Source organism: Tinamus guttatus, unplaced genomic scaffold (assembly GCF_059628265.1).
Source record: "Tinamus guttatus ecotype Peru unplaced genomic scaffold, ASM5962826v1 Tinamus_guttatus_pri_ptg000244l, whole genome shotgun sequence".
Classification (NCBI taxonomy): Eukaryota; Metazoa; Chordata; class Aves; order Tinamiformes; family Tinamidae; genus Tinamus; species Tinamus guttatus.
The window spans coordinates 1828584-2116159 of NW_028288778.1; the positions used below are offsets into that span (position 1 = coordinate 1828584).

The following is a 287576-nucleotide window of genomic DNA, read 5'->3' on the forward strand; positions in this document are numbered from 1 at the left end:
CTCAACCAGTGGCACTTCCACTGGCGGGGTGACAAACGCAGGGGGTAACGTAGGAGCTGGCAGCCACCACCTTTTGCAACTCGATCCTCTCTCTGAGGCTCTGGGAGCCAAAAGTTACACTCAAAAAAACAACTTTTAAGCTCTTTGAAAGAAGGAAAGGGACAGGAAAGAAGGAAAGGGACAGGAAAGAAGGAAAGGGACAGGAAAGAAGGAAAGGGACAGGAAAGAAGGAAAGGGACAGGAAAGAAGGAAAGGGACAGGAAAGAGAGGCAAAAAAGCCCATAGGATCTGGCAGGGGCAGCTCCAGCCTTGGGGCACATCCGGAGCCCTGTCCTCTTTGGCGGTCCCACTCACCGTGGGATCCAGGAAGTTTTCTGTGGCACGGGATTTAAATGGGAGCATTTTCGCTGGCCGGGAAGTGAGTTTTTCTTCCCAGTTCTTTGGGGCTGGGACATGGTTGCTCTTGGCTGCAACGGAGGAACTCGAATGTTTCTGCCCAAACGGTCTGCAGACGCGCGTTCCTTCTGACAAAGTTTGGTGGAAAAGAATCCGAGGTGCAGCATGAGCCATGTGCTGCCTCCAGGGACCCCGGGAGGCAAAATGGGAGGAAAGGAGGCTTTTTGATCCAAAAAAAGGCACATTTTGTCTCAGCTCCCTTCAAAAGGAGGAGGGAGGGAACACTCATTATGAAAGGTCTCGTTTTCATTTTTTTGTGGAATTACACGAAATTTTGAGCTTCTACAACTGCACAGAGCAGAATTGGGCTTTCCAGGCCATTACAGCTCAGGCCCTGCCGACGGCTCCCGTTCCGGGAGCACGGGTGAAGCCGGGGCGTCCCACGGATCTTGGCCTGGAAGACTCCAGCCAAGGAGACGCGGCAGCTCGTGTCCAGAGGAGCATCCAAAGCTCCATGCGGAGCAGGCTCCGCATCCGCTTTTTTCCTTCTAAAGGTAAAAACGGAGCAGAACCTTCCCCTGTGCCCTCCAGCAGGGCAGCAGGACGGCCTCTCCAACCCCTGGAGCTTCCCACTCTCCTCCCTGGCCGCATCCAGGCTGCAGGATTTGGCCCCAGCTGGGCTCCTGCCCGCGCCGGAGCACAGCAGCTGCAAATCTGCCTTGCACAGGGCCAACTAAAGGGGGAAAAAAAGGAGGAAAAAGAGAGCATTGCTGAAATACAACAATACGTCGTATTCCAGCCGCTCCACAGCATTGGAAAGGCCAAGCTAGCCGGCCGTGGCTCTTCCCGCTCCTTGGCCCGCATCCTGCGCGGCTGCGGCGCGATCCCGGCCCAGGAATCGGTGGCGCATCCCGGGAATTGGTGGCACATCCCGCAGCGCTGTGCGCCTGGGCCCACTCCCTGTGCTGCCAGCGGCACCAGCACAACTCTCCTTACAGCTTTCTGAAGAAAATATATAAAAATGCCTATTTTTATATATTAAATACAGATATATACAGCCATTAAATGTTACTGGTTGCCATCTGCCCCGTAGGCCCGATACTGCTCCAGTCGAGAGGATGCTGTGATAAGCACCTCTCTCCGGCCCTGCACGCCCCCCGGCTCATCCACATCTGGCTCTCGGAGCAGCAGAGATCCCCCCGCAAAGGTCTCACCTCATTTCCATCCTTAAACTGTCCCAGATGCTCCCCAGCCCCGACTCCCCTGGTACCTCTCCTGCTTAACGCAAGCAGATGCTGAAGCCGGGGGATCACGTTTATCCCGTTCCATGCCAGCTCCCTCCCTGCCCCGTTTTATTGTCATGCCACAACAGCTCTTTGTCACCCCTGGGGGTCGCAGCCACCTCTCGCCCACTACTAAAAGCAGATGCTGCTGCAGGGTGACGTCCACCAGCCCCAGGGCTCTGCCCGGAGCCGCTGCACCCGGCTCCGTTTTGTTTTTCCATTAGCATCAGTTTTACGTCCACGTTACAGGTTTTATTGCGTCTCCCTCCTTGCTCTCCCGACCCCGTATCTTTTCCAAAGATCGCAATCTGCCTGTATTAGCTATTTATCTCAGAAAACAAATAAAGAGCATTTTTAGGCTGTGCCATCACATGGGAAAGCTGCACTTCGAATTAACAGCTTGAAGTTAACAAGCCAGTAAAACTTAAAATGACCTTCTTTGTAGTTCTTGGCATTAGAGGAAACATCAAATTTTTCCTTTTTCTTTTCTTTTTTTTGTTATCATGGCAGAAGATGGGTGAATAGAGAGCTGCTTAAGATATCAAGTGTTTCATTTCAATTCTGGTCCCTAACAAAGGGAAGGAAAAAAACCTTTCCTTTCCTAAAAGGGCTCCTCTTGGAGACAGGCTTTTACTGAATGATAAACAGTATAATTATGTTTTACTAGATGGCCCACAAAGCCTCAGTATTCAACCTATCTACTGCATCCTCTGCAGCAAAAAGGGCTCTGCAGAGAGTATCAGGGAAAATGGAGAGACTCTATTAAAATTACATTTCAACAGAATCCTACCATTTCTCGGGAGCAAAGCCCATTACGGAGATGCACCGATACCTCCGTCTCGCTGTCGGGATCCCCCTCCTCTGTGTCAAACGGGATGCTAACGCCCTCGGCCTGCGCTGTGGCTTCCCGTTTGCTCCACGTGCCCCAATCCAGAGCCCAGCGCTTTCCAGACTGCCCATATGGATGGTCTGGCCCTACACGCGGCCCCTTATAGCTCACGGGCAACCTGGGACAAGAGCAGGATGCTGCTTCCAGGAGATTCCTTGCAGGCACTGCCAGGGATTTTCAGTGCCAGCATCAGACACCCTGCTATGGCCCCGGCTCCTGATCCCTCCCATCTCCACTCCCAGTTTTTAAGACATTTCTATTCCTCACCCAAACATCTCCAAACCCATCGCATGTTAATAAATGAAGCCCCCAAGTGCCAATGCCCAATTCCTATACTCTTCTGCCCACTTTGCAGATGAGGATATGTTAAAGCCTGGGCGAGGGGAGTGTGACGGCTACTAACACTGACCCAAGAGATGAACCGCTGACATTAACGCACGGCCCTTTAGTTGCTCAGGGATGAGACTGGTACCAAGATGTTCTTCCTCCAGCCACACGCTGTAGGCAAACCCATCCTCTCACCTGTGTCCTTCATCAGACAGGATTTTTGGATGTTTCCTTGCAGTAATCACTGCTGTGAAGAAAACAAGTATCCTGTAGGTAAAGTAGGAGAGTTTCTGTAAAATTTTACAGGGAAAAGAAGTTGCAGAGGACACACAGAGGGATCAAACGTGCACACAGGATGCAGCAGCTTTGCAGAGTTCGTGCTTCCCATTTCCAGGGCTCCCATGGAAAACAGCAACTTCCCATCACAAGTTTCTGCAGTTTCAGTGCTATCCAACTGCTAATCCCCAAAATATGAATGCCAGGATGTACTCATATTGTCGAAAGAAAATCCTGAGGAACAGGAAATAACTGCATGGGATGCTTGGCGCTTAATGGAAAATGACTCCTGAGGAATTAGCTTTTTTTCCCTGAAAAATACACCCAAGCATTGATGGAAACACTTGCTGCAGAGGTTCAAGAGTGCAGCTGTAAACATCAGGGACCCGAAGTCACGCTTTCAGTGCTCCTCAAGTAATTAAAAAAGGGAAGGCAGGACCAAGAATTAGGGCTCCAGAGAGACTCTTGAAAAATCACAACTCGGCTGCCATCTAATCCCAGACACCCTTGGGGACCATAGACACTTAAGCAACTTTTAAAGACTTCCAGGTAGCCGATATCCTGCTTCCAGCCTGGCAAGCGGAGCGTCAACGTGGGAAGGGTTCACCGGGAAGGTCGCGTCGTGCTCCCCAAGCAGCAAAGCAGAGGTTCCTTCCTGCGAGCTGGAAAATGAGCTCGAGGGCTGGTGCAGAGCAAGGAAACGAGGCCACACTTGGGCCACTGCGTTGTCACCTGGGGAGGGGACACGTCACGTCCCCGGGTGCGCTTGGGGCTCAGAGCCAAGGCAGAGGGTGCCCACAGCACCTCTCCTCAGGGACCTTCCTGCAGATCCCAGCACCTCCCAGATGATGTGGGGGCACCTGACACAGGCCAGAGGGGTTTGGGCTCAAAAACACCCCAACAACGAGACAGCAGCTGCTGCGTAACCCGGATGGGAGGCTGCTTTAAGCATAAGCGATGCAAAAGCTATAGGATGCGCTCCAAAGGCCGTTAAATTCACAGGAATCTTTCCAATGACTTCCAGAGGTTTCAGGTTAGGCCCAGAGGCTGCTTTTCATCCATAGCGCCCCGAATCCAAGTGTATTTTTAGTTGAGGAAAATCATCTCTCTCTGAGCGCGTGGTACTCCGCAAAGCCTTTGTAAAATTACTCAAAGTTGAATAAAGTCATTGCCCTCAATTAAGTTTATAGGGACGAAAGCAGAGGAAGAGAAGAGGATAATATCAACATCTAGCGACAGTAAAAGCTCCACACTCACAGCATCCACCTGCTAACGTCTCGCGGCCCTGAGAAGGGCCTGGGGAGAAATAAACCACACACGCACCCTTCAACACCAGTGAAGGGCACAGGCCCCGAAAGGACGGGGTTTTGGAGAAGCAGAGAGGAAAACAGGCCGCTATTTGGCTACCAGGTGACAGTTTCCCCATGGTGGCACTGGGGCTGTGACCCGGCACAGCAAGGGGAGGAAGAGGAGGGCTCCGCATCCATGTGGCACAACACGGCCCGGGAGAGCTGCCCGCTCTTCCAGCAACTTTCCTGGCACCAGTTGCTAAACGAGGAATAAAGCCTCAGTCCCAGGCAGCTTCGTGCTCATTAAAAACAAGCAGAATCCCTCACCGAGAGCCGGCGGTTTCGCGCTGCGCCCGGGGAGCCCGGCCGCCCTCTCCCAGCCCGGCACGCGAGAAGCCTCGACCCACATTTGGCTGCTCCAGGAAAGCGGGAGAGAAGCAGCCCCTCTGCCTCCAGCCATGGTTCCTGGTTGGGGCAGCGCAGGAATTTGCCCAAGAGCTAAGGAAAACGCTGATCCCAAGGCCGCAGCTGCCCCCAGATTTGTCAGTCGGGAGTCGCGCTGGAGGCTGGGGAGGAGAGGGGGGAAGCGGGAACACAGACTTTAAAGAATGTGGTTGTGTCTCAACAACAAAAAATGCTGGAGAGTTTAGCAGCTGAAGGTTAAGTTTCCACTGGAAAAAAGAGAGCGGAACGGCTCAGACAGGGAACGTATAGAGAGGCAGCGCTGGCAGCCCCGCGCGTCCCACGGCGTCGAGCGCTGCAGCGCTTGGAGCCACGGGAATACGGAGAATTAACTTCCAGTAATTACTGTTTAAAACTCAGCGCTGAAGCGCTGGTATTTAGGGTTGCAGAGAGAAGTCCAAAATGTGAGCAAAGTGCTTATTAAAATTAAAATACAAATGACAAGGGGGTGAATCAAAAGGGTCTGGGTGTAACAAGCAAAGAGCCCCTGAGCAAACAGCAGCAAGCGGTGCTGGACGTGCTGAGTTACTGCATGGGAAGGTTGGACCAAGTCCTCCCGTCTCTTATTTGGGTAGTTTTTATGTGAAAGGGGAGGCCAGGCACGTCCCCCTCCTGCGGCCGGGCCATCGTGCACAGGAGCAAATCCAAGGCTGCTCCACACACCGGGGACGTGTCCTGGGCATCCCGCATTGCTGAAGCCACCAGGCAGTGTCAGGAACAAGCCCGGCCTAGAGCAGGATGCAGGTTTAACATATAATGCCCGTAACCTCCAGGATAAGCTAAACAGGGCGCTATGGTCAACGGGTTAGTGCTGGAACACTGTGGTCCAGCCACTGCCTTTGGGCCTCGTTAACCACCTCTGGAACTGCCTGGATTCACTCTGCACATGGAAGACAGTCCTCGTGCTGTAAAACTGCTTTCTGCAGCCCCTTCCACAGTTACTGCATGTGTCCACCCTGCTCCTCGGTGCAAGAACACTCCACGCCACGGGCAATGAAGAGCTCCCTACCTATGAGGGGTAAAACCCTTTGCAACCCGTGTTCTAAGTGTGTCCTCTGCAGCCGAACCGTGTCCTCTCTCTGCCCAGCTACTGCTTCAAAGCTTCTCTTCGCTTCCTGGGGAGCTGGAATCCAAGCAGTGCCTTCAGACAACCATCTCCAGTGACTCTACAGCAGCAAAGTGCAGGTGGAAACAGGGCTCACGTTTGGGTAGCAGATGCCAGACACAGCAACGTGGTCAGAGAGCTCCTGCAGCTCCGTCTGCTCTTTCTCTGCCCACCACGTGTTCCTGATCCGCCTCTTTCCTCTACTCGGGGGTCTGTTCACCTCCACACCGGCCACTTTCATTGCTCACTTTTGCTTTCCCCCCTTCCTACCATGTTTTGGCTCATTTCTTACTTCTTCCTAAGGAACATCTCGCTGTCCCACTGCACCCACCTTGCCTTCAACCAGACCCTCTATGGGACCTGCCATCATCCCCCACCAACTCCTACTAGTCCCTCAGCACGTTGAGAATAGAGATAATTACCAGCCAAATCACCAAACCCCGTCAGAACCAGGACACCTTCCAGGAACCACACGGCCTTGCTCACAAGAGTAAGGAAGGAGCAAGTTCTTCCCATCTGCAGGACAACAGCCCCGTTGAGCTCAAACACTTAATCCCCTTGCAAGGCATCTCCTCCCAACGCTTCATTGCAACAAGGTGATCTGCTTTCTTTCTTGAGCACCTCCGTTAAACCGTGCTCCTCCTGACACTCCTTGCTGACTTCAACACTTTTGTGGACGTGCAGAAAATGCAGAATGAGGACCCTGAGTAACCAACACTGGAAAGTACACTTTCTGGAAGGCAGGGAATGACAGCTCTTCTCCAAACTCGGAGATGGAGTTCCTATGGAGGAACCTTTCACCATATAGCAATGGTGTCGATTCTGCTTTTGGAAGAGCAACAAAATGTGCAATTGCCAAGATTCCTAGTTCTTCAGCAAAATATGGCCAAGAGAAAGCCAGCTGTGACACCCCTACAAATATGCTCTATATGAATGCTGGAGGGCTGTATGGAAACTGGATAGCACACCTCTGCTATTTGCAGTGTATGCATTTTTTTCCAAGACTGAAGCCCATTTTCATGGGGTTATAAATCAGCCATAATAAAAATTAATTCTTAGCAAAAAACACTGCCCAGCAGTAAATTTAAAAACACACATTTCAAATATCAGTTTTTCTGTCACATTTCCACAGCTTCTGCTCCTGCAGTTTTGTCCCCCACCTCTCTGACTATGCAGACCCGGACAGTCCTCTGCATCGCACTGAAAATCGTGCAGAAAGTGGGCTCAGATTCAACGGCCTGGACTGAACCTATATGGAAACAGAGAGGAACGGCTGCAGTCAGCAGCTCAGCCCTGCTGCGTGTTTACATACCGCAGAGATAGCTGCCTGGAGGTATTGACACGGTGCACCTATCTGCACACGGATTAATGGAATTCCCCAGCAAATCCAGGCTCAGGCTTTGCAGAGTGCAGATATTCCCAAACCCTCCTGGGATCCGGGACTGCAGCAAGTTAGTGGCATTGGTGCCCCTCACTTTCCAATGAGGGCTCTAGGAATCAGCGCTGCATCTTACCCGTTTCTTCGCTCGGAGTCCCCAGACAGGGTCCCCCACCGTTTTTCCTTTGAAACTCCAGATGTTCTGCCTTTTTGCAGCAGATTTTGTAACGCAGTGATCATTTTTTACAGCACAGTATGAATTACTGAGTCACCCTTGGCACATGCCAGTCTAAGAAATCTGTTTGCCTGCATCACTCATGTGCAGAGGGATCTGTTGTGCTGCAACAAAACATGCCAAAACCTTTCTTAAAGGTATTTATCTTCCTTTGGAGGCCCAACCGTGACCTCACGTAGCCTGGGATAAATTGGGAGGGAACTCCCTCAAGTTCAAGTAGTATTAAATGGGTGTCAGACTTCTGCAACTCTCCCCAGCAGCAAATGTTGCTATAAATTGTCCCAGGTTCATTCTTAACCTTACAGACAAGAAACTAAGCTTGAATGCTTGGAAGCTTATAGGACTTTGGAAAATCCAGCAAATCTAAAGACATTTGCAGTCAACCAGCTAAGTCTGATCAGCTATTAAGAAAATCGGCGAATAGAAGTAGATTACAACACACTCAACAGTACGGTATAGAGAAAACCAGAGACAGGAAATATATTGCACCATTTTTGCCCCTGATCTTTGCATAACTTCATCTTGCAGGGAGAGCACCACAGGTCTGTGCCAACCCCTTGGCAGATAAGAGTCCTGGAAAGCTTCCCAAGGGATTGCAGGCGCCAGAGCTCAACTGCTTCCGCCAGGGAGGGAAAAGGGAGCAGGAAAAGGCTGCCTACACACCTGAGCCCTGGGGCTGCTCACCCACATCTTGCCCATAAGTAGCTGTAGGGTTAAGAGTAAAGGTCTGTTTGCAGAAGGCCCCTTCTTCACCATGAGCTCCGTGTAGTTTCCAAAGCCTGCCAGCTCCACAAAGGGGAGCGGGATGCGCTGTGGGACCGGCTGCTAAGGAATTACCTGGGATGGACGAGCAGCAGGTCCAAGAGAAGGACCAGACCCTCCTAGAGGCTTAGCACAAGGAGCAATAAAAGCTGCCGCTCCTGCAGCTCGCTGCAAGGTGCTGAGATGCCACCATCCTCACGACACCCGTCCGGAGCGATAGCAGCAACAGACACAACAAACGTCATCGCTTTGAGGCCTCGTGTTCTGCCCCAAGGCAGCAGCTTGCACCTGAGATGGGCTGGATTGGCACGCGGAGCACTCGCCAACCCAAAAAGAAGGGGATGGAGGGTAGAAATTCAAATAAAGCTCAATAGCCCGAAATTGGGAAAGGTCAAACAGTGCCACCGCAGCACCAGATTTCATTTTGGACACGGCGCAAGCCAGGCTTTAAGGACGGGAAGCAACGCTGGTGTCTCCAGGATTTTCTAACACTGCAGTTTCCCATGAGAACATGGGAAGCGGCTCCAGGAAAGCTTCACCCCTCCTGCCACTGGAAGCAGGGATGCCGGTGGGGACGATGCCCGCTCAGCACCCTGTGTCCTTGGCCCGTGCACCCTCATTCCCACTTCTCCATCCCCTGGTCAACGCTTTCCTCTTGGCCTGGACCCCCTCGGGCCAGGCTCCCCATTCCCGGGCTGCCCGTGGCCTCGGGAGCGGCGCTGGAGCGAGTTGCCAGCGCAGGGATAAGACCCGTCGCTGGAGACCCCTGTTTGCCCAGGTGGAGGGCAGGGGGTCGGGATCGCACGTGGATTTCTTCCCGCTGCAAAGGGGAGAAAACGGAGCAAACAAACAAGCAGCACAGAAAGAAGCTCCCTGATCCAAGAATAAAATTAAGCTGGGAAAGATTTCAAATTTCAGTGTTTGCATCAACCCTCTCTCATCTGCCCTTGAAAAGAGAGAGATAGTGAAATACCTTGGAAATAGGAAAAAATATTTAAAATGTGATATAAATGCTGTTAGCACCAAGCAGTAGCACGAGATGTTTTATCTCGCTCCCCAGGACAAAAGGTTCATTAATCATGTTGCACCATATCTTATCTTCAGATTGCTCCCTATACTCTCTTTTACAGGACATCTGCGACCAGGAGTGACAGCAGCAAAATACTGATTAATATTATTACGTCCCGATGCTCTTCATTGAAATTGCTGTATTACTTACAAAAGATATGAATACTGGCATGGCTTTGGCCCCAAGTGCAGACACCTTCTGGGTGGCCTCCATTAGCCAGCACAGCGCTTACGAGACAAGATGGAAAATCCTGCAAGAACAAGGAATAATATGGGGCCTTAAGGAAGCCGGAATATAACGGCAGATGTAGGAATTCAGACAGAAGAGCGATACAAAATCCCTTCTCTCTTGGGAAAGCGCTAATATCTTTAAGAGATCACAACGGCTATAGACCCTAGCCCTTCATTAGATACAAAAGAAAAGTGAATGTTTATTTGCCCGTTTTATGGCTCAGCAGACAAGATTCCCCAATCATCAATTATCGTACGCCTTGATATTTTTTACAGGATTTCTTGGCAGGAGTTTCAATTCTCCGACATGTTAAACATGGGGTGTGTTTATCCCTGGGAAGGGAATGAGCTGATAAACGAAGCATGTGAGAGTCCAAGAAGGAGAAAGCCCAAATTCCTATTTCGCATCAAATAACCATCAGCAAGTGGATCTAAAAAGGGCTTGATCCAAGTGGCAAAAGGCGACTTAGAGTTACATAAAGGCTGAAACGAAGGAGCAGCCCCGCTCTGGACCAGCTTCTGATGAAACAGCTTAATTTCTGTAACACCCTATCACTAACAACGTTTTAAACAATTTCCCCGCTGGAAAGCCGATCTGACAACATGTGGGAATTGCTTCCCTCCGAGGGGCTTAGCTGGATGCTGCAGCTGCGGAGCAGCAGCACATGTGGCTGGCTCGTGTGAGCAGCTCCGCGCACGGAGCCGCCTCCGGAGGCGGGAGCTCATCCCGGGAGCGGGGCACAGCCGCGACGCTGCAGGAAAACAGCAGGAAGCAGCCGGGGATTGAAGGAATAACGAGAAACCTTTGCAGCTGGTTGACTTGTCTGCGTATTTGCACACACCAAGGGAGCAGCCCAGGGCACAGGCTGTCACTAGACTGGCACGAGGGGCCAGCGCGCTGGGCACCAGCCCAATGCGCCCCCAAAGCAGCACGAGGCCGGGGCAAGCTCGGCAGCACGAGGGTGCAAAGCAGCAGGACGTGCCCAGGCGCCAAAACCAGCCCCATCCTCTGCCAGGATGACCCAGAGCATCCGAATAAGGCAAAAGAGGGACCCGCTGCAAAGGGAACCGGCAGCCGACGCGAAGTAACGACCTTCAAAGAGGTGGAGACTGATGAGTTATGAAGCCGCCACCACTCCCCCCTCCGCCTCCCTCGCGCATGTATAAACTTACGCAATGATTTATTTGCATCCTGCACGAAAACAAATGGATGCTTTCCATATTTATATCATAAGATAAACCGATATTTAAGCTGATCAAAGACAGCAGCAGATCTGGAGGCGATTAGGGCAAGTGTTTTCTTAACTGAGGTCACGGCGCGCTCGGTGCGGCCGCGCTCTGCCGAGCGCATGTTGGCCCTCGACGGCGGGTGCTCCGAGCACCCAGCTCACCCAGGCCCTCTATTGCAGGTCTCAATAATCACAATATTGGCCATGGGGGTAAATATTGTATTTGCAGCGAGGGGCTGGACACGTCCTCTCTCCCCGCTGCAAATGGGAGTTAACACAGGGCAGTCCCAGGCATCGAGGAGCTCCCAGATGCTGCTCCAGCACTTGGGATCAGTGGTAGGTGTGATCAAATTTAAGGATGGAAATACTTAGTTGAGGGACATCAAGTCTCTTTTGGCACTGGAAAATGGGGTTTTGCTAGCAGAGCCCTCATATGGAAGACTCAAGTTTGCAAAGGGGCAGGTTAGCTGCAGGTTCTGCAGCACAGAGCATTGTCCATCAGAGCCCGCTGGGGAAACAGGTTCCCTTTGGAACCTGGGGTTCCCTTGGGAATGCTGGGGCTCCACACGCAAGTGGCCTGTGTAGAGTGGGCAAGGGCTAAGCAAGAGCTGGATGTCACCCTTGTGCTGGCAAAGTGTCCCCAAGGCTGGGAAAGACGCAGGGCTGAGCAGCAGCTCGAGGGCAAGTGCAGCAGCGCTGCTGCAGATGCATCACCCACGCTGCACCCGTCTGTCCTTGTTCCCATCCTCTACACTGGAAAAAGCAACTTTTGTGCTGGGAGCAGTCAGGAAACTGCCTTCTCCCATGGATTTTGCAGCCTGCAGAGCAAGGCTCTGACCTGCCACCCTTTTCCCCCAGCCAGATCAGGAGATGGGGCCAGCACGGATCTACAACCCCTCCAAGAGGCCGAGCTGCTCTGGGATTTCATTCCCGGAGACATCTGGCTCCCGGCTGGCCTGTGTGCAGAACCGATGGGCACAGCACAACGCACAACTGCGAACAAGCTGCTGCAATGGGAACGTTTCTTTTTGCCTTTCAGTGCAGCATTGAAATTAAAACTGTAAGGTTAGTTTCTGGAGCTGGGGAAGAAGGTAACAGCCCTGAAGCCCTCACCTCTTCCCACCACGTTGGCAGCAACGAGGGTGGTTCCAGCAGCTTGGGGTTGTCCACACAGGACACAGCATCACCCCAAGCTGTGATCCCTGCTCAAGCAGGCCACACAAGTCAAGGGTCTCCCTATCCCCTTCCATCACTCCCTCCAGCAACATGGGGTGGGATGGTGACACGTGGAGCCTTCAAATGCCTGTTCCTTCTGCTGTTTTCCACTGTGTGAACAGGTTGGAGGAATCTGTCAGTCTGAGCATGGAAAGATTACTGCAATTGCCTGTTTGCAATGTCTTCTTTTACTGCAGGAAAGATTATTTGATCTCTGAAGGGATTTTGATACAAAGTATGTGAAAAAACGAAGACTTCCTGTGGCCAAATTCCTGCATAATACATAAAAAAGCAGAGACTTCAAACAGCATCTTTCAGAAACATTGCAGCTGATAAATGAGAAGATAGGCTCTTAAAGAGCCCAGCAGAGCTGCCACGCAGCATTTGGAGGCATTTATAAGGAAATCTCAGGCTTAAGGGCCCTCTGCTCGGGTTGGGTTCTCCCGCATCCTCGCTGCTCGAGACCCCTGTGCCCATCCTCAGCACGGGGCAGTGTTGGCCCCTCTGTCCTCAGCTCCTTGCCCTCTGCAGACGCCACCACAGATGGGCACAGGTGCCCAAGGCCCTGGCATGCAGCTTGCCCAGCCCCTTGGCTTGCCAAACAGCCCTGGCTTCCCATCTGCATCCCCCAAAACCCTTGGAAAAGGACAATGTCACCGTTCCCATCTTAGCTTTGTGGACAGCACTCATCTCCCCAGACAGAACTCAGCTCTTGGTTGCAAGAGGATGAGTTAACAGCCCGCGGTCCCACTGCGCGTGAGCGGACATATCTCTCAGGACACAATCTGGCCCGGGGGCTGAAATATCCCATCTGTGGGAAGCGTTGCAGCAACTCCAGGGATAGCATGGGGATCAGCGCCAGCTCCCTGCCCGAACTGCGGATCCTGCCTTTGGAGACTCGGCCCATTTCTCCAGCAAACGCTCTGCCCTCCCGTGACCTGCGGAGCTGGACGCCGAGCAGAGAGGAAGCAAGTTCTGGCCCAGTAACTGCTGCTGTTACATCCAAACCCTCTTTTGGTTCAACCCCAGTCTAGGCCGTTTCCCTCGGCGTGAACACACACAACACCCCGCTCAGCACAGGAGTCCGTCACCAGCTCCACGACACGCCAGAGATCTCAGCCAGGCAAAGCAGCCCCGGCTCAAAAACAGAGCGTCCTGCCACGGACAGGGTGTCTCCGTGACCTCCCTCTATCAAAGCTTCCAGGTTTTGTTTGCTTAAACTCTTATTTCCTTCTTTATGGTTCCCTCGAGCTGACATACTCAGCACAGCCGCTGCTCCGGCACCGACCCATCAGATCAAACGGCCGGCCGGGCTGCAGATGCCGAGCCGGAACGTGGTCCCGTGGCCATGACAAGACCAATTCACAGGGAAAGCAGCAGGGCAGCTGCCCTGGTTGTAAAAAGCCCCTTGGGTGGCGTTTCCAGGCATGCAGAGCCAGCGGATGCAGCCAGATGAGCAGCGCAGGAGCTGGCTCATCCCAATAGCAGGTGCATGGACCAGCGCCGCGATCCGGCACGTGCAGCCCAGCAGCACCAACGCCCCCCTGCCTCAGATCCAGCTTCCCAGCACAGTTATCCTGTCCTTCCAGCAAGGGAGCTGCTCCCTGCCAGACGGGGAAACTCTTGGCGTTTCCCCCACAGCATCTGAACCCGTGGAGCCCTGCTCCAAGGCACCACATTCCTCCAAGGATGTTGTTGACATGCCCATCCCCATGGCAGAGCATCTACGTTGCAAGTGGCACAACCAACCTGCCCACAGAGGCTTCAGCTGGTAGATTTTGGCATCAGTTTTCCAAAGACCTGATAAGCAGAGACCAAATACTCATGAGCTTCAAGGGGAATTAATTGCACGAATGCCCCGGGCTCTATAGGAAGTCCTTACAAAGGGGTGATTCCTCCTAGAGGTGAAGGGAGCCCATGCCCCAGCCCACCACAGAGAGGTCCTCGGAGCATCCCGAGAGCAGGACCACCCCGTGCACGGCTGCAAAGGGACGTGGCAGCACTTGGATAACCCCCAGCAAGCCTGGATAACCCCCGGGGGCTCAAAAGGGCCTGGGGACAGCATCGAGGGCTAGAGCTTGTACAGGAGCACATCTGCCCCTTCCCTGCCTTCACCCTTCTGCCTTGCATCTAAATTCTTCCCTTCCCAATTCCATCCTCTGAGGAATTTCCCCAGTGCCCCCTTGACGGTGGCCACGCTGCTGGAGGGAAGCACGGAGCAGGTTTTCCAGGATGCCCCGCGGCTCTGAACAGGGAGCTGCGATCCCAGCTCCCTCAGCTGGCTGGACACAGGCCACGGCATTCCCAAGCGCTCCGGGAAAAGCTGCCCTGCTGTGTTTAATGTGGAGCTGCCATTAAAATTAATGCTGTTCTTCAGCAATTCCCACTGATGATGGGAACAAAACCCACATCCTCTCATGGCAAAATCTCCCTCCATTAGAGCCACAGGAAACGATGATGCACTCTAAGGAACAGAGGCCCTGTTTATATAAAGGCCAGGGAAGGACAGAGAGAGGAATAATCATTGCAGGCTTGGGAAGAGGCTTCGGAGCGCACGTTGGGACCACGATGCTGCTCAGGAACAGGCACACAGAGCAGCACGGAGCTTCCCTGCTATGGGAAATGCAGCCCTTCCCTCTCCCCATTTTCTAATGGATTTTTAGGTGTGCAGGAGGCAAAAAGTGGCACTTCAGACCTGTTTGTGTTTCTTATGAAGATCTGTGGCCATGTCGATCAGTCAAAGCAAGCAGAACCTGAGCATGCTCTACTGGCCTGACCTCAAGGTAAATACCACTTGGCCCATGAACTCCAGCAGACAAACTGCATCAAAGGACCAAGTCCCACCAAGGGCATCATCCACTTCCACCCCCACTTCCCATGCAGGCTGTCTCCCCCAAACCCCATGCAGAGACCCCAGCTCCCTGCACAGCCTCCCCAGCATCCCCAGCATTTCCAGGATGCTCCTGCTCCTCCCTCTCTTGCTCCTTGTCTGCCTGGAGCTTCATTCACCCCAACGCCAAGGCTGGAGGGATCAGAGGAACCACAGAGGCTCCTGTGGTTCCCACATGCAGGTGTTTTCCAAGCTGCTCCCAACCTTCCTCCCTCTCACGGTGCTCTTGGTACCGGGTCCTGTCTGCTGAGCAGGGCCCTGGCACCTCGGGGCCACCGGCACCCTCGTGTTCCCAGGCCAGCCCAAACCACTTCCAGCCTCTCCAAAACACAGGGAAAAGAGCAACAAATTCCATGTGCAGATCTTCTCATCACCTGGTTCTGACGGAGATGCCAAGCCCAGGAGCGGGGACGGTCTCTCCAAGGGCTGGGAAGGCCTCTGCTTTGCTTTTGCCTTTTAAGGCCTTTTTTTTTTTTTTTTTTTTAAAATGTTGTTTAAAATTTTGGTTTGTTTATCCATCTGTTAGTAATTCTGCTGAGGTTTGGGTGTTTTAGCATTAATGAGGGATTGTTTTACGCACCCCGAGCCATGGGGAGGATGGGGGTTCTCGGAGGCTGCGTCGCGGGGCCGGGGGCTTCCCTGCTCCGTGCGGCTCCTGTCCCCCTTCTCCTTCCCCACATATTGACAGGCTCCAACCAGGAGCCTCCTGGATCAGCATGTGGCACCTGCACCTCCCACCTGGTTATCCCAGTGCCATCTGGCCTGGGTTGTTCCAGACCTTTTCTGGTCCCTCGGGTAATCCAGGGCCTCAGGCTCGTTGCACACACCCAAACCCAGTCTTAGCACTACACAGCAAAGTGCAGGATTCGTTAGCATTGCTAGAACACAGATTAACAGCTGTCTGTGCCTCGAGGCAGATTCATAGAAACCTTAGCAGGCCTTCAGGGATCCCCGCATTAGTTCAGTTCCTGTTGGCTCCTCCAGCGTGTCCCACCCAGCCCAAGAGCTGTCTAGGAGCTCCTGGAGCCAAGGCCGCATCCCGGGTGTTGGGCTAGCACCGCCTGCTCCTCCTCTGCCCATTTTCCCACCACGGGTCCCCTCCAGATTCCCATCTCCCTGCTTGCCGTTTCCTCCACTTCGTGAGCCCGATACCGAGTCTGGATATCATCTCCCAGCCATCTGCTGAAGGGCTGATTCCTCTCTGCCTCACTTTAAACACGCTGATGCCCCTTGGTCATGGCCAGACACATCCAGGCTCTGCTGAGGGGGCCACCAAAGCCCCAGGACCAGCGTGGCCCTTGGTTTGACTACAGGGAATAAAGTGTCCCCAGCAGACTGAGGGGAAAAGGCTCAAGCTTTAGCACACGCTTTCTATGTATGGAAACTGTCCTTCCTGGGCATGCATACACTTTACATATTGCTGTGCGACACAGCACGGACCTGGGCTCGGATTAACACTAGTCATGGCACGAACGCAGGAACAAGGGGCTGAATAATCCCCGGGGTTCCACCTTCCACCTGCAGCCTTGTCTCATTCCTGCACCTAAAACAGACTCTTACTTAGGGGTGCAGGAAAACAGGGTGAAAGCAATACATTTCACAAAACAAAACAAAAAAAGTACAAAAAAAAAAAAAAGGGTAAAATCAGGTAAAAGCCTTAGTAGCCCCACTGCAGAGTCGGTGGCACTCTCCATGCACATTTCCAAAAGGGAATACTAAACTGGCTTCGTTTTAGCCATGAGCCCCGCAGAAACAGGGCATCTGGGTGTACCAGAGAGTCATTACAAGAACAGACTTAACTCATAAACAGCAGCAGGGAGAAATCAAAAGGTGCAGGCAAAGAAGAACAGGCACGTTTGGGAGGAGATGGGGAGATAAAGGCAGACACTGCTCCAGATTGCGGAGCAGGAGACAAGGAACGCTGGCAAGCGCAGCCCTCGCTGCTGCGTTCAGCTAGGCACGTGCTCGCCTGCTGTTCAGGCCTTTTGGGGCAGTTGGCTGTTGTTTTGGGGGCGGTTTTGGTCTTTTTTCCGCACCAGAAATTAATAGGATGAAAGCAGAGCCAGGGCAATGCAGCAGTGAAGCGGCTCTTCGCCCCCGGAGCGGGAAGCGGGCAGAGTGAAGGCTTCATCCACTCCAAACACACCCGGAGCTTCCTCGGCAACCCCGTGGTCACATCCTCACTGCCCCAAGAGCAAACATTCACTTTGCACCATTTCTTTGCAATCCTCCCCCAAAAAGAGCCACCGCTCGGTCAAGGACAAGGTAGGCAGCCGCCCCGGTCCTGCCCCACAGGTACTCACAGCTCCCTCCACAGCTCCTTGCTAATTGCAATTAGTGGGCCCCATGCTCAGAAGGTGAGGCCATCAGGGCTACAGAACAGCTGCCTCCCATTAGCTTGGCCACATGGAGCCAGCAGAGCCTGAACCCGGCTCCAAACTCCCCTTGGAAGCCTTGGTGCCACTGTGCAAAATGGGAAGGGGCAGAGGGAAAAAAAAGGGGTAAAGATCTTGGGGGGAGATAAATTTATCCCCTGCTTTTGCTAACATGTGTCTAAAGGATGAATCTGTGTCACGAGACAGGGAAAAATCAGCCTTTGTGAAAGCTAATTTGGAGATTTTCCCGATCCCTGAGGAAAACAAGTATCTGCTGAGGCTGGAGCCACACGAGGCCGGGTGCAAGCCTAAGTCTCGTGCCCAGCCCTGCGTGGTGGCTTCCCCGATGGCTCTTGGCTTTTCAGTAATTCCCCAGCCCACCAACATCTCAGTGGGGCACAAGGTGCCACCTTGGCCACCTGTGGCCATGGCCAGTTTCAGGGCAGGTCTCCAAAAAGGGGATTTTAACTCCTGCAGCACAGGCAGCCTCCAGAGCCACAGGGACCTCTCCAGCCATAACCCCCATCGGAGCAGACCACACAGATGCAGCCAGCTGCACGAGGAGGCTTTAACTCCTCTTTTTAAATGGAATTGTTTTAACCTGCAGGCAATAATTCAAGGAGGGGCAGCTCAGCTCCCTAAATTTCCTCCTGTCCATCCTTAAACGAATTTAATGGAGAAAAACGCCACTCTTGGGATAAATCCCCCTCCTCCCAGCTGATCGCACTGTGTGTGTCAACAGGGTCTCGGTTTTGCATGAGATTTCAGTTCATTTTCCACAGCTCGGACAATAGTACAAGTACCTTTGCACATGGTGTGTTGTAAAATCCAACCCAAAGTTTCCTTCAAAAGTGTTATGTTAACTTTGGGGATTGTTTTGTACACACTGAAAATATTGACTTATGCAAGCTTCAAATTAAGCCTTTCCCCCCCGCCTACAAACTAAAATCCTGCAGTCTAACATACTGCTGCATTTTGGACTAGCATCCAGGAAAAGGTTTAGCCCCCTGGACAAGCATTATTAATTTAGAAAGGGAAATGTATTAGTTTTAACCTTCAGAGGAAGGTAACTCCTGTGTTATTAACAGCACTGGGGATCATAAAAAACAGCAAAAGCAAGGCAAATTAAAATCTAATTTTGTTCTCACCATTTCCTGACCTTTTTGGCCATTTCTATTGGCCAGACCGGTGCCATCCCATGCTGTGGAGCTCGAGGCTTTTTCCATCTCCCCTTGTTTTCACTTTCTCACCTTCATGCAGCAAGGAGGAAACCCTGGGACTTCCCAAGGCCACAGCAAAAGCTTCCAAGGGTTTTCCACCCCTCCCTCAGCTACTAATTTGCACTTTCATGAATTGCAACTTTCCTTCTGCATTGCTTTTTGGAGAATACTTTCCATAAAATAGAAGAGGAAAGGAGGACTATTGTTACCTAAAAACAGCCATGGAGCAGAAAACTGGGCCCTGCCAAGAGCCTGAGCCCATTAACTTGTTTCCATCAGAGCCCAGACCAGGCCCTGGGCAGAGTTTCTACACGAGGGGCTCCAGCCCACACATAGCAGGAGAAAACCCAATGGCCAGGTCATCCCTTGCCCTCATTTCAGACATCCTTGCACTTGAAGTAGGGCCAACACACACAGATTACATTACTTAGCTCACAAGATACCTGAAAAAGGCGCTTATTTTCTGCAGATTCATAAAACATCACCAATTAAGATAGAAAGAACTTCATGTGCTTACCTTGTATTTTCAAGCACCTTTGCCTCTCCAGCAGGTGAGCTCCCCTGCTGCTGCACATCCAAACTTCTTTTGGAAACAATGCAATGTAAAAAATAAAAATCCCAAACTATTCCAGGCTAAGAGCATGGGCCATTCTACAAATCTTTCCTTCACACAACAAAATCCTTCAAATCTTTAGCAGAACAAACCTGCCTAGTAAGAAGGAGTTGAAGCAGCCTGTGTATTAACATGCTGCTTCTGGACCACAGCTCCTCCTCAGAGGTGAAAATAAAATAAAGGACATAAAGAGTCAATTGGGAACAGGTGATTTCTATTAAGTTATAGGGGATTTTTTCTGAGCAGTTGCTTTCAAGATGTGTCCCATATTACAGGATCAGGCACATACGCAGGTGCCTGGAGTTTGGTTAACACAGAAAATGCCTTTAATAAGTCACAGGTGCATTTGCAGTGTTATCTACACACAGTTGCTTTCAATCTTTCTGCATTTGTCCAAACAAGAAGTTTTCCAGGGAAGAGGCTATTGCTTTTAGAAATCTCCCATCCGTAGATTGCTGTGGAGCACATAAGGGGTTGCTGTTTTCAGCTGCTTCCACAGAAAACTTGGAGTCCCCTGTCAGCAGACTGAAGCCACAGGAATATCAGGTTCCCAACAAGATATTGGGCACCGGAGAGGTTGCAAACGTTGTGCCTTAGTGGATGCATCTCAGCAGGAAAGTGAAGAGGGGGCTCTGCATGTACCCCTATGCAACCAGGCAGCAATTCTCCCTAACCTCATGCTAAATCTGCATGGAAAACTTCTCTGTACAAAGCACAAAGCTCTTTCTGCCCCCAAATTTCCATGTTTTGAAACACATTGCGGCCTAGGAGGCTATAGCTGGTGATTTTGGGCCTATGTTCAATTTGTCTCAAATCATGCAGAAAACCATAAAATCTGGTAGAAATAAATCTATGCTAAAAAGCAGAAGCCATATTTGAGAAAAAAAAAGAAAAGATTTTCCATAGGGTCCCAGCTCTAATCCACCCATGGATGCCTGACCTGAACAGCAGCCACCTTCTATCCCAGATGTTTCAGGGCATAAATGCAGGAAAGCTCCAAGAAATGGCTGCAAAAGAATAAGCCCAGCAAACAGAAACCTTCATTCTGATGCTCTACAGCCAGGCATTTATTAAATTTATTGTTTATTAAAAAAAAAAACTCTGCTAAAGGGTATGGATGGGGGAAAAGCCAGTGCTGGAACTGCAGAAGCCTCGAGCACAGCAAGGTCCTTATTGGGCAAGCAGCCCTGGGCAAACCAAGGGAACCGACCCGGGAGCTCAGGCTGAAGGAAAAGGGAAGGAAGGGTTAAAAACGAACAGGTTTCCATTTCCCTAAGGCTCCCAAAAAGCTGGAGAAGCTTGGGACAAAAGGCACGCATGGCTCCTCCAGCCTGGTAATTGCGAGGAACTATCTGTAACGATGTTTGCTGAAAGAAATGCGATTTTGCTAGCCGCCAATGTGCCTTTATCCCGGGACAACCTGAAAAGAAATAGCAAAACTGGTGGAGGGCCTGTATCTCCTGACTCTCCTCTCCATTTTCCCCTTCTTTCAGCACTCACATCACTGTGCAGTATCTGCTTTGATCGCTTGGTTTTTACTGTGTAATCGCCAATAATCGTTTCTCTGCACTAGGACCATTAGGCACGCTTGTAAAGTGATTTCCCACTCCGGAGAGACTGTGCAATTGGAAACCTCCTGTGCTAACCCATGAATTTTATCTGCTTCAACATATAGAGGGGCCTGAGGCCTTGAGGAAATTAGCAATCCAAACAAATTCTGCTGAGGTTTAAGAGATGAATTATTTTAATAACACTGAACTTATTTTGGATTCTGTTTTGGAGACAGCTCTCTGCAAAAGCAGGCAAAACCTCTCAAACAAAGAGGGATTTGACCAAATTTCAGCTCAATTGTCACATAGTTTTCTGCCTCCTTTCCCCGCACTGCTGATTAATAAGATTATTTATGTCTAAGCAGAAGTTCTGTCTCTTTTTGTTATCCAGAAGCTTGCTCTTTCCATGAGTTCCAAAGAAAAATGAAAGTTTGTGAATTAAAAATAGAAAAAAAACATTGCTATCTCTAACGACTTTTGCTTCTGGCGCTTCAAGAGCAGTGTCATGTTTTGTTTGCTTTGCTTTGCTTCTTGCCCTTTTGTCTCCCTCTTCTCAACAGCAAACTGAAAAGGTCAGACGCTACCATGATATATATGAGCCTTCCACGGCCAGCGCCGCTCCGCAGCGCTTGGCAAGGGATGCGCAGGCTGGATAACCAGACGGGTCCTCTGGAGAGGGCGCAATCCCGCGCCGGGAAGATCCCAGCTCAGCCCCGAAGTGGGAACAGGACCTGGGAACACTGAATCACAGTCAGTGCAAGGGGCAGACAGCGCTTCCCCGCAGGGAGCAGCTGCAGCACAGCAGGGAGGCCGCACATTAATGAATAAACAGCAGAATAGGTAAAGCAAAAGAGTGGGTTTTATGTCCGGGTTTTTTATGTCCGGGTTCTGCATGGAAGCAAATCATCAAAGCATCCACGCTTTTATGCACAAACTCTGCTCTTTCACACAGGTTTGGAGAAGAAATTGGGTAAAGTATTTCAATGGGGGGAGGAATAAGCTTCGGAACTAAAAATAATCTGTTCTTGGACCGTCTGTGAAAGGTGAGGTTCATCCACCACTGCTGACGTCTTTTGTGCTTTCTAGAGCTTTTTACGCCCAAATGGATGACAAATGATCTTCTATGCAATCCTGCAGCCACGTTGCCCCACGTGCATCTCAAACAAGATGCGGGCAAGAGCTTTGCAGAAGTAAATGCAGGTTTTCCTCCAGTCTTTGCTATGTTCCACAGCTAAGGACCCTCCCAATCCCAGCTTGTCCTTTCCCGATGCCTTCCCAAACCGTGTGGGTGTCTGTCTGTGCATGTGAGCAAGGGAGCGCGAGGCCAGCAGCAGCATCTGCCCAGCAAAATCCCAAATTATAACCCAGACGATGCCGAAAGCTTCTCTTGTTGCTGTTGGACCAGCCTGGCGACCTCAATAATCTCTGCAGTTTGAGGGAATTCAGTCAATGGGTGCACGCCAGTGTTGCTGCAGGAACTACCTACCAGGAAGCCCCAGCTCCAGCAGCCACAGCAAATCCCCCGGCTCAGGACGGCCTTAGCAGCTTCCAAAGGCAAACACAGCGTAAAGCAAAGCCGGGGGGCACAGGGCAGCGCGCTGGCTGGCAGGAAATTGCACCAAATACAATTGCTTATGGCTAGAAACTCGTGTCATGGCATTGCCACTGCAACAGCGCCGTGGCCGGAGTCCCTTCCTGATGCCTCGGACTCCGGCTGGAGCAGCCCGGGGTTGTTTCCAGCCCGCTCCGACCTGCTCCCTAAGCCGAAAGCAGGTGATGGCTCCAGGCTGTCGGGCCATGCTGCTTCTCTGCCAAAGGTTGTCTCTTCCCAAGAGGTCTTCTCCTTGCTGGGAGTCCCAAGCAGAGCTCCAGGGGCTAAGAGAAACCAGCTCCCCCCGTCCCAGGCCCTTTGGTTTCAGGCTGGCAGGAATCCTGCAGCACCCTCCTAGGTTCTTTCTAGGAAAAGGGGAAGTTTTCACCAGCAGATCCAGCTCCTTCGAGGTCTCTGTGAGGTTGCCTGCACACCCGAGGTCTTCACCACCATGGCTTGCTCTTTGAGCCCCAAACTGCCACACTACCCACTGGTGCCATAAGCTCTATCGCTTGCCTGAATTGCAGCTTTTCTAGGAGAAAAAAACATGTTTCAAAACACCTACCCTGAAAAGCATTAATGTGAGGCACTCCTGCATGTGTGAGCCAGGACTCGGCTCTGTGGCCAGCTACATGGGACAGGCAAGTGGTCTCTATCATCTTCAGGCCTCAAGTCCTGCTTCGTATCTCCTAGATGTTTGCTTCTTCCTGTGTGATCCATGGGTTTTGCAGGAGGACAGCATCAACAGTGCAACATGGCAAGATACTGCTTCAAGAGCTGAAAGACTACGCTTAAAACACTGGGAAGAGCTGGAGCAGAACAGCAGGTCTTGGCTTCACCTCCACGTCACAAAACCAAGGGAATTTAAGGCACAGGATAAAAAGAGTAGGAGCAAGTGCAAAAGAAATAAAAGCATATGTAGCCTAGCTGTTTATAGCAGGAGAATGAGTCAGTCTATCCCAGCATTTTTCTTACGACCTAGATTAGGCCTTCAGAGTCCCCACCTTGAAACTGGAAAAAGCCGCTGTGCAAGGTACATAAATAGAAGTTTTCCAGACACACGAGGACACGCGCTCAGACGGACTGGACAGGCACCACCCCACCATGTAAAACTACTGTCAGGGCATTTTTTTATTCCTTAGAAACTGACCTTGTTTATGGCGAATGTTAAGAACTAAAAATCACGGATAGAAAAGGAAAAGCTACGCATGCCTACAAGCTGCAGGACCCCTTATTCCATGTAGTCCTTCATGATGCCAGTTACTGAAAAGTGCCTGTTCCTCCTCCCAGCAGGGATGGCTGCATAACCTGAAGGTTCAGCTGCAAGGGCAGATTCTGCTTGATGTAGAGAATGTATCTTAAGAGACCAAAAGAATTAATATCCTGGGCAAGGGGAAAAGGCAGAACTGTTTGCAGTGTTGCACAGCGACAGTGATCACCCTCTTCGGAGTCCAGCCTTCTCCTGTGGGTGTTTTCTTGGACACTGACATCTGTGATTGCCTCCTGTCCCAGGACTTCCTTCCCTTTCGTGATCGTTACAGCTCCAGTTTGTTACTTCCAGCTTCTTTTAGTCCATGTGGGACTATGGCTGACTTACCTAGAGGGGTATTTTTTTCCCTGCATCCAAGAAAACATTAGTGAGGGAAAAGACAAGACAGCTGCTATTGCACATGGAAACTGAGCCAAGCATGGAGATACTTCCTGAACTCTCAAAGAACCCCTCAGCAAAGGGACTCATTATCCATAAAATTGAAGCTCACGAAATGCAGCTAAAGGAGCTCTGGGTTTTCCCTGCGAAATGACATGGGATTCCTGGGGTGCCTGTGCTCCCTAGCAAAGCCCAGCAGCTGCCTCCAGCTGCTCCTGCACAGGCTGGGCCTTGAGGAGGTCACGCACAGCCCGTTTGGAACGGGGTGCGGAGCTAGGAGGAGGCCTCCCGCTAAACACCGAGGTGCTGGAAGCAGATCCGCAGGGAAGCAGCCAGGAGCAGTGTAAATGCAGGCAGTGCCTCGTGGCCTCGCTACCTTTGATCGCTCTTTTGTTCTGTTGCTTTTAGCTTCTTGGCTCTGAGCAGCCAATGAACAAATGTGTGACCGGAGGAAAAATGAGCGCCAAGAAGCTCACCGGAGCCGAAATCACTCGGAATGGCTCGAATGCAAAGTGTGAGCAATGGAGATGACAGCAGCATTACCTCGGGGCAGTGTTCCTAAAAACAAGAGATCTCCTGCAACGGAGGGACAGGACCTGAGAGGGGAAGGGGACGCTCAGTAATTGTAAGCCAAACAGAGGGGCACAAAGCACCGTGCAGCCAGGAACAGCAATAACTCTCAGCAGAAAGTAACCAGGAAAAACTCCGGATTTGGTGCAAAAAGCTCAGTCATACTAACGGCACCAAGGAACTGGCAAAGATCCAGGATTAATCTTGGATTGTGATCCAAGATTATGGACAATTCTGCGGCCAGAGAAGATGTGAAAACGAAATTTACCACTAGGCTTTCTTGCGTGAGCAAGTGTTAGAGCTCACCTTTCTGGGAGGGCTTTCTGGTCATCTCTCCTTAGAGCACTGCACAAAGCTGCATGAGTCAGGCTCCTCACATGTCATCTTCACAAGAAAGTTGCTGTCACCTTAAGGCAGAAACTATTACATTGGAAAGACCCTTTGGGGAACCACAGAACAAGAGAAAGAACCGTCAGATTGGTTATGCCCACAGGTCTCTGCAAGAAAACTCTGCATAGACACAAATAATTAAGAGTATGTTAAAAAAGGCACATTTTCCACTACCTACAAAGGGAGATATTTTTGGAGAGATGTCTGATGGCAAATATATTTCTGTGCTTGATGCATCAGTGAAGTTCTGGCAGGTGCCCTTATAAAAACAAAGTGCATGTTTGTGGGCATTCAACACTCTCTTTGAGAAGCACTTTCCTCAGCCTGTCACTTGGGTCGAGTTCAGCACCAGAGGTGTTTCACTGGAAAATACAACATCTTTTTTTGCTGGTGTATCCAGAAAGGTTCCAAAACCTACAGAGCTGATGCTTACATCTGGGGAAAATCTGCAGAGAGAGCACGACAAGCAGGACTCCAAGTGCCTTTGGAAAGAGCTAGAGTTGCTGGGCTAAAGCTAAATTCCATGTACGGGGAATAGAGGAGAGATAGCAGGTAGAGAAGCGTTTGGCAGGAGGTAACCAGCTACCCCAACAGAGCAGGAGATTCAAGGATTTCCTGGAAGGCCGACGTGCAAACGAAGGTGCCTCCTTCAGCTGCTCGAAAGAGCAACCCGAGAGCGCTGTCCTGTGGCCAAAGGACACTAACCTTAACTAAGTGCATGCACAAAATGAGAGGCACCGTTTGGCTCCTTGGACACAGTGATATGCCCCCAGGGAGGGTATTAGCCCGGTGTGCCACCAAAATGGTCAAAACCCAGGGCTGTGCCATGTGCACTTGGGTGCTCGCTGGCCTAGTCGCCAGGATGCCCAACAAGGGCGGAGGTTTGGGCACAGTTGGTGGTCACGTCATTAAAAACAGAAGTCCCTATTCCAGGGAGGCCAAAGGAATGTGATACTGACCATGCCGGATGCCGAGGCCGCGTCCTGGGGAGCCCCGAGCCCCCGGCGCGCGGAGCTGGCGCTGCTCCGTGTCGCATGGGGACACTCTGCACCCCCGGTTCACAGTCACAGCCCCGTGCCCGGCGTTTCCAGAGGGCGACTGCTCCCATCTCCTGGGGCCCGGAGCTCCCCTCGCCGCAGCTCCCCCCGGGAGAACCGGCCTCGCACCGAGAGCCCCACGCGGAGCCCGGCCACATCTGGGAGCTCCTGCTCTAGAGGATTGCGCCAAATGAGCTGGTTAGGCCCCACAGCCCAACCGTGCACAAACAGAACAGTCTGCCTATGTCCTTGGAGAGAAATCCCGGCTTGCAAAAGCCCAAGATGTTGACATCTCACATGCAGGTGCTGCAAGGGGACCGCGCTGGCATGTGCTATGCAGAACGTGCAGGGCAAGCCCGGCGCCCCAAGGAGCAGATCTGGGCCCGGAGTGCGCACGGAGATGGAGCACGGCCCGGTGCAGAGCCCTGAGGCCCGGCGGACCCTCCGGCAGCCCAGAGCTCCTGCATCCAGGTGCCTCACGGCACGCGCGTCTGGACCCGGGGAATCCAGAAAGGGGGAAGTCTGCTCGGGAAGGCTGCTCCGATCAACGCTCCCGAAATTCCAGCGCTCCGGGAGGGAGGACGCCAATCTCCTTTCCTCCAAGTCAAACCAAAGCCATGAAAACGGCAGAGATCCTGCTGACCAGGGAGGTTAGGATTGTGAGTGTGGGGTCCAGCTTGTGCGGCCTCCCAAGGCTTTGCTTTTTTTGGTTTGTGTTTTCATTTTTATTTAGGATCCAGAAAAGTGAAGTTGCAGTGAAGAAAGCTCTTCCTTAAACAGATCAGTGAATCTGATCTCTTCCGGATGGCATGGAAAAGTTTCCAAACCCTGTCCAAAAGCCAGAGCAAGGTTTCTAAACGGCAGCCTAGAGTCTTGCTCTCATTAACGTGCCAGCTCCAGGCCAACGAGGCTGACTCAGCACGTGAAACACAAAGCTGCGTAGCTCTGCTTATGCATTAACGACCAACGCTAACGAACCAGTGACAAGGGACGGTGCTGTGCGAATTACTCACGGGACCATTGCCATCACCAGTCACTACAAACGTGGAACAAGATCCATTTATGCTGCTTGCTCCACAAGGAAGAAAAGACACCCTAAGCTTCAGAGTTCAGCCCTCGAAGACCTGGGGCGGAAGGGTGATGAGGACAGGGAATCCAGGGTAAGCCATAACCATTGACCATGGTTGGAAGTGATCTTAGCACATCAGTAACTTAAATAGCCAGGTTTTTCACAAGAACACACATTATTGAAAGCACCCCAGGAAGGGAGTACAGGGCAGGAAGAACAGATCATTTGAATGTGAAGTTTTGTTCCTATCAAGCACAAGGAACAACACAGGGGAAGTAATCAAAGCTAAAGGAGAAGCAGAAAAGATGAGGCCAGGCCAGGAAGGGCCACAAAAGTGCAGACAAGGACTCCGTGTGACAAAAAAGGAGGCAAATGAAAGGAAGCTTTTTGAATGGATGCGATTTGGGCGAGAGTCAGCGTTCATCAAGGCCAGAGAAAAGGATGTTGTGTTAATAAAGACGGGATCGGATAACAACTTGGACAAGAGTTTTAGTTGTGAGGATGGGAAGAAATGGTTGAATCCTTGTGGCTGAAAACACTTAGCATAAGAACAGGAAAACAAAAAGATGTCTGTTGGCCAGAAATAGAAGAAAAATCTCTATCCACCACCTGAGTTGTATCAGCTGAGACAAGTTCTCCCAGGAGACTTCCTTCCCTCCTCCCACATTACAGAGCTTCCTCTTTCGGCTTCTCTTCCCTTCCCAGTTTTGTGTTATCACTTGGATGTCTCTCTCTTCTTACACAAGGACTTGACCAAGGAAAACAGTGGGCTTGTAAATCCGCCCGCCCGAATGTGGCTTTTTGATGTCTGGAGCGCAGAGACATGCTGCTGAAATTTATGGTTTCCAAGGAGGAGTGAGAGAGGGAGAAATTTATGTTAGGAAAATGTGACTGTCATCTTAGTTTATCTCCCAGTTTTGTAATGGAAAACAGGCATTTTACAAACACATACACACAAAGCCCAGCATGAGACTGTTCCGAACTCGAGCGCGTTAACCAAGAACCATTCCATAAGGACTGGGAATAATAACAGCAATAATGCAGCGGATCACACACCATCTGTAACACCTAGTGGGGAAGAAAGTACCCTGGTGAGAATCCAGGCAGCAGCATCTCTTCCCTCTTCCATCTACGTTAGTCTGTCTGTATTAATCAAAAGATTTCGGCTCCTTGACTGACCACAAAAAGTAATCCATCTTTACAGAAGCTGTTGCACATTACACAGGCAGCAAAATAAAATGTACTGCTACACCAGACCCACTGAGGACGCTCCAAAGCTTTTAAGTGACAGCTCCAGGAAAACCCACCCTAAACACATGGATTACCTGGAAACGTTCAGCTCTCTGCACTGCAGCAGGCAAAAAACTCAAGCAACTCAAGCAATTAGCTGGAAGGAGTTAATCCGTTAAAATAGAAATGTCCTAATTTGTATATTAAAGAACACAGACAAATTTGCATTCCTGCTAAATGAGTGTGCTTCTCCGTTCTTGGCAAATCGCTTGGAATTTGAATTTACGGCAGGAAACAATATAGATTTTGCTTTGTCTTTCTTCAGACAACCACAGTTTATTTCTTGAGACTATTTGCAAGGAAACTCGAAACTTGCATTAAGATAGAGGGTACCTATTTGACATGGTACCGAATAACTTGAATTTAAAGCTACCTCCATTTCTGAAGTTTACACCAAGCCATTTCAAAGTATTTAAACGATCTGCAAGCGTTTAGACAGGAAGCTTTTCTATACTCACCCTGAAGGAAGTGGTGGCATTATTGATATATGTCCTGCACTACATTAAATGTGGCTGTGGAGTTATTTATGTGCTTTTCCTGACTTCTTTTGACACAGGAGTTGATTGCAGTGCTGTATGATTACGTCTGCATCTCTGAATCTTCCTTTCTCAGCTGGAAGGTCTCAAGTTCCAAGCTGGGATTCCCTCTCCACCCCCTTCTCATGCACTTAACCCTCCTTCTGCTGGAAGTGTCTGGTAAACAGCCACAAAAAAACCCTTAGGTAGAAAAACTGCACAGAGGGAGGAAATGGGAAGGCTGCATTTTAACAGGAAAAATAAAAGCGTTTTCTCAGATTCTCCCTGCTTATTAACTCCGTGCTACAAGAAAGCTCTTTCCAATTACGGTCTGTTTAACTCTGGACCCTTAGAAACTGAAATCCTTAGGAATCCCAAAGGATTAGGGATTTCAAGATTTCTTTTTTAATTGTTTCTGTCTTGAATTCTTTTTCCTATGATCTTTATCAAGCCCGCTCTCCTCCCTCGCCTCCCAGACCACCTACGGGCAGCAGCATTGTTCACGACCACGACTTTCGCTGCCGGCTACGAACAAGCATCTGTGGACAAGAACCTATCACGTTTCCGTGGCACTCCTTGTATCCCGGGAAAATTCGCTCCTAGCTCGGTGCAACCTCCAAATACTGGGAACGACGAAGCAGATGAGAGGGGGGTTCTGCCCCCTCCGAGGACACTTATGGGGGATGAAATAGCTGCCGCTGTCACGCGTGTGCTGAGCCCCTGTGCTGGCAGCCAGTCCCAAGGGCTGTCGCAGCAGGCAGGGCTGCTCCTGCCCACGCTCCCCTGCTTGCTCAGGATTTGTGCAGATCCATCTGAAGTACCAGGAAGAGCGCCCCGGAGCAGAGCTGAGGTGGCTCGGGGGCTTTGAGGCAAGGCAGCATGCCTAGACGAGCACAGTCATTCCAGCAAAAGCACAAATTCCATGCGAGAGCTTCCCTTTACTCACCCGAAACGGCCCCTCTGCCACATCACAGGCTCCACGGCCACCGTGTATTTCTCTGCACAAAGCAAAGGACACGAGCGCAGTGAGAATGGAAACTGAAAAGCTGTATCCTGCCCACGGTGCCACCCTGCACCCCGCTGCCATGGGGAGGACGCCAGCAGCCCGGGCTGGAGCCAGCGATTCTGGTCACTTTGGGCTGCACCGCAACAGCGGGAGCTGCTGTCACCTCCAGGCTACGAACGGCTCTGGAATTTCCCCATGGCTTCTGGAGGTGCTGCATGCCCTGCGCCTCCAGACACATGAAAACTCTGGTATGCAGCTACTCAGATAAGGACTGGCCACTCTGGATGGGATAAATACCGGCTTCCCATGCAACATAACATCGTCTTCCCATCCCTGCTCGTCACACTAAGTGACAGCCGATGGTGTTAGTCACCAGCATGAATCACTGTCTCTATGTGGTATTTCCATGTAGGTATCTGTGTTTTCAGCACGGCTTCTAACTACAGGGATTTCAAGTAACTAGGGCAAAGAAATATCCTTGAGCAGCAGGGCACACTCCTTTGCCAGACTGTTTTGCAAGGGAATTTCTGCTATGTCTGCTGGGGCTCCTGAAGGGTTGACAGCGAGCGTGGCAGCACAGAAAACCACCTGAACACGTAGCAAAATGATTAAACTGAGCAATCTAAAGACTGAACCCAACCCCTCTGTCCAGTGTCCTGCAAGTGGTTTGGAAAATCCTGAAAGATGGAGCTTCTCAGCCACAAATCTTCAAGAAATCAAATCAAAGCTGGGTTTCGGTCATCTGTTGAATGGTGCTCCTTGGTCACCTTGCTGGCTCTGTCCTTTATGCCCATGAGCTAGTCCAAACGGTAGGTGCAATTTACTGCCTTTTCTTAAGAGGTTCAAACCCAACTACAGCCCTGAGGACGACATTCAGCCAGAACTCCAGCGTGGAACACTGGTTCAAAAAAGGTTGCAATGTTTTACTAGGCATTTGTGCCTTTTTTTCCCTAGGGAATTGTCTGGGTTGGTGCCAAAGGTGTTTCCTGGCATCAAAAACAAGAGGTAAATCAAGGCCTTTCTAATTAGCCAGTCCATTCTCCATCAGGGCAGGTCTTTGCTCCATGCATTTGCTCAGACACCCAGGGCTACAGTTCTCCTAGGAAGGGCATGCACCGTGTTTTGTAATGGGACCCTCATAGCTTTGAGATACTGTCTCTTATCCTGTTTTTGGAGGCAAGGGGTGCTAAATCACCTTTCCAAAATAAGGCCCCTCAATTTAGAAATTAGTGGTAGCCTCACAATTACTATTTACTCATCAGAGGACCACTGAAGTGCTTCACCCACTGAAGTGCTGTGACACTGCCTGTGCACAGACACACACTGCATTACACGTCAGAGCTGCTGCTTGTGTTTTATCTCTGTGCAAGTCAATGCAAAGAGCTGCTTGTGTGAAAGACACAGCTCATCTGGGCTAGGCTTTTTTTCAGTACACTGACAAGCTGTATTTAGGATTTATCAGAAGCTGGGCCTTCTTAGACAACCCAGAGCAAGGGTATTGGGCTTTGTGGATTTTATGTTTTGGGGAGCCTTTGTGCTAGTTGCATTTTCACATAACTGCAGTCTGAAAATAGGAAAAGCGCTCACGATACAGAACAGGAATGCTCTTAAGATTTTCTCTAGAACTGAAACCCTAGAGAATGGGTCAGGGAGAAGCCCTCTAAACTAGAGAAATAGGCCCACAAGACCTACATGAGAACGTTCCTCATGAACAGAGAGATGAGGGGCAGCAGGGGTTAACGTTTTCATTACGAGGGTTTGGTCTGGATGGGAGAGGAAACTGCTCACCATGTGTTGACCGTTTGCTGTGTCCCATCTGTGCTGCTCGAGTCCCAGTGTTCAGCTTTTCTCCTGGATACCTGCAAGGGTCAACAGGCCTTTCTGGTGTCACAGGCCACCACCTCCTGCCCCAGCTTTGTGATGCAGCGAGAGGGGCCACTGCGAGAGGCTGAGGGTGCAGAGTGCTCGGAGGGTCCCACACCAAGCAACCCGCAGGTGTACAGCTTGTATGCTCTACTGCTGGGTTTAATTTCAAACGAGTCATCACATTTGGAGTCTGAAAGGAAATGATTTCAAGAACAGATTGGCAAGAAACAAGATATGCCCCCTCTTTTCCCGAGTGCGTGGGATAATCCAGTTCCTAGGAGTGTCGGAATGTTTTCTCACTACAATGTCTTGCTACTGCAGGAAAGCAGGACGCAAAGCTCTCACTCTTTTATACCTTTTACTTATGAATTTTAACTTTAGTTTTTGAATAAAGAACATTTTATACACTACTGGCCAGTGTTTTATAGCACGTGTTGTGTAGGGAGTGAATAGAGGCAATGTTCCCAGGAGGTTTCTGAGCCCAGGGAATGGATTCAGTGAACGATATGGGCCTTACCACGTCAGTACATTTGTCTTGAGACTGGGCAAGCTGCAGGGATGTCCCTTGTGCTGTTAACACGGAGTGTTAGGAGGCTGCAGACCCGGGAACGCTCCCGTTCCCTTCCCTCCTGCTGCCTCTGCAGCCTGTGCCTGCTGCTGGTTATAACCTGCTTTCTCAGTTGCAGCCAGTCGTGATCAGAAGACACCTACAGAGGCAGAACCCACCTCTCTTGGCAATTTGTTCCAGTCATTAATCTTCGTTTTCGCTCTTATCATCAAACATATGCATCTAATTTCTTGAATTTCACTGGCTTGAGGTCCTTGCAATTCCCTCCCTGCCCAAATTACAGAGCTCTTTATTAGCCAGCGCTTCCCTCCCAAGAGGAATTTAAAGGAACGCTCTAATCAACGTGCTTTTCAATCTCACTCTCTATTTACCTCGAGTCTGTGCATTGATTAAAGCAGCAAAGATTGAGAGGGGCTCAGAGCCAGAAGCCTTGAGGGAGCTGAAATCCAAACATTCACTTCTGTCAGGTACGCTGCTATAAAACACAAAGAATTTGCAGGGTGCAGTTACAGGAACAGTTTCTTTGGTTTATAAACCCCCATATTCCTCCACCTATTCCCATCTCCGGTCCTGCAATCCATCACCCTCACTGTACAGCAACTCTTCGAAGCTCCTGGGGTAAATTGGATCAGTGAAATGACCCAGGTTGACATAAAACAAAAGCAAAACACAAGACACAAAACAAACCCTCCTTAAAATACTCTAACAATTACTGCTGATGAATTTCTATCAGGCCAAAATGAGTCCCAGTTGCTGAAAGAAAGGAATTAGTGTAGAAAAGGGTGTCAACATTCACAGTTGTAAAAGTTTTATATGGGCAAATATTCTTACAGAAAATGATTTTCTTACAAAAAAAGATGAATACCCTGCAAATTTTCCAGTTCTTATGCAAATATAAAAAGAAAAGGAAAAAAAATATATTTCCATGGATATTAAAAATGGAGCATTTTGCTTTTTGCCACAGAGGAGTATTTCTATGAAAATGTGTGCAAAAAGGCAAAAATCAGTGTGAGCACCTGATAGAGGTGGGAAGCCTGGACGATTTTTGCTAGCTCTTGTTGCAATGCTGAGAGGGAAAGTGCTAGAGAAGCTCCACGTTTCACTGCCATGGTCATTCTGATGGAGCGCAGCAGAACTTCGGGCAGAACCCAGGACAGACATCATCCACCCAGACACTTAGAAGCTATTTAGAAATATGGTAAGATATAAACATGACACAAGGCTCATAAAAATTGCAAAAATATAAAAGAAAAAAAAAAAAGCAGCCCTTCCTCTGCCCTCCGCCCGGCCCTGCCTACCTGCAAGGCTGCAGCTCCTTCAATAAAAGTTGGCCCTTTGTGTCTATCTCGTATTTCAATAAACAGAGGACTTCTCAAAACGAACAACCTGTTCTCCAAAAGAGCCCCCGGCTCCGCACGTTTAGCTGCAGAGAGGAAACCTGAATGAATGAGAAGGGAGGAGGGGATTTCACACAAACCAACAAACAATTTGTTGCCCAGCTACTCCTGGATTCCTCCCGCCTCCTCTTTTCCGAACATTTGGGGCTTTTTGTTTTTCTCCTGGTTCTGCTGAGGAGAACAGGGAGTCCACTGGAGCAGGGGGATTAAGAGAGTGGAAGGAGGACGGAGTGATGACCCCGCTGTTAACTAACAGCACATTAAATGAGAGCTACTTCTCCATGCACAAGTAATGTCCACAGCGGTTTGTTTCTGTTAAATGCAGTTCAGCACCCAGCTAAACTTCCAATCTATTATTTTTTAATTAAAGGTGGCTGACCAAGATTCTCTGGAACAATTAATGCAGCAAACCTGAGCAATTGATGCAGCAAACCATAGGTTTAAAAGCAAATGAGGGAGGGAAAACGTATCAAAAAGAGGCAAAAAGGGGGAAGAGGTGACTTATAGCTAGAATTTGAACGCGAAGGAGTAAGAGGGGAACCACCCTCATGCAAACTCGAGCCATCCACACATCCATACATCAAGCAAGCTGGCGAGTGCTTTTCAACTGGTCAAAAGGTGCTGGCCAGCTCCCAACTTCTCTCTGCTTTCCCCAGAAAGCCAATAGTAAATTTTATATATAGTTCATCAAATAAAAATGCAATTATGTTAAATACACATATATACGGGAGACTTTTTTCTCCCCTGTGGTAATCACAGAAAAGTAAAAGCCCTTTGATTACAGTTCACTGGCTTCAGCACTCAGATGCTGAGATGATGCACTCAACAGCTTGGCAAGCAAGCCCTATAGCACATCTTGAAAACAGAAATCCCAAGGATTCCTTATGAAAAGCAGGGAATCTGTATGGAAAATAAAGATTTTATTATTTTCAAATTAAATATCATAAATATTCTGACTGTGGCACACAAAAGGAAAATGAACGGCCGGCCCTTCCAGCTGCATCACAGTGCAGGGGGAAGAGGTGTCAGGTTAAACTCTGCTTTTCAGGCTTTTGTCAATCTGTTTCAACGTGAGATTAAGTTTTCTTTAAATTGAATAAAAATACACAAGTAAATATTTACTGGAAGATTATATATTGTACATTAAATCCTGCTGAAAGCCAGGCTTTTGGGCAGAGATGAAACTGGACAATCAGCTGCTCACAAACTTGAAAACAAATCTCGAAAATACAGATTTACCTGAGAGACTGGAAAAAGCAGAGTTTTCCCCTCAGGCTACTGGATAATTAAAATCATCTATAATGAACAAAATCCTAAAATATCATTTTATGCCAAAAATTCAGTATTTTGTTAAATATTAGAGGGCATTTTTTTTCCTTTGCCAAATGTGCATTTTAATAGGAAATAAATATGAGAAAGTTTTCAAAACTAAACGTCCCTTTAGTCTATAAAAAGACCAAAAAAAAAATCTAAAACAAACAAAGGAGACATTTGTTCTTGAATTTCACTTCCCATGTAAAATTGCAGATGAGGAAAAAAAAGTAGGTTTTCATCTACTCCCATGCAATTTATCATGCCAAAGAACAGGACTTTATTATAAATCCCATGGCACCTTTCACAAGAATAAGGGTGTCAACCCCTTGCCCCGGCCAAACTATGTGCGGGCAATTGCTCTCCATCCCTTCCGTTCTCTCTAATTTTAGTGCACTGTAACATTCCTCCCATTTCCATCAGCTCTTGCCTATATTTGCTGCAGGGTTCAGTATTGGTGTTTTTGTAGGGTATAAAACAACCTTTAAATAGATCAAACTTTGTTCAGCGCTAACTACATCAGTTTGTACTTGCAAATTTTAAAAAAGCCAGTTTACCCCAAACCCTGTGAAGTAATTGAGTGAGTTTCTTACTCCCAGGTTCATTCAAGGAAACAAACTTTGACTGTCGATTATTCATCCGAATTAGCAGAGCTTATGCAAGTGGTTTGGGACCTCACTGGGTGGAATGAACATTCTGATTTCCAATAACAGGAAACAATTTTGGGTCAGTTACAGTTAGGGCTCCAAATTTTCGGTACTTACATAATTAGGAATTGAGCACTGATTGCCAAAAGAGGTTTGTGCAAAATGAGATCCTACAGTAATTATCTTCTTTTTTTTTGATATTAGTTTTCTCATTTACTAACATGAAGCACCCTGGAAGTCCTGTGAAGCTAATAATAAAGCACACAGCCACCAGAGCACACTCCAAAGAATGCCAGGCTCTCTGTGCTGGAGACAAGCAAGAATTTGAGCAGTATTTTGGCCAGCATTCCTCACTTTATAGGCAAACTATCAATGCTGAAATGCCTAAAACTGTGCCTGATGAAGACATTCCACTTATTTGGGTCACAGAAGGGTGGTAATTTTTATAGTGTTGTTTTGCAAGACAAACTATGTAAAACTAACGAGGAACAAACGCAAGAAAAGGAAAAACAGAAACGCAGCAACCCATATCCTTCACTTTGTTAGACCAGTTGCTAGCTGTACAAGCCATCAAACCATAACACTTTGGTAGACTGGTATTTTTAAGCACGTTACACTCTCCTTTTCCATTGCTTCCAATGGCAATAAGGGGCTTTAGGGTCTCAAATGCCATCTAGGGCCTGAAGTCCTTGGACAAGAAGAAAAATGTCATTTCTGCCCTAGGATTTTCAGCTCCCTCTGCGCCCCTTAGAAGTTGTTCATGTTGCTTTTCCCTGCCAACAATTCTTCTTCTGAGATAAGCAAGTGGAATGACATTTGCAGGAGGCTACATGAGCTTCAACAGGGCTACAAGGACCTTCTCAAGCGCAGGGCTCGCCCAAAAGCACGTGCCCACCTGGGCTCCATATGTGAGACCAGAAGTCACACAGATCCCGGGATACAGCCCAGGTCCAGGCACACCATTCCTTGGAATCGCACACTGGGGATTTGACTTTATTTGCTCGCCAAGCCACCGTGCGTGCCTGCTAACGAAGGGACAAGCACTCGGGTGAGGAAAATACTTTTCTTGAGCTCCCAGATGGTGTAGGAAGGACTGTGGCATGCTCAGTGTGGATGCCAGGAAGGTCAAAAATGGCTTTCTAGTTTTGTAAAGAGCTAGTTTTAAGGTACAAATTTTCAAAATTGGCTGTCTAATAGCTGGACTGTGAAGGAGAAAACACTTGCTCTGTTTCTTCACTAATACTGGCTACTTACCCCTTAAGAAACACCTTAAGAGGTGCAGGAGCAGATCCCCTCTCAGTGTTTTGACACAGATGGGCTCTGTTCTGCACGGGATGAGGTGTCTAATGGGAGTCCGCAGGGGCAAAGTTGGCCTTTCCCACGGGGGCTTTGCAAGGAAGGCAGGGGAGGGCAGCTCGGCTGCAAACACCTTGGCACAAGAGGGACTTTTCAGTGCCTGGTTCGTAGGGACCCACAGGCCATGGGCTGCTCTGCAGCTGCTGGTGCACATCTTGTCTGACTCTTCCGCCCTCAAGGCATGTTATTGCTGTTGAAAGAGGCTCATGTCATTACCTCACTTGGATGGCCCCATTGCAACCTATTTGCAGTTCAAATCTCAGAGCAACATGTTGGTAAAACGCACTCAGTCTGGCAAGACTCTCACATGTGCATGCAGAGCTTTCTTGCTGAAGCTTTTCCTTTTTTCACTTTCCAGTTTATTGTCTAAGAGCTGCTTGTTGTCCCTCCAAATGATGAATCGACCTCACTGCAGGCTGGCCTTGGTAGCACTGCTTTGATGCAGATGTCCTAATAACAGTGTCAGACACTGGCAACGCTCGGCCCAGCAGAGCCCTCAGAAGAGGCCACCACGGTGCCTGCAGGACGTTCTGGGCTGCACCGTGTCCTAGTCTCACACCCACACAACACTGTGTGTACAACAGTTTGTAAACATTAGTCTGGGGAGAATGTAATGCTGTGCTTTGTCTGCATTGCCAAAGATGATGCAAATTTTCTGAATGTAGCAAACAACTGGATGCACATGTGAAATGCATGTCCACCTTATTCCAGCAAGCCCTTGCAGGCAGCTTTCCTCCAGCAGCTGCTGACTATGCCGTGTTTTTAATGAATATGCTGCAAGTCCCCTGTCTTTCTTTTCTCCTGCTGCCAAGAAACTTATGACAGTTTGTTGCTGTAGCATCAAGAGATGTGACAAGAGAATTTATTGAATATTTATCCACTCCTTGCTCATTTTTCATGCAAGACTCTCTTAACACAAGTCACCAACTGATATTCCTTTCTTAGGCAAAGGAAATCTAAGCTCTACAGTCATCAGCTGGAACAATAACCTGTGATATCGAATTCAGGCCATGCAGCCCTGATTTCAAAAAGACAGACTGCAATATTTAATAGCACAGAGAAGACGGAGAGGTTCTCATCTGGAAAGACATTTGTCACGGGAACGCTTTGCATACTTGACTTTTAAAGTCAAGCTTAGTCTTTAGATCAGGACCACAGAAGAATTCAAAAGATAGATGCTCCCTCTTTCCGATGAGCTTGAAGATGAAAGATCTTAAAGGTTATTATAGTGGTACCGTCCTGTGTGCGCCGCAGTAACTACCAGCTGGGAATTTTAGAACATCCAGATAAGTGATAAAGTCCTGGCTACAGCGAGGCCCGCAGGGCCTGGGAAGGCTCTCCCCCACAAAACACCATTACACAAAACAAAATAAAAATTAAGAAAGCATTAGTATGCTGCAGGTCACAAGATACAGACACAAACTGCGCAGTTGATCCCAGTCTAACCTTACAAGAAATGTCCCCCTGAGGACTCTTGGCCACGTGTTCTCAATTTCTGCCTCTTAAACAAGAGCAGCATAAGGAAAAAAAAGACCAGTTATAAGATTATGATGTTGGAGGGTTTACTGAGGGCGGAAAGAGCCTTATTATTATTAAAAAAGGCAGAGGCCATAAATAATAAAAGAAAACATCATGAGAATTCAATTCTAGCTGACTTGCTAGTCAAACAGCAAGCGTGGACAAAACTGCATGACTCGGAGCTAACCTACCTGCACCGAGAGCCAGGCAAACCCCTCAGCGGCCCTGCAAGATCCTCACTCCTTCTGTTACCTTAGGATACTCTTAGGACTTCATATTCTTAGGTTGATATATTACTCTTACGATACTCTCTATATGAACACACTCGACACTTGCACAGAACCTCAGAGACTCTTCACAGCTACAAGCATTTCCTGGAAGGGAAATCATTTCTGAGTTAGTCTTGTCAGGAATAACTTCTTTGGACATAACAGGGCCCGTGTTGTCCTAAAAGCACATAAAACATTCGTAAGGAGAAGTCATTTCCTCCCTCGACAAGGATATAAATCCTCCAAGGACATAAAAGCTAGAGAAAGAAAACAAACCCTCACACCTGGGGGACACAGAGTCTTAACATCTGTATTCACAGGAGGGTCTTAGCAAGGAGCACTCCCTTACCTACTTATTTCAAATGAACTGTATACTCTCCTTTACACACAGGTGCAGATTTCTTTCCCCTGAAAACTAGCAAATGCTACTGCCCTGCTTGGTACACGGCTGCGGTCGCTCTCGGCAGAAGAGACTTGCACATGCAGCAGCTGAAGGAAGCCTCTCTTGAAAGCAAGTTTTTCTCATATACTTCATCTTGTACCTGAGCTGCAAAATGCAAAAAGAACAGAATTTACAGTTGCACCCTCGCACAGAGAGACAGACACCCCCACAATTTAGCTGCCTGTGTGCTCCACCTGAAAGCAGAAGATGCTCAAGCCCTGGAAGTTAAGTTGGGCAGGATTAAAGCAAGGACAGCAAAGGCACTGAGGCCAGGATCAGTGCAGCAAGAGAGGGGTATGTGGTAGCACGAGCTTTGCTCTCCCATCTTCCTCACTGTCATCTCCAAGTGATAAATTACTATTAAACACCCATGCTAAAATATACAGGACTTGCTTTATTTTTAGGCTTCCACTTGGATGCCAAGCCGTTTAAACCACCCAGTTTAGGAAACACTATTAAAAAAGAAACTGAAGAGTAGCCAAATTCTTAGCCTGCTGCAAACATTCTATTCAACAACTGGTGGCTCAGTTTACATCATACTTAGGCATCAATAAATAATGTAAATGCATACTTCTCTTTAGGTTAAGCGTAATACTTACCAGGGACAACATTTCAAGAATTTGTATGTGCTTAGCCCTCCCTTTCAGAAAGGATGCCATCCTAAATAAAGCACAGAGAATTTGTGGCTACGTCTCATTCACTAATACATTAATTGCATAATGAACCATATATTAACACTAACCTCACTTATTCATCTGGGGAAAAAAAAATACAAATATGAAACAGTCCCTATCCAATAAACTCCATGCTTTTCCAAATCGTGCAATCGGCTTACAGCAAAACTTCTATCCTTTCCATCCAAGCTTAGCAAACACAAAGGAAAGGTGGTTTTGTTTAAATCAATATTTTCTCTTAAATTTCTCTGGAGAGAGGATCTCACCTTGTGCTGGATGGCTAGGTGGCTGTTACAGCCCAGCTTTATACGGCTGAGTCCCAAACTGGGCCCGGAGGTAGGAGGTTCTAGGAGGAAGAGCTCATGAAAATCCTTCCAAGTTTTTATAAATGACTTCACAAATCCACTGCCTAAAATGAGACTTGCAAATTAGAAGCTTCGAAGGGTTTATCTCATGAGTTTCACAGCTTCATCATATTGGAATTTAATCACAGTAGAAATTTAGTTAATAACATGATCTAAGATTGATATCTTCCTTATAGACTTAATCTTGCTTCTCAGTTTGACAGCAGAGCTTGCCAGATAACAACTGTCTTTAAATACTTCAGAACTACAGAACAGACTGTATTCATTCCTAAGGCAGAGAGCAACTTAGAGCTGCACTATTCATAAATACACATTTATTTTTTTTCATTAGAAATGCATAATTACAGCATTTAAAAGCATTTTCCCCTAGAAAAGTATTTAAGCAACAGTACAAACAAAATTGTTAGTCTTTTGCAAATACATTTTTTTTCATTACACTGAACAGAAAACACCAGCAAAAGGCTAATACTTGCAATTATGGGATTTTTTTTAATATTTTCCATTTTTGTTATAAACACCATAGCAAATAAAAAAGCTGTTTAAACAGTGAAAAATATTTGAGCTCTTGATTTTCTCTATGTGGTAAAGCAAGTATTGCAAGCAGCAATACACTTCATAAGGTATCTGCAGACATTCAAATGGTGTATTTCACAGAAGAAATGACAGGATGAACATTAATTTAGTCTTACTGTTCTGATTAATTAGATTTCTTTGCCCTCTTCGGGAAGGATTTCTTCCTCTTTAAATATACCTAGGGGCCAGCCACGTGTTTTTGAAGGCCGGGTTCTGGTGTCGAGTGATGCAGTTCCAGCTGAAGTAAACGGGTCTGGGGAGAACTATGTGCAGAAGAGCAAGCACATCCTCAGAGCTCTGGTATCTACAGGAGATGCCCGAGGTGTCACCATGAGTCTAAGAGGTGTTTCTGTTCTCCTGTTGTTGCACGAAGGCTACAGCACTTCGCTTCCCACCGCGGTTCGCTGATACCGGGGTTGGCGCCGCCGCCTTCCGCAATTCCCGTTTTATTGAATTTGGATGGCTCCGTGCTCTATCTGCATTTCTGGCTGGATTGCTGATTGAAGGGAATCAGTGCCCTAGGAAAGGAAAAGTGAAATAAGTGTCTCAATGCAGAAGTGCTTCTCCCCAGCGTGACCGAGGGAAGGAGGGCACGTGGCCACGCAGAAGCCCCTGGATGCAGCAGCACCAGCTCTGTTGGAGGCCAGGCCCAGGACAGAGCTAGGACAGTCCCAGAGGACACAGAAATCAGCACGGGAACAGAACAGCTTCCAGGCACGAGCAACCTACCACGCTCCAGGCTGGAAAAAGGAAGGATGAAGAGGGGTCACAGCATGGATCTAAATACCCACGAGGATCTAAACACTCCACAGAGAGAGAAATCAAAACCAGCGTATTCAGGCTCTCTTCCTAAAAAAGAGCTAGCTCTAAAAAGAAACAAAAACTAAGTTACCCCATGCTCACAGGCTGCCTTGTAGCAGCTGCCCATGGACACTGGCAGCTCCCAAAGGGAACAAGAAGGGAGCTCAACAGCATTATGGAGGAAAAGCCCATCAAGGGCTGCCACCTACCCAGCCAGCACAGGACAGCACGATGGCACACGGGGAGGGTGACAGGGTCTCCTTGCCCTGTTTCTGCACTGATGCTCAGGGCTGTAGGATGCTGCTACCCACCACAGCCCTCCCCTGCTCTGGGGACGACAAGGACAGAGCCACCACGGTGGCTTCGGAGGCATCGCTTGTTTTTCCCACAGAAAAGCCTTCACGGAGCCCTCATTCCCCTCACTCACCAAGGAAAACAAGTTGTCGATGAAAGAATACGAAGAAACACAACTGATTTGAACTCTGATTGAAGATGAATTGTCACGTAGCAGGAGCCTCACAAAGCTCCAGAAGACGGGATATATTTTAAACAAAGATGCTGCTTGGAGTAAGGAAACTGGATTATCCAACTCCACCTTTAGAACCGCGTGCTGAACAGCATTTAAAAGCAGCTGTATTTGCTTAGATAAAATCCATCACCCTCAATAACCCGTCCCCTGACAGTGGCCAATATCACAAGCAGAGATGGATCGTAAGAAAAGGGCAAGAATTTAATGATATTTTCCTATACCCTCCCACAGATTCCTGAGCTCTGCCCTTGATGGATTTTTTATCCATAAATTCATCAAATTGTTGCTTAACACAAAGCCCTGGACACAGAAGTATTTCTGTAGAAACACTTCTTTTATGAAATGCAATCCTGCTTGAAGCCCTGCTTTTCACGCTCAGTCTAGTACTGATACTTGACAAACCACAAAGAAATGAGGCTGGAAACCCCACTTTACCTTTACTACCCTGCAAGTTTTCCTATACAGTCACAACTTGCTTACTCAAATATAAAGTCTGGAAGGTTCAAAATCATAGAGCTCTGTTCCTAAATTCAGGTTTTGCTGCGCAATTATTCCTGATCCTTTCTCTGTTTTGCTGCCAGTTAACTGCAAAGACCTATGGCGTCTTTTCCTATGCAATTTTATAGGGAATCTGGTATATTTTTACATACACAATAAATCAGTGCCAATATAGAGAATAATTCCACCAGATTGTTTAGTTTGACAGCAGCTGAATCTCAGCTTGTTTCCCTCCACTGGTGAAAAACTTCCCTCCAAGATTCAGAGCAGCAGACTGCCCATGGAATAGGATGCACATTTCAGGTTTGTAATTATGTTTTTCCAATGCTAACCAAATTTAACACCAGTACCTGAAGTTTGAGCACACAATAAATCCAAATATTCTTTGTCATCATAACGTTTTGTATTTCGAAATTCTGCAAGTTGCTGGAAGTAAATACTACTATCACGGCATGTAAAGAAGCTAAACCTAGACCCCAGATTCACATCTCATTTCAAATGTGCATTTGCCATTTTCTGCCTGCTAAACACTACCAGTATATTAATAGCTGGTGCTTAAATATGTGGTTTAGGGGCCCTAGGAAACTGTTACAATCCTAGCTATTAATACTTGTGTCTAAATATGCTTGAGTGCATTGAAAACACTAAACTGAAACCCATATTACTCTCAGAGAAGGGATTCGTTTCAAGCAACTTCACTTCTGCCTTCAGCTTCGTGCGGGCGACCCAGCAGCTATGGAGACAGCTTTCAAGATACAAGATTAAAAAATTGGTGCCTTGTTTTCATACATTAAATAAATTCTCACTCGCAGCATTTCAAATATGGAATTTATGTAGGGTACTAGAATGAGTCCAGGTAGATAATAACAAACTCCACTTTAATAAAGCTTTGCGACTCGGAATCATTGACAGCATCTCAGTATGTGATAACAGGTATAAAGGTTGCTATAGCTTCACTGGCAGGGATACGCACTTAAAACTTCTCCCTTTGGGCATGAGATCTTTCTGACATGATGTTGGGCTACTTCATAAGTTTAGTCAAAAAGATCTATAAATCTTGGGGCAATGAAAGTATTAAGTTGGCTTCTCCACTTTTTTTACAGACCCCTGGTTTTTCTTTGCGTAAATGGAAGAAATATTTATGGCAAACCTATTTTTAGTGTTGTCTATTTTCCTTTTCGTATTCTTCTTACTTCGCATTCCTTTTTCGTTTCTCTTCAGCTTTGTATAAATCTCTGTGGTTAACCACAATATTAAAACCTAACACGGTGCAAAGTGTCTCTGAAGAAAAAAGGAAAAAAGGAAAAAAGGAAAAAAGGAAAAAAGGAAAAAAGGAAAAAAGGAAAAAAGGAAAAAAGGAAAAAAGGAACCCCTTTGGTGGCTGCCAATGGTGTGGGAGGCTGGTGCCTGTTTATAACTGAACTCGGTAACCGACTGCTTGTCGGATCTGATAGCCAAAACGGGGGGGAAAAGGCACAAAAAACAGGGAAAAGGAAACAGGGAAAGTTAAACTGGAGAAATATTCTGAGGCCTGGAGTGAGGAGAGCAGAATGTCAGGAGAGAAACACCTTCGGGGCCTTATAAATTGCACAGTAGCAGGAAGGTACCTGGTACTCAAGGATTTGGAGCAAGGATTTGGATTTAGAGCACAATCCCTGCAGCAACACTCTTAATGTCCAGCGTATCGTTACACACAAGCGTGAATAGAGCACTAAGGAGGCTTGAGAAGATGGATACAGAGAAAAAACAGGGAAGAGACAAAAAAGATGAGCTAGGACTCACCTCTACAGGAAAATTAGCGTGCAAAAAAACCCAAATGCAGTTTTATAGCACACCATGGTTCATTTGCCAGGAAGATTATTTCTTTTGGGCAGGCTGCATGTGTTTTATGGAAATTGCTTGATAGCATCCAACCGGGGAGCCAGTGTGGAGTAAGTCAAGGCTGGGCTGAGGCAACCAGGAGAGCTGGGAGCTCCGGCTCTCCCTGCGGAGCCAGCGCGAGACGCAGCGGGGCAGCTCCAGCCTCCATCCAAGCACATATTTGCCCCTGGAATAACAACTGTGCTCCAGCTTCATGCATGGAAGCGACCTGCAGACTAACCTTCCCATGCAAGGAGCAGCGAGCGCTTTGGTTTTGTGCCCAGGAGCTTTGCACTGGATTCCTTTGATTTCTTATACGATACCAGGCAAAAACAGGCCCTGAGGTTGTCTGCTGAGGTTTCCATTAAAAAACCTCCTTCTAGCTAGCAAGTGGTATCTTTTATTTCACTGCAATTAGGCATCCTCCAAAAAGTCAGCTCGCTACAGTGTGGTTCATGGAAGAATATGGAACCTTCCTCATAAAAACCCGCCATGAGCCACAGCTTCCTGACGAATGATGGTCACGGCACCTGTCAGTGCCCAGCTGCTCCGAACTCACTCCAAATCCAACCACTCTTAAGCCTTCCCAAGCAGCCCAAGAGTCTTCCACATTCACACATATGAATGTTGAAGCTGATTAAAATAAATAAATAAATAAAGCTTCCATATTGACTGAGAGGATAAGGCATTCACTGTTAGCCTGGGAAACCCAGGCTGTTGATCAAAATTACTGGAAAAATGCTGCCAGAAAGGGAGTAAGAGAAACCTCGGTTTGAAAAATATTTTTGGGTAGTTTCCAAGCAAGATTTTCTCCCTGTCCTTTCAATGTGGTTCTCATCCTTCAAGGATGCAGAAAAACAATGATGACCAAAATAACTATTCTCCGGGGGTGTTGAGCAACAAGTTAAAAGCAGGAATAGTCAAAGGCTGTATATACCTTAAACAGAACGATGTTTCTTATTACAGATGATGTTTTTATCATTCAGAGGCAGGATTACAGGCTCATTGGGGCTGCAGTATTTGCAGACAGCCATGTAGTTCCTCCGACAGACATTTCAATCAATTTAAGCGCACTGAAACGGTGTTAGAAAAAAAGATACGTACTTGGTTGGTGGCCGAGTGGTCTGTCACCGGGGCCAGCTGTACGTACTGCACTTGGATGTCGCTGCCTTGGAGCGGGGATCCGTCGACACCGCCCGCCGCGGGTTCAGCGGACGCAACCGCTATCAGCTGGGCGCCCTGCAACACCTGCAGGCAGAGCAAGGAGAGAGCAACCCGTAAACAACCATGCTGGAACAGCTAACTCCAAACAGATGTAAAGCCAAAGATGCTAAAAGAAAATACACAATAAAACCTGCCCGTCGGTAACAGTGACTTCAAATCAAGAGGTTGTGCTGCGCATATGGAAAGCTTCTCGTACTTGGTGCATTTTGCTTATGAGATCTGGCTTCCTTCCACTCCCTTGTGAAAGGGTTAACAAGCCACGTACCTGGAAACGTTTAACTCCCCTGTGATTCCCTAATACAAACCAGGGCTGCACTCTACATGCATCAGCGCCAGCAAAGGAACAAATCACCCTGGAGGCCTAGGCTAAATATGTCAGTTCTAATATGTTTTTTTACCTTATAATATCATCTGTTAGTACATACAGAACGAGGCTGTTCTAATAGGTAATAACAGTTAGTGCGCTAATTCCCCAGCCTAATTACTAGGAGTGTTTTCTTTGAGCACATCCAATTCCCTCTAGCTTGAGCGTGAATTATCCCAGTAATCCAAGGAGAAGCAAGACAGGGATGCTTAAAAGGGCCGCTGGGAGACAAAACGGAGCCCTGCTGCTCCGCTACGGAGCTGCCCTGAGCTCCAGGCTCGCTCCGGAGCAGCACGTGCAGCAGGGCGGGATGCGGCTGCTCCCGCTCAGCTGCCTCCCAGGCGCTGCCACGGACCTCACCTCTCGCCCAGCTCCCAAGGAAAACTTAATCCCATGCAATTGAATCCCATGCGACTTAATCCCATGCAATCTGCTGGGAAGGACCGAGCCGAGCTTTGAAGCTGAGCCAGCTTTGCAGGATGCTGGTTTAGAGCTTTTTCTGCTTGATTTTAATGATGGTAGAGAAAGAGACAGAAAAAAAGGACATTGGCTTCACTCTTGTCATTCTTGGATCACCAGGTTCAGGCACAGAGGGTAGAAGAAAGGAAAAACAGATTGTTTTTTGTTTAGTTCTGCTTGTTTAGGTACTCTGCCACCTCCTTACAAGGAAACGCTGAAAGACGTTTCAAAAGATTTATGAATCCTTTAGTACATTCCTCAAATCATCACGAGAAGTGTTTTGGGGAACTGTTTCCACCCAGAAATAGCAGTTTGCAGACGTGTCTGACAGTCGGTGCCCTGGTGACAGCTGAGGCCTCGCTGGCTGCTGACGAAGGGGCTGATGAGGGTTCGGAGCTTTGCTAACGACGCAGGCAAGCGCGTGATAACATCAGCAGCACAAAACCTCCACGCCGAGCACTGCTTTTTCCTGTTACATATGCACAGGCAGAGCCAAGATGCTCATTCTCACAGCCAAAATCACTCAACTCCTGGCAACTTATTATCACCGCAACAACGATGTTTCTACTGTATATGAAGGCAGGGGTTTAATAACTACTGCTAATGAATGTTTATGGCCATTAACGCTTCTTTCTGATGGGTTAAGAGCACAGGACCATGATTGCCTTCAAGCAAGCAGGGAATCCATCCATAAAAGCTTTCACTTCACAGCGTTCATGCAATTAGGTTAATCTTAATTCTTGAGAAGTGAAACATAAATCAGAATAAAATATCTGTATGTAAAAAGCAGCAGATCCCCAACTTTATTTTTTAAATCCAGCTTAAATACAGGGAGTTTTCGTACCTCTATGCTGCGAACGCTGTGTTTTTAAGCTAGGGCGTTTGCACCCCGGCAAGCAAAAGCCGTCGTCCGAGTGAAGGAGAACAAGGAAGAGCGGAGCCTCCGTGGGAGGCGGGAGCCACCCCTTGGAGTGATCTCTGGGGGTCACGCTCCGGATTTCAGGGGTCTGGGGGTCCCAAGGCGCCGTCCGCAGCGGCGAGAGGAGGCTCCGCTCTCCTTGCGTGGGAGCAAGCGCAGCCCTCTGCTCCTGCAGGGTTTTTTCTGGAACTGTGAGGACTCCACGCACTGTCCTATTGACTAGCCGCAGGTCTTGGTAGGTTTTATCTCAGCAGCTAGTTCTGAACTATGGGGAGTGCCTGAGCGAGCCTGTTATTCCTGTAATCAAACTGTTTTATAGCAGTGAAGCTAAAAACACTTTTTATGGCAGGCTCCCCATTGCGCTCCGGCAGCCGCGCGCTTGCTAACAGCCCCCATTTGCAGCACATACTCTGGAGGAGACAAAACAAACCTTCTGCGTGCTATTTTACACTAAATATGATAAGCTCCTATCGGTGACCTACCTGGGCCATCCCACCTGCAAGAAAACAAGAGACACTTGCATAAATGCTGTCCTTTTGCTGTCAAATGACACTTTCCCTACTGCTTTTTTGCAAACGGTGCTTTCCAAATCGCATCTTTGTGGTGGATGAACTCTCTGCAGGCGAGCTCCTATCCACCAGGCACCTGGGGGCGTTTTTGCAGGATCCGCCGGATCCGCCGCGGCGGCTCGGCCGGGTTGCAGGGACCGGAGTCCCGCGCGGAGCCCGGCTCCCGGCACCACCGCAGCCCCGCGCGCCGCTCCTGCCTCCCCGTCCTGCCGTTTGAAGGAACAGGGAGACAAACCACACACAAAAGGACCTCCGGAAGGAGAGATCAGCAGCCAGCGCCGTTTTTCCTCCTTCGGCATCTCCTATTTGCGCAGACGCTTGCAGGATTACGGGCTTCAGCTTGCAATAAGGGAAGGTGAGCTGACGGAGCAAGACAGGCTGATTTCCATTAGCCTCGTGCCAAAATATTTGCGTTTGGTAAACCAGGGGATTTGCTCTAAATTGGAAGTTCCATTGACATGTTTATAGAGGAGCTTAGAGGCTGTGTCCTGAGCACTTTCCCTACCTTTTCTCTACCAATTGCCTGCCCGTTTTTTTCAGAGAACATGAGGCTTCGAAACCCGATCCTGCTTTTAGGAAGCGGGAAGGGAGCGCGGAGCAGCGTGTGCGGTGCAAACCCGGAGCAGAAACCCAAGCCGAGGAGCCTTTCGCTGCTCCGCTCACATAAACAAACCAGCTACTGAGACATGCTACTAAGCAGCATGTTTACTTTGGGGTTTAGGGAAAAATCATTCTGGTACCAACATATTAATTAGAGAAAGCGAGCATGCAAGATGCTTAGCAGCCACAAAAAGGCCGCTTTTCCAAACTAAGAACCATTTCACTTCTTCAGGCCTCTCTTTATCCACTAGTACATCGTGCCCAGGCTACTTAGAGCGTGTTTATGCCACTTCAGAGAAACAAAACAACAAAAAAAATCAGTCTGCAGCTTCAAAATTAAAAGCAGAACAATCTAATGCTGAAAGTACCCAACAGGCAGCAGCGCTAACAGTGGTCTTGGATTTCTTTAAATGCTGCCTAGCTTGTTATTGGGGCATAACTGGCCATATAAGCGAGGCACCGACCAAACGAGAGAATGCAAGGAAAAGAAGGCAGAATTCCCACTCTTAAATTAAACCATCTGAGCTTTCATGAAGAAATGAGTGATGAGTTTGCCTTGATGCCTGCAGAGCACTCTCAGAGCAAAGTGCTCTCCGCCACTGCTCAGCTCCTGGAATTGGGACACAGGAGGAGAGGAAAAGTGGAAAATTCCCATCCTGACCCATCTTTTTTGTTGAAAGGGATTTGGAAGTGAGGCTGTTTCTGCAGCCGCGATGGCCGGGTACATTGTGTTTTATCTGGTGAGCCAAGGCGAGGATCAATCCAAGCTCCGGCTCAGCCCGGAACATTTGATCCCGCTCCACATGTCTGAACACCTCTGTGTCAAGCATGACAAGACGACCTCCAGGAGCCTAAAGATATCACTTAACTAACCGCGTCGGGCTCAAAAAATAACGTGATTTATCAAGAATCTTGAGCTTATCCAGAGAGATAGGAAAATGCAACTGAACGGAAAACGCAACTGAGCTGACTCTAAAAACAGCAATTAATCACATTTTCTCTAGAATCTACTGGGGACTACGATGAATTCACTAGAATTCTGTCTGATCTTAAAAACACGGTAGAAGATTTTTATGATGAAGATCTATACTCACACTTTCTAATTGTGACAAACAGTATTTCTTGACCCAACTTTGGTACAGAAAAGGTACACCCAGGGCTGGTGCAGCCGCATGGCTCCCGGCTGGCTGCTCACTTGACCTCCGGACCACTGCTTTAATTTCACAATTCACATCTACCATTGACCTTAGAATAAAGGAATTGTACCAAAAAACGTAAACAATCTGCCCTTTTCTTCCCCATTTCACTGGGCCTCTCCGGCACTCTGCTTACCCAGCCCAAGCCACAAGCAGAATTCAAGACAACGTTCAAATAAGAACAATTCTACAAGTGACTCGTCTAAAAATGATCAATCAGACAAAAAAAGGTGCGTGGGGGGATGTTAACTCATTCTGGAGAATATATATTTTTTAAAGTGCATATTTGGTTACCCAGCCTTCCTGGTGAAGTGTTTTTTGCCTTGACAGTGACAAGATCTGCAGCTCTCGCGGGGCTGCGTTACTCCTGACACGACAGGATTGCACAATTATTTCCACTGGAAACAGCTGGAAGCAGAGGAGCGTGCTGATTTTTTCAGTTCTCTCAGCTTGCAGCTCTAGTCATGGATACATGTTTTTCCTCACATAGAAAACACTTATCAAGGGAAAGAAAAATGGGAATACGCAAGGGGAATACCTGTAAGTGGATAATGAATGTGGGATTTCTTAATACATTCTTACCTCACACTGGGTGAATTCTTGCCAATGAACTTCTACAAGCAAAATGACCATGGTGCCTTTGACGAAACATTTAATTTTTCTTAAAACTCCATGGCTTTCCATGAATGATATAGAAGCAGACAGAGTCGGGAGCACGGGCTCTCCCCCCTACTCTCCTGAGTCTCACCCTTCCTTTCTCTCGTTTTTTCTTCCTTATCTCTTCTTTTCCCCCTCTATCTCTCTCCCAAGTCTTGATGATGAGGAACATGCAAGATATTAGACCTTTTGGCCTTGGGGCTGTATTTTCAGTCTTGTCTTCAGGGAGATGTTTACCACATAAAAGCCTGTAATAATAAAATCAGTAATAATGAAAACCAGCTACTTTCTCTGCCTCTTCCTTTCCATTTGAAAACCATTTTAGCCCACAACTAAGAGTTCCCACTGAACATTCAACTGCAAGGCCAGAGAGAAGGGAAAAAAGGGAGAGAAAAAAGAGGAAACAAAAAACAAACAAACAGATTAAGTGGCAATAGACGTTTCTTCAGCTTCTTCCAAAAGGATTCAAGCCCAGTTTCCAATCATGGTCCGATTCATGTCACATCTGCTGATTTTCCCTTATCCCTGAAGATTGTTCTTCTAGACCCCCATAATTTCTAGGGCTGTTCTCGGGACGCCAACCTTCACTGTTTGAATGATTATTACTTGCATTCATCTAGGCAAGCACGTACGTTTGCCTACCTATAAAAAGCTCAAATCCAAGACACATGGGGATTTGCTGTCTTTTTTTCCATCATTTCTTCCCATTCCTCCTGCTGGCCTGCAATAATATATGACTTTTCTTGAAAAGAATGAGACCTTGAATCATTGAAAGGTTGGTTGTTTATAGAGCACTGACACCTGAGAGTCCAGCAGGGCTTCTGGGCGGCGAGGAGCCGTTTTCAGGAGCGTCGCCCGAGGAGGAGGAGCGCGCAGGAGGAAGGGGAGACCCCAGGGCCGTGCCCTGAAGCATTTCAGCACTGCAGTTTGGGCCCGGAAAGACGGTTCGGACAGGTTTAAATGATTCCTGAAATGTGGATTTCACGAACATTTGCCTACCACCCTCATATATTTTCCTTGCTGACAGCAAACTCACCCCGATGCGTTTGAAGTAATGCACAGAGGCCCTTCCAATGCTAAGAAGCTGTGCTGATGCATGTGGTCCCTTAAAGAAGAGCACTCCCTTTAGCACTTACTTTCCATTCCTAACATTTTCTGCAGAGTCTTAAGACCAAAACCACCCCCTGCATTACAGTGCTGACAATACTGCTTATTTCGGGCATATAGGGAGCGCACCTGGGATGAGGAGCCCCTGCTCGGCTGCAGGATGCGGCGCTTTATTCCTTAAAATCAAGGTTCCTTGAAAACATTAGCGTTACCCACCCTCGGTATTCCCTAAGGGACACGCGGCCCGGCCAAGGCGGCTCCGAGCGGGAGCGGAGCCTCGGGAACAGGTCCAGGCTGGAGGATGCTGCGGCCAGGAGGCAGAGCGGTAACGCAATCTCTGCGCGTCCTTCCCTGCGGAGGCCGCGGGCCGCGTTTGACCAAGGTCAGCTGCATTGAAAAGCTCTTATCTGATGGCGCCCGGTCCAAAGTTATTCTGGTGATTTCACAGTCCAATTCCCATAAAACCAGCTCTGGAGCATCCGCGGAGGGGTGGCAGGAGCCAGGCTGCCCTAACCTGCTCCGATGACGCAGGATTCCCTGAAAGCCATGGTAACGCTCGCTGCATTTATCTGTTCCATATGGACATAAAGTAAGAGCGCGTACGCTCTGATAATGTGTTATCTCTCCAGGGAAAGGAATTCGCATTGAACCTGTAATTCTTCAAACCGGAGCTGACAACGCGGACCAAGGACAGCTGCGTATTCCTGCATACTTTCCCCAGTGCCTTTAAACTTAAACAACGAGTATTTTGAGAGAATTACAAGAAATTGTGACAGTTTTAACGACTAAGTTTTATCTTCCAAACTTTTAGAGATACTAACAGCAATAAAGCGCTGGCAGCTGCTCTCGCAGGACGATAAGGAACCCAGATGACCCGCGGGGAGGATCTGCAGCCTTCCCCTGCGCCCGGCCGCGGCCGCTCTTCTTCTTAAGGTGCATTTTTACGGCTGGTCTATGTCGGATTTGGATCACTAAGATCACACAAAGATGCGGGAAAACACCCAAATATAGACCGCATTTTCTCCAAAGTGATTACATATTATAACTTATTTTTCAAGCTGAACTTGTTGATTTACCCTTACGATTGCCCAAAATCTTATACATTACATGCTGGAATGTGCTGCCCTCGCTTCCCTGCAGGGCAACGTTAGGGAGATGGAAGCGCCTCCCTCATCCCACCAAGCAGGCCAATTACTATTAGAATTTTTATTCTTAGGAAAATAACATTACTTTTCATCTGGCTTTATTAAAAGGCAGGCCGAGTCAATGATATCTAGTCATCTAGGTCAGGGCGCAAAAATGACCTGCAACTTTCATTACTTTGCTTTTAATTAGACTGCCATTTACATATCGCTAATTATTCACTTTCATATCTTTGATTAAAAATTCTAAATAGCATTAACCAAAGATATTTGTGGAAAAAGGCTGGAAAATGCAAGGCATACAATTATTCTCTGCAATAAATGAACTAGATTATTTTGATTAAATTTAACACTGGCCACAATCTCTTGCTACAGGACTACATTTTTAAGTGATCAGAACAGCATGTTTGAAGTATAAATAAAACACACTGTCGGTCAAGCTCACAAAAATTCAATAATATCTATTATTAATAAAGTAATGCTGACATATATATATAAAGGGAATATATTCCGTTTAAAATAAAGGGATTCACTGCTCCCCCAGCCCAGGATATCACTCTGGAGTTACTGCTGTGGTTCATAACGCCTTGCTTAGAGTTTATCCTTACTCCAACAACTCACACCTAAATTTGCTATTTATTTACCACATAAAATATGCCAATACAAAACAAATTTAGCATACATAGGTCTAACATATAACTGCTCACAGAGAGGGGAACTCTCCCTGCTGCGTATTTCTAAGTGTGCTGAATTGAACCATGCAAAATGTGACCTTAAATCTGTCAAAACTTCATTAACTTACACCCCCACAGAGCTATAGAACCGCAAACGCCTCCTTTAAATTCCCCAAACAAAAAGCCATGAAACCCGAATGCCACTTCAGCTCTACCGAGTGTGGAAAAGTGAAAAGAATAATTTCCAAGCACGTTTTTATCAGCGGCATTATTTCCTCGCATAACAAATAATAAAGCATCTCATCTGCTTTTCCTCGGAGCACAGAGGCTGCAGCACAGCTTGGCGTGGAGACGCTGCATCCCCTTCGCAAACGGCTGCACAAGTAGACGGAGCCCAAAACGCAGCGGGTCAATCCAACGGGCTGCACCAAAACGCCCGGCTCGGGCTACGGGGGTTGCAATGAGCCACATGAGCGGTGGCAACTCGTGGCTTGGTGCATTTAAACCTTCTGAACCTGCCAAAGCAGAAGGATGGAGCCGGGCGCTCGCCGGGCTAAGGGCATCCTGCCCAAACCCAAAGGCTGCCCAGGGTTGTTAAACTGGAGCATCCCTCCCTGCAGGTCCACGGGACAAGCTCGGTCTCTGCAAAGCCCTCGGAGAAGGTGCTGGGGCCTGAAGACGGAGGGTGATCAGTGTAATTAAAGCTTTATCTTCCAGCTAACACCATGGCTGAAAGGGATTCCAAGTTAATTGCTAGGAAATCACAGCCTAAAATCAAGCTTTATATCACGTGATTGGAATACAACGAGATTATGTGAATTCTTACAGAGTAGTCCATGTTTAAATCAGTGAGCTTGGGGGGTTTTATGTTTATATTCTATTTTATTTTTGTATTTAAGGAACAACCAGCATCCTAAGAGACAACAACTCAGGCACAGGCGGGACAGGGGCCCCGGCCTCCCAAAACAAAGGAGCCTCCCTTGCAAACACACCCAAACAAATCACCAACTTGCCCTGAAAATGCACCTCCAAACGAGCTGCATGAGTGCAAACCCTAAATTCAGCTAATTAATTACATTTAATTTAATTGCCCTGGGCTGTGCTGCTGCTATCCTGGCTTGTGCGGCCGCATACGGAGCTGCGACTGCAGCCAGATGATAAATCCACAGAAAATTATTTCATCTACCTCAAACACGTTTTGGCAATAAAAGGGGAAAAAAATAAGAGAGACAGAAATCTATAACCAAGCACTTCAGCTCTGCTCAGCCCCCTATGCTCTGTTACGGCTTGCAAAACCTTTTCAGTTAATTCAGTCTAAAAATGGCAAAGTTACCCACACCGACACTACTGCGAAAAACGAAATGACTTTTGGTAAGCAGCAAGTACGGTCAAATCGACGGAACAGCTTCCAAAAGAAAGATTTTTCAAGAGCAGACAATTAAATGTGTTTATACAATAATTCACTATTTTGAGAAAGACTAAAGAAGCTTTTGGCTGAATTTTTTTTTTTCCAAACAGAATGTTATTTTTGGGTTTCAGTCAACACACAACTGAGTGCTATTAAGAAATGGCTACAGAGTTCAGGGGAAAATCCTACGGTGTCAAGGAAATCTCGCTAAGCCGGAGCTGCCGAGCGCAAGGGCTCGAGGAGACACGAGTGACCCAGACGGCCCGGCCGCCCGCGCCGATAACGGGTGTCCCAGGGAGGCCCAAACCGTGAGTCACCCGGCTGGGAAACTTGTTGTTGTGACATAACGGAGCCAGGAGGGAGAAGGGAGTTCGGACGTGCCGGGGCTGTCTCGCGTTTTACGTGACAAAGTCGCCGCGAGCCTCGTAAATGTAAACATTGCTTCCAATGTCACCCGGCTGCTCGCATCCTCCCCAGGCTCAAATTCCTGCCGGGATTTGCCGTGCCGCGAGCGGAAGGGTAGGATAAACGCTGCGGGATCGTTTGCTTTAAGGCAAACACGCGCCGAGAAACCGTGCACGGCCGGGGAGCCCCGGCAGAGCGCGCGGAGCCGCCTCCGGCAGCGGAGCAGATCCCCGCGATCCCGCGGAATCGCCCCATCTGCTACGATGCTGCACACAAGGGAAACCCATTTATCACTTTTCCCTGACAGCAGTGAGTTTGCTTTGATTCCTCCAGAAAGCAAAGGCTTTGGGGCGAGTTTACATCAGAACTGGCAGCAATTTTTTTTTTTTCTCCTAAACGCTGGCCAAACTACACCCGAAAGTTTGGCTGTTGTTGCTAGGGGAACAAAACACTGCTCCTACCTTGCCCTGCAGCCTCAGGCGACGTTGCAGACACAGGGATGGCAGAAAGAAATAAAAGTAGTAAAAAAAGCCCCTGCGACAGTGGCATAAACCACGGTGCATGCACAGAGGAGCAGAACAGCTGCGGGATTGCAATTCCCAGGAAAAGGCCTAAGGAAAGGAAAGCTGATATGCTGCCTCTTCCCCTTCGTTCTAAGGGGATGCGACCAGTTTGTGGTTTGTGTCAAACAGAATTGAAGGATGCAGCAACTTCAAAATAAAAAAATAAAAAAAGGGCACCAGAAAATAAACGTTAGGAACAACCCGAGTGAGAACTTAACTGGGCCTGAACTATAAATCAAAGGTTTGGGAAGCTTGTAAGTCTGTGTCGATTAAAGAATATTTCAATAATACAGCAGTACTCCTGCAAGTTACCTGAATTACACCGAGGCGCTTCTTACAGAAACTTGCACAGAACTGCCACGTGAGCCTTAAGTCAAGAAAAAACCCCCAGCCCAAGTGGGATCTTGATAGGAGTGAAACAGCCGATTCCAGCGCTGGTTTCAGCAGCGAGGACGGGACGGAGCAGAGCTGCTCCGCTGCGAGCTGCACATGGAGAGCAGAGCTGCAGCCCACGGGGCTCCGGTGGCCGTCGTCTTTGCTTTTGCTGTTGCTTTTCTACCCAAAACTCAGGATAAACCAGGAGGACAGAGAGCTGTAAGACAGCCAGAGACACTGAGTTCAATTTGCATTTCGATAGGTTATAAATTTGTAAGAGAATGAGCTCTCCAGAACCATAACGGTTAAAGAAACCAGCACTCCGAGACAAAACTGGAAAAAAAATTCACAAAATTATAACTACTTTCTAATTAAGTGTAGCCATCAACGTAGCGTGTTTTGGATTAAAACCCCGTGAGCGAGCTGCTGAGAACAGGAGCGCTGATCCTGACAAGAGGAGGGCAGGAAGACGGAGCGGGGCTCCGCTCCGCGCGCTCCGGGGCAGGGAACAACAACAAATGGACAAAGAATTGAGGCTGTAAACGGATAAAGCTCTTAGTGCTCTACGAGGAACACAGGATGAAAATACCTTGAGCCCCAAAAGCCCCTTCCTAGGGAGCAGGAGGCCAGTGATCTTTTTTTTAGGAAGGGATTTAAAAGAACAGTGACAAGTCGTATCTCTGGTAGTCGGATCTCTAATCTTGGCTTTTTTCTCCTAGCAAACACACATGTAAAAAGAATCCAAAATAATAGAAGCTTCATCTACTTCATTTAAAGGAATTATTACCACTGGCAAAGTGAAATAAGTGGCGCAGTAAACAGCTCAGTATGCTCCAATAACAGCCAAAAATACAGGCGTATGTAAGCGTTTGCTCTAAAGCACATATCATCTTATGCCTCACGTCAGAAACATTTTCAGACACTAGTTCTCCAGCCACGCAAGTAGGAAAATGATGGATTTCTCTCACTGAAATGGATGCTCCTACTTGCACCATGGCTCTTTTAAATCCCTCATGTTTTTGACAAAGTTAAGAGCGGCCCGAGGGGACGAGTGGCCAGGAAGCGCGGGAGAAGCCTGGGAAAAAAACCTGCTTTTTTTCCTAATTCAAAGCCATAAAATGAAAACTGACCCTGAGAGACTCCCCATGTAAGACGTGTGCTTATGTTATGGTAAAGTATGATGATACTTTCCCAATTATGTAAATGAAAGCTTGGTTCCTGGATTAATTTCCTTCTAGAGTTACTTTTCACAAGTTGGAGGCAATAACCTGACATTTAAGATTCATACGAATTCTTAAAAACGTGAAGTGCAAGTGGCATTTCAGACCGAGAAAACAAGCAATATCATTTTTCTGGGAGTGATTTGTAAAATAAAATAAAAGAAAAAAAGAATTTAAGCTTCCTTACATCAAGCTACGCGGGGAGGTGTGCGATGCTCATCCCAATCACGCTCCGGAGCGTGTCAGTGCACACAAACCCTTAAAAACACCTTATTTTCAGCAGGGGGAAACAACAGGCAGAGGCGCCGCGCGCTGTTTCCCCCGGGGAATTAAACCTCAACCATATGTCCGCGTCAGGGCAAGTTTATTCCTGGAGAAGGACGCGGGGCGCTCGGGAGCGCTCCCAAGTTCCGTGCCGGGATGTCCCCACCGGGAGCCGGGGGTGACAAGGGGACAGGGGCCGCGCACGGCGCGAGCTGCTCTGCCCCCCGCTGAGCCGCGGGGCAGCCAAAGTTCCCGGCTCTCGGCGGCGTTCGCGCTCGCGCTCCGCTTTCCAAACACCGTTTGCATTCTTTTAAACACATTTTTGAACAACTTTCAATTTTTTCCCCCTTTTTTTTTTCTACTGGGGGGGGAGAGAAAAGGGAGAGGGATACGGAGTGTGAATTTGAAGCAGGCTTCAATGAAAGCTCTGGACCCCAAACTATTGTTTTCTTCGAGTACACATCTGGTTTTCCCCAGCACCCTGCCAGTTCTGCAACGCAGTTTAATACCCAGCTGGGATAACGCAAAACGAGCATACAACCTAAAAGAAATGCTAGGAGCACATTTTTTGGTTCTGCAATACTTGTATGCATTAAGTTCAACTTGACTAACATTTTACCCGCGTACGGAGGGGTTTGTATCAACGAAGGGGGAAGGAGGAGGGGGACGGCGCACCCGAAGCGCCTCTGTGCATGTGTGTGGCCGCACAGCCGCAAGCGGCAACGCGAGCGGTGTAAAATTCTGCTTTTAAGGTTAAAATTGGTGATTTTTACAACCCAAACACAAGCTTTTAAAGCAAAGCCATCTGAAATGAGGTTTTCACATAACATGGGGAAGGAGCTATCAGGGAGTGGGACAGCAGAGCGCTGCAGCGACGTCCCCGTGCTGATGAGCAGCTTTTCCCTGCCTAGCTGGGAACTTCCTTCTATTCAATCCAGGGGAAATAGAAATGCCTGGTAACAAAACAGCAATTTTTAGGAAGTAAAACTGTAGTTTTTACCAGGGTGCACAGGGGAAACCGCTGAGCAAAGGGAGCCAAATTTACAGAATTCTCTCATATATATATAAAAAAGATAATCTTCTTTCGGCAACTTTGATGGGCAAAACATCGATCAGAAACTGCGGTGCTAAAACCCTGGTAATGTTGTCCTCGACATAAGCATTGCAGCGAGCTGAATCCGAAAGCAAAAGGAGTTTAGGGAAAAAGTATCCCTTCTTCTGGCCCATTAGCAATTGCATTATTTTAACTTAAAATATCCAATTTTTATTCACGCAATACCTTCACATCCTACCGCCTGGATTTGACTCTCTATGCTGGCTGTTCTTATAGATATGAATAGAGCCTTAAAATGGATTCAGTATTTTAGAAAAAAAAGCATTTGGACTTGATCAAATCTGGTCCTGATACAAATTACAGCACTTACAGACCAGATTTGCAGCTCTCACGTGGTTTTGGAGACTGCCTTGGGAATGCAAAATGCCAAGACGCTATTAATATAAAGATTCCATATAGCATGTGGTCATAAAATGCTTTTTTTCGTATCTAACGCGGAATACGCTCCATCTTTGTGAAAATTCAACACACTCGATTGAAGCAAAACAACTCCTTAAGAGAAGCACCCCGAGTGACCCTGGTGCAGGGTCTCTGAGAACGGCAGGGCTCATTGCACCCACTCGGGTACTCCAAGGAGCAAGGGCAGACGTGGGCCCTACGTTCCCAGTCACTAAGGGAAGTCTGGAAATATTCCCTCTTCCACGTGTAATTTCTTTCCCAATGACACGGTGCTCTTCGGAACACAGTCTCCTCCCGTATTCCAAAGCTTCCCTCCAGGAATATCCTTGGGCTGTATCTTGCTAGAATCCCGACAGCAGCAAAGTGCAAGGAAAGTGCACGGTGCTGCAGCCGCCGTCTCGTGACCTCCACCAGCCCCAGGGCTGCTGTTTGGGGTTGCTTGCTGGGGCATGAGGGGAGGCAGGGAGCTTCCCTAAACCTTTATTTTCCCCTTGGGAAAGGCGGAAGGGGGGAACGGGCTCCTGAAAAGCAGCAGCGTCCCAAGGATGCCCCCGGGGGCTTTGCTTTTCCTCGCTCCCAGACGCACACCCGGCGTTTTTCCCACAAGCCGGAGTGAGGAATTGGATCACACAAAGCACATGGAAAACACTGTATAGTAAACGCACAAGCAGATAAGGAGCAAAATGTCACTGGGCAAGATTGATTTTAAAATGCCTTCCACTTGCAACCACAGGCAGAGGAAAATATCTGCCTTAACTACGCACCCTCGCACTGAAGATGGATCATAAGTGGGAATAAGCCCATAGCCCTGATATCCATGGGGAAACCACCATACCTAAAACAGCACAAGCAGCCAGGCTTAGAAAAATGCAATAACAGCTAATAACGGGATTTCACAGGGCTAACCGGCATGGCAAACCCAGCTGCCCTCCTTGCGGCTTTGAGACAGCCCCGCTCTTGTTTCACCCCTTTTCTGCAGCCGGTTTCAGCCGTCCTTCCCTGCCGAAGCCCCCGCGAGCCCCAGCAGCGCCAAAGAGCCGCGTTGTTCGGGCTGTGACCGCCCCGCTGCTGGGCACGGGCCCACGCCGGATTGTTTTTTGCTGAATATTGTATTAACACGCTCCAAAATGTCAAGAGGCAACGCAACGGAGAGCAGAAAATCCTTTTTGGTGAGCTCAAACGTTAACCATGAGTAACACTCACAATCGGAACACTGTAATTTGAACCTTTGAACCTCGCAAAGAAATACCAAAGGTTTCCAAGCCCCTTACAGGGCAGATTTCTCCCGGTGTCCCCCTGCAGCGCCGCTCCGAACGGGGCTGCTGGTGACATTTGCCACGCGAGCCGCTGCCAGGCCTCCTCCAGGCTGGATTCACAAAGAGCCACTTTGAGGGTAGGGACAACCCCGCACGGACCCCCTGCAGCATCACACACATGGGTATATATGGTTAATCTGGAGTTACAGACGTTTGTATTTAGTTCAGACTATATATTATTATGCTTATTAACATTAGGACTGGTAAACGTGGCTTCTCCAGACCAGGTAACAAGTGCTGAGCTTCACTAAGGCACAAATACAAACATAAATATTCCCAGGATCTTGGAAAACCTGCGTCTGCAGCATCTTCCCCCACGCAACGGGGGCGCAAAGCAGCCCTGTCCCGAAGGGGATGAAAGGGCACAAGAAAATACAGGGTGAACACAACTAAAATCAGGGCACAGAATGAATCTGGACACGTCTATTCCTGTCAAGCAGGGAAAGATTATCTCATTGCTCATACACATATTTTTTAAAAAAATCTCTTAAGAATAAGGATCCAAAAAGAGACAGAAGTTCCACTCAAGAGTTGAAGAGGGAAAGTGGGAAGTTCAGCACTGTCCAAGTCCATTTGCTTCACAAGGGGCTACCTGCAGAAAGAAAATTGTGGTGGAATAGAGAGGAATAGATTATGCTGGAATACGGAGGAAAAATACAATAGCAGGAGCAGCTGCCAAGCCCTGCTGTTCCTGCAGCTAGGGCCCAAGCGCATTACGGTGCATTAAGAGAAGCAGAGGGCACCATAGATAAGATTTATATCTGGATAAATCGTTGAGAAAACTTGCAGACATTAGGCTGATGAAATATTAGACTTGAAGACAATTTAGCAGCGGAGGAAACTCCAAGCTGTTTGTGTTGTGCCAGATCCTTTAAAAGCTTAAAACAGAGGGCAAGAGGCCTGAGCTGAGAAGCCGTCTGGAGAAGCTGAAATTGGAGGAGTGTTTGGGATGCACACATGGAATTCCGAACTGCTCCCATTCCTTAGTGGGGAGGCAAGGGACAATTCTGTCGTTTCAACCATGGCTGGAAGTTCCGTTTCGGATTGAACGTGAGGAGCCAGAAGTCCCTGGTCTTCCCGCTGAGCCTGGGAAGCGGCAGGCGCTGCAGGGCAGGGAAGGCCAAGAGGGATAAATCACACGCGCTGCTTTTCCGAAGGGCAAAGAGCCCCTCTGCAAAACCCGGCAGGCAGCTGGGAACGCCGAGCCGGCCCGCGAGCCACGACCGCTCCATGGTAAAGAAAAGGGACAGGAGGAGGGTTTTGCTTCACAATTTAATTAGATAAAAATCTATCCTGGAGCAGAGAAGTACAAAAGCAGCAAATCGAGGAACACGCTGCTCATCTAGACATTGCAGAGCTTTTACTCACTCAGCAGTAACAAAAGCGAATGGCCTCGCAATTACTTTAATAGGGTATCGGTTCTACTGGTCGTCTATGACTAATGCTGCTAAAAGCATCAGATTAACAACTTTTTTTTGGATTAGACAGCTTCTCTTGACTTTAAAAGTCCTGCTTTCAATTCCTGCAACAGCACTATTGCCTGCAAAGCTTTCATTTTTATGTAAAAAAAAAAAAGACAAGAACTTAAAATGAAGATTTTTTTTTAATGGGTAGGTTGCTACTTTGGGGATTTATGGGGAAGCATCAGTACCAAAAATGTATTTGAAAAACGTACGGATTTTGAAATATCTGGCTAACGAGGGAATAATTGCAGACTGAGGCAATGAGCTCAGCCGCTGGTATCCCAGGTAAATAGGAACGGCCCAGATACAAAATGTTCTCGGCAAAGCGGCCAAGGCTGTGGAAAGCGGCTGGGCCGGGCCAGAAGCGCAGGATTTGGGGAAGGCGGTGCCGAGGACAGCCTTGCGGAGCGCTCCAGGGGACAGGCTGAGGGAAGGAGCGCCCAGAGGCTGCGCGAGATTTACGACATAACGAATCCACCTGGATTTTTCCGGGTAAAACACATTATATTTGAAATTCAACCAGACACCTCCATCCCGAGCGCGACACGCGGCTCTCCTGAAACGCTCAGGATGCTCCCACCGCACCAGGAACTCGGTGGCCTTGCAAGCAAGCGTGAGAGCAGCAACAACCAACCCCAGGCAAACAAAACGGGCTCGTTTCAAAGCCCTGGGCAGGTTTTGTGGCGGGCAGACCATGGAACCTGGTTGCTAGGGCCCGTGTGGAGCTCCAGGTGCCTCCTGGTTCTCGCACCATTTTCCAGACCAGAACGCAGTATTATCTCACCCAGCATCTACCTACCAACTGCCAAGTATTTTTACAGACTTGGTAATTTATTGCTCCATGTTGTTTTATTGTGATCATAACCTTTTTCATTAGCTTGTAAATTAATGATGTGAAAAACTGAGGGGGGAAAAAGAAAAAAAAGGCAAGGATGAAGGTACTCCAAAACTGCCATGAATGCTTTTAAATAACATTTTGAGAGCAAGTATTTATTTTATCTAAAAACAAAAGGCTATGAAAGTTGCTCTGCTTTTTAAGCGCAGCTGGAGGCAACTGCCAGATGAATGGAACATTCTGCAGCTACCAACCAAGACACGAGTATTTCTGGTTCAGCTGTGAAGATTAAAACCAAACTCATCGAAAGGCACAAACGGCTTTGGGCAATTTCTGCAAACACCTGAGAAGGGATGTAAAGAACCGGTGATTTAACCTCTGGCTACAGGAATCTATGATCTATGGCTAAAGTCTTTGGATTTCAGTGGCTAAGAGCAAGTTTTCCTCAAGGAGGCTTCAATTTGCTGTATGGGGTACCTTAGCTAGATGTAAGAATTAAATTAAAAAAAAAAACACACATCAAAAACCAAGAGAAGGATTTCACACGACATGCTACAATACATTAATAACAGGTAATGCACATGCTCTTAAAAAGAGCCCTGTATCAAGGGCTAAAACTACCACAACGTACAAATATCGGTAACCTAAAGGGGGAACAAGAGCCTTGTAGTTTTCCTTGGGTTTTATGCCTTGGTCCCCTTTAGACTTTCCTGAAAATCCCGACCATTATGAATTAGCTACCGTATCTCACAGAGATGCACAGGACGTTTACAGGAAACAAGGCACTTCGGTTTGCCAGGCAGCTGAAACGCTTCCCGAAATAGTTGCGGAAGCAACATGAACACATTTATCCGAAGAAATCAGTTTGGATAAATCGCGAGGGGGGAGTATCCCATATGTCCAAGCCCCACGTCCGTTAGGAAGCAGCACAAAGGGCAACGCTCGGGAACGTCCCCGTTTCCCGGGCCCTGGAGCGCGCGGGCTGCACCGCGTGCGCTCTGCACCGCGCGGCAGGTGAACGCGCAGGTCTAAGGACTTGCGCATGAGCAGTTACAGCCCAGCGTGGCCAGGGGTCGGCAGACCTTGGCAACATGTTCCTATCTAGGTCTGTGCACAGTAAATGTGGTTTGCTAATTGCCCACGGAGGAAGAAAAACTGGAAGAGTTTCTGTTATTACTCATAAGCTCCTCTGCAAGGAAGGAGCAGTAGTGCCGAGACGCGGCTGCAGACCAAGCAGAAAGAATTAAGCCTTTTTCCTCCAAAAGCAAGAAAGCTTCTTTGGCTTCTCCCTGGCTATCTCTGAAGCCAAGGAACTTTTGTACCCCATTAGTGGTCAGACGGATAAAAACAGGACAAACTCTATTAGGAATCAGAGCGAAGGCCTGAAAATGCAGACGAGAAGCTCTGGATTTGTAAGTTGTTATCTCAGTTCTCTGCTGACTTGTCTCTTGGGCAAGACGCTGCTGCCACCTCCTTACCTGAGCAACGTGGGTATCGTCACTGCCTTGCAGGGACATGCTGGGGACGGACACCCGGAAAGGCTCCGGCGGTGGAAACAAGCTGGAGTCAGAGCTGCTGCTGCTCTGCACACATCTGGTAGCGACTTCCCCTGTCACAGCTGCACTTAAAAACAGATTTAAAATGGGAAATAATTTTTTATCCCCTTCTACATGTAGGTAACCAATCCGAATAGGAAATTTGGCCCAAGCTGAGTTTTTCTCTCCCTACGTTTCCTCTGCACTCCCCGTTTTATCGGGTCCTATGAACTGGAGCTTCAGCTGTGTGTGGGGATGGATTTTCATTGCTGCCTTTATCTTTTCAAAAACATTCACACTGCCACTGGCTGGGTTTTTATTTGCCCTTAATCACATTGCTAATTGCTACTTCAGCAGCCAAAACTTTTCTACTGTGTAAGAGAAGCTTTTTCTGGCTGCTTGCAAAGAATCTCCCATTGCCATTGAAAAGACACTCTGATAGTCAAAGAACATAAACTCAAAGTCAAAGGCATCATCTTCATTAATTTGTGCACTTCTGAAACTAAAACGAAAGGAGTGAACAGAACAGAGGGTATCTGTGCCCAACCCCTCCAGATTGCTTCCTGAGGCTTGTTAAAAATCCAAAGATGCAGGAACAAATATCATTAGCAAAATACACTGCAATTATGGCATTAATACGTACCCATTGGGTTTAAATCATACCCCATCATGAAAAAATAGTTTTGCCTTTATATTGGTGATATTATTTTCCCTAGCCTGCCTCTCAAACACGATTTGCTATTCTGTTAATGAGGAAGGTTTTGCAAGAAGCACGTGCTCTGATGGAAAGGAAATTCTGCCCTCGGCTGAAAGCAGACAAATTCCGAGATTAAAACAAACCAACTCAACATTTCTGCTAGCAGAACACCCAAAAGCTAACGCATATATCCACATAAAGCTAATGCATATGCACATATATACATATGCTAGAAGTTTCTCTGATATTTGCGAGGCTCTTCCTTGTATCCATCATATTCCCTGACTATCGTGTGCTACGCTAGCGTGTGCACGCAGTGGTATTTTCAAGAGCTCACTTCTAAAAAGTTTCTTAAAAAGTGCATCTTTCTACCTTGATGTGCTGAAGTCCATAGAAGGACTCCATGTTCTTAAAAGCAAAAGATCAATTTTGTTTGTTTAATCTTTGCTGAATTTAGCATCTGCTGAAGTGTAGAGCCTAATCTTTGATCCTCACCGCTCTCCCTGCAGCACCTAGTCTGTCCGGGTTCGTCTTTCCTCTCATTTTCCTGCCGTTTGCCAGAGTCTCCATCCTATTTTTCCACCTCATCTCCCTGCAAGCAAGTATATCAAGGCTTATATAAAGCATTTGTTCCAGCCAACACCCAGTTCTTGTGTTTTACAGCATTCTGTGTGTAAAAAACTTTGCAAGAACAAAAGGGTTTTCTCTCATGCTTAATTCAGTGATTTTATCTCCTTGACATTATTTTCCTTTTTATAGGTGACTTACAAGAATAGCAAATAGAAGGGCAGAAATCCAGAGATGCTCTTTTCGTGACAATAAAACCGTCTCCTCTCCCCTTTCCCTTGACTCTCCCAGCCCCAGGAGTACTGTTTAGCATAGCTTCAACCTATGAAAAATTAGTAACAAATGGTTACATTTGTCATAGAGTGAAAATATTTCCAAAACTCTTCTTCTTTTTATTTTTTCTCTATATAGCATATGTATATATATGCATATATGCACATATTTCACTAGCTTGGCCAATTAGGAAAAGTGCTTCAATATGCTCTTAATTTCTGTTAAAAAAAATAAAAAAAAAAGATTTTTTTTCAAGCCCTCATGTTGTCAGACATGCACATTTTGCCAATTTGAACCAGTTTCTACCTCCTCCCAAAACCCAGGGGGCACTTTACACATATTTCATTTCTGGACTCAGAATCCTGGGAGGAAATACAAGGGACTGCAGGAGAGTTTTCACATACGATTTGGGAACGCTTACGCTTGAAGCTGATAAGACAGGGGAAAAGGCAGCCAGGAGTGTTAATGCTGCAGGATTTTGTCAACTGCAGAGGAAAACTGAAGAGGGAATCCACTTCCAAGCTCTTGGAAATTAAGATTCATGCTGCTTGAAGTACAGTAGAAGTTTCAATGAAACACAACACAGGAATATCCATCTTTGCAAAAGGCAACCTTGAACTGACATTAACACACAGCGACAAACTGCAACCAAATGCTGGGCTCGGCTGCTGACAACTACTGAGGCTACAAAAGGAGAAAACACTAAAGAATTAGAATAATGAGATTTTTGTAGCTGGAGCCGAAAACCTCAAGGTCTGGTCCAGGTCCTGTCAAATCAATGCCAAAATTCCCACTGGCTTGAAATGCAATAGCATGAAGCAAAAGCATGGAGAGTACAAATAACCCAGATTCACGGATTTGTTTACTCCAAAATTAAGTTTAACGGAGAACATGAGTAACAGGACACATGAGCTGGGACCCTTGCAATGAGCTGGGCAAACCCGAGCCGCCCTCCCCGAAGCTGCGGTAACATCATGCAACCTCCTCAATTAAGGTGAACACAGAGATTTGTATCCTGTCCAAGTCCATAACAGCTTTTTCTGGAAGTGCATAACGATATATTCTGCTTTATTAGCTCTACTCTTTGCCTCCACATTCCCTGTCTTCAAGTAACATTGTTAGCAAAGCTATACCACAGATGAATTAAGAGAAATATATATATATACACACATACACACACACACACTCTCATGCTGTGCATCTGTGCATGCACTCATATAATAACAGTCCTTCCCTTTTCCATGTGCAGTGCAATATGTTCCACAAAGAATGAGCATTTATTGAATGTTTTGTTGCTCTTCACTACACATGCTGAAGAAACTGAGCATGTGAATTATTCAGCCATGGCTTTAGAAAAGCCTCCTCTCACCACCCAGAGTAGCCTGGCCTGCTTATGGAACAGTCAACACTTAATGCCCACCTATCTCAGGAGACAGAAGAATTAGAAAAGCCCAAGTGAATGAGCTAAACTGCATGAAATCCCCCACCAGATGCTCATTCATGATTGAAGTGACTCTCATTAAATTCACTCTAATTAGACCCCAAAGTGTTTTAAGACATGTGAATTCGATCCACTTGAATTCCGTAAACTAGTGGCCACCCAGGGTTTTACTATGGTTTAAAAGCACGCACCAAGCAGGCACCTTGGGTGAGTTTGGAGAGGCCAGGAGCCCCGGTGGGCTCTGGAGGAGCAGCCCAGCAGGGTTATTGGCTACCAGCCTATGTGAACGTGCAGGTCCTGGCTCGTCCTTTAACGTGTCCGCGCTTTAACCACACACGTGCCATGGCTGCTCTGTGCCTCCTGCTCCACGGCTCTGTCGGGGATTTGACGCGGGCTCCTTCGTTAACCGCAGCCTTCGTTAATCCCGCGGCCTCTGCCGCCCGCCCTCGCTCCTGTTCAGCCTCCCCAGCCAGCAAAGCAGCCTCGCAAAAACGACCCAGGGAATGTGCTTCCAGGGGAGCCTCCTCTTCCCCAGAACACCCCGGCCTCTAATTAACGTTCCCAGGAAGAGTTACGGTCTTGATGAGACCCTCTTTAATGACTGCTGAGATGGGCCAGGTCCTACACAGCCACTAAACCACAAGCAACCGGCCCGCGGCTCCATAAATCACGGCACAAGTGCAGAAATTGTTGCTTATTGGACAACGTGCAATAACACAACATTTAACATACAGCTCCCCAACCTCTATTTACGAGCATTTAAAGCCTAATACATCCTTTTAAGTGTTAAGAGCAGAGAAAGCCAGGAGCACTTTATGTCTCGCGTATGAGTGTAAGATATAAGTACACTTTGTGAACACTACTCACGTTTTCCATTTATCAACTTACAGCCCCTCTTGAAACGCTGCCAAAACAAAATTTAAAATAAGCCTTGCTCGCTAGCAGCCTCCTGCAGTGCATATTCCAACAGATCTATCAAGTATGTCTACACATTTTCAACAGTTTGAGAAACTACGGAAAATTAATTAACAACTAGAGTCGTTAAATGTTTCAGCTTTCCCCTTCTCCAAGGAAGCTGATGGCTGTCCCCGATTAAGAGGTTTTTCTCAGATATTCCTGGGCTCTGCTCCTAGTTCCAAGTACTTGTAGCTAACGGCACCAAGAAATCCCTGTATGAAAAACTTCAAAAGAAAAAAAAATCATTTAAATAAATTACAGTTTCGTGTGATTACATTAAGTTGGGCAGCAATTGGAAGAAACCCTACTACAATTTTCAAGGCACCGACCTAGCCGGGTGCACAAACCCCTTGCTTATATAGTCGGGCACAAGGGGAAAAAACCAGGAGCAAGTTCTGCATTGCTGAGAGCCGGACTGGCTTTGCCAGCGACGCCCTAAGGAATTTCATTCCACTGAGGAAAAGGAGGAGCGAAGCCTTCGGAGCTGGGCTGGGTGCAGAGCCCGGGCGAGAGCCCCTGCCAGCCTCCAGCTCCGACCTCTTATTTTCTCCTAATAGACCTTTTATTTTCTGCTAATTCTGATAGGGATGGGTTCCCCATAAGGGATTAATTCCCTGAGTTACCTAGACTCTCCAGGATTCCTGTTTCTATTTTAGCATACATTTTTGCTTGATGGGAACATTTTCATTGCAAGAGACGTTCCAAAGCGTGCCATTATGGTCGCGTTACTCTGCCGTATGTGACAAACAATTCCTGATTGTTGAACACTCCTGCAAACTGCAACACAAAAAGGCACCTTTGCTATGAAAAATTATGTATACAAACCAACAAGTTAAACGTTCCCATTTCTCCTAGCCTCTTCCCAACTGGGTTTTCAAAAGAATGCCTTCATGAAAAGATTAAAGTCATTAAAATTTCCCTTTCTTTTTGGTAAGCAAATGTTAAGGAACACAAGGTTAAAGTTGAAAGATGCCACTGCTATTGTTGGCTAGCTAGTGGGGACTTGTCTGAAAATATATATGGAGATGTCTCCCTGCAAAAATGTTTTTTCTCTTGGATAACAGTAACAAGGATTTGTCTGGCAAGTGTTTTCGCAGAGAAAAGCCTTATAGATGAGATTTTTTGCATAAAAAAAGATATAAATTGAAAACAGAGAAAACAGTATACAAGCCTATAGGCAAAAAAAAAAGTAAAAACAGAAAATGAAAAAGTCATGTCTTGGATGTATTCAAATCTCTATAGCTCCCACGTAGACTTTTTTTTTTACCGAAGTACCTTTGCAAAGATACATGGACTTGAGCTTCTTCAAAGTCTGAACCCAGTGGCTTTGGTCACGGTCCAAAGCTCATCTTTTCATTTATTGCCAAGTTTTAAATTGTCAATTCAGTGGACCAGACAGTCACACGATGCCAAAAAAATCCTTTAGCACCCTGCTACTGTTATTCTGCCCTTCGAAACACATCTGTATCAAAGAACCTCAAAATCCGTGCAGACATTAACGGGGTCTGAAAACCCGGACACAAAAACAAGACGGTTTGGGTTCATTTTCCGTTGGATTTCTGTTTTGGACAAGGAATGACTGCACTGGTGGCAAATTAAGGGGTACAAAACATTCCTACCCAAGGCCACAAGGCTTCACCTCCTGGGTCTTGCAGCTGATGAGTTACTTGTTTAAAACGGTTAATATATTTTTAGAAATACTGAACTATTGAAGCAGATGTATCTGATCCCCCTCAAGTGATTTTACAAAATGAATTTAACTCATCTGGAGAATTTTGAGTGATTTTTCCCCAAAGAAGAGAAAGGCCGGAAATAGGAAATGTATATACAACTTAATAACAGCAGACCACATGTGTAAACAAGTAATAAGGGGGGAAAACAGTACCAGTTTCATCTGTTCTCATATTTACTGGTGAAAAGTGCTCACCACAATCGACATAGCTCACCACAATACTTTGATTTGAATTATTCACTGTGTTTACAGGCTTTTCTCCTCAGCTTTGCCTTAATTGCAAAGGAAGATGATTACTCCTGTAGAGAACGGCGGCGAGTCAGCACACCAGTGAAAGGGTCAGTCTTAGCCAAGGACTCCATATCAAGTCCTAATCTTACGAAAAATACTGTGGGATTTTAACTGATGGGCTTTTTTTTTTTTTTTTTGATTAAATCTTACGTTCAAAGAGGTTGATGCATTGACAGGAAAATGTGCAAATTTGGGAGCTCCTGGAGCTCAGCAGCACTAGGAGAAGCACTCACAGCACCGCAGCAGGTCCCATTCGAGGGACTACAACTGATATCAGTTAGGAGAAATGATGCCGAAACCCAACTTTTCACACATATTACGTGGACTGAAAAATAAACCACCAACACTGAGAATAAAAGAAATGCAGATGGTGGCAGCATTAAGCTAAAAAGATGGCAAAAGCACAGAATACAAGTTAAAATAAAGTCATTATGTAAAATAGTATTTAGAGGCAGACTTTTAGGTATACGTCAAATTTTAGCTTTCCTATCTTAAGAACAGAACAAAACAAAAAATGCAGAAGGGGCCCAGAGAAAAGCAGAAATTCCTAGAGACCTAAAAATTCAGAGAAAAAAGAGACAAAAAATTAAGATGCTTCTCAGCTTTGATTTTTTTTTAAAGCATGTTAACTAGCTTTCAAATGTAAAATGGGTAATTATTCTGGCACGTGCAGCACATGCACACCCGGATGCCAGAGCTTAATCAGCAGCCCGCGGAGCTGAGAGATGCTGAACCGAGTCCTTGAGGCCGCGATGCCGCCGTTACCCCGCGAGGTCTCACGGCACAAACCGCGTTCGACACCCGAGCGGAGCGGGGTGAGCTGGGGACAAAGACAAGAGCAGAAACCGGGTTGGGGAAAGGCAGAGGGGCACGTTCTCAATAGAGCTGAAAGAAGCCAAGGCCACGTACGACACGGAACGGCTGCAGCTGAGAGCTGTGCGTGACAAAACACTGAGACTCATCTATCAAACCCTGCGTATAAACACACGGTGCCAGCAAAGGAAACTCAAAGCTCTATTTTCTTAATCCTGGTCAATATTGAAACTTTGGGAATTTTTTATTATCCTTTTTTTAAAGCCAAACAGATGAATTTGCTGCACCCTCAATAAAATACTTGTGGAGCGTGTTGTCAGCTACCTTCTCATAAAAGACAGTTATTACAGAGCATAAAAAGTACGGAAATTCTTACCAATTTCATGCTCTTCACTATCTCATGGCATGATGCAGGATCGAAAGGAAGCGTCGGGAAGAATTCCTCGCTCCCTGACATTCCTGCTGAAACGTGAGCACTCGCTTTCCGCTAACTCGCTATCTGCTAGCTCAAATATTCAGCATCTTCCTTCCAAATACATATTCCTTAATACTTTCCTGAACGGACTTAAACATTGTCAATGAGATAAAGCAGACACAGCTGGAAACACAGTCCAGACAAAGCAAACAAATACATAATATACTCATACTTCTGGCATAACTCTTATTTTAATAGCCTTCTACCTAACAGGTAGAGGAGGTTATTTTATAATAACACTCTATCTAGAAAAGATTAAAACTAGAAATTTTGCATCTGTAGTAAAATTAATAAAAAATATTATGTTATTCCTTTTATATGTTTTATGTTGTTTTTACAAAAATAGAGAATAATTGTTTTTTGAAAACATACAAATGTCATATTCTACAAAGGGCAGTATCAGATAGCTTTTCATTAACTGCCTTGATAATTTTATTTCCCCCTCTCTATCGGTATTAGTAAAATCTAAAAGAAATGTAGAATATAATAAAAAAAGAAATCTGATTTTCTTTTCTTCAACACATCTGTTTCACATCAAGAACGTTTTTTCCTTTAGCCTAGCTATATCAGTAAACCAGTGGTAGTAAATTAGACAGGATTTTTATGTAAACCCATATATATATCTCAGTAATACATGAAAATCCAACCTCCACCCACATAGGTTTAAAAGATTTTATGCAATATATTAATAAACAGTAAAATAGTAACATAAAACACATTCAAGAAGATATTTTTGTAGCATCTCCCTTAATGCATTATGTTCTGGACAGCTTTTAGAGCATTCTTCAGAATAAGAAAAATGCATGTTATCAATGAAAAATGCTGCCCGGGGAATAAGTTACATAAGGGAATGGAAAAATATTTGATAAACATTTTTGCAGGTGTATTCTAGAGTTTCTTCCTGAAAAACCCCATGCAATCCTTTTTTTCCTTTGGCAGGAAGGTGTTAAAGCTTTACAGAAAGCCAGTTTTAGTAGCACTGCAAGGGTATTACCAAGTCTCCCCTTTTTTTATTTAGACGGGTAACTGTTGGATATTTTTCCAACATAATCAATAGTTAACATAAACTTAAAAGAACTTTTTTTTTTTTCAGGTTCTGAAGCAAAGAGCAGGGAACAGACCATTGAATACGCACAGCTGATGTGTCTCTGTGGGCCTGCCTAACGCATGGGTAAGCAGCCTCTTCCTTCTCCTCCTCCTCCTCCTCCTCCTCTTCCTCCTCCTCCTCCTCCTCAGGGTAGGGGTCCAAGCGCTGCCAGCAGGACTGACCGAGCTGGACGGGAGCTCTTGGGCTCTCAAGGAAGGAGCGTCGCTGCCCCTGGGTTACCGAGCACGGACGGACACACACGGGGCTGGATGAGCTTTCTGGTGCCACAGACGCCGCTTTCAGCTCACAGAAAAGCCTCCCCTAATTAGGGGATTCACTTCCAAAGTCACTAAATTTCAGCACGTTGCCTGTTTAGGCTGCAGAGCATGGGAGTCACCTAAAGGGCTGTCTAGGCTGTAAAGCCCCATGCAAGGAGCCCCCCTGGCTCCAGGTAGAGCAGCACTTGACCTTGCCCAACAGCAGGACTTCCAGGAGCTGCAAACAAGCCCCTTCCCATAACTGCATGGTCATCCGCCCATAAAGAAAATGAGTTGCTTCTAAATCTGCTACATATCTTCACAAAGGGCTTGGGCATTAGTGACCTTAAACCACTGGCATAAAAGTAGATGCTCATTACCTAGTAAACCCAGTCTCGGCTCCTGATCTTACAGCTTTTTGCTTCTGTAGCTCCCACAGAAGATGCAGCTGACACAAATATTCTGCCCGTTGCTATTTCTCTGTTCCCATAAATACTCAGTACGTTATTCAGAGTTTTTTTCCCTGACTCCTCATACGTGGGGGCAGAGCTGCAATGACCGAGTCCTTCCTCACGGCTGTTAAAGTGGAGAGGATAAACGTGACCTTCTCACATCGTTCCTGCAGGACACCCTCGAACTCTGAGGTTGCAGCTTTGGGTGTAGGGGGAGAGGGTTCCTGCCTCTTCTAACTCGTTATGGGGGAAGAGCGAGAGAGAATGTAAAAATATCTACTATTTATCTGCATTACTTCATGTTCTGAATCTTGGACTTGTACTAAAACTGCCACCAAATGAGCTACTGAGCACTGCAACTGGTATCAAAGTACATGAATTGGGGGGCACTTGTGTTTTCCTCTTGAAGAGAAACTGAGGAAACAGCTCTGCAATGATCTAAACATGAAGAGGCAGAGAGCAGCAACCAACAAAAAGCCCCAACTCTTCCAGACCCCCAAGATTATTGAGATTTGTCCAGAAGGGAACCTGCTGCACCTGGTATGCAAGGAAGTCTGCTACGGACCTGACACGATGGGGAGTCTGCTCAGCAGGCAGGGGCGCTGGGATGGCAGCGGGAGCATCCTTGGGCCGTATGAACTTCCCACCCTGATGGGGATGTCTGGGTTCTGCTCCTCTGCTTGGTCTGTGTCACCGGATGCTTTCCTTGGCGTTGATACGGGCGAGGGTTTTGCAGTCAAGATGAGTCCTAAAGCATGAGTTTCATTTCTCAACTGTACAGCACTGAACACTCATTATGATGTTAAGGAAAAGAGCTGTGACTGAAGCTTGGCAGGGCTATTAAATTCTAAATCATAAGAACCTAATAAAAGACAAAAACAGTCTTATAAATACATATAATTTATCCTTATTACATTTTATTTATTACGGCAGAAAGTATGAAGCATGGAAAATTACACTAAAGTCATCAAGCTTAGCATATTCTATGTGAAAGGCCATTTTTCACATTCTGGAAACAGATAAACAGAAAGGATTCTAAATAAATCCTTTGAAGCTCCAAGTCCAAGACAAACACGATTATTATGATTGCAGGAGGTTCCTGCAGGGCTTTTGTCGGGTACCCTAATTGTTTCATGTGGTGGAAATAACCCCTCTGTTGACGGGGTAGCAGCTGTAGTTAAAAGCTAGAACACATCTGGTTATTCTACACATACGAAAAAATGACTTCTTGTTCTGGCATGCAACGACCACTAAAAAATTTGTGAAACGAAGTATTTTCACTGTAAAAATATTTTCACAATATTCATGCTGGAGCTTTAAGTTATGCTATGGTTCTTACACTGACAATAATGGGCCTCACCGACCCAAACTGCTTCTGCATCCTGCAGAATGAGGGAATTTGCTGGGTTTCTTTCTGTGTCAGCAGCTATATGGGAGATTTAGGGTTTTTTGTGACCTACATTTTGCACAAGAGTGTCGGGGCATTCTTTTTAATCAGGAGCTGCTATTTGCATTGCCAAAACAACTTTGAATACACACAAGGATGTTACTTTACCACTTGGTCTGAAGGTTCCCATAATGGGAAAACTTGCCCTAAATCCACAGTGAAACTTCAATGATGGCCAATTTTTGCTCCCTGACACTTGCCTTCTGGTGGCTTGTAACTATTTTAAGGCTTTTTTTTTTTTTTTGGAATCCTGATATAGCTTTTACTCAGTTTCGAATAATGTTTCCTATAGATATCTTTTACCAGTGGCTCCTCCTTGTCCTCTCCTTCCTAAAGCTCCACATTCCTGGACTGTGTCCCCCGCAGTTACAGCTGAACGATAAACTTTTGCTTCAAAAATTAAGAATTCACTTTGACATAAAAATGAAACATGTTGATTTCTCACCTGTTTCCCCCTTTTTCTAAGACCTTTGAAGAAAATGCTCTCTCACAGCAAAAATTTTCACATTGAAGAAACATAGAAACTAAAGTTTTAAGCCATTTTCAGCTTCCTTTTTTTTCCTGTTTCTAAAATTGATAATTTGATTGGAATTCAAAACTCAATTTGATGCTCTTTGAAATACCATTTTTTCCAAATATTCTATTATTTGCAGAAGGAATTTCTCCCAATCCAATCTGGATTCTTACCCAGATCCATCAAACACATTTTTTGGAAGATGGGGACTCCCCATCCCCAGGGCCAGGTTACATCCCAGCACCATAAAGGGCAGTGCATCACTTGCCCAATAAAGTTCCTTTAACCTATAACACATAATCCAGACCTCTATCGACTTCCACATGCTTTTTCAGCCATCATAAAACTGAGGCAGGTTTTCCAAGACTGAAGAAACATCCTTCCCAACTTCTCTCTTTCCTGTTCTTACATCCTTTTCACCAGCTATCAGGCCAAGATTAAGCTATATAAATATATGTCTCGTGTTGTAAGCAAATGTCATTTTGAACATCCAAATGTTCAACAGATTGGCTCTTAGCATGCAGACAAACCCACCAATCTCTTTCGCAACTTTACTGGGGATTTACAAGCCTAATTTAGGCTCCTCTGTTTTAAGTCTTAAGGGCTACAAAGATTTATATAGCTCAAACCAAACTCATACATAACGTGAAGCTGTTTAAAACAATCTAACAAATCGCTGCCGCGCTCCAAAAGTGCTCCAAACAAACTCCATAAGCTCCACAAAGGCAAACATCTCAAGGGCTGGCCTATGGGCAGGACATGGATTTCTAAGGGGTTCTTAAGCTGCACTGTTACACACTTGGGGCCCAGCACGTGCCTGTAGCAAAAAGCACCCTGCAGTTTTGCTTAATGCTGCTTGACTTCTGATCCTGCTCTCTAATAATCTCAAGGTGTGCCTAGGTGTCTGGCTGAGCAGAGCCCTGCTGCATGTTGTAACATGCACTTTGCATCGCTTTTAAAATAAAGGATAGAAATAAAACCACAAGGAAACCATGGTAAGGCAGAGAGCAACAAGCTTAGCCTTGTCCTCTCGCTTCCATGTATTTAACCTGATTTATATCCTGCAAAAGTGTGCACGAGGCCAGGCTGGCTGCCTGGGCCTTTCCTTGTGAATCACCTTCACCGTGAACTTTTTGGTCTTAGCCTTCTCATAACCTTGAAATTCAATAATGATAAAATTCCAGAAATATTATGGAGACCACAAGGGCACTTAACTGAAGTGTATTGTTAAAGCTATGACATTTAGAATCAGGCCTGTAGTTTGCTGGACACAGCCTCTAATATAATAAAAATAGCCTTTTCTTTCCCACATTTTACTATCTGTCTTTGTTTATTCAACCATTCAGCAAACCCAGCTGGATCACAGACATTGTCATCAAAGAAACATTCTAGGTCAGCCAGAAGTGGATGCCAATTGTCTAAAAATAAATAAAGGCTTTGTCACTGGAGTATAATTTTAAGGCCCTTGTAATGAATAATGGAATGGAGTATCTTTCCAAGGAAGCGGGATACACTGATTTCAAGCAGAAAGATTTCACAGTTAATCTGAAATTCACAGTTATTGTAAACTCCAGATAACCTAATTTTATTTTATTTCAATAAAAGATGGGGCATTAAAGGAATATTAAAAGCCTAGGTATTCTTTTAAAATATATATTTTTAAATGCAGAATATTTCTACGTACAGCCCCTCCTGATGAGACTACCATTTCCCTATCCCGTGGGCAAGAACTGGAGCAACGTGGCCAACCGGCCTCCTAAGGGTCACCGAGTGGCAGAACCAGGCTCAGATTTCACACTCTAGCTCTTAGCCCTGACATAATGCACAAATTATTGCCCCTAAGCCAAGAAGACAGAGGAGACGAGACAAGGGTGCGTAGATCACTACAGAGGAATTGCTAACAGCCTTGAGGGAAAATAAACAACCAGAGCACCTCGGACCTCAAAGACGCTGCCATGGCAGGACTTTGGCCTGGTAAATGCAGTTTTATTTCAAAGAAAATGCTTCCTACTTCACAATAAATTCCTTTACAGATGTTTTTGAAAGCTATGTCCTCGAACACATAAAATGAAAGTTTTCCAACTGAAGATATGGTAGAAATTCAGTGTAAATCTGGAAATCAAGCAGAATCTTTGCTCTGTTTATTTTGTCTCCATTAATTCCTATAACGGAGCATTTCCCAAGCTCAGCAGTGGGAATGGCTGGAGTAGCAGCAATGACCATAACCACAATCACACTTCCTTGGTACAGACCTGCCTGCCACTGCATCATCTCAAGCTGCTTTTTCCCCTGTGTTGGCAGCACTGGATAATCCTATGGAGTTAAAAAGTGGTGCTGGACACGCAGAGCGATTGCTTCGAAACCTGCATTTAAAGAGAACTGGCATTTGGATAAACACCTTCCCATATTAACCGTCAAAGCAGAAACACCAAAGAAGCTCAGAGATTTTCTCGGGGGAATGCACAGAATCACCTAAACTGAATTAAAGATTTTACCATTTCAATTTTTTTAAAAAATGAAGGTTTTTGTCCCCAAATCCTCCAACTTGTTAGAATGAATTCCACCTGGCAAGATGTTTTTGACTGGCTCAGCTCCTACACCAATACAATGCAAGATATTGGAAAACCTAGAAATGCAGCCTTAAACAGTCTTAAATAGCCTTAAATTTTTCATTCGCTCTATTTGCGGCTGTGATCCTTTGTACCAATTATGACAGGATTTTTTTTCAGCAGTTACCCTGGGTAGAAAGGCAGGCACTGAACGTGACAAGCAGTAGTTCTGACTTTCCATTCAGCACTCAAGAGATTATATGACATTCAGGCACGGCCTAGATCTCAAAAACCATGAATCTGAGTCCTAAAACAACAAAATGTCAATAATTCTTTTAGGGATGGGAGTAACTAAATCGATCCTCGCTAAACTGGTTCTGTTCTCTTGTAGAGAGTTTTGAAATCAAGATAAGTGGCCCAAAGCATGACATAGTAACTGTGTAAGGTTCAATGAACATAATCCACTCTTTCTTGTAAAACCAAGGAATTACCGAGTACGTTGCTGTACTTCCCTCTGCAAGACATAAGCACTCTTATGCTTTTGACATCTGATATTGCTGTAAAATATATTAGAAATGATGTTATGTCTCTTCAGAAGGAAATCCAAGCAATTTATAACCTTCCAGAAGTTGCAGAGATTGTTTAACATCTAATACAAACTAACCTAGATACGAATCATTCTGCTTTCTATTTGGTTAGATCTTCTCTGTCTTTAAAAAGAAAATCATAGCAAAATACATCTTTGCAGCAGTCTGTAGTTCTGCAGGCATTAGTGCTCTAAAACTTTCTTAGGTTTCTCAAAGTACTCATGCTTCCATGATAAAAATAGTCTGGAAAAAAAAAGCACTTAAACAGGAAAAAAAAAATGCAGAAAAGGTTTTCCACGTTTTTCTCATCAGGTTGGGTTCTGCCATTAAAGCTATCCCAAGAAAGAAATGATTCACACTCCCCAAGTTGAAGTGCTGAGAAATTTATGGCATCTTCCATACTCACCCGGCCTTCTCCAAAGAGCCTGCAAGCAATGGGAATTCAAAGCCACAGCAATGACAGGAACGTGGAGCCAATGCTTCCCAGCCTCACGGGGAGAGCGCGGCGGGTCCTGGGGACCGCAAACTTGCCTTTGTTTACTTGGTTGTGAAATACTTCATATTCGGATCCGTTCTGCGTCCGAAAGGGGCTTAATGAATAAAATCTGCCTTAGAGATAATACGTTGAGAAAGACTTGTGAAAATAATTCTCTGTAAAAACGGACACATAAACCCTGCCATAAAGATACAAAAGATAAAGGCTGTCTGAGGTTACTCTAAGAACTATCTTATAGTGTTAACTGACACAGAACAAATGAGAAAACTTCTGTTGAAAGGTCTGGCCCTTCAGAAGACAGAACCCCGCGATGACCCTTTTTGGTGATGAGCTGTGTATGGGAGCATCCAAAGGGAAAGGTGACAAGGCGCCAGCGGTTGTTCCGCACGGGGGGAAGGGATGATTCCTGCCGAGTTTGAAGAGCAGCCCCAAGGGGAGCTCAGGAGCTGGCGGCAGCTCTGTGCTGGCGCATGGGCAGCGAGGAGGGAGCCTTGCACAGGGTCATTGTCAAACACAACTAAAACATTATTAACGTGTTAGTCTCATGACAGCCTTCAGCCCCCAACACCACTGTCACTGCTATTCTGCAATTTAACAGCACCTGTACACATGGCTTGGCAGTATTCTCATTGATTTGAGGGTAGCAAACAGTGTTTCTAGCGCTCTCTGAGGATTGTTTTAAGCCCTGGACAGCCCTAGTATGTTTTTTAAAGACTTATTTATGGACAAATCAATGACAACCCTAGTTCGCCGTCTTCATAAAAGGTCTTCTCTAGTACCTGCAAGGCCCTTCTCCATTCCCTGGCGCTGACACTACCTCAAGCCTTCTGCTGCAGCAGCCTCAAGTATTTTTTGCAAGATCCTCCTTTGTGGCAGCTCTGGCAATTCCAGGGCACACTGTCTCTGAAGCCAGATGGGATTTGTTTGCATATAGTTGTTTTTGATCAGGTTGATATGTACTAAATTTAACTCTGGTCTTTGTTTCGCCGTTCTTTTGGCAAAAGCCCTTGAAAAAAAACGTCTGCAAAGAAAATCTCTAACAGCTCCGTGTTCCGTTGGCCAATCACACATCCGCAGTCAAGAGCAATCTCTCTATTGGAGCGGGACGCCGTCCAGCTGCTCCATTTGGCAATACCAGATAGCGGCTGATGGTCAATTGGCCTCTCATGAAAACAAAGCCTGAGGACTTCTTACAAAGCTGTACGAAGCCCAAAACCTCCTCTTCCTTTCTGATTCCACCAAGGCATTTTTTTTTTAAGCAACTACTACATCCTGGTTCTTGGCCTTCAGATTACACAGGGATGGAGGAAGAGCACAAACAAGTCCAAACTCCACTACTGCCATGGTGCTGGAGCTGCTGCTTTGCCTTTATTTCTGTTTTGGGGGTTTGGGTTTTTTTTTTTTTTTTTGAGGGGGTTGAGGGATTAGGGCAGGGGATTTGTGAATTTCCAGACAAATCTGGGACCCATCTGCCCAGCCTCTCGTGTCACTGACACAAATGGGATTTTACACTTCATGTAAAGGTTTAAGAGGAAAAAAAAAGAAGGAAATCCCCAACCGAGCTATAATGCCTCTTCTGAAACCCGGGTCTGTCCACGTGCAGCTGCAGCTCCTCTCCCTCTGGACCTACCTGCTCCAGAGGTGTCCAGCCAACGTGAGCAGCAGGCTGAGGAGGCGCAGGAGGGCAGAGCTCACGGATCCTCGTTCTTCCTTCCCACCCGCAGGCTCCTCCTGCCTGCGGACACGACCCTCTCCCGCTCTGCCCCGACGCTCCCCACGGCACACGAGGGACACCTGAACTCTGTTGATTCCCCCTCCGAACAGCTCCATTGACCCCATCCTCCTCGTCCTGCAGGGCCCACCACATCTCCCCACTGATAAACCACCCCTGCTCTGTCTTTCCAACAATTTAACTAGCAAATTCCTTCTCTTTGGACAACCAGTTAATGTAGCAATCAAATAAAATCTCACCCTAAACCAATCCTTATGGGCTTCACCAATAACTTCCCTCCAACCCCGTATTTATCCTTTCAACATAGTTTTGAGGTTTTCCTCTCAGCAATGGTATTAAATATTTCATAATTCTCTGCGTTATCCCCAGCTTTTCCCGCTTAGCGATGAAACTTCAACAGTCTCACAGAAAGCCCAGCTGGTCTCTACATTTGTTGCATTCCCTCCAGAAAAAAAAAAAAATCCTTTTATTTTCTTTCCATGCCTCGTACCATATGAATCCAATAAGCACACAGATTTTGAAAGAGGCTCTCGTGTTCATGCCTTTTTTTTTTTTAATTCTCTCCCAGTTTGACTGTGCATGACACCACCAGGAGCTTCGCAGCTCTCCTTGTACCTTGGCTAAAAGCCCAGCTCCTAAAGGAGCCTCCCTGACACCATCCTCGCTGCCCAGCAAACGATTCTGTCCTCTGGGTGCAATCAAGCACAATCATTAGCCCTAAATCCTGCACCTTCCTTCTGATGAATCCTGAATTACGTACTAGTGACTCATGGGTTTAGATGGTTTTTACACGTGTCGCAGGGAAATAAAGCTGCAGGATTTGTTACCGTGGAATATGCTATGGAGAGGGAGCTTCCTGGCACAATTATGTTTTTCTAAAATGCAACTTTTTCAACTCCTGCGTGGCCAGCAAGAAGCTGTAGAAAAGGGACTGAAAATACAACCCAGGACTGACTCCCGTTGTACAAAGATATCAATGAGGAAAATCCCGAAACAATGAGGTCGAGAGCCCCAAACAACTGAGCTAAAGTAACAAAACACCAAACAGGAATCAAAAAATTGACTGCATTTTCTGCTCTGAGATCCCGTTCACGGGTTTTGCATGACGTCCTGATTTGGGGTCCCCCTTCGGGTGCTTTGGGCGGAACGTGGTGCTCGGGGATACCTGGAGCCCAACGCGGCCGGCGCTGCCGCTTCCCTGGTGGCCGCGGGGGGACCAAGGGGCCGAGCGGGGCCGCAGGAGCCTCCGCACCCGCGCGATCCGAGGGCACCAGGGCAGCCAGGAGCCGGGAAAGCAGCCTCTGATGAGGCCACGAGAGCGGAGACCGGGGAAAACCAGAGCAAAGCGAAAAGATTCTCCAGGAGCCAAACTTCTTCTGGAGCAACTAAAGAAAAAAGATGCCAAAGAGTTTCCTGAGGGAGAAACAACGCTCTGATTAGACATATGGAAGACGAGCGTAAATAAAATGTGAGAGCAGAGAAAGATTACGTTATGGCCACAGAAAAGCAATAGCAGAAAAATAATTTTCTAATTTAGGCTAACTCACGAGATGCTGCTATGTAAACTCAGAATAAAAGGTCCATGCCTGCTTTTCAAAGCAAAAAAAATGAAAACAATTCTGAAGCTACTTTAACTTCTCAGCTCAGGTGTAATAGAATATTCACTGCAACGGTCGAGGAGTCTGTGCGAGCTGTCGAGGCAAAGGGGAGGCTTGTGCCAACTCCATGTCCCCAAATGCAAACACTCTTTGCACCTATTGGCACTGAGTTAAGTCCAAAATTTAAAAATGTAAAATTATGCTCCTCTAAGGGGTGCATCTAATCCAAGTTGATTAAAAAAAAGAAAAAAAGAGGCCTCTAAGCTCTAGGTCCTCAGTATCACTGGGGTTTGTGCTCAATTCTTCATCACTTGCTGTGTTTTATTTTTGAGGCTATAATGGAAGATTATGGCTTAAGAAGATGCTTTAAACCTCTTCCACAATGGGAAGTGGAAGGAAGGAAGTAGAAATGAAAAGTTTCAGTAAACAAAGTGCTGCCCGTGTCAGGCATTAAAGGACAAACCAGCATACAGCAAACCTTCCCCTGACTCTCTGCTATCGGGATGACATAGGCAAAAACTGAAGAACTAAACTCTGTCCCTAGGATTTTTCCCTACTTTTTTTTCCCCAACCATGCCATATTTCTTATATATTTTCCAAATGAGGCGAAAACAATTTTCCTTCATCGTATTAAGGGCTGGTCTCAGCTATGACACATTCACACTCGGGATGATGGTTTTATAACCCCATTTAGGAAACATGGTTTATGGCTTGCAAAAATACTATCCCAGCCAGGAGCGCCCATGCACGCGCGCGGCGCCGGGCTCCTCACGTACCCCCCTGCGTTAACCTTGCCCCGCGGCGCTTCTTTATGAGCTTGTAAAACTCTGCTCACTGAAACCAAATATTTGTGTTCGACAGTAAAATCCCTTTATCTATACACAGCCTTTCCGAGAAAGCCCAGCAAGGCAGGGCTGCCACATCACGGGGCTCTTCCTTTAATTCCTCTTAGTGTCTATTGGTCTTAGGGGGGAATTTTAACATATTTGTATTTTGCAGCTACTGCGCTGGCTGTAACACCAGAATTGTTCAAACTGTTCAAATAACGGGTTTCACCAAGAGATATTTAAGCAGTATTTTGCTCAAGAGATATTAAGTAGTATTTTGCTTTTTTAAAAATCTTTTTTCAAGAATTTCTTCTCAGAAACATTCTCCCCATAGCTACAGCCTTCCATCCTTGCATTATGTGGAATGGGAACAAGGGGGACATCAACACCCTGTTTTGAAGGCCCTGCCTGGCTCGCCGCTCCCGCCAGCCGCACTCGGAGCCTCCAGCTCATTCCTGCCTCGTATCTTTTTTTTTAAATCCCTCTCCCATCGCGCTTGCAAACCAGCTACGGAGGCCCGGGCCTCCGTGCCAAATCTTGCATATGCAATATTCTTAATTTCCAATCAATAAGGACCACATCTGCTAGCAGAACTAAGCAGAGGCAGCGTTTATAAACAGCACATCGTGCTGCTTATACAGCCTGCCACAAATCACTCCTTGCGGTCAGATGCTATCGGCGGCAACGCAGATAGTGTCACACGAGCCGTAAAACTTAATGGACCATAAAAGTAAATATAGCAGGGCCACATAGGAGGATAGCTATCATTATTATTACTATGGTGCAAGTTTATGCTGTTTAAAAAGATAATTCTAAAGCACACTATTTTTAAAAAAACAACTTTGAGTTCTCTCGCCCCCAATAAGATAAATTCTGGCAAATTTTGTTTGTATAGCTCAAAATTAAAAGGAACTTTGTGTGTCTGTTTAAGTCTCATATTTTCCCTCCTTTTAACATGCATGATATTGTAGGTTTTCTCACTGAGGGAAAACCACAAAGAGCTTTCCAAATCAGGAAAGACAGAAAGGCTACAGATATTTAGGTTTTGATTATGTACTATGCATTTTTGTGCTATGCTGGGCTGAAAGTAAAGATTTTTATTTCATTCAAATATTTTAGACTAATTTGAACCTTAATTTTAACTACTGAAAACACAAACAAATAACAATTTATTATTTCGATAAAATGCAGTAAAATCAATCTTTGGAATTACTAGGGCAGTTGTATGAGTTCAGAAAAAAAATCAAAATAAACACTTATTTCTGTACTGATATCAACATCTGACTTTAATAAAATACAAGGCAATTACCTGCTATAACCAAAGTTTGTGACTTTTACTGATCTGATCATTTGTGTTTGCAAAGACTCACAATAGGGGCGAGTGGACGTCACATGCCACTATAAAACAGATTTGAATTGTTATTACTCATAGCTAAAGGGGACAATTTGAAGAGGGTTGATTTCCCTAGGAACTATATTTCCTTCTTTTACAAATGCACACTACCCCGTTGTTAAAAAGATGTTAGCTTAAGGGATATCCTGAACAAAAAAAATGGATAGATAGATGGAGTCCAAGGACTGTCCCTGAGGATGGGTATGAGCAGTGTGATTTCAGGAAACGAGGCCGACCGGGAATTCTTTCCCTCCTCCGCTAGCTTTGCAGCGAGGTGCCCCAGAGCTCTCGAGGAAAACGAGCGGCACCGAGTTCCTCAGCAGCCACAGGGAAACGCACGTTTCAGTGACTTGTAACTGGGGCTTCTAGCAGTGCTACAAGCTATTAAATGTGCTGTATTGCTGTAAAAAGGTATGTTCAGCCAAAAAGAGGGCCCAGCTCTGAAATCTCATTGTTAACTGGGTTGCTCTTTGTTTACACTCTCCTGAATGCGACAAAATTCTGCTCTTCTAAAGGTCAGTGGGAAATTTTAAAAGCCCCACGGTGCTATTTCCAAATATATTCCACTATCCTGCCATAACAACAACAAACACACCGTTGAACACGTGGAGGACTACAGCATGAGCATCTTCTCTGAAGTAACCCCAGAATGTCCCAGGCATGCCAAGATTTGCATTCTTTGGATTAAATCTGCCCACAGAGCAGCGCGTTTCCCACGCAGCCCTTTGCGGCTGACCTACCTACCAAGCGGCCTGGCGCTTTCTAGGAGCATGAACAGAAGGGCTTGAAAGTCTCCCCCGTTGCACGGGTGTCAGCCTGGGTTTATTTCAGAAGCACTTTGTGGAGGTCACGCTCTTCCTTCAGCTTGCAGACAGCGAGAATCTTCCTCACACATCGTCACTGGCACTAAAGACATAGAGCAGAGAGGGACCCCCTGCCCTGGAAGGGCTCACCGTGGTTCTCCCACGCACGCAGTGACACAAATACTGCAACAGTTCTGCATTCCCAAACCCAAACCGTATTTTGCCATTGCTGCTTTCGAGGACTCGTCCTGTCTACCTGCTGGCACCACCGCGAGCTGCCGGTGTCTGCATTTTGCCACGTCACGCAGCCCTCAACATCTGCACCAGGGAACCACCGAGTCTGCCCGTTTCTGGAGCCTGCATCGCGCTACCAACGCAGAAGGAAAACACAAAAGTCTTGGAAACCATTTACGGAAGCGGAGACACACGAGCTGCCTCGGAGGACAAGTAGATCTTTTGTGTTACTGCTCTGGGACGGCCGTTTCCCACTCTCAGCATCATTACCAGCCACCTAGAACCAAACAAGTGCCTAAAAAAGCACATTAACACAATAAATAACAATTCTCACGCATTTCCCCTCCCCTCTGCAGTCCTTGCTCTATTTAACATAAATATCCAGCAGCATCCCCAAAGCAGGAATGAAGAAGGAATAAAAGAAGGAAGGAATAAAAGCAGAAGGAATAAAAATAGTTGTAAGATTTGAAGCAGTTCATAGGACAGATTAATTCATCTCTTAATAATGTTTGCAACTGAGGGCTTCTATCAAGAAAAAATGATTACCTATATATAAAGCAGTCTGCTCTCTGCTCCAGACACGTGAGGAACTGATAGCTGTAGCTGAATAATTGATGGAGCTTGTGTATAACAATTATTCCCCGCAGAGTAGATCAAATAAAATGAAGACAGTTATAATTTAAAGGACTTTTTCTACACACAAACGGATTCTGTACCCAGACCACTAAAGAAAAGGTTAAAGCAAGCTACAGTTGATGATTTTTCCAAATACATGTTCCAAATTTTATTCACAGTAATACAGACATATGTTGAATACCCTGAATATATTTCAGCTAATTAAAGAGGCATCTGAGATGAAAACTGGAAACTGGGCAGTCGATGTGGGATTTCGGTGTCTAAAGTAAACAACAAATCAGTCCTTTTCCAGTTTGTTAATGTCAGTAATTGCTGGAAGCAGCAATAATTTAAAAAATCCTACTGGAGAACTATCCTATAGGGCTTCTTCTAAGTTAGCATACAAATCACAACATTATGTCTTTTGATCATCCTTTCTCAATTTATTAGATACTCCCTCAGCTAGTTGGAAATATTTTAACGATTCTGAATAACTGGACTGAAAATGATGGAACCATGGAAAGGATTAAATAGACATTCAAAGTCAATTAACTGGTCAAATCTTACTAAGTTTAATATTTGCTTGTCAAAACACTGAAAACTATGCAAATCACATAGGTTTTCTGCTAAAAGACAGATGATTCTTTATTTGCCAACTATCCATTCTGGCTTATTTTAAAAACGGACAGCTGCTGCGACCAACATAAACTCTGCAAAACCCCACCATTTTATAGGAAAGCTGGCAAAAAGCACTGTTTCATGTTTGCACACATTTAAATCTGCTGCAAAAGACTTCAGAAGTCATAATCCTGAACACCATCGGATCCTACAGGTCGCTTAACTTTGACAGAGCAGATTTACTGTTGTGCTCGACACAGTGGAAAAATCAATTCTATTAATTGTCTGAACGCTAGAGATGCCATTAACAATTTGGCAGCACGTGCCCATCTCTGCTCACATGAGGATGAAACTAAGTCTCTCCATGTCCAACTGCTCAACAAGCACCAGGGTCACCCAGCAGCAAGGAAAGAGCTGGCCCCAGCCAAGAGCATCAGCACTAACAGATCCGGTGTCACCTCATCAAGGGCATCGACCGGCCAGATGTGCCAGAATTCCCGAAACCCTTCCCGAATTTGATGCTGGAAGGTAGGGGAGCAGGTTAGAGGCATCCCTAACATTTACAAGGGCTGAGGAGGGACCTGCTAGAACACGCGAGGCGGAGCAGTGCTGGGGTCAGATCGGCAGCTAGCGACGGTGCTCATATCACATGATGAGCAAATCAGAAATGAAGAGCACTAAAAAAATAAACAAAACAAAAAAGAAATCATTTCTCTAGATGAGCACAGCAAGATAGCTTTGTGATGGCTGCTATTCTACAACCAGAGATTTTTATTACCAAAATCTCTAATAAGATACAGCTTAGACCTACGCCTTCTACGAAGGTGGGGAAAATTATTTTTCCTTATATTTAAAAGATTATCACTTCATATCTCATCTTTTCTTATTAAGCTTACAGCAATATTAAAACAAGATTTGGGTGAATAAAGAACATAATATACTCCAAAATAGAGAACATATTCTTTGGAGCATTGTAAATGCTCCCGTCTGCTTGAATGGAATTTTAATGGCACAACCCACCCTCTTAGGAGCAAAAAGCCCTTCTCCAAAGCCCTCATTAATCTGTCTGGCTTTATAACCTCCCTAGACCACTGCTCTATGGACTCTGTCGCTCAGGGTCTATACCCAACAAATATCTGCAAGATAATAACAAGTCACCATCATTAATTCTTTTCATAACTCAGAAAATTTTATAAATGGAAATAAACCATTTGGAATCAAACAGTTAATATGTATCAGTATTAAAATACTGTCCGATTTCAACATACCTCTGTGCACTTTACTGCCTTTGCTGAGCAGGCCAAAGGAAAACAGCCGGGGCTGTGATGTGAGACAGGTAACAGTGCAGGACTGTGCAGGGCATTGAGAGAGACATTGTATTGGGAACGGAGACTGCTGAAGGGAGGACAAAAATAGGTGCGTGACATAATGTCTAAGTCCTGAGAAGGGCTAGAGGAAACTCGGTGTTCAAAGCCCAGACGCTATATTATGTGCATACAGCCAACTATCTGCTGGAATTCACTGTTTGCTCCCAAAACAAATCTTTACCTGCGTCACCGAGACGAAGCAGCAAAGTGGGGTCAAACTGGAATCTTCTATTATTAACGTGAAGCTGTTCCCTTCGTGCTGTACTTTGCCAAAAGCTGAAGTGTCCAAAAGAGGCCATAAATACGGGAGGGGATTTTGCTACCGAAGGCTTTGTTCACCTTGCCTTCAGAGACTCTTTTTGTAGCGTATAAAGGTAGGTTGGGTCCCAAATTACAGAAGACAAAAGATGAGACGAGTGGCAGCTTAAGGAGGGTCGATAATGACTCTCTGTTGCAGCCTTCCTGAATTACAATTGTAGATTAAAGCAGAAGGAAATGCCAAGTTTTTAAGTTAGAAAGAGCACAGTAATCTGATACATCTACATCCACTGTACCTGTGTATTCAACCTAAAGAAGCTCTAGACTGCAGAACAGCAATCAGTGTTTTGCAGAAAGGATTCATTAGCCTCCAGAACAAGACCCATATTCCTTAAACCTGACATTAGGATTCTTAAGCTGGAATTGAAGTCCACATTTAGATCTTCTTGTACAGTTTGTAAAACAACGACTTTTTATCTCGCGGGTCACGAGGCACGTCAGCATGTTCCAGGGGAGAGAGAGCAACCTGGGCCACCATCTTCTCAGTTCACATTTTAAAGCGACCAAGTTAATCCAACATTCAGGATCAACACTCGTCCATTGAAAGGTTGCTCTGAACAACCTGAGGTATCACAAACCAAGAGAGTTCTCCTTTTCTTGGCAGCATGGCGCATCCCCCAAAGCACAGCTGTGCATTTTCCACATTGCCCAGGCCATGAACTCCGAGCATCTTGTCTGCTTTGCCAGTGGTTTCGGGAAAGATTGAAAAACACGTGGAAAAGAGGGGAGGACTCCAAGAGTCCTTGTTAGGTGCTCTGGCAAGAGCGCAATGTTTGTCCATTCTGATGGATGAGGAAGGTTCAATTTCAAATAGCCAACCTGCCTCACAGAGTGCCTCCTTTCTATACCAACGCGTCCTGGCACAGCAAACTGCACTAAGAACCTGTCTTCATGTGGGAAGTGGAACAGCTGATCGGCGCCTGCACTGCACAGGTCAGGCTGCTGGAAACACGCTGCCCCTCCTGGCCTAATTAGGGACATTGTTCTTGATGACACAGCAAGCAAACACCGATACAACTGCTTTTCTTTATCAAATACAGTGGTGCCTTTTGGCACGAGGAGACAACTTTATGCAGACAACCTGCTAATGAAACCTATGACCCAACCAAGCCTGCGGGGGTAAATGCTGCAGCCTGATGCTCAAGATCTGCTGCTTTGGCAGCAGCAGGCACCAGGAAACAAAGAGCACCAGGAGATCACAACGGAAGGACGAGTAACTGGATCCTCACCAAGCAGAGATCAGCTGCATAAACAACAGCGAGGCCTTCTCTCCTCTACAAGATCTGAAAATTCACCAGGGCTCTCCCTCCTTTTAAATAATCTTGATTTAAGAAGAGTTATAAAATATCTTCAAAGTATCAAGAAGCAACGAAAAATAGTGTTGAAAATTACTGGATGTGAAATGGTAACCAAAATTTAACAGAGACATCTGCCTTTTACTTTTTTTTTTTTCCTAACTCTAAAAGAAGAAAAACTATCGATCACATTTAAGTAACTGAACATTTTTTTAAAATAGTAAAAATTCAGAAGTTTTTCTATCCCTTAAGTGTCTTCATAGAAAAACAAAGAATTTTACACCTTTAAAAATCTAAAAAGAGAAAACTTGAATTTGAAGCCGCTTTCCCAGTCATGGTGGTTTTCAATACCTGCCCCAGCTTGCTGCAATGATTACCGAACTGGGCCACCTAATAACTCATTTCTGACATTTTACGTAATTAACGCTGACAAAAATAGAATTAGACTCAACAGACACGTGCGTATATTAATTATTATGAGGGGGCACATTCAGGTCCAGGCTCTCCAGGACAGTGGAAGGCAGGATTGCCCAACTCAGACACACAGATAGGGAAAGAAAAAGCACAAATGCACTAGAATTAGTCTTTACCAAACAACACAGAATTCTTGAATTTGCAATATTGCTGGTTTTTTCCAAAATGATAACCGATTTATAGAGCATGTCCTGTTGACTTATAGTGAGCTTCTAAATCACTATTTTTCTCTGAAAATGGATAAACTGTGCTATATACTAAAAAACATTTGGCAATTTCTGTCAAATATCGGAATTATTTTTGCATTCTGTAACCACAGAAAGCACATTTTCCCACTAATCTCTCCTAAGCAGCAGTTCCTCTCCTCTATTTTTTTCCTATTTGTAATGTTTTGGTTGATTGCCATTACAGCATTATATTTTCCTTCGCACTATCTCCATATTGGGGGAGAGGAATTTCCTTGTGCCATCGTCAAATCGAATGCACAGCAGTAAACAATTTGCACAGATTTGTTTCAGGAATCATGCAGGATCATGAAGACCATGGGGATGAGTTACTCTCCTACTGGACAGCGTCTTACCCTGCTTTACGATGACAAAGAAGGTGCATACTTCTGATGAACTGTAAGCAAATGCATGCATTTTCAATTCTGCAGTCACGATATACCTAAATTAGTTCTTTTTACCTCTTCTAGTAATTACCTCTCTTTAATAACACAAAGCTATCTTACTGTTTTTAATACAGTATCTGCTTTCCTAGGTATATTTCATATGTTATTATTCACGTAAGTAGTAGTTTTTTTCCCTAAACTTTAATCCTAACTCTATGTCTTGATAAACTCAACTGCTTTAAAATTTTTCTCATTTTTAGTTTACTAAAATTTCCATTTAACTTAAATACTGGACTAATGTTTCTGATTTAAACGTTTGGTGAGCGCTGAGGGTCTACATTATTCTGAGGAACAGAGTTGAAAGTGGAGATCACCTCCTACGTGGATGCCACAGTAAGGGCTCTATGTGCATAAAGGACTAGCAGGAATTAAAAAACCTCAAACTTAAAATGCTCACACTGAAGGATCTTAAGCAGACTTATTTTCTAGGAAGACTAAGTGGATGCTAACTGCTGTTTCAAGCTTCCATAAAGCACAATTTATTTCAAAACTCCTGCTCCCTATTTTTGCTCCTAAAAATATAGCAGACCTGCAAGAGTTGATACAATCTATTATCAAAGATGTCTCAGCTGGAGATAGACATTTCTATAGCTTTTAAAAGCAGCCTAGCGGTTTCGCAGTTCCAGCTGTCCCATATCGGGCTTTTCCTCTGGTTGTTTTGCTCCTAACGAGCCTGTTTGTGTGTGTGTTATCCAAAGCAGATGTGCAGGAGCAGGAGAGCCTTTCCGAGCGCCGCAGCAGCTGGCGCCCAGAGAGGGTCCCGTCCCGGCGCGCGGCGCCAACCCCGGCGCTGCCAACGCGCCCGGCCTGGGGCACCGCGGCCCTGGGGCTCCCGGCGGAGCCGCCGCCGCTTCTCCCGCTGCAAATTCCCTCCTGGCCTCCTGAAGCTCTCGGCTGGGGATGCGGTTGACGGTCACCTTAGTCCTGCTGCCCTCTGCTGCTCGGAGAATAGGGAGAAACCCTCCGGTGCGCAATTCCTTCTTGACTGAGATCTAATAAACAATTGTAGTGTTGTAAAATCTAGGACTTTCTAACTACAACTTTTATCTGAAAATACGAACAGTTTAAGATGGCTCTTTTTGCTGTTTTGTATTTAAAAAAAAAAAGGATTACTAAAGGCAATTAAATATTCAGAAAATATATTGGTTTTCTTTCTCCAGTGAAATAATACATGCAAAATAAACAAAAAAAAATGAACACAAGTAGAATGGACCTGTCAATTCATTTTTGCTTTTTTAACTGAAAATCATGCTTTCTCTCACTGGGAAGCAAGGTGCAAATATCTCAGTAATTACAATAGGTGTAGAGAGATGAAGAAGCTAGAGTTTAAAACCACTCCATAGGTTTGTACATATTTTCCTCCATAAAGAAGCCAAGTTTCATTTTAGTGTGATCCAGGCCTCAATAACATCCACTGGATGTTATGTGGAATTACTAGAATTAGCAGGGTTTCTTGGCTAAGCAGCTGAAGTCCTTTTTCCCCCTTTTCCATTCCCCTACGGTTACCAGATGGCCCTTTGCTCCCAACCACAGCGAACGGGCCAGGACCAGGAGCGACGGTCACACACAGGGGACGAGGTCCCCCCTGCTCCTGAGCTCCATCACTGGGCACACACAATGTGCACGGAAAACCCATCGGAACCAGGCAGCAGATCCCTGCTTCTTCCTGAAGACACTGACACAAACTTCAATGTATTTATCTCACACACACACAAATATTCCCTCAATGCCCAGCAGCAGCTACCTGCTCCTTACCAGCACTATCCAGCTGATATTCTCTCCAGCACCACTTCAGCAAGCTCCAGAAATATCATTTCTGGTCAGGGTTCCTGTCCTCTCACACAGTCCTTACACCTGGTCCAAGCCAGCAGTTACAATAAGGATGCATTTTACTCTGGAAGGCAGAGTAAAACTTCAGAAAAAGATACTGCAGCCACCCCTCCATGTGCCTCACCGGGGAGCAGCAGAAGGGTTTGTCATTAGGGTCATCCTCCTCCTGCTCGCTGTGCATGCAACTTCACAGTCTACAGGTGGGTCCTGTAGTGATTAAAAACTTCCCTGGAAAAGACATGTCTACAGATGCCTAAAATGTCAGGTTTATTTTAGAAAAAAAAAGGCAATATACCAGAAGCAATTGTATGTTCTTATTTCATATATACATGTTCATGTGTATGTGTGTGTGTATAAGCACACACAGTAATAACAGTAATACTAAAAGAGCAATTTACAGTTGCTATTTTTTCTCCTAAAAATATCATAGAGACTGTTCTAAATTCCCAAGCTTTTAACTGTTACTAACAGATGATTGATGCTTCAGATTAAGTGAACTAACGCTCTTATTAGTCAAAATATTTATTCATCGAGCAGAATAAATTGTCAGCTCTCTAGGAACGTATACAATTGAGCTTCCTATTTTAAAGCGTGTTAACTTTTGATTTAAAAAGCATTTGAAGACCATTTGTCTGGTGTGATTTTAATTACTTTCTACAATGGAGAAAGGGTGGCTTTTAGGATGTGCAAAATGGGACGTCTGACCCCGATGGCAGCAAAGGTCACACTGCTGAGCTTGTCCTCTGCTGCTGCTTTACACAACATGGCTATTTCTGAACACGTCAGCAATGTCTCAACCTGTCTTGGGCAGGGCTCGTATGTTTAACACCTTCTGGGTGTTAATTAATTATTATTAGGCGTTAATGCTGAAGCTCAGCAAAGGGAGGAAAGGAGGAAAGGACGGAGCTGTGGAGAAAGGAGGGTGCACAATCAGTGCAAAGAAAGGGACAAATTAGAAAATGCCTGGTAATCTGCAAGTATAAAATGCCAAGTACCAAAAAATTCCCACTGGTGCAAGGCTTCCAATATTAATATGAAGCCTAATTATTTTTGCAGGTTGGTATTTTTATTAAACGTGCATTGAAATACAGGGTTTAGCTAATAGAACACATGTGTAGGTAGAGCGAGCGCTTTCTGGCATGATTTCACTAGTTCCACGAGCCATGATGCCAGAAAAACATGATCTAAATTCAGTGCAACTACCAGGACAGAGAATTTAAAGAGAAAAAAAAAAAAAAGGGAAGAAGAAGAAGAAACACATCACCCAAAAAATCAACTGCTAGCAACATTCTGCAGAGAAGCTACAATTATCACTGTTAGGACACTTAAAATATATCTTTCAGTTTGGAAGTTTACTGATGAAGCTTTCCAGCAGCCTCACGTCACTTCTGTTTCAGCTCACACTAGGTTAATAGCTTTGTGCACTGCAGCCCCCATTTCTTGTACGGCCTTTTCCTTGCAATTCAGAGTGACAGCCCAGGTCAGGAAGCGGTACCAAACCTCATCCCAACCCACGGAACACCTGCACTGCACTAGGTGAGACACAGAAGCACAAGCTGAACTCTCAAATGGAATATCCAGTAGCTGAGATAAGATCTACCACCATGAACAAGTACAGGCTGGTCTTGAAGAACATTCAGTAATTGAATGAAGCCTTGGAAGAGACAAAGTATTCACTTCTTGTGAGTGTCCTTCAGTGTCCCTTGGAAAGGTGCATTAAAGTTCCTAAAAGAAGGCAGCAAAAGCCACTCTCTCCAAAGTAATGGACAGGTGTGAAAGCTACAAAGGTCTTTTTGATCAGAGGTCACGTACAGATGATTGCAAACTCCCGGATTGTTATGACTTACATTTCCACTGGAGCATATCATCTGACAGATTTTTGTGCTCTTATCCCACTGCAAGCGCCAAGGAAAATGTATTAGTTTGAACTTCCATTCTAAAACCACAAGCACAGCTTAGTTTAACTCATTTTCTTTTGCAATTTTCACAAGCTAAAAGCTCAAAAAACGGTCACAACAGATCAGCTGATGAGCAGAAACCAGTGCAGCCACAGACCTCCTTGCAACCCCTCGCACTCGGCGCTGCTGGAAGGAATCATGTGAGGGCTACTCATCCCTTTAGTGCAAAAAAGTGGTTTTTAAACTGCTGATGAAGGTTTCAATGTCTAATTAAGGATGGAGATAATATCCACTAAATATTTGCTCGTTTGCTTGTGTTTCTTGATCTACTGGAAAATAGTTAAGCAGCAAATACTTTTGGGAGAGCTCAGCAGCTGCTGGGAATTGGCCCAGATGGCAGCTCAAGTGCGACAACGCCGGGCTGCTGATTCACATGAGTTGCTCTTTCGCACTAAAATGCAGTGCTTTAAGAAAAAGAATAATGTTTCACATTTGTTTTCAACAAAAATTAAAAGCAGGGTCCAGAGTCCAGTTAGTTAAAATAAAAAAGACAAAATGCATAAGAAACTTAGATTTCCCACATACACTTCTCAGTGAACATACATCATGGATCCATATATATGCACATACACATGTATAAGCACATTTACCTATAAATATTTCAGAAGACCTTTTTTCCAGCGTGGCCTTATTCTGCCCATATTCATGCAAATAGTCAGATCAGCAAGACTCTGTTTCCAGGCTTCTGGGATTAGGGAGCCCCAGAACTATTTTAGCAGGGAAAACTGCTGAGTGCTGCCTTTTTATGAAGGGACTCACCGTTCCCTGCCCAGCACGGGTGTTGTCAGGAAAATGTGCTCATCCAAGTATTTCCATTAAAAATAGCCTCAGCTTGCACTGTTTTCAACTATACTCTTTTGTTCTGTTTAGCAAAGTAGAGAGATGCACTCTGTGGCACAGTTAATGGTGTTCTGTCCTCTTCACTATGAAACAGTTTCTCAAGGAGAAAAGTAATAGTATTAGACTGCAATTAAAAAAAAAAAAAGGCAAGTGAATCCACACAATTTCACAGAGAAATAATGCCACTCTGTATTAATCTTCCAATAAGATGTCGCTTGGGCAGCAGTATCTTACACAGAAAAAATAAATCACAATAAGCTCTAAAACAGTTTGGGACATCTCCAGAAAATCACCTCTCCAAGTCTGACTTCTGCACCAAGTACTTCTGATTAAAGTCTCAATAATGAACATTTTCGAAAGCTTTTTGTTTCTTTGATATCATCTAGATTGCTCCCCCTCTCCAGACACTGTCTGTAGTCAAAAGTTCAGAGCACCACTAGCTTCTCAAGGCTTCCAAGGTCAAGTGGGTGATGTGAGTCTTGTCAATGCAGGGCAGCATTCAAGCCCTAGCCATATGTCTCACAGCTTGTTAACGTTCAACATGAACAAAAAATAAAACATAACAACTTTCCTGAAGCAACCTCTTACAGAAATATTTTGGCTATGGATATTTTAGTATAGTTTAATATTTAGCGAAGGGTGTTGGAGATCAGATGTCAGCAATTTTGGTGACACCTGACAGGGAAGTTCTGCTAATTTAAACATTTATTGACTCATCACTCAGAATAAAAACTTGCCTTTTCTTACCTCATGCATGCATAAGCACCTAATAAAGCCATCTTATCAAAAAGAACAAAAGCAGATGTGAAAGATCTGTTCCTCCCTAGACAGCCATATAATGAAAAAATAACTGCTTAAACCATAGCAATAAATGTTCTTGTGTTTGCATAGACTGCAATAGATTGCATCCACATCTGGCCAGTGACAGCCGATAACAGGGAAAGGAACATGCTGTACACAAAATAATCAATCCAGTTACTGAACCTGAGACCAAGGAGGTCAATGACAAGAAGGTATAAAACAGCAATAAAGCATATTGCAGGGGGAATGAAATAAGTTGGTCAAATATTTTGAGCCCATAGACAAAATACTTGGCTTAACTTTTTATCATTTTGCTTTGTTTATGTAAACAAAAAGACCAACACAGATTTTGTTTATTAAAACAACCACTAATAATGTGAAGTCATAGCAGCTGCAAAATTAATTATATAAAGTTAAACGTTGCTAAAAACTCAGTTCAGTTCCTACCTGCCCGTCTTGACCAACGTGAACTTGATGTATCTGTAGATTTCCCTGTAGAAGCAAAACAGTGACAATAAACACTTGGAAATTTCAGAATTTGCTCTCCAAAAGAACTGTCCTTAAAACAACCTGTTTCTCATCTCATTATTAGCCAGTTATTTCAAAGTTAAGGGAATCTATTCATTTAGAAAATTTTTCTGAAGGTGTTTTTTTTTTTTTTTTTGAAAATTCAGCTATATTGCCTGCACATTAAACACAAAGGAGGAATAGACTAAAAAACAGTAAAGTTTTTCAGCATCGGTAGCTTTTACTTTTTGAGAGGTATTATTATACAGGATAAAGTACTTTTGTATGACTTCTGAAGTAAGCCTTTTTTTTCTTTTCTTAATTTTCTCTCATTTATCTGAAACTGCAAATATAAGTCAAATTCTTTCTCAAATAGAACTGTACATCTTTTTTTACATGTATGAATGCTATTTGCTATTTTATTGTTACAAAGTTATCATCTGCACTAACAGACTTTTATCAAAATTCAACTCCAAATGTCAACATCATTCCACTATCAGAATTACATCTATTACAAAACATTCTCAATTGTGAAAATTATTTTAAAGGAAACTGTAACTAAAAAATCTGAGAAGGAAAGCAGTATCACTACAAAACTAGCTTTTTATTCTATGCTCAGAACTGTCTGTTTAAAAGTAATTTAGATGAAGAAAAGGACGTTTTCTCAAGCACTAAGACTTGCAGTGAAGTTTCAAAATTCTTTGAAGAAAATCACCAATTCTTTGATTTTCGTATTTTCTACATTTGCTCTTACTGGCAAGAGTTCCTCTTTTCTGAAGCTGTGTACATTGGAACACATTTAAAAACAGATGTTTTCATCTGTCATGAACAAATGCAGACCTTACAATTCTTACATACATGAATTCCTGAAAAAGCCCATAAATATGGGGGCATTTGAACCTCAAAATCACTACTACGAGTATCTGCTGAATCAGATTTTTTTTCAGTGGCTCTTTAAAACCATGGTGAATACCCAAGAACTGCTGCAGCCTCTTTGGAGCTCCCTGGAGCTCCCCACAGACCCACAGCATTTTGACCTATTCCTATTGCTCTTCAGCTTTGACAAGCTCTTCAAAGCAGACTGCCTTTAAAGATAATATTTCTATAATATTTATTCTAATGTTCATTCCGCAATAGCTCTCTGTTAACAGTATCCTTCCACACCAAAAGTGCTTTTATGGGACTTCACTTAAGGTACAAATGGATTAAACTAACCCACAAGTAGATATGCTTAATGTTAAACAAAAAAACTCTACAGAATCTAAATCATGCAGAATAAATATTATAGTCAGTACTTGTGCTTGGCCTTATTTTGCTATTACTTCTCCATGTCAACAAGCTCTAACAGTGCAAGAGGGTGACAGCAGCCTCTGCAGTTAAGAGTCTCTATTACAGACGTGCTGACATATGGAGGGACCTGCAATTTTCTCACCCGGGTAAACTCAACTAGCTCTAAAGCTTGTTTGGCCTGAGTGAATGAAGTCTAAATTGGAGGTAGCAGTACTGGATTTATCCATTTCCATCACAATGAACTGTTTTTATGCTAAAAATTATGAAGTGTAAATACTGTTCTCAGCAGTTCTCTAGGTTCAGAGCAGCCTCTGCTCCTCGGGCACCAGCTCCAGGCTCACCTCGCTGTCCTGCGTGATTTGGACCTGTTCGCCTTGAGGCACCTGGGCTATGTGGAGGTGACCCTGTGGGATCCACAAAAAAGAAAACACCAAGAAGCATCAGAAGAAAATCAAAACTAGACGAAGAAAGTATTGTCTTGGATTCAATAGATCACAATATATACACAACTGCAGATGGAAGAACGGTTATTCAACGAAAACAGTTAAAGATTGCATTATATAATCCACATTTCCCCATTTTTTTATGCAAAGTAGAAGAAAAGTGAATTTTGAAGCAAAAATGTTTCACTCTCAAAGAAAAACAGGTTTAATAATATTTAGGCAGCATATTTCTCTACAAACCTCTCAAAGTATCCTCATTTTGGACTAGCTTGCTTTGGGAAAGATTAAAAGAATCAGCCCTCCCAAAGTGCTAGCCTTGAAACAATGATCCCTTTTAAGAGACCTTGGAAACAGAGTTCCTAAAACAGGTACAAAACTAAGTGAGAGTTTTTAAAAGATATCTGTAGTTATCTGTGTGCTCACACAGTTATGGAAAAGTCCAATGCTGAAGACCATTTCTCAAACTGATATAAATGGGCTTAAATCGAATGCAGTTACTTATGTTGCTTGAGAATCTGCTCATAACAGTTTTAATAAGGTTAATACTTTGTTGCTGACCACACCAGCCTCTTCAGAATGATATCAAGCCTATCATTTGATAAAAACACAGATAAGAAAATGGAAGGAATTCCTCGAGCATCCTCACTAGACCACAGATGTCTTTGCTACTGTAATTTACCTGAAGGGAGATTGGATTCTAAATAACCTACTTCAGCATTTATAAGGCTTTGTGTTCATTTTAATATGCCTCTATGAGACAGAGATTAAAGATAATCATTTGGAATTCTGTCAAAGGCTCTTCTGATTTTATAACACAAGAACAATTGCATGTGATTTTCAAAGAAACACAGATCCCTCTATTTCAAACAGTTTCATTTCCTTTGGAAGGAAACTGTCTATTTATAGGGAGAAAAAACATACTGAAAGTATCACTCTGACAATAGGGACTGTATATAAAATTAGAGCAGGGTCCAGTCCACGTTGAGATTAGAATCACTCCTTCCTTAACATGAAACTCTCAGGGCTCCCAGGAAAGAGTGCTGCAAATTTAAAAGCTCCATTTATGCCGTTTTCTAATATAAGCAACTCGCTCTGAGGGAGGCAGGGGAGAAGGTGCTTTTTTCCACTTTGGAATCATTCAGCATTCCCAAACCAAACTGCTCATTGGTCTTTTGCAGAAAAATAGCTAGTCTCCAAGGACAGGCATTTTAATTTGTGCACAAAAACAATTCCAACAAGAAAAATCTCTTTCAATCCTAGCTCCTAAACAAAGTTTATAGGGACTTGGCAAATCCTTGATATTCAGTTCAATAGTGGCCCTTTTTTCTGAATCTGCTGTGAAGCCACATTTAGAAGTGTGAATAAATAAAATCCCAGCTGGATTTAGCCTCCCTATCTGACAGCTAGTGGTTCCCAGGGTCCCCTACACCTACAGTCCAGCTCTCACCTTAGCAGCAACCTTTTCCAGTGCAGAAAACCTGCCCTCTCCTGCAGTTTCCTCTCCACCTGCACCCTACCTGACCACCTCTCCCAGCTGCTGCCTGGGGCTCCTCTCACTCGCTCCCATCCCAATCTCCTTCCACTCCCATATACACCAGAATAAAACCATGTTTGCCAATATCCTGGTCCTCCTCTGGCAGCTCCTTGGCCCCTTATCTTGAAATGCTCCCCCAGTTTCCATGACTCTCTTCCTCTCCGCTTCCTCTGCCAGCTCCTGCCTCTCCACCTTCCTGAGGACATTCCACAGGGATGTGCCTTCCCTCTGCATCGCATTCCTGAGCAACCTCACTGCTTCCACAGAGCGGGCAGTGAGCACCATAACTAACTAACAAAGCTATTTTGTTACCCTACATCAAACTCTTCTTCAGAATAGGGTTCGCTAAAACTCCAGTAAGAACCAGAACACCAGCACTGAGGTTCTCCAGGCTGATTACTCTCTCTCAACACGTGTTTAATGTCCAGTCCCATCTGTTTTCTCTGACAGGCTCCCAAGGAAATCGAGGCTGCCGTGATGACATGGACAGGGTCTGGTCCTTGCTGTCCCGGCTGCGCACGCAGCTTTGCACAGCCGGGCACTGGCCCAACACGCAGGCTCTGGGTACCTTCAAAACAGTGAAGACCAAAGGGAGCTTCAGAAAGAAGCTTCTACTCTATAGCACTGCACGGCGAGGCTGGGAATGGCAAAAGCTTTTCAAAACTCATCACAGATGGAGCTCACATACAATTCTCGGATTTCTACCACAAAAGAATGACTGTGCAGATCTAATTCCCGCTTTCTGAAGGCTGCATGTCAAAAATGCCACACGTCAAAAATACCACGGAATCCATTATTTCACTTTTTTTTCCTCCTTGCATTTTTTTTTAAATACAAAGCTATCCTTGTAGTCAAACCGTGGCATACAGGAACCAAAGCCAAGATGAGTTTTTGCAGAGTATACTAAAAACTGTATGTAGAAATAATAAAGGACTGAGTTCTGATATTTCAAATTTCCTGACTTTTACAGTTTTTGTGTCCAATTGTTAACTTAAAATTCTAAGAATTAGGTTAAAAAAGGCCAATATAAGTTTTGCTTATATACACATGTCTAAATGAATACACATGTAAACCATTCAGCCAGCAGATGTCCAAAAATGCTCAAGAATGCAGTTTTTAAAACTGAAATTAAATAAATCAATCCTGATTAAAAAGACATATTGTTAAAAAAAAAACTTTAGCAGTGTAAATTGTACAATTAACAGGTCTAACATTATAATTATGTTAATTGTGCGAGCAAAAGACCACAGACCTAACACATCAAACCCAGAGTAATGAATGTGCATTTACTTGCAGCAGTTGTATGAGCAAATTCACATTTTTGCAATATAATTTTAATAATAGTAATAATATTTTTTTCTTGCATAAGCATGAAATGTTTATTTTCTGAAAAAAATTAGTAGCAAAGATAGGCCTCTTTTTAATAATAATTAAATAAATCATCTGAAGGATGATTTTCTTCCGTGTATACTGGGATAATTTAAATGGGATAATTTAGAAAAGGTTGAGTACATACTACTTGGACTTGCCCATCTTCTCCTATTTGGTGGATCTGGACCTGCTGAGCATTAGCTAGTGCATAGTGTAGTGCCTGGGGCTGGTTCTGCTGGATCTCATTAGATGCTGAAACGGTGCTCTGTGAACCCTCTGCAAAAGAAACAAAAATGCAGCTTTATTATATTTGTATGTCTCGTGCCAGTGGCCAAGCAACAATTTTACACTCAAAATTGTGGAGAACAAATGCAGTCAGTGTGCAGGTTCAGCCACTCACATTCTTTTCAAGCAAGTTCACTGCTCATGTACAGATTCGCTACAAGTTGCAGTACAGTTTCAAAAGCCATTTTGTCCCTGAGAAAGTATTAACAATAAACCCCAAAACAAACACACTTTTGATTCTAGATTAAAGATTCTGTAAGTGTCAAGGTAACACCACAGCAAAATGCTACACACAATTTTCTAAGATGTTGGAACATCTCCTTCTGTGCACCTGTGTAGCTGAGAATTATCACTGTCACCACCAAAACCACCAGAACACTTTTGAAAACCCATCCTGTAAAATGAAGCCATCATCTAACTCTGTATAATTCAAACCGAAATACATAAGCATGGAATTTTTTTTTAATCTCAAAATTGCATCCATGGCATGTGCACAAGTTCCAACCTCATGTGTCATTAATATAAGCAGCCCATGAGGCCGGCATAGGAATTCTTGCAAACGCTGCAGGCATCTCATGGGAGAGGGACAGTGCGCGGGGTCGAAACGCACCACAAATCCTGAAGAACAGCCACAACTTTTTCATTTTGAGAGTTTCTGTTTTTGCACACATGCACCCACCACCACCCAGTGTTGGAGATCCCCAAACCTCCCCGCCCTGAAGCACTTCTGACTGGGTATCTTGTAGCCCTTCAGGAGTCAGGAAAGAAAACGGAGGTTATAGATCATTTTTGCAGTCCAAGTTCAAGTACTCAATGCTAGAAAAAGCCTTTAAAGTTCCTCAAATTACTTTAATTGCTGAGGTTCAGCACTGGACTGTGTGTAGTGGCTTCACTCTTGATCAGAAAGGGCTTTAGAATAATGTACTTGAAGAAATACATCAATATACATTTCCTCTGGAATTAATTTTAAGAGTTTTATTTTGTTACACCACAAAAATACCTTAATGAAATCTTTAAAGTGTTAAATTTGTTTAAAATGTATTTGGATGCATCAGTGCTCTGTCAATGACTTCTATGTTAAGGTAATGTAAAACATTAACATCTCACACATAATAATATGACTTTGAACCTGTATGAGCACAAGAAACTAATAGAAATACTGAAGAAAAGTGTCCTACTTCCAGAGTACATCATTTTCTTAAAGTAATTTTATTCACTGTTTAAATACAGAGCAGATGGGCCTCATCCTCCTTATAAGTGGTTGACAGGTGACATATTTGGAGTATAAAAATGATGGTTGGTTTCTGGACCAACACCCCAGAAAACCTTGTTTAATGAAGTTATAATGCCTGTTACTTTTACAAGAATGAGGTTTATCTGGTCATACAAATATTTTAATTGAAGTGTTCCTTTAAAAAAAGAACAAAAGAGAAGATTTTTAAGGCCGAGTATATGAATTTGAGACAACTTCAATACCACTAAGCTATTGTTTACTCTTCTGTTCAAAAGTTAAGATGCTTAAAAGTTCAGTTAGCCAGCTCTAATTACATTAACAATCTGCAAATACATTAAAAATCCCACAGCACTCTAACACTATGGGTAAGCACAATACATCAAGTATGTATTTTGTTATTTGTGGGTTATGCATCTTTCCTATCTGACATTTGACTATTTTACAAATCCTGAGCACTCGTTTCTTAAACACAGCCCTGCCAGCTAGTGCCCGACCCCAGCCGACACAACGCATTCCGGGCAGGATTTGCACACTCCAGCTGGAAGGAGAGCCCTGCACGAGGAATTCCGCAATGCCAGCCAAATACAAATGGTTTGTTCAGACCTGAGACCGCTGCCGGTGCCCTCCGCGAGGGCTCTGCCGTGGCGCCCGCTGCTCTTCGCTCTGTGAAACCACCACGCGCCCAAGCCGCTTTCTTCTGCCTTTTCTCTCACCTCCACCACTCCAGTTACATTAGTATTTTTATGCAATGCATTTCCATTTTGTTTTAGAAAAGAGTACTTTTCCAGGACACTGAGCAGCTGAGGCTGCCTGCTGTTCTTCACCTTGAGTTTTCCTGCTTACCTTGTGCGCAGTCAGCTGTGCCTGTTCCCTGTCTCCCCCTATATAACTCACCATCTGGTCAAGTGGTGGTGTCCAAACACATCATCCTTCATATAGACACACGCACTGTGCGTGCGCGTGAATAGGCAAATTTTGCACATAAATAGCAAAGCTGGACTTGGGACAGAAACGAAGGATGAGGTAAGAAGCTTGTTTTGCTCCTCCGTAACCTGAACGCACCATTAGGAACCGCCCTGCTCAAGGTTACTCAGAAATAGATCTCTGTTTACAACACCCACAGTTGAGTTTGGGGGTTAGTAGTTGGTTTTTTTCTCTCTTCCTTTTTTAAGAAGAAAGGAGAGAAAAGGATTCGGCAGTGTCTAAAAACACCACATCCTTTATACATATTGTTTTCTTCTCCCTCTAAAGCTCTGGCCAGACCAAAGCAATATTTATCCATTTTTAAACATTCCCCATAAAAAACAAACACCAGCATGAATAGCACACAGCTTGATGAAGACTACGTCAACATATATAAATCACCATGGTGTAAACTATCTGGCCTCTCATTTACCACGTTGATATATTAGCAAATCCCCGGCCCCGCGGGACCGCCCAGCTCAACGCTCGCGTTGGGACTTGCACCATCTGCAGAGTAGGTGGCCAGGGAGCAAAGCCCCTGCTTAACTTTGCAATTAATCCTTATTTCAAGCCTCAATATATCCACTTTTTTAGACATATTTAGCAATGGTCACCTGCTGGAAGGATATCGGCAGGTACCTATGCAGAAAGCCGTGTTTTCCACACGCAACCCAGCAAAGGTTTGCTAAATATTTATCAGCTGAGCATTTGAGCCCTCTTTTGGGAAGAGAAGGAAGGGATTTGGCAGCAGCAGGATTCCTGTTTAATCTCCTTCCTTACATCTCGCCACGCGAGGCTGCTTTGCTAGCGTGTAGGGCGCCCAGCCACACGCTTCCTAGCGAGCTAGCACGGATTTCCTCACTTCCTTGGCTCCCACTCTCAACAAGGACAGGTTAATGGGCAGATGAAGCAAAGCAGTCCTCAAAAACCGAAAAATGGGGAAAAAATGTAGCGATTAACGAGCAATTCACAGAAATAAAACTCTGTGCAGTAAACTGTTATCTAAACCTGACTCAAGCGGTGCTAAGTGCCTCCCATCTTCCTGCAACATCTGTCTGTGTGTGTGACATCTGGCACCGGCTGAGCACTTCAGCCCAAATCTACATATAAATCCCAAAGCCAGAGAGCTAATTAATAGTTCCAGCATGGAAAACTGTGATAACAGCTTTAACGATCTTAAGAGAAATTAAAAGAAAGGGAGAGAAGATGCTCTTCAACTAATCCTCCTCCCCAAAATCTCATTTCCTTCTGCCTTCCCCCCACAGACGACTAAAATCTCTTACGAGAATATCTCGCTAAATCATCGTGGCAGCCACGTGTACAGCTCCTGTCGGGAAGATGAGGGAGCAGACGCACACGTTACCGCCTGAAACGCTGGCTCCAAGCGCAGCAGAAAGCTGCAATCCATGTCGCAGGGCCAAAAAAGGCAACAGCTTCCAATCCAAGAGCCGGATAAGTGAAGGAAACAACCTCGGCCGGCATCTCGCAGCGACCCATCCACCTGGGGCTGCTAGGAAGCTGCAGGGTCAGTCAAACCTGGGATCATCCTAACGAGCATCCTTGCGAGGGAAGAGCAGAGCTGAGGCACTCGTTTATATTTTTCTACCAGCTTCCTTAGAGGTTTAGTCTGGAGACAGCTTCCTCTCGACCTCTTAGTGCTCTGCAGAGCTGATTTTTCCTTGTAATAAGCAGAACAGAGGGGAAATGTGTTATCGTTTTTAACAGTCTGATGCGAGTCCAAGCCACTGACTACACTTTTTTTGTGGAAAAGCAGAAAAAGCATAAAAGTTTTAACATGTCCACCAAGTATGTAAGAGGGAAGCTCAAGTGTCGCAACATCAAGAAACCCTCCCTAGATAAAAATATTTCAAATTTGTTTGTTAATTATGTGTGCAACGACTCGATGCTCATAAAAATCACAGGTCGGAGAACAGAGGAAAGTGGAAGGGACCTTCGGCAACCCCACAGGATGCTCACGATGAATTCCAGACGGATTTAGAGCTTCTCTAGGGATGGAAACATCACAACCTCTCTGCACAATCCATCCCAGTGTTTGACCACTGAGACTCTTGTAGGATTAACAACAAATTTGTTTTAAATGATACACAGGGATGTTTCACAACTTTCACTGCCAAACAGAAATTACTAGCTCTTCTGTAAAGAGGAATTTTTACATACCAACATCCAAGCAAATATTCTGCAACACGTAAATGAATATTGCAGTGTTTGAAGAAAGTGCCGATACATTTCTTATTTGAAAATAATATATATGATGATAAAACTGAAAACTACTATTAATCAGCCCCTAGAGATAGCTGGTTTAAAATATCACTTTTTGGCAATCAACAACAAACACATCACTGCTCTGGATTTAGCCTTTTTCCATTGCACCCATCAGTCCTAATTTTCTATGTGAAATATTAGGATCACTTACAAGCTCAGAAGAGGAAAAACTACTCTGGAAACAGTTAATACCAGGAACGTGGTGAGCAGGACCTCAAAAGCAAATTTTAGCATTTAAATGGTCTCAGAGCAGTGCAGCTGTGATGCTACTTGTCTGTTCTAGGCACATGTCAATGGCAATAGCATGTTTTTTTAAAGTATCTTCTAAAGGCTACAGGTATATCTTCTATAGTAAGCCGTACAGCTTCCTTTGGAAGGCGTGACTTGTCAACTAAGCATCAGGCCCACCAAGAAATTGCAAGAGAAACCACATTGTCTGTCCCTGCATTCTTCATAGATTAAAGATGACACCGCAGTAGCTATCCACAATGCTTTAACAGCATTTTTCCCCTATTTTTGTATCTCCTTTGTGGGAAGCAGCTACTATACTCCACCCAACAGGTAAGAAACTAAGAGGCCCACTATACGTGAACTGATGGGGAGCACCACGTCAGGGAATGGGCTCCCGGGCAGGTTCTCCTGCATTGATGTAGAGGACCTGGAGCTAAACGTAGCAGCCAGAACGAACAACAGTGGAAAAGACACGTTCTCAAGTAGCCGCATTCCAGACCATTGAAGGCTCACCTTAAGTTGCCCCCTGAAACAAATGCTACCATAAAAACTGTCTGGGTTCATATGCAACGCTTTAAAAAGCCATATTTGACAGCTATGTTGTCATAGCTGTGAAATACAGACCTCCTTCACTTCAGAGCTGTGAAATATTACTTCTTCCTGCTCGCTGGCAGCAGCAGTTTTGCTATATCCACCATGCAGCAGATAATAAGTAACAGATGCCTGTGAATTATGATGCTGTAATTCCATCGAGGGGTTCCAGGGATGTCAAACCACAAAAGCAAAGTCTGAGCCGTTCACGAGGTTACCTGAACTTCAGGATGGAATTACAGCCCTGTCATGGAAAAGCTGCCATTTAAACAACACTTGAATCCACACTTTTTCCTTATTTGTTTACTTCTTTCCTTTCCCTATACACTCATCCAGCTCCCATCTACTCTCCTATTCTCCCCAAACCACCTCCTCTTTCTTCAAGTGTTAAAGGGAGGTTAAATATCACTCATGCCTCCTTCTGGAATGCAAATAAGATTTTTATTTATTTATTTATTTATTTATTTTTTTAAGAAAAACACCTGATTCTGGAGTGGGTTTTTTTGTTGTTGTTCATTTTACAGCATTTTACCATTCCTAGGAATGACTCCAGTGGTGAATTCTTTCATCACCTCTAAGCCCTCCCAGAAAATGATGTCAGTAACATTCCAAATAAGAGCAATATTTTAACACAGAAAATTAACAAGAAAATTAACAAAAGTCTGAAACATGGGATATTTTCACCTACCCAGAAGCAGCTATTAATGTTATTAGTGGTACTCTATTTTTTGCTGCGTGCAAGGACATGCCAAATTGCTTTGGGCAACTTTTACCATGTCCAGGACTAAAGGCACCTTTGGAAGCACCTGCATTGAACTCCTCTCCCTCTGAGGCCTCAGGAGCTGAGACAGCCTCTACCTCACCTAGGAAAGGCAAGGAGCATAAACGCCCCATGGTAAATCCAGAAGGTTGATGCAGCCAAGGGTCCAGCTCAGCTCCAGTTAAATGCGTGAAGTTGGGCTCAGAATCTGATCAACTCAAGCTGGCTCTGATCGCCCCTGTGCATGAAACAGGCGGCTCAAAGCCCCCGAGTCAACTCGGGTGTCTTTGCACCCACGCAGCACTTGGTCACAAACTATGGAAGTGGAGTTGGGCTCAAACTACAACAAAACTAAAACTGGATTTTTCACCTAAAAATAATAATAATAAAGACTATTGCCTTATGGCCTTCTGCAGACAAGAATACAGTGAACCCAAATCTGAGTTTTCTGCCTCTTGGTCTCCCCACTTCTCCAAACCAGGAGATTAAAGATATGATTATGGCCTAATGAACACAAAATTATAAATTCTACTCATTACCGTATTTTTATTCTAAAATGCTGATTACTAAGAGACTGAATCACTATATATGGCTTATGGTTATCATTACATTGATTAGTTGTTTTAATTTGAGAATTTTGGATACGGTTCCCAGTTCCAGCACATAAAACTTTCCATTGCAAGCAGATTTTGGCATTCTTTGCATGAGATACAGTGGTTAGTGTTAACATGCAACCAAAAATTTTATGCAGGGAAATAAACTTACTTCCTCTTCTTTGGGCTAACTTCCAAAACACTGTTTTTAATATATGATCTACAAATGTCCCATAACGTTGCTTTATATTAAAAGTAAGAGCCAGAAATGTCTTATGAGAACACTTCTTAGGTCAGTATTTTTCATGTGTTATTATTATTATTATTCATGCCTATATACCTATATGGAAACACAGAATCACCTAAAACATTTTTAGGGTTATGTGCCTTTCCTTAGGGGAAACTACCTCGTGAAGAAAATTTAGCATGTCCTATGGAATGGTGTGAAAAGGATTTATTCCCTTGACTCTTGACGCTCAGGTGTGGACAGCACTTGATGCTGCACATCAGTAGTGCCTGCTCAAAAAGCATAACACGGGTCAAAAAACCAGAATAGCGAGAAGCTGAATTTGCCAAATTTTTTCACTTAGAAATCATCTCAGTGAAGCAAAGAGTACTAACGAACAAAGCCAGTCTCCGTCATGCACTGAAATGTGCTCCAATTTCGTTCCTGAACAAGTCTGTATTTTACAATCGTTTTAGTCTCCCTTCTCACACTGCCCCTTATGGAAATAGTGGCTGACCCCGCAGTGACGCCTCAAGGTGCAGACACCCACAGTGTAACAGAGAGATGCCTTTCCCAATAATAAATATTACATCAAAAAGAGTTGCAGTAATATAAAAACGCTCCAAAAAATCAGCTGAAAGAAATGATGATAACTCTGTTTATATTCCTTTTTCATAAGGATAATAAAATGTGCAGGTCCTACATGCACCTGTTGTAAGTGTAGGTTAAAAGTTATTTTCAGGTATATTAAAAACAAATGACGTTATTACTGTAAGCTTCCATTTCTCTGCTTTGCCTTTTGTTGTTGTTTTTATTTCTTTACCTGAACCACTGTAAGATGATGAGGAAGGTGTTCGCCTTGAAAAGCTTTTCACTGCAAGACTCTGGCCTCGCTGCTTCCTCCTCCACGCTGTTCGGCATTTGGAGTCTATGCTTTGCTTGATACGATACCAGTCAGACTCTGTGATTCCAAATTTATAAAATAGGTGACCTGTAATTAGAAAGAAGCACAAAGGGATAAAATCCAGAAAAAAATCTGCATTTTCATGACAACACATAAACAACCCACACTGCTACGCGCTCAAAGAAAACAAAGCAACTCTGAAAATTTTAGGGCTTCCCTTCACGCCGAAACACCCTAAGGGAATATAATGAAACTAAGAAAATGCCAAAGCTATACAGTGGTGTGGTTTTAAGAGCTGTTAGCAGAACTAAGTAATTGTACATATGTACAAACCAGCTGTGTATTTAAAAATGCCACCCGTCTATGAAATTGCTCAATCTAAACTTCTATCCATGAAAATTGCACTATTTCATTCAAGAGGTGCAATACTGAAAAACAGGCGGATTTCACTCCCCGGTGAAAACTCGATGAACCTGTAATTATCACTAAGAGTGCCACAACACGTATAAAGCTGACGAGTAGGAAGCCAGGCTGAAGCTCCATATAAAATGGACAAACTCCTTTAAAGTTCACTCGAAGATTCATCAAAATCCAATAAAAAGGGAGCACAACATTCAAATCGAAAAACGTTACCGCTAGCAGTAAGTGAAGTCATCTGAGTCACATTCTGCACTTTTCAACGCTGTTATTTGAACAGTTTGTGCTGAATTGCCAAACTGATTATATGAAACCAATGTGGACTTGTGAGTTGAACTGCTTGAGTACTTTGTAACAGCCCTTACACAGATTGAGTCCTGCTGCCAACTTAAACTAGGTTCCTTATCACGTGCAACCTCTGCAATCAAAGCAGAGCCCTGGCCACACAAGAAACAGAGCAATCAAAAGTCTCTCTCAGGTACGAGGCAGGAAAAACATTAATTTCAACATCTGAAGACATAATTAAAAATTGAGAAGGAAACGTGTTGTGCATTGTCAGCCTTTTTGAGGCTCTCCTTACACTGCTGCACTCTTACCATCTCACTGTAAGCTTTGCTTACAGTAGTTTATATTTTGCTGCAAGTATCAAAAGTTGAGGGGATTTGATTATATGTTAAGAAAAATCTATACTCTCCATCAGAGCAGGAAGAAATGCTTGGAAAAGTCAATGAAAAGAATCAGAAACCTTGAAGGAAAACAGAACTACTGGAACATTTACTACTGTTTGAAACTTCAGGACCTTTAAACCTTTCAGAGTTATTTAGATGCATAATAAGGCAGTTAGAAATCTACAGTTGTAATATTCCTATCTACTCACTTGGACCTCAGGTGTCAGCTGTTCTCAGTACCTCCCCGGATAACACAATCTCGCAGCCTACTGGGTTTATCATCTTACTCTCGAGCAGGATCCCGATAAAGTACTTAAACACATGCTTAAATTGCTTTATAATCCTATGGACAGCATAAGGTCTGTTCCTGTATATTAAGACCATTGATTTGAATCCCAGAGAAGCAGAATTCCAGCTTTGTAGTAACTGAGTTTTTTCTTTTGCTCCTTTATATTACAAATGAGCTGAGAGTCCTCAGAAGCTGCAACGGGCACATTACTGTTTTCAATATAATCACCTGGAGTACTGTATCTTTCAAGTTATCATTTCTAACATTACATCTTTCCACTGATGCTCTATTTTATTGCACCTTTGTTCAAAGAGCAGTTTGAAGTGACGCAGGGAGCAATTCGGGAGAAAGACCTGGCATCAAAAAGTCAGTTCTGAAGCACCGTAAAGGCTCAAGAGTTCTCCCCAGCGAGTGACAAGCAGCAGCTCACTGCTTTACAACTCCTGCACTACGATCCTCAAAAGGGGAGAGGGTAGGAAGAAAACTGACTGAACGGATCTGCTGCTGTGCAACAGTTTCCTTTCCATAGGCGTCAGCAAACTGAAAGCACATACTGTACTGAAAATACGGAGGCCACCTCTCCAACTGTAATCTTTTGCTTTAAAAAAATAATATGTAGTGTACAGACAAATGGGTTTATAAATGTTTGCAGTAATGCCCAATGCAAATAGTTGTGTTTTTACTTTTTATATGACTTCAGCTGTCAGCATGTACATCATACTCGCGCAGTTCTGCATAAAACGGTCATATGCTTTGCGGTTATCTTGAACAAATTTCATGTCCATATTTCATTCATTTTAATGATTTTCATGTTGCTTGCTGATCACTAAAGAAAGTGATGAAATTAGTTGCAGATTCCAGAAAACTCTTGCAGAATCAATTCTAAATGTTACACTGTAATTCATGGGCTATTGCAGGTTGCTGCGTGATTCAAACGGAAATCAAAGGCAGGAGAAGTTGTTCAGAATAATGTGGCCTCAGGGGTGGTGAGCTGTTCATCCCAGGAGAACCAAGGGGCACATGAGGAAGATGGTAGTGCCAGAGCTACAACATCAAATGCCCTAGAAACTGCCCTAGTGAGAAAAGACACCTCCTACTACAGCTCACAAAACTTAGCTATCCACCAGCAATAGGAAAGTTGCAGTAGGTGAAGAGGGAAAACCGGCATAGACAACACTTGATCACACTCCATTGCCAACCAAACAAAAATACAATGCGAACCAGCTACACTGGAGGATTTCTGAAGCACATATATAAATTTTCAGAAGAGGTTCACCATAACAACACTAGAGATATAGTTTACATATGGTGCAGAGATACACACTGAAAATGTGTACAAACTATATCAGAAAATCCAAGTGTTGACTTTCTGGTCTTTACCAATAGCTGCTCACATACAGGAGGGCTTTTAGCTAAATTTAGGTCCTGCTGCTGCGAGTGAGGCTTCAAAGTCCACATTGTAAAAGAGAGAAATGCTTCCATGCAAACAGATTCAGCTTCTTCCAGAACACTTTTCAGTCAAAAGCAGCACGAAACATTACAATGTATAAGCCGGACAGTATATCTGAGCCACGTAACAGCCCTGTTAAATACACATTAAAATATATCCAGGAAAATAATTCAGCACTTTGGCAAAAGGACAAAGTATTTTGGAAGACCGATGCATTTACACAACAACAGTGAAGTAAAGAATTTAGATCATCTAAGGATGGCTAAACGAGTTTGTAGAAAATCTCTTTATCTAGGAGAATGGTTGGTTGCTGGTAATACTCAAAACAAAGGATGTGCTTGTTTTAAAACCTTAAGGGTCCAACATCTGCTTTCTTTAGGAATCTCACTTCCTAAACAAGTCCTTTATGAAAAAAAAGTACACCAGAGAAATAAAATAGCTCAGTTATTTAATAAATTGCAAGAGCTTGAGTGATTTCCACGAACCAGATAAATACCAGAGACAGGGATGTCTGCAAGAGGAATTCCTAGAGAGACTGAGTATCCTGAAGTGCACACAGAGGATATCTCTGATCCTTGGTTTGCATCCATTTTTTCGCAGCAAAGTGCAAGAACCAATAGTCAATCTTACCAAGCAATAGCTCAGAAGAATGCACGCGTGCATCTGGAAAATGAAACAAATCATCTTTAAAAGCCAACAGGTGTCTTTAAGTTTCGCACACTAAGCGCTATAGTAGAAACACAGTGCTAGCTCTGGCTAACTTTTTGCCAGAGTTCATCTAAAACTAAGCTGAACGAAGACACCACAAGGTCTCGAATACTTCTTGTGCGCCTTCTTTTTGTGGTTCAAAGAAAACAACTGAGCTTGAAAAGACAGAGAAGATGGTCTGGTACAAACGCATAGATCATCGGCAAAGACATCTGAAATGGCTATATACTCCCAAACTCTTGGGACATCTAATGCACGATGTGGGGAAGAAGATCTTTTGTTTTTTAAAAACAGAGTTAACAAAAAGAAAGCCCATGAAAATAATGTTCACAGGAAAGAAATCCTTTCTTTCATTAAAGGTCAGAAGTCAGTCAGCAGACACAGCAATCCACCAAAAACACAAAGCTATAAAGAAATCTATTTAAGAACAAACAGAGGCGCCTGAGAAAACTTTTGTAGTTACAAAACTAGACATGAAATATTCTGGCTTGCTTTGGCATTCAAACCAGCCCCCTTAAAAAGAAAAAAATAATCTTAATATCAATATTGAAGTGACCTAAGATTGTGTTGCTTCACTTTCACTGTGAATCCGTGAATGCAGGATATCTTTAGAAAAATACAAGGTAAATCATCATTATTTTCACGGACATGGCAGAGCTCCCTTTGCTGCTCTTTGTTAACAGACGGTACAGGCTTTCTGTTTGTTATCTTTATGCTTTAAAAGATTAGAAAACGTTACCCCAGAGAATTCAATGGGCACATATAAAATATGTATGTATTTAGACTGAGATAGAACACACAGATTTCGTTAAGTGCTCTATTTTCAAATTCAGCATTATTTTAAAGATTAGAGGAAACAGCAAAAGCACACACATTGCAAACTCAGAACCTATATGGAACAATTAAAAAAAAAGAACTCACAAGAAGATGACAAATACTATGCAAAAAAAAGAGCTTCGGCTTTTGCCTGCACAAAATCACGAAGAGGGGTGATTATTTGGCGTTTTGGCTAACAGGACACATTTTTCTACAGAAGGGTCATACATGTGGAGTTTTTTTCCTTAAACTAATAACGTATGACAACAAAATCTGCTGCACTAAATATCCAAACTACGGAGAAAAAAATCAAGCACCTCTGAAGTTGATTTCTTGCCTTCAGGCTTCAGTTCCTCAAATGCAACCACGCTCATGCGTGGCCCATATTGAATCAATTTTAGGAAGTGTAACTGTTTGCTCGTCGTTTTGGGGGGGATACGTGCCCGGTATAATGGGGCCGGTTCCCCCGGGAAGCGGCAGGCAGACGGCGGCCGCCTCACGCCGGGCGCTCGCTGAGGTGACAGCGGCCGCCTCACGCCGGGCACTCGCTGAGGTGGCGGCGCTTCCAGCGTCACATGTGGCGCGTGGCGGCCGACAGACACTTTCCGAGACGCTGTTCTCCTCCACGGGCTAAACGGCAGCCAAGAAGAGACGGCGGGGAAGGAGGGAGGGAAAATCCGGCTACCAAACCTTGTCGCTGTTTGCATTTTATTGCTGCAGTTCCTCCGCTTAACTGTTTCACCTATAGGTCGCTAGGACGTTCCAGAGCGCAGTGCCAACCTCTGCAAGGCAGCTCTGCCTAGGGGACACCTACCCGCAGCCTCCAGCACCCCAATATCCTGTTCTGTTCCCTATAGCTGAAGGATTTACTAAGATACCACAACAATTTACACTTTAGCACAGGAAAAAAGAAATATGAATGCTCCAGAAATTTGCACTTTTTCAAGAAAATGCTAATTGGGAACTTCACAAGAAACACAGGGTTTTCCTGCAGGCAGAAGATACTGCTTAAGAGAATTCTGCAAATAACATTCCATGGAAAATGGATTATTTTCTGCAACTCTTGAACTGATGCATAATAATATATAAAACTAAAAATTACATGTTAATGAAATGTTTATCCTCCATTTTACTGGAGGATAAGAGCTCACCTGCACACTAGAGAACAAATGAGAAGTCTTATTTTGAGCAACTTTATGGAAAACCCAGAATTGCTAATTTGACAAAAAACTGATTCACAATTGTTTCTCTAAAGAGAGGAAGGAAAATTAGAAATAAATTTACAAGTATTATTCCGGATAACCCAGTAACACAGATCTTACAGTCACCACTACAACATCTGCTCCAAACTCCATTGCTACTATATAATCCCTCAAGTTCAACCGTAGGTTGAGGTAGCATCCTATTACTCATTGCTTGCCTTTTATCACGAAAATCTCCCTTCTAACATACAAGGAAACAGCACAAAATAGCCACTAAAAAAAAAAAAAAAAAGAAAAAGAAAGTGAAACCATTTTTCTCAACTTGCAAAACTAAGTCAAGTTAAATTCATTTCTAATTAAATATCTGGCTGGTAGGAACACCTTCTGGGATCAAAAGGGTGCATTTTAATGTATCAGCATTTAAAAAGCCAGATCTAACACTAAATTACAATCAGTAACTATTTACAAAAAGTTAATTGCAATGCTATGTAACAGGAACACAAAATCATTTGGAAGATTTGAAAAGTTTTCATGAATAATGACAAACTATGCTGTGATACCAAGGAGATATTTCAGAGATCAATTTTCTTTAAAAATCTACCAAACAGCACAGAAAGTTCTTGCACATATAGTCATTTCTCAACTAAAAGACCTAAGCAATAGTGAATTATTCACTTTCATCTATTACAGTTTTTTTTGGTCAATCTGAAATCCTACAGTTTGCTGCCAGCAGAAGGCTGTAACCCCATTTTTTGCAGCTGTAGCATTTCTCTGCAGCACAGCAGATCACTGCAAGATACCATTCAAATGACTGGTGCAAGTCTTTCTTCTTCAGGATAAACACATGGCACCATCCCAAGCAAAATAACAACAAAGTTATGAAAAAATCAAGAAAACACCATAAGAAAGTCATCAGGTTTCTCTGTCTCTGTTCTTAACCTCTGTAAAACACAGTTAGGATGGCTTATATTTTATAGATTTTAAAGCATTTTGAAACAAAACTCTCACATTAGAAAAGGAAACACCTTGTTGATACTTATCTGTAGATCTGACTCAGATTGCATGTTGGCGAGGTAACACGTCCCTCAAAAGAGCAAGATGCTCACACAGACTCATTAATATATTACAGCAGCCAGAAACAGCAGTCAAAAGGAAAAAACTAGTTAAGCATAAAAATCATCCACTAGTTTCCATATCTTAGAATATCTGTATTTTAAATTTTAATAATCAAAATGTAATTTGTTAAAATATGTATTATTATTTAATTAATATTTATTTAAAATATTTGCCAAAAGGAATCGTAGAACTAGTAGAAACATGAAATTAAAATTTATTATTAACACTCTTGATTTACACTTAATAGGATCCATGCAGGTTTACAGGACCCTATCAGGGGTCTCGAAAAAATAAAACTAAATACCATTTAGCATCTCCAAATTCCTCCAAATGCATCTTTGTCTGAAATTGAAGAGCTCCTCCATTTGGGCACACCTTTCCACCATGCCTGAAAACCCGCCGGTCGATTTTCATTAATTTAATCAACGGTGGAACAGTTTTGCCGCCTTCTTAGAGCCACTAAGTATGCAAATAATGCCATCTAGCGGAGTGTCAAATTTATGATGTTGGCAAGAAATGACAGCATTTTTCTCCGTGTATGTGTATGTTTGCTCAATCTCAGCCTCCCTTGCAGGAGGTGCCAAGTGCTACAAAAGGTTAGCAGGGCTGTAGAACTAGAGATAGGCTGGGAATTATCAGGAGAAGAATTAATCACCGGGCAAACTGGGTATTCGTGACGTTCCCGGTGGCACACTTTGATCCAAGCCATTTCCATGTGGCACGTTACGGCAGCAGCTTTAAACCATTCCCTAAGGATCTTTTGATTGCAATGCCCCCACGGTGGCAGAATACCAACAGCTGGATATATGTAACCACTTAATAACCACTGTATAATTATCGGGACCATGAAGTGTTTCAAACTCATTAAACAAATCAATCAACCCACAAGAAAATAATTCCAAGGCAAACTCAAGCTTTTATACTCTGAGAAGACACTTGGGAAGTTCATTTTTCCTCCTACAGCCTTGCTACTGCTCCTGGGTCACAGGAAAGCCACCCTACTAGGATGGTGATGGATAAATAGCAATTTACTTCCGACAGCCTTTCCCCCCCATTTTTAAAGATAATTCATTCCTTGCTCTGAAAATATCTTGTAAATCAAAAAAGGCATAGCAAGCAGAAGCAGATACCTCCAAAAAAGACAGAAGATCTATATTTCATTTCCTGATATAAATATATATACACATATATAAATATATATATTCATAAAATGTTTGGATCCCAGTATGAAAGCAAAATTGCATACTTGGTGCATATATAACTAAACAGCTAGAGGTTGCAATGGCAACATCCCATATAAACAACACAAGGGTTTTCATCTGAAATGGCTTTTCAAAAGATTGGGACCTAAAAGACTCCAATGCCGCAAATAATCTCCAAAATAAAAGTTCTAATGCTCGCATGATAATTGTTATCGTCCTTCTGTGTAATAAAAAGGCACATACAGGAGCTGGTACCTTGAATTCTTTAATCAAGGCTACCTTCTGGGTTTGCACATTAGAAATGTCAGCGCATTCGTTTATGACCTGCCTGAGCAAGGGAAGATCTCACTGCTTCCCTCAGCACTCTGGAGGGAGAAGCCGTTCCACGAGGTTTATTAGATGTCATTCTCTTTGGAACGAAACGCATCTAAATATATGATGCTTTTATTGCCAGGGGATCGACTTAGTGCTCCAAATCAAAGCCTGATGCTCAAAACAAATGGAATCACCCAAATTGAAACAATAACGTGTGATGGAAAGGCTTCTGATTTTAAGGAGCTGCTGCCAATAATCACACATCGGGCCGGTTTTGATCTCCACAGCTTTGAAGAGCAAGGCACTGAGCAGCTCTGTTTCCCTTTCAGGCAGCAGCACAACTCGATCCGACCAAACCTGCAATGGAGCTGATGGAAAAACGCGGCTTGTCGCTTTAAAGCCCCCTTCCCGAGACATCCCGTTACATAAGCCCTCACCACAGAGCCTCCGCATCCCATCTGGATGGCAAACAGCAGCACACGTGCCGCCAAGAAAAACTCGCTTATGAATCAACAACGAAAATTTCTCCCCTTCCGAAGGAGCTTGTGGGTTTGGAGAGGACTGGCATGACAGAAACCTGAACGCTGCGGGAATTTATTTACATTTTACTCACAGTCAGCTTGAGGCATCTCCTCGCTCCGCTTTTTTAACCCTTGCAAAATGAAGAAAAGCAAGTTCAAAGCCAGGGGAAAAGAGACGCTAGGCAAGTCTCTGGAATTCCGTTTACGAGATTTTGTGAAATCACAGCTCTCCTCAAACCGAGCGATGCATTTTCCAGATGAACATACATTAGCTTTTGCACCGATCAGCCTGTGCTTGGTGGCCAAGCTGCTTCTCTTCCCAGAACGACCAGGATCAAATGCTTCGTATGACTATTCAGGTCTTCCAAACCCTACCCTGAAAGCCCGGAGGTTATTGAGGATTTAGGAAACTTCTTTCCCAGGCCTCGAGTCCGAGCAACGCTGGGTCACCAGCTCAGCTCAGCATCTTTCCACACCAGACCCTAGAGCACACCACCACTCCATCACTGTAGAAACCACCCTGCACACAGTCACAACACTGGAAAGGGTCCACGAGCAGGGGAACAGGGCCAAGGAAAATAGTGATTAGAACAACTGATATAAACCCTCTTCCATTTCACTTGTAACTTCATAGCTGGGATAGATTCGCGGTATTGATAAAATGCTTGGACACTGCACACAGCACAATTATGAGCAGTCCAGCACTGCTCTTCCACACATCAGGGCTCCTGGTTGCTAATAACTGAATATGTAACGACTTTTGAAATCCATGCAAGACTTTCCTGCAGGTTATCAGAAAAAACAGCACTCACTCGTTTCCATTAAGTTGCCATCCTTGCATCAGTAACTCTCACAAGGAGCCCCACTTTCTTGGAAATTACTCAGTCTGCCTCTCTGGTGTTTAGCTGAGCTTATACTCTCCTGGAGTAACATTTAAAATTGCTGAAGAAGCTGCTTTTATGTTCACTGACTCCCTGGGACGCTGCTAGCTCCTCTCCTGCTCCTACTAGGGCACCTCGGTGCTACTTCAAATTAGTCTGGCTAAAGCAGCAAAGGATACACGGGATGGAATAATCCTGCATGGGCTGGAAAGGGATGGTCCAAGTGAGCTCATGCGTTGGGTTTCATCTCTCTGTGACTTCGAGCTGTTTGACAGCCCATCACCCACAATCAGCCTGCATGCAGAGGGGCTGACAGGCTAAATCGTTGCTAAAGTTCGCGAATGGAAAACTAAATTCATTGCTTTTATAATGGAAGAGCAACAAGAGAAGTGTGAGAGGAGAGAGAAACATCCTGCCAATAATTTATTTTACTCCCCCAAATTGCGGCCTTTATTTCAGTTTATGAAACAGGAAAGGGCCAGGAAAATAATTGAAATGTACACAAGTACCCAGGAAGGAAGAGAAAAACAGCCAATGTTAAATTATAGTGCTTATATAAAGTCAGTAAGCGAGCGCCAGCACTGATGCTATTTATGAGAACTGTGGTGCTGAGATAAACTTAACGGGTTCTCCTATTATCTTCTTGCCGAGCCCCAAGAGGGGTTATCACTGCCCTCCATGTGGCAGCTTTTAATTGATTCACAAAGGAGAAGCCATTTGGAAGTGAAGCCGGATGGTGCGGCGCTGGGAGGGACACGCGTTTGCCGAGACGGCACCACGGCAACAAAGCGGGTCCTGAAGGCGCTGTACAAAGAGAACACCCCCAAAACACAGGAAACAGAAACCTTCTTTGGAAAAGAAAACACTAATGAGAAAAAACATGAGAATTTTTTTTCTCTTCATTTAAAGATATGACCAACTCTCAGATTCATTTGGTTCGTCTTGAGTACCAGAACCCAACGGTCTGGGGCCAAACTCTTCTCGGTGGTGGCCAGGGACAGGACAAGGGGTAATGGGTATAAATTGAAACACAGGAAGTTCCATCTCCATGTGAGGAAGAACTACTTCACTGTGAGGGTGACAGAGCACTGGAACAGAGGAGAGAGGCTGTGGAGGCTCCTTCTCTGGAGACCTTCCCAACCTGCCTGGATGCCACCCTGTGCCCCATGCTCTGGGTGACCCTGCTGGAGCAGGGGGTTGGTCTAGATCATCTCTAGAGGTCCCTGCCAACCTCAACCATTCTGTGACTCTGACTTCTGCAAATGTTCCTTCCTGCTGAGTTCTCTCCATGACAGTGACCACGCTCATGGACCCAGGACAAACCGTAACATGGCTTCCTGGGACTGCCAAACAGAGGCGGTGCCCTTGGGAAGATGCAGAGGAGAGGTTTTGAGCAGCACACAGCTCGGGAGAACTCCACTCAACTCTTCAATCCCCCACAAGCCCACAAGGATGTCAGGATTTTGAGCTAACCATCGTCTGCTACGTTCAACCCTCCAAACCGTAAAATCTTGTCCTACCTCTGAGCCATGACCTGGCACCAAGGAGCAAAGCGCTGTGACACCTGATAAAGCCTCAGTCCTCAAAGCAACACGTTAAATCACGTTTCCAAACAGCTACAGTCAACGGCAGCCAATACCAGGAGAGGAATACATGGTGAAAAGCCTTTCCAGCTACTACAAGATTAGCTATCAACCACGCAACTTTTGGTCAGGTTACTATGGCTTGAAAGATTTGTTCATGTCCTGTATAAAAGAGAATCAGAAACCAGTGTTAAACAGCAAATATCAGGGATCTTCAACAGGTTTGAGCCCCTGATCAGCACCACTCAGTCCCCTCCCCTCCAAGCAAGCTCCACAGAACCCAGATCTACCAAAGGGAGTGGATTGAAACTAAAATTACCAGCAGATTCTCAATTAAGTTCGATTACAATTTAACTTAAACTAAAATCTATCAATTTCTAGTGCTGAATATACAGCTTAAAAGATTAAACAAATAGGACAAAGTATCAACTAAACAGTTTGACTTTTTCCTCCTGTTCTCCAGCACCCTCCTGCTGGAAGCCAAGGTCCAGGTGGACGTCTCCAATTGCTGTAACCAAGGCCCACAGACATCTGGTGCAATCGGTTTCAACTGGGTGCACCAAAGTTTTAAACCACTGACACTGTAGGAAGTGAGTGATAGAATATGCAGAAATGAGATGTTTCTGCAATAAACAGGAAAAGAGTAGTCAAGAGTGGAAAGGAATACAAAGATTACGAAGGAGAAGAGGGGATAAAAAGAAAAATGGCTATAATGCATAGAACTACACAAATAAAGCCTTTTTACAGCAGAAAATGCAAAAACAACAAAAAAAATAAATATAAGTCATATTTATAGTGTATGTTTTCTGCAGTTGCAATTTTATGCAAAACTTTCTACATAAAGGCAACAGCCTGAAATACCTCTAAAACAGCCCCAGTGGTGAGAACTATTAGCTATGTCAGAGGGAATATAGAAGCAACAGCTTGCCAATGAGACACAAATTCTTCCTCCAATATTTAGAAGTTTGGTGACCCTTAAGGAACGAAACTGTGGTATATTTGTCATTCAACTTGCAGCTCTATTAATACAAAAACCTTCAGGGAAAGCTAACGAGGCCATGAGACAATGGCAAAGGACCGAGAGCAGCATCTTCCACGACAAGTTCCAAGCTGCTCAACCGGCCCGACTTGCACGTTTGGGTGACGGGCACGAAGGAGCATCTACGCACACATACACTGATCAGCCTGGCACGTGTCACACCACCAGGCAGGGGTCAAACACGTTTCGGAGGAAGCCAACGTGGTGTCTGGTTGCCCATCCTAAGCGGAACCGTGCTCGTGAATTTGCCAAGCAGCTCGGTGCTCCGTTCAGCTGTGCTCTGGAGGGAGGACAACTGCGCGCCGCTCTTCTGCCAAGCGGCGTATTAAAACATATTGCAACTCATCAGGACAGAAAGGAGGTTTCCATCTTTAGTGGAAGCAATATTATGACACAACAGAATACTAAGCTTTGATTATCAACTTCTTATTTTAATTGCGTTTAAAAAATAATCACCTTTCATTTAATAAACTTTCTTCTCTCTACAGCATACTGAATTTGATGGTTTTTTTTTTTTTTGGTTACACAAAGAACCAAATTATTAGGGCTAATGTTCTTATATCACATTTCACCATTAAAATCTCAATATTTTTTCTAGGGCTAAAGTAATGAGCTATTTAATGACATATATTGTGCTTAAGTCATTTTGGTTTCTGGTCCAAAAACTCTTCAATACCACTGCCACCCCACAAGTAAATGTATACCACAAATGAAAATGTACGCTTCCAAATACGAACTTTCATCTCTCTCTTGTGGTAAACCTTATGCAGTATACCAAGAATTTTTAATAAACCCACTTTGCTCCATTTCCAATAGCTTCTGCATATTATTCAAAATAATCTCTATTAAATACAGATTTGGTTAGTTAGATTTTTTTTTTCCTAGAAAAAGAAACAAGGGAATGTATTTCTAATGACAAAGCCTTAAGAAGAAACCTGAAATAAAAGAAAAATAAAATCTAGCTTGAGCTTTGCTAGCTACAGCTGGCAGACACGGGGCTGATGACATTAGATTCCCGTTTAGGTTTAAAATAACACATGAGAGTGTTACTGCCCAGAGCAGAAGCAACCCACACTGTCAGGACCGCAGCGGAATTCCATTCCCATGGAGCGCTGCCTTTGGGAGGGTTTATGGAGCAGGACATCCCAGCGGGAAGCAGGTGCCCGTGGGGCTGCCGGCCACGCTCCTGTCACCGGCAGGGCTGACATCACAGCACAGTTATTGCTATTATATTCTCTTTGTTGTAAAGATTACTTGAATTTTCTGCATTTGTTGCTGCAGGATTTAACTCTTATCGATGGCAAACCCCGACAACCATTAATATTCAGGTGTCCAAAGCAGATTCCTGTGGACACCATCCCTGCCTTGCTATGGGTTGGCTCCCAAACAGCAGCAACACTTTAGCCAATGGGCAGAAGAAATGAAGAGGTGTCCAGGACACCCGGACCCCGACCTCCAGCACGGGGCTACATATAAATGGCATAATGCTACATATAAATGGCATAATGCTACATATAAATGGCATAACCTCCAGCTTTAGCATTCAGGCACGTTATTTTCAAAAACTTGTTCTTCCTGCACAACTCAGGCATTAGATCTGTGCACGGAGATGTAAGATTGTATCGAGGGAGGGGTTGCTAGTGCCTTGCATCAAAATTGTGACAAAGGGGGAAGGAGAAGGCTGTCTACTTCCTGCTTTTAACATCTATGCTCTGCAAAAAAAAATTCAGGTTTTTAAAAACACTATAGGAACAACTACAAGAATATCTGTTATTGTTACATGAAATAATCATGTGTGAAATAATCATGTAACAATCATGTATGTTGATGAGATCAATAGATAAAAAGGTTTTGGAAAACAAAATTCCTTATTGTCTCCTTTAAAAATATATACAGAAATTGGAATAATGCAGCAAATGGGATGGGGCTGCTTTTGCCTATTAATTCCCCTGAGATAGAGGACAAGTTACTAGAAATCAAAGGTGGTCAATGGCACCGTATATCCTCAGCTCAGTTCTGTGTACAGAGAGGACAACACATTGACCACCAAATATTCGCCACTATTTTTTCCCTTATCTATCAAACATTGCCCTAAAAAGCATAAAAACAAGACACCAGATTCCTCAAACACCAATCAAAATCAGCTCTGCCTGGCTAGGTGCCAAAGCCTTAATTGGCATTTCAAATTGGCAGTTGCATACAATATATTTCAGTATAACAAGCTATTCCCACGGTACTAATCCACTGGTGAGCTACCTAAGGTGAAAATGTAGTCGGTGTTTTGAGACCAAGGTCTATTGCTACACGATAACCCAGCCCCGTGGGTAAAGGCCTCCTGTAAAGTTCCTGCATTTGCTCTTCGCTCCATTCCACACTCCTTCACACTTCCACACTCCATTCCTCGCTCCTCACTATGGGCTATGCCTACTACATTTGACATCCAAAACACATTTGATTCCTTTTAAAACGCCAAAAATTGCACCTCTGGTGTGATGCGTTCATTCCTACAAAATAGCTTTACCATCCACAAGACTGGGACCCTGGCACAGATGCTATGTTAGTATCCTGCGCGTTGTGGTTACGAACCCACAGGCATCGTGATACTTCATCTCTCCTTCGCTGCAGACTGCACCTTTCCCCCATCCCAACTTTTACAAGTCATACACACAAATGAAAATAAAAACCTGAGATCCAAGACCATATTATTTAGAACATTTCAGCAATACTTGAACATTTTATTTGCTTATTTTTATTATTCATTCCATTTTAACTAAGATAATATTTCTTAGTTAGATACTTGCAACACTTCGTGTACATAGAGATACTTTTGATGAATATCTGCAACAAGGTAAAATTAGGATTCCTTCACAGTCCATTCCTTCATTAGTCCATTAGGATTCCTACATAAATAAAAGCTAACAAAACATCTGCCTGGCAACTGCAGCATTAATACCTGCCTTATTCTTACCAAATGCATTCTAACTGCAATTAGGAGATAGTTGAGTACAATTCCAAAATTAAGTGTTGCATTCAATGTCTTCATGAGCTTAAAAATGAACTCAGAATTTAAACATTAATTCAAAATAACTTCCATTAATATTCTTCTACAAACCACATGAGAGAATTTGGGGAAACAACCACGACACAAAAAGCCTAACTGCATGGACGCTCCTCTGTGCTCCCATCCCACAGGGCCGGGCAAGGAAAGCAGGGCAGTTTGCACTTATTTTCCACAAACTGACCAAACCTTTTCCCTGGGCTACTGCTGTGTATATCTGCTTACACCCCGGATCCGTCCTCCCCTGCTGGAGAGATTTCAGGAACTTGTGAAAGAACGAGCACCAAAAACAGCAGAAGGTTTCAGTTCTGTTTGTGTTAGGACACGCAGACATCTACATGCCCTCACAGGGGACATATTTATGCCTTCTGGAGCCACAAGTGCTCAGCAGTCCCACTAAAAGAGTCCCATTTAAAATAGGCAGGAGCTGCGAAGTAGAGAGTACTTCTGAGAGGGAAAATAAAAGACTGCTGTTCCACTTGAAACAGATCAGAACTCACTGCACGATCTATTTTAGCTTAGCAAACACATTTTTGAGCCTACTTTTAACTTTTCTGATCCCAGAATTAACCTAGTTTGTCATCAGAGAGGCCAGCAGGGCATTTGATTTCCATCAGGTTGGAAAGCTTATTGCAGCTCCTAAGTTAAAAACATGTAAAGAACACAGTAATACAAAGGATAGGTAAAGATGTCTCTCTCGATTGTAATTAATTTTTTAAAGGTAAAGCTTGTGAATTATAATTTTTCACAACTATTTATTACAATTATTAGTCCATACAAATTTCCAGCTCTTCAGACCTACTTCAATGAAACTATTTTAATTACCTTAATTACTTAAGGTAATTAAAAAAATTACGTAAGGTAATTACTTAATTACTTAATTACAAAAATGACAAGAAAGTGAGAGAGGAATTATTCAGGACAACCTGCACACCAGTGTATCTGCATTTATATTTGAATAATGTCACTGTAGGAAGCAGAATGAGATCACCAGGCAACTACTCACATTTCTAGGACAGAGAGAGACGGCCTTCGGATCAGCAGCTTGCGACCCGTTTTCATTTCTTTGGAGTGGGGAGGAAGCAATATCCAGCAGTATGAGATCCAGAAGACAATTAGGGAATTGCAGGGCTTATTAGGATGGCAAGGTGTGGGTGAGACTGAGTCATGGAGTCAAGAGAGTATAACAGGAATGAGAGCTCACTGGCCAGGGCCATGGAGTGCAGTTCACCAGCCTTTACCAGTGGGGTGTTCGGGTATGAGTGGGAGAAGCTCCTCCTTCCCCACGTCCCCTGTGGGGACCCCAAGCAAGGACAGCCCTGCCTTATCTGCACAACACACGTTCACAAGTTTTATACTCACAGCGAATTCCGTAAATCATGAGAGGGTCCAGCTGCTTCTTGCCATGCTTCCCCTGGCCCGAAAGGTTGGAGATGGCCTGAATTTCCCGATGGAAGAGATAATCCAGCAGGGTCAAGGCCATCTTCTCGGCCGTGCGGCAGTTCGTGCTGATGTGCAGCATGTCAGCGGGGGTGATGGGGCAGCGGACCCGCATTTCAGGATTATTTTCATCTCCAAGCCACGTCCCATTGGGGTAATCCTCTAAAAAGAGAGAATTGGGAAATCCTAATCATGGCACAGAATGAAACAGTCAGGTTCAAGTTACAGTTAATATCTCCTAAAATACCATAAGCTCTTCCAATCTTCTTCATAGTCTTTATTAGTATCTGGCAAATTAAGAAAGACTGATAGGCTCAGAAAAGTTCTTCTCCAACCCCCAACAACAACCACCAAACATTACTTCCATTAACAGCTGTGTCTGATCCACACGAGGAACTGCTGGATGTCTCTTAGCTTAGTCAGCCTCTGAAAACGCAGGTCAGCACAACCCCATGACTCCTGGTAGAGCTATATTTCTCCAAACTAACAGTTTGGAACCACATTTTTTCTCTATTATCATCAGATTAAAATTGATATAACAAGATTATGAAGATTTTAAGAAATTGTAATTAATGGTAAGTTGTACCTTATTTGATCGCTTATAGAAAGAATATCTTTATCATCGACAGTCAATCGAAACATACCAAAGCTCCCGATCAGTATCTTGAATTGCTTCAAGTTTTCTTACCATGAACCTGCAATACATCCTTAGCACACTGTTTACCAAAGGAACAGCCCCAGAGATCACTTGCAGAAGAATATATTTTAATTTTACTGGCTGCTAAAACTATACCTACCCTATACAAATATATGTGTACATATATCTATATATTTTACACATGCATATATATACACACATATGTGTGTGTGTGTGTGTGTGTGTGTGTGTGTGTGTGTGTGTGTGTATATGCATGCATCTCCAGAAGATCTTCAATTTTCCACCAGCTTCTCGCTTTGGGAAAAAACAATGACTCATTTTAAGCTGAGATTTACTAAGGCCTCAGTGGAAACTCATCTTTTTTGGCAGTATCCAAAGTTTGTGGATTCAAGGCTAACCAGAACCTCAAGCAGAGCTCAGAGGGGAGACCAGGCCCAGAGCTGAGGATGCCATACGGGACTTTGGATGAGCCTCTCATTCCAGATAAAATGAAATTTCCAATATGAATCTTTACAGGGCTAATAGGAACTGGAAAGAACAATGTGCAGTCTACTATTTCAATGTTGACTGACACAGACCATTTGCACTTGATTCCTATGTTTGCTCAGCTTTCTGGAGCACGAGCACAAGGCCTCCTGACTGAGGAGTCACTCAGACCTTCCACAGTGGAGTTTTATTGCTTGCTTCACATACCTTCAGAATGGTTTAAAGTAGATATATAACTTTTAAACATATGTCTCTGTAATGGAGCGTTATGCTATATGCCAAGTCACAAATTCCAGTTTTTCTGAGCATTCTGTTCGCACAATAGAATAACAGAGTTCAGCTGGATGAGCACTCCTCATATTGAGCAGGACAAGGCCTCAGTGTGAGCAGCACCTTTGTTTTCAAGTACTGGCCCTGGTGGAGCAGCCTGTGTTTTACTGGGCTGTAAGTCAAAAGCGTGCAATAAAATGTAAAGTATAAAAGCAACTCAAACAGTAAAGAAGGCTTTTCTGACATGACCTTTGCCCGGTGTGTAACAGATGCAGGTTTATTGCAATGAATGACAGTATGAAAAATAGATTATGCAATATTGATATAGCATTACAAATACCAGATAGCCAACTACAATAATTTGCAAGAAAAACAAACTTGAGTTGATATAAATAACAGCCAGTACCTCGAGCTTTCTTCTGCTGAAACCGGAACTTCATACCCTGTTATGAATATGGGTTTTTTTTTAAAAAAAAAAAATACATTTTGGGGGGGTTCTGTTCATACCTTCCCTTTCCCCCTGAACTGTGCCATACGGCACACGAGCTGTTTTCTGCTCGCAGTACCAGATGCCATCTGCAAAATAAGGTGGTTCAGATTAACTATGACGTGTTTCGAATGCTACTGTTTCTGGTCTCCCTGCAAGTCTGCTTAACATTATTGGGGAAAAGAAACGTTCTGTTATGAAGACAAATCAGCTGTTCTATAAAAATTAAGACAGAGCTGGCAGAGTAAAAGATGTCACTGGATAAATGTGCAAGTTTTTCAAAAACAATTTAGCAAACTTGAATAAATAATTCTCCATCCTATCAAAATTTTACTGCCGGACCAGTTCAAACAATTACTAATAGATACAGAAGTTTATTTGCATTTACGGTTCATCTGTTCTCTTGCCTAATAAATGCTATCAACGAACATGAACTGAACCAAAGATTTTTTTCCATTTGCAAAATAATCAGCTTTTCACTGGCACCAAGTCCAGAACATACTGTTTTTACCACATGCAACTGTACTTTTTATTGCTAACAGTCTGGAAAAAGACACTATCTTGTTATTCTGAGCTATGAACACACATCCCCCCATGAATTTATCTTTTAGTTTTTCCTTCGCTTTAGAAACTTCAATAGAAAACTCCTTCTGCCTCTATATCATGCAGCAGAAATCCAAAGAGGTAACATGAAATTCATTAAAAAAAAAAAAAAGACTGTGTGGAAATCCCAGGGGCTTTTATACATTTCCACTCAAAAGTTTACATCAGTTCTTCAGTACAGTCCAAACTAAACCAGCTTGAATGTGCCATGTTATTTCACTTCCCTACATTAGAGTGCAGTCTTTGAAATGAAATCCTTCCCGTCAAACTGAAGGACATCTGGAAACGGTACCAAAACACTGATGGTGATGAGAGATTGGCGGTTTAGTCGAGCCCAACATACCATTACTTTAATTTCTCCACTGAAATAATCAGTTTTCCTCTATCCAATTCATCCTCCCCCAATTCCCTGTAACAGGCACTGTGAAAACAGAACCACTAAAAAAATCTCTCCTACTTAAGAAATTATTCAAAGATTCATACATATGAATAAAATGTACATAGAGGGCGGAGAAGAGATACAGAACACCCAAAAACATGAGAAAATGCCTCAGGATGATGGCTTTAACCAACAGCTGAAGAAAACTTTGTTGCTTGCTCTATGTTTTACAGCACATGCTCTAGAACATGCTCTAGAAATCAGCCTGGCACTCCAAATTAAACTAAAATCAATGCTAAAAAACACGTAGCTTTTTTTTTCTGCACATAACAATATCTAAAATTAATTAACCTAACATTAACCTAAGATTTAGATCTTTATTTGTAAATTTATAAATAATGTAAGGGACTTATGTTTCCTCTCTGGCCTTAGAAGAACTCAGTGCATGTTCAAACTCAACCTTTCATTTAGATTTTACAGGTTTTGGGAGGAGGGCTCTCGGGGTGTTCGTGGTTTTGTTTTTCTCTTCATTTCTATTGTTTCCTTCCTGCTTATCTTGCACCATGATCTGCTTCTCAAAAGCTGAAGACAGGGTATTTTTAAACAGCAATTCTCATGCTTCCTGTCAAATACATATTAAAAAGAACAATAATATTTTTTTAAATGTGTACTTTTTAAAAGTATACAAACACTCATTTGCACCTCAGTCTAAACATACATCTTTTTTGTACAGTAGCCCTGATTTTTCTTTCATTAATTTGCCTACATATCCTTTTTGACCTCAAATCCTACCTGGAAAGCAGTTAAACTGTGACTGAATGCCATGAGGAAAAGTAATCCCTTGCATTTCTTTATGCCAAATACTCTTAATACCATACAGGGGCTCTTGATCATTTCTCCTTCGAGTGCTGAAGTCGTGACATTTTTATCTGATTTGCTCTCTGCACTCAGGAGCTCATTTCAATGACAATCTAAATTTCTAGTTCCTCTTCACTGTTTTTTTTTTTTTTTTTTTTAACCCGAGATCAAAAAATTTGCCTTTATCTCCGTTTCAGTAAATCCAGAACTAGTTTGCTTTTCACTGCCGCTTCCAAATCTTTTCCCACTGTAATAAGTTCATTTCTTTTATCTCGCAGCACAGCTGACCGCTCCGCTGTGACCAGAGAACATAATGGTCTGAGCAAGCACGAGGAGAAGGGACCCGCGGCTGCTCCACAAACCCCATTACTATGGAAACTGCATGCGGGAGCTTTAAGCTTAATATCAGGAAACCCTACGTCCAGAGAACACAAAACGAGGGTCACTGCAGCCTTCTGGGTGCACGTGTGTGTTTTCCCACCCAGGACCCTGTGCTCCCCGGACCCTCTCCTGGGTACGTGGGCAGATGAGCAGTAAGGCTAGAGGTAAAGCTGCGTTCCAGCCACTCATTCCCTTAAAACAGTGATAATAAAACGAAACAGCTGCCTGCACCAGCACTCGAGTTAACACGTGCCATTAGCCAGAGCAGTTGCGTTTGTTCTACAAATAACACCGGGTGCAGATGTGGCATTTGCAGGAAAGGAAATGACTAGTAGCAGCAGCATAAAGACATAAAGTTGAATTAACCTTATGAAAATAAACCAGTTCCTAACCTACAAAAATAAACCATTTCTAAAGAAATTAAATAATATTTTGGCTGATGCACAGGAGTTTTTTTTCTTTTCCTTTTTTTTTTTAAAATAAACTTCTACTAATCAGCCTGTGTCCTTTGCCCCTGCAAGGGTAGTGATTATCGGACAGGGACTACCACGTACAGACTTTACCAACCAGCAACCACGGAAAAGCTAAAAGTAAGTTTAAACAAGAAAGAAAAGCACACAGTATATTAACACCCAACTGCAGAGATGTAATATAAAGCTTATAATAAAAGAAATACAGAACTATCTTAAAAGGTCTACTTATTAAAAGCTAGTTAGGGGTGGGTGTCCTGACAAGGAGGCAGCCCCATGCGCACACCCCCAGCACACACAGGGCACGTGGAGAGCTCCACACGCTATCACTGCCGTTACCCTGTCTGCTAAAAATGCAGGAGCAGTTTAAATAAATGGCTAAAATCAGGGGCAGAAATAGGAGACCCCTCTTACTTGACGGCTGATAGACGGCCAGCGAATTTGTTGAGCAGAAGTGGGAAGTAAGGACTATTTGATCAGTTGTCGCTCAAAACGATTGGCCGAAAATGCCACCAAAAATTGAGAAAAATGAAAACCTGTGGGCTTAGAATTTTAGGAAAGATCTGTGAATGCAATTCAGTTTCTCCAGTTTTCTTTGGCTTTAACAGATCAGTGGGTTCTTGAAGTCTGATCAGTATCTTCATGTTAACAACGGCATAGAGTTTTTGTTAGGTGCAAAAGAAAGAAAGTTCCTTTTGTCTCTACCTGGTCATAGGGAGCTTCATGGAAAGGCCAAACTGCCGCCAGCGATGAGGGATTTAATCTTAGAGTGAACTGAAAACCCAGAGGATGGATAAATCCGTCTGTCTGCTCAGGTCACTTACAAAAAGGTGGTTGGGTTCAGACCTGCCCGAGCAATTCGGAGCTCTATTTGTACCGCGACACTGAACAAGTGTCTTGGATGCAAAGATGTGGAGATTCTTTGCGAGGAAACAGCCTTCTACAGGAAAAAGATATTCATCTCCAAGTTACCACATTACTGTACATCAGTTTTTCCTTGTCTTCTCAAAAAGTATCATAGTTTACATTTCTAATATTTGGAAAGTTCTAAAATGCAGTTAAAAAAAGGAATGCAGAGGAAGCAGATATAATGTGTAATGATACATATGGTGCCAAGCATCATAGATCAGGCTATCAAGTGTAAAGTTCATTGAACCAAATCCTAAAATCTTGCCAGTTTAACTGTATCACTTAAAAACAGCTTTCAAGGAGTTCTGTTGAAGAGCATTTCACACACTTAGTATCTCCTAAGGGCAGTGTGTTTCTTAGCAATGTTTAAGTCTTGGCATTAGCTTTGAGATTTAAAAGAAGATCAGCTCTTCAAGCAGCTGACCAGTGGCACGTTCCTCCTCTAGGAAGGTCATGCTTTGTTTTTTCTTTCATATTAAAATGGGACATTAATGCCATTGTCAAAGAAACAAATTTTAAAAGATAACAGTGTGCATTAGTGTTTTAGGAACGTATGCTTGTGTTTGTATAGCAGGTCACAGATCAAATATTTTAAACATTACCATATACAGAAATGCATTATTATAACATTCAGTACCCAAGAAGTCTCTTTTATCTTAGAAGCAATATATCAATATTAACCAAAACAGTGCTCTCATCACAACTCCTAGAAATAAGTCTGCATGTACAGGATGACCACGATATTTTTAGATAGCTTATTCTGTAGCTGTTTTAATAAAATAATAAATATTTTAAAATTGAGCTTTGTCACTGAATTACAAGTACCTTAAGATAAATTATTTTTATCCACTCATGAGCTGCATAAAAAGAACAAATTTTGGTTTTAATCAATATTCTAATGTTAAATTAAGAGGAATATTTTTTTTTGTAAAACTTTTCAAAGTAGAATTCAATACCTTCAGAGGAAACATGGAAACGTCTGATCACAGCAAAACTATTGTACTGAAAATATTAGCAGAAGTATTCTTGGACATTATCCATTCTTTGCTTTCTGCTGTTTGCACAGATTTCTTCGTAACATAGTACTTAACAGCACAAAGTTTTGAAAACTCTATTCAGAAAAAGCTCAGGACTAAAAGAAGATTCAAATGTGGAAAACACCCCTGAAACTGCAGATATTGCAGTCCATAGATGCTCTCAGTACGTAAGACACATTTGTCCATTTGGCACTGTGTTACACTTTGTAATACAACCCAAGTGGACCACTAAGGCAATTGGCTTCCAACTGTAACTGCATCAAAGTTCTGCCCTAGATCAGCATCAAGTGCTATGGAAGGTACTGTGCAAATAAAGATCAAGCACAAGGTTGAGACCTAGAAAGCTTAAAACCCAAGAAGGCAGAAAGATGCATCTCAGGGATCCATTAACAATACGAAAGGCTCCTTCCAAACGCTGGCCCTTTGGAAAGCCCTTTGACATTCTTTCCAAAGTGATCTGTTCATACTTAACCCAAACCTACTCTTTCTTCATCTAATGCTGGCACTCCTTTCTTCAGTTAAAAAGTTTAGACAAACACACTTGAGAATGTCAGAATATTTTGTAATAGATTTGTGGTGAGGGTGAAAGTACAGACTGCTGCTGGGTTAGAGCTCAGGCAATTGGAAACCAATCCTTGGTGGGATTACTGCCACATACCAGCACTAGAGAATTAATTAAAATCAGAAAACAAGAGAGGTACCTAATGTCATAGCTTTCAAACTTCTGTAATTTAAAACTAACGGGGATCTAATGTTCTTCATTGTATTTGTTTCTGCAGTGGAGGGCAAAATCCAAAAGCACACAGTAAAATTACCATGAAAGTCATCATGAACAGAGACTGTGCACGAGCACCTTCCTTCCTTACCATGTAATCCCAGGAAACTAACCCCTCCGAAACACAAATAGATGAACAAGTTTTATGCCACAGCTATCTATTGCAGTTCATTACAGAACGATATGCACACACACAAGACTTAATGATCTTAGAATGTTCTTCATTAATTAGTTCCTCATGGCTTTTGAGTCTTTTTAGAAAGTTCAAGAAAAAAGCATGTCTGACTGGTTTTAAAGTAAGAATATGCTCTTCTCCAGAACTACAGTAAAAACAGATTTATGCCAAAATTAAATGGACTTTTAAAAGAAAAAGCCATCACACATATATGAATTGTTAATAAAATTGTTCATTTAAAATGTTAATTTAAATAGATCTTAGTCATAAAATGTTTGTGCTTTATTCCATTGAATGAGAAAGTTTGTTAATCCATGCTAGGAAAAAAAATAAGGACAACAGCATAGTTATTTTTAAACATGGATATTCTCCAGACTAAAGGAAAGTGTACAGCGCCTGAGCAGGAAAGACATTGATTTTCACTTTATTTATGTTGTTTTCATCCACTGGAACATTTCAGAAAACTGTCCTCTATCCAATTTGATGAATACTGGCATGATAAAATGTTTTGTTTTAAGGTTTGACAGGTCATGCTATAACTCATGTTTGCTTGTTTTTTCCTCCAGAAAACATTCCTACGAAAACAGCGTCGTTCACAGAACGACGACCTTCTAAAACAGATGGGAAGAGTTGGGTGCTTCAAACTTCCAAAAGCCACACTTCAGAAAGAAACAATATGGATTTATGAAAACATGAAGGTATATTCCCAGATGGACGCTCCAGAGAGATGTTTCTAGCACAATACATGATTTATTTATAGAGCTTTGATGATTCAAATGACAGAGAGAGACTAGGCTTGGGATTTATTTAGTTAGTTATTAAGCAGACTGTGAGTAAGAACAGTTACATAACACAACTGGCAACTTGGTTCACTTTGATGAGAGCAGCTCTCTCCAAGATGTTTTGTGTTACTCTCTTCTGAAATGCAACGTAGCAATGGAAGGGGCTGCTTCATGAACTATCTCCTTAGTACCGTAGTGTTTAATCAGCAACATCAAAACAAAGTCTATTGCTCCCAAGACACTGCAGTCTCTGGAAGACTATTCTTATGCTCAATGGCATAAAAATACCCATTAGAACTTGTGCTTCAAGCCAGAACTTCTTAGCAGAGACTGTATGAGAATTACCCAACAAAAATATCTTTAGTTTAAAACAGTGGCCCTCAGTTAAATAGAAGACAAGTCTCCCCATTTTGCAATGCCGAATGAATACCTATGCAATAAAATTAAAAGGATAAACTATTCCTTAGCTGACTGAATAAGGATGCCCTTGGTATTTGCTATGCCAAAAATATGACATTAATAAAAGCAGTAAGTAGCTACCATGTTCCTGCAAGTCAGTCTTTTAGCCAATTTGAATTTATGCTGGCTAGTTCTACTCCAATTGGGCTTTATCTCCAGTTGCACAAGATTATTCCATGAACATCAGTTTTGCTCCTTAGTTCCGTTAGTACAAGAGGTGTTAATATTTTCACTGTCATCCCCATGTAAAAATAGCATGTCAAATTCTAAAGTAGAATTTGGCACAAAAATTAAGATTCAATACCTTTGGATGCCTTATCTTCATAAATACTACATCTTTACAACCAATCTCTTCAGGCCATTTACTGCATCTCTGAAATAGATGAGTATTTTGGTTTTTCTGGAAGGTAAAAGGAAGCATCAAGTAACTGTTCCTCAGAGAAAATACAAAACATGACTTACTGCACATGCCAACAAAATAACATAAAACTGGGGATGGAATCAAGTCACAAGGTTGAGTAAATACAAATGTACACCCTTCTTCTAGAGGGCTTTTCTGAACAGGGAATTGGATTTCATCCTGTTCTATTAATTGGCTTTCAGGAACAGAAAGGCAGCGTAATTTTTTTTTTTAAAACTACAAATTGGGATAGAATTTTCTTTGAAAATAGCTAACAGGGAAAAACAACATGCCTTTGGGCAAAAACTCAAAGTCCTCCAGAATTGTTTCTCAGAATGTAAAGCTGATGGGTGCTGTAACTTTTGTCTTTTACTGTTGAAGGAAGCGAATGTGTACTACAGACCTATTACTCTTCATCACTTCTTGATTAATAATTGCGTTCCTGTGACATGCTGCAGGACAGTTTAACATTCCTGCTAAGCAAGCAGCCCTCTGCAGTCTTCAGGAGGGCAAGAGGAGGCAGGTGGGGGGATTGCTAATCTGATTCTCAAAGTGTTCATAAATCTCAGCAAGATTTTAATGGATGAGTGTTCTGAAGGTCTGAAGAAAATCAGATCTGAAGACATTAATGGATTAGCTGCTTCTCTAAAATTTACATATACAAGTGCATAGAACATCTGCCCACATCTGTCTGTGCACATCTGGGCCAAACCACCAAGCCACAAAGAGCATATGACAACGAATAGCCCCATGATCAGAAACCTTGCTCCTGACATTGCTGATGCAAAGCTCTGAAATATTAACAAACTCCCAAAAAGCACGTTTTATGTGCAGCTCTACCATACCAGACCTGAAGATACCAACATTCCACACCTTCCACTCACTGTGATATTAATTTGCTGAATAAGATGCAAAGATTTTTTTTTCTGATTTCAAGTCTATTGTCAAAAATAGGTATGCTCTGTAAAATATGAATACTCAAACGGAAATTTAAAAGTATTTTTCTTCTCTGAAAGTATAAAATTTTCTGCCTCAGACAGCTTTAAAGCTTATGAAGAAAGGTTAAAAAATAGTTTCTCCCATAAATACTGTACATATACTTTATCATGCTACAGCCTTTTCTGACAACTCATGTCAGACTAGCCAGAATTCATTAAAAATTTGCAAAGGACATTTTCAGGAAAATAGACAATCTTTATAAATACTTGCTTTAATTTCAATTTAAAATAATATAAGATAGTACAGATTTGCTTTACCTTGAACAATATCTGTATTATATTAATTTCATCACTTAATTTGTGTCACTTCTCCTCCTCCTCATCAGGATTTTAAAACAGCCAAATTAAAATGGCAAAACCCAGTGATGAAGCATCACTAAGTGTCTTCAGAATATGTTAGCCAGTACACAGAAGGTGTTAAATTTTGCACCTAGTTCGGCTTCCAGTGCATTTATGACACAATTCCACATATAACATTGTCCAAATCCAATCTCCCTGACACAAAGACACACAATATTAATACTCATTAAAATATCCTTACTACAAGGGAAGACAGTCCCGGGCACAGTGTTTATCAGATAGTCCACCAAGAGACAATTAACAATGCAAGGGGTGAGCTTAGATGAGCTGAACATTAACAGAGAGGGTCAGAGAGTCAAATATATTATCAGGAAAGCTTTCTGATCGCTCCTTCCACCCAACCAGAGTAACTCAGACTTCCTTCCTGCTGATTTTCACCAATCTGGGGGAAAAGAAGAAACTAGAAACTAGAAGAAACATGTGTAAAACTGGCAAATCCAAACCTCTCCAGTCATCAGACTGACATCGATCAAGATCTGAGAACAAAGGACTTGGCACTTGTCCTTCCACATACTTCTTAATCGTGGAAGCAGATAACCTAGCCTAAACCTATCTGATTTTATCCAGATAGCACAAAAGAAATTTTCTTACGGTGGAAGCCAAAAAGGAAATGCAGATAAAGTACATCAGGGAAGAATTCATATGGAGGATATAAAAAACAGTACAATTACCGCATGCCGATTCAAAAGAGAATTTTGCTATAAATAGCAGCAATCATAAAGTAACATATTTCCAGTCTATAGCTACAGAACTTGGATTTTCACATGGACATATCAGTACTATCTGCAATCTGATGGTTCTGTGAGGGTAACTCTTTGGATGGCCTCACCCTCCTTTTAATCTTCCATTGACCCAAAAATCAAATACCCTTTGGCAATAACTCTTGTCACAACACACAGACAGGACAGAAGATTTTAAAAGCTCTCCGTGAAACACGTAAACTGTGTGAGTGCACATGCAAGTGGCAGAATCCTGCATTCAAATGCCTTAGAGCAATATTTTCAGCAAGTCTTCGGCACATGAGACATTCGACACGCAGATTTCTGAGGTTTTCTAAGTATTAGGGTTAATAGTGTGTCAAACTGAGTTATGCACAAAATCTAGCATCTGGAATTATGAGTCAGGTCTGAAGACTTTGAATGATCTCTTAAATATTCAATTTCAGTCATAAACATAAAATTAACAAGGTATGGCTATAAAATATGTTATTTTCACCTAAAAACTGAAGTGTCATATATCCCATCATTTGGGATTGAAAAATACTAATTAACATTCACTTCAATATTTCCAACCGCATGAAATTGAATCTCTTTATAAGGCTATAACATTCTTAGATTCCGCTGAATCCGATTTCCCGTTCTCCAAATCTTGAAGTACAAGTCTTAGTCTCTGACACCACACACTATCCTACAACAAGCTCATTTATAATCAGAATTTCCTGATAAAAAACGTTTGCAGTTGCCAAAAAGAACATTTTGCTTTCATAAGAACTACACATATGAACTGGCACAATAAGTTAGAGGAGGAGATCAAGTAGATTTCATTTGCCAGAGAAGGCAGATATTTTCCTGGAACAATATTTCAAACCGGCAGTAGCAAATCCTGTAGGTTGCACATCTTAATTAAAACAGCTTAAAATATTAAGTTGCACTGCTAGAGTGGGGCACTCTTAAAATTTTATGAGTCATTTTAATTAGCTCTTCTGCCTGCTAAACTACTGGAAATGAAGATGATTCATTCAGCTCATGATGTGATCTCGTGCTTGCTGTGCTGCCTTCCAACTCAAGGCTCGGCCAGTGCTGCAAGGTCTGAAGCAGCGGGTTGAGCCTCAGTGCACTCCACCACCCCAGCCCCTCTGCTCGGATGCACCCACCTTCGGAGTTCAGAGTGATAAGGGTGACGTTGTTGCCAATGCTCTGGCCGCCCAGCTGCCCACTGTTGGAGATGGAGTCACTGGCCTCGGAGCCGCTCTCGCCGTCCTCGTTGTGACTGTCGTCGTGCCCTGGCACTTTCACCACGATGGTGTTCTGCCTGCGGCCAGGGACAGCGCTGGGAAAGAGAGAAGGACACGCTTTGGGAAAACGCAATCCTTCATGAGGACTACTAGTACCATACGGGAATTAAAAATACTATTTGTGAAAATTAAGCAGAGACTAAAAGTATACCCTTCTAACAAACCTACTCTTGCTAAGAGTTATCCAGCAAAATAATAAAAAGCAAACAGAATAAATTTTTAAATTTAAATGCATGCTTTCTAAATTTGCATCAGTGGAAAGTCCTGGCTCAGTGTGCAAAACAAACCAAATTATTTAAATAATAAGATTTTTGAATATATTATTTAAATTTATTTTTCTATCTAGAATCTCCCTTTCCACTTAAATTTTACCTTAGGACAAAAATTACCAAACGTCACTGGGCTGCTGTGTACTGTTAATTTGGAGCTGGTCTGGTGTTACCCTGGGCAGAACTGGCAGCTTGACACAGGGTCAGGCATTGACCCTTTCCTCCCCACACCATCACCCAGGACATTCCTCATCTTGCACTTGGACCTATAGCACCGACTGCTACTGCTCCGTTCAGAAAGAGGGAGGGAAGGACTGCAGTGACTGCTACCAACTTGCTAAGGATATTTTCCAAGGAATCCGTCGCTCTGCTCAAGGGCTCTTCCTGCCCGACCATCTTGGCTACAATTGAATTCTGCCGGTCGTTGTTCAGTATTACTGTGGTCTGGGGGACAACACTAGAAGACAAAATCAGACACGGACACAGATTATAGAGGAACGGACCTTTTAAAGAATACATTAACCCAGTCGTTTTATTCAAATGGTCTGCTTTAAACCTGAGCACACTAAGACTTATTTTTTTCCTCCCGGCATTGCAGTGATATATCAAAAGCTAAAGCTGGTAATCCATTGCGTTTGACATCTGTCCCATTCCAAGCACTCATAATTCTTTCAGAGGACTGACAGCTTCATTGGAATTATGTAAGAGTCCATGACCCCTGGCAAAATGATAAAGAATTCATCAAGTTAAGATACACAGGAGGAAGTCTGTAAACCACAGCTCCAAAGAGACATCAAACACTTGTTTTGTAAAGTCTGAGCGAGCATTTTCATAGACACTCTGGCCAATTTACGTGGAGAATTAGCATTTTTAATGGGGTATTTCCTTAAAGATAGTTAAAATTTTTAGTTTTATTGCAAAACAGGATTATGAGCTCAGTTTAAAAATATGTATTGTTTTCCACGGTTAGGGATTTGTGTGGGGGACATTGTTGGGGAAGGGATGAGGAGGAGATTGGGAGCACGAGAGTAACAGAGACAGTAACCTGAAATAATGACAAGACTGAAACATCCATTTAGGGCATTTAACATAAAATAAACAAATAAAGCACAACAGAAAAACATTTAGTGCATGATGCCATGAAAACTGCCTTCTCTGTCACTTACGATGATAATGCAGAATAAAATGTGCAGAAGCAAGTAACTAGAGTGCTGCATAGAAAAAAACAAGTTACAATACAGAAGTGAATGAAATAAATTCTTGATGTACAGCTTGTTTTTTAATTTCATCTCAGAGATTATCCCCATTTTACCACCACACCATTAAAAAAGTAAAAATGGCATTTAACAGTCTGGCATTTAGGAGCGTTTTCACTATAAACTTAAGGAGACAACTTAAAAGAAAACTTGCGGTTTGGTAACAGAAAAGACTTTCTTCTTCTGCTTTGCCTCCCACAGTAAAAAAGTCCACTTTTTTATTGTTTTTACAAGTTCACCCTCTCAGACATGAGTGATGGTCATTTATTTTTCTTAACTGTGTTCCTTGGCTAATTGTTGAAACACAAATACAAAAGACAAAGCTGATGACAGCGACTCTGTTTACTTCAGCTGGAACACAGCGGCTGCCTGCATGAATATTCATGTCCTACACAAGGCATCAGGGCTACAAGACCAATCGTAAAGAGCCAAAGAAGAGGTAAGAAACCATCCTAAGAACTAACAATAAAAGAGACCCCAAATTTGGCTCAGCTAAAGTGGTTGACAGCTTATCCTGGATGCAAGAAACCCCAGGGCCTAACTCCTTGCCCCGCTTTTTACAGTAACTGCATCTGTTGCTAGCAATGCCTGGGATTCCTTGTGGACTGCCAAGGATCCTGCCAAGGATCCGCTGGACCGCAGGCTCCCTCGAGCTCTGCAAGACGTCTGTCTAATCCCGGACAGGCACAGAACGTGCTACAGCTCTTCCTATGTGTCTGAAGTTCAGCGATCACAATCCCAAGCTTTTTAAGCTGCGATTTTAAGCATCGGAAAATCACAAGATTGACCTGAAGTAATGCGTTGCACTAAATAATAAATGCTTGAATGTTTTGTTGGTGGTGGTGTTGCTATAAAAGGTGTGTGAATTACATAGTCACTTTTCCAAAATTTCACCATTACCACGGGAAAAAACGTGTTAATAGATTAATGGAGACAAAGATTTCTTATTTAAAAAAAACAGGTATTTCTAACTATTTTCTCAATGCCAGGACTGAAAGCTTCAAGAAACATCAAATATTAATAAATCCTTGTTGAAATACTGAGTAGTACCAGTTCTGGAAGTCCACGGTCTATAGTAACAACATATGTCCCCTTTTATTTCCCAAAGTGCCCAAACGGTTACATCTGATGTTTTCACATGCCTGTTTAAAACATTTATATATTTTACACTCCCTTTCAGACATTGTTCTTTATCACAGTTATCTTCCTTACAGTCACTTTTGAATGCATGCCTACAATGTCACTTATCAACATTTATTTTTAATGAATACTCAGAATAATTAATTGCAGCTGTAGAGATAAATGCAATAATATTCCATTTAGAGAATCCTCAGGCTTTTGCTTGTTTTAAATTTATCATTGCAAAAAGAGCCTTAGCAGTAAAAATGGACATAAAAACACAATTTTAAAAAATTAAGAAAAAGATCGTTCATTTTTTAAGAAAGAGCCAGAGAGTGAACCAGATGTCAAATAACTGAAGTAACTAATTATTAAACTGAAGCTAATTTACAATGAGGAAATACTTTGTTATAACCCACCAGCACTGAGTTTTACTTCAGTGTGATAATGTGTGTTCCAGCTTGCTTACTTCGATGTATTTGCATTATTTCAGACTATCCTCAAGTAAAAACCAATGAAAACGGTGGCCTCTCCCTAAGCATTAATTTTTCCCAATTAGCAAAATGGATTATTGGTAGGGAAAAAATAAAATAAAAAATAAATCTACCATCCCAATTGTTTGTGGAGGAGCCTCTAAACGTGTCATTTTACTGACACTTACTTTCCTGGCTGTAAAGCTCCACGGCAAAAAGCTGCACATGCACAAGGAAAAACTCTGCAACGAGCCACGGCGACTGCCAAGTTGTCCCCGTGTTCTGCCTGGGGAACTGAAGCTACTGGGCTCTAAGGATTCACAGAATCTATAAATCAATTAACCAAGCAGGACATCTGGTTTCAAAACAGCCGCGCGCAGCTCCGCATCTACTACGAGGGAATATCAGCACTAGATAAAAGATCTGGGTCTACGAATACAATGACTCTGGGGAGCTCTACTGTATTTTGATCCTTCAAAGGAAAAAAGAGAAATGGAGAAAAGGAGAAGAAAAAAGAAAAAAAAGCACAAAAAGAAAAAGAAAAAAGAAAAAAAAGCACAAAAAGAAAAAGAAAAAAGAAAAAAAAGCACAAAAAGAAAAAGAAAAAAGAAAAAAAAGCACAAAAAGAAAAAGAAAAAAGAAAAAAAAGCACAAAAAGAAAAAGAAAAAAGAAAAAAAAGCACAAAAAGAAAAAGAAAAAAGAAAAAAAAGCACAAAAAGAAAAAGAAAAAAGAAAAAAAAGCACAAAAAGCACAAAGAAAAAAGAAAAAAAGCACAAAGAAAAAAGAAAAAAGCACAAAAAGAAAAAGAAAAAAGAAAAAAGCACGAAAAGAAAAAGAAAAAAGAAAAAAGCACAAAAAGAAAAAGAAAAAAGAAAAAAGCACAAAAAGAAAAAGAAAAAAGAAAAAGAAAAAAGAAGGAAAAGGAATTCACGATGCTTAATGCTCCGTTGCTGAAGAATGAAGCTTTTGGAGCTACTCTGCACAAGGAGGATGAGGTTTTGAACCTTCTGTTCAAAAGGGCACATATGCCAGCCACGAAAGCAAAATCCTGATCCACGTTCTACAGAGAACAAGAATGTTCAGCCGGGTGGGCGAATTCTGCTGATGAGGCATTGTGAGGCTGAATTTTTTCAGAGCTAATGTTGTAAAACTTGAGCAGCTACTTACTTGGAAGAAAAAAAAATATATAGATTTATATTCTATCAATACGGAAAAGGGTCATTTATGCTTGCAAAAATGAGAATTTCACAGGTCACCTTAGCCCTGGTGTATTTATGGCTGTGCTAAAGCAGTTAAAGAAAGGAGCTCGGGGAGTTTTCTTTTTAGATCATTTCTGCGCCTCCCTTGCACATGTTAATATTTGCAGGCAGGCCAATAAGAGCTCATCTTGGAGACATCCAACAAGCTACATCCACACGAGCTGCTCTTTGCTGTCTGTGGACACTCATGGTGCTGACGAACTAGTCAAGCAAAATCTTCAGGAAAGAATCCATGGAAAGAGCCCCTGAACTGCAATAATTTCCAGTTTGCTGCTTAGGTTGGAGCTAAGGACTTAAATGTGTAGCTGGTGCAAGTGTAGGAGCTCTGCAGGAATATTGCAGTTAAATGTAGCAGGAGGGAAACCATAAGCATTTTTAAATCCTATAGAAAAACCATTGTAGCAGCAGCAGTGGGGAAGCTTGCTCATTTTTGTTTCGTCTTTCAAAAACACCTGTGTACATCCAAGAACAGGCACTCTGTCTACCTTCCCATTGCCACTTCGGATAATGCCTCTGTGCTCCTTGCTCTCCATGACCACCTGCTTCCTTTGCCTTCTGCAGCTGAACCACATGCAGTTAAGATTCCCTATCCAAACACAAACAGGAAAACTCTACCTGCAAATTTACACCAGCAAAAGCAACAAAAAACCAAACCCATGAAACATATACAAAATTACGCCAAATAATGAATAAGGCTGTAGAAGAGCACAGTCTTGCCAAGAAAATACCATTCACTGAGATGTGCAACAGATGTGCAACCTGCTGCAGGTTAGAGAGCTGTATGGGCACGGGAACAGTTAATGTTTTAATGTCCCTGCACTGCCCATTCTCCTCGTCACAGCCCATTGCCAGAAAAGCAGCAGTGTTATCCATCATTTTTAGTAAGGCTTCAGTTCTCTAAAGTTATCTTTGGATTCTTTGCATCTGGAATATCACATAAGAGCAAGACAGCATTTATGATGAGGTCCCTTACAAAGACAAGCCAAAGTCCATGGCCATCACAGGAAGAGATTCGTGTGCTTGAAAATTGAGAAAGCTGTAAGCAATTTGCAACATAAAGACAAAGCAAAAGCAGCATTTATTAAAATATACTGCTAACATCTTAAGGATTCCAAAACTTCCAGTTCATATATGTAAGAGCCAGATATTTTTCCAAGATGCAAAAGATATCTCCGCAGAGTTCATGGTGCTCTCCACCTTACCTGCACACAGAGAGCCTTTGAATTGGCTGACAACCACAAACATGGGATTTCCTGACTTTGAAACCAATTTTAGCAACCTATTTAGGAAGCTGTTAAGACAAAAATCTGCTGTGGATTACTCTGCTCAGAGGAAAGCCATTTAAACACACCTGCATGACCACCTGCAACTGGTCACAGATGACAACATCCATTTCCAAAAAGGTCCACAAACAGAGCCAGATAACGCCACAAGTGACCCCAAGAACATGCTGCCTGAGAACAGCTTGGCGCTTCGGACGTTCTGCAATATCTGCACATCTATAAAGCTAACGCTCACACATTTTCCTTATTGTTCTTTTGATTTTCAGGACAATTGAAGTGTTCTAAAAATTAAATTCAAGCAAAACAGTCTCCAAGGAACCTCATGGCCTCAGCAGATATGGAAAAGCTGAGAAAATTTGCACTTCTGGGCTGTGCTGCAACTTTTATAAGCAGGATAAATAAAAATGACTTTTATTAAAAATAGCATTAATTACTACTCTTCTACCTCTGATTTCTGATAGGAAAAGCACAGATCACAAGTTTTTATTTTTAACAGGATAATACAAGTCTCTAAAGGTAAATGCACTGATACACTGAAACACTAGAGCAAAGGCATTTTTTAGTAAGACACCACATAGCAAGAAATAAATTTCCAGCTGTTACCCTTCCCCAGCCCTAACTTTCTGCAGTGCAGCTAGTGGAGATTGCATCAAACCCCAAATGGGAAAGGAAGATCTCCAAGAGAAAGACTGCCATTTTCCAGAACAAAGACTTGGGCTTCACTGATCTTTAACCCAGCTACAAGGAATAAAATCATCTACTGCAGTCCCAGTACTAAGACAGAAATTGCTGCACGTTTGAAGAAAAGTAAAGTCTTTGAAGTGACAGTCTACACAGAAGCAAAAGAAAATGCAGTAAAAGAAACAAGAGCTTTTAGCTGATTAGAAAAACAGATATAGACTAAGCAGGATTTCTAAAGGCTACTAGGCAGGCCAGGCCATTCGCTAACTACATAGTTCAACACCTCAATGCCCACACATACTTGGCCCAAGACCAAGAATAATTTGAGGAGTTTATAAACCAGTGCAAAGTGCAGACATTATAAAACTTCCACAATATCCTTCCTTATCCAATTAGCTGTAAAAAGGGGAGTAAAATATAGCACAAAAATACATCAACCATTTAACAAGGCAGGTTACAGAGGTACAGAACATTAGGTTAGAATCAAGGCGAGGAGACTGATGTGGTCAAATGCTTAAGAGAAATACTACTTCAGCTTCGTTAGCACACACCTCAGGTCTCCTGCAACCTGCACCTGCACGATGCAAACAGACGGCAAAAAAGCTCTCCCCCGGTAACTTCAAATATACAAATTATCAGGACTAAAACAAGAGCCAGGACTGGCCTAACAGGAATGTCTGGTAACCAAAGTAGCAAAGAGATCACTGCATTCAAACAACAAAGACATGAAGAGGGTTCAGTAGTCGAGCAGACCTACAGTTCTGCTCCACGTCTATGGGGCAGACACCAAACAAAGCTCCCTATCAGTGACACGTCACCTAATCCAGGTCTAAGGTACCCGGAGCCCCGAAGCTGGGCACGAGGGCCGCTGCGTTGCACGCTGGCTCTGGACGTGCCGGCTGTGCTAACTGGCCCCGGGGCTGCCCAGAAAACGACTCACAAACACTGGAGATCTCTGCAAGCAGTAGCGGGGCTGGCAGCCCCCGCAGGGGCCCTGGCAGGAGCTTTTGCCCATGTGTCTCCTCGCTAGCAAGAGCTGGGCGCCCAACCAGCTTGCACATTCACCACTGCACATGCACGGCAATTTACAGAACGGCCAAGGAGGCGGCCACTGCGAGAGCTGGTGCTGAATATCTGATTTCCGAAGGGATGTTACAGAAACACAACACTTTTTACAAGGAACATAATTTTTTAAAGCATTAAGAGGCGATTTCCTGTCTCACACTCCACCCTTCAGGATGGAACAAAGAGACTGAGCTAAAGAGATTGAGCAAAAATGCTCGGTTTCACAGAAAGGAAAAAATCTGTTTGGAAAGACTTGCAGATTCCAAACAGTGTGTTTTTTACGTTTGGAAACGTATCAGTTAAAGAGCAGCTGCTGCCAAATAAGGCAGATGGAAGACGGCCCACAGCCGTCTCACCAACCTTGCTGGAACCTGGCTAGATGTTGGGCTGCTTCGACCTACGGAAGCTCTGAATCCCCTTGCAGCTCTCTTCATCTTAATGCAAAGCTAAAAATCCCCTAGAACACTGTGGGTTGTTTCTTTTCAAACCATACTAGTCTATATGATTTTCCATCTGTAACAGGACTGGGTCATTGGTCTGTTGGCAACTTCTTTAAATAGAACTAAAGATTTCATCAGGTGTAAATAGGCTTGCAAGTTATTTTGAATCACAACTTGGAAATTAAATACCTGTCATTTCCAAAGGAAGATGAAAGCCTTCTTCAATCACAAATAGTTTAGGTTTTCTCTTTCTCATTCATGGTATTGACAGAATCAAAACCCCTACTCTACGGAAGTTTCAAGGAATACTGCTCTTAATGCAGGACTTCAAACTCCGAGCATCTGCAGAGACTGTTACACTAGAAGTATTTACATTCTCAAAACCAGAATCCAAATGAATCTATAGAGCTTTTCCGCCCCCTTCTGTTTACTATATGGTTGGTGTTTTGCTAGTTCAAATACCTAGGAAATAACACATACTCCCACAACCCGGTGTCAGGCTTCAACACGTTCCCATTTCAAGAGCAGCACAGAGCTCAAAGGCATTTCCCCCCTACCTTACAGCTACCATGAAGAGAAAACCATGCACTTGTGTTAAATACAATAACTCTTTTCAAGTAAGAAAAGGCGGAAGCAGAATCCATATGAAGGCATTTGCCCTGGACCAAATTTCAAGTCAGGCAGCCTTTACATTTATTGCTTCCATCCAATAACTGGCTGTGCTCGTGGAATCACAGAATGAAGGTAAATGCTCTTTTTCTTTTCCCCGGAAGTCATCCAATACGACCCTGTGGGATTTGGCAAAGGGGATAGGTCAATCCACGTGTTAATACTTCTATAATTGGTTTTAAATACCCTTAGACACTAATTACTCTAGTAGATGTGCCTCCTATCCTTATTTCCTATGCTCTAAGCCATGTATAAAACTCAAAGGCTCCTTGATCCCCAGGTATGCCTCTTTCTTCATTCCAAGATATCCTTACTATCAAAGGATGATAATCTGCTAAAATGCCATGGCACAGAGCACAAATTCTGCATGCATTCAGTTCTCCTTTCCTCTTCCATTAGACATAGCAACAGACTGAACTACAAGGGAGTTCTGACAACTGCTTTCTTCCTTGCCAAAACTTTCCAGTCATATTTTTCTTTTTCTTTTTTTCTTTTTTTTTCTTAAGAGAAAGCAAGAAGGAAAAAAATATTCACTAAAAATATTCAAATACAAAATAAAATTACTGTGTATTAGCTGACAATAATTAAATTGCCTACTAGCATGTGGTTCAGAACAAATGCAATTTTTATATATTCATATGTAATATATTTTGTTCATCCTAATTTAAATGATTCACAATTGCCACAAGCTAACAGTACCAATAAGTACTGTATCCCAAACTGGCAAATAAAAAAAAAAATTACGCCATACAACACATCTGCAAGACTGAACCTTTTGTGTGTATGTTGCTGAAAAGCTTAGCTAGCATTATACTTCTTTTAACGTTTCAAAATCATACATCTTTTTAGAATTTTTTAGAACTTCACATTTTACACATTTAGGCTTAAAAAAAAAAAAAAGAACAAAATCAATAAATCCAAGCCACAAACTTTGCCTTCATTTCTCATACAGAAGTTATTAGCTGCTACTTGCACATCATCTTTACACTGAAGCACCATTAACAAGCTGCCATCTGAATCATTTGACCGCTGTAAACAGCATTTCATCAGAAACCACTGACTTAAATACAACTGCCTAAGGAAAAACAAATCAACCCAGGTCAAACCTTGGTCAGTTCAGAAAGTTCTATAGATTAAATTCTCATACATGCATGAATTATTGAACTCCCCAAAACACGGATGAAATGTTCATATTATATTGTTATTTTAATTCTGTAACTGACCTTGCTATACGAAAGTTGTAATTTGTTTCTGGATTTATGAACTCCTGACAACAAATTACTAAGCACTTGGCTGCTCAATATCTCAGTGCAACAATAATGGAATGCGAAGCTCCAGCGAGAGCTCCAGCGCTGCTCACACTCCTGATGTCCAAGATGCCATCGCTCCTTAGACCCATATGGATTTTAACCCCCAACAGTTACACAGGACCAAATGGACTATCTGCACAAACCACTGAAATGTGAAGCTTGGAACATCTGCTGACAGTCTATAATAGAAGTTCACATTTAAGCATAAGACAAGCATAACTTAAAGTGTTTAAAAACTGAGCACAAATATCCAAAAGAAAAATTGTTATCCTTGTTCACAGCATTGCTACTGTAGATCTAGTAGGATGTACTGAATAATGATAAGAATCAGTCAAGTTCATAAAATATTTTCATTACAAAAATGGACTGCTCCTAAGTGAAAGGATGATGATAACTTGTACCATGAACAATTACATGAAATGCACGTTTAAACAAGTAAAGTGAAAAGATATGTATCAGTACTCCTACAACCCATCCAGGAGAAGAATCAACATCAAACTTTTAAGGCTGACAAGTCCTTGTGACAAATTAGGAGACTTTGGAAACCATTACAGTATTTCTGAGTGAATCAAAGAGAAAAAAAACTATTTTGTTCATACCAAAAGCCAAAAGAAACTAAGACTTTGCAGCTCTGGAAAAAGATGCCAAGAAAGAGGGGTTGAAGTCTAATTTCAGAGCTCCAATCTCTGGTTAGTTCAGCATCAAAACCTGAATAGTTTAATGCAAGAAAGAATCATATTTTTCAGATAAACATGCTCAAATGGCAGTGGGGGCAACATGCATGTGAGAGAAACTCCTCTAGCACCTGAATTGCAGTGTGAGGCTTAAACCAAGGAAAGGTAGCAGAATTTAAAACAGAAACCCTCAAAAGCATGAGAACCACCAGCATTTTGGATAAGCTGATGTCCTTATGAATCACAATTCAAGACCTGACTCTCTTGGTCAAGCTTCTACTTTACTAAAATACAGGTTTTAAATTTCAAAATTGTTTTGGTTACATTTGCATGTACAGAAAGTTACCTTTTAGCATTAAAACATACTAAATACGATTTTAAAGGGGGAAAAGGAGGAAAAATCCTCTGAGGTTGTGAAATCTTCTAATTGATGAAGATGATATTTGTATTTTCCAAATATTGACTGTGTTCTGTGAGGATACCTGAAACAGAGTACCTCAACACGGACCACAATCACAGGCGGTTGTGCTGTCTTCCTTCAACCCTTCCAGGCCTTTCCAGGTGTAGCCATAAACCCTCCCCAGGTGTAGCCATAAACCCTCCCCAGGTGTAGCCATGACGTGGATGCTCTTGCATGAGTTAAGAGCTGTTCACATGAGGGCAGCAGAATCATCCTCAAAGCAGGACATCATCTTCTTCAAACGACCCCATTCATTCTGAACAGATGTGCAGCTACATACACACAACTACAGATATGACACCTTAACTGCTAAGTTAAAACAAATTGCATTTGCTCATAGTACCATTGACCAAGAGCTTAAAAGTGACGAGGATGTGACACTTCAGTGACATGAATTCCTGGAAACCTGAAGAACAACAAACATTTGCAGATAAAAATCTTCATAATATTCTGTTAATTCAGAATAATATTGTTCTGTTGATCATCTCAACTTGCTGATTGTATTTTCAAGATAAAATTTATAACTTTTTTTTTTTTTTTTTTTTTTTAAGCAGTGGTTTCATTTTACATCATTTGCAAAGCTGGCTGTTGAAGGCTCTGTTGAGGGCCCAGTCTGCTTCCAGAGTAATATTTTTTAGGCCTAAGTGCAGAAAATTAGGCTTACAGTAACATATCTGCAACTTGAAAGGAAACTGCACTGTAAAACATGTACCATACATCTTTTGCAATACAGGCAACGTAAGTAATAATAATAATTAATTTCTTCCTACAAATTGAGGTTTTTCAGACTGGCAAATAGTGTATTTCCAAAGAGACAGTTAGTTGTTACCTTCAGTTAGAGATATTAGTATTCCAGAAGGTTTATCATGTTAGTTTACTGTTAAAGAAGAGGAAAAAATAATAAACTAAACTTGGAAAGTAGTTTACATCACCTAATGAATTATGATATTAACTGCTGTAAATGTGGAAAAGAGGTTAACTATATATCCCAGAGATTCAAAACACAATACTCAGTGATAAGAACCAAAGAATTACATTTCTTTTTTAGAAGACTGGATTAGTATATTAGGATAGTTTATTATAATCAATAAAAGTCCTTATGATAGAAGTGCAACAAAAAAGAAAAAGCTATTCAACACCTGATAAGATGAAAATAGGTTGGTTAAGGGGTTTGTAATTCACAGGAAAAAAAAAGACTGTAATTACTTTTCCTTAGGATCCTAGGTATATTTTTAATACCAATACCTTGATTAGATTTCCTGCAAATATTTTCATACTTTTTTTTCCTCCTCTCTAAAGGACTCTATGCAGAAGCAGCAGTAGTTTAGCCAAATGCAGAACTGTTATCCTATAATTCCTTTTCTTTCTTTTTTTCTTCTCCTCCAGTTTCGCAACTTCATGTAAAATCCTCTCCCTTTTAAGTTTGGTATTACTTGAACCAAAAACAACTTGTAAACAAACAGTCACACACCAGATATGCACATCTTGAACTTGACAAAACTGCAGCCAACAAGCTCGCCAACTGGCACACTGCAGACAAGGCAGAAGAACAAACCTCGCTGATCAACACTCAGCACACCCTATTGATTAATGTTAATGATAAAACACAACAATCTACACTGACAAAAATAAAGCAATTTGTACATCCCATCTGCTTGTGAACCTGCATCAAGCCTCGTTTTGTATATAAAAGAGCTTGTGCTCATACAAACATGGCAAATGCTGTTTTCTAAAACAAGCTCAAGGAACCTACCAAAAAACTCAGCTAACGGCAACCAAGACCATTTGTAGCAGCTCCATTTTCCTAAGCTGATCTCCAGGCCACGAACATGAGCAAGGCCTGTTCAAGAACAGCAGAACAGGCTTCATGCAAGAGTTAAGTGTCATTGCATTTAACCCTCCAGTCTCCCTTAAAGACAAAAATACACGAAATTCCCTCTCCATGTCAGCGCACTCGATCAGTTAGCCACAATGCATACGGTAAAAAGATCAGATTTATGAGGCCAATATTTACCATAAGAAAGGTTCAAAGAAAAATCTAAACAAAAGAGAAGCTCCACTCTATTAAGTTCCATTTCTTCAGTAACATTTTTATGATTATGTACAAAGAAAACACCAATTTTAACTTTAAATCCTCTCCATAATTGATACATTTCAAAAGCTGCTTTCTTCTAAATATATCAATTGCCCCTGAAAAAAAGTCCAAAATAATACCTTTAAAGACAAATAGTAAATTTATACAATTTAACATTTACAGAAAATATCTGTGAAAAAAAAAAAAAAGGCAAACAAGGGAGAGTTAGCTGAAACAATATCATTTTAGCTGCACTGTCATTCAATAGGTTTGCCAGTTTATCACCTAGGCACATCCTAAATCTCCAACTTAACATGAGAGGCTGCCACACTGAGAGGCCGCCACACTGAGAGGCCAACAACTGTTGTACTAGTCCTGCTATGCAAGAAACGTTTCAGCAGCTACTGGACTCTTTGACCAGCACAGAACCTCATAAAGAACAGAAGTAGATTTTTTTTATAGTCCTATTGCCAGGAAACGCGGAAGGCAGAGGAAGAGACACAATCACATCCTGGACAGAGAAGCAGGATTCATACTGAACAAGCCAGACAAGACTCAGAGCACTGCAACAATACACGTACTCCCATTCCTAATTTACTAATTATTTTGCTACTGTTCTTAGCTATTTTAAAGCTCCGAAGTTCAATACAATTCTGTTTGTTCAAACTAAGGTTCTCCTTCCTTCCAACCTACCAGTTTTGAGGCCCTCTGACACACTTGCCTCCAAATAAAAGAAACAAAAAATCCCATGTATTAACACTATGGTTTTATGGGTAAACCCAAATACGTACTTTTAAGTAACACCCTCTGAACATTGAGAAATTATCTAATACAAATCTTCGTTTTGTTTCCAAAGAAAATGAGACTGTTATTGAATACTTACTCCTCAAAATCCAACAACAACAAAACAAAGGCCTGAAAGATGTTAAGTGACTTTTAGCTTTATCAAAACCTGAGGTTGGGTTAGGCTGAGCTCAAAATCAACACCCCATGAACAGAAAGTTAACGATTTTCACCTAGCATCCCACAGCAGCTAGCGCTAACACACGACTGCCCCTGGGCTTTTAACTTTCCATGTTTCTCGACTAGCTAGATTTCCCCAAAAAGGTGATCTGGGACAAAATGTCAGCAGTTACACAGTTTAGAGTTTAGGCAATCAGGAAGGAATGGGAGACGGGACAGGAGATAATGGGATGTGCATGGAAGGCTTCCCGACCCTGCAGTGGAGGGTGCTGTAGACCATACGTGGAACCTGTGCAATGGTGGAGAACACAGCACAAAAGCCTCTAGGAAACCAGGCTTGTTCAGGACTGCCATCCAGGGAACAACTTACTGAAATACAACACTGCCACCCTCTCGGTCTTGTTTCACGGCCATCAGTTTTCCCCCCTTCTCCTGAGACTCTGTTACAGGTAATCACAATGAACAATAACAGGCTGACATGTTTGCATTGTGCCAGATTCATCTACATGACCCCTTTGGATCCTTCTTACTGTAAAATCAGCTTTCCATTTTTATGGTAATAAGATCATGTTCCATCCTCTTTCATAACGGCATGAACTGAAATGCAATTATAAACTTGAGATGCATTTTGTATCTTAAAATACCTGTTATAAAAGTGACAGGACTAAGGGAAACACACAAGACAGCAAGCAAGTAGTGGCCTTACAGGAAAAGGCCATGTTTGTACTTTGTTTGCATTCTCTTACTTCACAAGGATGTATCCTACATAACATAAAGCAAGAATGTAATTTCCTTCTATATGGCTCTAGTGCACCAGGAATAGCATACTGAGTAAAACACATGAAAAATATATTCAGAATAACATTCAGGTATTAAAGGCCAGAGGGTGCAATGAAAAAGATCAGAAGCTGGAGAAAGTGACTCACAAAAGTAGAATTAAGTCAGCACTAGAATGGTACGAAATGTGCAATCTATGCATCAACATTCCATAGTTGTTATGAGAATAAAAAGGAATTATTTACAGAAGTATACCTAGGAAAAGGTTAATAAAAATATGAATTGAATAAAATGTTATTCAATAAAAAAAACTCTTGAAAACTCTGGAATAAGCTACATGATAACTCTTGATGTGTCTATCATTTTAAGATAACAAAAGTCACATTAGACAACACATACATGAAGGTATTCCAGGTCAAATATGCTTTTGCACTGAGTGGATTAGATTATTTAATAGATCTTTTCCACCCCTGGTCTGTAATGCAGAAATAAACTGCGATATTATTCTGCTGAGAGATTACAGAAAACGAGCACATAAAACTAAAACTTTATATTGTTTGATAAAACAGGAGAAATAATTAGAGGGCTGAAGAAATGCAGTTATAAAATCATTAGACAGACACATAAATAAAAGCAAAGCAAGTCTAAAAAAAAACTGTCTAAAATATTTAATGCAACTTTTCCAGAGGAAGGATGAATCAGTCGGGTTCCAGTCAAAACAGAAATGTGGAATTGCTGCAAGTTGTCCACGCACCAGTATGACGCGCTTCGTCTCATCTAGCTAGAAGTAACGTCATGAAACTGGCACAGGGCTTACCTTAAGGTTAATTCTACATTCCTACAGGCATACCAAGCTCCTGACAGCGATACAGAAAGCTGTGGAGCTTGATGACGCCAGAGGAATGGGCTCGGGTTATTTCAAAAAGCTCCCTGAGGAGTAACTGTGCTTTTCTTACCATCGTACTTTATTGCACGTCTGCGTAGCGCCGAGAGGAGACCCTGCCACCATGGGGACTTGGATGGGGCTATGCTGTTTGTTCATGACAAGGTCCAGCTTTTCTTCCAACGATTTACAGGTCGCCTCTAGGGCCAGCAGCTTGGCCTCGATGCTGTCCAGTCGCAGGCATATTGTCTGGTTAATGGAATACAGGAACGACTAGAAAGGGAAGAGCACAAAAGAAAGTGTTTTAAAAGACCTCTGCAACAGAGAGTCCCAGATAAATGCAACCAGAGAACAATTCTAAAGGTACTAGCAAGTACTAGCAACGTGTCTAGTAACAGAATTCATCTGTGTGTAAAACTGATGACATTCTGGAGCATTTCAGCATTCTCAGATTCCTCCAGTCCTTTATTTAGAAGCCAAACCATCCAAGCCAGACACATTTTCACCTAAGCACTTTGTTAGTATGATTTCATAGACCACAAAATAACTTAAAATGACATACCAAAACCTTTCATTTGATATATTTTAAAACAAAAGGATAAGTCCATGAAAGCATCCTGCTGGATGAAGTTAAATAAGATATTTTCATGTCCAAACAGATAAATTCAGATGATTACAGCAGAAATTATATCAACACAAATAATTTCAGGTACATTAAATAACACTCACTGTAGTTTACTTCTGAGCAGCAAATCAAGAAAAGAAAATAAACAAGAGCTGTTTTCCTAAGCAATTTTTTTTTTCTTGAAGCAGACGTAACAATAACAGGCCATTAAAAGATGATGTTGGACACATTCTCCTTTGCAAACAGCAACCATGCCATCTTCTGGCTACTGCAAAAATTTACACACATGGAGCTTTTTACAATCCTGCCGCTCCAGCCCTCTCCTAATACAGAGCTTCTATTTTTGTGACAGTTTCAAGAATACAGGATCTTTCAGGTCATTGATTTTTTTCAAAAGAAAAAATGTAGAAATAGTGGCATTTAAGCCACAGGAATTAATTTTGAATTAAGTTTTATGTTGCATATACAAGTTTGTGTATTGATTTTGTGCTGGAAGATCAAATCATCAGGATTTAAAAGTTTATCCAGAACAACGATCAGACAAATGCTTACAAGAGAAGTAAGAGTAATCCCAGTACTGTGTTTGTTTTGCTTTGTAACATCATTTGCTTTTACTGTTTCTTCCCCAAAAAAGATAATTGAATTGGCATTATGTATAAAAACAGAAAAAGGAATTATCATAACCTTAATAGATGGATCCTGGCAATTAATTTCTATACGCTGACGTTTAAGAGCAGGCTCCACATCTTCATCTGTCACTTCATGATTTTCCAAAACAACTGCAAATAAAAATAATCGTGGTCATAGTCTATAATAAAAGTGGGCAAGGCTCAAAAATACATTAAATGAACACTCAAAAGGGTTGTGATATTTTCCTTCAGAAACAATTTCCAATTTTATTGTCATTTCATTGTACAGACAGAAAAGTTAATGTATGAAAAAATATGTTTTACCAGTAAAATAAAGATTCAAAATGGAGGGGTGAAAGGTCTTACTTGAGGGACAGTCTAAAAGAGAAAATGTTCTGAACTAAAGCTTGCTGGAGACCCTATTTCAATATAGATTTTTAGAACTGGACTACTGCTAAAAAAAAAGTATTTTAAAGAAAATTCAAAAAAAAATTTGAAAAATACTGAAGACATGCAAGAAAAATTGCTGAAATTTTGTATACAGCTTGGATGAGTCCATCTTGTAGAAGAAAATATTTGCAGCACAGTTTATATTTCTATGAAAAGCACAGCAGTGCTTTCCCCCATTTTAATGGGTCTGTGTGTGCTCTTCCTTACACCCTCCCTGCCGTACCTGGGTTATCTGGATTCAAGTCTTCAACCGCAATCTGAACGACATCTGCCAAATCCTGTTCTGACATCATTCAGAACCAGGCAGCAATATCCAGTCAAGCACCACCGAAGGCCCCCAAATAAGTAATTTTACAAGTCATTCAATCCTGAAAAATAACATCAAGAAGAATGTTAATAAAGGTATATTTGATATATCAATATCACATTTATTTTTGATTCTTCTTCTATAAAAGGAGATGCAATTCAGAGGGACTGGTGGTGACAGAGAGAACAACACTGAATATATTGGACACTGATTCAAACTGAAGATGAATCGGTAGCAACCAAGAGTTGTGACCATGTAAACAAGATTCTAGAAATCACCTTTGTGAGAGTTATAAATTGCAATCTAGTTCCTAGCAGAAGTAACATGCAGATGTGACCATCAGGTGCTATTACCTGTATTTGGTACAGCTCTAAAGAGGCAAGGGCAGAACGACCTGTAGCACCCTCTAAGTGACAGTCCTATATTAGGACTAAAACAAGAGTGCAGCTTGCCTTGCTCAACCTTCCTGCATTTTCCCAATGGATAAAGAAAGCATTTAGCCTCAGACACTTGGCACCTCAACAGCATAAAAACCAACCAAACCTACAAGAAAACCTCTTTAAATTGATTAAGATTTAAAAATATACAAGAGTATTCCTAAATTGCAGCCTTTTAATTTACAAATCACTTAGTTCTTGGAAGTGATCACACTTCCAAGGCCTGATATTGTATTAGCCTACGAAGCTCCCAAAACACGCTGGCTTTGTAATTACTGCAATCTGTGCAGACCTATATGAACACAAGAACCTCCACATATGAATTTTAACAGGTTTCTAAAATCTTCATAAACATTCTGCGAGTCCAGGGAGTTTTTCTGCAGCTAATTACAACCAGATTTGGAGCAAAATTTAGTATTTTTTCTTGGCTATTGAACCTGCCTGTTTCTTTTTTTCACCACAGCCCAACTCTGATGAACCTATTTTCAGAATATGGTCCTGATCTTAAAGCCAAATATTTCTCAGCCCTGCTCCTTTGGGATTCTCCACCAAGGTTGTTTAGCAGTGCATTAAGAGAAGCCTTCAGCCTGGGAAACGTCATCATAACCACAGGTACCATTCATCACTGTGCGTTCCCATGGTTTACAAAAGGATGGACAGTGAATGGCAAAGATCAGTTTATTTTTCTTTTTTCTAAATCTGAAGAAAAAAAAAAGAGAGAGAATTTGAGGTTTACCAATGGAAATGGTAATTCAACCCTTAGCATTGCCACTGAATCCAGTCCAACTCTGCATAAAGATTTTCCTCTTCTTCCACTCGGAGGCAGGAAAATCATTAAACCAGACAGGTGGAGCGCGGAACTTCGGAGCGCGACGGAGCAGCGCGTTGTGCGGGGCCGCGGCGTCAGCCTCCCCGGGGGGACACCCGCAGCATCGCGGTTGTTTACTCCAAACAACAGCGCTGCCAGCACCGAGTCGCTCCAAACTGCTGCTGGTGAAAACTGGTGGGACTTCACGGAGCGCGGCAGCACGCCCAAGAAACCTGGCGACGCGTCAGGGCGTGCGGGTGCCAGTTTGGCAAATTGTATTTGCCATTTCTGAGAAATCCTGGGAGCCGGCCAGTCATAACATAATAAAACAGCTGTGCTGGAGTTACTGTTTCATAATGTCACATACTGTACGCAGCGCTGGAGAACCCTGCCCTCCGCTTGAAGGAAGGCATCCTCCACTCCAAAGACTCTAAAGGAACGAACCAGAACAAAACTTCATTTGAAACTTTGTCTATTTACACAGAGTGAAGCTCCACTCATACTTGGCGTGTTGCATTTTAACCAATTACAGCCACAAATACGCTAGTGTTTCATAAATCACTTCCAAAGGATTTGTAATGCATTTAAGCTCACTTTAATACTCTGTCTGATTCACATATTAGCCTTCCAAACTTCATTTATTACAACAAGTTATTGAAATGTAGTAAAGTTTTCTCAACACAAATGAAAAATAGTTTCCAACTTCTGACCTATGTCTCCACCTCGAACGTCTTGGGTCACAGCAGGAAGGTATTCAACCATAAAGCAGGAAAAATCCTCAGCTATTCTGTCACAGATGATCTTTAAACGGGGGCCAGGCTACGATCAGCAGAACAGCTATTACACATACGCAGCAATAGGTCTGCAAAACTTCAGTATTTATTTCCATTTAAACAAATTTTATTACCATTTCAGTACGTCGCGCACGGCTCATAGGCCACTAGCCAAGACCAGGACAGAGCACATTGCCAATAAGCAGAACAAAAGAGACTTCTGCTGTCACCAAACTCTGTGAACTCTTGTATCAAAACATAAGGGGAAAAAATATGTACATGCTATTAATGCTAAATGTGTGGATTAAGAAATATGACCAAATGAGGTACAATGGGCATTTCAACTGTAATGGCTGTTGCAATTTAAATAAAATATTCTTCCAATTTGAGAATTTTGTCATAGAAAATTCTTGCAGTGGCCCAACTGTGCTTTCCAAACCGCGGGTCAAAGTCCAATAAAAGGTAACAAGATTGAAGTTAGAATTATATTAGCTTATCATCTTTGAAAAACTTCAGTCAAACCCGGAGCAATAACTTCTACACTAATATTGTATTTGAAGTATTTACCAACACTTCCTCAGGGTAAACATTTAAAAAAAAAAAAAAAAAAAAGAAAGAAAAGAAAAGAAAAAAAAAAGAAATTTGCCATATGTTCCTAGCTTTTTTCATTTTTCCCTTTCTTTCTTCTGGATGAAAACCTATTCCTCATTAATTCTAAATGTATATATATATATATACACATACACACACAGACACACACACATTGGCATTAAGAAGTCAATGCTGAAATAGTCCTGGCACAAATATTAAGCTGAAAGAAGGGAGGGGGGAAAAAAAATATATCACTATGGACAGAAACTCAGAAAGGCAGGGATAAACTTCATCAGGCAGAGCCAACTTCCATGAAACGTGCCCACTCCTGTTCCCCAGCCAGCGGCTGGATGTTGGATGGACAGCAATATTTTATAGTAAGTTGCCATTATCTGGGAAGGGGGCTTGGGAAGAGAGCGTGCCCCAGACAACGGAAAATCTCTCAGTAACGCACGCGCTACAGGAGGCTTTGGCCGGCCGAGCTCGCCCTGGCTCCTGCCGAGCTAGTGAAGGGGATCTGCGCTGCACTCATCGCTTCTCCTGGAGGGCTTTTTTAAAAGGTTGGATGAGATTCCTTCAACTCCCATCCAAACCAGAGACTGAAAAACAGATTAAGATGTGGCTTTGGACCAGAGGGATTTCCACCCACCTCCATTCCCATTCAGCCCTGCGTCCCTTCAAGCCTCGTTCACGTCTGATGTGTCTGACACCTCCTGTCCCGGGCTGGGGAGTTGCTTCCAGTGCCCTCCTGTTCCCCAGCTGAGCCAAATCCTGCTCCAGGAGCCTTCCCTAATATGAAACCTCACCATCGGAAAACCAGTCCCTTTTAGAAAGCAGCATGCATTAAAATGCTACCAAAAAGACAATGTTTGGTCACAGTGAATACTGGAAATGATCACGCAGAGCAAACACACTGCGCTAGCTGCCTTCTTGACGCCCAAAGGAAAAATACGCTTCCAAAATTTGAGAAAGTGGTCCTGAGGTTCCAAAAGAGAACGATCATCAATAAGCAATAGCAGACTTGGTAGTAAATCTTCCAGCAAGTAATACAGCTTATTTCCTCACCCATCAAAAATTAAAAAATATTCCCCTATTTATGCGTGAGTTTAAAATAAGAGCAAAAACTTCTCATTATTCTTTTTATTAACCAGAAAAAAAGCCCAAAAGGACAGCTAAAAAGTGTAGCGCATATCTACTGTTATGAGAAACCCCAGAAGAGAATGCACCCAAGGACATGTTTTTGCTGCTGTCGCTGGAAAATACAGACAAAACAGCAGATGTTCCCGGGGCATCACGAGAGGATATGGACAAAACAGCAAAGACCGGTTGAAGACGAAGCCAAGGACCACCGTATCTTCACAGAACTGGAATGGGGCAGCAGGCCCAGAACAGGGCCCCTGAGCCCGAATGGGGCCACGTATAGAAGCGAGTTCAGGGTCGTCATCGAGGGGACACAGCGAGACAACCACCGGGGGTCTCAAAAGCCACCAGAGACCACCAAACGGACAGGGGGTGCAGGGGGTGGGCTAGATTGTAATTAGATCCAGGAAATAGGATGAATGTGTATGATTAGTCCTAGAGTTTAATGCATATGTAGATAATAGAGAAATAAAAGTTTCAGCAAGCGCACCTTAGGTGTGCACGATAGCTGGAGCCATCCCCTGCACACCCAGCGCTGCAATAAAGCCAATCTGCTCCTTAACACTACATTGGTGTTGAGAGGTGCATTCCCGTTTTTGGTGACACTACAACCACAGCTGTGGTGCTAGTTCACTCAGAAAAGCTCCTCAGAGGCAAGTAAGGATAAAGAACTTGCAGCAGATCCACATCATGCCCCAAATACATCTGCCAGTCCCTAACAAGCAATACACTTAACAACTTAATGTACAATTAAAGTGCCCCTTGTCTAATTAAATATATTAACATTTGTAAGCAAGTAAACAAAATTAAATTAAAGCCACCTGAATTCTAAATCAATCGCCACACACGAGTTCAATGCAATTTTATCCATCTACTTTAAAACAATTTGGATCAACTCTTCCGAGTATGCCCATGGTAACAAACCCAAAATATTGAATATCTGATGAGTTTTCAAAAATCCTAGAGCACCAACCCAAAATATATAACCAGAAACATCCAATGCCTTGTTAACATACACAAAGGCACATAAATTCTCTCATACTAATTGGTGAGGAAAACAGTATTTTTAAAACATTTTTCAAAACTCTAGACCATTTAGAGTGTTTACTTGAGCTTCTCTTATTTGAGCAGTTATTTGCTCTCCTGACTAATTTCTTTGTATTATCTCTCTGCATATATATATATTTATTTAAAAAAAAGTCTAAAATACTTCAATTTACAGTAATGACAAAAAAAAAGTCTTCTGATTGTGGAAATCTGAAATATTCTATTTTACTTGTCCCAACTCCAGAAAGCTTTTAATATTTTCCCTTTTCATTATTGCACTTTTCCTTTAAACGAACAATTAAGTACATTTTTCAAATGTGATTTTTATTAGAAAACATATATTCTTCTTTACAAACCCGCTATCCAATCAGACTGCTTTTCCAAGACTAATCTACACACAACACTGGAAAGGTCCTTATCTCAAAAAGAGCTGGGATTTGCTGACACTTACAAAAGTTTCCCAAAACAGCCAGATTACAAAGGGAAACCTAATGATAAGAGTGTGTTTCATGTGTGTGCACAGGGCGAGTAATCCCCTGTGAGGGCAACTTCATTCAGAAGTGAAGTGCCCTTACGCTGCAGAGGGATTTACGGCATAAAGATCCTCTCCTGGCTGCGCGGGGCTCCGTAGAGGACACGGTGCTCATTAACGCTGCTGCCTTTATTAATTCAGTTCCACTTCCCGCACTCCTTGTCCGTGCAGGAAAGGAGCATGGCGCTTTCAGTGTCTATACAGAGCAGTACAATCCACAGCAAAGTGCCTTTGTGCAGTTCAGTTTAATCCCCTTTGGAAGGGAGTTACGCACAGGGAGCAGAAAGGCGCTCCAAGTGAGCAAAGCCACCACGCCAGGTTAAACCCTAGCAGATTTTGTGCACTGCCAAGTCTGCAGCGCCTTTGCAGAAACACTGAGCAGGCCCATGGATAGAAAGCTCATAAACTTTGCTATATTTAGTTATTCGCAGGTATTAGCGGGTTCTGAACCCAACAAGGCTCTGAAGTCTTGATCCATGGCTTAGAAAATTTCTTTAATCCCACAGCCTGGCTCTTATTCTAAGATATTACTTCAATTGGCAGCCAGAATGGGACCTTCCTAAGTTAATGGACAATCCCCAACAAAACGTATCGCTGCATATGCTAACATACTGTAACACATGAATAACAACATAATAAAAACAGTAATTTAACACAATGCTGGGCTAGACACACTGTAAATACAAGAACTACAAGCCTGCTTTATGCTGCAGTGCTCTGAAGTTTGCTAGAATATAAAACTGAAAACTATTTTCAATGAAAAAAAAAAAAATGCTCTTTTGCACTTCTGCAGCAGACTGGGTCAGCCAAAGATCAGAAAAAAAGCCTGTCCTCCCAGAACAGTACAGAAACATTCCAGATCTGGGAAGGAAAGGACACTGGCCATAACAATCTGGAGATAGATATGTAAAATAAACAGGCTAACAGAGATGCTATGCTGATGGACTCCAGTGCAGAGCTGGAAAACAGAGACAGCAACAGAAAAAAAAAAAAGAAAGAGGAATAAAGGATGTTGAAAACTCTTACAAGAAGGCAGTTTATCACATTTTTAAAAGCAAACGAATTCAGAAATTCTCAGACGTCACTATGAAAGCTCATATTATTATCTCAGTTTTATTGGTTTACTCCTAGAAGTATTTCCCTTTTTCGCACTCTACCAGCTACAAAGCTGAAGTTTTCCCTGGCTGTTTTTTCACTCACTGCCCTTGGCTACAGTCCTAGCACATGTACAGCAAATGAACAAAAATACAACTGTCACTTTCTCCAACGTACTCACACCCGCTTAACATATTTTAGCACAAGAAGCAGCAGGAAGGCGTGTGTGGCAGGACACACCAGCAACTCGAGTACAAACTCTCTCTGGGCCTTGAATAAACACTCTTGCCACTACCATGTGCAAACGACCCACATCTTTCATATAATTATGTCCAAATGAGCTAGGAAAGATAAGGCAACATCTATTATAAGTACTTTTATGTGCTTAGCCCTTACACTTGCAAACAAATTCTGTAAAATTTATTTTCCAGGCATATAATCCTGCTGAACTTAATGAAACTACTCATATGGACTGGATATACATAAAGTGCTCTAAAGTAGAGGTGAGTTCTCTGCATCACTGTAAAATTACACAGGGTACAAGTCATTAACTGCAAGCACAACCCATGTGGCTAAAAACCAGCAAATATGAAAGAGGAATTGACCAAACCATCAATGCAGTACACACAGCCAGAGGCAGCCACGTTGTTTTATTGCTTTCATCCACTAGGTGGAGAATCTTTACTGATAACAGCTACCAAAAAAAAGAAAAAAAAAAATTCAGGTATTTAAGAGTTGACTTCCAGAGCTAGTTTCCTATTATTTAAACAAAAAGTCTCTCCCATTCTCAAATAAATTCTACCCATGGCTGGAGCTCTCTGCAATTACTAGTGCAGATGTCCTTTTAGCTTTGGGTGACTGTGCCTGCATTTGAAATTGGGAATTATTTTAGTTTCTCCCTGCCCTGCACACCGCATCCTGCATAGAGCTAATCCCATGCTCATTTTCCTGGAGTAGAAAGCAGCAGAGGAACACAGATGAGAAACAGAAGTATCAAAGAATATCAATTACAAGTAACCAATTTTCTCACCTGTGTTTCTGTAGTATTTAATTGTTCATACTAACTTGAGGAATGTCAAACCACTGCCTAGCAAAATCAGAATTACTGAAAACAGTTTTTAGTTCTTTACATGACCTGTAACACTGATACAAGTGTGACAGAGAGCCAGGAGAGGACACAACACTAATTTTTAGACATTTCATAGAGCCTTCCTTGAGAAGCTGAGATGGGAATTCTTTTTGGAAAGTGAATATTCCAGAAAACCACCTGTAGCTGAAATATCATCAGCTATGAAATGAAACTGGTACCAGTTCAGAGCAGAGCTCAGCCCTAGTTCTTGCACCACAAACAGCAGGGCAAAGCAACAAAGCAAATGAACTTTACCACTGCTATTCAAAAGATTTGCAAAGATTCTGCAGAGGTAACTGAGAAGCTGACTGAGAAAGTCTATTCTCTTCGAGCCCCTTGGATGAAGGTTACAAGCACAGTACAAACATTTTCTTTACAAATATGCACATGAAAAGTCTTTTTCTGATCCTTTGCAGCAGAGGGATCTGCATTATGTTCATGAACATGGATTAATGCAAGAAGGGTTAAGGGATCATGTTCCCTCCGGTAACAGTACGTCGTTTGGAATAAGGTTTATCCCTAAATCTTTTGCCCTAAATTTGTATGAGAGGCAGCACTAGAGAATACTATTTCTATCAGCTTTAAATTCCATTAGATTTTTATTTTACATTTTATTTTTCATTCCTTTTTATAAAAAGTTTATGTATTTGTATAAAAAAAGAGTTTTGAAATCCCAGTGCCATAAACTAAAATCACTTTGAGGATTTTGAACAATTCCCCATTGGAAGTCAAAAAGCTAAAATATTCATTATGCCTACATGCAATACATTTATGTTTCCTAATTAAAAAATCCATGTGTTATCCTAGCATTTTAGATATTTTCTGTAAAACTACTGGTCCAACCCAAATGGAATGTTTCTGGGGATACAGGAAGAATAACAGACCTGGATACCAGCTACTATTTGACACTTAGAGATCGTTAAGGGAAAGCCCAGAACCTGTGACTCGGTTTTGATTTGATTATTGTCAACTGAGCATAAAGGACAGTCACCAGCAGCAGCAGAGCAATACATCAGGTACACAGAAGTACACCACCAAGCCAGGATTAAAATCGATATTTATCCGATACAGATAACCACCAGAGTTTATGGCTGAAGGTATCTAAGGATTCTTGCCTAACCTGCCAAAAGATGACAGAGGAAAATATGCTAGACATAAAAATCTAGGTAAAATATATTTGTATGCTATTTGCTAGTTCAAAATTCATTGGGTCACAGGCTCAATATCGGGAAAGGGCAGTGGAACTTCATTGCAGAGGTTCCTCAGGCCTAGCCCTGGAATAAACCCAAGAGATGAGAGAGGAGACAGAGTTGCACCTGACTCCACGCAACTGCAGCCCACAGGTATATAAATATTTTTGCTAATAGGAGCAGTTAAATGGCAGCATAAAACATAGTCAGAAACCCAACTTCTAAAATCCATTATTACGAAGCAAAATCCTAATAAGAAAGGCTATTACTAGGTGTTGAAAATGCACAGTTGGGCCTTTTTTAACATGGAAATATTTAAATATTTACAAGACAAGACTCATGTAGACCTGTGGTCATCAAAATCGAAAATTCCTTTCAGTGTTATTTAAGAATTAAAAACAAAAACAGAAACACACACACACACATACATATACTGTCAGGCTCAAATATAAAACTTACATTATTTCTTTTTAGTTACTTAGATATTTAGAAATGACAAGGAGCATGTAAGTAGTAGTTCAACAGGAAATGTGTTAACTTAATATTTGAGTCCCTTTAGAATGTGTGAAGTAGGAAAACTTAAGGGTTTCAACTAAAAATAAAACTGTCAGATGCTATCAAGAGAAAGAAGGTGGAAGAGATTTTGAATATTATACCTATATTTTACTTACTGAACAAATGACAACTTCTGAATATTTACCACCTATGACACGCTTTATCCTGATAAAAGCATTTGTAGTATCTGTAAGGCATGAACTGCCTTAGTATTAAGCAGATATGCCAGAAGTTTCCCTCCTGCTTTAAAACATCCCTCAGCATCCTAATGTTCTCTGTGCTACCCTGGAACTCGTTAACAGATTATTTTGAAAACATATTCATGCAATGTTATTTTAAGTCAATTTCCCTTTTGCAAGACTGAAAATATGCAGTCAAAATCCAAAGCAGAGAGATAAATTTTAAGGAAATTGGAAATTAGAGTTTTCATTTTTTTGCATCTGAAACCCGGGGTTCATATTACATTGTCCATTTTCAGCATCACCAAAAAAATAATGCAAGCAGTTCAGTAGTATCACAGATGGCACGTTATACTTTAAATGACAACCCCTCGAGGCAACTCTTCAATAAGAAATGTTTACCAAAAAAGCGTTACGAGCATAGGCGGGTGTCTTGCTGCAGATTCCTTCCTTCAGAGGCCCCCAAATCCTGCAGCTTCTGCAGGGATAGACCTCTGCCCCAGCAAAGGAAAAATCACAGCAATTTGCTGCGAGGCTCTGTGACTGTCCTGGAGCTCATGTGAAGGCTTAGCATCAATTCTTGCCCCAGAGAGGTGTGTGTGTCAGCAGCTACACGACCTGCAGAGCCCACGATTCTTCCATCCTACCCAAGCAGTGATTCCAGGTTTAGACAGACCTGGAAGAAAGGCTCAGCAAAGAGCAAGGTAGCAACCATGCTACATACAAGTGACATGGATAACACTTTTGCCCCCCAAATTTAAAGACTGAATTAGAAATGCTGATTTTGCACATTTTATAGCTAATTTGTCAAAACTGAGTGTTATTTCGCTTCACAGACCAACAAAAACTGAACTGAGCTAATAAAATGCATTAAGAGAAATTGGGGAGAAATAAGCATCTCCTTTCGTTCTATTAGACAGTCTCAAAGATGCGAAAATAACATAATATGTAACAAACACTGTGTCCAAATGGAAGTAACAAAAACTAGATACCAAGTTATGGCATAAAGAGCTAAACTTTTTAACTACTAAAAAAAAAAAGGAAATTACTGATTTTTGGAAAAATGAAACCTAGGTTAGAGAATACTATGTGTTCTAAACAGTTAATGACATCAGTAAGTTCAGGGTACAAATATCAAACTGAACTCGCAGCCGTGGTCAGAAGTAAGAATGCGCTTCTCCGACCCAGCTACCCTAACTCCTCTGGGACGACTTTACCCACACTCGTTACCTTCCATATTTTTCATACAGAGAATCAGAACACCCTCTACCTAACGCTATTCAGAAACATTAGGGCACAAAAGCGTTTTTGCATTTTTCTGAAGAGGACATACTGCAGAAACACCTGTGACCATCTGAATAAAAGCAAAAACCATCAAGTCCTCTATGTTGAATAGCAGAGTTCTCTCTTGAGCAATATACACCTTATGAGAAATACAAGTGCAGCTCCCACATCCATAGGCTTACTTCCTACAGGCATTTAAGAAAACAAGGAAACATTCAAGCTTTTGAAAGGCATTAGTACTCTTTTAAAACATGGGGAGGGTAGTATTTTAATTCTTACCAAAAATATATATGAAAATAAATTGAAGAGCATCACGTAAATAAAGACCGATCAAATAGTTCTTCACATTCAGGAATTCTTATTACAGTCTGGTCCTGTTTTACCCCTCTCTCCCACCCCCAGTTATAGACTACACATATCAATAGGTAGCTAGAGACAGATAAGTAGATGTCTTCATGTGTATGCAGACAAGGGAAAGAGGGTTTTTCTTTGTAGCTTCTACCAATTCACACAATGAATAGAGGAGATGCATTCTTTTTTTCAATCACAAGATAATGATACTGTAATTCCAAGAGGAAGATGCAAACTTAATGTATTTTTCACTTAAGGGGTATGTTACAAACCAAGATAAAAGAATTTTGCCCAACAGGTGACATCTTCAAAAATTAGTTTATTTAAAGCTTCCAGATGCAGAAGGTTAAGAAATTAGTCTTTTTGTGCACTTTTGTTTAATGCCCTTCACATGCAATGTATAATATGCTAAACTGAGCACTTCACAGGACCTTTAGAAATCTTTAAACTGCAATGAAACAAGTGTTTGACGTGACTTTTAAAGACTTTTATTCTTTTATTTTTACTCAAAAAAAAGTTTAGATCTGATGAAAAAAGAAAAAAAACCAGAAAACAAATTACTTCAACAGTTAACAACTAAATACCGAGTTTCAAACTAAAGGAAATCAAAACCATGAAAATAATTTTATTGGAGAAGTTTAATATACATAGACGTTCTGTTGTCCTAATTCTAATCATTAGATTTGCATCGTCTCCTACAAGCATCGTCTCCTTTATGACTGTTCTGTTCAATTCTCGGAAACAGATTCTGTAGATCTCTGGGGTCAGAGCTTCTGTAAACAAACACAAGTTCCCACCTCTTCCTCTTAAAATAAATGAGCCTTCAATTACTTTCTAAGATCATCTCAGGAATTTCACTTCAAATCTTCAAGGCAAGGTATAAGGGCATGAAAAATTCTGCAAAAACAGGCATTTATATTCTTCCTGCACAAGCTGTGCATCGGCTTTAGATGAGGAAAAAGCTCGAGATGCAGAGCACAATCTAAAACCTTGTGAGTATATTCACGACAATGAACATGGCTCTGAGCGCCACGCCAGGGCGCTCCTCTCTGCGAAATCAAGGTGAACCTTTCAGCATCCCTGCTGGTTGTGATGAGCCACGCAGAGCTCATCTTGCTGCACCTGATCGGAATAAAGACGGGGTAAAACCTTGAGCTCGCACTGTGCCAAGAGCAGCACCACATGCAAGAAACACAAGTCTTGGGAAAACTCCTGGAGCAGAACATGTGCCGCTGGGGTGCTCCTTGTGGAGTGCTGCACACCGCTGTGCTTCTGACCCTGCTCCTCAGTTCAAAGAGTCTTAAACTCTTTAAAAGTTTTAAGATCTGCCCTGTAACCACACAGCAACTTAAAACATGGCCGGATAATTAAGACATTAAGGCCAGCTGCAATTACAATAAATGAATTATGAAACAAAGAAGAATTGCAAAATATTCTTCATCTCAGAACGAATGTTTGTGTTTCCCAAGCCCAAATTCAATCAAATTCAACTAATTATTCCTCTCAATAAATTAACTACTCTTTGTTCCCAATATCTTTTCATGTATTAATGAAAAATGACTAATGGCAAGATTATCACTTAGTGTACACAGCAGGGGTCATACCGTTTTAAGAATAGTTTGTTACTGTGATGGATTTCTTTGGATATTTTACGTAACATTAACACCCTCTAACAGAACAGACCATTGTTTCAAGAGATGCCACTAATGAACGAATGTTTAAGACTAGTATTTTTTTTCAGCTCTCGCCTGAGCATTTGAGATTCTACAGACAAGTTTTACCTTCACTGCTTGAAAGACTGACACAAACAGGGTATTACATGTAAGGTAATCTCATAAAGAAGGGAATAAAAGTAATAATTAAAAAATGCAGCAAAATGCCTCCAAACTATTTTTACAGCAACCTGAAAGCATCTTATTTAACTCAAATCATCACTTGGTGGGTAATATCCGCTCCGAGCTTGTTTTCCTTAAGAAAAAAAAAAAATCTTCTCCCGAGAGCACTAAAAATAAACGGGTACATAAACTGTATGTCACACAGCAAGATGAAACTACTATATTTGGCTAAGCGCACAACTTCCCACTCAACAAGGAGTTTAATAAAAAAAATAATAAATAAAAAGCCAGACAGGAGGACTGGGAAGGGAGAGGAGGCGAGCGGCGCTGCTGCCACCAGCGTGAGGAGCGGGGGGAGCCTCTCGCGGGCGGAGCGGGGGGCTGCGCTGCCCCTCGGCGCCGCGCACGGAGCCGGGGCGGCCGCTGCCCCCGCCGCGGCCGCGAGCGCCCCGCCGGGGCCGGCGGGCTCGGCCCTGCCCCGTCCTTGGGGACGACGCGAGCGTCGCGGCGCGGAGGCGCCTCAGAGAGGAGAGATGGAGGCGCCTCACGAGGGGAGGCGGCGCGCGCCCCCCCCGCCCCTTCCCCCGCGCCTTCCCGCCCGCCTCGGCCCCTCCCCGCGGCTGCCGCCTCAGGGCGGTAGGGACGCGGCCGAGCGCTGCGAGGAGCCGGCGGGCTGCGAGGGGCCGGGGGCCGTAACCGCGGCGGGAGGCCCCCCGGGAGCTGAGCGCCATCCGTCCGGCCGCGGGGCGCCGCGGTTACCGTGTGCGCTGCCGAATTCTCGTGGTGTTTGTCGAGCGGCTGCGATAATGGCGTCCTTCCTCGCGAGAGATATCCCTCTGCGCAGCGCGCACGCGCCGCCGCGCCGCTCCCGCGCGGCCCCCGCCGGCCCCGAGCGCCCGCGCACGCGCAGCGGGGGGGGGGGCGCGGCCCGCGGCCTGCCCGGCGCCGGCGCAGACTACAACTCCCAGAGGGCAGCGCGCCGGCCCTTCGCCCCCGCCTCCGCCGAGCAGGCCGGGACCTGTAGTACACGCGGCCGGCGCGGGGCATGCCGGGAGTTGCAGTCCGCGCCACACGCGCGCTCCGCTCCGGCTCCCCACAGGCCCCCGACCCGCGCGTCTCACTCCCTCGCTCCCTGTTTCCCTCTTTCTCCCGTAATTCGACCCGTTTCAGCCTCTCGAGGAGCAAACCCAGCCCTGGCACAGGTCCAGCAACCCCTTCCTGCTCAGGCAGGCACGTCGCTTTTTTTTTTTTTCCTGCTCGTTCCTCAAACCCTTGCCTTCCATTTCTCCCTCCTCAAAGGGTGAACTCGCATCACTAAAATGATGTGACCTGAGTGTACCTGTCAATATACTAAGGAGAAGTGTCACCACGCTCAGTGAAGAGCAGGCACCAAGTGGGAATTGGCCAAATCAGCTTACCAGACTGCTTTTTTTCCCCCTCTCTTGCTTTATTTCTGCATTTGCTGTTGACTGTTGAAGGTGGAAAACCCGGGGATGACAAAAATATACAAAAGCACAAAAAGAGCGCACGGAGGGAGATTGCAAGCAGCTCTGAAAGAAGCCGATAAGAAGCATTTATCTGAAAGAAGATGCTTAAAGATTGTTTAAAGATTGTTAAGCTCTTAAGATTACTGTACTCTATCCTCATGTGCCCAAATGAGAGCGCCATCAGACTTCATCTTTCAGCCTCAGCATGGCTCCTGGTGGCTTTTGGATTTCTGCATAAAAAAGTCCTCCATGAATGCTATCCAGGAACGCAATTAAATCCTTCCTGCTTCAGAAGCGACTGTGTGTCCCAGCTCCTGCAGGCCTACGGCTAAACTGCTGCGAGCTGCTGCCTCAGCTGCTGGGCTGGCGGCTTGAAAGGTCCCTCTCAGGTTCTGCACCCTCGTCGTGTGCAAGCCCTGGGTGACATTAAAATGCACATGTTGCAGCAGCTCCTGTTTCCAGAGCGTTTCAGACCCCAGGGAGCCAGTTTCCTCCTGCTGATCTGTCTGGACGTTGTGGACAGGTTCCAAGAGAGGTGCTTAAGGGGTCTCATGTTTCACACAGGGAAATGTATGTTGGCAGCAGCACATGCACAGGGCCTGTTTTGGAAACTGCTACTAGTAACTGCTCAAAACGGTGCTTTTAGTATTAAAGAGTTGTCACGAGTCTGGGAATTACCAGCTGGCACTTCAGGAAAACCCCTGCTTTGGCTTCCAGATTTGTAATTGTTCAGCTGAGGCCATAGATTAATTAACTTACTGTGTTCTCTTCCTTCACAAGCAGATTAGCAAGTTCACAGGTTAAACTACTTATGAAGTGACTTTTCACACAGGGCTATTGCACGCTTTGCTGCGCAGATTTGCCCTGCAACGCGTTTGGCAGTTTCTGCTTGCACTCAAGCAACCCCTAGATCCCAGCTAGAAGAACAATGATGCAAACGTCGGTGCGCTCTGCGTTGCGGAGAGCTGCTGGTAAAAGTCTCTGCCATCATAATCCAAATCCGGTGCAGAAGATGCCCTGCTTTCCCATCAGTAGATTCCCTCCCGGAGAATATTAGCTCATGACCTGCTGGGGCTTGGAGCTTCCCGACTTCTCCGCGTGGCCAGCAAATGACATTGCAGGTAAAACAACACAAAACAGAAAACTGCCATACGCTGCTTGTAATACTGTCATAAAGAGGGACTGCAGCAGTCACAGTAACTCCAGGGCATACTTGCAGGACCCAATTAATCTGTATACAGATCAGAGATAGCAGCATAATAAAAAACAAAACTGCATTTTAAGAGAGGGTAAATAAAGCACAACCTCCTGCTGGTGACAAGCATTCACGACCATTTCATTGGTCTGGAATATGCAATTTACTGTCTCCTGTGTTTCGTTGCTCCACAAAAACTCTCAAGCTCTATGAGCTTTCAGGAATGTGCTTACCTGAATATCTGTGCAATAAATGTCAAGCAATTCACTGTAACTCCCCCTTTAGTAAAGCAGCTCACTTTATCCTTGGGTAAGAGACTGCACATGTGCAAACACCAAGGAAAAGCTGAGAAACTTTTAAGGTGTATTCTGGCTTAATCCATGGTAACTTGTTGAAGCACTTATGTGCTTTGGGTCAAATCCATTCTTGTTTTCCCTCCCCCTAGAAAAATGAATAGGAACTTCAGAGTGCTAATGTATTATTTTTATTTTTTAATTTTATAGAAGGAAATGCATCCTGTTGCCCTGTTGGTTGTTGTCCTAAATTGGATAAAAATATACTTTATTTGTTTTACTTTCTCTCTCCTTTTTTCATAATCACTATTAGGTATTTCTTCCTCACAGTTTTTACACATGTAAACTTGTCTCCGTTGTGTTATGAAGAATCATTTGGTCCCAGGAAATATGCAGCTTATTTTACCTTTGTATCAGCATTAATTTACTATTGTTTCCCAAGGAAGTTACTGCTTTCACATGTTTTGTTTGGCCCACAAGAGATTGGCATCTCATTCATTGGTTTCCTCCTTGCCGTTGTTAGAAAAAAGACTTACCTAGCATCAAAGGTAAAAAATTAACACACTGTGCACACAGTTTCGCAGCTGCAGAAGCAGCAGGAAAACAAAGGTTGCCAAACAAAGCATTTGTTTAAACAAGTGACAGGCATTTATAATTATACTCACTGCTGAGCGTGTGAATATAGAAACAAAGGCATGAAGAAAACAGACGTGATCAAGGCATAGCAGTAACTCCATGGTATTTGCCAGAGGAACTCCGTAGGAAGAATTTTATTTCTTATGCCTCTCTCTTTTTTTTTTTTTTCCCCTGAATAAATTCCATTTATTGCAGTGAAGATCCTCCAGATTTGCATCCCCTTAGCAGAAAGGAAAACACTGTTACGTATCCGCCTATGCGGCTGGTCGAAATTCAGGGTCTTGTGAGGTAATTTTTGCTAGACCGATGATAAGGTGAGAAGGGTCAGGCATGATCTGAGTGTCCCTTATTTATTTAGAGACTGTTTCACTTCCCTGTATACACTGGCGGGGAGATGGCAGGAGAGGATATTCCCCTTCTCAGAAATCTGCCATCCCAACAAAGTGCATTTGCACTTTGCCCTGCTCTGACCTTCCCAGGATCACACTCACGGCTGCTTCCACTGGCCTTATGCCTCTGATCCACAGCTGGGATCTTTGCCCGGTATTTGTTAGCTTGCCCAGCTTAGTCCAACGTTGCAAAAGGCCATATGTACCTGTGAGGTACCATTATCATGTTCAGTACTTTTTAATTCACTGGGATTACCAAAGTGGAGCTCAACACAACTAACAGCTTTAGTGGATTTTAATATTTTCTTTAAACTGAATTGCCTGAGAACTACCTTTTCATTCCATGTGCAGTCCTCACCTTCATATGCCTTTTTCTGACTCTTTTTTTTCAAAAAATCTAGATAGAAAATTGTATATAACATCAACCTACCATTAATGCTCCTATTCTAAGCAGAATTTGCCCATCTGTCAGTCCTGGACCTGAATTCCACCTAGAGACATATTCAAAAGCATTTGCAGTGTAGCCCAGTTATTTCAGGCGTGAGGGGTAAAATGCACTAAATGTAAAACTTAACGTAGCTGGGCTGCGTTAGCAAGAGCGTGGCCAGCAGCTCAAGGGAAATCAAAATCCCCCTTCCTCCCTATGCAGCACTTCCAAGGGCACATCTGGAACATTATATCCTGTGTTTTACCCCACAGCACAACAGAAATATTGAGAAATTGGAGGGAGTGGGGATTGCTAGGGGGCTAAACGAGCTGCATTAGCAAGTGTTTTAGCAATTTTGGACATGGCAGAAAAGCTTCCTTTAGCCTGAAGGAACACGTAACTCATGGGAAGCGGGTGGCAATCCACGTAGAATACAAGTGTTGAAGCCCACACAGCAGTAGCTTCACTGCTCAGTGAGGCTGCCCTAGGTGATATTTTTAGCCGCTCCGTAGAGATTTCCCATATATTCTTCAGCAGCAGTTCCAGCCCAGGCAGCTTCCTACTGCTTGACTGATCATCCTGTCACTGTTACGTAACAACCACAAGGTGAGGAAAATGTTAGTTATGAAATCGCTTCAATTGGATCTCCCTAATTGCAATAAAACTGCGAGACTACATTTTGGTTGAGTTGTTGGATTTGACTGGCCGTTCTTGCAAATGAGACAGCATCAACATGGGAATGTTCTTTCCAGCTGTAGACACCCATCCTGTAGACTAGTCCAAGCGTGACCACACGCACTGCAGTCACTTCCCCAGGCACACGGGCACATTCATTCCCTGGGACTGAGAAGGCAATTGCAGAGCCCTGGCGTGGATCAATGAGCTCCTTTTCTCCCTCTAACTAGCAGTACTTCTTTGAAGTTAACGAGAAAAACGTACATATTGGCAGCCCTCTAGCAAACACCAGAAAGAAAACAAATAATGATTCTCTCTATCCTGTCTGGAGGCACTTACAGCAAAAGTTAAATAGAGGGGGACAGCAAGAGATTTCTGGATTTTACCTCTCTAGTTTCTGTGCAGACAGTGGATTTCCCTTGTACACGATGATGCTCCGGATACACAAACACACACAGTTTGAGCAGCAATAGGAGTTGGAGATCACAGTTCCTTTGTAAGCAGAATCCTTAACTGACCATGGCTTGTTCTTAGCTCCTCTCAAACAGGCAGCAGAGGTACAAAACGTTAGACAAACATTAACATATCTCCTAAATTGTTTGGGGATAGTAAACAGCACAGATAAGCCTGCCACGAGAGGGTACCAAAGAGGATTCCCAGTGCCTGAGCCTTGCACTCATTATACACCCTGTGATAAGAGATGTAAGATATGAACGTGCTTAATGAAAATATCAGCAAGTAAATTACTTCCTAACTCAAAACGCCAACATTTTTTAAAGTTAATTAAAAAGAAACAACATTAAAACTCTTAAAAATGTTGCACTTGCAATTTTATGGTTTAAGAAGGAAATAACTTTTAATGGCAGAACATTAATAGTATTTTTACTTTTGCTTGCCCTGTGGTTGACAGATTCCATAGTTTTCAAAATATGTTACTGCCCCTTTTTTTTATTTTTCTCTCCAGTGTACTTAGCAGAGGAAAATAATCATGTAAAATGAAAATGATTAAAGGGCCAATAGAACTCTTGTGATGTCAGGGCTCAGGGTCACTAATGGGTTTTAATTGCCCTGACCAGCGCCAGCTGGTGCAGCTACCCACACCCTGCCCATGGGCCCAAGAGCCTCATTTAAGTTCAGGCCTGGGGGCTTAAGGTCCATCAGTGTGTCTGTCTTTAGGCTTGCATTTGGCTGTCTCCTAGATGGATTTTGGATTCATGTTGTAGCTTCTCCATGCTTCCTTTTGCTTTTGCCTGGACTCTCTGGGGGGATGTTGGATGTGGTTTGCTCCCTTATTTGGGACTGCTCATGGACCCAAATTGCCACCACCTGTGGGACTAAAGTGAGTGGAGGGGTAAGGAGGGTTCCTTATTTCTATCTCTGTTTCTAGCTGCTGTGAACCTACCCTTCTCTCTGATTTTTTTTTTTTTTTTTATGTTTTAGAGGAGCAAATTCTTTACCTTGAGACTGCAACAGTTCTGTTTCCCATAACACTTGGAGTTAAAGTACTTGCCTGCAAAGGGTTGCTCTCCTTCCTCTTCTCCTGGCAAGCTCCCTGTATCTACTAGATCTCTGTAACCTCTTCAGCTTGAGCAGCCACCCATCCTGAGAACTGCAACTGCTAACCATCCCCAAACTGTTAGCCATCCCAGGCTTGTTAGCTATCACACAAGCATTCCAATTCAAATAATGTAAGCCTGGAGATAAGACCTCTCCTTGCACACAAAAGCATGGTATCTCCAGCCCCTTGGTGTAGTTGGAGACAGATGAAAAAGGCCAGGAAAACACATGTAGAATAATTATCAACTAGCCCTGCCTCCAACAAGAGGTAGAGCCAATGAAGAAGACAGTCCAGGGGCAAGTTGAAAATTAACTTTTTGATCAGCTTTCCCCTCTCCAGCCATGCCCTCTGCACTCAAAATTTTGTTATAAGCAGGTCTGCAGATCCTTTGGCCATCCTGAAGCTGTCTATTCAGAGCACTTTTTTCTCTACTTTGTGCTGATAGGTTGCCAGGCTCTGGAAACCTCCTGCGGGTGCTTGACTAACTGAAGATCTCAAGGGCCATGATGACAGTAATGAACACTGTGAAGACAATCACTCTGGCCCGCTTAAACAAGCAGCTGAAGACTACATGGAACCCCTCAGCAGCGGCAGCACGACGACTCTGCAGTCTCGTCACCTGCACTCCTAAAAACAGGAATGAGGCATGTAAGTGTATTTCATTTTATTAAAATACCTCATACCTGCCTAAGTGAGAGGTAAAAAGCTAAAAAGGCGAGTAGAGTTAAGTGTTATTCTCACTTCTTTCTAGCTAGCATCAAAAAAGGGAATTTCACAATGTGACTGAAATAGGAGGAGAGAAAATGGAGGTAGAAGTGATGTATTGAATTGCATGAGCTCTCTACATGTGCAGCATTAAAACATAATTCCTCAATACTTCAGCAGTGCCAGTGTTACTGGTCTGCTTGTGCTTCCAAATTGCAACTAATGGAGAAACAGACAAAGCAACAATTGCCTTCCAATTTTGTCATGCAAGACTCTGACTGGTTTGAACAAAAACTGACTTTATAAAGGCAATTTAAAACACACTTACAACAAGCTGATTTTGAGTGAGTGAAATTGATTAGACACTGCAATGTCTAATTCTGAAAATCAGGCCTAACAGAAGTACAGACTATAAACACTTCCAAATGTGGTGTACAGGAAACCAGCATATATGAAAGACCTAGTTATTTAAAATACTGATTAATTTACGCACAAATATGACTTGTGGTGAGGCAAGCTACAGATTGTGCAGCTACTGACTTGTGTGGAGATAATGTCAGCTGGAGCAATAGCAAAGAGTAATTTCTTACATCTAGAAAATGCCTTTTGTCCAAACTATTTTTTTCACGCTGTGAATTTATCTTACTAATTTTTCGCAAAGGACAGCCACATAGCTCCTTGAATGCTGAGATGTGATTCTCTTTTTATATTTACTTTTGCCTAAGAGATGCAAAAGTGAACAGTTAATTTTATGCAGGAGACATAAAGCACAATGGAGATTAGTACAAGGCTCTGTTTATATTGAAAACTAGAAGAAATATTTAATAATTGTATCAGTGCTTAATAGCTCTACGCTCATAAGTGCAATTGGGAAGATGACACCAAAATAATCTTTCTGCCACTGTGTGACCAGCATCTTAACAAACCAGCAAGGGCAGTGTTGCAGCGTGTTGTGTGTATTCCTAGATGGGGATCTTTATCTACAACTAGCATGCAAGCTTCCCAGTCATTCAGCACATCAGAAATAACATAGAGCAGTTTTTATAAAGCTATAAACAGCATTTCTAACAATCGTCACAGTTCTTCTGTCAACTTTCTTTTTTGCTCCTCAGAATAGAAAATATGAGGTTGCTTTGTGTTCTGAAAACAGCCTTTACAGAATAAAGCTGTACTTAATTTCCTTGCAACAGACAATGTCTAATTGAATCAAGTGACATTGAAAATGTTGCAGTAAAAAGCATTTTAAAGTTAAAATGTGCCTTTTAAATGGGTAAGATATGCAGTTTTTCTAGAAGCAAAATTAGCATTAAATTTTGTTACTAGTTAGACATCATCAATAAAGAGCCACAGTTAGTTAACAAGAAGTTAACATATTCCTAACGCAGATTTTAAATGTTACATGTATCTATGACTGTATTTTTCCTTTTCCTGACCTGTGTAGGGGTTTCTCAGTACAGCCTGCAAGTCTCAAACTTTTGCTTCTATCCCTACATGCTTGCTTTCCTTTGCAAGCATGCTCAGAAACTTGAAAAGTAAGAAAACAAGAAGGCATTGTTCATCTATTCACATAAAAGCACTGAAGTATTGCTTACAAACCCAGAACGATTTAGCCTTATAAAAGAGAAGCATTTCTAACAAATTAAGATGAAATGTATGCAGGCTGTTCAGAAGTCTGTGCAGCTGTGTGTATACCCCCTTGCACGGACATGTGTGTACAAGAGACCATATTGTGAGATTTCCATTTGCAAAATAAACTAAAACCAGATACCAAAATGAATTCATGTTTAGTGCATAGCCACACCAAACCTTACCAGTCTTGTCTTGGATTTCACATGGGTGATGATAGCTACTCCATAGGCATTAAATTAGATCCTGGAAGCAAGAGCTCATTTTTCAAGGCTGGGACTGGCCGTGTCTGCTGATGTGGCTGAAGGCAGCACTCCAGTCCAGCATCCTGAGATGCTCTCACTCGTGTGCTCAGTTACACTCCAGCTCCTATCGACTCCTCTCTGATCACACAGGGAATCTAGACTCCTAACTCTCGTCTTGAGACACTAGCAGTGCTCAAAGCACATCTGAATTGCTACCTTCACTTTAGGGTTCCAAATTGACTCTTTCAGCCTCAGGAGATCAGACTACAGTCCATCTGTCAGAGCGTAAGTTGGTTTAACACAACATGGCATCTGAGCAACCGATGCTATAATTATCTGAATGATTTGCTCCATAGGATATCCCCCCTTTACTTGCCTGATTGAGGTTTTAGTGCTACTTTTTTGTGAGTTCCTTCTGACTGGACTTGAGCTGAATCTTGTTATTATAACCTGTACTTCCTTACTTAGAGCCCTGGCTGCGTAGCAGGCGTATGCTGATCCCATCTAGCAATTAATTGTCTTGTCTTTGATTTCTTAAAGCTAAAGTATAAGGTAACTATCTAATCACAAAAATCAAGTAATGTAAGAAATGCATGCTTTAATACTTTTTTTTTCACATTCTCATGATCACAAACATTGTCTATATATTTATTTAGTATAGACTGTACTTCACCAGCAAATGTTTCCAGTGCCAGAGATGCAACAGCTAAACCAACACTTGTGCCACTGAGATCAAGGCTTGGGCCTATACAGTACTGCTCACGTGTGTGACATGAATTACTGCTTTTACAGGCAAAACGCAGAGACAACAGAGGCACTGTCATAGTAGTGAAAAAGCTGTCATTATTCTTTGTTTTTGTGTTTGAAGACAAAACAACAGCAACTGAGATTGTGAGAGGATGTTCATTTCAGTCCAATGACTCCCGAGTTCAGAACTCACACAGGCAATAACAATTCTTGTTTTTTTATTATTATTATTTTTATTGATAAAGCCCATGAATCAGCAGTGTAGAGTCCCTATATATGGATTTTAATTCTTCTGCTTGTTTAGTATTGATATACCAGAAAACTTTATGGCTTTTAGAAATGTAAAATGGAACATACTACAATTAGGTGTTAAATTTTTATATCATTGGTGAAGAAATTATTCTAGAAAAAACATACGAAATAGTTCAGGGGAGTAAGAAGGCAAACTAGGGAAGAGATGAAATCCCTGTATTTCAACATGTGTTGGAGAAACTCATTATTTCAGGATTATCTGACACCTGATTATCATCATTCCCCAAGAAAGGGCCAACTGATGTTATCTTTTCTTATTGAGGACATTTGTCCACTGGGAACTGCAGTCAGAAACCAAAACAGATTTCACATTAACAATTAAACTTTCCTGGAAGAGATCACACAAGGCCATTCCATCACAAGACCACTGCCAATGAAGTACAATTGCAAATCTAAATGCCTTTACTTACATTCCTGTCTTCTATTTAAGACAGATGCTATTTATTACTTAAATCTCCCCCATGACATTCATGCAGGAAATGCCAAAACAAACTGATTCAGGAAAACAGTATCTTTGGAATGGTGAGTTTCTGCTGTCAGTGAATAGATGCTAGATCTGATTAAACCAGCCTGTGGGCTCCTCTGTCTGGAGACTAGACCCTGTGAATATAACACGTGTTTGAAACTAAAAGCACATGGAATTATTTTCAGCTATTCACTGTACAACAGTCACTTCAGGGACAAAGACTTGATCAAAGAAATGGGTCATGCTCTGAAGCCTAATAAAGTTGGACTCTAGACGCTGCCTTCAATGCGGAGTTTTCTCAAGCGTCATCTCTCATCCTCTCCCTCTCCTTCCCACTCACATAGGAAGCCTCTGCCCAAGCTGTGTGATGAGCTTTTCACTCATCCCCTTGCTCTGAGGATGCAGATTAAACCACTTGAAGGTTGGTGTTTCCTAATGCCTTTCCGGATTCTCCTTGTGTGCCAGCAAGGACAGAAATATTCTGCATTTCACAGGGGAAAAAACAGTATAACCATTGCTGAGAGGGATGGGATATATGAAAAAGCTCCTAGTGCTATGGAATACCGCAGTGGATGCCTGTGCCACGTGCTGTTATACCCAGCAGCAGGACGTGGAGGTCCTGCTGCTGGGTGCTTTTTGATGTGGCAGAGAGCAGGTTGCTGGACGAGCTGTCCCTACAGGCTCCAAGGCTTTGCAATCCACCTTTGCCCTGGTAATTATTACCAGAGTAGAGTTGAAGGGCTTATTTTTTTTTCCTATTCTTTGAAAAGAAATTACAAGAAAACCAGAATCTTCCCAGTTTGTTTAAGGATTGTGTAAGACCGGACACGTAATCCAGGTGTGCCATCTCCAGGCCTGCACACACAATTGCACACAATTTGTCCATGCGATATCTCCTAAGCCCTTTCCATGCTGCCTTACTAAGCCTGCATGCATAATTTTAGTAAATGTGTTTATACAGAGAAGATAAAGCCCCTGTTTGCTTTACGCTGCCAACTGGAATTACCTCCTCCTTATCTGGACTTAGCCTCAGCCTCTGCCTTCTCATCCAGGCTCCTATCTCAGCCAGACATTCCGGGAGTAGGGAAAAGCTCCGCATTTCACAATCTGCTGCCGCTTTCCTGGTGAGCTTAGAGTACTCTGTCAGTTACATCCGTTCGATAAAAAGCATGGGACTGTTTATATCAATAAATGGGCCTGCATCACACTCCGAATCTAACATCAATTCAGCACAGCTTTCAGCACCTTGTCAGGATGGACCGTGGCCAACGGTCACTGTTATCGTCCTCCAAAATCTCGATTCATGCTGGGTGAGCCTCAAAGAAATCAACCTATCTCGGATTTCCTCTGTAATATTCAATCCAAGTGGTTGAAGCGGAGCCACCGTCTGCTCAAGTTTACGCAGTTCTTCATTTAGTTGCAATAATATGTTTATTTTTGTTTTTCCCAATTCAGAGTGTGTTGCTATGCAAAACATTCCTGCTCGGTTTAGCACAAAAACATTATTTCCTTGTTGTGGGTGGCGTTTCCAGCTTGGGCTTCCCACCATCCTGCCCTCCCTGCTTTATTTCGGAGCAGGGTGAAACATGTTTGAGAGACCCTGTATAAACAGACCCAGTGCTTCATAGAGCAAGTCTTTTCTTTTGGAAGATTAAAATCATAAAGACTGAAAACCACTGAAGCTGAATCATCTTACCACTCATTTTTACTTGCCAATTACCTCAATTAATTTTATATTTTCTTCTAATTTTACATTCTATATATGACAACTTTATTTTTCCTCTTATAATTAAGAAAATTTCAGACAGTTGTTAGATGCTTTTTCTTTGCCAAAACCATATTCTGATAAACCATCAATCATGCTTTCTCTCTTGCTATTAAACTTATGGTAGTGTAAATTGGGAACAAATCCCTTGATTTAATTAAATTTATTTGGGATTTTTACCATAGAACTGTGCCCTTCAATTGAAAATCATATTCTGAATGGTAATAATCTGCATTTTGGGGTGGGATTTTGACCCCCCTCCAAAGCTTTTTATGGTTATTTTGATGCTAAATGAACTTGCTAACAATTATTCTAACTGGAACCTACAGCTGCAACAAATGGAGAAAAAAAAATAAAAGTATGGAGCCATCCATACAGTCCCAATATATCTACCTCAACTTGGAAAGATAGGAAGAAAAACATGGTGCAAATGTAAGATGCCTCCAGATGAAGACTCTGAGCTTAAATGGAGCATCACTTCAGGTGAAAGGCCAAAAGAGCCCAGATGAGCTCTGCTTGCAGCAGATCTCTCCTCCGGAGGTGCCGTATCTCAGTCCTGCTTCTTACACTGTGGTATTTACCATGGTTCTTCTGGCTGTGCCCAGAAGAGCACAGGAAATCAAACCGCAGAGCCTTCCTCAATGCACAGAGGGGACAGGCAGAGCGGGGTGTGCAGGCTGCAAGCTGGGCTCATTTCCACCTTCCTTTAAGTTGCGCGGATGAAATCAGGGCTTGCGGGTGACGCCTCGGTTTCCAGCTCCATGTGCATCCTGCATCCCTTAACACCTTACCCAGCTGCCAGATTTTTGGTGGGGATGCACTCCGTGTGCAGAAAAGGATCTCTTTTTAGGCACAAGCGAGGGCATAGCTGAAACCTACAGCTGTGCAGAAACACAGCAATTTGGAGGAAAACAGCAGGGCCGTACCGTAATCCTGGCTGGTGCTGTGCTGCACCAGCAGCTCACCGCTCTTGCCTTAAACGCCGCCACTCCCGGTGGTGTTGCTCATCTCTCCGCCATCCAGCTCATCAATTCAAGGGTTTTCTTTAAACCCCTAGCGCAGAAGAGACTTAGTTTTTAATTAAACACACAGTTTTTACTAAAATTTATGACCGTAAGACTTGATGTGTGAGTGCAAAGCGGAAGCGGGTCCTGCGGATGACTCAGGAGGGAAAGCGGTGAGTGAGTCAGTTACTTCCCTTTGCATCTGCAGTCGAAGGGCTCAGCCCTTCCAAAAGCCCGTGCAGCAGGACCTTTGCTTTGATCATGTTGCTCAGCCCACACACAAAAAAAAAATGACTCATCCACTTCGTAGCTCCATAATAAACTTGTATGTTTTCAAAACCTCAATGATCGCATGTTTACAATCAAATGCTACTATATATATGCCCTTAACAGAAGGCATATCTTTAAAAAGTAATAATCTAGGAATGGAAGTGTGCCTTAATCCAGGCTCAACAGGTGCTGACACCCACATGTCACCGCATGCTGTTTGCCACTGCACAAACGTTGCCCAACGACCTGTTTCCTGAGCAGGTCGTCACTCGAAGTGCAGCACTTCCTAAATACTCACCCTGTTACATAAATGTTACACTGTGAATACAATGCAAACCTGTTACAAAATGCTGTAAAATACAGGAGAGTAAAATAGAGTAGACACTAAGTACAAGAAGTTACGCATTTTGCAGGGTGCCTTCCGAGTGTCTATTTTTACCTCTGTTTCAGCAAACATTCCCAACGCTATGTCAGATTTTATCATGAAAATCCAAAATAACTAACAGGAACGAGGACCCCAGTGCGATAAGTGCAGGAAAAGAAGGATTTTGAGCAGGTCCTCAGGAAACGATGCCGAGCGGGTGCTGAGATTAAGGAGCAGCCCCGAGGCCGGGTCGTGAGGCCGCGGCAGAGATGGGGACGGTGCCTTGGGGACAGGCAGGGGGGTCGCGGCGCCGCCTGTCCCGGCGGGGTCACGCGAGGCCCTCGCGCTGGAGCAAAGGCGGCCGGACCGGAGTGCCCGTCCCCGCCGGGCCCCGCGGCCACGCGTGTTTCGGGGTGAGTCACGCAGCGGCGGGGGCCGCGCTCCCTCCTCCCGCAGCCGAGGGCCGGAAGGGGCCGGGCCGGGGCTGGCGGCGGTGCCCGCTGCCCCGCAGGCGGCTCCGCGATGCTGCCGTCGCCGCTGTCGCTGTTGTCGCCGCTGCGCCGGGCGCTGGCGGCCGCGTGGCCGCGGGGGAGGCGCCGCTGCAGCCTGGGGACCTGCTGCTCGTACCGCCTGCGGGACGCCCGTGAGTGCCGCCGCCGAGACCCCGGCCCGCTGCCCCCCGACCCGGCCCGTCCGCTCGGGCCCGGGCAGCGGCTGCAAGAGCCGCCGCGAAAACCCCGGGTGCCCCCGGCAGCTCTTTGCGCCAGCCCAAAGTTCTGCCCTTTGCCGAGGGGGAGACGGTTCCGCTCTGCCCCTCGCGCCCGGTCCTTGTTGCCCTCCAGGTTTCGGGGAACAAGGGGCTGATCTGGGCCGGGCTGGTCCGAGCAGCCCTGGCTGTGCCCTGGGGCCGCCGCGTTTTGCCCTGGGAGTGTTTGAGCAGGGGAGTCCCCAAGCCCTGCGGCTGCCAGGAAACCGCACACAGACAAGTGCTGCTCACATCCACGCGGCTCTCGCTAACATTTTTGTGCCGAACACGCCTCCGTGGAAACTGTGTTCCTGCCTCTGCTCCGGGGAATGGATCCTGTGGGGTTTCCTGCCAGCCTTTGGGTGCTGCACAGGCTCCGGATGCTCCCTGCAAAGCAGTCCATGATTTGGCAGCCTCAGAAGCTCTGTCCGTAGCAGTGGGTAGCCCCTAAGCACAGACACATATAGGTGAAATATTGTGGCACCCTCAGAATATTTTTTTTTGCTCCAGACTGGGAATTTTTCTGTGCCTGGTTTGTTCTGACAGTTGATGATACCGGGACATAACGAAAGCTGAAGTGATATAGCAAAGGTGTAAAACAAAAGCCTTGTGAAAATCCATTGGCAGCAATAGGAAGATTTTTCAGACAAAGGGGGAGAATTCCCTTGGGGCATTTGCTAGTGCAGGAGGGTATCAGCAAAGCTCTAAGGCAAAGGACGGTGCTTCCCTGTGTAGCTCTGAGTCGCACGACTGGAATGTGTTATTTCCCTCAACTTCGGGTGCATCGGGTGCATCGGGTGCATCAGCTGCCTTGCGTTCCCAGCCCTCCTTCTGTTGCCAAAAGGTAGTTCTTAAGTTCTGCATCGTGCATTAGAATCTGACTCTTCTCTTTTTCTTCTAGTGCATCCGCTTTGGCAGAGCCCGCTCTCCATCCCCGGGGGCACACGCCAGTCTCCTATCAACATCCAGTGGAGAGATAGCGTTTACGACCCCTTTCTGAAGCCCCTGAAAATCAGCTATGACCCCAGCACGTGTCTGCACATCTGGAACAACGGGTATTCATTCCTGGTCGAGTTCGATGATTCTACTGACAGATCAAGTGAGTAACACTCAGGAAGATCCAACTAACCGGTGATTCCTGCTCTGAGTGGCAAACCTTGCATGCAGTAAACTCTCAAGTTCAGTAACAAAACAGATGTTGAAAACAAACACCTAGCAGAACAGCATTTTGGCTAAGCAGGAATTTACAGTTTTGAGAATTGTAATGCACAAAGTCTATACATGCTTCACGTTTCCTATATAATTATTATATAAAATATATAATACATTCTGTATAATTTCTCCACTGTATGGTGACATTTACTCTTATTGAACATGTGCTAATGGTCTGCCTTTTGTTTAGCTCTTTATAATATCACAGTTTTGTCTGCCTGAGTAGTCTGTATAATGTGTGTGTATATAACGGCTTTAAATGCAATTCCATCATTAACTATTAATAAAGTAATCAGCCACTTATCTCTCTTCAAAATGTTAACAGATATTTTTAATGCATTCAAAATAATCAGCGGCAGAATTAACTTTCAGTAGAAAAGCATACATACTTATCTCAAACTTTTGGAGATTTAAGTAATACTGAGCTGCCGCCATGTGTTCCTTTGTCTTTAGCATAAACAAAAGTCCATACGGGCAAAACCCAATTAGGTGTTCCAGTAATTTGTTGCAAATAGCTACTCTGACTGGAGCAGCTGTGTTTTTTGAAAAGCTGTGTATATACAAGTGATTTTTCAAATCAGGGTCCTGCTACCCAATTCAAGATTTCCTTTCCATTGTGCCTTTTAAAGTCGTGTTTACCGAAGTATATTGCTGTTTTGTATAGAGAGGTTATTGAGCAAAGCTCTGTGAACTGGTAGAAGTTCACCAGGAACATTGAGTAGCATCTGACTCACACTGATTGCCTTGGAGGGAAAGGTCGAGGGACCCTGGCTGAGTTTGAATGTCCGGTTAGAGTCATATCTCTTTAAACCATGGGATTTCATAATGTTCTTGGGAGGCATTTGGCATGCGGAACAAATGTTTTGTCTCCTCGAAACCAGCATATTTAGTTGCTGTTTGAAAACAAGCTGTAAAAAGCACTCCTACTAAGATGACACATGGAGATTTCAGGGTGCTGGGTGCACCTTTTTATTTTCATTGTTTCCTGCTGTTCCCCCTCTTACTAGTTTCCAGTTAGGGAATATTTTAGGAATTATTCATTTCAGGGCCATAATATATAATAAAGAGCCAGGAGATAGTGCCCTTTTATTTTCAGAGTACAAAATGCAATTGTAGTCATGAGGTGGTGTCAGAGGAGACAGAGTTACTAGCAAGCTCATCGGTGGTGTTGACTGGCTTTAAACCTGTTCTGCTTTTAACACCCTTTTACTTTATACAGCCATACCCTGCCATCATTTGAGGATGTATTCCTGAAAGTGTGATGGTTTGCTGTTTAGTGTATGAAAAAGCCATTTTTTGGCTGCAAGAATTAATGTAATAGGGGTGGGGTGCATGCACCAGCTTAAAAAATACACAGCATTTACATACTCAAAGGCAATGTTTGTGCTATAGAAGCGAACTTGGGATCGTGAGGGCTGGCAGTCAGAGGGAGGCTGGCTGCTCAGAACAAATCACAGCTCTGAAAGAGCTCGGTGGTTTCATCCTTGAGCTCAGATGCCTGAAATACATCTTTAGGCATGAACATGTTGACGCCTCCTGGACAGTCACCTTTTTATCATGACCATCTTCCCCAGATGAATTAAAGTTAGTGAAGAGTGAAAGATGAAAAGCAGGGTAGTGATGACAGCCAGTGGAGGATGGTATTAAATGGTCAGTGACAGAACTCCCAAAATGACAGAGGGGCAGCAAATCGTGGGGTGTTGCTGTATAAACTACCAGCTTTCCAAGCGCGTGCCTCCTTTCTCTACTCTTCTCTCTACTGTTGCTATTTCTGGTTTTTCTTTCTACCAGCTTCTTTCTAACCGTATTAGAAATCCAGAGAAGAAAAGTTTATGAATAAACAAACAAAGAGAGGCAAGAAAATTTGGAAGAGAAGATGTAAAAGACAAACTGAAGCATGCGTCCACGATAGCATGCAGAGCTCCCGAGATGAGGCAGAACAAGACTTGGAGAGCAGATGAAGGTAGTGCTCCCTTGGGGTGTTTGCTTATGAACAGAGCAGGAGGATGAAGAAGGAAGAAGGGAGTGGGGCAGGTATGTAAAGTACGTGGTCCTGTCTGTGTGCATGAATGCCAGCTTCCTCAAGGAAATGAGCCTAAAGTGCAGCTAGGGCTGGAGGAAAGAACTGATGGGATTCTCTCATTCCTCATTCGAGTCTCTTTAAACTTCCCTTTTGCTTTGAAATTGCCAACACTCACAGAGTTGAGAGGCAGCAGAATGCAAAAATGCCTGGAAAGGGGTTGTAAACCTGTTTATTTCCTCTCTTTTTCTAGTGTCCACTATAAAAATCTGATTTTGTACATGCGTGTACCTGTGCCTAACTACTCATGAGCAAACGTTCTAGTGAATGTGATTCTGCACTTGCATGTAGTCACTTGGCTGGTCTGTTTTTTCACATAATCAGGAATGGACGATATTAAGAGCACAGAAGCCTTAATTCTGACTAAGACTTGGCAGTGTGGTCCGTATCTTCGTCTCATCCCCTCCAAATTATCTTTGTCTATCAGCATTTTATGACTGACAGTCAGTTTTGCATTTATGCCAAGAGCTGGGCAACAGTGGTTGAAACTAATTAAATGCCAATCTGCATAGCTGCTTTTATCTTGCTCTTTCCTCAGAAGCAGGCCTGCTGGAACATACTTAGAATTTAAAATCTGGCATTCCAAAAAAAAAAAAAAAAAAGAAAAAAGGTCCTAATGCCTCTCATTGTTTTCTCCTTAGCATTAGAGTGATTAACTTCTTTTTGGAAGTAGTATTGGGATTATACGCTCTGTGAAACAGTTTGCTGTAGAATTTAAGCATGAGATAAAGTTTAGGAGAATCAGCAAATCCATCTCACTGGTCACCTATTTGTTAGCCCTTTCGAGTCATCGCCATCTGTGATTGAGCAGACGCTGTGATGGAGGGGTGAGCGAGAAGATTTTGTGCCATCCTCCTGGGTCAATCAGGGGGAAATGGGTGAAAAGCAGCAGCACCCAGAAAAGCAGGTGTGCAGGGTGCGTGGTGTCGTTCACACTGTTTGCAAAATGATGAGAGGCCTTTTGAAAACAGGGGAGCTAAACCTTAGTATTTGCCTATGTCTGTGGATAAAGAGTGCATTAAAGCTTCCAGAAACCTGGAATTTTGCTTACGGGCAGACTGAATTTTAGCTGTGATGGGGTGTGTAGCTTGAATGTTTTACAATAGGTACAATATTAACATGTTTCTAGGTATGCAGGAGATCTTTTAGCACTGGTTGTATAGTCTAAAGGCTGTGTAGCTGTAGGTGCTGGTTCTTGGAAATTGGTACTTTGGGGCTTTGGTAAATTTTCAAAAAAAAGAATGTTTGACACAATGTACCGATTCTACTGGAGAAATGTCAGTATTTCTCATTGATACTGAGGCTTCACTGGGATGTTATTTATTATCTCCATTGCGTTGTCATTGTGTGTGTTTCCTGTGCTAAAACAGCTCTTGAATCCCTGTTCCAGGAGAAGAACATCGTGTTTATGTGTTATCTCCATGATTCTGCCCAACTTCCATGTGAAATAGCAAAAGTTTTATTTTCTTTAGGGAGGACGGATAAAAAGACTAAGTATTGCCTCCAGTTTGGTCTAGTGAAGTAGGACCTCAGGGAAAATAATGTGTGTTTCCTTGAACATTTTTTTCATAACAAGGGGAATTGTAAAAGTGTGTGAGGGGTAAGGGATGGCTGCAGTAAGACAGTTGCTCCAGCTGATTTTCTTGGACAAGTTCACTTGATGGGGGAATCTTACTGTGTTACTCTTCTGCACAGTTCAAAACTGTGTTAATTAATGTGCATCTCATTTTGTTTTTTCAGTAATCATGGGAGGTCCCTTGGAAAACCAGTACAGGCTAAAGCAGTTTCACTTCCACTGGGGAGCCATAAACGAGTGGGGTTCCGAGCACACAGTCGACAGCAAAGTTTACCCAGCAGAGGTAAGAGGAAAAGTGCTGAAGGACTCGGATATTCGCATGGGCTGCACACTGTGTTCCAGGCTCTCTGTAACTATAATATTTGTTAGGAAGCTTAGAATTTGTTTGAGTGGAGATCTGAAGCTTACAAAGAAGCAGACCTTCTAAGTGCCACAGCTCTTCTATCTTTTTTATTAGTAAGTTCATATCCACTGTATTTTCTGGACTGAGAATTCAGTTTTCAGTTGGCCACATGACTGAAAATTTCCTTAGTTTTCTCCTCCCTGGATTCTCACAGTGGGAGCTGCTGGATAAGCCTGAGGCGGGCGGCAGAAATCATTGGTATTCCAGCTCTGTCCGGGTGGAATGGCACAACTGCTGCTTTCAAGGGGAAACAGTGAGAGGGTTCGGACAGGGAAGGCTCCTTCCCTGGCTTAAGGAGCTCCCAGATCTTAGCTGATGTGGTGCTGATCAGCACATGCTGTTTTCTGTTCAGTGCACGAGACCTGTTGTGAGAGTGTTTGTGTTGCACATGTTAACAGCACCAAGGAAGCTTGGGTTGTGCTCTCCGTGGCAGAGGCTTCTGCCTGTTATGACAGATGGAAATTTTCCTGCAGTCCAATTACACTAAACTGTTTTTGTGCCTTTAACTGGCATTCCTGCTGTTTTCCACAAACAAAATCCCTTTTATTTGTGTGTTCTTGGACTATAGCTTTAAAAAGAGGGGTGGGGGAAGGACCGATAACATTTTTGTCTTCATTTTTGTAGCCTCTGATTTCTGAGGTAGCTCAAATCTCTCAAATCACCAAGGACCAAATGTAGCTAAGATGAAAATAGGTCAAGTTTCTTGATATCATTTCTCACCACTGTACATATGTTAATTCTCTTTCATTTATATTTCAGCTGCATTTAGTACACTGGAATGCTGTTGTGTACCCAACTTTTGAAGAAGCTGTAATGGAAGGTAACGGCTTGGCTGTCGTTGGAGTATTTTTAAAGGTAATTTCACTTTATATGAAAGCTGTAATGATGCTTTTTTAATGTTATTATTGGCAACAGAGATACAGATTAATATCTGTATTTTTTTTCTTCATGTCAAAAAATGTCAAAAGCACTGGTTAACCTGGATACTTAACATCTCCTTTCTGTGTTCTATAGCTAGGAAAACATCATGAAGGACTGCAGACGTTGGTGGATGCCTTGCCAGCAATTAAACACAAGGTAATTGTTTTTAAATGCCCCACTGGTTATCACTTAGCCTAGCTAGCACAGTCATTTAACCTAACCAAGACTTTTAGGATAACGAAACACTAATGAACATTTTCCTTTAGCTACCATTGAAAATCATAGCCTGGGGGCCTTGCTGACATGTAGGGAGAATTGTTAGTTTATAGTTGAGGAAAAACATGCAACTAAAGGAAATGCAACTATTTCTTTATAGTTGTATTTTCTATGAATTTTCTACTTTCTGCCAGGAGAGGGAGCACTGTGCCTCTGTCAGAAGTGACCTCAGAAGCAGCTCACGCTCTTCCAGGTGTTGGTGCTTTTAAAAGCCACATAAAGTCACCTCTGGAAGTTTGCTGGCTGATGTGTCCATTTGAAGTCGCTATGCCTTTATCACAGTGAGACTTACAACAAACATATTCATGGCAACATGGTAAAACTTCCAGATAAATGCCAAATAATGTTTGTGTAGGAAATCAAGGGATCCAAAGCTTTTACATGCTGACTGGTATCTCAGCTGTAGAAGTACTGGAGCCATGAATACTTGATGCAATGTGAATAAATTTTTCTGTTGTCTTCCTTCTCCCTGCTGCCTAAAATCATTTGGCTAAAAATGAAAATACTGTCATTTGAGATCTTTGGAGTACACAGGCAGAAACACCTGAACTTGTTCCACCATTCAGCCTTTTTTTTTCTGGTTTACTTCTAGCTCTCACACCAACAAAGTCTCTTATTCCTTCGCACACATTTCTTCATTCAATTCCTAATTATTTGTGGGGACAATGGAATATTTAATCTATTCACTGTCTCTCTCTGGTGTTTTAATCACAGTTTAACAATTTTATAACAACTTTATGGTGTTTTAAGTTATTTTTATGTAGCTTATTGTTAGTGTTCACAACATTTAAGTTTGCATTTGCATACATAATGTTCAATATCTAATCTCATTGTTAAAATAGTTTTTGAAATCTTCTGTGATTGTCTTCCTCAAATTACAATTTGAAAAAACAACACTTTTTTTTTTTTTTTTTTTTACTTTAGGACACGATTATTGAGTTTGATGTCTTTGACCCTTCATGTTTGATACCTTCCTGCCCTGACTATTGGACCTACGCGGGCTCCTTGACCACTCCCCCACTTACAGAATCAGTCACATGGATTATTAAGAAGAAGCCAATAGAGGTTGATGAAAATCAGGTTAGTTTTGTGCAAGCATTTTCTTTTCCACTGTGCCTGGTTGACTGCCTACTTCTGGAAAAGGGAATTAAAGATAGAAGAGATGCTTCGCTCCAAACCAACATTTACCCCAAAGAACAGGCATGCGCATGATCTTAACGTTTTGGGTTACATGAAGGAACAGGGCTGGAAGAATAGAAAAGAGCAGGAGAACAAGGAAGAACACTCATTTTTCTTTTCAGATTGAACGTTTCCTCGTCTTTTTCTCTTGGCTTTTCTTCACTTGCACATTCTCTTATGGCATAGAAAGGATTATAGTTTACATAATATTCTAGTGACCTTGCGAATGTTAAAAATCTGCTCTGCTGCACTTTTTTTTTAATCCTCAGTTATAAAGCCATAAAAGAAACAACTAGACAACTACTTAGATTGTTGCTTGTTGAGATTCCTGTTTTCTTGGTACCGGCATATGCCAGCTGAATTCCAGGAAGGATGTAAGCTAAGAAGTTCAGAGAGCTTTATTTAAGGAAGGCATAGGTTACAGCATTTGGGAGTAAGTTCTTTCTCAGAACTGACACATTCAAGAGAGAATCTGCCTAAAGATGGCAGATGATTGGCAGCTCATCTTCTGCCTTGATATGGATGGGCATAATCTCTATCAGACAGTGAAGAAATGCCAGAAATTGATGCTAAGATTTCTCAGAATATAAGCGTAATAGTGTATCTGATTGGGCATTTCTCATTCTCAGCTGGAGGCATTTCGGATGCTGCTCTTTACTTCAGATGGCGAAGAAGAAAAGAGAATGGTAGACAACTTTCGCCCTCTTCAGCCGTTAATGAACCGAACCGTCCGTTCATCCTTCCAAAACACCCATCTCTTGAATATTGAAGCACAGTCCAAGGACCATGCTCAGCAGATCAGGCCGTAGATGGCCCACGAAATGTCAGTCCAGATTGTAATACCTGGAAGTAACTGACATTGTTTTACCATTATTTTCCCTTCTTTTTTGCAGTATGTATATGCCACACAATTTCACAGCCAGCCATTTTCAGTTCTACTAAGTGCCATTGAGAAGGAGTGCATATTAACTCTTAACAACTTTGCTCACTTTAAAACAGAGTTCAATACCTGTTAGTATGTGCCAGGAATTATTTTGAAAGTTGAAGGAAAAAGAAGGAGCAGAGATCTTATTCCCTGTCTTCTGTATGAATTGTTGTGTCTCTTTTCAAACATTCCCTCAGTGACTTGAATGAATTAATAATCCTGACCACAAACAAGCAGAAACATGAAGAAGTCGAGAATCTATCAAGTGCATTGCTGAAGTGGTTTAGGAGGGGAGCTATCATCTCATTATTTAGGGGATGAGAAAAGTGTTTATCTTCTTCCTTTCTTTTCTTTAAAAGAAGAAGCACCCCAAACTTGGTATTTAGGATGACAAGAGGAGAATGAAAGATCTCATTGACGGTATCTAGACCTTTTTCATCGTGTTTGCTGCATGATCACTATTTGGAATGGATCGAGCTACAGGATGTCTGCTCTGTCTGTAGTGCAAGCCAGAAGATGTTTTCCAAAACTCAATAACAAATTTAGAAACTTTAACGGAGAAAATTAGAAGCTGCCAAATTTAATAACATACCAGGAGAGGAGAGTCTAGTGTGTCAAGACTGTGCAACAGCAACACATTTGACAAAATTGCCCATTTGATCCCAGGGAATTGGACACATCAGAGCAAAACAAAGTTAGCTGACCCTGCTGATGGGGAGCAGGGAGAGTGGACTTCCAAAACCTAATCCAATGCTAGGAGTGTGGGCAAAACGCAGCATTTGGGTACTTGAAAGATCTTTCAGCAGCTCTTGGAGCCCCAGTGTATGTGTGTTTTTCAACATTTTGCCTAAAGCTGTACTTTTCTTAGCAGAGAGTTACCCAGCTTAGTGACAGCTGGGGAGCTAACTCCATTACAGCCCCTTATGGAAATGAAGTTCAATGCAGTGGGATCTTATTTGGGGACCAGACAAAATTACCCTTTAAGTTGCCAGTTGTAGAGCTTTATCCTAAAGCTATGGTCCAGTTGGCATAAGCTTTATCTACCTCTGAAGCATACTACTAGCCATGACCTTCCCTAGAGCATATTTCTCACTGACTTTATGTACTTTATTGTATTTAACAGTGTGACTGTGCATTAAGTTAATGTACAATCTATGTGATTGGATTTTCGGATGAGGAATAGGTCTGTCTGTGTAATGATGACATGATCTTCACTGATTGCATTTAAGTATCTTTCGAGCGGACACTGAGATGCTTCTGCCAGTAGGCGAAGCCACCAGTTGCTGGTGTCATTCAGCACAGCAGATGCCAGGACACCAGCTTATCGATGCTAAATTCAGAAATGTGGGATTGCTACTGCTTGTTTTGGTTTTGTTTTTAAGTTCAAGTGTTTAGTTTAAAGGCACTTTATGACATTTTAGTGTGACCCTGACCGTCTCAAGGCTGTGCTGTTTTCGTTTAGCTGCTTGGAGTGCCCCCTTTCCACCTCTGCTTCCTTGGTAACTCTACCTCATGCCCCTGCTGTGCTGCAGCAGTTGTGCCTTTTGCCTTTCTGCCTTGGCCACTGGAAATGTGCCCACTTACCATAGAGAGACCTACTAAATAGTAAATATAAGACAATCTTTCGTCTCTCCCTGTTCTGCTTTACTGGGCAGTTTGCTTGGCACTGCAGTCTGTATTTTCAGATTATTTCCTTCTCACAAGTCCCTGCTGCTTAGTTGAACCGGGCCACGTATCCCCCTGGCATCACCAACCGGATATTCACAGTCTTCCACTTGCTCTTCCCACCAGTGTCCAAAATCCTTGGATCACGCGGTTGTCACTGAGGGTGTAACTGAGCCTTCCTGGGCCTGCAGGGTGCCACTAAGGGCCTCATCGTAGTGCTGGTCTGCAGAACCACATCGGTGGTGTTGCCGGAGGTTAACAGACTCCAGAATCATTCTGCAAGGCCCGTTTACAGGCCTGGCAGTAGGAAAAGCATTCCTTCCTTCCTGCTCCAGCTTGACCTGGAGTCGCTGTTAAGTTTCTTTTCAGTCCTGTTCTTGCAAATGCTTTTCTGAGAAAAAGAGCAGCAATGTGGAAAGAGAGCAGCAATCCAGCACTGGGTGCTTGGCAGGTATCTTGCACACCCTTGGGATTGTTTTTCCTACTCCTTTTTAGTAGTTGGGAAACTATGTGATGGAAAGTCATCTTAATGTTGCCTTTGCATTTAAAAGCACATGTATCTCAGCAGCCCTAAGCTAGCTATAGGTAGTCTCCATCAACCAAAATATTTGAAAATACTGCATTATAATTCTTCAGGTGGCTACAAAGAAGAAGATATCAGTGAGGAGCCAGAGCCATCTGTTTGCTTTATTAGTGGAGCAAAACCATTTGGAGCAAAGAGGAAACGACCTGGCTGAACTTGGCTCAGTTTGAATTACCAGCTATAAATACACATGAACTTTTAACGTGCTTAAAACTGCAAGCCAGCATCTCTAAATTAGTATAGAATCTCCTCATGTAAGGCACTTTTATTCCTTGTGGTTGTTAGCTTAAGGTCGAATGTTCCCCATCATAAGTAAAAGGCATCTTTAAATAAACTTCATACTACAGCTCAGAGTATTCTAGTAGACTTAGTAATTTTCATAACATTTTGTGCTCTGATTTGCAAATGCAAAATCTTCATTTTGTTCTTAGGAAGCTACTGCAGTGTAAATGTTTAATCTTTAGGTCTTTCATAATGTATCCAGCTAAATTCCCATTGATTAGATTTGTTCTCCCAAATAATTTTTTCCCCTAATTGCGTGAGTCTCAGCCTGCTCACTACCATGCAGTAGTCACAGTAAGGTGCAATATTTTATCTCCAGTGATCTAATTAAGATGTAAAATTCTCATATAGATTTAATTACTTTGTTCAAATACTGTCATGGAATTTCTACTACAGGACTGTAGAAGTTTCACTAGAGAGCTGTATTATCCAGACGTACAGTTAAGCTAGATTTTCTCTGTATGTATATATATATATATATATAAAGAATCAAATTAATATACAGACACATAAAATTAGTAAGTTTTCAGCAATTAACTTCAAATATCTCAAAACAGGGTCAACCTTAAACTCTTAATGCTACTGTGCTAAGAAAATAAGCTTTACTGGGCTCTTCAGTTGCAGTTATTTTGCTCCTACCTGAGACACTGTTCCATTTACCTGTTAGTGTTCGAGCATCTCTGGTTCAGGTAGACTGTGTCTGAGGTGCAGGGCCATGTGTTAGCAATGAGCAGAAGGTTTATTTTTAAGTTACAACAAAAGTTGACTTCAAGGAGAATAATTCTGCGTGCGTAGGCATGTGTATAAAATAGGACATAATTCCTACACCTTATTTTTCGGCCTTTTTTGTGGTTAGGGGCACAAGTGACTATTTGATTGTTGGACTTTAGTTAATATTTGTAATGATTTTGCACGACTGAGTTAAGTCCTATTTGCAGAGGTCTGCACAGGGCTCTTCTCTTAGATGGTACAGGAGGGTCCAGACACACAGCTGTATTTGCACTTGCATTTTAATCACTTTTTTTTTTTTGCTTAATACTCTACTGGGGAGCATTTCTGCAGCAGCCAGTACCAGAGTACCAGACTGTGGTAGGATTTGATCTGAGCAGAGAAAGCCAAAATGAGAAAGTTTTGGAGGGTAGAGCTGCATCCATGTTGGTCCAGCTTGGAACAGAAATTTCCAAGAGAATTTCTTGGTGCCTTTATAGTTAGAGTGGCTTTGTTTGGCGCTGAATTTTTGGTCAATGTTCTTGCATTCCAGATCCTTCAAACCAGTGCAATCCAGGTATTCACCATGTACACCTGACCTGTGTTTTGCTGTGTGCAGTTGTAGGTGGATTGCACAGGTATTTTTACCTCAAATCGTTCAGGAGTGCATCCTTTTGACTTGGAAAGCTCTAGAAATGGAGATCGTTTTGCTCTCAGACATCTGCTGGATACAGGAGTTCTACATGGCTTGTTAGGGAAGAAAAGTCCCTAATTCTGCTCAACTTCATAGTCAATGGTATTCACTTTCAGACTTTAATGCTTTGAGAACTTTAACTTGACATATCTTTGTTATTTTTCATTGTGCGTCTAGTTTTCTTGGCAGTTATTGCATATTTTAATGTATGTTATTTGCTAATCATAAATTACAGAAATAATTGTCTTTTTGGCCAGCATATATAGTGGGGAATGCCTTTTTGTTCTGCTAGGAATTGGAGCTTGTTTCTGAGTTTTTACTTGATGTAAACTTTTAGCTGCTCCATGTTTAAAATGTTAAACTAGTGTGCAGAAATGCAATAAAGAAACACAGAGCAACCTGTGTCTGCATCTCATTGTGTAACCAAGCTCTCCAAGTTAAATGTAGCTTTTCTGTCGAGAAAATAATACAGTTCCTCTCTCAAAATGAACCAGTTCATTCTGAGTAGAGTCTAATCAGATGTCAAACATTGTGAGAGGCTGAGAAGCTATGAAAGACTCTGCTGAACTGTATTGGAATTGGAGCGGGCGGACAAAGAGCGCTGTGTTACAGCCCTGCTGATGACAGGACATGCAATTATTTGTTATGTTTGTTTGGCTGCATGCGATATGCTGGCTGAAACAGGACTGCAGATTTTGAGGATCTTTGCTAAATAACTTGATTTTATGCTTATTGTTAAATTCAACCTAAAGAAACTCTCAGGTGAGCAAATGTGTGGTGTAACTTGCAGTTGAGTTTTGTGTTTAGTGGTTCTGCAGTGCCCTTATTGTTCTTATGGCTGCAAGAATCCTATCAAATAGCCTTGCAGTTCTTTGAATAAAATAAAAAAATTACATTTACCAATAAACATTGGCTACAGGTGAAATAAATGCTGCTACTCTGCCTCATTGATAGCCATACTTACGGCCCAGATATCTTGCATTTATGGTATGCTAAGCTGAATTTGTTCAAGGTTTCTCTTTGTCTTTTAATGTAAAAGTAGAAGATTATACCCCTGGTTAGGGAATCCTCCCATAAAAGTAGTCGTACACAATACTTTTGCATAAGTAAACTGTACTATTTAATACAATTTGTGGTAGCCAAGTCAATTGATTGTGAAGAAAGCACAGACTGAGGACACCTTTGCTATTTCAGGGTTCCAGAAGCCACTGCCACTTTTCCCAACAGAAAAGCTTATAAATTCTTACATTATTATAGCTAAGTTGTTAGCTAAAGTGTTTGCTAAACCAGCTTATTTGGTTCCAGGCCGTCTTATTTTGATCAAGGGAGCTCTCCTGGTAGATGGTTAAGAACATTACTCCTAACAAATGGCCAATTTACTTCTGATATTGGTAATTATTCATCTTTCTGACAAATAATTCCTTCTGTCTTTCTTTTTGATGTGACAAACTTAAAGTGCCTGAGTATTAGCATATGGAGAACTGATTGTATAATCAAATCGTCTTCAAAGATTCTGCAGAGCAACGTGGGGACCTGACGAGAGTTAATGTTCGTGGTCAGGACTGATAATAACCCTTAGCATTTGGAAAGTGCTTTGAAGATATAAAGCAGTATATGGAGACACCCCGCCACCATGACTGCAAAGTAGGTAATGTCTCAGTAACACCAATGAAGAAGCAGGTGCAGAATTAACTCTGATTAATTTGCAAGAGAGTCAAACGTGCAGTTAACTTTAGATGCGGCTGTTCAGTGGCACTTGGGCTCTTATTCAGCTGATTCTTGAGCTGGTGATTTCTCAGATGGAAATGGTGTCAAATTTGAGGCTGAAATGTGGCCATTCTTGGTACCAGTCTATTACGAAACTTCCTTTTGGCAGAATTGTATGCAGGGAGAAGAGGGCTGTTTGGTCCCATTCATGTAGAAGTTGGTGGGCATTTCTCCGATCTGGGTGTAAAATCAGGAATAAATGCCATTAAGCAGTTAATTTGTTTGCATTAAGGTAGGAACTTACAGTCAGAGCCCTGGTGAAATAAATTTATTGCTGGGTGACTGTTCACTGTGCAACTAGGTTTGAGCATTAATCCCAAAATACCTGGTGTCTACTTTGTATTTTTCTTTCCAGTCCTGCACGTTGGATCCGGAGGTAGCAGTTTACACACACGTGAACCTGCTGGGACAATCCTGGGAACATTGTAAGCACCTGGGAGGTTTAAATTTCAGAGATGAAATAACAAATAAAATACTGGTAAATCTTTATTTGAAAAATAATTAAATCACAATGTTAGGCTAGTATGGTTGGAAGAAGGGATTTTCAGATTGCTGATGGTAGGTGTTCGCCTCAAGATGGCCTCCAGCATGCAGGGAAATGCAGAATATGCACAAAGCAACATTAAGGAATGAAAATGTTAAGCTTTTTTTTTTTTTTTTCCACAGTGCTTGCCCAACTTGACTAGCTATAAGTGGACTAGAAATATGTGCACTTGACAGGCAGCAGATCGGTTTTAAGTTTAATAAGAATCAAGATGTTCATGAACATTACGTGATATTTTCCACAAAGTATTTTCCTGTTAATTTTACACTCTGCAAATTGGAGGCATTTTATATTGCATGAATGGTTGCAGACTGTGGCCATCTTAGTCAAGGAATATTGCCTCTGCAATGGTAATTTTTGCCTTTTCTTTCTAAATATGGATGCCTGTATAAATCTGGAAATGGTGATTGCTCTTTCAGGCCTTAATTTGGGGACGAGTGACCACTAGGTGTCAGGTTCTGATAGTGGCTTCACGGAGCTGCTGGAGCGCCCAGGGCACCGGCCTGTCCCCTGCAAAGGTGGGGACTGTCCGGATGCCAAAATCTGGGCAAACGACCTGAAAACGCTGCTCAAGTGCTACATCTTTCCCCAAGCTGCAAATCTCACACTTCTGAGAGTTGTTTTTTGCAGAAAACCTCTGAAGCTTCCGAGAAGCCTGAAGCTTCCGAGGAGGAGGAGCGTGGTCCCGGGAGGAAGGATGCGGACCCCGGGTTTCGGAGCCGGGGCACAGCTCCTGGTGTGCTGCTTGGCGATCCCCGCGCCGCCGCTCCTGCAAGGTACCGCTCCCCGCGCCCGGCGGCAACGCTGGTCACCGCAGACCCGGCCACGAGGCAGCTCCTCTCGTGCCCCCCAGCCCCAGCGGGAGCCTCTGTGTGTTAAACTTGCTCCTGTGGCGCCTTGGGAAGCAGCCTGCATGGAAAGGGATCCCACCCATGGGAGCTGCTCGTCCTGCAGCCGGTGCTCACGGAGCGGATCCAGCTGCAAAGGGCAGCGAGCGGCTTTGGGCAGCGCCGCGGGGACACGCGGGAGCCCCGGCAGCTCCAGGCCTGGCGCTGTGCGGACGGGCGTTATGCGCCGCATGCACTCAAATAGGATGGGGCTTGGCAGGAAGGGAAGGAGGGGGTTAAGGAATTGGGAGAGGGGTCTCCATTCACCCCCTCATGTTACAACATGCAGAAATGGGGATGAGCAAGAAAATAACCCCAGGTTCCGCAGCCTGCAAGCAGCCGGCCGGTGGCTTTGGCCGCCCCTTCTCCTCGGATCCCTCCCAGGAGGAGCTGGGCGTGCTGTGCAGCCCCCCCTCCGCCCCCCCAGCCTTCCTCCTCCTCCTCCTCCTCCCGGAAAGGAGGCCGGGCCGCCCTTGGCGGGCGGCGCTTGCGGAACAAAAGGGGCGGCCGCATGGTGGAGGCTGCGGAGCGCCCGGCCGCCACCATGTCGGGCAGCGCGGTGAAGAAGCGGAGCTCGGCGGGCTCCTCGGCCTCCTCGCTGGCGCAGGAGGAGGAGAAGCAGGCCATGGAGAAGATGCTGGAGCCGGCGGCGGGCGGCGCAGCGGCGCAGGAGAACGGCTGCGCCCGCTCGCCCTCGTCGGGCTCCGTTGCCGCCGCCGCCGCCGCCGATGACAGCGAGGGGGTGGCCCTGCAGCGCTCCATCACGCTGCTCAACGGCGTGGCCATCATCGTGGGCACCATCATCGGCTCGGGCATCTTTGTGACGCCCACGGGCGTGCTGCGCGAGGCCGGCTCGCCGGGGCTCTCGCTCGTCGTGTGGGCCGTGTGCGGGGCCTTCTCCATCGTGGGCGCCCTGTGCTACGCCGAGCTGGGCACCACCATCACCAAGTCCGGCGGGGACTACGCCTACATGCTGGAGGTGTACGGCTCGCTGCCCGCCTTCCTCAAGCTCTGGATAGAGCTGCTCATCATCCGCCCGTCCTCGCAGTACATCGTGGCCCTCGTCTTCGCCACCTACCTGCTCAAGCCCATCTTCCCCACCTGCCCGGTGCCCGACGAGGCCGCCAAGCTGGTGGCCTGCCTCTGTGTCCGTGAGTATCCCCGTTGAGCATCACCGGGGGGAAGCAGGGCCCCGCGCCAGATAAAATGCAGCAAAAATCACCCAGACCCCCCGGTTACGGGCTGAGTGATTCAGCGCAAGCTGTTTCCATCAGGCACAAGCTTTCTCGTGGCTGCAGGCAGCAGCGTGCCGGGGAGGCTACAGCGGTGCCGGGGCACCGTGCCAGCTGGGATGGGCACCCGTGTGGGGACCTAGATTACAGGGACGTTATCTGCCGGGAGCGGCCGGCGCTGCGGGGCCCGCGCTGCGGCGCGTGGCCGTTTCAGCACCCGCTTTGAGCGGAGCCGTTTCCCGGCCACGTGTGCGCTGTCACCGGGCTCGCTCGCGAGAGGTGCTTCATCCAGACTGGGTTTGGGGCCGCGGGGACCTGCCGTGGTGTCTGCATCACCCTCTGCTGCAGCCCATCGCCTCCGCGCTGCTCCTCTGAGCTCTGCGGCGGTGCCAGCCAAGCCCCTTTTCCCGATCCCCCTGCCCACCCCAGGCAAATTCCATGTTCTTTAAATGCAGGATCATTTTCCGCCTGCCTGCCTTCCTTTCCCGTTTGATCTGTTGCACTCGCACAGAGTTTCGCTGTGTTACGCTGGTAGTTGTGTCACGTTGTGAAGATGACTGTTTGGGAGAGGCTATACTTGTTTGCAAGGGCTATATTAAGCAATTCTATGATTTATTTGGCGCCTGAAGTTACCATCGGGTGGGTTTTTTCCTTTGCGTTGAGGTAGCAAAGAGAATCCTCCTCATTTGGGCTGTCCAAGTGCGGGTTTTATTAGATTCCTTTATCACCTGGGGGTCACTGGCATTGAGAAGTTGCAGCGTGTGGTCCGTGTGGGAGAACATAGTCCCTGCAGATCTCTACGTGCACAGACCACGTCTTGCAGAGATATATTGCATGACTAGCAAATCGAATAACCAAATAGCGAGCAAGAAGGATGCTTGGAGAAAGCAGAGCCTTGCAAAAAATCTGCTTTTGTAGCCTTGTTGCTAGTTTGCAGCATGGTGGCTTCAACAGCAGAGAGAAGGGACATGTGTGCACGTAGCGTTTATCTCAGAGTTTATTTGCTGACAAGCTTACGGAATTAGCGAGATGATTAGATGAACTTCCTTATTGTCTGATATATCAAAGTTTCACTGTGCAAAAATGTAATATCGTTGACAAAAGCTTTCAAATGTATTCCTAAGAAGAATAGTCAGCTTTTCATTACAAGAACTTTCCCGAAATGCTCGTCATCAGGTGTCCCCATTCCAATTTTACAGACCAGAAAACAAATGCAAGGGTAAAGTAGACGTGCATTGCAAGATATGTTCAGGAGCAGGGTGGATTGCAGCCTGAGACTTCTTGAGGCCAGGTCCCTGCCTGCTTTTGCATCTCCAGTGAATATTAGTGTCTCCAACTTTCTTATGCTGGCAATTAGCAGTTTTCCTGAAACTAAATTTATTCTTGAACCTTGAAATGCTCAAGGAAAGAGTTGCTAGTTCTACAAATCTGCGTCACTTCCATGTGTTTCTTCTTTAAACTTTGCTCTCCACCCCGGCTGCTATTTTGTTTATGCTTTGAGTTAAATATGTTTTTGCCCCTTTTGTTTTAAAAGGTCAGTTCACCAGACATTGCCTTTGGCAAGTTAGTTTGCTGTGACTTTGATTTTTGGAGTTGGCTTTTCTTCTGTATGGTGCCAAAACCACATCATGAAGTAGGAACAGCACATGGAGTAAATCTGGTGCAAGGGCTTTGCTAGTCACACCAAGCTGCTATGGTCTAACAAGCGCTGTCGTTCCGGACATACCCCTCTTTTTCAAGAGCTCTAGAGTAGCGAAAAATGCTGTTTTGCAAAAGCAAAAGGAAAGTAAAAAGGACATTTGGGGCCCGTACTGGAATACCGATGATTCGCTGTATAGGCAAAGCCCAGCCGTCTAGAACAGTGCCAGCTGTATTCCTTGCAAAGTTTATAATTCATCATAAAGTGGAATTGGCCGTTCAGTTTCTAGTAGGAGGAGAAATATGGAGTTAGGCATTTCCACTTCGAGCACTACTGGTGTCAAACAGTTGAATAAATTGTGTGTTGTTCAGTGCCTGCCACCGTGAAACACAGAAACAGAATTCCTCGGCATTAACATGATCTAAATAAATCATGTTCATAAAGTTCTAAAGAAAACAAGATGGGTGGTAAACGCAATTTAACTACAAATAGAAATTTTCTGCAGTCAAGATCACAATCTACAGGCAGTGGATACTCGTAACTTCTTCTGTAAGCAAACACGAACACTTACTAAAGTTGCCAAATTAAAGTATGGGAATTCAACACAAGGAATTCCTCCGTAGCAAGACAGGTCGAGCTGTTCATCAAAACTTGTTTTTATGTTTCCTGTGAACCAGCTAGTGCTCCCAGGGTGTAAGAATTTGCAGGTTTGGTTTAAGAGTTTTCGAGTTTCTTAGGTGTGGATGCCTTTGCATTGCATTGAACTAATTTATTGGTGTCATAAACTGCATGTTATTATTTGCTATGTTTGAATGGGTGGCTTATACTTTTAGGATGGATAAATAACAAAACTAAATGCTGTGGAATAGCAAAATTGAAGCTCACCTAGTATCTAAGCATTTTCAAGTAGAAAAAGTTAAAGTTCATGAAATAGAATTTGTGGCTATGCATGAAAGCCCAGCAGTCATTTGAATCCCCTCAAATATGATCTCATTTAAACCAAATTCCACCCACCAACAGGATGGAGGGACAGTCAGTTGATACTAAATATCTGTATTCGTTTACATTATCATAACAGTATTTTATATGGTAAAGAATTAATCTAATTAAGGATGCTGTGCTTCAGATCTTGATTGCACATTGATGCTATGAGAATGCATTACATTTCCTGGATACAAACTGATGCATCTGAACACAAAAATGAAAATCCAAGCCCAGCCTCATATACATCTCTGAGCTGGAGATGGCTCAGGGATGAAAAGTTTCCGGATCGCCAGGTAAAAGTAACTTGTACACTTATTATTTCTACCTTTTGATTTGCAGATTTCCCAGATTTTGCAGAAGTGAGAGAAGTCTTTGGACATGGCAGAGAGGTTCCCCGGGGAGAGGGTGAACAGGGGTCTCTGCTGATCTTCCACGTTCTGGTTCCGCATGGCCCCTCTCCCTGCAGTGTGCTGCACCCCACGCTGCTCCAGCACTTGCCCTTAGGTGCATTTTCACAATATAATCCACTCTACAGAAGATGGAGAAACTCTGCTGGTTACATCTAAAATTGCCCTTGATCTTTAGTGTCCACTCAGGGACTTGAGGGTTACCTTTGGAAGCTTTTTATCACTTGTTAATTACATGTGCCAATCAGGCACTGGTGATTGCAACTGCTAACGCTACTGCCCATGTATTAATCTCCTCGCAGATTTTCTTAGACTTTGAGGCTCCTGAAATGATGTTTTGTGCACTCCCCCTGCAAGCATGAAATTGCAGTTAAGCGATCAAATATCTGTCTTTTTTTTTGCTACAGACAGACTAACAGTAGGAGAATTAGCAGCAGGCAGCTCAGGGTTGAGTCATATCAAACACCGCGCCGTATGGACACGTAAGTGGCTGCCACTGCCCTGAGCACACTGTGAGTTGGGGAAGAACAACGGTATCGAATGCAGGTTTGGCAAAGTAAGTACATGCCTTGACTGCTTGCCAGATCATAACCATAGTCCTCGAGTGAATGTTCAGTGGCAGCGTTTCAAGGAGAAACTGCTCGTGTTGAAAGCAGGAACATCTTCATCTGGTCCCGATGCTCTGCTTGCAGGCTGACAGCTCTTCGGCCGGCTATTTCTACGGGTAGATTATGAACCCATCAAGTATTAGCTGGTGAGCAACAAGAAAATACACCTTATGCCTGTCTGTTTAAGATGGGTTTATTCTGTGGCATTGATGCTTGGAATTAATCTGTCATGGCAAGCAGGGTGTGAAGCTTTGAAGTTTTTTTTTTTGTCCCCAGAAAGGTGGATTAAGTGACTGAGCTGTATCTGTAAACAGGCACTTGTTTGATGAGGAAGGAAGGAAGAGGTCTTTGTAGAATCCCTGCTGTATGGTTAAGGTTGCAAGACTGAGATTGCTTTTTTAAATCCGCGTTTAATTAGAGAGCATAGCATTAATGAAAATAGCTGCTGACACTAGCAGGGCTCTCCTGAAATGGATAAAGGTTTCGAGGACTCCTGTAGCACAGCATGCAACGACTGCATTTCTTGGCACTTCTTTTTTGGCTTCCTCAACAAATATCCCATTCCATTTTATAGTATTTGAATGATTTACATTACCACTGAGATCTTTCAGAGTCTTGCTCTTCTAACATGAACAAATTGGGAACAAATCTTTCTCAGACAAACTCACCACGAGCAGTCTAATTTAAAGCAACATCCCTAAGTATTTTAAATATTCCAGCAGTCTGATGATCCAGATGTTAGATGTGGTCAATAGATTCAATGCAATGGATCAGAAAGTATCTCGCAAGCCAGCGCAGAGAGCCAAATCCTGCCCCCCTGCACAGTGTGAGTAGCCTGACCCAGGCTAAGGCCTGCCTGCCATTCACCATTAAGTTCACGACCCAGAATATATCACTTGATGCCGAAGTGCAGCCCCTTTCTTGTGAATTTCTACTGAAAATGAGAAACTGGGGAGCACGGATGCAATAAGCGGTCCAAGTTTTGGCACCAAAAGCAGTATCACTGAAAGGATAACAGGCATATCCCAAGGATGGGGGGAATACGAGGGCGAATTCAGTTTGGGATAAAATTCCATCCAGCCCCAGGCATATTTCTTACCTCTATCCAGACCTGCCCTCCCAGTGATGAGCGGGTAAATAATTCGCGAATTCTGGAAGGTGGAGGGTGTGGGTGCTTATGCAGGGCTGTGCTACATAACAAAATGCTCAAAATATCCCCTTCTGCGCTAGCTTGTCTGGCTCCCGGCTCCAGGCATGTTTCAACACCAGTGGCTTCCCAAGATTGAAAGCCAGCCGAGCGATGGAGCAGTGACAGCAGCGAGCTTTGCAGCCCCGTCCTGCTGGCACCGCGCTCAGATTCGGAATGAGAAGCATTTATTTTTTTCCAAGGCTGATGGTGGTTCTTCCATTCCTTGCCTCTGGTTTGGAGACGGTCGCTGTCACCCGCATCTCGCTGCCTACCCCCTTCATCCTTTCTCCGGGACATAGGTACCACTTTTCCATGTTTTCATCACACTCAGAGGTCCGGGGTTGGATGGTGGTTCTGGAAAAGATCCATCTACTAAAATCGCAGCCATAGGGCAGCCCTCGCTGCTTCCTTCCACCCGTCTGTTGTTGCACCAGTCCCCTTGTTCCTCCGCATTTGGACTTTTGAGGGAAAAATAAGAAAGAAAAAGGAAGCAGTGAACCGCTGCCAGGTCCTGGCATTTATTTTTAACGTGCACAGACGCATTTCTCCTTTCCAGCGGCTTCACGTGCCGCTAAGCGTTTCCTTCCTGCCGCCTGGCTGCAGAGGCTGCTCCGTTTGGCGCAGGGGGTTGCTCCAGAGCCTTGTCCTCTGTGGAGGGGAGCGCATCTCCAGCAGGTCCAGGGAGGTGATCCTGCCCCTCTACTCAGCCCTGGTGAGGCCACATCTGGAGTATTGTGTCCAGTTTTGGGCTCCACAGGACAAGAGGGATGTGGAGCTGCTGGAGAGAGTCCAGCGCAGGGCTACAAGGATGATCAGGGGCCTGGAACATCTGCCCTATGAGAAGAGGCTGAGGGAGCTGGGCCTGTTCAGCCTGGAGAAGAGAAGGCTGAGAGGGGACCTGAGCAGGGTCTAGAAGTACCTCAAGGGAGGCAGTGAGGAGGATGGTGCTGGTCCCTTTTCAGTGGTGGCCACTGATAGGACTAGAGGAAATGGCCAGAAACTGAAGCACCAAGAGTTCCACAGGAACTTAAGGAAAAATTTCTTAACAGTGAGGGTGACAGAGCACTGGAACAGGCTGCCCAGAGAGGTTGTGGAGTCTCCTTCTCTGGAGATCTTCAAACCCGCTTGGACGCAGCCCTGTGCCACGTGCTCTAGGTGACCCTGCGTGTGCAGGGGGTTGGACTGGATGGTCTCTGGAGGTCCCTTCCAACCCTAAGCATTCTGTGATTCTGTGATTCCCTGCGTGCAGGACACGGCGTCACGCTCAGCCAGGGCCTGGAGCCGGAGCTGCCCTGGCGGTGCCCCTGTGCCTGACCCTGCATTAACAGCCTCAGTTTGAATTGTGCCACCAGAAGGAGACACCTGAGGCTAATGGGAGGCACTGTGACACCTCAGCACCCTGCGTAGATATGTGTTTATTTGCCTTCATGAATCGTTAAGGCTTGGTTTCCCTGGAGTTTACACTGTGCACGGTATAATGTACTTCCTTGTTTGCACTACGTGGAGGAACTCTTACTTTCAACGTGTCTTAACTCTTCCTGCCTTAGACAGATGTTTTCTGCAGACTGTGTGTTCCTTTTAAAACATTCAGACCATTGTGTCCCTTTGCTGTGTGCTACTGTCATCCCCGTGATTCCTTTCTTGGTGGCCTCAGACTGGGCTCATCTCTGCTGATCTCTCATCTTTGCTGGTAGAGAAACCTGTCCTTGTGAGTGACAGGAGCAGCCTTCCCTATAGGATGGATGGAGCAGTGAAGTTTTGGGAGTAACTGAGGAGAAAAGCAACATCATCCCATGGCAGCAGTAAATGGAGGTACTGGCTTGTGTTGGTAAGGACCAACTGCTTTGAAAGTATCTAAGTTATGAACAGGAGTCACTGCAGGTTTCATCCCCTGTGGGCTGCAGTATTTCAATGTCCATTTTCCTGGCGAAGTGGAACATTTCCCACTGTTCTTCCCCTTCCTTTCCCACAACATATTCCCCAAGTTCCTGGCCTTGTGGGTGTTTTCATTCTGCACCTGTAGTATCAGCAATAGAAATCCTTGAGTAACCTGCAATCAGCTGATTGAGTTTACTTATTCAAAGCAAGCGGCGTGCACACATTTGTCCTGCTTGCATAGGTGGATGTGGGGTTGCATAGGAAGCGCTCGCAGAGGTGGTGCAGAGGGCAAAGAGACATCGTGCAGGGCCCCGGGGAGCTGTAACAGCGGGGCCAATACCTGGAGCATCAGCACAGCCCTCAGCAAGTTGCACAAGAGGCTGCTGAAGATCGGGAGCAGGGATTGAGCAAACTCCCACCTCCCTGCAGCAAGTTACACACGCCACTGGAATGGAAGCCCGTCCTTTTTCCCGCCTCAGCAGCGCTGTGGATTGGCTCCGTGTTTGTTTGCTTTCTTTTAAAGAAAACCAAAGCTCCGTGAGCGCGGCCTTTACTCCTCTGCGGTCCGCGGCCGCTTTCCCTTGCCTCCAGCCCCACCTTTCCTAAAGGACGGATGCCAAGCTCGTTGCATCATCGCTGCCCAGCCCTGCGTTCCCCGTGTTAGGGCTCCCTTTGTGCCCCGTTTGCGCTGGGCAGAACCGCGTGCCCACGGGGCAGCCGCGCTGCAGCCTTGGCCTGCGCACAGAGGAGCTGGTTTGACACGTGCTTTGAGCATCGGGGGGCTGCTTTGATGTGCAAATGGTCACTGTCCCTGTCAGCTTTGGAGGGATTCATTCCTACTGCTGCAGCGCCCTGGGAGCGCTAGGACAGAGGGAATAGCTGGAGCGGGATCCCCTGGTGCTGTCACAAGGCCAAGATCTCTCTGAAAGCCCCTGGCTACCTGGTGGGGCTACGTTGTGCTCCGCTGGGCTATTCCACACAAGCAGAAGCCTCTTTTGCATTTGAGATCACGGTGTCGTTGTGGCTCCTGTTGTCCCACTTGCACAAAAGCTGCCGGATGAGGCAGCATCGCTTCAGGTTGTGCTAAAATTCCTTCTCCTGGGATCGTTCTGAAGCAGAGCAGGGCGATGGGTGGCACCAGGCGTCCGCCTCGCTGCATCCCTGGTTCCTGGTGCCGGCGGCTTTGGGAAAGGAGGAAGGAAGGAGGCCGAATAGCGCGATCCTCCCCTGCACTGAGTCATCGCTGCGGCTCACACTGGAACTTTCCCCCTTTGCTCATGCGAAGCAGCAGTTCATCTGAGGTGAAGGCAATGCCAGAAGTCCCTCAGCCCCCGTCTCACATGGGTTGCATCCCAGATCAAAGGCAGAAAACTTGGTGCTTCAAGAAACCCTGTGTCTGTGGTCTCCTGAGAAGCTGAACAACCCTGGAATTTATTTCAGGGTTGTACTAAAAGAGTGGCTGGTCTGTCTTTGATCTGGCTGTCTGCAGGGTCCTTCCTGGTTAGCAAGACAGTTTTCCTAGCTTGAAAGCTTTTAAATGCTCTAACTTCACCATGTGCCTTCCGGAAAGACGAATGTTACTACATGGTGGGAAGCAAAGCACGGGAATTGTGACTCGAAGGGCTCTGAATCGCAAGTGGCGTGGAAGAAGAACTCTGTTTTGGCCCTGAGATTTTTGTTATTTGGACAAGGCTCGTTTATTGGGCACTGCTGTGTTTTGAAAGGGCTGATAAGGGAGGCTTCCCTTGCCCTTCAGTTCTAGGCCATGTGGAAGCTGTTCCCTTTTACGTACACCATGGCCATGCCCACAGCCCACCCAGCAAGCAGACTTCTCACCGGAACCAGTACATGGAAAATGACCCTAAAGAGCTGAGAATTGAGTGTGGAGGCAGAAGACACTATTGTCACAGAAACAGAATGCCTAAATGGGGAAGAGAATGTCAATGTAGCACCTCAGAGGCCTGTGCTCACTAACGGGAAAAGGGTGCTTTTAGACGTGTTAGCTCATCCTTTAAATATCCCTCTGTAAACAAGGAGAGTTTTATTTTTAGCCTAATTGCTGTTCGAAGTGAATCCTGCCTCCTCTGTTCCTTTCCCTCCTCCCCGCTAGTATTCACCAGGGTGGCTTTATTGGAGGAGCTGTAATGTGTGTTCAGGGATATTTCAGACACATTTCCTTCCCCTCCCCTGCGCTCCCCCGTTATGTACACGTACTATAAGGCAGCCTTGCTGCCTGCTTTAATATATTCCCATGCCCTTATGTCTGCGGAGTGGCTGGAGGCAGATACACAGGAATCCAGTTCACTCAATAGCTGCAAACACTCCGGACTCCTTCATAGTGCCAAATGGGCTCGAAACACGTCTTATTGCTGGGGTTTTTTGCTTCTCATTTCTCTCGGTTATGTCGGGCGATGCCGCACGCAGGCAGGCAGGAGCATCCCGTGCTCTGCTGCCCTCCTGCTGACTTTGCTGTTCCTGCCCGGATCCCGGCGGCGCTTCCCGACGCGCAGACACTCGAAACCTCCCAGCCTCGCGCGCCGCCGCGGCTCGGAGCGTGTGAATGAATGATGCAACCCGGGTCGCTCCTGGCCCGCGCGCGCCGCGGCGCCGGCACCGGCACGTCCCGCTGCCCCGCGGCTGCTCCGGGGGGAATCGCCGCCCTCGGACCCGGCCACCGCGTCCCCGGAGAGGGCTCCGTGAAGCCAGGAGCATCCCGGCATGTCCGTGTCCACGTGTTCCAGGAAAGCTATTCCCGGCTCTGGCGTGGGCTGAGCTCTGATTCCCTGATATTTTAGTGAATGCAGTTGCTTTCTCATAGGCCAGTTTGCCTGGGACGAGCCAGTAAGATCTTCTTAAGCATCAAAATCCTCACTCTTCCTCTCCCTCTCCCATAGCTTTCTTTCCCAGTTTTCTTGTGCTGGTTCCACTGTTGCTCTTGTGTGTGTGAATACAGAAAGGTGCCTTGCTTGGAGCGAGCAGATCCCATCCGGAGCCTGTGCAGATCCTTGGAGAGCTGCGTGTGGATGCACTCAGGCTGGAGGTGGCTTCCTGAGTCCCCACGGGCTGGTGCCGCATCCGGCACGTGCACGGGGACCCTCAAGCAGTGCACTGTCCATTGGACATGGGCCCATAGTTGGGAGGGAATTTTGCTTCCCGGGACCCCCTTTTGGTCCTTTCTGGACCTCCAACAACCCCAGACCCTGCAGGTGGAAAGGGACAGGTGAGTGGGGTCCAGGCCGAAGTTTTGAGGAGCAGTGTTTGGCCCTGGTGGCATCTGCGGGGTCCTGCAGGGACGAGCAGCAGGATGTGGGAGCAGGTCTGTGCCGCAGAGCCCAGGGTGAAAAGGAAACGGCTGACAAGCGCGCAGGAATGCAGCCACGGGATTTTACTCCAACGCGTCCCGGAACGTAGGGCAGCCCTTGTTGCCTGGCTCCAGCTTTAGAAAAACTTGCCTGGCTCCCAACGGGTAAAAATATAAACTGCAACCCGAGCGGGAAAGGATCAGAGCCTGCAGGGAAAGGGATGAGGGCACTGGCCAGCTCCACGGGGCTGCACGTTGCTGGGCTGGCCAAGCGTGGGAGCATCCCCGCGGAATATCTGCCCGTATTTGTGACATGCACTGTCCTTACTCAGCTTCCAAACTAGCTTTTGAACCAGCTCTGCAAGAGGAGCGTGAGGGGACGACCTTTTTGAGGAGCTTTGTGAGTAGCGCCGGGTGCAAGGGAGAAACCCGCGTTCCTGCAGGTGAAGCTCAGCGCACCGGAGCGAGCAACTCCGAGGCTCCGGAGCAGCCCGTGTTCGTGTTCTTGCTGGTGCCAGAGAGGAGGATTATGAGGGCAGAGGGCAAAAAGCAGTCGGAAACGAGGGTTCATTAATTGCATTAATCACAAAGCGACTTGATAAGGCGAGAAGCCACAGGGGCAAAATGCTGTGTAGCTGCGCGCGGAGGCAGCGTGATCCAGCACAAGGTCTGCACGCATCGACGCCCGGGCTTGGGGCCCCGTCTCCTCCTCCGTAGCCGGGAAAGCTGCTCCGGGGCTCCCGGGTGACCCTTCCTGCCCATCCCTGGCCCCGCTCTGCAGCGGGACAAGCACAGGGTGACACTCGCCTTGGATCCGGGTGCCCTTCCCGCCTGACCCGCAGGCTTCGTTTGTCCTGGAGCTCGCTGATGTGCCAGGGCTGGCTTTTCCTCTAGGTTTATATAATAAACAGCACAGCGTGGCCTTGATAGCCTTTTAGGATCTATTGTTCTACCCATAACAAATGGGTCAGTTCTGGAAGTTGTTGTGACTTTTCAATGGTGTTTTCACTTAACCTGCCCCGACTTCTTAATTGGAATGACTTAGCAGGGTTGCAGCCGAGCGCTTTAACACTAATGGCTGCAGGAACTGCTTTTATTTATGTGCCCTCAGAAACTTTCTCCGTGCAAAGGGCCAGTTCCTTGTCCCAAAGCGTGAATGCACCATTCAAACCACCTGCTGCAAAAGCAGAACACACAACAGAGAAGTGCCCAGCTGCAGAGAATCGCTCTGAGTTGTTTCTATTTTAATTCCTGGACAGCACAGCTTGATGTTTAGCTTGGCTACCCAAAATACAGCAAGTCTTTCAAGGGAAGCATGGGGTTCTGGTTTACAAGGTGGAAGCAGTGAGTATGCACTTCTCCATGACTGGAGGCCAGTTGTGGCTACTGCAGTGTTGAATGGGCTCAGGCTCTGCCAAATCATTAGAAAGGAGCTCCTAAAACTGCTGCATAGCGTTACAGCTGTGAAATCATGGCTTTTTTTAGAGGCATTTTCTTTGAATCCTAGCAAAAAGCTCCTGACGGTTTGTGACAATTTGTTTTGCATTTTAAAGATATTTTAAAGATATATATGTGTCTTTTCTTGCCTCTTCCTTTCAGTGCTGCTCACAGCAGTGAACTGCTACAGTGTGAAAGCTGCTACCCGTGTTCAGGATGCCTTTGCTGCGGCCAAACTGCTGGCGCTGGCCCTGATCATCATTCTTGGCTTCGTTCAGCTTGCAAAGGGTGAGTACGTTTCCTTTCTCTGCTGAAGGTGCTATGCAGCTAGAGCAGGATTGGGGAATTAGGGATAAAGCCCTGAAGTCCTACCCCAAGCATTTCAAAGCCAGCAGAAACATGTTGCAAGCGTCTTTTGTTCACTCACATGCTTGGGTGACATTTCCAGCACATACTTTGAAGAGGTGAGTGCATGGGGGTGCTCAAAATACCCATTTTGCATTTACCTCACTGGAGTAATGCTGGATTTCATGCTACTGAGATGCAGCTGGTACCACCCAGACTCTTTTCTGCTTCCTGAGGTCGCTGTGTGGTCTCTCACGTCTGGGCTGCAGGGCTGCAAAGTCAGCACCGATCCCAGATTTGATGCTGTGGCTTTCAGAAGCCCTTTCTGCAACGGGCTGCTGGTCACAGCCAATTTGATAGTAGAAATGTGTCTATGTCAGCGGCGCCCCAGCCTCCCCACCCCGTAGCACTCATTCCTTCACCAATTCTGCCTGCACAGCTCCCTGCTTCCCGCTTCAGGTGCGGAATAACCTGGGCTGGTCCATAGGCTCCTGCAGGGAAGGGCCGAGCAGCTGGGTCAGGCCAGGCAGCAGAACCCTGTGCTCTCCCCATGCGATGAACAGCAATGTTGCCATGTTAATAGATAGAATTTAGATGATAAAGAGAATATTCTAGGGTTCTTTTGTTTGGTTGGTTGGTTTTTTTGCTTGTTTTCTTCATACACACTTAAAATACCCTCCTACCAAGGGAGATACTTTGTTCCCAACCTGTCCTACTGACTAATCCGTGCCCATGAGCTTTGCTGTGCACTGTTCTGAGCGAGTTTTGTGGAAACATTTTTTTCCCAGGGAACAGTACAGGCCCTGCTTGTTCAGTGTGGATAAAAGCCTATAGCCAGCTCGTGTGTGCATGTTTGTGTGCGTCCACGGTCCTTCCAACTCCCGCCTGAGCTCTGAGAGCTAGTGCTGTCTTTGCAGAATTTCTTGCTTTATCAGAGGCTTTATTTTCTTCCAGCTCAGTGCCTACACTCTACAGGAACATTGTTCAGGGCTTATCACAAAATATACCTCCCTCCTCTTCTAATCGCCCCAGGCTGCTTAGCTGAACTTTTTTTGTTTTCTCTTAGAAGAATCAGGATAAGGAAAAATAAAGCTTTGTTAGTTCTTTATCATTTTACCAGTGAAGATAGTCATTTTACCACTTTGAAATACAATTATGTTTAACTACACCAAGTCCTTATTTACGTTACTTTTTTGTTTGCAGATAATAAGCTCATTTGACATCTTCAGAACTGCCTTCCCTCCCTCTGTCCTTTTCTTGGACTCTTTTATAGAGGATGAATCACTTTCTGCCCTGGGCTGTAGAAACACGTTCAGTCCATTCACTTCTATCTGCAACCAATAGATTTTGATGTTGTGTAAACCACCTCCTTTCCCTCCCCTCAGGAAAATACTACAGTCTTCTGTCTCAGCAGCCTTTTATCTCCTGAGGACTTGTCATCTTCTGCCTTTCTGTCTTCCCTCTATCGCAATCTGTCTCTTGGCAGCCAGCAGTGTTTCTGCCAACGTATGAATGGAGTCTTTTGTGCAGCTCCCTTGAGCAGAGATGTCCCGGATGCCACTTCCTCGTGCCCTGGGCCGACCTGTGTCACTGCCCATGAAGTGCACAGCCATAAGGTGATCACGGCCAGGGCCGAGCAGATGGTTTGCACCACTGTACCCTGAGATGGAAACGTTGGGCTCCGCCAGTGCCTTAGTGTGCTTGAAGCTGTTTCCCTTAGTGAACATCCTTTGGGCAGAGGTGCAGTGAAACTCACTGCAGGTTACAGTTTGGGGTCGCTCCCAGGTGTGCCGCAGTGACTTGCATGCGTCTTGCTGAAGAGCTCAGCGTGTCTTGCAGAGCAGCTCTCTCCTAAACTCCTTGGCCACTTCAAAGTGAAAGATCAAAAGCGATAGACCAAAACATCTGAGGACAGGGAGCTCTTCCTGCAGCTCTGGGCAGAGGGAACGTGGATCAGGTTGGGATCATTTGTAGGGGATGCTTCTCACACGGCCCATTTATACGTTGTCCCAAGTCATGCAGTGCTGCTTGTCTGAGCTTGTGTTTAACAACATACTGCCTAGGATTCAGCCCATGTTCCAACATGAGTTTTTATTAATCGCCTTATGGAAGTTGCAAGCTCTCTGAAAAGTCTTTAAGAACTTGCAAGCTCCTTCCGTATGCCTCTCCTCAGCTTCCACATACATATGTCTTTTGCAGCCTTGTGAACCTTTCTTTAAATCAGTGGTGCTGCATGTTAGTGCAGGACCAAGCGGCTGGACCTCCTCCAGGCAAAACACTCTAGGCTTAGTCTTTTAAAGCACTATCAAATGGGTAACTTTTCTAAAAGCCCGTTTAACCTCTGAGGATGCAGGTGAGGATGCAGCATGTCACGCCGTCCCCGCTCTTCTGCAGCCCCTGTTTCCTTTTATACCAGTCAGAAAGGTCTTTGGACAAGGAGGATTCTGAACAGTACCAGCCCCATAAGCTCAGCCCTTAGCTGATGATGACTGCTGAGGAAAACTGAGGAAACTGAGGAAAACACCCCCCAAGCTGCTAAAAGGTCTTTGGCAATTTGGCTGGTACTGAAATTTCGGGGGTGAAGGGGTTGTGAGTTCCCACGACACTCTGGAGAGTGTCTGAGCAGGGCTGGTCCACTTGCTTTAATGGTTACTCCCCACTGCTGTTTTGTGTTTACAGTATCCATAAACAGAGTGGAGGAGCAAGACCACAGTTTCTTGCTTAAATGTGGAAACTTCAGGGCTTTACAGAAGTTTGTCCTTCTTTAGACTGACCTCCACCCCTTCAGCTCTTGGCTCTTTGCTTTTTATCCTTCATTGAGCATTTTTATTATTTTTCGAAAAGCAGTAACATCTTAAGGCAAAGAAGTATGTGGCAATATTACCACACAGAAAATAGCATTTCCTTGTGATCTTTCTGTGGACAGCTGTTTTGCATCACTTCTCCCATGCAGCTTCAAAAAGGGGGTACTGGCGCAGCCTTTCAGCTACTTCAAAGTTGACCCAGTAGAGCTGTTCCACTCGGGATGCAATTATTTCACCAGTACAAAAGTTACACTTCTAAAAGCCTTCCTGCGGCTAGAGACGTACTCTGTAAAACAGCGTCCTGGATTGAGTGTGTAAATCTGTGCAGTTTCACCCCCAGCTGCATGACCCACTAGTCTGTACTACGAAAATTGTGCAAGTAACTCCAAACATAGACAAGTTCAACCTGTTTTCCCTACTCTTACTGAAAACTAGGCTGCTGTTCTGTGCTGCTGCCCCACCAGCTCTCAGAAGTTGCCGTCTGTCCAGACAACTCCAGGCATTTTTTGGCTGTGCTGTTACTTAGAGGACAGGCAGACAAGAAGACACTAATTAGCACAACTGACTGAAGTCAGGATGTGTGGGACGAGATCACGCGGCCACCTTGGACTAAGCATCTCAGCAGCTTGTTAGTAGATGTGAGTGGGGAGGTCTCTGTTAGGTCCATGGCTGCCGCATTCACATCCAAATCACCTGCACAACAGCCTAAAACGTAAACTGGGAATCAAATGATGAAAAAAGGGCTAGTCTTTAAGAACACGCTGGTACTTTTTCCACATGGGAAAATGTGGTGAAAGCTTTGAGGCCAAAAAGTGTTTAAAAATGTATCTTTTATTCAAAAGACTCCCCCAGCTTTTTTGCTGGTGGTGTTTTTTGGTTTCTTGCACACGTATGGGAGCCTGGGCCGCGCGAGCGGCGCCGGTGCCGGTTCTGGCTGCTGTGCATTAGCAGCGGTGCACGACCGACCTCGCCGTGATTCCTCAGCCAAGTTCTCCGTGCAGCATTTGGGCAGCAGGGACTTAGGGAAATAGAATTTAACACTCGTCTTATTGAATTATGTTTATTGAAGTTATCTTCCCTTCTCTCTCCTAATGCCTGATTTCTGATGTCGAGGCTCTCGCCTGGGGTGCCTCAAGTGCCTGCCAGGATGGCAGCGAGCAGCGTCACCCTCGTAGCTCCCTTATCGGCGACTGGCAGAGAGCTGCATCTGCTGAGCAAGCACGGGGTAAACTAAGGACAAAGTTTAACTCCAGAAATGTGCCATGGAGAATTTAGCCCAGGCAGGGAATGTGATTTTTTTAATGAAAGTTTTTCCTTTGAATAGATGTGTGCTACAAAGCGCAGCAGTGGCACTTTTCCCTCATCCTCCCTCCTTGCCCCCCTGTGCCCTCCGTGAAAGGGTGCTCGGGGCTGGCAAAGTCTGAACTCAACGTGGGGGGTTTCCTAGAAATGCAGAATTGAGGACTTCAGACGTTAAGGGGTGCTTAGCATGTCCATGAAGCCTAGTGAAAACACCACCTAAGTCCTGAGGCGTGAGGCAGCGTCCTGGCCGTGCATGTGCCTGCACGTGTGTGCACATCTGTATTTGTTGAATACTTCTGCCTTGTGCTAGAAAATGGCCATTGGATCTGTTTCTCTGAGTGAGGGTTATTTTGCTAATTCTCTGCCCAAAGTTATTTTTTTCCACCTTTTGTTTTGGTGACAAATCCTGTGATTGAAAGCATTTGAGGGAGGAAAATTTTACTTGCTCTCCCTTTCCTCCCAGATTTTCCTCTCTACTGCTAGTAGGAGCATCGATCAAATGTCCCCGAAAAGCCCCTTGAGCCAAATCTGAATGAGACCTACCAGCTGGGCGGATAAACTCTGCAAAGAGCAAAGGAGTGAGTATAGTCCTGAGTGTGGCGGGCAGGTTTGCTCCGGAGGGTCCCGCTGAGGGGACAGGGAAGTTTGAAATCCATGGCTGGCAACTGAAATCAGCTCCTGCAGGTTCCAGAGCACGGATAGCAGCAGAGAACAAGTGCTGTCATCGCCTGCATTCGCGTCCCTTTCAGCCTGTGCTTAATCATGCCCAGCCCTTCGGAGAGGAATAAGCAGCTAGAGGAGCAGCAGGAATGTGCTCCAAGCTTCCCGCTGACCTGCTCTCCCGCGGAGAGACCGCGTGTGTCCATAGGATAAAGTGGAGAACAAAGCTGCTTGTCAGGTCTGTGTTTAAGGAGGTTTTAAAGTGATTTTTCTGCCATCACATCGGGCTGGCGTGCTCATCGGAAAGTGAGGGTAGGTGGAGCAGAGTGATGCGAGGAAGCTGCTGCTCCGGTGGCTCTGCCGGGAGGGACCAGCTCCCTCGAGGACTGGTTCTGGGACACAACCTGGAACGTGGGAATCTGCCCAGGGCAGAGCTGGAGCCGTCTGGAATGAGTTCAGAGACCGAAGCCAAACCATGCGGGTGTTCTCCCAGCTAACCCATGAATAATTTGCACTGCAGATCCTCTTTGGCAGAGATGAGGCAAGGTCTAAGGATAGGAAACAGCCCTCGAGCTCTTGAGTCTGTCCTTGCAGGTTGGGGCCAAGGCTCTAGCACGAAAGACTGCAGGAAATGTGTGCCCTGCAGCTGCCCATAGTGTTTCTTGTTACATCCAGAAATGCCTCTCTAACACCTTTTACCTGCACTAAGCTTTGAAGGAAAGCTGCGTTCCCCTTACTCACCCTCTGATTAACGGTGTGGATGAAAAGTGGAAGGCTGTGCTGAAGGAGCGAGCAAACAAAGAAGCGGGAAAGCGGCCAGCATTCTGCACCTCTAAATCACATCGAGCATGCTGGAGATTAATCAGGCATCTTACGCTGGAGGGCTGATACAAAACAATTATGTTTTATGGGCTTGTGGCTCTCTAACCAGTGATTTCATCTCCAGCCAAAGGTGGATGCAATGCTGAGGCCAGGTGGGCATGGCAGGTTAGGACACTTTGTGGTTTGCATGTTCTGGTCTGGAGTGAGTCGGGGTTCGTTTCTGCTCAGACAGTTTTTTTCTTGCCCATTCTGCCCCAATAATTTTTTGGTAATTACACACTCAAGGATGGAGTTCAGCCTGCTGGGTCTTTTGGATTTTACAAGTGTGAAATTGCTCACCCAAAAGCAAATAAAATGCATTTAATAACAACCAAAAATTAAAATGGAGAAGCAGCCAGTGACCTGCACTTCTTGTCCTGTTCACTGTGACCATACTGTGTATGTACACCCTGGCCGGGTGCCTACGATGCCTTGAATGCTGACGTGTGCTCTGTTGTTCATGGAGGTTAGTGGCTGCATTAACTCTTCAGGGTGGAAACGTGCCCCGACCTCTGCAAAGCTGCTTCATCCAGGGAGATGTGGGTGTAACGCGCTGTTCGTGTTGATATCCCGAACTGAAATGACAAATCCTAGCCCCAGGGCAAGGTAGGCATCCTGCACCAGAGACTGAGTGCGTTTTGGAGGGCTCACGGGGACCCCGATCAGGAATTTGCCTGGGATCTGGGGCAGGTGACAAGAGGGGCTCCGCGTTGGCGTCCCGTTTAACCCGCGCGCGGCTCCCGCCTCGGCGGCTGCTCCCTGCTGCCCGCGGCTGCCCCGGCGCCTCCGCTCTGCCCGTTTGCAGGAGCAGCAGCAGCTCCTGCCAAGGCTGCGTCAGCGCTGCCGGAGCTCTGCGTGCGCAGGGCGCTCGTGCTTGCGTTGCCTTGCGTTGCGTCGCGTTGCCTTGTGTCGCGTTGCGCCGCGTACGGATTCTTCTCCACAGCTTCCACCCAAAATGGGACTAAAACTAGCGTGGTCTGAGAGCATCCCCGTGCCAGGAGGGTCTGTCTGCCCTCTCCAAAGGTTTGTGGTTCGGTTACAAGTCCAGCTGGCTGGCTCTACTCAGCCTCTATTCTTCCTCTCTGAAGACAGGGCCTTTTTCGCTCGTCGTTCGCAAGCAGAATTTCTATGGACGTGGATTGAACGTGGGCAGAGAAGCCAAGATAAATCAAACTTAGGGGAAGTAGCAGGCAACCCACTGGGTGGTTTGTTTAGGGTTAGCACCTTGCTGTTAATCTGCCCTAGTAAGAACAGACAGGGGCACGTAGGAAGTGGCCTCTGTTTCCTGTGCCAGGACCAAAGGGACTGTGTCCATCCCGGGTGCCCCCGCGTCCTGGGGGTCTTTTTTCACCCCTGGGCTCCTTGGAGGCTTTGAGCTCCGAGACGAAGGTAATAATGTGTTAGTGGGGTGTGAATCTGGCAGCCCAGGCCCTTGGCTTGAGCACAGCACAGATAATAGCTCGTGGTGAATGGTATTTCCAAAACTTTCCAGCACTGGCAAGAAAGAGGCATTTTTACATGAAGCGGGAGGAAAGAGCTGAAAGGCAGGGAAATGTCATAACTCGTCCACAGCCGCAGTGAGAACCAGGAGTGTAACGTGGAGCTCTGGCTCCCTGCTGGATGCTCTCTGCTGGGCCAGGGCTTCTGGTGGAGACTCTCAAACCCTCAACCCTTCTGCTGGGGAAGCAGTTTAAGAGCTGCTGTTGAAACAAGGCTGGGCACACGGAGGGGGCACCGGGATGATGCCAATGGAGAGGAGCCAACTATCCATGGGCACCAAGGGGATGTTTGCAGGGGAGCTGCGAGTTGCCATCCCAAGTCCTGGCTGCTCAGTGCTCCTCAGTGTCCATGATTCAGGCATTGAGCTCCCATTGCTTTTCTTGGGAAACGTCGTAACATCCAAGTGGATCTGCTCCTTTGGGAGAAGTCTGGGGGTTTCCATGTACACAACACGTTTCCCTGGCTCAGTTTGGTCCATGAGCAAAAGGCCCTGCGTGGCCTCCCTTGCTGAGTTGTCTGGATGGCTGCGTTCCCTCTCCTCACTGTTTAGGCAAGCTAAAACTGTGCAATTATGATTAACCACTTAGTGCAATAGAAGATTGCTGTGCTATTAAAACCGGAACGGACACGACTGGGGAGCAAACGAGCATTTCCAAAGAAAGGGCCTGAACATGCAGCACATGCCCTGAAATAGGTCCCTCCCGCAGAAAGGCCCCAGGTGACCCATGGCTCACTGGAGCAATTACCAGAGTCTTGGCAGCTGGCAAGATCAGCAAATAGGGTTTATGTCACAGCTTGTTACCTTAATTTGGTTAATTGTAGAGCAGAGTGCAGCTGAAGAGCCAGCTCAAACCAGGCTCCGGCTCCTCAGGGTGCCAGGCCTGGGCAGAGCCCCCGCTCCGGAGGGATGGAGAGGAGCCGGGGGCACCGGGCCAGGACGCAGAGAGGCTCCGGGGCAGCAGCAGGGGCTGCGCTTGGCTCTGCCACCCCCAAGTCTGCAGCCCTTCCTTTGATCCAGGGGCCGTCCCGAGGCTGGAAAGAAGCAGAGCGTCTGTGAGGAACAGGATTTCATAGCTCCCCGTTGGGGACAGCAAGCCCTAGTGAGTAAATAAAGTAAGTAACACACACGAGAGGAAGGACGTGTAGTGCAGTGTTCCCGACCTCCTGCCGTGGCCATTGATGGGCCCCTGGGTCAGGACAAGGCACACGGGGTGCTGCAGGTACTCTCAGCCCCGCGGCACCTCGGGCTCTTCTGCAGCACCTCCTCCGTGAGGGATTTCTGCAGCGACTGCTCGAGCCTCCGTTATCTCCGTGCGGGGCTCTTGGCAAGATCAGGACAACAGCCACAGCTCACCGCTCTGTCCTACCCGTGTCAGGAGGACGTCTGGCGTCCCCTCCATCGCTGAGCTTGGCTTTAGTGCCCCGAGATGTATCATACGGTGCCGGTGGTGTCTGTAAAGGCATTACTGGCAAGAAGAAATTATTCTCTCTGGTGATGCCACAGTGGACAGGGTGGGACAGAGCCGTGTGTGGTGCTGGTGGGACCCTGCTTGGGTCCCTTCCTGCACTCCAGCAATGCTCCCACGGAGAGCGTGGAGAAACTGCCCTCCTGCTCCTCCCGCGGGTGCTTCCCGTAGCTACTGACGGTCACTGAGAACAACAACTGTATCTTTTTTCTTGGAAGGACTTGTACTGGTAATTGTTTGGGGAAGGTAGAGAATAAACTAATGAAAGCTTAGGCTGGGGCTCAGCAGAACATGATAGCAGGCATCTCCTCCCTCAGCTCAGCGTTATTGTTCAGAGCTAAACCAGGGCACTAATGCCAAATTAAGATTATGTGACTGAGCATAAGGGCCAGGAATTGCAGATAAACTCACAGCGTTGTATCCGCTTCTTTGCCTTTCTTACCTTGCTTCATTCAAGGCCAGGCAGCTGAAGTCTCCTGCAGCCCTTCAACCAGTTTGCACAGCGACCCAGGGCCCCTTTGTGGCTTCACCTTCACGCTCCTGCACTTCTTCCATCCCTCGCATCCCAGGCTGGCTGCTCCTGTTCCCTCCCCTACAAGCCCTCTATCCCCAGCTTTTTCCCACCGATGGAAGCACGAATGCTGGGGGCGAAAAGCGCCGCGCGTCAGGATTTGTGCTGGGCTGGTTGTGGCGGGGGCTGAGATTTCCCAGGAGGAGATGGGCAGAGAGGTGGTTCAGAGGAAAAGCACCTTGTCCCGTTCGTATTCCTTTCCCTTCCCTGGATGCCCCCCTGGATGGGTGGTGTCGGGAGCTGAGGGGTTAAGCTGCAGGCGCTGCTGACTGCCATGTGATAAGGCTGCTAGATTAGTGAGGATCCAGCCCTAAGAGCAATCACATGGGCAGCAACGGGGCTCCTGGGACGCCGAGCGCTAACGTGCGCTCCCGAATCCCGCGCTCCCGAATCCGGCCTCGCTCCGCTTCCTTCCTCCCCGAGGGGAGCCCTGCGCCCACGGGGGAGCGTGGCTTCCCCATCCCCACGCTCCGCATCAAAAGGCAGGGAACAAAACAGTGGCGGGGCATTTGAAAGCAAAATAAATAAACCCTTGGCTGCTCTGGGGGAGTTCTTACCAAATGTTGAATTGAACCCTCTATTTATGGCTTTCTGTTTCAAAAGCAGATAAATAACAGGAACTTTTGATATTCAAGCCCCAAAGAAGCTAACTTCCCACAATCAAAGAGATTGCTGCAAACCCTTTGCTTTATCAGGTTGCTGGTGGAACTGGAGGAAATCCTGGGTTTTTATCAAATAACAGCAGCTTTCAGTTGAGAGGACAATGTGACAATATCTGTTTGCATAGCATCTCCAGCCAGAAGGACCCCAGAGGGTTTTCTTCCCAGGGAGGTGTCTGGGAGATAACCCCTGCGACGGCGATTGCACAGCCTGAGAAAACTCCCACACTCCGTAGGGGCCGGGTGCTTGTGACGGGTTTGCTGGAGCCCGGTTATTTGATGCGCTGCTCTGGATTAAGCACTATAAACCTGGAGCGGGCAGCTCCATAGGAAGAGGTGCACGTGCTCTAACGCAACCAGCAAGGCATCAGCACGGTAATGAAGCAGCCTCGAGGCAGAGCTGCTCTGAGGACTCCCTTTCCTTTCATAACCCTGCAAAGGCCCCTCAAGTTCACGGTTTGGCGGGTTCTAGAATTGTTCTCGGTTCTGTTCTCTGCAGGGGACGTGACAAACCTGACCCCTGCACGTTCCTTTGAAGGCACCAAAGTCGATGTGGGCAGCATCGTGTTAGCCTTGTACAGCGGTCTCTTTGCCTACGGAGGATGGTAAGACGCAGCCCTCTCTCCTACTCCAGTGCCAACCATTGCAGGTCACTCCTGTCTAGACTGTGTGTGCTGGCAGGAGGGCCCTGCTCCAAGTCGGGCTCTTTCTCATTGCAATGACAATGATGCTGCTGCTTTGGTTTTGCCTAGTAGGGTTAATAGTCATATTTCATGCCCTATTTCCAGCCAGAACATGGAAACAGAAGGAACTGCTGGCAATCGTAGAATTTAGGAATCCCAAGGAGCAGGTAATGGGGCGTCTTGGTGCATGTCCAAGGTAGTGTTAAGAGAAAGCACCAGGACAGATTCGTTGGGCATGGCAGAGTAGAGAGGCTACCCTGGCTAACTGCTCCATGCAGAGGAAGGTCCTTCACAAGCTCTGGGCCATCTTTTTGGGCAGGATCCCAGTCTGTTTCTACACTGGTTCATCCAGACACAGTTGTCTCAACTGTCTGTCACTTCTGTTTGAAGTTCAAAGCAATTTGCTGACGGAGTCGTTTAGACTTTCAACCAGAATTAATTACTGTCTTTTTAAATTGCAGGAATTACTTGAATTTTGTCACAGAAGAGATGATAAATCCCTACAGGTATGTATGTGTTCTGTGATGACCTCCCCAGGAGGAAAGGTGCTGGTTCTGGAAACATCCCTTCCTTGTGGCTGCCTTCTGTGTTTAATAGATGTTTTTAATGAGCTCAGAAGCCAAGGTCTCCTAGCAAAAGGGAAGAAGGGGCTATCTCTAGTTATCACTACCAAAAGCTTGACAGAAAATGGCATTGTTCTCCTTAAAACAGGGGGTGGGAATGACAATAACATTTATAAGAAGAGGACTGCTATTTACATGGCTTTTCTGCACTGTTAATGTTGTCAGTGATAGTGGAAAGTCCAATTTCCTTGGCCTGGCACCTAAGTTATAGACAAGGAAGAGGCATTTATGGGTTTATTAGAGTAAACTCATAGAAGTATTTGAGCATATGCCTATTGTCTGTGTGCTTTTCTGTCCCATCAAGCAATAGGCCACTGTCCCCACTCCCCGTGCATCGCAGGGACCTGTTAGATGGCCCCATCCAAGCAGGACGTCGCTGACAACTTGTTTTTGCTCGTGGGGAAGGTGTGACCTTCTCTCAATACGTCCTCCAGGGTCGGTTGTGCAAGAGCCTGTTCCTGGCTGACCCCAGCAGTGATTAGTGCCTGCTGGGAAACATGAGACTCCAAACACCCTTTCCTTGATGAACAGAGTTGGGAAAGTTTTGCAGTTTGCAATTACTTTCTTGCCTTCTGAATGCAGACATAGTACTCGACACTCACCTCCTGTGGCTTTGAGCTCCACAGACCAATTATGTGGCATCAAGCAGGGCCTCCTCCTCTAATTACTGCTCATGAATTTAGCTGGGCTATTGGGAAGGGCAAATTTGTAACCACACAGCTTCATCTTTGCAGACCCCTTAGGCTGTGTCTGAGTGAGCTTTCACTGGGCTTCAGCAGTGCAGCCAGCTGCAGAGTGAGAGCTTAAAAAGGGCCTGCTAAACCCCTGACCTTTCCAGCTCCCACCAGAAGGCACCAACACAAGTGCTTCTGCTCTGTCCAGAAGAGCATGCCTGTGCTGGCGCTGTCAGCTAGTGAGATTGCTTTTGGTGGCTTTTGCAGGGAACTTGTTGTGCTGCTTGCCCAGACAGCCCACATCCTGGGCACTCCAGGCCGCTCCTGGGCGAGCGGTTTTCCCTCTCCTGCAGGAGCAGAGCCCGGCTGGGAAGCGGGATTCGCTGAGGAGCCAACGAGAAGCAGAGCGGCTTGTGCCAGATTTAAATGGATCCACAAGGGCTGCAGCAGCAGCAACCGCCTTCCATAACATTCCCTGGCATTGACAACTCTCTTCTCTGAACTCCAGCGCTCATGACAATTTATATTTTCTTCCTAGAAACCTGCCTCTGGCTATCATCATCTCACTACCTGTAGTCACTTTGGTTTATGTGTTGACAAACTTGGCTTACTTCACAACCCTGTCCACGGAGCAGATGCTGACGTCCGAGGCCGTGGCTGTGGTAAGATAGGTGCCTTTCTGACGTGACTCATCTGTTTTCCAGGGCTGGTTAAATTAGACTTACAATCTCTACATACATCTCCTAGTTTGTTCCATGCTGACCGTGGCTGCTTATGAAACAGCTCGTGTGTGACGGGAGATAAAGAGCAACTGTGACGAGAGCGGGGAAGGACAGCGTGATACCGCGTGGGGTTTATCGCGGAGAAGAGCACGACAGGGCGGCTGCTCTTAATTCATAAATACCCATAGGTGCTGCTGGCCACATGACTTATCATCAGTTACCCGAGTCGGGTATTTACAGGAGAAGGTCATTCACTCAGTACTGAACTAGGCTGTTTTCCCTCTGAGTCTTCCTTGTTCTAATTAAGAGAGAAAATAGTATTTCTATTGATTAAAATGCCATTGCAGTGAGAAGTCCTGATCCCTTCAGAAGGGAGCAGCGTCGCATGGTCTTGCAAACCAAGTGTGACCAGGGTTGTTCAGTGCTTTAGGGGACTCTCCCAGGCCGCTCCAGAGTGGTCTGGGCCATTCGGGTGACATTATGAATCCAAAGGAGAAAGTCTTGAGCCCCTGCTCGAAGTATGCAAGGTCACGTGCCTGGTCTGTTGAAATCAGCCTAATTATTTCAGCATGAAGCTGTGGTGAAGCAGATCAGGGTCAATTTGCAATGTAAGGCTGCAATTTGTAAAATGCTGGGATGCAGCCTGTGAAGCAGGCTCCCTGCATGCAGTTGGCAGTAGCCAAAAGTCTCAGTCTTCCTGCAGTTTCAGTTTAGTCTGGAACTTCTGGAATAGCTGGTCTAGCGGATGTTGTGCCCGGACTCTGAGGGAAAGGCCTTGCTGCAATTCCACAAAACGCTCTTCCATGAAGGTGATGGAGCAAGTGGCAATTTGGAAAACCTTCCAAAAGACTGAGGTACTAAACCATGTTGGTGTTTCCAGTGTGAAATCTGTGTGAAATCAGGCACCTGTGAGTTCTCCTGGGTGCTTTTAGGTGTGAAATATCTTTCTTGTTGCCCCTCATTTAGGACTTTGGGAACTACCACCTCGGTGTCATGGCCTGGATCATACCTGTCTTTGTTGGCTTATCGTGCTTCGGATCTGTCAATGGATCTCTCTTCACCTCTTCCCGGTAGGTTTCTAGCTCAGCTTTGTGGGGCTTGTTTACAAGCAGAACTTAATGCCTCTTTGCTAGAAGTGCCCTCCAAAGACTGTCTGGGGATAGGCACAGAGTCTAAAAGGTCTGGAGACCATGTGGGGAATGAGAATAATTTAAGGCTTTAAAACCATATCCAATTTAAAGGAGTCTCTTGCAGTGGTCTTAGTCTTCTGTTCCTCAGGCAAAGTCCTGTTGAAGTTATTAGGATGTAACCAAACACAGGCTTGGAGCTCAGTGGCGTTGCCTGAGAAAGTGGCCGTAATGAAAACCAGCAGCTTATGAAACTCCAGGGCTGAGGATTCCTCAGTAAGGGGAGAGGGATGGGTCAGGGCTGGCATGCAGGAGGTTTCAGCTCTGATACCCATTTCCCGGGTTATCTTAGTAAATTTGCTTAATTGTCCTCCCTGGAAAGGAGGATATAAACATTTCCGCATTTCTGCTTGTCTCCTGCCTCCCCTCTAACACAGTTTCCCCTGTGCGTTTGTGCAGAACCCACGGCTGGGGTCTGAACCTGGTGGCCGCACTCTCAAAACAGTGACTAGCAGTTGGCATTGTGTGGCCACCCGGCTAAACGTGTAAAACCTGCACAGCCCTGGGCATTCCCATCCCAGCAGTGTCCAGGCTCATCGGGGCTGTCCCCTCTTGTTTTACACTGAAGACAACCCTGATCTCGGGCTGGGGGTTGGCGCAGGAGGTAACGGCTCCATCTCCCTCATCTCAGGCTCTTCTTTGTGGGATCCCGGGAAGGGCACCTCCCTTCCATCCTCTCCATGATCCACCCCAGGCTGCTCACTCCAGTGCCATCCCTCATCTTCACGGTAAGCACCCGGGGCCGTGACGCTGAGCACTGAGGACAGGGTGGGCATAGGATACCCCAGAGCACATGGAGAAGGAGCCTCCGTTTGTGTCTGCAGCCCTGGGGAAGGATAGACACTTTTCATCATATCCTTATATTCCACGTTCCATTTTGAAATCACTCCAGGCCGCAACTGAAAATAGGTTAAATAGGTAAAAAATAATCAACTTGTTTCCATTCTTGGCAGATAGTTCATCCCAAAGACCTGTATTTGCTGTAGTAATATACGTGGTTTTGCCTGCTGCTCCCTTTGGTAACGGTGTCTCTTTCTGGCTGCAGTGTGTCATGACGCTGCTCTACGCCTTCTCCAACAACATTTTCTCAGTCATCAACTTCTTCAGCTTCTTCAACTGGCTGTGTGTGGCTCTGGCCATCATTGGCATGATGTGGCTGCGCTACAAGAAGCCAGAGCTGGAAAGGCCCATCAAGGTGAGCAGAGCGTGTGGTTATTGCGCCGAGAGTCCTGCCCGTGCGAGCCCTTTTAGTTGGTGATCAGAGGATGGCTCTGAAAACGGTAGCTCTGAGCTGTAAGGAGAGATCAGAGGCTTCCGACTGCGGGGACAAGACATTGATCCCTGTCTGGGGATGCATCTCCTCGGCACCGTGGGAGGAGCAGGGAGTGTGGCTGCGTTTACTGATGGGAGAGGGCTCGGATTGCAGGATGGAGCAGGCAGGCAGGGGAAAAGTGGGCACATGAAGCACGCAGCTCCCTGGTGGGCAGGTGTCCCTGCTGCACAGGCATCTGCTGAGTGCAAATTGTCACCAATGAGGACGTGCCATGGCCACAGGACACTCGAGTGAAGGAAGGGTGTCAGCGATGAGAGGTGTCCTGGGAGGGTCTCCCCGCGGGAAGCTCTTGGAGGCTAACACATTCCCCAGGGCAATTCTTGGAGTCTGTGAACAATTCACAGAGTCTCGGTGAAGCCCTGTCCATCATCATGGAATTCACTTTTCTTTTTTTCCCCCCTTTTTCCCCAGTAAAGCAGGCAAATCCAAGCCTGACAGCTCCGCAGAGCTGTGATTTTTGTTCTGTTTGTCCTTGGCAGTTCCGTGCCTGGGAGGAGGCCAGGACTGCGGCGAGCGTGTCCGCCTGCTCCCTCATCCCCGAGCACACTCACACCTCTGCCCCACAAGCACACAGAAACGCGCTCAGATGTGCCCCAGCACCTTCCCAAAGTAACCCTTTAGGGGGGTTTCCTGCATGTTTTTTAGAAGAAAGCCAGGGTGCTCTCAGTCGATGCCGAGACAGCGGCGTAGCTGTCTCAGGGATGTTGCTATGGCTTGTGCCGAGGCTGCTCCTGAAGAGCAGCGGTTAAATTGGTGACCTTCCAACAGCAATTCCAGCCCCTGCTGCCTTTGTTCAGAGCAGGTGGGAATATCGTCCACGTGGGGTCCCTCGTGGATCCTGAACTGCTCCCCTCCTGGGGAGTCACCTTGGCCCTCGTTTCCCATCCCTGATACAACTGCTCTGTGGCTCCTCTTTCAGGTCAACATCTGCTTGCCCATTTTCTTCATCCTGGCCTGCTTGTTTCTCATCGCCGTTTCCTTCTGGATGACGCCAAAGGAATGTGCGATCGGCTTTGCAATCATCTTCAGTGGGATCCCCGTTTACTTCTTTGGAGTCTGGTGGCAAAACAAGCCCAAGTGGATTCTCCAAGGCATCTGTAAGTATTGCTGGTGAAGGGCAAGGCTGCAGCCTTGGCTCTTCCTCCAGAACAGCCGCGTTTCCTGAGCTCGCTGCAGCTCTGCCCCTCACTGCTCTAGGGGAGGCTTCTAGCATAGAAGCATAGAACGCCTAAGGTTGGAAGGGACCTCTCGAGGTCATCTAGTCCAACCCCCCTGCACACGCAGGGTCACCTAGAGCACGTGGCACAGGACTGTGTCCAAATGGGTTTTGAAGATCTCCAGAGAAGGAGACTCCACAACCTCTCTGGGCAGCCTGTTCCAGTAACTTGTCTAATATGATGGAATATGACTGAGCTTTGCACCCAACCTTCAGTCTGGACAGCCTTTTTTTTAAATGGTGCTCCAAGGGTTGGCTCATTAGGGCACATGGCTTAATTTGGTTTAATCATGTAGAAGAAAATAAGTTCCATCCAGAAGGTTGGAACCTGTCCTGGGCACTAAGGCCTGCCACCGTTTTATTATCTTGGCTCTGATCTCTTTTCTTTTTAATAGTGACAATTTTTAACCTGATGATCACTGTACCTGCCCAGCACCCAAAATGCGCCCTGACTTCCGATAATTAACACAGCTTGGGCTAACTACCAGGGCTTTTTTTTTTCCTTTTGGCAAACAGGATATTGTGCAGTGGAGCATAGTTCCCTGGGCACATTGCTGCCTTTCTTCTGCCTCCCGTAAGAGCACAGGGTTGGATCTTTGTTAGCAGAGAATACCTTTCCAGTGGGTAGGAAGGGAAATGAACAGCGTAAGTCTGAGCACAGTTTGCCTACATTTGACTGCTGTAAATTCAGAATTAGTCCCAGTCCATCACTTAGCCAGTGATAACATTTCTGATCCGGCCAAAGCTCTCGTTGGCATCAAAATGTGGCAGTGCAGCAAAGAGAAGAGAAAACCCCCTGGATGTTTTCCCTTAGGAGGCTTATTTTAAGGTATCTGGTATAAGGTTTTCCCATAGCTGCCATTAGAGCACGGTGAGTTTGGAAGGGCTGGTCGGGCTCTTCTTGGCACCATCTAATCTCCCGGTCTGAACGAGTGAATCGAGAAAGTCTATGTTGTCTAAGTAACTAAACTCGACCATCTGTCTCCCAACTCTTGTACGACAGGCTGACCTAGAAAAGCAGACAAGTAGAAACGCCCAGCCTTAGCTGGGTGCTTTTTATGAAGAAGAAAAAGCCTTTTAACAGCACTCAGCACTTATTAATGTATTTTTTTCCTCTCTTGCAAACACTCTCTCACTTTTTTATTCTGTGTATTAGGCTCAGTTCCTGGAAATGCCATTTTTTTTGCAGGGCCACGGTGGCAAATTAACATATTAATTGTGTCCTACCGCCAAGGACTTTTAAGGGGAATATGGAAACAATTCTGGGAACACAGAACAAGAATGCTGCAAATGCATGTGATCTTTAAACCCATGCATACATTCATATGTTGCGGATAATCTGATCACATCGCTAATGGTTTGACTTTGCTTGTGTGTATTTAGAATCACACTATCAGCTTTATCTGGCTGCCTTGTGATCTCCAAACACAGAGCGGAGTGGCAGAAAGCACAAGAGTGTTTGGATACCGCCCGCCAGAGCTAATGGGTGGAAAAATAAAGATATTCTGGTTCATCACCCCTGGAGCCCCCCGCTGCAGCTGGGCTGCTCCCTGTGCTCCTCCTGTGTCCTGTGTCACCCATCTGTCACCACAAGGCTCCGAGGAGGCCGCGTGCCCGGTGGCCCCGTGTTGCGATGCTCCCTCTGACCGCTGCTTTGCTCCCTCCCTTGCAGTCTCGGCGACTGTCCTGTGCCAGAAGCTGATGGAAGTGGTGCCGCAGGAATCCTAGGCGGGAACGCGGAGACAGGCAGCTCGAGGAAACGCACAATGTTATTTGGAGACGCCGCAAGGAGAAGACGCTTCGGATCCCCCGCAAACGCCCCCCGTGAGAGCGGCTCCGCTCCGGGCACCGCGCGGCCTCGTCCCCACCAGGAAAAAGCCCCACCAGGAAAAGCCCTCGGCACAGCGCGGGCCGGGACGAGGAATTCCTGCTGGCAGCTTCCCGTGGGGGAGTCCCGCCGCCCGGGGGTGCAATGCCAAGGGACTCCCGAGGTGCCACCTCGGCTTTCCCGCTTTGCTTTGCCGAGCTCAAGCTAGCGGCGTTAGCCCAGCTAGCCCGGGGTGGCTTGCGGGCACGGTGTTGGTGTCACCAGCCGCGGCGAGGGTGCAGCAGGGTCCCGCACGGACCCCTCTGCCCCCCGGGCCCAGCACAGAACTGGTGCTGCAGGGCAGGACGGGGCCACCTCTGACTTCCAGTCTGTCCCCAAAAGGAGCACGCGGGGTCCCCCGTCGCTGCCTGGCATTTAGCCCCTGGGTCCAAGCACCTCCCTGTCACTGAGCTGCATCGGAGCCGCTTCTCCTGGGTCCCTCTTTAGCTCGCAGCCCTGGCAAGGAGCCCCGGGAGCAGGCACAGGAACTCCCCAATAACCCTGGGGAACTGGAAGCAGCGGAGGGCCAGCAGCCTGGATTGCCCATTCCAAGCTTTCCTGCAGACTGGCTGCCAGCTGGCGTGGGATGGGCCCCGCGGTGCTCTCCAGATGCCCCCTGTGTGATTGAGGATTGTCCCTACATCAATCACGAAGGGTGGCCGGGTCATCCTTGCTCATCCCGCGCCCCCTGCCACCTCGTTCCGCTGCGTTCCCTCTCGCAGGGGCCAGGGGAGCAGCCGGCCCTGGGGGTGGCCGGAGCCCCGCTCGGGGCGCCCCGGTCTGTCCTCGTCCGTGCGGAGCTGCAGCCCCAGGTCCTGCTTGGATAACGCGTGTCCCGGATCGTGCCGCCCTCCGGAGTGGTCGCGGTGCTGTCCCCTGGGCCCAGCCCCATCCCTGTGCTCGTAAGTGGAGCAGCTTCACCCCTCCTGTTCCCAGGCGGTCAGAGCCATCCTCTTAGGAATGTGCTGCTTTATTTGGGCTAAAGTATCCCCTTTTTAGGCCAAAGGGCAGTTCCTTAACACTCCACGGCTCTGCACGTGAGCTGTGTCGTTAGTTGGAAATCAAATTGGAATCATGGTCGTTAATTGGAAATCAAAAGCATCTTTTCCCTGCAAGGGAGGTGCACTAGTCTGTTACAAATCCGTGTGCTCGTGCTTTAGAAAATGGGTTGCTGAACTTTTTCCTTTTCTCTTAAGTATTTTTGTAAACTATGTGGTTTGGAAGCCAGGATCCTCCATGCGTTAATGCTTTGTACTGGATTCTCCTCTTAGCACAGAGCCTTTTTGGAGGAAGAGGCATTAACAAGGATACTAGCTCGTACTTTGTCCTTTGGGGAGGCATTTTAACAAAATGCCTTTGAGTTAATAGCGGGTGGCAGCTTCGTGTGACAATGACCATGGTTGCATCAACAACTTACTATGAGCAGCTCCTTGATGCTACAGCAGCCACACGTCTTTGCTTTGAGGCAGTGCAGGAGGAAGGGGTGACACCGTCGTTAGCTGACAGCTTTGCTGTGGGTCACACGGAGCCCAGGGGACCTGCAGAGACCTGCAATTTCGGGTATCTCTGCAGTGCACAAACACCCAAAGCTGTGGCCAGCGTGTGGCTGCTCAGGGACCTGCGTGCAGTGACTTGCAGCATCTCACATCCAGTGCCTGTGGAGAGGCATTCGCATAGATAAGGTCAAAAACAGCAAAACCTGAGCTAGATTTTCCCTTCGTAGGGGGAATCCTCTTCAGCTGGCAGCCGGGTTGTTTCGGCAGGGACGACGGGCACTTGCTGCCTCCGCTGCTCTCGTTCCTTGGACAGACAACCTCAGTCTGTCGCCCTCCTCTCCGCTGTAGTTCCCTGGCTGTGATAATCCCAGGCCTGGCTTGTCGGCAGGGGGGAGCTCGGGGGCTCCCAGTGCTGATAGAATTAGCTGGGAGGCAAAGGGAAGGGATTTGCTCTTTCAGCCTCCTCAATCTCACGCTCGGTCCAGCCCGGGGAGAGCTCAGAAATGGGTTCAAGTCTCCCCCAGGCGTGGGGGTGCTTGGTGGGGACACATCTTTGAGTCTCATCACTGATGAAGAACATCACCAAATGATACCCTCTTGATGAACCTTTCACAGGGCTTTCAAGGAGGAGACATCACACTGAGAATTATTTTTTTATATATTGATCTTAATTAAATCCTTAACCTGCTTGCTTGCTTATTAAGAACTTTCCTTCATTATTTCCCACTTGCTGCTAAAGATATTTTTGTATTAACCTGCTGGCTCTGGCATTTACGTCAGTGTTTCATGGTGATATCACCGTCATTTCCGTGACAACAGCCTTATAGGAAAAACTGAACCCATAACCAGCACAGAACCACGTAAATGTGGAACTGGGTTGAAGCCGTGTCTCAAATCTCCGTTCACCCTAGGACAAAGTTCACCTTTCAGAAACCCGGTTTCTTTTATCCCATACATGGACCCCCTAGTTCTCCCCCTCTTCCTCCACCCTTTTTTTTTCCTGGATTTTAGAGAGATTGTGAGGAAAGGGGTAAAACTGGTGGAATTTCATTTCAAAAAGAAAACACAACTCCACCACTCAGGCGGTTTCTGCAATGGCTGGAATTGGTGCTAGTGATGCTGCTAACAGCATTGGAGCGAGGCCAGAAGGGCACCAGGCAGCAGGGCTCATCGGGAGAAGCTCTGTTTTGGAATGGAAAAAGAGAGAGCTCATCCCAATTCAACACCTCTTTGCTGCTTTTTCTCCCCAAAAGTGGTATGAGATGCGTCACTGGGGGAGAGGCAGCAGCAGAGCCCAAACGGGGGATTCCTCGTGGTCCCCAGAAGGGGACGTGGCGTTTTTAATGTTGCTTTTTGGTTGCAGGGCTCTGCTTTGGAGCCCGTAATCACCCTGCCATAAGCACCTGCTCTGGAGGGCAGGTAAAATACGGAGAATGTCTCTTCTTTCCAGTCCTCCTGGCTGGGGTTTTATGTTTCTGACTCCCTGCAGTATTTGCTGTGTTTTCAGGCCCAGATCCCGTGTCCTGGTAAACGCACTTGTTTTCCATGGCACCCTCCATGGATGTTAAGCTCAAAGGGACTCTGCGCTGCTGAACAAACTTTCCAGGTCCTCCCCCCGGGTTGAAACCCTCAGAATCGGCTCCGTGGTCGTTCCCGGCCGAGCAGGAGCCCAAACCCGGCTCCGGGTGCCGGGATGCGGGACACGAGGGGAACGCTGTTCCCGCCGGAGCCCCGGTCCCGCGGGATGCAGAGATGCTCCAGGCGCCCCGCGGTTCGGTGGCTTCTCACGGGGTTCCTCACGTGAGAAAGGGCGTCGCTGCCTCCCGCTGTTGAAGTGCTAAGGAGAAAAAAGTATATATTTTTAAATATTGAATTAATTTTTAAATGGCTTAGGAGAGACTTCATATCCACACCTGAATTGTTGCTGTCGTTCATCTCGGCACGGGGGACACGGGCTCGCCCGGGTGTCCTGCGCCGAGATCAGCGTCGCGCGCCGGGACGGTCCCTGCTCAGAGGCCACGGTGACGGCCGCGTCCCCCCAGAACCTCCCTGCCTGGTGCCGACCTCGTGCTGGCCCTGCGGAACAAACCCCGGTGCAGTCACATGCAGTGAAAAATCTCCTTTTCAGAGGTATCTTTCTTCTAAACTTACAACTTCTGTTGGTTTGGGGCTTTTGGGGTTTTTTTTGTTTGTTTTTTTAACACCAGAGAAAAATATCTTAACATACAGAGGAAAATCTAGATCTGATTTACAATTTTGTTATATTTGGTTGCTTTAAAAGTATTTTACTAATTTAAATGTTGCTGTAGATGACATTCTATTTATTTTAAGGGGTAAATATCTTTTAGTCTTAATACTTCTCCAGTCCGCGCTGTCTGTTTCCCGTGTTTGTGTTCCTGTCGACACAGCTATTCCACAGCGGACCTAGTGCCGGTCAGCCCGTAGTAACTTAATCAAATTGCCTTGTAAAACAAGATGTCTACTGCAATGTATTTTTTTTCTGGTATTTCTTGATACTTTTATGTCTGTGGTTAACAAATCTGTTCAATGTTTGGGTTGTTTTATGTTTGGGGGTTTATTTGTTTTTGTTTTTTTAAACAAAGAAAGCTGAATTACACCTGTCTCGTTGCTGGTTTTTGCCTCAAAACGCTTCGTTTTGCGAAAAGCGGCCTCGTGTTCCTGCCTGCAGCAGCGCCCTCGGCACCGCCGCGTTACCCTTGCAGGTTTTGCACGTGTTGATACTAGAAATCCAAGGCAATGCAAACGCAGGGAGCAAATTCAACGTGAAACCTCCATAAGACAAGTGAAGAATCGTATTCCTACGTGACCTGCTAAAGGCAGAAGGAGCGGGATGCCGAAACCTGCAGGAAAGGGGGTCCTCGTCCTGCAGACACGGCTTAGCAGAGACCCGGGGTTAGGAGGAGGTAGCAGGTACGTGCACCCGTATTCACCAGGGAAGTTCCCATTCCAGAGCCCTTCTCGAGGGTCGGGGCTCTCCACACTGTCCTGGGGTTAGGAAGAAGGGACTAATCTCGTTGGGAAGATCAGGGAGAGAGAAAAACTGCAGAAATTGGCTGAGTGCTGGAGCGAGGTCTGCAGAGCTTCCCCCGGGGTCTCGGAGGAGGCCGCCTGGAAAAGGCTGCTGAAGATGCTGCACCCTTCAGGCTCATCAAGTTTAAAGGCGACAGCAACGAGGGCCTTCCTGGCAGCCCCCTCAAACCGCACGTGCCAAGGTCAGCGGTGGGAATTATTAAGCCAAGGAGCAAGAAGCAAACAGAGAAAGGGCCGTGCCCGGCACTGCGAGCGAGCGGGACGGAGCGGGCCGGGCCGGGACGCGCTGGCCCGGTGCGCAGCCGGGTGGGAAGGGCTCTATTGGCCCAAGGCGGCGCTGGTCACGCGCTCGGTGTCACAAGATGCAGCGATGGGGTCAGAGCGGCGGTAGGTCCTGGCGCAGCCTCTGCCTCGAGCAGCCGCAGCGTCCGCGCTCCCGAGGACATCGTCCCGTTTCCAGAGCGCTCTCCAGCAAAGCTCCCGAGCAGCTGCTGCTGGAGCCGGGGACCTTCCACGTCTGCTCCCTCTTGGCTCCTTGGCCAACAGCCCCGGGGTGCCTGGAGGATAAATGCCGGCTGGGAGCAAACCCCCAAATCGGACATTTATTTTCCTGCCCAAACCCCCCAATTGGACGTTTTTCCTCTCCCCAGATGAGAGGCACCCGCGTGTTTGCGTGGCGCAGAGGCCCCCACCAAGGAAGGTGAGTCCTTGAAGCGGCGGGTGGAAACCCTTCCGCAAACTGGAGGGAGGCCCAGCAATAAAGCAATAAAGCACTTGAGTATTTGAGCATGTGGGAGAAAGATGAAAGGCTCTAAATGTGTTTGGGTTGGTAATCAGCCACCGAGGGTGGGGTGCGACGCCCGGGTGCAAACGTTAATGAAATAAAGGAGCTGATGAGGAATCCTGGATAGCTGTAATAAAAGGATCCTCCAGGGCAAATAAATTAACACAAAGATAATGAGATACAGGTAGGAAGAAATTTAATAAAAGGAGGATAGACATGGACAAACCTCCTTGCAGCACGATACGCTGGGCAACAGAATGGTCCCCTGAAAACTGAAGCAATGGAAGCTCTGCTCCTAGGGCTTTTCCAAACGGAGTCGCTGCTGTAAGAGGGACTGGAAATAGAGGTCTCCCCACGGAAAGAACCCGCTCCAGCAGCCCGTGCAGCACGTGCCCGTCTGGCCTGACCCTACCAGACACCTAGATAAGGTGCCACCGAGCAGTGACATTGCAGCTATAGGAAAACGGGTTTTCCAGAAGTATCCGGCAGCTCCAGTCCAGCATTGACCAAGCCTTGCCACATAACACAGGTTGGGTTTTTCTTTTTTAACAAGTTTTTTTCCTGCCAGTGCTGGTGCACAGATTTTGGGCACACTTCTCTGGGCATATCGGAGCCATGTGCATAGTCCTTGCTAAAACCCATGCTAAATCCCTGTGTTAAAACATAGGAAAGACGGGCGGGTTGACAACAAGAGAGCAGAACTCGGTGCACATTTGAATTACTACTCGGGATTATAAAAAAGGGGAAGTAAGAAAAGACAATTCCTCTTGGCCTCGGTTTCTTTCCTGATTTAGCTGATTTGCCCCACAAAATTTAGCTGATTTGTCCTTCCAGGGCCACGTGAGGAGCGTTGCCAGCACCCGGCGCCAAGGGCCAAGCCGGAGTCAGGCCCTGCTGGAGCGGGAGCCGTTCCTGCTGCCGGAGCAGCTTGCAGAGCTGTGTCTGGGGGAGCTTTTCCCGGGATTTGGGTGAAAAGGGGAAAGTCAAAGGTCTCGGTGTGGGTTTTGCTTCCCCATGTCGCGGCTGTGCCCGGTCCCTCGCACGCTTTGAAGGCAGCTTTGGGCAACTTGTGAACGCGATGCTGTGGGCAGCAGCATCACGGATCTCACCGTGCCAGACGAGCCGAGAGCGTCAGCACAAAAACGAGCGGTAACGATAACCAACCCCGGAGCCCCGTGCTCTACGGGAGCGGCAACGCGCCTCCAAAAACCCTAAAAGCGGCGTCGGAACGCAGCCTCCTCCCTGGGCAAGCCCGAGGGCAGCTTTGGCCAGTGGAAGGGGGGAAACGCTGCTCCGGGCACGCGGTGCGAGTGATGGGCACCTCCGCGCCGCCCCGGGGAGCCGGGATGCCCAGACCTGCTGCACGAGCTGCAAAGACACCAAACCAGCGAAAACAGCAAAAAAAAACCCATGGCCGGAGGGGCTGTTACCTCTGCCAGGGCAAGGGCAGACGGGGAGGCTCCTGCTCAGCCGCGGAGCTCGGGGTGGGATGTGCAAAAACACCGGAGCCTGCAAGGACTTGAAATGAGGTTGCTGCTAGCCCTGGCTTTCACGGAACGCAAGTCAGCAGCCCAAATGCACGTAGATAATCATTTAAAAACCCAGTGCGAGGAATCTTTCTGCACCGAGTGTTGAGCAAATCGAGCTGAACGTTTTGGGTTTAGCAACAGCAGCTGCTGGAGCAGTTTTGCAGCCACAGGGAGCTCTGGCCCCCAAAACAGGTGCAAGGCAGAGCTCAACGTGGAGACGTCCCTGCACGGAGCACAAGGGGCTCCGGCCCCTGCACCCGCCCTGTCCTCACCCTCGGGCACCGACCACCACCCGCGGTGGCCGCGGGGCCCTCGGACACGAGCACCGCGTCGGGCGTTTCCATTCTTTCTTTTTTTCTCTTTTCCTTCCTCATTTCGTGTCTCGCATGGCGGTCTGAGTCAGCCCCCTTCCAGGAGAGCTGGGTGGCTTTGGCAAACAGGCGAAAATCAGCAAAAATCTTTTCCTGCGGTTTTCTTGCCCCGCCGCGGTCAGCATTCGCTCCCGAGGCTGCAGCATCCCGTTGCATTGACTTGGCTGCAGCGGTCTTGGCACCTCAGAGCTGTCTGATGGATCAAAAATGACGGATCTGAGATATTTACAGCGTCTTCCAAAGGTCCTAATGGACTCCAGGAGCTGGGAATGCCTGTGCAGGCTGCGCTCCCTGCCTTGAACTGCAGTTTCCTTAGGTTGCTGCGAGGCTCCTTAGGCTTTGCTCCTGCCAAAAGGCATTTAGCTCTTCACCAACTTTATGTTGCATTCAAAAAGATACAGAAAAACAAAGTGGCATGAGACCATCTTCAAAGAGGCGCTGCCTTTTCACAACATAAAGAGTCGAAGCTCTCACATGATACAGCTGGTTGTGCAATTACTGCAAAGATCAGCACTGGATACAGACAACGTGCGCCCAGCGTGACAACAGGAACCCAAAAAAGCAGCTGAATGGAAAAGTCCGGGCTGATTTGCTGTTAATTGGACAGTCCTGGCTCAGGTGAAGAAAATAATCATTTGAAAATGAAAATGCCAGCTCCTAGGAGGAAGATATTAAAGCCAAATGTGGATCAGACCCTCTGGGCACCAGAAAATTACTACTGCTGGTCACATCCTTTCCTTAAGAAGGAACATGTGTGGATGGAAAAATCCTTTTGTTTCTCTGTTTAGAATTTACTTATTTACATTAGGTTTTTGCCATGCACTTCTCATGTTGCTCAGGAAAAGCCAGAGGTCTGGCACAACTCAGTTCAGAAAGTCTGCAAGCCTCAACCCCCCCAGCTTGTTTTAGTCTCCTAATACTTCAAATTAAATCATGGAAAACTTAACCTAAATCCACCTGCCTTTCTTCTGGGGTCTTACAGAGCTTCTGAGCAGGCGCTATCACCACCGAGCAAAGGTTAAACAGGTTTTGTCTGTCTTATTTGCTAGGGCGGAATTGAGAGACCCTCCTGCACCCAAGTCAAATAGGATAAAGGCAAAACCTTGCAAAATAGTCTTTCTTCTTGTTGTCAGGGCTAAATTCTGCCTGTTTTTCCTCCCTGCCTCCTGGGCAAAACCCCTTTCACGCCTGGCCGTAGACTTGCGGCCGCTTGGGTTGCAGATGCAGCCCATGGGCTGTTGCATCAGGAGGAAAGAGCAGAGCCGGCCCGTGGCCCCGGGGCTGCTGGAAACGTGTCCAGACACAGAGCACTGCGGCTCCTTCCCCCAAAACGAACGTGGGCTCCCCTCTGCAGAGCCCCTTTTTGCAGGAAAAGCCCCTTTCCCAGCGCAGCACGAGGAGGCCGTTGGGCGCACCGCGCTCACGGGGTGGGACAACCCGGCCTTTTTGCTAGAATTCCCTGCAGCAACGGGATTTACTGCCAATATCAATGACTAAAGCACTGCGTGTTGCGGCCTGATCGCTGCCTGCGCCCTGGGAAAAGCTCCGGCCCGGCTGCCGGAGCGGCTCTGCGGGCTCGCGCGGTTGGCGCGGGATGCTTTGATTTGATTTCCCTGGCCCTTATTAAACGAATTCCAAGCGTTTTGCGGCGTCACACCCCGTGCCCCGCGCCGCAGCCCCGACAGGCCCAGGGGAAAATCGTCTCTCACCCGGCACCGAGGAGCGCAGAGATGAAAGTGGGGGTTAATGAATCTCCAGGACGGATAACTCCGGATTCCGCACGGAAAGGGGGCGTGGGGGGGGATGAGGAACCGCAGGCAATTATCCAAGGAGAAAAGGCTGTCCAGGAAGGGGGCTCTGGATCCGGGGTGTGTTGGGAAGCAGCAGTCGTTTTGGAGGGGCTGCTGGAGCCCCGAGAAGGGAGGATGACAAGACAAGTGCTTTGACTGCAGCGAGGGCAGGTTTAGTCCCTGCCATCCAAGCCGGGCAGGGAAGGGGCTTCCTTTGGTTTTTGCCTTTGCTTCTATTCCCCAAAAAGTCCCTCCTGGCTGCCGGGAGGCAGCAGGCACTTGCAAGCCGTTTTGCTTGCAAGTGCTGCGGAGACACAGGGCGGATGGGGAGCAGGAGAGGGATTTGGGATTAACCCAGGCACTCGGAATGCCAACGAGGCTCCGCTCCCCACATGCAGCAGCTCTGGACAAGGCTGCAGGCCCTGCTGGGGGGATTTGGCTCCAGGGACACCGTGGGGTCTTCCTGCAGGTGTCACAAGCCAGGGGGATGTGGGATCCTGGTGCCCGGATGAGCAGAGGTTTTGCAGGGCTGATGGGGACGAGCAAAGGGAAGGAGGAGCCGGTTGCCTCTGTTTCCTCCCCGAACTCCGGGTTTTGCGGAGACGCATCCCAGCTGGAACATGCTGAGAACATCTCCAGGTGTCCCAGGCAAGCAACGCGGGAATGGGCATCCCATGGGAGCCAGGCGCGGAGCTGCCTCCCAGCGCCCTCCTGCAATGGGACATTGGGCCTCGGGGGACCCTGCGGAGCTGGAGCCAGCGCCAGGAGCCACCACGGAAGCCTGGGCCGTGCTCCAGCTTCCCGACAGCCCCACGAGCAGAGCAAATATTGGCTCCCGAACGGGAGCTGCTGCCCGCCGAGCGCATCAGCAGAAGGGATGTTTGCAACGTGTCACATTCACATGGTCACATCAGGAATAATGCGGAGCTTCCCGTTCAAGCAGCAGATGTTAGCACCAGATCAAGGAAAAAGGCTGCTGCGACCCGTCACTAAGATCTCTTTGGCCTTCCCAGGTGACTCCACAAGTCAGGAGAGAACACGGTGTGAATTACAGCAAAATTGTTAACAGATATTTGTTTCTTTTGGGTGGCAGCTTGAGGTTAAAAGAAAACATTTTCTCCATAAAGGAAAAATGAACCAATAATAAACAGCTATGCATCAATCATGTATTACATCATGTCTGCAAAAACACCCGAAACATGTCCAGAAGTGGGTGTGATGTCATCTTGTAAAAAGCAGATCCCACTAATTGCTGGATTTTGAATCTACCCAAACTCAGTACTGAATGTTGTAGATGAGACACTGGCTTCTGATGGGTGGAAAAGGGAATTTTATCCACAGCTCATGGACCTCATGTTGCTAAATGCCAATGGCAACAATCCCGTTGCCAGAGGTCCTGTGTGGATGGCTGCTGCCCGAAGAGGTGCCTCCAGGAAGAAGGGATGGGAATTCCCTGCTGGAAGCCCTCATGCAGGACGGACACGCCGCGTGCCACAGCCGGGACAACCTGGCGATGGGGCCGCATCCCTGGTCTCCACGTACCGTGCCGGGAAGTTGGGCACCTCTTCCTGCAGGAGCATCCGCTTCGTCCTGTTTTGGGGGGCCACACGGATAAGGTGACACTCGGGATCACTGCAACCACGGATCCTTCATGTCCTGTGTCACCTGCTCCACGTCACCTGCTCCCTGCCTGGTCACTCATTCCCAGCAGGAGCAAAGCAACGTGCAGACTCCCTTAGGACAGCTCCTTCTCCATGCCCAGACAGCCTAATGCTTTAAGGGAACAGTCCTGCTCCTGCTCCCAGTTAATACACCCCAAGTCTACCTTTTTGCAGCCAAGGAGAAAGAATAAATATTTTCTTTTTCTTTTGCAAAAACAGAAGGAATCTGACCAGGGTCATCATCTCATGTGGGTAAATGTTCAGCACGATAAGAGTTGCAAAGAGGTATCTGCAGGGAAGGCCTCAGGAATCCCGACTGGGCTGGTGTGAGGGAACACACCAAATCTCTGCAGTTTATGGCCCAGACTGGTAAAGCCTCCTCAAACCAAGGTGACAGCGGCAGGTAGAGCAGTAAATAGATAATGTGACCCTGGCAGCTGTCACGAAAAGCAAGTGTAGAAGCTGTGGAAAACCTTACCCATGAGGTTGGGTAAAACTTACCCACTCAGGGGCTTTTCGTGAAGATAAAGCAGAGTTAATTTTATCAACACTGTTGTTATCAGGGCTGAGGTGGATGAAAATCAAACATTAAGGGTCAGTCTCTGTCCTTTACCTCCTCAGCAGTAAAATGAAGAAATAAATAAAACAATCAAGCATGGCAGAACTGTGAAGTTCTCCACGGTTGCTCAGCCTGCTCTGACCCCCTTGGGCAGATCTCCGCTCACATCTTTACGTCTTGGAAAGATCTCTGGAGATTTCACAGTGATCGTCCACAGTCTTTCCTGAAACCCCAGAAAGATTTTGCTAAATAAAACTCTTTTGGTAATATATAAACAGGGAGGCTGCTGAGGCCTATGAGGTTTCTCCTCACTGGGCAGCCCCAGCTCCCTCGGGCTTTTCCCCAGGGCTCTGCTGCTCTGTCTGCTCCCCTGGTTGGGGAAGTGAATTTTGTGCTTGTGCTACCAAGTTCTTGGTGTTTCACCCCAATCAGGCTGACAAGATCTTCCTTTAGGAACTGTTGAGAAAAGAAGTGGTGCTTGAGAGCACTTGAATGAGAGCACTGCATGCAGGCTGGTGAGCACAAGGAGCGGGGATTTGCTCACGACCTGCCTCTGTGTTACCTGTCTCTCCGCTGGCATTTTGCTCCCCGGTGAAGTGAAACGCACATCTGCTGCAGAACAGCCCGAGCCGTGATGAAAGAGTCTGCAACGGGAATGGAGCCTTAGTTAGGTATTAATAGAGCACGGATTATTTTTAACAAGTGAATATATCTGCCTACCAAGGGGAAACAGGACCGATAACTGTGTCTGCTGGCTGGTCCTTTGTGTCCGAGAGAAAGCAGCACCTGCAGAGTCACCCCGGGTGCCTCCGGGGTGACAGGGCCCTCAGGACCTGAGTTCTCCATGGGTTCTCATGGCAGGATAAACTTCCCTGGGTGAAATGAATGTGCTTGGACTTGTTCTTACAGTGGGTAAAAACACCGGATTAACAGCGAGTCCCTGCTGGAACTGCTTTCCGTGTCATCTAACTCCTGCAGATTTAAGAGGAGGGAGGAACTACCTGAGCAAACGAGAGCTGGAGAAACTGAAAAAAAATAAGATTTCCTTGCATGAGACGCTCCATTGCATGGAGCACGTTGTGTCCTCCTTCTCCCCAGCTCGGGGACGTCCCGCGCCGGGAATTCTGCGCCCTGCGGATGATGCAACGACCGCGCAGCCCTTGCGCCATGCGGCCAAGGAGCCCGGGCTGCTCCGGAGCTGACATCTGCTGGGACCCGACAGCCACTGCACGTCTTACTACATCCCAGCGCGGGTTGCATCAGCCCGGGGATTTGAATAACGGGGGGGAAATCGCCTGCAAATGCAAGCACTGGGTTTTTCGAGGTATTTTTGCTGCTTTTGTATTCCTTGTATGAGCAATGCGACCTTTCCTTGTCAGAACCGATGCCTCACCCCATCTTTCTGGGGTTTCTTTTTACTCACTTGTTTTCTAGCTAGTTCACCTTATTCTTTACCCTTCTGTCTGGAAATGACAAAGTGGATTTAGAGACATGTGGGGGTTGTGAATGGGGCTGAATCCCCCCCAGTTCTGCACTTTGGACCCAACCTTCCTGCAAAATCCTGGCCTTGGATCAGGGGATGCAGGGACGTGAGAATGATACAGGCATTTAAAAGGAGTATCTCCACATCATCTTACAACATAAATAAGCAGAAAAATATTTAAACACATTTAGAGATGAAATGGGAAAACAGCAAAAGAAACTGATGATTTGAAACAAACAAAACAAATAAGTTATACTCGATATCAGCCAGACTATATCCCTGATATTGTGAACCTCACTGCTTTACACATTGAAGATTAAGCATCTCCAAAGAAGCTTAGGTAGCCTAATTAATGACTCACTAGCCTAATTAATGAAGGTCTTAGTGCTTTCTCCAGAGACGGATGTGACTGTGTTTTGTTGCCCGACCGGCTTTGGCAGAAGGAATAGGAAAAAGCAGGATAGATGTGACGGCAATCCAAGATTTCTGCTTCCTCATTGCCATTCTGGGAATCGGCACCCTGTCTCCAGCAGATTCGTGGGGGACAACGTGACAGGAAGATGTGGCAATAGATGGGCTGAGACCCTGCATGGGTGTTGGAGGGTTTTCACCAGGAGCAGCTTTAAGGCTGGGCTGGTAAATAAGAGCCATGGCTCGGTGACACCAAGGACACCCGACGCACTAGAAATAGCAGCGCCAAAGCTGGTCGGATGGCAAGCGGAGGCAAAGAGTGTCCCTGCAGGAATCTGTGTGACACGGGGCTTGAAAAGGGACAGGCAAAATAAAGCAGCACAGAACAGAACCCAGATGCACAGGGTGATTTATCCAGCATGTGAAGGAGCTCTGGGGAAAGGCTGGCTGTTTGAACAGTGTTAAAACACCAGTTCTCCCCAAAGCCCTGGCCTCCTGTGCTTGCTCATGTCCGTCTGCATGCGTGCATGCTTCCTATCGGTTATTGAAGCCTTTAGTTGGAAAAAAATAAAAATAAAATGTGGATTCTGGTGCTTACCAGCATGGTGGTAAAGCTGAAAGGCGCTTTCAGTGGTCGGTGGCCACAGGCCTTTCTCACGTGGCAGCTGCCCTGGGGGAACAGCTGAAATAACTGAGCAGGCTGATGCTGCCTGTGAAAAATGACTGTGTTTTCAGCACTATCTTCCCCATCAGCCTGCTGTGACACCCACGAGTAAAGCATTGCAGCTGGAAATGTCCATCCGTATTTCCTATTTAGTATCTGCTGGATGAACACAGGTACCTGCACCTCTCGGTCCTGCCTTTTCCACTACGAGTAAAATCATTTAAAATGGACTAAATACAGCCAGGCTGGGGCAGGCTGCAGGCACAGAAATGTGGTAATGAAGAACCCTGATGTTAAAACCAGACTATTTATTATTTGGGCATTAGATGTTGATTTTTTGCTGATTCACAGAGAATTTGTCGCTTCAAGCGTGGCAATTAGATGGATTTAGATTGATGTCCCCTGTGATCTCTAGCTGAATAAAGCCACACTCTGTACTTCCCTCCAAGGAAGCCTCTGCCTTCCTCTGCTTCCGAGACATTAAAACACCGATTTCGAAACAGAAAATACAGGAAGCAAATCGGGTGGCCGTGAGATGCTATCGGCTCCTGGCTGGAGCCCAGGGCTGTCCCTGCGGCTGCTCCTTGCTCTGATTCAGGTGCTGCCGGCATCAGCGGTGGCCGAGGGGCCTCTGCTGGCCTGAGCACAGCCAGGCGCAATTCCCATTTTTCCAGAACTAGGGATTGTTTTCCGAGCGAGCCTTAGCTATGCACATCGCCCAGGCTCTTGGTGCTGTTCCTCTTCGGGGATAAGAGGCTATGAAACGCAGTCACCAAAGGCTGGGGGGCACTTTTGGCCCCTCTGAAGAGCAGTGCAAACTGCTCGTGCTTTTCTCCTCCCCGTTTTGTATGTGCAGAGCAGGAAAACCTTGGCCTGAACCCGGAGGAGACCGAGGGACCTGGTTTCTGATTTGTCACCTGAAGTTTTCCTGCTTGAGGTATATATCCCACACCCAGGAAAAGTTATTTTTCTCTAATTTATTATGTCCTGACATGGCAGAGGGCAAACACACTACCCATGGCCCTGGGCTTGCTGAATCAAGCTGTTCTATTCTACTCTTAATTTTATTACCCTCTTTCTCTATAGACAGACTGTATTGCAGTGGTCTAACACATCATCTCTTCCTAGAATCACAATGCATTTTTGCATTGATTTAGTTACTGTGCTGTCAGCATGTTGTCCTGCTTAATCTGTTTCATTAATTCCTTCCTTGCTACTAGCTTCAGAATGCATTAACATGGGAAAAATAAATCAAGTGTTTGAGCACAAAGGAGACCTATGGGAAAAAGCTTTTGAGCCTTTTCTGAGGCTTCCATGCCTGTTATTCTTTACTTTGCTGATACAGCTAGATTTGCCATCCTGTTGAACGAGCATAGTCCAGACGGTAAAAAATAACAAAGTTGAACCCACGTGGGCTTTGTATAGGTCAGAACTGGAGATGGGCTGCCAGATACAACAGCACAGGACATCGCAGAGCAGGAGAATGAAATGTGCCAGCACTGGCAGAGCCAAGCTTATGCTATGTTCCTTATCAGCAAAACCCCCAAATGAAGCAGAAACAAAATCTGAAACAAAACAAACGTTATATTGTGAAGACATCTGTGCATGGGAACGTGTGTGTTTGAACTCAGCCGTGTTTTTGGGTGCACATCTGTCTGCCAGCTGGGTGGATGTTTGTGTGAATGTATAGGAATACATCCGAGACCGCTGTGTGGGAATGTGGAGTGGCCCTGGGCTTGTTCAGGGTGACATAAAGCCTGGGAAAAGCGCTTGCCTACCTTCTAAGTTAGTTTTGGAGTCATAAATTTAGATCTTGGGGCATTGGCACCTTCACAACACAGCCCTTCACCTCATCTACACTGTCAAGGTTTTCACCAGATCCATTCCAGGAAGATGCATCTTTGAATATCTACCATCACTTACACCATGGTGGAGCAAGGGAATATTTCTCCGTGAGAAGTTCATGCCCTGATCCATGCTTACATTGTGCTTTGTGTTTTCAAAGGGGAATGCAAAGTTTTCTTTGTCCTTTCTTCTCCTTTTTTTTCTTCTCATGAGCCATGTGAAACTAGATTCTGCGGTTCAAGAGATCAGAGAACTCGCACTAGGAATGTTCTGCCCCATGCAGTTCCCCATGCGGTGGCTAATTTCAAATGACCCTGAACATCTGAAACTGTACTTGGAAATATGGAAAGTAAAATTTTGAGAATGCAACTGGAGCTCTCAGCGCTTAAGATTTCGATCTCCTTGGTTATGGAAATGCCATGAACAACGAAAGCAGAGCTGAAAAGGCTAATGCGAAGGGGGGCAGACAGGGTGGATGTGGTGGAAGACTCCTTAGTCCTCCAGTAAACTGACTCCCATTGAAGACCTCACAAAGATGCAGTCTTTTTCATTTCAAAGTTCCTTCAAAAAGAAAATCCCGTGAAGATGTGGCCCAGGGGAACCAATGACCAAGCTGCTGTAATCATCAGGAGGGGATAGGTTTTCGCACGCCAGTTTTCTTTTTGAGGTTGAAGACCAAGAAGCAGCGGGAGGGCTGCTCAGACTGCATGTAGGGAATTTGGCAGGAATTCAACTTATGTCAACTGAGAACTGCCCCGTTCACTTGACCTGGCGCCTCCCTGGCTTTCCGTTCCCTTCCTGGGCAAAAAGGCTTGCACATTCCCACTTCAGTCGTAACCGCAATGTTTTCAGTGCTGCTCGACAAACTGGTGGTCAGGATGTACGTTGTTTGTAACTTCAAAATATTTTCCCAGCTTTTCCCCTCTCCCTTTGTGCTCTGAGGTTGTATTTCCAAGATCTGATCTTCCCGGGTAGGTGTCCAAAGCGTAGGAGGTGCCCTGCGATTTCCAGGGCCAGTACCTAAATATTTGGGTTAACAACGGTACTGGCATCGCTCTGGCTTTACTGGTGGTCACTCTTGATGGTTGGGATCAGGCCATGGGTTGGAAAGCGGTGAAAAGTGCTCTCTCCAGGCAACGGAGACTTCAGAGAAGACAAAATAATTGTACTTCTGCACTGGGAGAAGTAACTGTAGGATGTAGTGGAATGAAAGGAGCTCAGTGCAAAGCTCTACTTAAACCTGAGCATTATTTACAGCTCCGCACCAGCTCTGTCCTCACAGACTGTGTTTCTACAACAGTTTGGAAACCCAGGCTCAGCGTCAGCAGGAAACGATGTGTGAAAACCCAAGTAATGGTTATTCCATCCCCATGACGGAGGGATGGCTGTCGCACCGTCACCCGGTGCGATCTCCCAGCACCCAAAGTCTCCTTGCAGCTCCCAAAACCTCAAGTTTTTGTGAGACTCACATGGGAAAACCCGCGTCCCCCAAACTTCGTGGCTGAAAACGCTCCACGGCGGGAGGCCGGATGGAAACTCACCTTTTGCCCGGCGATTTCAGCCAGCCGTTTGTTCCTGGCCCTCCATAAGGCTGGCTCCCCGGGGCGTCCATTTTGCGCGTGTGGGGCAAGGGGGCCATTTTGTGGGGGGGCGGCAAGGGGGCCATTTTGTGTGCGCGTGGGGCAGGGGGGCCATTTTGTGGGTCCCACGGCCTACCGGGGGGGAACAAACAGAAACATGAGGCAAAATGGGGTCCAGCGGCGGCGGACGAGGGGGCGCCGGGCTGATGCCTCCCGGGGCCTCGCGGCTTTGGTGGCGGTGCCGGGGCCACGGGCAGGCGCTGCCCCCGGGGGCGCTGCGGGCGGATCCCGCCGCGCCTGCAGAGGGCGGCCGCGGCCGGGACGCTGCGGCGGGAGGGCGGCCCGCGCGGCCTGGGAAGCCGCGGGCCGAGGCGGGCGCCGCTGCCGGCGCCGCGAGCGCGGCCTCCGCCGGCCATGGGGAAGAAGGGGAAGCGCGACAAGAAGGGCAAGGGGGCCGAGAAGACGGCGGCGAAGATGGAGAGGAAGGTGTCCCGCAGGGCCAGGAAGGAGGAGGTGAGGCGCGTCGCAGGGGGCAGGCGGGAGGGCCCCGTGGCCGGCGGCTCCACGGGGGGGTTCTGCGCTTCTCTGAGCCCAGGTGTCACCGAAAACCGGGAAAAAAAAAATCCTCTCAACACCGATGTAGTGTTAAGAAACGGACTGGCTTTATTGCAGCGCTGGGTGCGCGGGGGATGGCTCCACCTATCGTGCACACCTAAGGTGCGCTTGCTGAAACTTTTATTTCTCTATTATCTACAATGCATTAAACTCTAGGACTAATCATACACATTTATCCCATTTCCCAGATCTAATTACCATCTAGCCCACTCCCTGTGCCCCCTGTCCGTTTGGTGGTCTCTGGTGGCTTTTGAGACCCGCGGTGGTCGTCTTGCCGTGTCCCCTCGATGACGACCCTGAACTCACTTCCATACGTGGCCCCATTCGGGCTCAGGGGCCCTGTTCTGGGCCTGCTGCCCCATTCCAGACAGTTCTGTGAAGATACGGTGGTCCTTGGCTTCATCTTCAACGGGTCTTTGCTGTTTTGTCCATATCCCCTCGTGATGTCCCAGGAACATCTGCTGTTTTGTCTGGATTTTCTGGCGACAACACATCTTTGGGTGCATTCTCTTCTGGGGTTTCTCGTAACAGAGAAGGGGGAAAGGCAGCTGGGGCCCTGGGCTTCGTCTCCATCCTCCCTCTGCCCTTGGGGGAAAGGGGATTGTTTTTGCCCTTGCTAAAGCAGGGCCCTGCGCTCGCTCGTGGGAGCGGAGCAGGCGGGAACGCGGTGTCACCCGCCTTCCCTGCACTTTCCTGGCGCCGCGACACGTGTCCCCTGGCTGCAGGGACGAAAATCCCAGGTTTGGGGCAATCTGTGCTCCAGCCACGCTGCCCTGATCCCGAGCCGAGGTCTGGAGCGTGGGCTTGCAGGACAGGCCTGGGATCAGGAGAGCGGAAACTCCCCCTAGCTGCAAACGGCCTTGTGCAACTTCATCACCATGTGGATGGGATTTAGTTTAATTTATGGAAGTTGAAAGAGAATTGAAGTGATACATGCAGTTTTCTCTCCAAATAAAGTATGAGCTGGGAGTAGGAAAACATTTCCCTTCCCATTCCACTGGCAGGGAAGAGGACAGGTTAGACTGTAACATGTAGCTGTCTGTTATTTCGTATGGTTTAAGTGATAGCTGTGTATTTGCTGGTTTGTGTTGTGTTTCCTGCAGGAATAGCTGCTGGAATAGCAGGTGTTCACCAGAAGCACCTTGCTTGCCTTCGGCTTGGAGCTCTTCTAAGCACTTGTCAGTGGAAGACCAATTTCTAAAGCATATGTGGAAGCCCATTCTGTCCCTATCTTACTGTTGAATGAAGCGAACTTAAGCAGCCAGTTCACTTTTTTCTTCTTCTTTAAGGGGGTTTTGTGAGAATGAGTGCTTGTTTCAGCAGTGTACAAGTGACTCTGTGCATGTCAACAGATTCATATCTGCCTCTCTATTTCCAGGAGGATCTTGAAGCCCTCATAGCTGAATTCCAGAGTTTAGATGCTAAAAAGACCCAAGTAATTGAGACATCCTGCCCACCCCCTTCCCCCAGGTAAGAGATTGTATGAGACTTTGGACATAGCTCATATGGCTGTTGTTAGCGCTGTTAATGAAAGTTATCTGTGTGACCTTATTTCCTGAGAATGTTTCCTGTCTGGCTGCACTAATTTCTGAATTCATAAAATACCTGGTAAATTGAATCTCTGGTTAAGAGAGGCACTAAAAGCATTTCACACCTTAACATCACTTTTTTAACATCCATCACCCCACTAAAAAGAAGCAAAGCAGAGTTAGCTTTTAGCGGGAGAATAAAAGTTTTCAGGAGAATAAAAGAACATTTGGATCTAGACTAGAAAGTTGGAGAGGCTCAAAGGGTAAAAAATGTGTCAGGAGATACATGACACTGTAACCCACGCACTGATGGATTCTGTATTTCTGGTTGCTGTGTCTTGTTATAAGCCCTTTTCTGTAATACCCCTTGTCCCCTGTGCATAGGGGGACAGGTCAATACTCTCCTGTCCATCTCCAGCACGTTACAATGGTCAGTTGCTGCTTTGTCCCAAGGAGGCAGGGACCTGTCCCCACATGGTGCACAGCCCTGGCGATCTGCAGACAGGTGGAGAGCGGTGGTGTTTGCAGCAGGATGACGCAGATACGTTGATACAGACAGCACAGTTCTCCCCATAGTTATGCGTCCTCATAAAACTAATTTTTGTTCTTGACACGCCAGCATTAAAATTCAATAGCTCACGTCAGAAGGCATGTTAAATGGCAATGTAACGTGTGCTCCTAAAATAGGATAAGATTTCAGACGATGTCAAATTAATCTTGCTGGAAGTTTTAAAGAAGTTAATTTTGGGGGGAGTTTTTAGCCCTGGGGTGAATACCACAACCTAGTGTAGCTGATGGAGAGACCTTTGAGGCTGGGGAGCAGAGGGGCTGTAGCACAGTCTGTGTTCAAGACTGCTGAGTTTTACAGGATTGTTGTTACAAGATTGTTATCTTGTTGTCTGGACCTATCTCTTTTTCTTTTGCAGGCTGAATGGCTCCTTGTCTGCTCACCCTGAGAAGGATGAGTTGATCCTTTTTGGAGGTGAATATTTCAATGGCCAAAAAGTAATGTATACTTCCATTTTTCTTTATTCTGCCCCTCTCTTAACTGTAATTTGCATGAGTCTCATTTGAAATGAGGATTCAAAGCAGCAGTCATAAAATATGTATTTGTCCCTGAATGAGAGCAAAATAGCCTTTTAATTCCACAGTGATACTGTCTCATGCCTGAACAGTTGGCAGGAAGGAGACACGCTAGAACCTATTAAGGAGTCAGAGTGATTGTCTCGGCATCAATATTTCAGGGCCCCATAATTTCTCCAGACTTAATAGTAGCCATATCTGCCCCTCATCTTTGATAACTATTGAAGAATCCCTATCTTCTACCTCTGAAAACAAGATATTTCTGCAGCTTAACAACTGGCAAGGCACAGTTTGCCTTGGAGATGTGTATGGTAGCAAAGCTGTGTGCAGGCTCTTGTTCCTAAATTTATTGCAAGTGCTTATTGTGCTTCTGGAAACAAACTGTTCTCTCTAACCCGGAGAAGTTGTGCATATTCTAGCCTGAAAACTGAAGCCTGCTGAAGATATTTAGGAACGTCTCATGTGATACACTGAATAAATTCTGCTTGCATCATTACCATAAGGTGTTTCTGTTTCTGGAGTTGAGCAGCGCCTTAGATAGCTTTAACTTCTACACCTGTGTTAAGCTTCAGCTTCGCAAGTCTTCATATCTCAGGTTGACTTGGGCTTTACCTCAGGTTTGGGAAGGAACAGCCTAGTTTGGGATTCATGCTGGGAAAGTTGCTGACTCCTCGTCTGATGGAGGAGCCTGTCGACCCCCTTCCCTGCCTTATGGAGGCAGTTGAACCTCTACTTTGCAAAGCTGGCGCTGGGCATCTTCTCCCTTAACACACAGGTGACCTTTGGAGGGCCCTGAGGTTGGGCAGAGTGATCCCGTTGAGTGGAGAGCTCAGGTGATGTGTGTTTTCCTTTCCTTTCTAACAGACGTACCTGTATAATGAACTGTATGTTTACAACATCCGGAAGAACAGCTGGACTAAAGTAGAGGTCCCCAACCCACCGCCGAGGCGATGCGCTCACCAGGTAAAGCATTTGGAATTGTGCAGACACTGCCCTGAAGACAGATGGGAATTGTCCTGGCTTCTCGTGGACTCTAGCTTCCTCACATCCTCCTTGTCATGGGTTGGCAACAGTGTCACCAGAGCTCTTGTGCAGGGCTGGGGACAAAGCCTGTCCAGGCTGCTTGTGCTCTCTGATTACTGAGTGGCCTCTGGAAGTGCCAAGTGGTAGAATCAGGATTTGGGATTCTTGTAGCTGGGGGTTCACCTGGTGTTAAGCAAAACTGATGGAGGGAAGCTCATCTTCTGAAGATGGACTGCCTTGCTGTGCTATGTGGGGACCAGCCCAATCATCCCTAATCCCAGGATGGCACTGGATTTAAATTTTTTAATTCTAAAAATCTTGGTCAGGATGTAACTGGGAAGTTGATTGAAGTGCTAGGAATGGCTGTGTTGCCACACGTGATTATTTTTTGATGATCTGTGTCTATAGGCATTACACATGCTGCCACTCCAGCAATCAGAAAGGTCCATCAGTGCCCGGCTTCCTCCGGGAAGGGTCATACACCCCTGCCATGCTGCACCTATGTGCTAATCTTGCTCAGAATCCCAGGTGCCTCCATGGATTGAAAGGCTCCTACTGGTTGCCTGAAAGCTTAAAATCATCAATTTCCCTAAGGAGACCAAAAATGGGAGTATTTGTTTACTTGAGTGAAAAGGTTACTTTGCTGATAGGGAGTTAAGTGGCCCTTGTTCGTGTGTTGGTAGCCAGCAGGTGGCTGTAGAGCAGCTGCATCTGAACTGAGCAGGCAGGCTCTACTCTGGGCAGTTGCAGTTAGGTTGTAACAGAAATAATATGAGAAACCTATATAAGGAGTTCTGCTTCGGCAGTAAATTTTCTGTTGGATGACTGTTCAGCACCCTTAAGTGGTTTGTTCTCTTCCCTCTGACTTTCTTTTTAACCTATGTTCCTTGTGAGCAAAAAGGTAAACAAAAATGTGTCTGGGGGTTGGTATGCGTGTGTTTGCAGTCTCATTTCTCATCTCTGGTCTGTGACCCAGGATCCTTCCCTTGGATTGCCCTGGCTGCTTCATTGCATCAGTTCAGTAGAGTTGAAGTGTGACTAGCCATGGGCCCGTGTTGTCTGTTGTCTGAGGAGAGAAAAAGGCTTGGTTGTATGATGGATTTGGAGCCAGCTCTCCAAAAGGTCACACACAACTATAAGCAGGTGTTGTATGCACTTGCACCTAAGTTTTAAAGCTAGATAGCCATGAAAATTGGGCACATATCTACTTTGGTTGAGGAGCTTCACGTTCCCCCAAATTCTTCTTGCAAACACGCCCAGTCTTTTCTCATGTGTTTAATCCTTGCATGTATAGGCTGGTTTGTGTCAGGACATGGGTACCTGTCTGATACTAAAATCTCCTCCTGGCTGTTTGCAGGGTTAGAGAAGATATGAAGCCCTTCTCAAGAAAGAGATTATCCCAATTTTGGTCTGTGATAGGAATTCTGGAAAAATATGTATGAAATACAATGTAACAACCTCAAGAGGTTCAGACATGGAATGAACTTAGACATTTGCTCAGATTCCTGTTGGGGATTCCTGTCTTTTTTCCTCTTGGTTCCTATGCAGATAATTTCAATTAAATGGAGTCTTGGTCTTCTCTCCCTGCCTGTTAACTGTGAACTCCTCTACCGGCAGGGTATTTTGGTGCTGCTCCTTGCAAAAATAATGAGTAAAACAAATCCTTTTAACACTCTTTGATACTTGCCTTGGACAAAGCGTTGGCAATTTCCTCTTGTCCAAATGGTGCACGTTCCCTTCTGTGCTTGATTTTATTTATTTTATTCAAGTTTTATTTATTCCAAGGTAGAAGCAATGCTTTTCACGCTTTGGGAAGGTTCAGGTTTTGACTAGTGCTATAGCTTGGCTTCTGTGCCAGTTATTATTTTATAATCTACAAAGTGGATATATGAATGTATAAAGGGGATTTGTGCAGTGCCCAACATCCTTTTACAAGCAAATCCCCCTCTCCATTACTGTGCCTGCCCTGTGGTGGGACATTACCTGTGTCTGAGAGGCAGGAATGTCCTTTTCCTGCGCATGGCTTGGAGTTCCTCACCACCAGGATGACATCTGCAAGGTGCTATTTACGTGATTAAAGGGCGAGTAAATCGTTCCCAAACCTTAGCTCTGTAGAGCTTCCCCTTCTGCTGAAGAGAGATTTGAAATATTATTACTACAGTGAATCCCAGCAAACCTTCCCAGTAAACCCTGTTGGGTTCATCTCGGAGTTGGGAAGAACCCAGCTCCTTGGCTGGTTTTCCCTTGCTATAGGGAAGATGTGCTAAATAATGAGGAACTTTACAGTTAAAATTCCCCTTCCCCCAGCCCGAGAGCTGCTGCTTGTCTGCTCTCTGGAGGCAGCTGTACGTGTGACTGATAAAGTTGTTCTGCCTCTGTGTTCTGAACTCTCTTCTGATCCAGCTCTTTGTTCTTGTCCTGGCAGGCAGCAGTGGTGCCCACAGGCGGTGGGCAGCTCTGGGTGTTTGGTGGAGAGTTTGCATCTCCCAACGGGGAGCAGTTTTACCACTACAAGGATCTCTGGGTCCTGCATTTGGCTACCAAGACCTGGGAGCAGATCAAGTAAGTGATGTGCGAGTTGAACAGTGTTGACCTCATGAGCAGCAGTGCTGGTAGGGCCCGACTTGGGTTCCTGGGATGGTCCTGTGATTTCCCAGCTCCCTGCCAGCAATCCCTTGAGCTCAGAGATGCCCGTGTTAGGAATGGCGGAGAGGACCTCCAGCAATAAGCGAAAGTGAGAGATGTGTTCTGAGTCTGCAAGGCCAAAGCTGTTTTGTTTAATAAATGATTTTTGGAGCGTGAGATTTTGGATCTTGGCTAGTTGAAGAAAAGAGTATCAAGAAAGGCAGTCTGTGCCCCAGCCAGGGCAAGTGTAGATGTACAACTTCAAGAGGGCCCTTGTTGCTTCATCTGTCTGAGCTTGTGCCTGGACTGTACAAGAACTTGAAGGGTCTCAGCCACTTTTACCACTGCTTGAGAAAACGGCTTTGGGATGAACAAGCAAATAAATCAGATTCTGCAAGAAAAAGATGCTAAAAATCCTGTTGATTCTTAGTAAGAATTAAGGAGCCTAAAAGTCTCTTGTGAGTCTGGCCTAAAGTCCTCTGCTAACACTGCCTTAACCTTTGGCTTGTAGGCTTTGCTACTCACATTTCTATTTCCATGAGAGAAAGAGAGATCTCTTTTTGATTACCTGGTAGACAGAGAGGCAGAGGATGTGGCTTTTGTTCCAACCCTGCCAAAGACCTTCTCTTGGACCTGGAGATTGTTTTGGCTGCAGGATTGGGCAGAGAACAACCATGGTGGGCTGAAACTCCAGTGTGCTGCAGAAAGCAGCGGCTTTTGAGCAATACTTGCTCATCAGCAGTTCACTCTGCATGATGGGGAGAGGCCTAAGTCACCTGGACTGGGTTTTTGCCCTACACACAAAGTGCGGGTGCCTGCGGGTGGACCTGTCTCTCTCAGCATAGTAGGTGAGAGGGTTTCTTAGGAGTGAGTTCTGCAGAGATGGAGCCCCTGCCTGTGCCTTGACACATGCCCCAGGCCACGCTGTGGATCCTGGAGCCTGTCTGCCTTTGGTCCCTCTCTGCAAAATGGGAGCATTGATATTGCTTCACAAGGGGGAATTTGGAGGTTTAATTTTGCTGACATTAATATAGCACTGAAGAAACTCCAGCGTGGAAGGTGAGGGGGTCCTATACAGACTGCTGGAGCCGATGTGCAGAAAAACCCTATGATTTCAGAACAGGCTAGATTAAAAGGATGTTTCACAGCACCTGGCAGCTGACCCTGATCCGGGGACTGTCCTTTTGGTACCCCTGGGAGGCTGAGGGAAGACTGTTTCAGTCCTAGGCGGCTGGTTCCTCTCTGTCAGTGTGGTTTTGGCTCCAGACCTGGCGGTGTTAATCTCATAACGGCTGTAATTTGTCATGCTACAGGAAGCCAGCTTTACTGCAGTGAGCCCTGCCTGACTGTGGGCAGTGGGGATGAGAGGAACTATCCAAACGGATGAAGGGCTCTTTAAGAGGTACAAGGATTAAGAAGACCTGTCACTGTGCAGGCTGATCTGCCTGTTGTTGTTAGGCAGGAGCTGATGTAAGGACTGTGACTGTACCCTTCCCAGGTCCCCCAGAATAACTGCCGACTCCCCTGCTCAGCCTCATCCAAATAAAGAGGGCAAAATTTAGATGTGTTCTGCCCCTACCAGTTTCATGAAAGCAGGCAGGAGGATGCGAGGGAGAGGAAGGGATGATTCCCCCGGAGTCCCTACTGAGAGGAAGGGTTGACGCTTTCCCAAACTCTGTTAGATCCCAGCAAATCCTTAGCAGAGAGCTGTGCTAAAACCCAGCTGCAGGGAGAGCGAGGGCGGGAGCCGACTCTTCATGAGCTGTTGGAGGATCCAGATGAAGCTGCATTAGCTCCACCACTGATGGCGCCAATTGTTCTCCTGGGCTTTGCAGATGCCTTGCTGTAGAGCTGATCTAGGGTTTTCCACTACTTAAATAAACTCTGTGGTGCCTGACATGCCTGGGAAGAGGAAACTGGGGAGTTGCGAGGCTCTGAGCAGCCCAGCAGACTAAACCATGTCCAGAGAGCTTGTTTCAAGGCTTGACGGATTGTTATGGGTAGTAAGGAGGCAGCTAGATTGGCAGCATGAGCTCCTAGACCCCGTGATGAGCTGAAGCAAGTGCTAGGTATCAATCTCTCCCAGCTACCCAGAGATACCCTCTATCCCTTGGCAATGACTGTCCCACGTCACCTTGGCAGCCACGCTGAAAGGATGCATTTGGAGACAGTGATAGTTCATTGTCTCTTAGATGAATGGATGGACATTTCCTAAATCCTCATCACAAATGATGTGGGTGGAATGGCCCTGAAGAGAAGATCTTTCTTTTTCTTCACTCGCAGCCCCATGGAGGATCAGTTCCACCGGGGGCATTCCGGGTGGTGTTGCATGGATGTCTGTTTTTGGCCATCCTGGCGTTTTTATCTAGTGTCCTGGTTCCAGTGTTGAATAAATGTGAGTGCATCTCCTCCCCATCCTCAGGCAGGGCTCCAAGAGCTGCATTAATGAGGCATCTGGCGGAGGAGGCTGGGAGGGGAAGTCTTTGTTTTAATGCTAACCTGACTGAGTGCGAAAATCAAGTTTCTGCTGCCTCTTTGCTTTTCCATATGGCATCTTGATTACAGTCTGCTGGAGAAGGGGAAGAGGAAAGGGCAGAAATGATTGTTGAGTTGTACAAGGGATTTTATTTTACTTGTTTTCTAACTATGTCGTAACTCATGTTGCGTTTCACTTCCATCAGTTCTTTGACCTTAACAGGGCAATGCCTGTCATTTTTTCCCCATAAATTTCTCATGTCTGTTGATGTCAAGCATCTGATGATGTTGGATTGCCATTAACATTTTAGAGTGATTGGTGACAATGGGCAGCTATAAGGCATGATCAAAGCAGTAACTCCACTTGCATCCACCTTGCATTTACCTTATATATGCTTGATTACTGTATATATTTGAGGCGCAGACTGGTATTGAGAAAACTCAAGAGTGTTTTGGGAAATATCATTTTAGTGCACATGATACAGCAACAACATAATTACTCTTTTGAGAAATGCTGGAATATGGAAAGAAGGATTTGGTTTCTGTAGCCCCCACGAGGTCACATGCACCCAGTGATTCAGGTTTGAATGTATTGGGCTGAGTTAGGTGAACAGCTAAGATGACCCTGAACTTGCAGTTCTAGGAAATCTAGTTATTCTGGTGCTAGAGCTTAGACTTCAAACAACTAAGCTGCCCTTCCTGGCTGCAGGTTCATGCGACAGGTCAGTGTGGTGCCGTAAGAGGCTTGGCTGTAAAATGCTTGAAGAGAAAACCATGAAGAGCCCTGTGCTGGGTCTGCAAAGGCTGGTGGGGAAATGAAGCTCCATGGTCTCCTAGCAGAGTGCACAGCGATCGCTGAACATGGCTGGCTGTTGGACAGATGGAAAAATTACAAGTAGCTGTGCTTGCCTGCATTTCTCCTGCACAAAGCCGGGCCAAATTCAACAAATCCCAGGCATTAGAAAACACCCCAGAAAGTGGTTTTGCCGACTTACTGGAACCGAGGTCCCGTTTGTGGGATGCCCAAGGTTGTCTCAGTGCATGAAGTGTTTGTCACCTTGCCTTAGAGCTAAGCAATATCTTAATCTAATAGCCGCTTTCCTTCCTAGAGGGAACATTCCCTGTCAGCCGTGTGGCCCAGTGCACTCCCTCCAAGAGAGACAGGGAGCGTTACACAGTGGGGCTGTGCCTAGGAGCCTGGCAGATCCCTCCTCTGTGCAGATTTGCCTACAGACCTCGATGGCTCCCTTCCCTGGGATGGAACTGGAATGCTAATGAGTGCCATAATACTCCTCTGAACCGTTTTGTGAGATGGGATGCTATAAATATTGCAGAGTAGCATTTCACAAGCGTATGTTTAAAGCTGTTTACAGAGTGAACTGGAGCAGTCACTGCGGTACAGGATGCCTGTGAGCGTAGGTTTGTTTCTGACTGATGGCTCTTCTTGCTTATGTCCTATTTGTCACCAGAAAGCTGGGGTCGTGCAAAAAAAAAAAAAAAGGTAGAAGAGTGATTTGGTGCTTGAAAGAGAGGAAGGGCATTTTGGTGTGCATTTGAGCAGGCTTCCCCTGCCAGACCCTTGTTCTTTGGTAAATCAGGCTTCATAGAATCATAGAATCATAGAATGCTTAGGGTTGGAAGGGACCTCTAGAGATCATCTAGTCCAACCCCCCTGCATACGCAGGGACACCTAAAGCACGTGGCACAGGACTGCATCCAAGCGGGTTTTGAAGATCTCCAGAGAAGGAGACTCCACAACCTCTCTGGGCAGCCTGTTCCAGTGCTCTGTCACCCTCACTGTTAAGAAATTTTTCCTTAAGTTCCTATGGAATTTTTGATGTTTCAGTTTCCGGCCATTTCCTCTAGTCCTATCAGTGGCCACCACTGAAAAGAGACCATGACCGTCCTCTGCACTCCCTCCCTTGAGGTATTTATATACACTGATTAGATCCCCTCTCAGCCTTCTCTTCTCCAGGCTGAACAGGCCCAGCTCCCTCAGCCTCTCCTCATAGGGCAGATGTTCCAGGCCCCTGATCATCCTTGTAGCCCTGCGCTGGACTCTCTCCAGCAGCTCCACATCCCTCTTGTACTGTGGAGCCCAGAACTGGACACAATACTCCAGATGCGGCCTCACCAGGGCCGAGTAGAGGGGCAGGATCACCTCCCTCGACCTGCTGGAGACGCTCTTCTTAATGCAGCCCAGGATCCCATTGGCCTTCTTGGCCACGAGGGCACACTGCTGCCTCATGGTCAACTTGTCGTCCACCATGACACCCAGGTCTTTCTCCGCAGAGCTGCTCTCCACAAGCTCGGTCCCCAGCCTGTACTGGTGTCTGGGGTTATTCCTCCCCAGGTGCAGGACCTTGCACTTGGCCTTGTTGAACTGCATGAGGTTTTTCACCGCCCAGTTGTCCAGTCTGTCCAGGTCCCTCTGGATGGCAGCACAGCCCTCTGGGGTATCGGCTACTCCTCCCAGTTTGGTATCATCAGCAAACTTGCTGAGGGAGCACTCTGTGCCTTCATCCAGGTCATTGATGAATAAATTGAACAGGACTGGACCAAGGACCGACCCCTGGGGGACTCCACTAGCCACAGGCCTCCAGCTAGACTCTGCACCGCTGATCACCACTCTCTGGGCCCTGCCATCCAGCCAGTTCCTAATCCATCTCACTGTCCACTCATCTATCCCACACTTCCGGAGCTTGCCCAGGAGGATGTTGTGAGGGACGGTGTCAAAAGCCTTGGTGAAGTCGAGATAGACGACATCCACCGCTCTCCCCTCGTCTATCCAGCCGGTCATTTCATCATAGAAGGCTATCAGGTTAGTCAGGCAAGATTTTCCCTTGGTGAATCCATGCTGACTACTCTTGAGCACCTTCTTGTCCTCCATGTGCCTGGAGACAACAGCCAGTATGAGCTGTTCCATCACTTTTCCGGGGACGGAGGTGAGGCTGACTGGCCTGTAGTTGCCTGGGTCCTCCTTCTTGCCTTTTTTGAAGACTGGCGTGACATTGGCCTTCTTCCAGTCTTCCGGCACCTCCCCCGTTCTCCAGGATCTTTCAAAGATGATGGAGAGCGGCTTAGCTATGGCATCTGCCAGCTCCCGCAGCACTCTGGGGTGCATCCCATCAGGGCCCATGGATTTGTGGGTATCGAGGTTCCTTAGGTGCTCTCTGACCCAATCTTCCTCTACCCAGGGCAGGTCTTCCTCTCCACCCGCTTCTTCTCTTGCCTCTAGGGCCTGGGGCTCTAAAGGGCTGCCCTTGGTAAACACCGAAGCAAAGAAGGCATTGAGCAACTCTGCTTTTTCTGTGTTATTTGTAACCAAGGTGCCCATCCCGTCCTCCAGCGGACCCACGTTCTCCCTGATCTTCCTTTTGCTGTTAATGTATTTGAAGAATTTTTTTTTTGTTATTTTTAACGTCCCTTGCCAGCTTGCCTTCCAGACGTGCCTTAGCTTTCCTTGTCGCATCTCTGCACTCCCTGACTACGTTCCTGTATTTCTCCCAGGGGGCCTGTCCTTTTTTCCACATTCTGTATACCGCTGCCTTCTGCTTGAGCATTGCCACAAGCTCCCGGCTCATCCACGCAGGTCGCCTGCCCCCTCTGCCTCCCTTCCTACACACAGGGATGCACTGCTGCTGGGCGTGGAGGAAGTGCCGCTTGAAAACTAACCAGCTCTCTTGGGCCCCCCTGCCTTCTAGAGCACTAGCCCATGGGATTCTACCGAGGAGGTCTCTGAAGAGGCTAAAGTTGGCCCTCCTGAAGTCCATCGTCGCAAGGCTACTTACAGCCCTGCCTCCTCCTCGTTGAATCCTGAACTCCACCAACTCATGGTCACTGCAGCCGAGGCTACCCCCCACCTTAACATCTCCTACTAGGCCCTCCCTATTTGATAGCACGAGGTCCAGTAGCCCACCTCTCCTCGTCGGCTCCTCCACAACCTGCGTCAAAAAGTTATCGTCGACGCTCTGCAGGAACCTCCAGGACTGCTTATGCCTGGCTGTGTTGTCCTCCCAGTTGATGTCGGGATAGTTGAAGTCCCCCATGAGAACCAGGGCCTGTGACCGTGAGGCAACATCCAGCTGCCTATAGAAGGCCTCATCAACCTCCTCGTCCTGGTCAGGTGGCCGGTAGCAGACACCCACCACAGTGTCTCCCACATTAGCCTGCCCTCTAATCCTTACCCACAAGCTCTCAACTCGCTCATCCTCCACTCCCAGGTTGAGCTCCATGCATTCCAGTTGCTCTCTCACATAAAGAGCAACTCCACCACCTCGCCTTCCCAGCCTGTCCTTCCTAAAGAGCACATAGCCTTCCATGGCAGCGCTCCAGTCGTGCGAGCTATCCCACCACGTCTCTGTGATTCCGATGAGATCATGACGCTGGGACCGCACACAGATCTCCAGTTCATCCTGCTTATTCCCCATGCTTCGCGCATTGGTATACAGGCATTTCAGGGAAGCAACAGAGGCCACAGGTTTCCCAGGAGGGGCGAAAGAGGACCCTCCGGGATCATTTCCTATCCTCACTTCCCCACTACCATACTCCCACTGGCCGCCATCTGACCTGGGCTGTGCGGTACTGCTTGCCGCGTCAGTGTGCCACTCCCCTTCCCCCTTCTTGCCTAGTTTAAAGCCCTCCTAACCAGGTTGGCCAGCCTTTTTGCAAAGAGACGCGTGCCCCTCTTGCTAAGATGAGTACCATCGTTCCCCACTAGCTGTTGGTCATCAAACAGAGACCCATGGTCGTGGAAGCCGAATATGTAACAGGTGCTTGGCACATGCAAAGGTGATTTGAGTTTGAGCGTCATGTGCTAATGTGGCAGCTGTGAGTTCAAGTCGCCTGCTGGGTGAGCGAGATACCTGCCCCTTGTGTGGCTCGTGGCTGAGTGTGCAGACACAAGGGGACAGGGCTGTGCGTGCCAATGAACAGAACATTCGTGTTTGCATTTGTCAGTGTAAGGCTTAAAACTAAATGTTAAAGTCTCGGCCTTCAGCTGCCTTGTGTACTCGAGGATAAAAGCGCCTTGTCCTGAAAAGCCTCTTTGATGGGTAATACATCATCATTGTTGTTACTAAGGGGAGGTACCAAGATTTATCTGAGCAGCCGCTGGATGAAGGAGTGAATGAGAAGGTAAGTGACTTAAACACTGTGCACCCTCTGTGACATGTAAGTCATTAATCCTTGAATCTGGGGGCTGAATTCAGATCTGTTCTGCTACTGTAAGCCCCAGAGTAACTCCACAAGCATCATTAAATTCCTCATGGAACAGTTCTGATCAGGCTCGTGCTGTGTGTGTGCAGAGCCAGTCCTTATCCAGGGTTATCTTTTAATCTATTTTTAAAAAAAGGTCTAGAGAATTTACAGCTCCCTCCCACATGTCTGCTTTCTGGTGTCAAACCCATGAGGTATTAATCATAAGGTCCATGAAAGTGTTTCCAAAATGTTTGTTTTGGCCCTGAGCAGCGATATAGGTGAAGGGAGGCAGCCTTCGTTTTGGAAACGAGGTTTTGAGCTTGCAGCAAGTGCCTTCTGGAACGGCAGCATTTTACATGATACTTTACATGATACGTGATGGGGGAAGAAGGACCTCAGCTTTACATATAGCCCAATGTAAAATTACTTTGTAAAGGTGTTGTTGTTTTTTTTTTTTTTTTTTTTGAATTTAGGAGGCCCTCTCTCTCGTAGTATCTGGTCTTGTAGCTTGTACTGCTGCCCTAAGGAAAGGAGAGAGCAGCCTTGTGATTGAGTGCGTTGGAGACTTCTCTGAATGCGGGCCAGGCCCCATATCAGATAGGTTTGTGCAGGGCAAACAGTTAATTATTCACTTCTGGGGACTTGTGTATTAAAACACACATATCACTGAATACACTTTTTATCACTCAGAATTGGTTTTTGACTTAGAGGAAGCCTAATGGAGAAACAAAGAGAAACTCTCTGACAACAGGACTTTATTTTTTGTTGTGAACACTGATCTTTAACCCTCCCTTTCCTTTGACCAAAAGAAAAAAAGAAAGGTTCCATTCTCTGGCATAATAATGTGGAAGCCTTGTTACAGGAGAAAAAATAATGTTTTGAGATGGTGACAATATTAATAGTAGAGGTGCTATTCTGCATGGTACTTCTGCTACAAAATGCCTGGAAAACCTCATTCACTGTTAGTATAAAGAGTCCTGGCAATCAGTATTAATTTCTTACCAAACGCTGCTGTTCTGCTTGGAGTTCTTCATTGTGGCTGGTGTGAGGCTGGTCATTTTGGATGGCAAACAAGAGCCCTCATTTTCAGTGCCCTTTCCCGCTTCCCGCTGCCAGTTCGAGTGTCGCAGTAGGGTTGTGGCTTTAGGTTTTGCTGTTGTCTTCAGCTGTGACCAGGTTTTCTAGTTATTTAGGCCCAGATTCTGCAAGCACTTAGAGCATGGTAGCGCTGCCTGTTTGAGAAGTCTTGCTGAGCTCAGTGGTGCTAACTGTGTGCTTTGGTAGACTTCTCAGCGAGAGTGAAAATGTGATAGATTAATCCAGGGTGGCAGAGAACAAACAGAGGAAAAACCCTGTTTTCTGCGTGGGCTGTGCTGGGCCTGAAGTCACCTCTGTTTTAAGAGTTCTTGAAGGTTTTTTTTTGTTATATCCAATTTGATGCTCTGACGGTGGGTGAACATATAAAGGAAGGTGGATCTTTCTTGCTTCTTGGGAATGTCATTGCCAACTGCCTGGCTTTTGGAGATGACAACGGGCTTGTTCCTGGAAGTGGAAGTGGCACATTTAACTGAAAGGTCGGGAAGGCTCAACAAGAGCAGCATGGTGATACATATCTGCTTCTTTATTAAGTAAGATAATAGTGTTGACTTCTTCTGTTGCAAGCCTTTGTTATTGAGGAAATCAAAGTGATTTACAAAGTATTCATGTTAGTTTGACATTATATCTACCTGAAAATGGGTAAGTGAAGACAGTATGAAAGGTGACTTTCTAAGACGTTGAAGAAGAGTGAATATAAGAGCCAGTCTTTGACTCCTGGTGCTTAGAAAAGGCATCTCTTTCTAAAGTGCCTTCCTTGCAATTGTGGGAGTTAACTGCTATTCATTAAACACTCCTGAAAAATTACCTCCTGAGTCACAGCAGAAAAGACTTCAAGGCTTTGGGTGCTGTTAGAGGCTGGATGGCTTATCACTAGGAATAAAACCGTTACTGCAAAATGCCTATGTTGTAAATACCAAGCAATGCAGGAAGAGCACACATATCGTTCTGGAGGAAACTATACGTACATATTAAGAGGGGAAAAAAATTCTTTGTGGCTTTCTGTAGCAGAAGAACAGAAACTGAACTCAACCAGCACAGCAGCCCCTGGCTTCTATGAAAATGGACTAAGGGGAACCTTGTTGTTGGTGAGTGGAATTGTTTTGCCTTTCAGGGCATCAGGAGGACCCTCTGGAAGAAGTGGGCATCGAATGGTTGCTTGCAAAAGACAGCTGATAGTCTTTGGAGGTTTCCACGAGAGCGCAAGGTGGGTTCCTGCGGAATGGCTGCGGCACCGAGTCCTCTGTAGCAAAGACAACAGAATTTCACCACTCACAGCAAGCTGGGCTTTAGTGCAAGGGTTATCCTGAGCAGTACTGGAGCTGAACTAGATTTAGCTGAGCTCAAGCTGAGCTCCGGGTCATCTAAGAGGTGCTGAGCAGCACAACTGCAGTCTCTGGGAGCACAGCCCACGTTTCCAAGCCTGCCCTAGAGCTGGCTGCATACTTGGGAGTCTAGCATGTGCAGACCTTCCTGTATGCAAGCTGGCTAGTTGAAAGAGAGCATGGGTATGTATTTTTTTTGTTTGTTTTGCTTGCTTTTTTTTCTTCAGACAGACATAGCCCTCATCTATTTCGATCTTTTGTGTTCTGGTTTAAATTACTGGAACTGTGTTTCCTGGAGAGGGTTGGTGAAACTTCTATTGTAGTAAAGAATAACATAAATTAAAAAAAAAAAAAAGAGTGTCCTGCTTAAAGCAGCTTCATGAAAAGCGTATTGTTGTACTGCAGTGGTAACCTTCACCCCAGCGAGTCTTTGCCTGCACATTGCTATGGCTACAGAGGGAGAAAGACCATAAATGCAAGGAGTTCAATAAAATGTTGCACCATTTCCTGGTGCCGTTTTATTCTGTCCTAAGTGGCAGTCATTGTAAAAACCTGTGGTGTGCCAATCTGCTCTCCCTAGAGATTACATCTATTACAACGATGCGTACGCCTTCAGCCTGGATTCCTTCACGTGGAGCAAGCTGGCTCCTTCTGGGATTGGGCCTGCTCCAAGATCTGGATGTCAAATGGCTACCACTCCCGAGGGCGGCATAATCATCTATGGGGGCTACTCCAAACAGGTAGGTGGTAGCTCATGTGGTATTTCCTGCATGCCAAACAGAGTAGCTGATGTGAAGAAAAACCAACGGGCTGCAGTGAAAAGCTCAAATTGCCTCAATAAGACTCAGATTGTCTAAATAAGACCAAAATGACGGTCTTGACCTGTGCTGGTTGTGGGGTCCTCTTTTGGCCGCTTGGAGAGGCAAAAGTGCTTAAAGTCTGGAAGTAAAATTGAATTCGCGGCTCTGCTACTTTCATGTGCCCAGCTACACAAACCACGTCTCCAGTGCAGGGTCTGATGACCTCGTCACATAACTGCCCGCTGCTCTGTCTGACCCTGTAATAGTTTCTGTGTGTTGGGCAGCTGCCAGATGTCCAGAAAACGCTGGTGACCAAAATGCCCTTTCCATGTTGGCCTGTGGATGTGCCAGCCTGAAGCGACGGCAGAACTGTGCCCTTGGATTGGCACTGCGCAGGGAGCTCAGGCTGCTGCCAGCCCACACTGCTACTAGAAGAGGCTTCTTGCCCTCCCATTATCCCTTAGTGCTTGTGACCCAGTTGTTCATGCACTTGGGTGGTGATCAAGGAACTGACTTGGTTAAAATGAGTTAAAATTCAGTGCTTCAAATGAGTGTTTTGGTTAAAAGGAATATTAGGTTAAAAGGACTGCTTTCCCTGCTAATCTAGTCTGACATAAGGAGGTGACATCATGGGGACAGGAATGAGCAACTGTGATGGCAACAGTGATGGTTGCTGCCAGCTTCAAGCATTCTCCGAAATTACTGGGACACATTCCAGCACTTGCAAGTTTTCAGGCAACTGCTGCTTTTAAGCTGCATTTTCTTGCATCACTGAAAGGGTTAAGGAAGCGGCACCGATTAGCAAACTCAATAAGTGAAAAGATGACTTTTGATGAGCACCAGGCTTCCTCTGCTCTGCTTCTTGCTTTTTCAGTCACGGTAATTTATACTGTATAGCCCTTTAGACCATATGTCCTCATTGACCAAGTATCCCTGTCTCCATGCAGGGAGGGAGGAAGTAAATATTTCATTGAGCAAAAGGCTCCTGCAAAAGCTTTTAATGCTGCGAACACAGACAGAAGCCCCGGCTGCCGCTGTCTCCGTGGAGAGGCATCGCTTCCAGCAGCGTGTCACTGGGGGAGGAGGACGCCTTGTTCCTCTCATCTGAATAAATGAACAAAGAAGAAAAGGAGGGAAAGGAGAGGGAAGATTGTCTATATATTTAGAAGCATTCGTGCCTCCTCCCGGCCTGCGCTGAGGGCTCCAGCTCCTCACATGTGCATTTGGTTAGGTTTGGTAATGGAGGGTTTTCTACCTGCCTGGGCTTTGTCCTGCTTCCTCCCTCGTGAGCGTGTGGGTGTCCCAGGCTGCAGAAAGCACCTGGCTTCCAGGAGTACCTTGTGGCCCATGGAAATATAAAACTTGATGCTCGTTTGCATTTGCTCTTATTCCAGTTGAGCAGATTGCTCTCTGTTGCACTGCTTTGGGTTGCTTTGAGGTATCAAGAGAGAAGCAGAGGGACAGGAGAGTACAAAGCAGCCCTCAGTCCTTTGCTGTAACGAATAAGTCCTCAGCCTTCGTAAGCCAGGCTTAAGAGCTGGGTGCAGTTCCCCTCCATCTCAGAACAGCTTTTAGATTAAAATAACCACTCCTCCTCTGGACTCTCAGGCCTGGTATTTTGGCAGTTAGGAATTTACTGCCTTCGTAATAGAGAGAGCTGAGTCTGCTGCTCTCCGATGTGCCATTCCCAGCCAAGGCTTTGCTTGTGTCTCTGCAGCACAAGTGCGTTTTCAGGCGGGAGTGACGCATCCCAGCTGCAAACTCACCAAAGCGCTGGCACAATTCTCCGTGCAGCTTTCTTGAGATGCAAACGTGACAGATTTTAGCATGGTCCTGAATGTGTATTGAGCAAGATTTTGACCCTTTAGGAAAAGCACAATTTCGTTAAGGTGTGGTTATTTAGTTCTCTTTGTCCCTTTGCTTATGGATGATTTTGGAGCTGAACTTTTTAGCTTATAAATTTGTATACAGCCCACAGAGGCGTTGGTGAAAGGGAAACACGAATGGAGCTGGGCAGGTGCAGTGAAGACCTGCCCTTGTCTCCGTTAGATGCTGCAGTGAGGAGTGTTTCAGGGGATGATCAGGGGCCTGGAATATCTGCCCTGTGAGGAACAACTGAGGGAGCTGGGCCTGTTCAGCTGGAGAAGAGAAGGCTGAGAGGGGACCTGAGCAGTGTCCATAAGTACCTCAAGGGAGGCCCTCCAGGAGCGTGGGGACAGAGCCGGTGCCCAGACATGCGCTTGCCCACGCCGGCCACCGGACACCACTGAGTTGGTGTGCAGAACTGCAGGTGGGGAACAAAGGTGCAAATAGTGCAAAACCACATCTGAGCTTTACCATCCCCAGCGTGACCGACGTGAGACGCTGGTGCACAACGTGCCGGTAACGTGCCAGGTATTTTAAACGTGTGATGCTCAGCACAGCGGTGTCCCCGCGTGCGTGGGCTCCACGCGCAGCCTGGAAGTGATAACGGCGACGTCTGCCCTCCTCTGCGGAAGGGGCCGTGTCCGCTCCACCCCTCCGGAGCCTGCGGGGAGCTCCCGCTCCCTCTTCCGCTGCTCTCACCCGGCTCCTGGCCCGTTTCTTGGGCTAGGGACGGATGCGGCAGAGAGCCCTCCGCATTGCTAGGCAACGGCAGTGCCGGGAGCGCGCCGGAGCTGCGCCGCCGTGCAGGTGGACGCAGGCAGGGCCGCGCCGCGTGTGCGGGGGGCTCGTGCGTGCCAAAGGAAACCAGCAGCGCGTGGGGTTTTTGCAGTGAGTTTGCCAGCACTGGAGGGGGTTTTGCTGGGAGATTGCTTGCGGCAGGGCTGGGGTTTGCTGAATTGCAGGGTCATGCAGGAAGGGTTTGCTCTGCAGTTCTGCCTGCTGAGGACTTCTCTTAATTGGGTGTTTTGGGCATTATTGCTGTTTTTTTATTAAGCACGGTTAGCAGTTACAAGTGGGGAATCGTGGCAGTCAGGAAGAGCTCTCCAGGCCTCGGTTTCCTTGCCATTTGGAAAATGATAAACATGTCTGTTGCTGTCCCTGGAGCCAGAGGTTTTTAGTTAATAGCTGCAAAGCTCTTCTAACTTGCTAATTCATCTCTCTATGCAAACAATAGACTGTGGAGGTCCAAGCAGATTTTGAGTTTGCAAGCAAGCAGCTGGAACTTCAAGGCAAGAAGGATGGGTGAGAACAAGAGCTCCTTGGTGTGGCTGGAGCGTCTCCCTTGGGACAGGGGCTGTGCTGGCACGGGGGTGGCTCTGCTGTCCCGCAGCTCCGCACCGCCTTCCCAGGAAAGAGGGGTCGCTTCGACAGCCAGGAACCAACTCCCACTGCACCTCATCGGGGCTTGCTCTGACCAAGAAGCTTTGTCATGGTGCAGGCACTGTGTATTTACTACAGGGAGCTGTGTGGTTTTCAGGAGAAAAATAGCACAGTTATTTCTCCCAGCACGTATGACACTGAAGCCAGCTGCAGCCCCCGTTACATGTTATTTCCTCCCGCTTCGTGCACACAGTGCTCATCTTGCCATGCTTGACAGTTGTGCTTCCGCACCCTCCATCCTGTGTGTCCTCTATATGCACATATACGTCCTGGTAGAGCTAACACTGAAGAAGCAGGGAGCAAGCAAACAGCATTTGCTGTACGGTGGGCAGGCAGGTGCTGTGCAGTCCTTGGGTGCCTTCAAGGTTGTAAATTAGTGTGAAGCCCCCTGCCCTTCCCTGCCTCTTCTCTCTGTGTCCATCTGTGGCAGCTCTTTACTTGGGTGGGACTGGACGGAGTCTTTGGTCGAGGTGAGGACTGACTCAAGGGCTCGGTCATGCCCAGCGTGCAGCTCGCTGGTGACTTCTGCTGTTCCGGGTGTGTGTGACAAGGACAGCGAGGCGTGACCCCGGCGTGTGTTCCTCACGCAGTGACTCGCAGCCCTTTGCACTTGCAGACTGCACTGTAGATGCCAGCATGTGGGCACCACAGTGCATGCAGCCCACGTTCCTGGTGCTCCAGCACCTTCTCTCCATGGCAGTTTGCTCTCCCTTCTTGTCCTGGCATCCCTCTCTCTAGGAGCTGTTGGAAGTGAGGAGCCCCTGGCCCTCAGGCTGTCGTCTCCTCTGCTTGTGTCCCAGAGCCTCTCGCCTATGCGGAAAGTCGTCTGGCTTGGGCTTCAGCTGCTGGAAAGCTGGCAGAGGCTGCAGGAGTCATCGTGGTCTATCCCCTTCGGCAGGGGATCAGGCTGTTGCTGATGTTACTCGGGGACTGGAGGTAGTATAATGCAGCTGGTGACCTCTCTGAAGCAGCAGCATGGAGGAGGATGCCACCATCACAGACATCCTGTCTTGCAGAGCGCAGGTCCTTCAGGGTGATAATCTTTGAGTGTGATAGCAGGGAGACAAACCAGGATTTCCCAGCACAGCCCTAAGGCTGGGCCCTGATCCTGGCCTTAGCCAAAGCTTCCCTTTTGCTGCACTGAGAGGAGAGCTCTCCTGTTCCCTCCAGGACTTCCTTCGCGCTTTTCCACGGGCCTTTCCAGCATCATCCAGATTACAGCCTTGCTGCGCGATGCCCCAAGCTGCGCCGGGCTCGTCCAGCAGCTCCTGCTGGCAGCGCTGCCCAGCCCAGCAGTGCCCTGGCCCCCGGGAGGATGGGAATTACAAGGAAGTTCTGCAGGAAGGATGGATGCATAATGACATTGTTAACAGTGCTCCTAGGGTGGTGGTGCAGAGCGCTGCTTTCATATCCCGTGTGTTGCTGGCGGTGCAGGGGCTTGCAGTGGAAGGAGCAGAAGAAAATCGCGTCAAAAATGATGTGTTTCATTAGCTCAGCTGAGGCTGGATGCTGCTCTTGCTGGTGTCTTGCTGGTGCCTGAAGCAGGGGTGGAAGCGGGGTGTATCTGTTTCTGCACAGAGGAGAAAACTCTCGTTTAAGGCTTCTTGGGACCTTAAATGTTAAAAAAAGACAGTCTGGGGTGTCGAGAACAAGCAGTGTCACATCTGCTGCTGTTGTAGTGGGATGGAGATGGGGAGGTGGCAGGGGCTGAGCGCGCGTGCCAAGCGCAGAGCTGTCACTGCAGTGACAGCGCGCAGACGCTCGGAGCTTCTGCCCGGCCTCGAGGGCAGGATCCCGGGGAGCCTCTCAGCCCTATGGAAAGTTGTGGGGTGCTTCGTGGAGCGGGGTCTGCCCTCCTCACAGGTAGAGGGGATGGTCCCAGGTGTTACATGTCTCCTTTGGGAGCAAGTGATACTTTCCGTAGCAGAATAAAAGAAAGAAACTTGTGTCTCCCGTTTCCTTGGTGCTACCTGTCCTTCCTTCCTTCCCTGAAAATATCTGTTTTTCTCCCTGTTCTTCTCTTCCCTGAATGCCAGAATTCCTGCCCTTACCTGCATCCTGCAGTTCTCACGTGGCTCTGGGTCCCAGGGTACGTGTTGCACCCCAACAAGGCCTGTGCAGAGCGGGGCTCTGCAGAGTCCCAAGGAGAGACTTCCTGGCTCTGGAAGGGAGACCAGCCCCCCCTGATTTTTGATTTATTGAAACTTTTTCACTGAACATCCCTGTGTCTGCCTTCCCTGCAGAAAATTAAGAAAGATGTTGACAAGGGCACGCTGCATACAGATATGTTCCTGCTGAAGAGTGAAGGCCCAGGCAAGGAGGAAGGTAGGCTGCTACCATGGGAGATAGGAGGGCTGGGCTGGAGGGGATGCTGCTGCACTGCGAATCCAATTCCCTCTCTGCTCTGGATAACAGACCAAAAACCCTTCCCTCTTGATACCACTGAGAGGGAGAGGAGGATTTCCAGGCTCCTTGCATAACTCAGGCAGCTTCAGAAAAGCTACAGGAAATGGTGTTAATGAGGTTTTGGGTGTTTGTGTGGGAGGGAATTAAAGCAGCATTATAAAACTCCTCTTCCTGGAGAAATTTTGATTGTTCATCTTCTATTTCACAACAAAAAAATCCTTGGGATTGCAGAATTTCCCACACTGGGGAAATTCCTGTTCCTGGCAAGGCCTGTTTGGTAGTGATCATTCATTTATAGATTCTAAGAGACAAGACTGGGAAGTGATGCAGGGAAATTATCAACAGTGGGTTTTTTGTTTGTTTGTTTTCCTTCATGTGTGATTGTCCTCAGAAGTCCCCCAGGTAGAGGGATGTGCAGGTCATCCAAGTGCTTGAAGTGGAAATGCAAGTGGTTCTAGTAATGTTGTTGAAGGTGCATTAGGCAATTCCTGGAGTGTCCAAAATGGGTTCTTGAGATACTTGGGAAGATTGCTGGAGAACCAAAGGCGCCTGGGAGATGGGAAAACGATCGAGGTTCCGCTTTGCTGATGCTCCTGTTTTCTTTTATCCTTTAGCAGACAAGTGGACGTGGAGTCGGCTCAACCCCTCCGGAGTGAAACCTCCTGCCAGGTCTGGCTTCTCTGTGGCCATCGGCCCCAGTAACCGCTCCGTTCTGTTCGGAGGTGTGCATGACGAGGAGGAGGAAGAGAGCATTGAAGGGGACTTCTTCAATGATATTTATTTCTACGACCTGGGGAAAAACCGCTGGTTTCCTGGGCAGCTTAAGGTCATGTCTGAATATGATACCAATGTCTTCCATTCGTTCTCCTTTGTCACCTGGAATAAGTCATTCTTCTGGGCCTTTTTGGGTCCCATCCAGCTTTCCTGCTGTGAGCTTCCCCAGGAGCAAGGCTGTATCTCCAGTAACTCGGGGTGCTCCAGACACTGAGCCACCTGGTCTGGCTGCCACTTTGGTCTGCAGCCACCTAATTGTGGAGAGCGGAAAGGGCTACAGGCACGAGGGTGGGAATGTGCAATTCCAGTGCAGCCTGACAGGGTTCTCAGCTTTATGCTGCCCTTTCTCCCTGGCTCTCAGGCTCCTTGTGCTCTCCCTGTCCACTGTTTGTCCAAAATTCTCACAATTTGATGAGGTCTCTGTTCCTTTCGGGAAGGAAAGAAGCCTTGTAGCCCTGTTGTGCCCTGTTGTGTAATGCAGGACGAAACGAGGCCACATAAAAACACAGTTATGGTGTTTTACTGGAGGCCATCCCAGGTCAGATGTGCAAGTTTAACACAAGCTAGTTAGGAAGAAGCTTCCCTGGGAAGATCCTGCACTGGGATCAAGAAAGCTCTCTGATTTTCTTCTTGCACATGACCTGCTAGAAGAGATGAAATATTTACCCTTGGCTCCAAAGAGCTTCAGAAATACGACCTTCAGGTCTTTGTTTGAACCACTGTCAAGTAGGAAGCTAGGTGGAAATGGCCTGGTTGAGCTTCCTTCTTTCCACCTCCACTGTTTCTGGCTTCATTCTCAAAAAAGAGAAGTCAATCACATAATAACATACAAACACCCACTCAGGTGTTTGCTTCTGGCTTCCTAGCCAACTGTTTTCCAGCCTTTTTACACAATACTTTGAAGACCTGGAGTGCTTCCTGTTAATGCACTGTAATTTAGCACCCAGCAATTGTTTTGATTTCAGAAAATGGTGGGTAATTTTCTTTTGCTCCTGTGACAAACTGGTGGACTGAGAGCGTGCATGCTCGTGTGCGCAGGCGCGTGCGTGCCCGCAGGACAGGGAGCAAAGGGCTGCTCTCCTTCCCTAGCCCATTAACAACAGCACCATCCTCACACCCTCAATTCTCCTCGAGTTTTTGCTGCCTTTTGTTTTATGGCTGGTTCATGCTTTGTGGGAGCTTGCACCTATCAACTGAGACTTACAGTCCTAGTGAAAAATAATTGGATTTTCCCACCTCTCTCCCGGTAGCGGCTGTAGCACTGTTACCTGCTGTACCTGTTAGCCGCACACGGTCACACCCAGTCTCACATTGTTCCCTTTTTCCTTCCCTATTAACAGGGACCAAAGTCGGAGAAGAGGAAACGAAGACGTGGCAGACAAGCTGAGGCAGAGGGGAAAGGAGATGAGCTGCAGGAGCAGCCTCCACGGGGCCCGGTGGAGACAGTCACAGAGGTGGTGGCGGAAGATGGGACTGTCATGACAATCAAGCAGGTGATGTCTGGGCCTGCAGAAGAGAGAGCGAGGTCTGAATCGGAGGAGGAGGAGGAAGAGGGAGCCTTGGGCCAACAAGTGGAACCATGCCCCCGTTCAAACGCCATGCTGGCCGTGAAGCACGGAGTTCTCTATGTGTATGGGGGAATGTTTGAGGTGGGGGATCGCCAGTTCACCCTCAGCGACCTCTACAGCCTTGACCTGCACAAAATGGAAGAATGGAAAGTTTTAGTGGAGATGGATCCAAGTAAGTTCTGGTGGTGGGTGCTCTCCGTCCCTTTAACCTAGTGGCCACCAAGATGAGGTTTCCAGCAGAAACAACATGGGGAAATTCCTCTAAGGGTGACAATGAACCATTGACCAGTGGTGCTTTCTTGACAGAATAAGTTTGGGAGTGTCTGTGATACGTGGGGCCTTATGGTCACTGTCACTGTGGAAGCCTCCCTGGTCCAGCACTTTGCTGTGAGTGCAGGGAGTGAGTTCTGGCCTGTTTGCTCTGAAAACCAAGAGGTGCAAACAGTGTCTGTGTTAACTGGTGGCAGGATAGCCTGGAAAGTGCTGCTGTGCCATGCTGATCTGCTCAGCAGAGGAAAGGGATGTGCCTGCTCTGCCCAAGGAGGATCCAAGTACTGCAGAGCACGTGGGCATTAGCCAGAGACTTAACAGAAGCCCTGGGAGAGACTGTGTGGTGAGCAGAGTGCACGGGAAATGCAGAAGTGTGATAAATGCTGACATCCCAAATCTCTGAATACTTCTTGGACAGCTGCCAATACAGGATCTAGAAAATCTTCTCTGCCTCCTACCTTGTGCCTGAAAGCTCCTCGTAAGGGCCAGAATAGAGAAAACAAGATTCTCTCTAGACTTGGAAGATGAAGATCCAGGATCTGACAAAGCATCTCAGTGAAATATCAGGGAATAACCTCTTTCTGAGTGATAATCTTTGCCTGGTAGACTAAGCAATCTTGTGCTGTCCAAATGTAGGCTGTGTGTAGGGAAAGAGCACTTGGGATCACTCCGTGGAGCTCGCTGCTTTGCTTGCCCCAGAGCTTTCTTAATGCCACTGGTGCAGCAGACTAGGAGAGCTGACTCTGCACACAGCAGCAGGCAGGTACATGAGAAACATGTCACAGCTGCTCCAAACACCGTAAAAATAGTCTTGGGAATGAGGTCTGTGGTGTAAACAGTTTGCAGTGGGCTTCATGGCTGTGGTGAGCTGGCAGGACTCAGGATGGAAAAGCCATGTATGATTCTTTCTGGTAGTTTTGTCTGTATGTCCTCTTCCTGCCCTCCCCTCCTAATGATCTCTCCATCTGAATGCTTTCATGGATTTTTCATATTTCCCTCTGCCTGGCTCTGGACTGTCCAACTGCTGTTACTGCCATTTCGCAAGTGACAAAACTATTTGCTTTGGTCACCCAAGGAACCTGTAGCAAACATGAGGTCTGAACTACCTGGACTTGTTTTCATTCCTTCTGAATTTGAACCTACAGATCAGTCACTTACCGTCATTGTGCCCAAAGGGGAGTGAACCTTGGCCATTCCTTTGCCACAGATGGGGAAATTCAGGCTGTTTAAAGCTGTGTAACATTTTGAATCCATGGTCCAAGAAACCAGGAGTTTCATGAGCAAGAAAAGCTCTGCATGACAGTTTTGGGTGTAGGAGTGGGAAACAGTTTGTTATTTATTTCTTTTATCTGTTTTTCTCATCACAGAAGCCCAAGAATGGCTGGAGGAGTCAGAATCAGATGAAGAGGATGATGTGGAAGGTGCAGAAGGAGGGGAAGAGGATGAAGAAAGCTCTGAAGACGAGAGTGAAGATGAGGAAGGTAATGATTAATATACAAAGTGTTTTTGGTACAATACCTGCTGATATGGCTGTCAGCCTGGAAGGCTTCGTTGGTTTTCCTTTGAATTTAACAAGATTTCAGTATTTGGGATAGGCCAGCTTGCTTTAATCGTGTCTTGAACTCGCTGGGATTTTTCAGGATACAAAGGCAGCACATTTTGGATAGCATGGTAGTATTTTTACTAACATCAGTCTATGACAAGCCTCATGCTAAAGAGGAATTTATCCTTTATCACGTGTAGGTGAAGAATCCTGGGCAGATGCTTTAAGCACCTTCCCCACATTCACCCAAATGCACCCTATTTATGAGCAGAAATTTGCCTGTGCCCGTGATTAAAGCCCTGCTTCCCATGCAGGGCTGCAGCATGGCAGGACTCAGGGTGACTGTCACAACAATGTGCGACCTCCTCATAGACAGGATGAGAGACACTTTCCTGGATTCAGGGACAGTTTTTAGTTATTTTTTCCTTTCTATTTTAGAAACAACTAGATGGCAGCCAGCTGAGGTTTTGTTCAGCAGTGGGATAGTACACACTCCTTAGGGCACAGGAGAAGTTTCCTTGGTCACTAACAGGTTTTTAAGCTGTTAAACACATCAGCTCAAGTGTGGTCGTGGCTGGGCTGACACATGGGAGAGCAGCTTGCTTTCATTAGTTGGTTGTGACCTCTCTTTCTGTCTCCCTTCCGTTGTGCACTAGGAGAAGAGCAGCACCCATCTGTTCAGCCTGGCGAGAAACAAGCAGACTATCAGTCCAGGACGGAGCAGTATTGGATTAAACTAGCCCGCAGCAACATGGGCCCGGATGCCAAGGAGAAGAAGGTGCAGAAAGTGGCACACGCCATGGCAAAGACATTCTATGAAGATTCAGTCTAGATGTTGAGGGTGTTCTGTGTGAACACAGGAACATGCTGGGAGCTCTGGTTAGCCCCACTGACCCAAGCAGCTCAACCTGATGTGCCGGGCAGTTGGTGCCACCAGCAGGTACCAGCTTTCCAGCTTTGGGGACCTCTGCCTCTTGCCTCGGGCTGCCCACTGTCAATGTGCCTGCTTGGTTAATGCTCTGAATGTACTGTTAATCCCCTAGAGGTGGTGGGAGGTCTAGGAGAACATGATGGCAGCCCAAGCTCTTGTTCTTCAGAGGCCCGAGCATGCACTACTGTCATATTTCGTTTCAGAAGTTGCTTTGAGTCGGTGAAGACAAACTGCACTTTGCAGTCGTTTCCTGGTCCCCAATTCCTCACCCTGACTGGGGCCAGAACTTGTCTCCAAGGGTTTTTCAAATAAACTCCTTTGGTTACATCATCTTGGTTTTGTGTGTGAATCATAGCTGAGGTTTTCTTCCTCCTTTGCTCCTGCCATGGGGCAGGAGTCACTACCCCTGTGTCAAATCTGCAGGCAGATGTAAGACGCGCCAGCGGCTCTGAGATGTCACCACAGTCCTTGGAGAAGCTGGAGATCCTTCACAAAGGTGTGGAGACCCCAAACCTTGTCTGTGTGAGAGCTGGTGTGTCCCCTGCTGCCAGCAAAAGTTTCTTCCTTTTCAGCATTAGCCATAGACACGTTTTGCCTTTGCTTGGGCAAGGCCCCAGTTCAACTTCTCATGTATTGACTAAGAAAGCAGTAGTCCTACAAGCGAACCCTCTATTACCAGTGAAATGTCCTACCTGGAAACCTGGTGGTGTGCTGAGATCAGGAGGGGCTGCTCTGGCCCCTTCCAAGGATATTCTCCCCCTGCTCCCTGCCCGACTCCTCAAGGCATCGCTTGCTTTGCAGCAGAGCGTTGCTGTCGCCCGTGGGGACAACAGATGGGATTAGAGCCTGTCTGCTGCAGCAAACGAGCACTGACTTGAGCTGACACCAGAAGGCACTGGCTGTCCTCGCGCGCAGGAATCGAGGGTGCCATGGGTATTGTTTTGGCAGGGACTTCACGAGGGAGCCGGCTCTCAGGAGAGCAGTGCTGGGTTCTGCAAGGCTAATTGGAATGTAATAAAGATTAAATAGACCAGGCTGCCTGAGCGATTTAATTGTCAAGATAAAATCATGTTTGATAAGGTGTCTCACGTGAAATAATGGAGGGAGGTGAAAACAAAGCATTTTTTTGTAATGTAAGGAGGAGCCTGCAGTGCTTGCTTGGCTAACAGCATTTGTTGCCTTGTCTTGTCACCCGGGATAGTTTACAAAGCTTCATCTCCTTGACATTTGATCTACGTGTGTGTACGACATCCATGCCTTTCTAAGAAAAGCTTTGGGGAATCTGCTGCTGAAATTCTGCCTTTTTCCTTTCTTCCTTTCTTTTTTTTTTCCCCAGATGTTTGAAAATAGTGTTTTTAAAATGACAGCATCTGTGCACAGGGCACCTTTCCAAAAACCCAAGCAGAGAGGGGAACATGGGCTTTTTTGCCAAATCTGCCTTATTATTTTTTGGTTTTGGATTACTTAAAATACAGACATACACACACTGAAAGATTTTCTTCTTTTTCCCTGAAGCTGGAACCTGGCTGTAGCAGTGCCAAGAATGAAGGGCTGTTTTCAACAGTGCTGCAGCCGCAGGAAAATATTCTCTCCCCTGCAGCAGAGAGACAGTTGGAAAGGGAAGCAGATGCATCAGATGAGCTGGAAGGTATGCAGCAAGAGCGTGAGGTTTTTCCTTTTATCTTTTAATCCAGTGGCGTTCTGTGCCGAGCTAAGGGTGGTTGCAGAAGGCAAGGACTGGAAGCAACGTGTTTCCCGGGAAGCGGAAGCCAACTGCCCCTGCAGAGCCGGAGCAGATGAGGCTTCGGGCAGGTGCCTTCCCAGGGAAAGGTGCTGCCTTCTCTTCCCATCAAACCACCATCTCTTGTGAGACCATCCGCTGACTCCCGTTCAGTCAGCGGATTCTGATTCTGACTGAATTCTTGATGGATTCTTGAGTTAAGGTCCAAGAATACCATAAAGAGGAAGGCAGGTGGACACACATCAGTGAAGTGACTTGCCCAAAACAGTACCCAAGGGTAGGACCAGGGCTGGAACTCAGTGCAGAGCTAGGGTCTGTTGTAAGAATGTTCCTCTGTCTGAGATGAACAGGGAAGAGCTTGTGCTTTTTTGAAGTATAAACACCCAGATAAAGTTCAGTTATTCCTTTGGCTTCCATCAGACCTTTGCTGTTGCCCATCTCTTTGCAAAGGGTTAAATGTGCGTAAGCGTTTAGACAGTTCTCAATCTTTATTATTACACCTGGAAACAGCCAACCTGTTACTACTTTTCAGCTAAAAGAAAAGAGTGGCCGTAACTGTTTACTCACTCGTTGAGGAAAATATATTCAGTAATTTCTTTGGTTTTAGGCCACATGTCCACACCATAATCGCATTGTAAATAACACAGCAAAATGACATTCTTGATCATGTTTTTGTGTAATGCAGTCCCTGGCTGGGCACAGTAGCAGGCCTTGGGTTCAGTGTTGGGCAACAACAGCGACGCAGTTTGTTCAGAGCCTGTGCAAGAGGCTGACCAGGTGCTCTGTACAAGAACAACCTGCCACCACGTTCCAGATCTCGAGGCCTTTCTCCCATGCAAGCGATTTAGTTGCAGCAAAAAATGTGCAGCATAAAAAGGCTGCACTTTGTCTTCAGTTCTCTTCTGCTTTAGCACAAATCACTGGGCCCAACCTCAGCTCAAGGCAATTTTAAAATCTTCCTGCTTTTATAACCTCCCTTAACTTGCCAGAACCTGTCAAGCTGTGGAGTTAGTCCTTGGGTTTCACTAAACCCCTTCATCTTCAGCATGGCCCTAATTTCCTGCCATTTTTCCCCACCCTCCAACACTGCAGTCTATTTTTTTTTCTTTTTAGCAGCCCTGAGGCTTCATAAATCCCTGCAAGGAACCGAATGCAAGAGCCCATCTCGGAAAGATCAGACCTGAGCTGAGAGCCCCGGTGCTCTCGGAGGATCTGGGTCTCGCTTGCAAGCAAAGCAGATGCCAAACGGGCTGGTGAGGAGCTGACCTGAGCAAGCAGGGGCAGAGTTTTTTATCCCTTCGTGTCCTTCTGGAAGATGCAGTGTCAGACCAGCCCATTGCTGGCTCTGGGCATCCCTCGGACGGGGACACAGCCTTGTCCCCAGGCATTTTACATGGATGGCGTGACAGCCAGCTCGGCCAGGCTGGTTCCGTGAGCTCCAGCTCCTCTTTGCGGTGCCGCATGTTCCCGTGCATGAACATAAAAATACCACTGCAGCCTACAAAATCTGATAGGAACCATCAGCAGTTTGTGTGCATTCTGTCTGTGTGGACATAAAACAGCAGGTATGGACAAGCCACATGGATTTATATGCCAGAGCACTAGGCATTTTAATGTGCCTTAGGTAGATACACAGGAATCCAGGGCTCATAAGAAGGAAAAAATACACTGAATTGCCTCTCTCTGGGCTACTTCCCAAGGACGTTTCTGGCCTCAAGCAGATGTGAAAACCCTAGAACCACGACAAATTCCTCAGCTCATCATGATTACTAAGGAACCATTGCTTTGAAACATGTGGTTTGGGAACCAGTTAATCCTGGGCTCCAGCTATCTTTCATACCCAATAAACCTCAGCCTGACTGAGGTTTTGTCCAGGGGAACCAAGAGATGAAGAACCTGAATTGCATCAAACATGTTGCATCTGTGCATGCAGTTGCTGCCACATGGACAAGAGCAACTTGTCCTTCACTGTCATGAAAAAGTCCTGAAATCACCAGGACTTTTATTTGATAATGATAAGCATTTTTGTGTGCTGTTTTATACATACCATAGTGTGTTTGCACGCAGCTATTTTAACCTACTCATGGTGAGACCTTTGTGTCATGCACTTAGCTGGATTGTACAAAAAAAGAGTCCTCGGGAGTCTTTACAAAGAGGTGCAACCAGGTACAAAACACACGTGGGTGAGTTCCCAGGGCTGCACTTACCAGTGTCCTCATTTGGGTCATTTCAGGTATGCAACAACCACTCAAGAGTGGAAAAGAGGACTAGGGACCAAAAAAAAAAACCCAAAGGAAAAACAGAAAAATGGAACAGTACCAAAATGATGGGCAGCTCTTGGAAAGAAAAATTACGAGGGTCTTGCTGCCTCCAGTGTTACTTGCTCTATCCACCCATAGCCCTTGGCCTGAAAAGGGATGAAAAGAAAAGGAGGAAGAAAAACCTGCAAGAGCGAGTGAGACAGACCATGTAAGGCAAAGAACTGAATTTAGCTGGCACATGCTCTAATCTTTCGTTTATTTCTGGTTAAAAATATAGCAATCCAGTGCAGTGTAATAAGAAATCTGCTGAAAAGGTAGCAGAGAAACAGCTAAAACAGAAGCAAAGCAAAGCTGAGTCCACGAGTCAGGGCTGCACCCAACCTCTCCATACGGGAAGTGTCAGGGAGGACCCCCCTGCCCCGGCCACCCCAGCACAGGGGCCACGTCCCCCCCTCGGCTGCGCACGCGGGGACAGAGCTGAGGGTGGAAGTCGGTCCCTGGAGGTGCCAAATCCCAAACGAGCAGGGTCTGAAGTGCCCCGGGTGGTGGGACGGGGGGGATGGACGGCACGCCGGGTCCCAGGGGGCAGGGGACACCGACAGTCCTTTGCGAAATGCCCGGGGGCATCAGCCATTCCCAAGCTCCGACCACGCTCCCGGGATGGGGACCATAACAGCTCCGGACAGGGATACGGCATCTTTAATGAGTATGCATATTATCAGGGGGGACAGGGGAGGGCAGGAAATCAAGGCAGGCATATTACAAAGATGGTATAAACAAACCAATTAAGTGACGTAGAAAAAAAAAAAAGAAAAGAATACATCCTTAGAGGCTGCCATTGCCAATGATGTTTGGTTTTGATTTTTTTTTCTTTTTTTCTTTTTTTTTTTATACAGGGACATGTTGGAAGCTGGAATATACATCCCGCATTACAAAGTGCAAAATACTACATGCTCAGAGCCCAAGCATGATGTCTGAAACAGTCCACAGCAAGATGTAAGAGACAAACCCACCACCCTCTCCCGCCGCTCTGGGCCGTGCTCCAGCGCTCCTCCCCGGATGCCTTTGGAAACCAGCTGGATTGCACGGCATTTTGTCCCGCTTTATTTCAGGTGGGTCCGAATCGAGCCCTCTCGCCCCAGTCCCCCCCAGCCGAAGAGCCCCCCGGCGTCTCTGCGCGCACGTGCTGGGCTCGGGATGCTCCGCTCCGCGGCTCGCGCTGCTCTTCCCTGTCCGAGGACGCAGCGGGGTCAATCCTCGGCGCGGAGGATGCTGCCCTGTGTTGGAGGGGGGCCCTGGCTACCAATTTTGGCCCAGGGGGACACGAAGGGGGGTCTTCAGCCTCGCCACGTTGTGGGGAGGGGGATTGCAGGCAGGCGAGCAGCGGGGCCACAGCTCCCACCTCGTGCTCCCCCTGCCCCAGCAAATTTAGCAAAACGCCAATTTGGAAAACATCTTTGATTTGGAAACCCGATTAGAACATGGGGCCTGTTCCCCTTCTCCCGTCTTTTCCAGCTAAACGGGGATCATGCCATCCCTGCGCTCCTCCTCCTCACCGCAACCTTTCTCCATTTGCAAAGGGAGAAGGGAATGAAAGTACCAGTCGCTTTTGCTTTTCTCTCCCAACAATTGACTTTGTTAAAGCTGTTGTGGATTCCCCCGGGAAACTCAGCCCGGAGCATCCCAGGACCCGTAGCTGAAACCCAACTCCCCGCGATCCCCTCATCTAGTCTCCGCGTTGGGTTCATTGCTCTTGTTGGGGTTATATTCTCGGGGGTGAGGGGAAGGGGAAGGAGGTTGTATTTTCTTGGGATCCCTTCTCATCCTCTCCAGTGTTGGGGGGGCAGAGTGTTGATAGCATTTTGCCATGCCACACAGCATAGTGTTATACAAGCAAAGAATTTTGGCTAAAATCCAAAAAACATTACCCAGGAAAAAAGGCAAACTGTGAGTGAGACTCGATCGTTTGTTGTTCTTCTGTGAAAAGACTTGGAAATTGTCGTAGGACAGTTCGAGTTAGGATTGTTTTTCCCTTTTTTGTTGTTGTTGTTGATTGTTTGTTTTTTTCCCCCATTCATACATGTAACTGTTATTTTTGCAAACAAGACAGTCTTGAATTAGATGAAAAAGTTAATAAACAAAATGGCGACTCCGATATTTAGTAAGATCACCATGACTACCAGGATGGGAGCCGAGCCCTGGAAGAGAAACAGAAGGAGAGAAGTTAGGAGCGGCGCTCCCAGGCCCTCCGCTCTGCACCGAGCGGCCCCATCGTCCAGCAATCTCCGTTTTGCAATTTAATTTTTACTTTATTTTAGCATGTGGCTGCCCCCAGAGGGGTAGATGTGGATGAAGCCCTCGCCCTTGCAGCAAAGAGCATCAGCAGGGGCTAAACCCAGACCTGCGGCGTCCGTCCCTGTGTCCGTGAGCAGCTCCAGCCGCATTCCCGCTGCAGGGCAAGGGAACGGGTGGCTCTGCTGGCCCCTCTCAGGTGCCCCCCTCAGCCTGGATTAAATGCACCCCAGAAGGGTCCGTTCCTTCCCTCTGACCATAAAGGCAATATGACAACTGCCTCTAATTGCCATGTGCAATGTGTTGCACTGAAATATCTTCAGTTCACCCACCTCCCCTTCATGCTGCTGTGCTGAACCTGATTAGGATGTGGCTGTTGGACCCCAGCAGCATCCCATGAAATCGCAAGAGAAGCGCGCGGCTGCCGGTGACCCTCCAACCCATGCACACAAGAACCCGTGTTCATGAGAACTCCTGTTCACGAGCACCCATGTTCATGAGCACCCACGTTCACGAGAACTCCTGTTGACGAGCACCCGTGTTCACAAGCACCCGTGTTCTTGAGAACTCCTATTCACAAGCACCTGTGTTTACAAGAACTCCTGTTCACGAGCACCCATGTTGAGGAGCACCCATGTTGAGGAGCACCCGTATTCACGAGCACCCACGTTCACGAGCACCCGTGTTCACAAGAACTCCTGTTCACGAGCATCCGTGTTTCACGAGCACCCATGTTGATGAGCACCCGTGTTCACGAGAACTCCTTTTCATGAGCACCCGTGTTCACAAGCACCCGTGTTGATGAGCACCCATGTTCATGAGAACTCCTGTTGATGAGCACCCATGTTGACGAGCACCCGTGTTGACGAGCACCCATGTTCACGAGAACTCCTGTTGATGAGCACCCGTGTTGACGAGCACCCGTGTTGACGAGCACCCCGCTCCTGCCGTGCCCCGTGCCACTCAGCGCCCCAGCGCGGGCGCTCGCTGGCCCACGCGGGTGGGCAGTAGCCGTTTCTCGGTGTCGCTCGTGTCCTCGTCCCTTCCCGCTGCAGCTGGGTCGAACCGCCTCGCGCTGCCCTGCTGTTTTCCTTCGTGCCTTTCGCACCTGGACACGGCACCGTTGCCTGACCCAGCTGGCAGGAACCGCGACGACTGCGCTGTCCCTGCTCCTGCGGAGCTGCGGGATGAAGGCTCCTTGCTGGCTCCCTGCTCCCTCCCGCGCAGGCGGGTTGGGATGCACATTTGGGAGTGGGTGGGAGAGAGGCTGCTCCGGCTCCGGAAAGGCATGCCGGTCGCTTAGCAACAGGGTCAGAGGCAGCCTCCCAAAACCGGGATTGCAGAGGCAGCCGGGTACCTGCACATCCCGCACCCCCCGGCATCGCCTTTTTGAGGGACTTTAGCTTCATTTCCAAAGATTACCGGGTTTCGCGATTTTGGAGCGCGCGTTAACGTGATACCAGGTCTCAACCCTTTGGCGCCTGCATTCAGGGGACAGTGATGGAATGCTGGCCGGGAAGGGATGAGATGCACAGGGAGGACGTATTTATACACCAGTAAGTCCAAGTTATGCCCCGATCGGAAATGTGCGGGAGCCACGATCCGAGCAGCGTACCCATGCCGCTCGCTTCCGCTGCAAAGACATTCCCATGCAGCAAAGACATTCCCGTGCAGCAAAGACATTCCCGTGCAGCAAAGCTCTGCTCGGCAGCCTGCTCCAGTCTGCTCCCATCTGCATCTTGCACCTCTCCCCGATCAGGGCAGAGCTGGGTGAAAACGTTTGCTTTGCTGATACACACACCGGATCCTCTGCATTTGCCAGGAATGTGTCCCCCAAAATGCAACGACCTGGGAAGGGAGGCTCTTTGCAAAGGGAATAGCTGAAATTCATCTGTTTGACAAAATCTGCTTCCTTTTTGCAGTTCCCTCATTCCAACTCCCTCCTCCCTGTGCCGCCTCCACGCAGGCCGGTCGGTCCCCCCGGAGACACCGGCACATCCTCGCAGGGGCCTGGCTGTGACAGCTGATCTCATAAGCAGCTTTGCGACTCTGAAGCTTCTGTTTTAGCTCCAATTACGAACCCTGCTGCACTTCTAAATGCCTCTTACGTCTGGCTTATTTCTAACTGGTAAGATCTCGGCGCCTTAACCTCTGCTCCGAGCGTGTCCTTGCGCTTCCCTTCGACAGCGCGGCCAGCCCGGCGTTGGTGTCAGCGGATTCTAGGAAGAGGTTCCTGCTCAGTGCCCCGTCAAAGGATGAATCACCTGTGGCTTGTGCTCTGGAAGGGATATTTTCCAGAGCCCACCCTGGCAATAGGTTAGTGGAGTCCCCTTAACTTTAGCATCCAGCAATTCAGAACTAGCAGCTAATATTTTTGCAATGACCCATGGAGGGGTTAAGCTGGAAGCAGGCGCCACTTGGCAGCCTCCTCTCACCCAATTTTAGCTGTTTCAACGTGAGACACCCCGGCTGAGCTAAGCAGCACCAAGGCTGTCTGTGGAGCTGGTGACGTGAGACGAATTCCACCCAGAACCGTTAGCAGCAGAGGAAAAATTAAACCAAGTGCCAATGTGCCTCGGCATCCCGCTTGCCGCGTCCGTGGTGGCGAATTTCGTCAGCCAAGCAAGACAGCTCTGGGGCTGGCTCGTTTATTTAAAAAAAAAAAAACACATATATGTGTATAATATGATCCCAGGGCTCCTTCTCAGTAGGGGAAAAACACCTGCCATGAAGGTGCAGGTAAAAGGGCATAAGCTGGGATGGCCTCCCAGGACTTTAGGATTTGCTCCAAAGCTTGGAAAGCTGGAACAGAGCTCCAAACCCATTTATACATTAAAAGATAAACAGACCCTTATGATGGCACAGTAGAAATAATGGTATTTCTCCGCAGTTGGGGAAATAATGAGTGAAATCTTTCAGCAAAGCAGGAGTTATTTTTCTGGATGTTTCTTTTAGTCTGTTGTTACTGGCCTGGTGCTGCTCTGAACATGGCTGGAGCTAAGTGCCACCATTTCTGCCTGTTTTATTTTTGTTTTTTATTATTTAACTGTTGTGTGGCAACTCAAGAGTCTGACTGGGACTACAAGGGACAGCTAGTTTGCAAATACAATTGCAGCATAATTAATTTAAGTATTAACAATCCATTATTATCTGTTGTTGCCGTGTGCAAGCAGCGGTCCTCTGCCATGGAAACCATGGTGCAGCTTACCTAGGAATCCCTCTGGGGCCTATTAAGTGCAATTACTAAGGCCTTGGATCAGCAAAAAAATATATATATACATTGTTTTCCAGCCTCAGCACCGGAAAAAATAATGGAAACTCAGCACGGCATTAGTGTTGAGTTGACAAATGCCCCCTGCAACCAGTGACAGCAACAGGCAGTTCAGGAGCAAGAAGAAAGGTCCAACGGGACCGAAACGGGGCCACATGCTGGGTTTGATGGGCTCATGGTTTGGTTCTGCTCGAAGATCTGGGGGCCTTTTGCTCCAAAGCTGCTGTTTGACCCCAGGTTTCGGAAGGCGGCGGAAAAGGCTCAAAGCCCCAAGCGAGCGGCAGGCGGCAGCAGCGCGGCCGGGGAGCTGCCTCATCCAGCCACGTCCTCGGGGATTAGAAGGAGGTTAAAAGCCGAGTAAAAGGGTGTTAAAGGGGTTAAAAGAGGGTAAAACGCGGAGAGGCGCTGCAGTTCCCTCTGCACCTTCTTGATGCTACGAGTAATTCCTGCCCTGTCCATACATGAGAGAGATTAAAGGAAATGCATTATATATTTTAATACATATATATTTATGCATGTATATGTATTTATGCATATATATATATTATATAATATAAATATATGACTCTATATATATATTATATATATATATAATGCATATATATTTTAAACAGCCCCCCACAAATTGCTGGCTTATCCCCAGGGGGTTAAATGCAGGACAGCCCCTTCCCCGCTGGTCCATGGTGCGGTGGGGCCTTCCCAGCTCTGAGATGTCCCCTGTCCCGTGCTGCTCCCCATGCCCTCACCCCCGGCTCCGTCCCCGCGTCCCCACCGGCTCCGTCACCGTGTCCCCACCGGCTCCGTCACCGTGTCCCCACCGGCTCCGTCCCTGCGTCCCCACCGGCTCCCTCCCCGTGTCCCCACCGGCTCCATCCCCGTGTCCCCCCGTCCCCGGTGCGACACAGCTCGCTGCACATTGGCTGCCTCCCCGCGCTCTCCCCGCGACAGCGGGACCTGCTTGGAATATCCTGCCGGGAGCGTGGGGAGCTGCGGCGCTCGGAGCCCTTCCTGCCTCACCCGGACGCCG

At 45.6% G+C, this 287576-nt stretch overlaps 5 protein-coding genes across 9 annotated transcripts in view; 3 read left to right on the forward strand and 2 right to left on the reverse strand.

Annotated features, from left to right (window-relative positions):
• Positions 1-40776: 40776 nt before the first annotated feature.
• On the reverse strand, positions 40777-170284 carry BANP (BTG3 associated nuclear protein). Of its 2 annotated transcripts, XM_088526255.1 has the most exons (13): positions 170194-170284; positions 156405-156549; positions 155787-155881; positions 154551-154750; positions 139424-139546; positions 138680-138855; positions 126242-126481; positions 109534-109701; positions 101690-101820; positions 98538-98600; positions 96847-96891; positions 45688-45831; positions 40777-41413 (listed from the first exon to the last, which is right to left on the reverse strand). In XM_088526255.1, exons 2-13 carry the CDS (start codon positions 156472-156474, stop codon positions 41342-41344), a joined length of 1527 nt encoding a protein of 508 aa, XP_088382381.1. In that variant the 5' UTR covers positions 156475-156549; positions 170194-170284; the 3' UTR covers positions 40777-41341. The 2 variants fall into 2 exon arrangements, with proteins under 2 accessions (XP_088382381.1, XP_088382382.1); XM_088526256.1 differs by lacking the exon at positions 98538-98600.
• Positions 170285-176520: 6236 nt separating this feature from the next.
• CA5A (carbonic anhydrase 5A) lies at positions 176521-192925 on the forward strand. 2 transcript variants are annotated; one of them, XM_010223819.2, is made up of 7 exons: positions 176521-176742; positions 185245-185442; positions 189376-189494; positions 190374-190469; positions 190629-190691; positions 191736-191891; positions 192620-192925. In XM_010223819.2, the coding sequence occupies exons 1-7, from the start codon at positions 176598-176600 to the stop codon at positions 192797-192799; spliced, it is 957 nt and encodes a 318-aa protein (XP_010222121.2). In that variant the 5' UTR covers positions 176521-176597; the 3' UTR covers positions 192800-192925. The 2 variants fall into 2 exon arrangements, with proteins under 2 accessions (XP_010222121.2, XP_088382383.1); XM_088526257.1 differs by lacking the exon at positions 176521-176742 and adding an exon at positions 184082-184241.
• Positions 192926-200565: 7640 nt separating this feature from the next.
• On the forward strand, positions 200566-231120 carry SLC7A5 (solute carrier family 7 member 5). Its single transcript, XM_010223821.2, has 10 exons — positions 200566-201196; positions 212883-213008; positions 223388-223493; positions 224033-224077; positions 225407-225530; positions 226557-226660; positions 227409-227505; positions 227823-227972; positions 229030-229207; positions 230999-231120. The coding sequence occupies exons 1-10, from the start codon at positions 200590-200592 to the stop codon at positions 231052-231054; spliced, it is 1593 nt and encodes a 530-aa protein (XP_010222123.2). The 5' UTR covers positions 200566-200589; the 3' UTR covers positions 231055-231120.
• A 17648-nt stretch (positions 231121-248768) lies between these two features.
• Positions 248769-280993, forward strand: KLHDC4 (kelch domain containing 4). Of its 3 annotated transcripts, none has more exons than XR_015913479.1 (15): positions 248769-248930; positions 250411-250502; positions 251488-251566; positions 252509-252607; positions 255093-255229; positions 265176-265268; positions 265967-266126; positions 271736-271817; positions 272513-272724; positions 274013-274412; positions 275878-275991; positions 276710-276993; positions 278500-278632; positions 279842-279978; positions 280959-280993. XR_015913479.1 is itself a non-coding variant. In XM_088526254.1 (12 exons), exons 1-12 carry the CDS (start codon positions 248832-248834, stop codon positions 276883-276885), a joined length of 1743 nt encoding a protein of 580 aa, XP_088382380.1. In that variant the 5' UTR covers positions 248769-248831; the 3' UTR covers positions 276886-277312. The 3 variants fall into 3 exon arrangements, 1 of the variants encoding a protein (XP_088382380.1); XR_015913480.1 differs by having other exon boundaries at positions 272516-272724; XM_088526254.1 differs by lacking the exons at positions 278500-278632; positions 279842-279978; positions 280959-280993 and having other exon boundaries at positions 276710-277312.
• Positions 280994-282863: 1870 nt separating this feature from the next.
• The window catches only part of JPH3 (junctophilin 3), a 23231-nt gene continuing 18518 nt past the window's right edge, over positions 282864-287576 (reverse strand). Inside the window, exon 4 of the mRNA XM_088526253.1 lies at positions 282864-283184. Coding sequence (XP_088382379.1) covers positions 283104-283184 — 81 coding nt within the window. The 3' untranslated portion in view covers positions 282864-283103. The remainder of the gene's footprint in view (positions 283185-287576) is intronic.

What these genes read in the sequence shown, in the direction of transcription:
- BANP (XM_088526255.1), bottom strand. Translation starts at nt 156,474, where the DNA reads ATGATGTCAGAACAGGATTTGGCAGATGTCGTTCAGATTGCGGTTGAA. An exon ending in ATCATCTTACAGTGGTTCAG is followed by an intron (nt 101,821 to 109,533) that starts GTAAAGAAATAA and finishes TTTCTTTTGCAG; the next exon opens with AGGGTTCACAGAGCACCGTT. An exon ending in AAGATGGGCAAGTCCAAGTA is followed by an intron (nt 98,601 to 101,689) that starts GTATGTACTCAA and finishes TGGATCCCACAG; the next exon opens with GGTCACCTCCACATAGCCCA.
- CA5A (XM_010223819.2), top strand. Translation starts at nt 176,598, where the DNA reads ATGATGACAGTAATGAACACTGTGAAGACAATCACTCTGGCCCGCTTA. An exon ending in TCGTTGGAGTATTTTTAAAG is followed by an intron (nt 190,470 to 190,628) that starts GTAATTTCACTT and finishes TGTGTTCTATAG; the next exon opens with CTAGGAAAACATCATGAAGG. An exon ending in TAGAGGTTGATGAAAATCAG is followed by an intron (nt 191,892 to 192,619) that starts GTTAGTTTTGTG and finishes TCTCATTCTCAG; the next exon opens with CTGGAGGCATTTCGGATGCT.
- SLC7A5 (XM_010223821.2), top strand. Translation starts at nt 200,590, where the DNA reads ATGTCGGGCAGCGCGGTGAAGAAGCGGAGCTCGGCGGGCTCCTCGGCC. An exon ending in CGTCCGAGGCCGTGGCTGTG is followed by an intron (nt 225,531 to 226,556) that starts GTAAGATAGGTG and finishes CCCCTCATTTAG; the next exon opens with GACTTTGGGAACTACCACCT. An exon ending in TGCCATCCCTCATCTTCACG is followed by an intron (nt 227,506 to 227,822) that starts GTAAGCACCCGG and finishes TTCTGGCTGCAG; the next exon opens with TGTGTCATGACGCTGCTCTA.
- KLHDC4 (XM_088526254.1), top strand. Translation starts at nt 248,832, where the DNA reads ATGGGGAAGAAGGGGAAGCGCGACAAGAAGGGCAAGGGGGCCGAGAAG. An exon ending in AGGCCCAGGCAAGGAGGAAG is followed by an intron (nt 271,818 to 272,512) that starts GTAGGCTGCTAC and finishes TTTATCCTTTAG; the next exon opens with CAGACAAGTGGACGTGGAGT. An exon ending in TTTAGTGGAGATGGATCCAA is followed by an intron (nt 274,413 to 275,877) that starts GTAAGTTCTGGT and finishes TTCTCATCACAG; the next exon opens with AAGCCCAAGAATGGCTGGAG.